Source organism: Mustela erminea, chromosome 4 (genome assembly GCF_009829155.1).
Source record: "Mustela erminea isolate mMusErm1 chromosome 4, mMusErm1.Pri, whole genome shotgun sequence".
Taxonomy (NCBI): domain Eukaryota; kingdom Metazoa; phylum Chordata; class Mammalia; order Carnivora; family Mustelidae; genus Mustela; species Mustela erminea.
Genome location: NC_045617.1, coordinates 135,890,722 through 136,179,079, shown reverse-complemented (window position 1 = coordinate 136,179,079; position 288,358 = coordinate 135,890,722). Strand labels below are relative to the sequence as shown.

The following is a 288,358-nucleotide window of genomic DNA, read 5'->3' as shown; positions in this document are numbered from 1 at the left end:
GGGGGAGGTAGGGGGGAGAGGGGCAGAGGGAGAGAGAGAATCTCAAGCAGACTCCTGCAGAGTATGGAACCCAGTGCAGGGGCTGGATCCCACTACCCTGAGATCACAACCTGAGCCAAGAGTCGACCATTTAACTAACTGAGACACCCAGGTGTCCCCTGGTCCTACATTTTTTATACCATTAAAATTCATGTCAATGCCAAAAAAAAGCAGAGCTGGTACTGCTTCTCTTCACTGAGAATGTAAAAGACCCTTTTAACATTCTGTAAGAGTTGAGGTTTTCTTGTTTTGGGTTTTTTGTTTTTGTTTTGTTTTTGTTTTGTTTTGTTTTTTGTCTTTTTGCAAGCTTTCGTTCACTCTAGAAACTAGCTTTTCTCATCCCTTATTTTGTTGCAGAATTGTTTTTTCACAGATAGATTAAAGCCATCCTTACATCTGTAGTCGGTTATAGTCTCCTCCTTACATTTTTTATGTAGGTTTTTTATAAGGAATTCCAGTAAGACTACTTCCTGTTTAGTTCTTCAGATTTCTACCCTTTCCTTCTTCCTCCAAATCATTTTTGACTGGATTTCTTCTAGTTATGCTTTATTTGAGTCATATTTTTATTTTTATCTTCCCATTCTTCTTGAATACTTTTCTTTTTAACCATCTCGGGAGGTTCATACCTCATTTTTACTGTGAGTTTTGAAATCTTCTTTCTAGGAATCCATGATAGCTGCCCGCTGTCATTCGGGATTTTCCTTCTTTCTCTGTCGAAATGAGTAACAGGCAATTGGTTTCACTCGATTTTTCTTTGTATCTCACCGGTCAGATTTTCCTCTCTGGTTCAGGTTTCCCAAATGACATCTTTCTGAGAAAGGGATGAGCCAGAAAATGCAGATCCAGAACACGGGAGATTGGCTGATAAAAGGGAAATCGCTTCTCGGATACCCTGCCTTAGCAAAATTTATCTGGAACCGGCCCAATTCTGATCTCTCTTTGACCCCTGACCCCCATCCCTCCAGCTTCTCTTTTGTGTCCGTGCTGGGAGTGGCTGGCGGGCATCCTGGTTCACAGACCCCTTTATCCTCCACCCCAATCCTCTGTCTAATCTTCCCAGCTCAGCTCTGCCTCGCAGACCCAGCTCCCCTCCCTCAAACTGACTACCTACGACCGCACTTCTCTGGGGAGCCTCATGAGACAACTTATGGCCTTCCCATTTTGTTTTCTCGAGGCCATGTTTGTGAGGCGCACCTCCCCACCTTGCCTCAGGTCCCAGGGTGTGGTGGTGAAAAAAAGCCCTGAGCTTGAATGGCAAATAGAATTTGCACTGCGGAGTGAAAAAAGGCACCATTCCTGTCTCCTTAGATCCTCAAGGCAGTGGGAGCAAGAGGCAAAGGAGCAAATGGACAAATAAACAAAAGTTGACAAGCTCTGCTAAGGACTATGTGAGATGTGAGCAGTGACTATGATGATTTTATGACTACTAACTTGGGAGGTTGGCTGCAAACACTGCCAGAGGGGGCCAGGCGGGATAAAAATAGAAAAATTCAGATAGAAAGGCAGTATTCTTCCAAAAAACAGGCCAAGCATCAAGCTTTATGAACAACGCAAGTATTCAAGCTGGCTTTTGCAAGAGGCTTTTAAGTATAGAGTGTAAAGGAAAAGTAAATGTCGATGTGGCATATATAAAAAGCTGTATGTGGCTGTGACCGTTTTGTGAACAGAGCGTGACCCGGCATCAGAGATTAAAGACCCTCGAGGACCTCAGGAACGGCCCCAGGAGTGTTGTGGCGAGGACAAAGACTGACATCTAGCCTCTTCTTGAGATGACATGTTTCAAGGAAAGGAAAAGAAATGTCTGGCCGCCCAGTGGTCTGAGAGCCGAGATCTGAGAATTCACATGGTTTGTTGAATTTGAATCTGGAGAAAATATCCCAGTTGGTTACCGTAGGAGGTATTACAAACAGTGAAGGTCGCCAACAGAGTTTGCCACTGCAAGCTATCCAGGGTTAACTGTACCAACAATGAGGATTTGGGAGATAATCAGATCCCAATAATTGGACCCCAGTTGAGGTCTTTGGCTTTTCCTCGTCCATACTTTCTAACTAGTTCTTCCTGGAGAGAAAAGAGGAGATATAATTTAAACCATTAAATAATCTTCTAAGTCATTACAGTTTCCAGCAAAGAGTTCGTACACAGGAAATTAGATGAACACCCAGCGTTATCATAAGGGAATTATCTGAATTTTAATTCATCCCCAAGTCCCAGAATTTCATTCCTCATCCTTCTGGTTCATCAAGAGTCCAAAAATCAAAATCAGAATCATGTGTCTGTCCTCCAAAGGCCAGAATCACGAGGGGCCCCGGAGCGGTGGGCAGAGCACAATGTGGGGGAAGGGCGGCAGCAAGGCCCAGCGTGCACAACCTCATCTGGAAAAGGCAGGTGGCAATCCCAGCCTACAGGTCCTTGGCGTCTATCACACCATTGTCTTCCGAGCTCTTCCACCCCTTGGGCTGGTCCAACTCCATCTCTCTGAGGCGCGTCCCTTTCTTTGCCAACTCCTGGGATGCTGGAATTTCCCGGGGTTTTGCCCTTGGCTTTTTCCTTTCCTCACCCAACAGATGCCTTCTGGTTCTTTCTGTCCATGTTCTTTTTTTGCCTTTGGACCTCTATGAACGGACCACTCCCAAATTTGCTTCTTACCAATTATGTAACCTTGGACAAGCGACTTATCCTTGCTCCCTGATTCCGTTTCCTCATCTGGAAATGTGGAAAGACTCGTGCTCACACCATTTGTTGTTGTAAGGACTACAGGAGGTCATCTGGGTAAAACACATGGAATATTTAGTACATAGTCAGTGCTCAATAAATATTACCTATTGTATGCTCACCATCCTTCCGGTTGTGCAAGCCAGGCACCTGGTTCTCCTCTCTTCCCTCCTTCCCGATTGTATCAGTTCTATCTCCTGGTAGCATTTCCACCTGTTGGTTTCCTCCAGAACTTCATGACTGGCTCCTGCCACTGGATCTCAACCATTTTCCATGAGGCATTCACCACTTTGCAAGACAATGAACGTAAATCAGTTTATCTCATAACTTACTAGCTGTTTCAGTACAAAGTTTCGTGTGGAGAAGATTAAACTAACCCCCAGCACCATGCTCAGGAGATCATATGCATTTTTATTTATAGTGAGGTCCCAGTCCCCCTTCCTTATCATTCCAGATAATCAAAAGTACAAAAACACACCAAAATAACCATACATCTTGATTCAAAATACTGACAGATTTATTTTTTGAAAGTGCAAAACTAGTTCTGCTTTTCGCCCTCACTTTAAATCCTTCAAAACAATCTGAGGGTTTTGAAGGGACGGGGGGTGGGAGGTTGGGGTACCAGGTGGTGGGTATTATAGAGGGCACGGATTGCATGGAGCACGGGGTGTGGTGCAAAAATAATGAATACTGTTATGCTGGAAATAAAAAAAAAAAAAAAAAAAAAAATCCTTCAGTGATTTCCCACAGTCCTCACAAGGAATCTAAGCTCCAAAAAGCCCTGGTCCCCTTCCCACCCCAACCCCCAACCCCCTACCCCATATGTATGCAAGTAGTGTCCTTGACTGGGTCAGGCTCTTTTGAACCTGCAGCAGCTTCTTTATCTTTTCTTATTTAATTAATTTAATTTTTTTTAATTAATTAATTTAAAAAAATTTTTAAATAAACATTTTTTTTAATTTAATTTTATTTTTTCAGTGTCCCAAGACTCATTGTTTATGCACCCCACCCAGGGCTCCCTGAAAGCTTCTTTGTGCTTTTCCCTCTGCCTGCAGGGAGCTTGTCCCTCACTCCTGCAACCAGGGTTTCAAGACTCACAACGGATGCCACCTCCTTGGTCCTCCCTAAAACCCTTCCACGCACATATGTTACCAAGCCGATACTGAGGCTTGTCATCCTCTGGCTGACACGAAAGGAGGAGCCCCTCCCGAGCGCTCCTGCGGAGTGACTCTGAACAGTCTTCTTGTGCAACACTTAACTACACCCGACCATAACCACCGGTTACTCTTCTGCCTCACCTTAGAGACGACTGTAAATTCCTTAGCGGAAAGGAATGCACTTACTCATCTTTGTTTCCCAGCTCTCACACTGTAACTTACATTTAGGAGGTCCCGGGTAAGGCATTTTTTTCTAGTTTATTTTTTTAATTTAAATTCAGTTCATTAACATATAATGTACAATTGGTTTCAGAAATAGAGCTCAGTGATTCATTGGTCTTATATAACACCCAGGGCTCATTCCATCACATGCCCTCCATCATGCCCCGCAGCCAGTTAGCCCATCCCCCCAAGCCTTCCCCTCCGCAACCCTCAGTCTGTTTCCTATGATTAAGAGTCTCTTATGATTGGTGTTCCTCTCTGATTTTGTCTTATTTTATTTTTTCCTCTCTCTGTCTATGATCCTCTACGTAAAACATATTTTTAAATACAAATTGAATTTACGTCGAACGTAAAGTGTCCAGCCCATGGCTGTGCTAATTGTCACAGGTCCCCTTCTCTTTCCCTTGTTAGAAATGTCTAGCTGGGTAAAAGGTTTCCCTCCTAGAGATTGTCCTGAAACTCTATCAACATCTTAGCGTAAATCACAAAATCTTTCTGTGCCAGGATTCTCTCTCTTTTTTCTCACTTAAACACATATACACGCAGGTGTGCCCAATGGTGAACACATGCGCTACCCCCCTTTCACGGCCAGGAGTCACTTTGCACTTTAATCAGCTAATGAAGAGGGGAGATTTGAATGTGAGGCCTCTGCCCTTCAAATGTCCCCCATGACACTTCCAAAAATACCATTTTTTTAGCCTACCTGAGAGTGTTTGCCCTGGATCCTGTTATAACGGAAGCAGGAAATTTTATATTTATGTGATGAGTTATCATCTTCATGGTCAAGTCCAAAGGCTGGGGGAAAAGTGAATTTTGGTAAGAGTAGAGAAGAAAAGTGCTAACGGCAGATCTGCTGTGTCAAGTGAAAGATGTCTATTTTAATCAGGATTTTATAACAAAAGAAATATGTGTAATCAGGCCAAGCCTCTCTCTTCAAGAAGTCATGCCAAGACTGCTTTCCATCCCTCTCCTGTCTCCTTAGTGAGAAGTGGCTTCGGGGCCAAAAATGATTCATTGGGACAGGACTCTCTGTCTGTCCACGTGACTTGTAAAAAGAAGTGTGTGTGCAAAGGAAGGAGTGAGTGGCAATGCCTGCAGCAAGCATCCAAGTGAGGGGCCCTGGGGCCATATAACCAACTTCTGGGCAAGAGCCCTTTGGGGACCCCAGGAATAACACTGGACGTACTCTTGGGAACAAAGGGTTTTTGTTGTTGTTGTTGTTGTTGTTGTTTTTAAAGAGTGATTTCTTTATTTTAGGAGATGGGGGTGAGGGGCAGAGGGAGAGGGAGAAAGAGAAAATCTCAGACACCCCCCTGAGTGCAGAGGCCAATGTGGGGCTCCATCTTACCTGCCCTGAGATCATGACTTGAAATGAAATCAAGAACCAGGCACTTAACTGGCTGAGTCACCCTGGTGCCCAGGAATCAAAGTATTTTGAGGTTGCATAGTGTCCTGGTATACTGCTAACCATCTGGATCCAGAAGGAAACTGACTAGAAATTTATTGAATTCACATCATGGACTTTTGGGGATATATATCAGCAGTAGGAAGGAAAACTTCCAAAAAATTCTCTAGCAGGCAGGACCCAGTCCTCCCACTGAAGAACCAGAATTATCCGCTGAACCCAAACCAGGTAAATGGAAACATTACTGAGAGTGGAGTTAGAAGGCCTGCATGGAATCCCAGATCTCACGTGGACTAGCTATTTGTCTTGTACAGTTGACTTCTCTGAACCTTGGTTTCCATCCACATGGGCCAATGGGATGCCTAACTAACTGTGGTGAAAGTTAAATGGGACAGATTTTTAAAGCACCCAAAACAGTGCCTGATTCAAAGCAGGTATGTACATGGTTTTACTTCATTCTGAGAATTCTGATGTATAGTCTTTCGTGGACCACACAGTATTTCAGATGCTGGACACAGTCCCTGATCTCATGTCCTTAAACCCTAACTGGAGAAGAAACACAAAAAACAAGACTTTGGGCTGAATTGCAATTAACATTTTGAAGATAAATTGCCACTTTTTCCATCAGGAAGCTATGTTCTTTTACTAGGGACTTTCCATGATTTATTAAATATGCCAGATGTACTTTGATGACATGACAAGGCTCTGTACTAATATGCAACCAATTTGCTCTTGAAGTCATAGAGCCTTTTATTAAAAAGTTCTCAAGTTGGGATGCGTGACTGCCTTGGTCCGTGGAGCATGTGTTGCTCTTGATCTCTGTGTCATGAGTTCTAGCCCTGCACTGAGCGTAGAGATTACTTAAAAAAGAAACCTTTCAAAGGAAAAGTTCTTAAGTTGCTGATTCTCTCACAGCCTAGTTTTAGCATTTATCTGTATCTAAATGAAATCCATTAAAATTAGTTGCATCTCAAACTCCAACTTTAGGTTGTTAATATTTCTCTGAGGGTGTGGTGTACATATTCACAACTCACTGGTCAAAAGACAATTCATTTGAGCCTGGGTAGCTCAGTTGTTAAGCATCTGCTTTGGTTCAGGTCATGATCCCAGAGTCCGGGAATCAAGTCCCATGTGAGGCTCCCTGCTCAGTGGAGATCCTGTTTCTCCCTCTCCCTCTGCCTGCCACTCCCGCCGCAGCTCATGTGCGCTCTCTCTCTCTCTTTCTCTCTCTGTCAAGTAAATAATAAAATCTTTAAAAAAATGGACTCTGTTCTTTCTAGAGCAGAACAAAAAAAAAAAAAAAAAAGAAAGAAAGAAAGAAAGAAAAAGAAAAATGTACCAAATATTTCTTCTAAAAACAGAGGGTTTTGTTGTTGTTGTTGTTGTTGTTTGGTTTTCTGGTGGGTTTTTTGCTTGTTTGTTTATGATAGAGAAGACCAAGTGGAGGTAACAGGAGGTACTTGGCAGAAGCACAACACACGACTATGTTTCCCTTTACATGGTGCCACACCCCTAGCTCATCAGTGGTGTAGAATACACATGGCTCCTCTATCATATGACCGCTTCACCCTTCCCATTAAAGCTGGTGGTCCTGTTTTGTTCCATTTTACACAACAGAAGACACTCTTCATAGCTCTAGTTCTTCAGTATTCTTGACCAAAAAGGCCCTTACTGGAATTCAAAGATAGCACAAGCTTCTTCCTTGAACCATGAATCCACTAAAGTGTTTCCCATGGTCTAGCGAATTGGGGTACTCATTTGCAGATCCCTGAGCTATTGTTACAACCAGAAAATCTGCAGGTAAGCCTTGGCTTTACAACTTACAGTCCTGCATCTCTCCGCAATGTTTAAACATATCCCTTGAAAAAAAAAAAAAAAAAAGAACATATTGCTAAATTTGGTGTTGTCCTGAGTTGTCATTATTGTAGTAGCCCTCAAATAGGCAAATCATCCAGATAATTCACCATAGGCAGGTGTTCATTTACATTATTAAGATGAAGACATTTTTAAAGTCTGTGGGGAACACTGTTGGTCTTTTCCTTGTCCTCCCTCCCTGCCACTGAGAAAAGAGATAAGATTCAGAAGCACTGTTTTATACCCCACCCTAATAACCTAAGTGTAGTTGCTTGAGTGAGTCATGTTCTCCCAACTTCGCACATGCCTGAAATCCACGCCACCTCTCTATTTGCCTACTCCCCTACTTCTAGGACTTAGGAGACTGGGAAGGCCTCCTTGGACCCTCCCATCTCCCCAGCAAGTTGACCTCCTCTATGCTTTCATTGTGCTCCATTCTTAGCATCTGTAACACTATAATATATTCACAGTTTATTTGTAGATTCTTGAGAGGCTGGGCCATGTCTTTCATGACTGGACCCCCATTAAATAAATGAGATCAATGTCAGGGCATTTAATAAAAACTGGAATATCGCCCATTATGCTCTACCTTCCACACCCATTCCCCACCTCCCCGAACCCCTGTGGGCCACCCCTGACATTCAATTTAGAGCTTCTGGGGTATCTTTTTCACGTCTTCTCCCTTTCAAGGCTCTCTATGCCACACATTCCACAAAGAGCACAACTTGATACTCACTAGCTCCCTCTTCTCCCTCTGTATTTGTTCTCAGTTATTTTGCAGGTATGAAAATGGGAGACACCTTACATGATGAAGTCCCTGCCCCCGGCTTGCTCTTCCTAGTTCTCCTCATTTCCCTACCTGATTCCCAAATTCCCGTTTCTTCTCCTTGTTACATTCCCCGCTGCTCCTGCCCCAGTTCCGGCATCAGAAGGAACTAAGGGGTTGGCCCTGATTTCTGCCTCCTCTTTGAATCCTTGTGAATTCTTTAGGGAAGCGTTCTGTCACACAGTGACCAATCTCTGAGTCACTGGAAAAAAGTGGAGAGGCTCTCTCAACCGTCTATCATGTTGGCCGTGTACCATCTCAACTATGGTTTTCATGTATCTGTTTCTGTTCCCCATCCACGTCTGCTCATGTTTCTCCGACTTCATCTTCTCTTCTTGTCCTGGCTTAGTCATTTAGAACATTAAAAAAAAAGGAGTGGCTACCATGGGGATAGACAACAAATATAACTAAGGCATAATTGTCATTCGAAGAGACATTAAAATGAGAAGCATAGTGTATTCATTTGCTAAGACTGCCATGACTAAGTACTATAGACTGAGTGGTATAAATAACATAAGTTTATTGTCTCTCAGTTCTGGAATCTAGATCAAGATGTTGAGCCCTCTCAATTTTTTTTCAATAATTTTCTCAATGAAAAGCAAATGAAAGGTTTCAATGCAGTTCAAAAAGGAAAGTAGTTCAGTGAGTTCACACCTAAGTTTAGGGGCAGTTAGAACTATCTGAAGTCTCTCTTCTTAGCTTGTAAATGGTTGTCTTCTCGCTGTGTCTTCACATGGTCACCTCTCTGTGCATATGCATGTCCGGTGTCTCTGTGTGTCCTAATCTCTTCTTACAAAAACACCAGCAGTCACTGGGTTACGACCCATTCTAAAAACCCCACTTTACTTTAATCATCTCTTTTAAAGCCCTATCTCTAAATACAGTCACATTCTAAGGTACTGGGAGTTTGGGCTTCAACATATAAATTGGAATGGGACACAAGTTAACCCATAACGGGAGATTTTTATTCACACTTATTCAACAAATTCAGAAATTTTTACAAGGCAGTTCAGGCACCTTGCTGGGCACTAGCCACAGTCTGGTACAAAGCATCCTACAACCAGATCAGACCTACCTTCAAGACCTCCCACTGCTCTTGGCCCTCAGGAAGCTTCCTTCAATGTTCCTTCATCCCTGGAACCTGCTGCGATTCTCCATGCCATGCTCATCTCTGAAAACATTTCTTTTGAGCTTATAGTGAGTCTAAATGACACGACCTTTCAGTGTCTCCTTGTTCTTTGTGTGTCGAATGCGTCTTTTCAGATAAATGAAGTAGAGAGAGCGAAGTTGAGATTATGGTTCATAAAGGAAACCCCCCATTAATAATGATATTAAAAAACTGCATTAAAAAGATGCCATTATTAATATTATGAAACAGTGGGCAGAAAAGACTGTTTTAGTCATTGTTTACTTTCTTCATCTCCTTTTACATCCCACAGCTCATCTTCCCTCTACTTCTCCCATGTTCCATCCCCGGTGGCCATGCCTTATATTTAGAACAGCTTCTCTTCGGTGATCTCCCTTCCAAACTGCTCAGTGAACTTAAGAAACTCAATATCCCTGTTGCTGTATTCTTCCCTCCTTTGAGAAAAATAGTTTCAGGACCATTACTTGAAATCCCCTTCTCCACACCTCCATCTACCACTTATACACACTGAAATGAGACAAGTTAAGAAAAGTGTATAGTTATGAGAGTAATGGATTTAAGCCCTAGTTGCTCTCATTCTAAGCCCCAGACTCCTAATCATGAGCCCCTGCTCCAAACCATAATGCTTCAGGTGTCTGGTTTTCTTCTCTCAGCAGAGCCCTTGGAATCCTGATGAGCAAAGATCTAGCCATATGAAAGATCAGAATAACAGTACTCTTAAATGAGCTTACGTGCATCTTACATTTCCATTAGGCATTATTCTTTACTCTTTACTCATTAGAAACTCTTGAGTGTCACAGGTAAAAATAGTTATGTAGGATCTGTTGGTAAATGACATTATGTTTCTCAGTAAAAATTCAATGAAAGATTTCAATGCAGTTCAAAAAGTAAAGTAGTTCAGTGAGTTCAAACCTACGTTTAGGGACAGTTAGACCTACAGAATCACTTCCCCTTCAGCTCTTTTTAGAAATCAAGACAATGGAGCTGTCATTTAAAACACAAAGGTCAGTTCACAAAGACAATTTCTAAGAAACACATTCCTTTCTTTTGTTGACAAGGAACTGGAAAGGATAGAGAAAAGAATTATACTGAAATTAAGAAGGCGCTCAGAAAAGGAAAACACAGCAGAGAAATGTGAGGAGACTGTAGCTCTTGTGAAAGATGTCCAGCATAATCCATTTAACCCTCTCGTTTAAGATCTCACAGTGTTTGTCTAACTGTGGGCCGAGCATCAATAACAGCCAAGCTGATTTATGGTGGTGAAAGATTTTTCTGTGAGCACTCTGATGATGGAGATCAAGTATTAGGAAGATAGGAGCCTCTCTGCAAATCCAGAGTGGTGGGCTGGACAATGTCAACCAGGTGAAAAATGAACCTTCTCTGTGAATACCCTAGACCCTGGAGGAGGAAGACCTGGGATGTGTTTTTGTTCTCCAGCAATAATTTGCATCTGTTCATCCTTTGTCCAAATTCTTTTTGTACTCAGCCCTCAAGGAAATTTCTTCTTTTGGTTTTGATAGAGGTGGTTGAGGGTATATGATCCAGAATAAGATTTCTTTTGGAGACTGGACAAACCATATTTCATAGATTTACCCCCAAATTGTGTATTTATCAGTGGAAATTCAGAAACACGGCATGGCTGTCTGCTTTAAGAATCTGGAATGAGGTGACAAAGTGGTCTGAGAGTGAACTGTTCTGAATCTTCTTTGTCAGAAAATTCAGTACATTCTCTATTATCTACATAAACCATTTCTCAAAATTCTGGCCAAGGAAACATTAAAAATGCTAATGATGCTGAGAGGATTGGTCCGTCTTCTTCACAGTTTTACGGTCAGCCTCCTCTACAGAGGATTGTGCACATTGGCTCCTGGTAATTTCCCAGAAATAAGAAAACACATGCAAACATACTCACCTCCCACAATCCCACCCACTTTGAATCGTGCCCTAGGTTAAAAATAAACATTTGGTAGCCATTTGTATGTCTTCATTGGAGAAGTGTCTGTCCATATCTTCTGCCCATTTTTTGATATGATTGTTTTGTGTGCGTTGAGTTTGAGGAGTTCATTATAGATCCTGGATATCAACCTTTTGTCTGTACTGTCATTTTCAGATATCTTCTCCCATTCCGTGGGTTGCCTCTTTGTTTTCTTGACTGTTTCCTTTGCTGTGCAGAAGCTTTTGATTTTGATGAAGTCCCAAAAGTTCATCTTCGCTTTTGTTTCCTTTGCCTTTGGAGACATATCTTGAAAGAAGTTGCTGTGGCTGATATCGAAGAGATTGCTGCCTATGTTCTCCTCTAGGATTCTGATGGATTCCTGTCTCACATTGAGGTCTTTTATCCATTTTGAGTTTATCTTTGTGTATGGTGTAAGAGAATGGTCGAGTTTCACTCTTCTACATATAGCTGCCCAGTTTTCCCAGCACCATTTATTGAAGAGACTGTCTTTTTTCCACTGTATATTTTATCCTGTTTTATCAAAGATTATTTGACCATAGAGTTGAGGGTCCATATCTGGGCTGTCTGTTCCACTGGTCTATGTGTCTGTTTTTATGCCAGTAACATGCTGTCTTGATGATCACAGCTTTGTAGTAAAGCTTGAAATCAGGTAACGTGATGCCCCCCATTTTATTTTTGTTTTTCAACATTTCCTTAGTGATTCGGGGTCTCTTCTGGTTCCATACAAATTTTTGTATTATTTGCTCCAGCTCTTTGAAGAATACCAGTGGAATTTTGATCAGAATGGCATTAAAAGTATAGATTGCTCTAGGCAGTATAGACATTTTAACAATGTTTATTCTTCTGATCCAAGAGCATGGAATGGTCTTCCATCTTTTTGTGTCTTCTTCAATTTCTTTCATGAGTGTTCTGTAGTTCCTCGAGTACAGATCCTTTACCTCTTTGGTTAGGTTTATTCCCAGGTATCTTATGGTTCTTGGTGCTATAGTAAATGGAATCGATTCTCTAATTTCCCTTTCTGTATTTTCATTATTAGTGTATAAGAAAGCCACTGATTTCTGTACATTGACTTTGTATCCTGCCACGTTGCTGAATTATTGTATGAGTTCTAGTAGTTTGGGGGTGGAGTCTTTTGGGTTTTCCATATAAAGAATCATGTCATCTGCAAAGAGAGAGAGAGTTTGACTTCTCCATTACCAATTTGGATACCTTTTATTTCTCTTTGTTGTCTGATTGCTGTTGCTAGGACTTCTAATACTATGTTGAACAAGAGTGGTGAGAGTGGGCATCCTTCTCGTGTTCCTGATCTCAATGGGAAGGATGCAAGCTTTTTCCCATTGAGGATGATATTTGCTGTGGATCTTTCATAGATAGATTTTATGAAGTTCAGGAATGTTCCCTCTATCCCTATACTTTGAAGCGTTTTAATCAGGAATGGATGCTGGATTTGAACCCTCTTACACTGTTGGTGGAAATGCAAGTTGGTGCAGCCTCTTTGGAGAACAGTGTGGAGATTCCTCAAGAAATTAAAAATAGAACTTCCCTATGACCCTGCCATTGCACTACTGGGTATTTACCCCAAAGATACAGATGTAGTGAAGAGAAGGGCCATCTGTACCCCAATGTTTATAGCAGCAATGGCCATGGTCGCCAAACTGTGGAAAGAACCAAGATGCCCTTCAACGGACGAATGGATAAGGAAGATGTGGTCCATATACACTATGGAGTATTATGCCTCCATCAGAAAGGACGAATACCCAACTTTTGTAGCAACATGGATGGGACTGGAAGAGATTATGCTGAGTGAAATAAGTCAAGCAGAGAGAGTCAATTATCATATGGTTTCACTTATTTGTGGAGCATAACAAATAGCATGGAGGACATGGGGAGATAGAGAGGAGAAGGGAGTTGGGGGAAATTGGAAGGGGAGGTGAACCATGAGAGACTATGGACTCTGAAAAACAATCTGAGGGTTTTGAAGGGGCAGGGGGTGGGAGGTCGGAGTAGCAGGTGGTGGGTATTATAGAGGGCACTGGTTGCATGGAGCACTGGGTGTGGTGCAAAAATAATGAATACTGTTTTGCTGAAAATAAAAAATAAATTAAAAAAACATTTGGGGAAGTGGGAGAGCAAAAACAGGTGGTTAATGTTGTATCTACTTATGAATCTTTTTTGTTTCCTCTGTTGGTCTTCCTTCACTAATTGACACATAACCCCTTGTTTTAGTTGAAACACAGAGCCATTTCTGAGCCATTTTATCTCAATAAGAGAGTGAGGTCCACTCTGAGAGGAAGCCAGACCTACACCTTGACCCACCCTGATTTCAAAGGTAGCCAAAGTTTCACATAATCCCAGAATGCCCCCCCCAACACCACCCCCCAGGGAAAGCCAGTTGCTCTCTCAGGGCACTGACCTATCCCAGCTATCTTGAACCAATCCTTGATTTTTGGTCTTTCAGTTGTGTACCTCAAACCCTCTCTCATATGTGCTTTTTGCTTTCATAAAAAAGGAATCCTAAATCTACACTCCCTACCCCTTCATTCTCTTGCATAGTATTCATTCAAATCACTTAGTCAAAGGATTTTCCCCTGAAATATTTGTGCAGGTAGTCAATCTTAAAAATCCTGATAAGCCTGAGGCAAGTAGGTAGACTTAAGGTGGACAAAACAATTGTTTGTGGGAGCATTTTTCCAAACTCTGTCTGGTTTCCTTATAATCCTACAGCTGTCTGTTCAGTTTTGTTGGTTCTGTTGATGCCCTGAATCTTTTCTCTTCTGACTTGCAGAATTTCTTATGCTGGGAATCACTAAGGGACAAATTCTGTTGGCTTACCTTTGTCTGTACTCCAACCCATTCAGAGCAGCCTTACCAGTCTCCAGAACATCTTTCTTTTCTGACACTCCCTTAACCCAGGCCATTATGTTCTCTGGTAGACGGGCTCTGCTCTGCTGCCAAGAAGCTTTCAGAAATTTGGAACCTCTTTCTCAAATACACCCTTCTCTGCCTCATCCCAGCTGAAACCTGGGTTTCCCCTGATGACATCATTTTCCCTATAACCCGCAAGGTGAGTCTCCTCATGCCCCACACACCCTTTCCCCAGCACCTGAGAGTTAGGATAATTGTGGCTGCATGCGAACTCTATCCGCCTTTCTCCAATAACACCTCCTCCCTTCCTTGTCAGTTTCACATACCCGCCTGGCCCACCCAACTCCTGATACCCCTTCACTCAGAGCTGTCCTCTGCATTGTTGGGGAGCATCATTACTATCATAAAATTTTAAAATAAACCCCTGACACCCATCTGGAGAATGCATGCTACACGGCATTGCCCAGGTGAAGAGCCACCCCATGGTAATGAACACTTGGGACAGTGTGTGTCCTTGTATCTTTGGATTTGAAGATCACGTTGAAAGCAGACTTTGTTTGCTTAGTCTCTGTCTTCTCAGTGCATATAACATGGCCCAGCTGGTTGACAATCACCTCAGTTTTCGCTGCTTGAAGATAGCCACTTTTCTCTTTGAGGTGTTTCCCCAAAGCAGAATTTGAAAAAATGCACCAGCCGTGAATTATAGTGAATCCAGAGTACTCCATAATCTTGGGGCAACTCTCCGATAAGTGGACACTTAACGTTGCTTCCAATTTTTCACATAAACACCATCATAGTAGTCATCGTGGAAACATAACTCTGTATAATGTCTCTGGTTATTTGCTTAGAAGAAATTTCCAGAAGTAAAACATGGGTTCAAAGTCTTTGAATGTTTATAGCATTCTTCTGACAAATATTGACAGCTGGCTTTCTAGAGTGGTTGTAAGTGAAGTGTCTCACCCCACCCTTTTTTTTTTCCCCCTAAATAACCTTGTAAACGAATCTTTGAAGAGCAGCCACCCAAACTGGAGGATTCAGGGAGGGTGGTCTAAGTCCAGGTGAAGATTTGTCAGCATGGCTGGTGTGTTAGAGTTTGAAAACAACTTGACACTATGGAAAAGACAATTAGTGCTATAAAAATATAAAGGTAATCAGAAACCCCAGGGCATGAGGGGGCAAAAGACCATAAAAGATATATAATCATAAACCATGCCCTGGTTTTGAAGGAAGCAATATTTACCTGGTCACAGTAATGCAGTAATTTAACTGTTAGACATGACATAATTGCATGTGTCGGATGGGAAAGGAAGGGAAGGTATGAAGCAGAGAGAGCTGAAATTTCCTTTGTCACTGCAGAGCGCAATGACTAAGGTATAAAAGTGACAAAAATAGGGAAAGCCATGTAAGCTTATTACTAAGAGATATGAAAACCGACCTGAGAAGAAACAAAGAGGTAAGCACTTGCCTTCAGGGAGTGGGCATCCGAGTAGGGAGAAGGGAAGAAAGCCTACTGATTTTCATTACAAGACAATTTTAACATAAGCATTTTAACTTTGATAAAAAATACTTGATAATATTTTAAAATGTTAAGATTACTTGAAGTCTTTATTGATTTTTAAAATTGCTATTATTTTGAATTCTTTTTTTACGTCTGTCAGAATTTCACACTGCTTTTGTAACTTGTATGTTCGTGTACTTTATTAAGAGGTGTTACTGGTTTTCCCATGGATTTGTCAAAACTTTTTATATATTTGTCTACCATATTTGCTGGAAATATTTTACCCAGCCTGTTGTTTACTTTGTATTTTGTTTCTGTTATTGGATGGAATGTAGCCAAATACCGATTTTGGCTTTCTGCTATAGAAATCCCAAATTCACCTATATTTTATTTCTAAAGATTTAATGGTTCACTTTAGGTTCTTAATTTGTCTTGATCCTTACATCTTTATAAACTCTTCTGAAATATTAACTCAAGTAATGAGAGAGAAGTAAATACTTCTCTTCACTATTTCTCTTCAAGGAGCTCATTTTCCCTACGGTATTCACCAGAAACATCCTTCCCTTCTCTGTAGGTTTGGGATGTGTTTCTAACAATCTATTTTGTTTCAGATCTATCTTTCCATTTCCTCAGTAAAGTCACATTATTTTACTTAATGTTACTTTGTAGTATAGTTTACATATGAGAGAACAATACTCTTTATATCACTTTAATTTTTTAAAAAAGTTGTAGCCACGTTTACCCACTTATTCCTTTAATCTTTTGTGGTTTTTTTTTTTTAAATCAATCTCCAAAATAAATTCCACTGGAATTGTGACCAGAACTTTAAGCCAACAAATTAAGAATATCTTTACACTTAATTTAGCTCACTACTAAAAGTTATATCTTTCTATTTATTTAAATCTTATTTTAAAACTCAGAGCTATTAAAATTTGGGTTGCTAAGAAGGTCTCATTAACTATAAGAATATTTCAGGGGATGCGCATAGGTTTTCAAGCTTATATTCTTGTCATCTGCAAGTAATGGTAATTTGATCTCCTGTCCTTCAGGAATTATAATTCATTTCCATTTTATGATTTAATATATTAGCCAGTACATGACTTTAGATTTTTTCAAAACAATGTTAAGTAGAGAGAAACTGATGATACAATTTGAAAGAATAGCACAAGGCCAAATATTACAAATTAGTATTAAGCCAAAAACAAGGCAAAGCCATGTGTCATCAACATAAAATATATTGCAGGAATATAAAATTCACCTGAAATTTTATTTAAAGCTGTCATCATAATTTTATCACTAAAGTTTGTAGTGGCTAATGTTTTGAAATGGATAAATATGAGAATATTGACTCAGTTTCAGCAAGGTTGGTAAAGGGGTAAGATTTTCTGGATAGTCTTCCCAGAATCAATACTGCTGATACACATGCTACCGAGTTTTTTTTCTTCTCTAATCAGTAACAAAGAAGGGAAATTACTTTCCATTCCATTCCTGGTCATGAAGATTTGGTTGATGGTAATGGTAGTTTCAGTGAAACTAATAATCTTGCACTGCTGGGCTAAGATGCTTTTTAGACCCAAGCCTTGGGGAGAGATTTTTATCAAATGATTTATTTGAATGGACAATTATTAGAAATAAAAGTATAAGAATATAAAAAATAAAAAAGTAAAAATTTTAAATAAAATAAAAAATTTAAAAGTAAAAATCTCAAAGTATACAGAAAAAAAGAGAGTCAATTATATGATTTCACTTGCTTTCTGTATACTTTGAGAATCACAATTGAGATTTTTACTTTTAAATTTTTTATTTTACTTAAAATTTTTACTTTTTAATTTTTTAAACTCACTTATACTTTTATTTCTAATATATTGTGCATTCACATAAATCATTTGATAGAAATCTCTCCTCAAGACTTGGGTCTAAAAATGTTGCAATGGATTGCAATCAGCTTTCAGGATAACAAAATAATTTCTGATTTTCCCTCTGCATCTCAGCTTCCACTGCCCATAAAGTAATTATAGCATCTTTTCTGGAATGAAAGGATAAGAGAACTTTTATAGCAGGAATCTTGTGTGAAATATTTGTACTCTTAAGACCCATCAGTCTGATTATTTCTTGAATAGTCTGCAATGAACAAACTACTTTTTCTAGAAGAAAACAAAACAAAAAAAAGTTGGTAGCTAGTATATCCTGCTAGTCCGGTACCATTATCTATAATATACAGAGTATGTAGGTTTTATTTGGCTTAAGCAGCCTTTTTACACATAATAGCTGCATTATCACCTTTTTTAAACATGACAAAGCAGTTTCCAAATCTCCTGAACATCATGTCATTTGTCTTTGATCAAGGAATGAGAAGAGTTCTGTGATCTTTCTCCTTAGGTAGGTCATCCTGTTAAAATGATACTCTGTACTAGAATTAGTTTCCAAACACAGCTGGAGGGTATAAGTAAAACACTGTATGTGCGTGATAACTAAGTCATTCATAGCCTTCATCGTGTTTGTTCATTGTTGATAATGATTATCTTTACTGATGTTCCATTCTATAAATATGTCTTCAATCAGATTTATTAACTTGTAGCTTGTATCCTCAAATCTTTCATTCAGCTCACGGGAGAGAAACAGCTAATTCTACATAAACCCACCATGCTGTCAGATTAAAAGGACTTCTAGTGGGTTCTGCATGTCCCAACAACTGAGACATAAAAATACAGAAGCAACGCAAGTTATAGCATTCAATGACCTTTTGTGCACAATAACGTGGAATTCAGGAAAATATTTTTTAGTAAAATGTATACAAAGACTGGACTTTGGACTTAGGATTTATGTATTGTGCAAATCTGAATAATTATTCCTTCTGTAGCCATCATTTCAACCAACGTTTTAGTAAAAATGCGTTACCTTTGAGGACTCAGAAATATAAATGGTTATCTTCTCAGAACACTTGTCAAATCTATTTTTTTTTGAGTGGAGACCAGAAACATTCAACTGTGTTTTGGGTTTCCCATTTTTCATTTACATACTTTTTAAAAATAGTCTTCATTATATCGATACAAATCATCAAGATTGTTGTTATACATGATTTTATAGTCTTACCTCCTTATGAAAATTTAGGGTGGTAGTGTGGACATTCTGCCATTAACACATCTTCGAAAGATGTGAAGGATTTCCAAACAGCACATTTCCTAGAAATGTGAAGTAAAATAACTGAAAATTAAATATAGGACTTAATGATTATTTTATTTTGTGATGTGAATACTAGTATGCAAACAATCCTGTAAGGATTACTAGTACTATGTAATCTAATTTTTTAATTCTTCTTATATTGTTATTTCATGTCTTTTATAAACTTCAGTTGGCTCAAAATCAATATTGTCATGTCACAAACTCAGGCAAACTGTAGCCAGTGTGTCCTGGGGCAGGATGAAACTCACGGGGAGTAAGTCAGCTGTTTCTCATCCATTCTTTTGGCGTCTTGGGGAGGGCCATGCTTTCCCTCGTCACAGTTGTGTGCACCCAGGAGACTGGGTGCCAGCAGAGGGACCCCCTGCTTTGTTGCTGTCCCATGACAAGGTGAGGGTTCATTGGGGAATATGGGTGAGTGATGGGGAAGAATCTCCTGTAGCTAACATCCAAGAAAAAACATGCTAGCAAATTTTGGTCAATTATAAGTCAAACCTGAGGTTCAGAGCTTTCCTACAAATAGTGATGGTGAATATTGTCCTAGTTTTATTCCTGGTTTTAATGAGAGTACCTCTGCTGTTAAGCCACTGAATACCTAGCAATTTGAATAAATGTCCTTCTGTGTTTTAGTTTCTCAAAATTTTTGTCCAGAATGGTGTTGAAATGGTTTTACGAGCTTTCCTCTTTTTTTTTTTTTTTTTCATTACATCCATTTTTGTCATGTGCTAACCTATTTCTCTCACTAAGTCCTTCTTGAATTCCAGGAATAAATCCTACTTGGCTAGAGTGCATTTCTTATTAAAGTGCTGTTGCATTTGGATTGTAATTATTCTCAGGGTTTTGCAACTATATTCAAAGATAAGAGAGTTATTCAGTTTGGGACTTTTGAGTTATTTATTCTAACTTTTTGAAGCAGAGTCATTTCATCAATATAAAATTAATTTGACAGATTCAAAAATCTTATAATGTTCCACGGAACAATTTATCTATATTATCTGCTCCTTGAAAATGTAAAAGCTATAAAGCTAATCCAGCTTAGTATTATTTTTTAAAACATTGTTTGAGAACTTTTCCATTTCTTCCATAGTTACTGGGGTTTTCAGACTTCTTAATTATTAAGGCAATTTCGGTCATTGATGTTTATTCAGGAGATTTGCCATTTAAAAAGATGTTCTAAATTATAATCACAATTTTAAATATCCCTGATATCTGTTGTTCTTTCTCATACAAGCTTTTCAATTGTGCATGTGCTTTTCTTCTTCATTATGGTTGCCACAGACTTGTTCACTTTATTTTGCTCGTATTCCTTTTCAAAGAAATGCTGTTTTTCTGCTTTCTGTTTTTGGCTTTTTAAAAAAAAAATCATGGTTGAATCCTTCTATTGATTTACTTCATCTTACTCTTTGTTCTCTTTTCTAAGTTTTTGGGTTAGATATTTGCTTTTTTTTTAAAAAATTTCCTATTTAATAATAAAAGCTCTTGTGGGTAGATCTTTGGCTTGAAAGTGTGGTCTACAGCTTCATGGGGTTTACAATCTAATTAGGCTTACAAAAATATTAACAGGTGCTGTGATAGATAACTTCAAGTTTCAAATGAAACTCTTGGAAAGGGAACTCAACCAGATGTGGTAGAGATGAGAGTCAAGGAAGGTGTGTAAGTAGAAGTGATGTTGAAGCTCACGCTGGTAATTGGCCAAGATAGAAGGAGAAGGAGGGTTCCAGACAGAGGGAAATGGCCTATGCTGGGGTCCCAGGGTGAAAGAGCCTGATACAGTGCTGAACAATTGCAAATGTTCATGTGGCTAGATAGGAAAGGCAACAAGACTGATATCAGTTGGGGGAGATCATCAAGAATCCAACTGCAAAGGGTGGTATTAAGGCGTTTGGACAATGGAATGCCGTTGGTGTTTGATGCACAAAAAATGACACAATCATTTTTTTGAAATCATCTTCCATTTTGAAAACTTTTTGAAAGATTACTTTGGACTCTCTGTGGAGAAAGAGGACTTTGAAAGATGATTTTGGTTTTCCTGAGAAGACTAGATGTGATGGAAACAAGACAAGAGGCAAAGAACCTGGCTTCAAGGTTGTGGTAGAAAGCCAGAGGAGAGACAGTAGCACCATCCCCAAGCAAGGCAGCAGTCAGCATGGAAGGAAGGAGTCAGATTGAGATACAGTTAAGAGGTGGAAAAACAGAATTAAGAGAGTGATGGCTCGGGTATGTGTGATGAGAGAGAAGAGGGAGTTAAGGGTGATGCCCGGCTCTTAAGCTTGAGTTCTGGGAACATAGGGCCATATCTTGAACAGGGAAACTGAGCCAAATGAAGTATAAGATTGCCTGTGGATTTGCTGACTTTTTATATTATAACTCTTATTAACATAAATAGTGCTTCTTATCCTGTTTAATGCTATTTGCTTTGATATCTATTTTATTTAAGAAATAACTTTTCTATCTTTTGTTTTTGGGTGCACATGTGTGTAAATACCTGAAGATTATCAAACCCTTTTTCCTTGTTTCTACATAAGGAATTTATCCCTCTTTTACTTACTTCTTCTCCTTTCCTATCCAAATTCTCAAATTCCTATCCAGATTCTCAAATCTGAGATTCTGTGCCCAAATAAATGCAACTGGGTTATTTCATATTGTGCATTTCATTGATTTTTTTCTTGTTCATTTTCTGGATCTCCTACTAAAATACAAGTTCCATGAGGGCAAAATTTTTAGTCTACCTAATTTTCATCTGTTTAATTTATTCCTATGACTTCACTGTCTAGAACAGTGCCTAGTTATCAGGTGTCTGATAAATATTTTTTGGAAAAAAACCATTACTATTACATTATGTATCCTCACTCCCTTTTTGACATCCACCCTCAGTTTTGAAATCATTCATTTCCTTGCTCATCGATAGTCTTATTTAAGATGCTAATTTATTTCTTATTTAAGGTGCTAATTTTATTCAAGTTGCGATTGGCTCTAGTGTATGTTCATTTTCTCCCTTAAAAGAGTAAGTGGGGGATATATTTTCTGATCTCCATTACAGAGACTACAGATAGAGTATGGATTGGTCACAGACCTTCCTCCTCTATTCTGTAAGTTGCTCCATTGTTTTTGGCATTCAGAGTTTTGAACAAATATTGAGATTATCTGGATTTCAGTCTTTATAGGTTATCTGTTCTTTTCTCCTTCAGGGAAAATTGGATATACTTTTTTTTTTTTAATCTTTTAACCTTAAAATTGCTTGCTCCTTGGGGACAAGTTTATTCATCTTCATATACCTACTATCTTTCAGAACACATGGCTTATAGTAGGCATGGCATGAATACTGATTGAATGTATGCATGAATAAAAACACAAATTAAGTTTAGGTAAGCGTAAAACTGAACCACTGCTTCTCTACCTTATCATCAGTCCCAAGTTTAACTCACATTGATGCACCCTAAGAGAAGTCTAAGCAAGCCACCTATACTTCTGTAGAACTACCCAGACCTGGAAGTTCTGGAAAGCCATTATGACCATTCAGAAAGCTTCATACTCTTAGAACCCAATCTAAACTAGCCCCTCTTTCAATCCCTGTATTATCTAGCAAACCTCAGAGCCCTCCACAGACTACTGGATTTTTACTTTGGAGAGTCGATATGATGAGGAACAGAAATGGAAACTAATGTTTAATGTCGTTTTTGGTTTGGAAGAAAGACACAAAACAGATCATGTGTGAAATTAAAATCTCTCTCTCTCTTCTTTTTATACTCATCCCCTGGATACCTCGGAGTTGGTTTCTGTCATTAGGAACAGAACCCTATCAGAATTTCAGAAGCAATCATTTCTGTTTGCTCAATATACCAGGAAATTCTGCATCACAACCAGATTTTAGGAGCAAAAGGAATGGAGGACAAGGCCAACGGAACCTGTCCCAGAATATCTAACAGGCGGATTAACGTGGCCTCATGTAAACGCGGAAGCTGCAAAGGATACTGTTCATTGTACGTTTACACATACATATTGATACACAGGTAAACTTCAAATTCATTTCTCTCAAGGTCACCTAAGACAGCCCTCACTCAAAACACAAAATGTAATCTCCTCTTTCCAATTTAGAAGACACAGCAAGTTTGTCTTCTGAGTGACGCCTCAGGTTTGGTGAGATATCCATCAGGGCATCTGATCCATATTAATTAGTTGTTAATTGGTTTTACTGCTTTATTGACCTTTCAGGAAGTTCTATGTCATTTATTGCTTCTCTTGCGTATGTCTCTGTAATGTTCCCACGAAGGAGGAATCTGTCACTGATCTATGCATTTTATCACATGGGAAAATAATGAATGAGGTGAGTGGGTTTTGGTTGGTATGGCTCAATATGTCCTTTAGAGGTCTTTTGTTTTCATTCAAATAGCCTTTGAGTTACAGATGCATATTGTGATATGCCCCTTGTCAGTATTGATGTAATGTTTACCGTTAGAGGCAGAGCAGCTAAGATAATATCCCTGCCTAATCATGTTATGTTGCTGGCTGTGCCTTTCTTCAGTCCAATACCCCTTTATTCTATGCTTGTGGAATTTTAGGGACATCTGCCCTAGCCAGATTCATACTAGCCTCTTGGTATCACAAACATGGTCTAACTTGTGTTACATCAGTTAAACAGAAACGACTTGCTGGATTTCATTATATACTTGAATGGTACGATTGGCAATGATCGTATGGCTAAGCCTGAGTTGGTATATGCAGGCATGGCAAGAGGCACTGGGAATCTGTGCTTAGGGAGCCCTCGACTTACCTACCACCAAGGACAACTGACCTCATCCTTTAATTCTATCTCCTAGGGAAAGCGACCTTGTAAAGCGCTCCTTTTCTCTTGAAGGAGGACTTTTATCTTAAAAGGAAATTTGGAGACAGGCATTAGATGGGGCTCCTAAATGCTAAAGTTGGAACTTGGAATATTTTCTCCTTTCATTTATAAACCATTACAGAGTTTGCTTAGAAGGAGTCAGGAACAGGTGTTTTGTTTTGTTTTAGGTTATACAGCATGGAACTTTTTCAAAACCAAAGCTTAACCAAAATTTCTCCCATGGAACATAATAGACTATTGCAATGCTGAGAATTTCTACTAATGGACAATGGTAAGAAAAAAAGAAATTTGAGATTATTTGGGCAAAGAATTGGAGTGAATTCATTCTGAAGATATCTGCTCTGAGTCACTTACCCCACAGAAATTTTAGCTGGTTTTACCACTAGCAAAAGTCACAGAGACCTGCAGACAGAGTGTCAGTTCCAGAGTCAAGTCTAACTTAGAAAAGAAAAAGGAAAGGAATAAACAAAAAAAAATACCTAAAGAAGCACACAACCTTTACCCAACTGAGGCCATTGGCCACAGATATGACACCATATTATTTCCAATTAACAAGCACACTTACTTTCACCTCTGTGAACCTGATTTCTATTGCATACTTCTGAGGGATCTGATTCAGTAAGACTGGGTGGATAAAGCACAGTTTTAAAAAGATTTTATTTATTTGAAAGAGAGAGCGAGCATGGGGGGTGGGCAGAGAGACTCCCCACTGAAGGCAGAGCCGGATGCTGGGCTCAAAACCAGGACCCCAAGATCATGACCTGAGCTGACATCAGCCGCTTAACTGATTAAGCCACCGAGGGGCCCCAAGCACATTTTTCAAGTCAATAATGCTCTTGAATTTCCATTTCCTTTACTAATTCCAATCTTTAACCTAATGATTTACATATACATATGTATGTGTGTGTGTGTATTTACACATATTTTGAAATGATTGCTTCAAGTAGGTTAGCCTTCCCTTTACCCCTGGGAATTTCCTAGTTCCACCCACGGGCAAGCCTACTTCTGGCAGTCTCTGTTGTCTGGCAAGAGAGCAGTCCCGACTAGGCCAGAGAGGTGGCATCAGCAATAGGAATTTGCTTGTCATAAATCACAGGGGACTAAACAATGGTACACCCACACATTACCATGTCTGGCAAGTAAAGACTCCAGTTTTAGGGAGCTTTACTGTTACCAAACTCTTCAGTGCCTTCCCTTCACTCCAGGAGATGCCCATGCATAAAATTATGAAACAATTCTTCCTTACCATTCCCTAAACCAATTGCTCACCCCAGATGAATACCTATTCACAAGGGAGCAGTGCTGTTGGTTCTATATTAGCCTCCTCCCCGGCTCTGACACTATTATTTTGTCTTGTCTCTAAATGCAAGGAATTCAAGATCCCCTAAATCAGGATGTATCATTTTCTACCCCTGGAAGACATTTGCCATACATTTCTGAAGATCCACTTTCCAGACAACAGCCAGTCCATTGGTATTAAGCTCATATTCATGTCAAGCACTTGCTGCTGAAATTATTTTAGAATCCCTGGTTCTTCTAAATGCAAAATTTTGAACCATTTTTTGTGTGTTGGGAGGGGAGGATCCTGATGTACTGCAGAATAAAACAATGGCTGAATCTCACGTGATGTTTTATCCATGGAGAAAACGCCAGTCTACTGCACAGCACACTAGACCCTTGCTAGATCAGTAGCATCCACACAAGCTGAAACCCTTTGGAAATGCAGGATCTGGGACTCTATTCCAAACCCGCTGGATCAAAATCTGCACCTGAACAGGCTTTTCCAGCGATTTGCAGCAACATGAAAGTTTGAGAAGGTTACAGCGGGCTAACTTTGACTCATTCACGTCAAATCACTTTAACCTTTGTGCTAAAGAATGAGAAGACTGTAGCCCCAATCTTTCAAAAAATTAGAGGTTGAGGATGAAAACTGAGATCCTAAATGCAGTCTTCACTCTTGGTCTGTCCCAGTGTTGTAGGAAACACAGTTTTCCCACTCTCCCAAAGAGTCATCTCCCTGTGTGCATCCGCTAACAATCCCGCTTAGGCGTGACTTCAAGGGGCAGTAACCATGGTGTGGGCAAAGGTGTTTTGTCAGAACTCACTCTGGAAACATTGTTTTAGTAAAACCTGACCCACCAGAACGTTCCAGACCTTATCCATGTGGTTTGCCAAACATGCAATGACCTGTGCCCTTTCACTCTGCGACCAGACAGGGAAACACACTGTTCTCTGTAGTCATGGTCACTCGGTGGGTTGTAGCTGCTCTTTTTCTCTTCTTTCTCCATCACGCTTGGAGGCCTCCAGTCCATTTCTACGCCTTTGCACATAGGATGGAGACAGAGGAATAGATGTCAGGATAACCACACACCAGTGAGCCAGACAAAGCCAAAGTCATCGTGGACGGCCATAGCAAAATCCCCAAGACCGGGGGCTTAAACAATAGAAATTTATTTCTCACAGTTCTGGAGGCTGTGATATCAAATAAAGATCCTGCCAGTTCCATTCCAGATGAGAACTCTCTTCCTAGCTCGCCAACAGACACCTTCTTGGTCCAGCTTCACATGGACTTTCCTCTATGGCACATGGCGGGAAGAGGGAGGATTGGAGAGAGAGCTATCTGGTGTTTCTTCTTCTTCTAATTAGGTTGCCAGTCCCATCAGATTAAGGCCCAACTCTTTTTTTTTTTTAATACTTTATTTATTTATTTGACAGATATCACAAGTAGGCAGAGAGGCAGGCAGAGAGAGAGGGGGAAGCAGGCTCCCTGCCAAGTAGCGAGCCCGATGCAGGGCTTGATCCAGGTCCCTGAGATCATGACCCTAGCCAAAAGCAGAGGCTTTAACCCACTGAGCCACCCAGGTGCCCGAAAGCCCAACTCTTATGACCTTGCTTAACCTTTATTATTACCTCCTGATAGGCATTATCTCCAAGTACAGTCACCCTGGGAGTTGGGGCTTCAACATGTGAATTTGAGGGGGGCGTAATTCAGTCCATTACATTCTACCCTCTAACCACCCCCCAACCACTGTCGCCAAATTCATGTCTTCCTCAAACGCAAAAGGTATGAGTGAAATTCATCCTGAGGCAAAATTTCTCTCTGGTTGTAAACATGTGAAACCAGACAAGTCATGTTTCCAAGATATGACTGAGGGACAAGCAGAGGATAGACATTCCTAGTCCAAAAGGGAGAAAGGAGAAAGGGAGTACTGGGTCCAGAGCACGTCCAAAACCGAGCAAAGTAAATGTCATTAGACCTTAAGGCTCAGGAATAATTCTTTTTGGCTCAATGCTCCTCCTGCAGGCCCACTGGGGCGACGGTGTCATCCCCATGGCCCTAGCTGGTGGTCCTGCTAGGGCTCTGAGCAGGGGTAGTCTGGCTTGCTAACACCCAGGAGATGGCCCTCCACCCTTTGAAACCAACAAGGAAACAGTCCTGCCCCTGGGCCTATGGTCGGAGTGAAAACACTGATCTCTGAGTCACCTTTGGGGTCATTCTTCCCTCTTCTTGAAGGATAACACATGTTTATAGTTGAATAGCTCTGTTGTCTCATCCTATAGAATCCTAGAAGTCTAACAGCCTGTGTTCATTTTGTTTTATTTTCTTGGTTCCCTGTAACCTCGGTGGCTGTATTTCTGATGATATAATCCCATCTCTATTCTGGGCTTTTCCACTAAAATGGCAGTTTAAATCTGGTTCACACCCACACTAATCCCTTATCAAACTGGCTGTTGGACCAAACCCTCAGTGTTCTCCTCGAAACACCTTCATTTTTTACAATGTGGTTAGGCTAAGAATTTTCCAGATCTTCACCTTCTAATTCCTTTTTGCTTGACAATTCCTTCCATGTATCTCTCCCTTTGCATTTTATCGTAGCTGGTAAAGAGAAACCAAGCTACTCCATCAGCACTTTGCTTGGACATAGCCTCAGCCAAATGTCAAATTTCTCCATTCCCAAGTTCTACCTTCCACCAAACCCTAGAACACACACACAGTTCTGCCGCGTCCTTCGCCACGGTGTAACAAGGCCGGTTTGCGATAACCTCTTCCTCATTTCTGTCCCATACCTCAACAGAATGGCCTCGAATGTCACATTGCTGCCAATACTATGTTCATGATGCGATGTGTTCCCTAAAATAAGCTGCCAATACTATGTTCATGATGCGATGTGTTCCCTAAAATAATAGAGGCTTTCTCTACAGCTTTCCTCTTCTCTTCCTGGGACCTCCCCACAACCGCCATTCATATCTGCATTTCTACCACCAGTCCTTTCCAGAATCTCTAAGGTCTTTCTACCACATGCCCCCAGACTCTTCCAGCTTCTTCTCATTACCCAGCTCCAAAGCCACTTCCACATTTTTAGGGATTTGTTATAGTAGCACCCCACCCCTCTGTACAAAATCCGTGTTAGTCTGTTCAGGCTGCTGTAACAAAACACCAGACTGGCTAGCTCAGACAGCAGACATTTATTTTCTCATAGTTCTGGGGCCTAGAGGTCCCAGGTTACAGTGCCAGCCAGTTAGGTTCCTGGTGAGAGCTCTCTTTCTAGCTCTTAGCTCTTGATCTGTCCTCATGTGCTTTTCCTCTGTGGCATGTGGAGGCAGTGGGGAGTGGGAAGGAAACACAGAAAGTGAGAGACAGGTATCTGGTTTATCTTTCTTTTCTTTTTTTAATATTTTATTTATTTATTTGACAGAGAGAGAAAGAGAGATCACAAGTAGGCAGAGAGGCAGGCAGAGAGGGGGGGAGGGGAAGCAGACTCCCCACTGAGCAGAGAGCCCCAATTCGGGGCTTGATCCCAGGACCCTGAGATCATGACCTGAGCCGAAGGCAGAGGCTTAACCCACTGGGCCACCAGGTCCCCTTTGTTCCTCTTCTTATAAAGATCCCAGTCCTATCAGATTAGGGTTCAACCCTTATTACCTCAATTCACCTTAATTACCTTCTTATAGTCCCTATCACTAAATACAGTCACATTGGGGTTTAAGGCTTTTGCCACAGAGTTTTGTGGGGGATACAATTCATACCATGACAACAATGTCATTAGGAATTCTCCGGAATAGTGTTTCCAAAATGATTTCTTTTGCCAAAACGTTGTAGGATCTGAAACTCCCTTGAAATTTTCCAGACCAATAAAATGCCCAATGCCAGTATCAGTATCATTCGTGGCATAGGAACATGTGTCATGAACTTATAAGATCAGCCCTCTGGAGACCAGCCTTTTCCCGCCAGTAGCTACACTTACACACCAAGGTTCCTTTAGAGCGATCTGCTGGGCAGCAGGTCAGATCCACACAAGGAAACCGGATCATGGAAACCAAGTAGGTACTGTGGCCTGGGAAATGATTCCCAGTAACCTCCGTTCTGACAAGACCTGACCTGCTCCTACACCACACACAGCAGAAACCAGGGAGCCCTGCCTGCTACCAGTGTTATCTAGAAGTGTAACTAAACCACCAGCCCAATGCTTTTACAGTCTACCAAACACTTCCTAATGCAGCCGCCCATGTAACCAATGTCCATTGAACAACCACTACACACACCGTTCACTGCTCCAGATACTAGGATGAAGCAGCTAGGCGAATAGTGCCACATGCTAGCGATTGGTTCTTAATGAGGATCTTGCAAAGGGGACAGAGTATTACTATTCCCAGTTTAAGACGGAAGGCTCAGACAGAGAGGTTAGCAGCTTGGTCTAAGCTAATAAATGATGTGTAAACTGAGTCTAGGTCTTCTGGCCCGAGGTCTGGTGCTTCTCAGTCCTACCCAGAGTTTATCTTGCCTTTCACCCCAAATAACTCATACTCCTCATAGTAAATGTAGAAACACCCAGGACTGGGGGGGCGTGATGGTGGTGGTAAGTCAAGACATTATGTCAAAGGGGCCCCAAGGTTGGGGACACAGAGAGGAAAGCCAGAGGTGACAGATGAAACTGTTAATTCCAACAATGATGTTGGGTGTCCAACATCCGCCTTGACATTGACACTGACCCCAAAGAGCAGGCTTATAGATTCTGCTTGCATGGGCTTGCCCGGATCTCACCAATGGCTCACGGGAGAGGGATTGATATTCTTGGCACAGAAGAACAATGTCATTGCAACTCCCAGGCAAATTACTGTCTGAGGAAATGGTTTTCCACTCAGGCAAGCTTTTTTTTTCCTCCAGTGGTCAGAAATGAACAATAGGATTCTTGTGCTCTCTCTCTGACCCCAAGACATGGGGTGAAGAAGGAAGACTTTCAGAGGCTGCCCTGCCCTCCAGGTGGGTCGGGTCAGGCATGCTCCATTCAGAGACACCGCACCTGTGCCTTCCATTGGAATCCCGTACCAGGAGTTACAGAATGGAGGCCATGGTGCAAATAACAGGAAGAGAAAAGTGAGATCATCTTCATGAGGAAAGGGCCATGTGACACACAGATGAAGGAAAACGTTTGCCCCCTACATAGGACTGGGGGTCTATGTGTTCAGGGATCTTGCTTTGCCTCTGGGAAAGGGGCATGTAAATCCAGCAGTGTTACGGCAATTACTGGGGATAGGTAGAGAAGCTCCTGTTACCTGAACAGGCTGGTGAGTGTGAACATGACATATTAAAAACAGCTTCTGGGGGCGCCTGGGAGGCCCAGTCGATTGAGCCTCTGCCTACAGCTCAAGTCATGATCCCAGGGTTTTGGAATCAAGCCCTACATCAGGCTTTTAGCTCAGCAGGGAGTCTGCTTCTCCCTCTTCCTCTGCCCTCCTCCACCCCCATTGCTGCCCAAAAAAAAAAAAAAAAAAAAAAAAAAAAAATCTAAAAAAAAAAAAAGAAGAAGAAGCAGCTTTTGTTTACAGAACCAGGGAGTCACATTCGCCTTCCCTTTTTTGCTCATCACTGGTGCCCACCCGCCGCCTCCTCACCTTCCACACATTCTGCCTGTATCTCCAAACGTTATCCCACGCCCCCCATCACTCACAGCAGGAGGATGGCCGTGGACTCCTTACTTAGCCCAGTTTCCCCTCTGGCTCCAAAGAGGAAGGAAAAAATGCATCTGTACTTTCAGAATGAGTACCTCCAGGACACGCGGGCCGGAAGGCTCCGTCCTTCCAGGGTGTTTCTCTAATCTGGAATTCCAAATTTAGCACGGGGCACGGCCCTGGCTCGGAGAGAATGACTTTTTCGAAAACCTTCCACCTATCAGCAGAAGTGGAACATGGAAAAGCTCCCGAGAGTCACACTTTCCCCGCAGGCTTTCAGTTACTTTGTAAACTCCACCTTAGGGATTTCCAAAGCCTCCGCCTTCACGGGAATCTTCTCTTTTTCATTAAAGTGAAGCATGTTTGAGGAGACTGGACAGAGTGACTCAGGATGGCAGGAAGGGAAAGGCATGGAGAAGTTAATCAGGAGGGCAGTCCCGCTCCCCCCTCCTGTCTCCTCCAGGACTGTGCGTTGAGTTTCGTCTTCCCAGATCCCTCACCTGTAAAATGAAGCGAATCTCAAGTCCCGGGCAGCCGCATCCCAGAGATGTTTTAAAGTCACAGTCGAATAGTTCATGATAAATCCATAGGAGAAAAGCCCCCGGGAGTACATTCAATGGGGATTTTGTAGTTATTCACTGTGATTATGACTGCCACATCTTAAATGCTGAAATGTTTTCAGGGGTACAAAAGTTTTAAAAAGACATCCTGAGACTATTTTTTAAATTTTTTTTTAAGATTTTATTTATTTATTTGTCAGAGAGAGAGAGAGAGAAAGAAAGAGAGCACAAGCAGGGGTAGCAGCAGGCAGCGAGAGAAGCAGACTCCCCACTGAGCAGGGAGCCCGATGCAGGACCCCGGGATCATGAACTGACCTGAAGGCAGATGCTTAATGAACTGAGCCACCCAGGGACTCCAAGACTTATTTCCACCCAGGTGCCCCAAGATTTATTTTTAAGTAGTCTCTACACCCAATGCAGGGCTCGAACTCACAACCCCAAGATCAAGAGTCACACGCTCCCCAAGCTGAGCCAACCAAGCACCCCTGAGACTTCTTTTTTATTTCAACAATTATTTTAAGGCTATTTCTTGAATGTCAGTCTAAAACACAATCATCATAAACTTTGGTGACATTTTGTTCTTGGTTTATTTGTTCCTGATGGGGGAAGGAACAGAAAAGATGCTTAATTAAAAGAACATATCGGTGTGAATGCCATCCACAGGATGTCGATGAGAATTCCGGTTGTAAGGACCTCTTTAGAAACTGTCGCTGCCCCCCTCCCCCCAGGGGATTTACTTGGAGACAAGTCCCGGAAATCAGCTTCAGGTAACAAAGCCCAGATACAAAGGTGGATCAGGCCAGGTGGAGACCTCGGATCAGTGGGGTGTTGCATACTGTTTCCCTGGTTACCAAGGAGTATGGGCCCCGCCCTTTGGGAACCTTTTGGGTGCCAATCCCAATCAAGGTGTAATAGGCTGGTTCAAATGTCTACTAGGGTAAATTGTAACTCAGTTGGTCACCTAGCATCACTGTGGAGTTTCCTGTGTGTGTTACAATCTCATTGGCCACCTGTGCGTGGCCAGGCCCGACCCCATGGCCTTTGCCCTTAAAAGCTAGTCTGTGAAACAGAGAAGGGTTACCCTCTCTTGTAAGAGGTGCGGCCCCGAACGTTCGACAAATTCTTGATGCTTGGCGCGAAATAAAGCTTTGCTTGACCTTTGCTTTATATCAGTCTCGCTCCTTTAATCACGGACCCATTATTGGGGCATAACACGGTTATATTAGAATACCTATCACAGTGTTTCTCAAAGAGTAGTCTGTTGCCCTTGGGATTCCCTGAGGTCCCATGAGATCAGAACTATTTGATTAATAATACCAAGCTGTTCAAGCACTTCCACTGTGTTGACGTTTGCACTAATGGTGCAAAAGTACCAAAAGTAGGCAGAACAGCTGTTGCCTTAGTACAAAGCAAAGCAAGGTCTCCAACTTCACTCACTAATAGTCACTGTTTTTATCTCCAGAAAAAAAGGGGGGATGTGGTTTCATGTCCTCAAACAAAAACAAAAACAAAAACAATATAGGTGAAATGATTAATTCTAGTTAATCTTAACCCTTTAACTGGACGTCTTTTCAATGTTCTATGTGATGAAGTAAGAAGTATGCAGAAAGCACTTGGGACACATTACTCCAACAGATGCACAGTGGTCTGAGTTGCAATCTGAAATAGCTCCTTTTCCCATAGAACAACATCTTTGCTTGATGGACAGCTGACAGCAAACTATTGCTATGAACACGGCTATTTGACACACTTTCCCTTGAGGTTGGAAAAACAGAGCTTGCCACTTCAAGGAGAACAACAGACATTATTGCCTGCCAAAGGTAAAAATGTGAACCGTCAAGGCAAACTTAGAATTTGGGGAAACTTTTATCTACTAACGTAAACCACACAGCCTTCCGACACTTGTCTGAAGTGATCAGTGATATTAAAAAATGGGATATTTAGAAATTGTATAGCCGACAGTTTAAGTATTGTGTCATCAAATATTCACTCAGCAAATTGGTATTTTTCCGAATGGTTGATGCATTATATGGCAAAGTCATGCTTAGGCAAGAGATCTGTTAGGAAAATATAATTAATTTTTATTAAAACTAATTATTTTTGCTAATATGTGCTGAGTTTCTCATTGTTGTTTTATTTTTTTTTAATTTTTTTTTTTATTTGCCAGAGAGAGAGCGAGTGAGAGCAAGCACAGGCAGACAGAGAGGAAGGCAGAGTCAGAGGGAGAAGCAGGCTCCCCGCGGAGCAAGGAGCTCGATGCGGGACTCGATCCCAGGACGCTGGGATCATGACCTGAGCCGAAGGCAGCTGCTTAACCAACTGAGCCACCCAGGCGTCCCTCATTGTTGTTTTATACAAATAAATATCTTAACTTTTTCCCCCTTAATCTCAAAAAAATAGTTATTTTATGTTAATATATATTGAATTTCATATTGTCTTTTCTTTTTTACTTTTTTAAAAAAAAAACCATGTTATTTATTTGACAGGGAGAAATCACAAGTAGGCAGAGAGGCAGGCAGAGAGAGAGGGAGGGGGAAGTAGACTCCCCACTGAGCAGAGAGCCCTATGCAGGGCTCGATCCCAGGACCTCGGATCATGACCCGAGCAGAAAGCGGAGGCTTTAACCCACTGAGCTACCCAGGTGCCCCTCTCTATTGTCATTTTAAAAAGAGAAAAATATTTTACATACTCCTCAGTTTTATTTTCTAATATATTCCATACAACCCATATAAACAAAAGCTTCTTGGGATCCTCAATAATTTTCAAGAGTATAAAGAGATTCTGAGATCAAAAACCTTCAGAATAACCTGTTCTATTGATCTCAGTCTCATACATTGTAGTGAGACACTCCAAATATAAGAAAGAAGGACTATTCCATCTCAAGTCAATAAATACTTTCTTTGACTGAGAGAGACAAAAAGATGACAGTTGCAACCATAAGGATATATTCAACAAAAGTCTGTCTGAGCAGTGGATGGTATGTATTTTCAAATCAGAATGTTGCATTGTAGTGAACTGGATTTGAACCATCCTCACACAAGGTACTCATTCACATAACAAATCTATTGAGTTCCTACTACTTGCCAGTGCAGTGTTAGGCTCTTATAGTACAACGATGAATGAAACATGGTCTGCCTTCAAGGAGCTCACAGGTTCTAAACAAGTAGAAAAGGAAATTCTGCTCACACTCATTTTGTTTATCTAGATATTCATTCAGCAGATGCTGCGTGTCTATTCTGAGCCAGACACTAGTCTAGACATTGGCCTGACAGACACAGGCTCTGTTGGCCTTCCCAGAGCTCACAGTCTCTCCACAAAGCTGAGAATCATCGCACAAACCAGTGTTTCACTGATATCATGGCAAGTGTTCTGGAGGAGAGGGATAGGGTGCATTGTGAGAAATTAAGAGTGACTGAGCCTAGTCTGGGAGGATGGAATAGCCTTCCCAAGGATGTGACTTTTTTTTTAAAGATTATTTATTTATTTATTTATTTGAGAGAGGGGGAGAAAGAGAGTGCATGAGGGGAGGGGGACAAGAACAGAGGGAGAGGGAAAAGCAGACTCCCTGCTGAGTAGGGAGCCTGATGTGGAGCTCCATCCCAGGACCCTGTGATCATGAGCTGAGCAGAAGGCAGATCCTTAACCAACTGAGCCCCAAGTGTGCCCCAAGGAAGTGACCTTTGAATGATAATTAAATGAAGAGCATCCCAACCAGAGGAAATATTATATGTAGGTTATAAAAACAGAGAAACTAAAAGAAGGTGAACACAGTGAATGTATGGACAGCCAGAGGAAGATAAAGACAGAACAAACTGACAAGGTGAGCAGAGCTCCAAGGTCAACTAGCTAGTAAGTAGCAAGGCTGAGGTTCAAATCCAGATCATTTCTCTACAGATTTAACTAGTACCTCACTAACTCCATTTACAAATATAAATTATAATTTAGGACCTATGACCTGCCATGGGCCATAATATACACTCGACAATTCATCTGTATCAATCTGTGTCATCAACTCTCTTGGTTCGGTACGCACAAATCCCCATTTTATAGATGAAATGACAGGGCACAGAGAGGTAAAATAACAAGCCCCAAGCTACACAGCACAGCAAAGAAGTAGCAGAGGCAGAACTGGAACCAAGGAGTTTTGGATTCAGAGTGTCTACTGTCTCTGCACCACTTCACAGACCACAATATTGGCTGGTCCAAGACCCGGTATTCACAATGGGGTCTTTAAGTCTTCTTTAATTCTTTAAGTCTTCTGCAAGACCATTCCCATTCCCTGGACTAGAAATCAGGTTGGTGAGTAAAATCTCAGTATCTACTGGGCAACACCTACAATGGCCTGGAAGACTACACATCTGCAGAGTGCCCCTGGCATAGGAGGGGTGAGGGATTCCGGGATTTCTTCCCCGTGTGTCACCTCACATTTCGGTGACAGCTTTGTAGCAAAGAGGAATGAACTGTTGAGGAAAATCTTTCAAACGTGCATCTGTCCCTTCCTCATTCCAGATAAATTATGTTAATGCATAGCCCATTACCTAATGGAGTTGTGGTTTAACTTCCTTCTTTCAAGCCTTTTATGGGAAACAGTAAAGATGGGGACAGCCCACACAGTGTACATTTGACTGTTTCAGGAGAAATTCCCACCACCACACCCTTGCTTTCTTTGGTTTCTTGAGTTTAAATTTGTATTAGGCATGTATGTTGATGTAATTTTCGAAAGTTGCTTAAGATAAAGCAATAGCGAGGGAATGCATGAGTTTGGAAACAATGAGTCTTCAAAAAAGTGTTACTCATGTGATTGCCTCCTATTAAAAAGTGTAAGAGAAAGAAAATACTGGTTTCAGATCTAGACTACACTTAATTTCTAAAGAACAGAAACATGTGAGCAATTATCTTGATATTCCTCTTACTGTAGAGTAATGAGCAATCTCATTGGGTAAAAATGTAGAACCACACTTTTTGGCAAATAGTTTCATAAAGCAAGTGGTGCGTCTGAGGACACCGTCTTATGCCAGTGCCTTTCTTTCTGTCCTCAAGCCATCTTTCCTGCCGCAATACCTAAAGGTGCTTCCTTGCAAATGCACATCTTCAATTTTCCATGATGAAAATGCCTTCCGAGAGCATTTAGAGTCAGGATCAGCTGTGAGTGATTGAAAACTCAGACTAGAAGGGCTTAAACTTGGTGAAAACTGATGTAATCTCTCACATGAAGGTAGGAGACCCAGGACTAGAGTGATGACCTTGCCATGATCAGGGCCTCCAGAATTCTCTACTTTCATGTTCCATGTTCTCAGCACAGAACAGGATCCACCACCAGCCATCGCATCTGCATCCCAGGCAGCAGGATATGAGAAAGAAAGGCAGGATATGACCACATTGTCTCCTTCAGTGACTCTTCCTAGATATCATTCATACCACAGCTATTTATAGCCCTTAATTCTTTCACTGAAAGAGGAGAATAGATGTTGGAGGGCAATTAGGTCTTTAGCCATCACAGCATCTCTGTGTCCCCTTCTAGTTCCATGTGCAAGACACATTCAACCATTCTCTCTCACAGAAAGAATCCCAAAGTTCCATCAGATTCATGTATCTAAGTTCAGAGCTTTCAGATAATCTTTAGTGCTCTTCATTAGGTCTGGACATGGCTACTCATGATTTGAGGGCCTATAAAAAAATCTGTTATCTGACATAACTCACTCAATAGTGCAGTAAGAATGGGATAAATGACAAAGTTTTGTCCCATTTAGAAGAAGAGGGTAAGAATTAAGCAATGGTTCCCTTATCCCTAAATATGATAGAATCCTCCGGACAGGAAAGGAAAAAAATGTCTAGTCATGTGGTAGACCCACATTCCTACTGAGAAGGACTGAGCTGTTATCCGTAGACGCTGGCTCTCATCCTTGGGAACTATTTCTACCACCATTATCCTTTGAAGCCCTTCTTAAAGCCCCCCACAGATTACATGGCCTTTCCCTTGGTGGTAGCTGGATCACTTTAGGTGTTGACTGGTCAAGGGTATTTGTAGGACAAGTTGTGGCCTCTTTGTCAGTACAAAACTTAGTGGGCTCTGGCCTATTTGAATGTAATCAATTCTATGCAACCACAAAGATCTTGTCTGAACATAAATTTTATGCCTGATATTTTTGTTTTCTTTTACTTCATAACCTCTCTACCCTCTCTCAACTTAGGTTCCCCTTACCATATTGTTCCACCTATTTTCAACCGAGAGCTTCTACTTTATGGTCCAAGATGGCTCCTCTGGCTTTAGCCATTATATTTGGGCTTTAGCTAGAAGGAAGGAGAGACGAAGGAAGAGGGCTGGCGCATCCCTTAAAACACATCCAGGAACTGGACACGTGCCTTCTGCTTTTATCCGTTAACAAAATCGTAGTCACTGGGCTGCATCTATCTGTCGAGGAGAGTCATGGAAATGGAGTTTTTCTTCTAGGTGGACATGACTCTGCTAGCCTTCAGAGGCTTTATTACTGAGGAAGAAGGGACACACAGGAACATTCAGGAATAAATAGCCACGTTCTACACCTAGATGTGTATTTTCTACTAAGTTTAGAGAAATGGACAATGATAGAGATTGAAACGCATATCAGAGTGAGGGAGGAACAGGCACCCCTGAGGCAGCAACCTCAAAGAGACACTGCTTACCTCCTTTGCCTACTCCTGGCCCAGAATTGTGACAGTGATGGTTGATCATGGTTCTTAAGCCAACACACAGTGAGGACTGCTGTGTGCTAGGGTGGGGACTGGCTGTGAGATCTGGCCAGGGGTCTGTGCAACTTATCTCAAAGAAGCGTCTAGAAGTTGGCATCTTATACAAATGACTAAAAGATCAGTTGAGAGTCGATAAACTCGCCAACTGATACATGCAGTTTTCCAAACAGTTGGCCTCGGCCCTGCACATATGAATGTAGAAATGATAGATGGAATGGTTCTCAATTAATTTCCAATTCCTCTTCACTGAGGAATTGGGTAACCTTTCATCAAATGGAACTAAAGGAACTGCACCCACTGCAACACTTGTTTGAATTGTGTTCTTCCATTTTCTTCTTTGCTTTCACTTCTGTGGTTATAATGGTGATTGCATCAGATCAAGGCTTACAAACTGATCGTGGTGGAAAATTCTCAGTCTCTCTTCCTGCAAGAGCCAAATGCCCATGCTTGAACCACTGTTGGCATCAGTCAGGGTCTCAGGAGGTTTGCTGTGCTCCAACATGACACTGGGTGGCCTGAAGGTTATATTAGTTAACCCTGGACACAGTCTTCGCCTGTGAGCATTTCTCTGGTAGCTCTCTGACAAATGCTTTTGACCAACTTCCTCCTGGTTTCTAGGGTCACTGAGTTTAGGGTGCTTCCTGTCCTATGGTTCTGAATATTTCCTCTGCTACAGCTACTTGCAGGGACATGGAGGGGGCAACGGGGGATCTCCGTTTTCTTCATGTGGGCCGTATGACGCAGGACTTGAGAAATGGTCAGCTGGGATAATGACTGGCTTTTTTCACAGCATACATGTGCCTTCATACCCCAATGTAACTTCTACATCCTCTCAAATACAACCCCCCTTGAAAACCAAATCACAAAGAAATAGAAGCATGGACTTCATTTGTTTTTCTGTAGCACTTTGGCTTATGGTAAGGTCCTGAGGTTGATTTGCATTTATTTGCCTTTGAGCACAGGTGAAATGTTCATTCTCAGGAAATGCAGTTTGAGGGTTCTGAGTCACTTTCTGGAGCAGAGATGATTTTTTCTGCACCAAAGGGAAAAATGTATGAGGAATTCTTCAAATAGAGCTCTGGACCCCTAGAATTAAGATGTCTGCATGTCACCATTGTCAAGCAAGAATAGGCCCAGGGCAGCAGGCCATCATCATATGTTCCCAGTAGGGAAACCACGGTTATGTAGCAGATGAGAAAAAGACACTAGGTTGCCACTCCTTCATTGTGGATGAAAGTCAGAATCTCTTCTTTACTGGGTGTCACTTACAATTCTGAAATACATCAACGCACATTCTTGTGCAAGCCTTGTGTTTTTACCATAATCTTTACAGGAGTGTATACACTTCTCCTCCAGCCTAGGCATCACTTTCTCAGGGCTGTCACCTGCCTGAAAACCTCTTTATATTCTTTGAGGATAAAAGGCTTTATTTTGAGATCAAATAAATAGATCATGTTGCTCAATCTTTGTTCTAGTGAAGAAATGCTGAGCTATTTAATTAGGACCATACTTGGAATGTAACTTGAGCTCCTTCAAGATAGAGTTATCTAATAAAGCGTTTAGAACTTTACCAGTTGTTCCCCTCCCAATTCTGTCCTCTGTACCAAATATTTTAGGGAAAAAAATATGTTTCTAAATGGAGCCCTACTTTTAAGCATAGATCCTATTTTTATTATGACATCAAAACCAGTCATTAACTGAAAGACATGCTGAGATTACATTCAAACTTATTCTATTATTGACTCTAAACATCTTCAGAGAAAGAAAATACTTTTCTTTCTAGTTACAACGGTAGAGAAGTTCTAGTCCTGCAGAATTAAACAAGGTTTCTTTCTCTCCCTTTTAGTGTGAAATTAAGAAAAAATTCAGTCATCTCAAAGGCAAAATACATTTCACAAAGACTGATAAACTCTTACTTTTATGTAATCTTGCTTTCAGGAGAAACAACATAGAGAAACAGTCTTTCACAAGCCTGTAAAGTCAGTATTAAGGATAGTTCTGTTATGACATATGCCTGGTGTCCTAGAAGAACCACAATGTCGACAACAAAAATCTGGGTTATGACAATGTTATAGGGTCGTCCTGTGCCATGTGGTGGCCACATGTGATGGTTTCAATTAAAATTTAAATTAGTTAAAATGATATAGAATTAAAGATTTAGTCCATCAATCCTACTAATTCAAGCATTCAATAATCACTTACGTTACTGACCACTGCACTGCAGAAAGTTCTCTTGGACAGCTCTGTTCTAGAGTCTACTCTTGTATAGATTACCTGTTAATAATCTATTTCTGTTTCATGAATAGAAATCCAGAGTCTGATCTGGAGAGTAAGAGCCCAGGAGGGAAATTGAATGAGAGCGGTTTAGAAACACCATGCACTGCCTTGATGTCACAGACCAGCAGTCACCCAAGAGAAGAAAGTTCATAGCAGTGTTTCCTCTTTTTACTTTAAAACACTTTTTGCATTTCTTTTCGGTGGGTGGAAAAGAGCTAGCAAGTCATGCACTGTGTGCATTTATCTCTTCTTTGGAAAAGCAGAAAAGCAAATATCCCCTGCTCCACCCAAATCATTGTTAGTTAAAAAAAGAAAGAAAGAAAGACAAAGAAAAGAAAGCAAGAAAAAGTTACTGAACATCACTGTGTTATTGTGCTACTAAAATTAGCAGTGGGTTCAGTTGAGAATAGGAAGGAAGTATGGGCAGGACAGACTTTCTAGGGAAATGGACAAAGCTGAGGCTCCCAACCCCTATTTTCCATACAGTTGAATTATGCACTATCTTAGAGCCATCTACCTTTTAGTGTAGTTCAAGCCCCTGTTCTAGACATGAGAAAACAGAGACCTGGAGACAAAGAAGTGGCTTGCCCAAGGACACTTGCAATGTCGCTGGAACAATAATCACTGCAAGTTCTCCCTTAGATTATTTTACCCACACTACGGCTACTTTCCTTATACACTAGCTAAGTGGATACTCGCTTAAAAAAAAAAAAACCTTTAAAAAAAACCCTTTAAAAACTCCTTTAAAAAACCTATAACTTCTTTAAAAAAAAACCTATAGGATAAAAATAATTACTTTTTGCAAAAGGTAAAATATTGTGGTTCAGGAAAGCACTGTAATTGGGCAAGGGAATATTTGCCATCTTCCTGGTTTTGCTTCTTCATTGAACAACTTGGGGCCTAGTCACTGGCCCAGTTGCTCCTTGGCCCATCCTCAAAAGTCAAAAGGACTCCCTCATCTCTGGCCCTCTTGGGAGGTGGATGGACATTTATTTGTGTGAAGTCCCTCCAAATACAGACTTTCCCGAATAGGGTCATTTTGGAGTGGGTTATTTCCAGAATCTAAGTGAATGAATGTCATATAAGATGAAATCCAGTTGCTTCTGATTTGCTTTTGAGTACAGAGCCACAGTCCCCTCAGAGACCCCAAAGTAGACCCTAGTCTCGGTCTTGGGAAATGGTTAAGGGCAGGGCAGTATTAGAAGGACTTGACTTCCAATCCGAGTGCTCTACTTATCTGTGGTCAGACCACTGGTGGCCTCAGCCACAGTTTCCTTACTTACTATGGTGAAAAAATTAAGACCCACTTCCCTGTGGCTTTGAAAGGATGAAATTGGTTACTAGAAGTGAATCACAGGATACATCCATGTTAGAAACATGAGAAAAGTGACATTGTTGAGAATGGACCCGAGAACCCCAAGAAGTAGTAGAAAGACCCTTCTGGGACATTGCCTCCAGGCATCCTGCCTGAACCCGTTTCCAAATCTGGACTTCTTTGCTACCAGCTGAGGGAGCATTTCCAAGTCCCGCTCTCAAATTTTGCCACTTTAATAAATGCGTCAGACCACAAGGTGGTGCTTTATTCTAAAGTTTGATATTAGGAAGTTTTGCCAACCACAAAAAGTGAATAGCAAAGCACATTCAAGACCATACTCGAGTGCCAGCTTCTTAACCCTAATACAAATATCCAGATGCCCCACCACTCCTGCCCCACCACTAAGAAGCAAGGTGCACAGGCCACATGAGGAACACCCAGCCCTCTTTGTTCTTCCTTTCTTTGACTGAGAAGGAGGTAGGGAGAGCCCCGGCAAAGCTGAAGTCTTTCTGTGGTTCCTTTATCTAGAGCGTTATGTAAACTCCTGTCAAATCTATACATGCACTGTGGTTTCCCCCAATTGCTGTCACTCTGTCTCCCGGTGAGCAGCGGTTCACAGAGTTCAGTGAAGAGGAAGAGAATGAGAGTATCCTTGTGACATTTGTCCTGAGGGGGTGAAAAGTCAAGTTCCCCCTTGTAATGCAGGGACTGAAACCAGTGGCCAGAACAGACCATGCAGCTCTGTGTGCGAAGCAGATGCCCACCGTGCTGAACTTCCAACTTTTAAACACTCTTGCCATGGGGTCTCCTTGAGCTGGCAATGGGTTCAGTTGACATATGACAACTGAACCACAGCAATCTTGTTCGTTGGGTTAACTACCTCAGATGAGGAGAGCAGTCCGGGCTGTTGAAAGGGCTGTGACACCCATTTGCAAGCCATTATTGAGAGGTAATAGAGAATCCGCCATCCTGAGTACTAGTCCTGGCTTGCTCACTCCCTGGCTGCATGGCTTTGAGCAATTCCATGAATTTTGTTTACCTATAAAAGGGTGGAGAGGGGGGAGAAGACAGGTAGACCAGATGACTTCCAAGGTCTTCTTCAATACCAGCATTGTGTAAGTCAGTCTCATTGTTCCAGAAGAAGTTCTGCATCAGCTAAGGCCTGGGATATTGTAGAGGCTAGGAGAGCTTCAGAGGGAATGCCAGATAATATCAGGCAAAGACCGTAAGAGGTCAGAGAAAGACAGGAAAAGGACAGAACTAGGAAGAACTAGGCTGAAGAGACAACAGCTCAGATCCTATAAACTTGGGCTAAGACATGGAGGCGAATTGAGAGGCTTGTTGTGGAAAATGGCCTCTATAAAGGAAAAAAAAAGGGGAGGTATGGGGGGGAGGTAAAAGGGTTTTTCGGATCCAGCCAAAGGATTAGCCCTAAGACTGTTTTCTAGCTGATCCTATGATAACAGCTTTCTAAAGCCTTGTGTAGACTTCCCTTCACCAAGTTCTTTGACCTTTTAATCCTTCTGAAAGTGACCTGCCCTCTCTTTCTACTAATGAGAACAGGGACAAATAAAAGAAAGTTTGCTAGCAGTCATTCCAAGAACATTCTGTTGATTTTCTCATTGTTCTTCAGGCTGCACCCAACAACCTTTCATTATAAAATAACTGAAAGGCCTTGCCATGAGTCACAATGGCTGCCGTCCATAAACTGCACCCCAATTCCCATCCCACAGCATTTATCCATTAGTCTAGTCATATTTCGAGTGGACGAATCAATTAGGATCAATGAAGCATCCACGATCAACTTTATTTTAATCGACTCCGTTCCATTTTAATGAAGGAATTCATAAATTCTTCTTCGAACAAGGAAAACACTAACACTTGGCGGAAGACGAAGGGGATGAAAGATGAGCTTGACAGAACCAGGCTGCTTGGCTCAGAGAAAATACACGGCAAGATTGCTACATTCCACAAGTTACTGATTTTGGAGGAGGCTGCCTTTGTCCTCTTGAAATGATCTGACTCAGCTTCTTCGGATCTTATGAGCACTCTGGCCGTGTTGTTTGGGAGTCAGATGACCCTTATTTATTTGGTTCTGGACATTTTATTGTCTGCTGAAAAAAAAAACTCAGTTACTGAAAATATGAACAGATTTCCCATATAGGGATCTAGTCAGATGTACGTATGTTATTGAAAATTTAATATAAAAATTATATATAAAATATATATTTATTTTATATTTTAACATATAGTTTAATATGTATTTTATTTTTATTTAATGTATATATTTAAATATCTAAATTTAGTCTATATTTAATTTGATTTATAAATTGTAAATATATCTAATATATTTTAAAATAATATAGCTTAATATATTAATATTTAATATATTGATAAAATATATTATAAATATTATAAATATATAATCATATACACTTATATATATATTGAAGTATGTCAAACTCTATAGTTAGATGTTACATTGTAATAGAATATATAAAAATTGTCGCCCTTGGCCCGCAAGGAGGACAATGAGCCTGGTATGGTGTTAATGCTTCATTTCCGTTTATTTAATCAACTTCCTTAGCTTATATACAGCAGGGTGACCAATAAGGGGTCAAGCAATGGGGAGAGCCAATGAGAGTCCTGTTACTATGCTGATTAAATTTGATACAGCCAATAACTATGTCCTCCTTTAGGCGGGCTTCACCACAAAGTTCATTGTATACTTGCAGCATGTTTTGCTAGCAGTGAGCCAAGCACCTTCTTGTAATGGCGGGGACTTTCCCGGCTGGAGGCAGTCCCCAACAAAAAATGTAGAGAACTGCTATCTCTTGGGGAAAATGTCAACATTTTACCCCTTCCTTTATTTAGTCCAAATGCTAATGAATGCCTAATGAGTTTAGGTCTATGGGTTGTTTGGAAACTTATTTTCATTCAAATTCATCAGACTTATACAAAAGATAAAAACTTACCAAACTTACCAAAAAGAAGGAGTTACCATTGGTATGTGTCTTGAATGACATTTCTGTGTGAAAACTAAAGGAATAAATCAGACAAGAATATTATTCCAAGAAAACAAGGTCAAGGTTACAGAGCTCATTCCCCTTCTGTTTAAGAAAATAAATGCACATACCTTTCACTTACAACTCTGCAGATAACCATGTGTTTTCTCTCACAAAGCTTGTCTAAAAAGCCACTGAAAGAGTTTCATTTTGTTTCTGGTTAGTAAAAAAAATCCTGGGAGAATCTGCAAGGCAAATTATAGTTCTAGTAGAAAGGAAAAAAACAGCATTTTTAATAGTCAAACTTGAGCAGCAAACATGTACAGAATGACAAGAGTACATGTTTTCTTTTTTTTAAAAGATTTTATTTATTTCTTTGACAGAGAGAGCAAGAGAACACAAACAGGGGGAGCAGTAGAGGGAGAAACAGGGAGCCTGACTTGGGGCTTGATATGGGACTTGATCCCAGGACCCTGGATTCATGACCTGAGCCAAAGGCTGGTGCTTAACCGACTGAGTCACCCAGGCACCCCAACATGAGTACATGTTTTGAGTGGATTTCACTACATGATTTTTCTCATCGGGTTCCAGATTTGTTGCAGTTCCTTTACATCAGTAATTTTATCTTTTCCAATCAAGTATGAACTTGACTTTTGATTCATCAAAGTGGAGTTCTGATAGATCATTGGACTTTACATTTAAAATGCCAAGCAAAAGACGGGGTTCGCAGGGCCCCTCGTCAGCCTTTTGGGGTCAGTGGTATTTAATCCCCTGGCAGAAGGTCAGTTCTGCTGTGGAGGCGGAGAGTCGGGGTAGGAGGGCTGGAGGTCCACAGCAGGTTCTGGGCCGTTTAATCTCATGGCTTGTCTGGCTGTGAATCTACTTTCTATTAAAATATAATTATGTGTACATGGTGACAAAGCTCACATAGTACGGCAAGCTATTTTTCACACTAGGAAAGCTGCAGACAGTTTGCTGGAGATGCAAGGAATTATGTTTCTCCACCTTGGGCCAGTTAGCTACTGTTCTGGTACTGTACCTCTCACAAATCATTTCTAAAAATCTCTTCGGTCTCCAAAATAATGCCTCGTTTCGTCTTCTCATGTCTTTGTCTACCCTCAGCAACAGACCTCTGTCGCTTAATAGAAAGGAGCAAATACGGGCAAATCTGCTTACTTGCTCAAATTTATTCGTAACCCCAAAATCAATACCCACGTGTTTTCACAGTGATTTGCCGACACCGGTGGAGCGGAGAAAAATTCGAGATACCAAAGCTTGTGGTCCCAGCTGAACTAGACCATGTGCTTGCTGCCTTCTTGTTTCAGCTCTCACACTTAAATAAAGTGTCTTTTTTGGCTATTTAGGGCCACATTCTTTGCAAGTCTGTGCTTTGTTTTTTGGATGACTTCACTGTTTAAAATGGCCCCCATGGAGAGTCGTGAAGGGTTGTCTACTGTACCTAAGAACAAGAAGGCTGGGAGGTGGGGTGCCTGAGTGGCTTAGTTGGTTGAGTGTCTGACTCTTGATCTCAGCTCAGGTCTCAGGGTCATGGGATCAAGCCCCACATGGGGCTCCACTCAGGACAGAGTCTTTTTCCAAAGAGAGGAAACTTGAGTCAGTTCAGAGAAGAGAAACAGACATTTTATAAAGAAAAAAGAAACCCTACAATGAGGATTAAGTGCAACTGGGGTTTGTTGAGTTTGCCAAAGAGATGCGGTGAAGACCGTTTCTGACCTCCATTCCAAAGAAGGGAGAGATGGCTGGGCAGTGTTGGTGGTAGAGTGGTCAGCACAGCTGCCTTCCAAAGACGGGAGAGAGATGGTCCTACATTCAAGCAGATCAGGTTGTGTTTGAATGCAGTGGAACATTTTATTGGAACTTTGAAATATGAAGTTCCATTCCTAGGGAGCATCAGGAAGAGAGAACTGACATTCATTCACAGAACCGCTAATACGATTTTGAAATTCCAAATCAGGCACTCTGTCTAGCTCCGTAGAGCTCTGGGATTCAACAAATGGCACCCGTTGTAAGGGGCCCCGTGAAGCTGAGGTTATGGAACGTTTCTCCCTAGGACAGAGTTATCTAGTCTGAATAAGGCTGTGTGGGGATGAAAGCAAGTCACTGGCCATACACTGACCAATATTTTCCAGACTGTATTTCCTGGAAAATGAGTTTTTGTTTCATTTGTGTGTGTGTGTGTGTGTGAAATTAGTGATTTTTCTCTCTCTCTTTTTTAGAGATTATATTTATTTACTTGAGAGAGAGAGAGAAGAAGCAGGGTAAGGCACAGAGGGAGAAGCAGACTCCCCACTGAGCAGGGAGCCCGATGCGGGGCTCAACCCAGGACTCCGGGATCAGGACCTGAGCTGAAGGCAGATGCTTAACTGACTGAGCCACCCAGATGCCCCATGATTTTTCTTTATTAATATTACACTTCAATTTTGTGGGAGGACATATGACTTGACATTTTGCTTTTATCTGTGGTCCAAGCCTATGGGGTTTATAATCACATTGGGTTCCAGATTTGTTGCAGACATGTGTTTGAAAAGTCGTGGTCTCCGGTGAGTTTCTCCTCTGTGAAATAGAGATGACCCTGTCTGCCTGCAGGGTATTTACTTTCTGACCCTGTCTGCCTGCAGGGTATTTACTTTCTTAACTGAGATATAATTGACACACCCCATTAGATTAGTTTCAGGTGTATAACATGGTGACTGGACATGTGTACACATGGTTAATGGTCACCACCATGAGTCTAGTTAACAACCGTCCCCTTATACAGGTAACTGCAATGTCACTGACCAGAGTTCCCATGCTGTATGTTACACCCCTAGGACTTATTTATTTTATAACTGGTGGTTTGCACTTAATCTCCTTCTCCATTTTACCCCGGCTCCCCAAACACTCCTCCCCTCCAGAAGCCACTAATCCCACAGGGTTGCCTAGAAGATTTTGTCTCTAGTGCAAGCAGCTGTCCCACTCTGCCTGCTCTTGGTTGCCCGCCCCCCACCCCCCAGGCTCAGCGTCTCACCACTAAACCATAAGCTCCTCCGGGGCAGGCAACCGACAGCAGCTTGCCTCTCACCTAAGCAGGAGCTCAAGGAAAATCTTTTTGACTTTTGAAGAAACAGCATTTCTGAGCCCCAGCCACGAAATTCCCTCCCGTGGCTCCCAGAAGTCTGCCTCCGGGTGTCTCAAGGATTTCCCATCAATTTCAGCTGAAATATGGCTTCTTCCCCAAAGCCCGGCCCCCAGGATTGGGTTAATAATCCCTCAGCCCTGCATGATTGCTGCCCCTCTAGCATTCATTCACTTACTCTGATTTAGTGATTCTTTATTAAGGGCCTGCCAGCCTCCGGCCAACGAGATGGACACAAGACCCATCTCTTGGAGCCGACAACCTATCAGGAGAGGTAGTCCTTCAACAAATCACTGCACACACAAAAAAGTGTTTTGCTTTTAATTTTGCAGGAGACTACAGCACTACAGGATGCATGAAGGAGAAGACAGCTAGGAATACAAATCGCACCTTCCGGGCTGCATGGTTAATTGCCAGATTTCTTGCCTGTCTCCCCGACTTGACCACAGAGGGCCAGGCCTCTAAATCTGGTTTTCTCGGAGCACAAGCCCCAGACTTGAGCAGGACACACTTCGTAGGGCCCTAAGTGAACTGCCAATGTCACCGTCAGGGAACCTGCTTCTGTAGGGCTCTGCATTTGCTCCCTTGTGATGATGTGGGGTTTTGAGTATCGCCCTCCACAATCTTCCTTTGTCCCTGAATGGATAGAAATTAGTGGCACAGGTATGGGAAAAATCTTGTAAAGCTTGGGGCATTTGCTTTCAGAACATCTGACCCCCACTTTGAGCCTGCTCTTTACTGATGAGAAGGTTCACCCCACCCCCAGGGGGCCCACGCACCTTTTCTTTTTCTCTCCCTCCTTAGGCGGAAACTCTGGACTGTCACCCATTTATGCTTTGTCTGAAGCTCCTTCATTCCAACCCATCAACTCTCCCTGGTAGCTCCATTTCAGTCTTCTTTTCACTGTGGAGCGAGAAAGCTCGTGTGTTCTGGAAGAGGAATTCCAGACAATTGTGAAAAGTGGCCGGGGAGCAGAGATGCCACCCCCCAATGTGTTCACATTATGGCCACAAGTATTTACCTTATCATTATGTCACAGGATGTGCCCTAGGCTGCACAGCTTCTTTTGCATGACTCAAATTGTACAACGAATGCAACTTTTCAATGAAATGACGTCCAGAGTCCAGAAGGCAAATTTAGGGTGAGTGATGGTAAGTTAGCCCTGCCGTGGGTGCTCACAGGTCCCTGTGCCCAGATTGAATTAGTTCCTCAGCCCGAGTGCCACCACTGGCCTTTCCCCTAGTCCCCGAGCACTGAGGGCTCCGGGGCTCAGGTGTCTGTGCCCTCCATTCTGTTCTGTTTGCATCCGAATGGCACCTCCGCTCTGCAAACTGGCATGCAAGCCCTTTGCCCCCAGATGGCATGGAGGAGCCCGGCCTCGTGGGGACAGCGGAGCACGTGCGTGGATGTGTGCACGCATGTGCACTCGCTGGGGAGCCACGTGCAAGAGCACTGTGGGAGGACAGGAGCAGATGGCCGAGCATTATAAGGAAGAACATTCTGGAAGCAGGAAGTAGGAAATCTCAGCGACTGGCGGTGCAAAATGAGGGTGTGAGCACTGTGTACCAGTGAGCACTGCCTGAGTCGGTAAGGATATTTGGGCATTGGTGCCAATTATAGAGATCAAAGAAGTGATGAAAAATAGAAAATAGAGTATTTATTTGCATAAATGATCCCCGGTGCTGCATGCCTACTGGGTGTCAGATAATGTACTGTAAGTTGTACCAGACTCAATATAATAACATCTGTACCTACTCATGGGGCGTGGAGATCGACAAACAGGCAAGAATTAAACACAAGCAAAAGACAGAAGCAGGCTTCTTCCAGACAACACCAGATTTTGAACAGGTGCCTTTAACCACAGGGAAGCAGCCCAAACCTGTTTGTTCTGGTTTGCTGGGGGCGGTGATCTGTCTAGAGGGCTTTTTTGAGGTGTGTCATTTCTCCCCCTTTTACCCTCTGCCCCCTCAGTCTCCGCTTCCTCCTCTCTAACTGCTTCCAAAAGTGAGGGTCAGTGAACCAGGAACATCCCCAAACAACGGGCACCTTCCAAGGGTAGGAGCCATTTGTGGAAGTATCAGAGTGAGAGGGCTCAGAGCAAGTCCAGGTACCGGGAGGAAGGGCAAAGAGAGCAAGAGATACCCTTATTTGCTATATTTAGTAGTGGAAGGGGAAAACCACAGAAGAGAGAGAGTCTACCACAGTGAAAGAAGGTCAGGCCTGTAGAAAATATATTTTTACATGTATGAGGCAGGGATCGCGCCTTTATGAAAATGTACATACACAAATAAGATATAAAAAGAGAGACATGATTGATTACTGCAAATATAATACTAACTTGTTCATTATGAAACTCTTCAGAATTTTTTTAAAGGTTTTTGTTTTTTTATTTGAGAGAGGGAGAGAAAACATAATTAGGGGGAGGGGCAGAGGGAGACAGAGAAGCAGACTCCCCTCTGAGCAGGGAGTTGGGTGTGGGACTTGATCCCAGCATCCTGGGATCGTGACCTGAGCCAAAGGTAGACTCTTAACCGACTGAGCCACCCAGGTGCCTGAAATTCTTCAGAATTTATGCTTAAATAACATGCAGCACACTGTGTTTAGTTACAGAGTGCTGACTGTGTGCTAGGCATCGGGGAACTGTGATTAGCCAAGCGAGGCGTGGGGTCACGCCCTTGGGGATCTGAGAGCTTCCTGGGCCAGCCCGGATCGCCCAGGAGAGTGCATGAGCCTGCGCCTCTGATGGAGAGTCCCAGATACCAGGCCAGCATCTCAGAGGCTGACTTGCCCTCTTGGGAGGGGTAAAAAAGCATCAGAGAAATCTGCCCGAGGGAAATCACATTTCTTGAGAAACAAAATCACGATGGTCAGGATTATTATCTCATTTCATAACAGAGTCCATGTTCCTGGTCCTTCATTGTTTTTTTTGTTTTGTTTTTTGTTTTTAATTTGGCTCTCATAGCAATGCATCTGTCAGGTGAAACAAGCAAGTTGGAAATTCACTGTAGGTGTTGGCTTCTGGCTTCTGACACATCATTAGAATTTTAAATATCCAAAATGTAACTTTATATGCAATTTTTTTTAATATTTGGATTTTTAAAAAAATTATTTACTTACCTACCCGCTCAATGACTATTTGAGCTCTAGATATATGGGTCACCCTGTGCTGTATTCAGAACACAGAAGCTGGCTGGAGACACCAGGGGAGAAGGGAATGTACAAATGAATATATCACTGTAATTGTAGTGAGGGTTTCTCTGTGGGTCAGAGTTCTTAATTATAGATGCTAAACAATTTAAGCAGAAAGGGATATATGAAGAGTGACAGCAGGCTTCACACTGGAAAGTGGCCTAAAGAAATAGACTCGAGGCAAGAATTGCAATGCCAGTGTCCCAAACCATCCTGCACAATGAAGCCACAAAGGCAGCTGCCACCTTTGCCAAGGTGAGAATCACATCTCCTCTTCCAGGACCCCCGCCCGTCAATACACCTGTCTCTCTCACTGAACAGCAAGTCAACACCACCTCCCACATATATGCCTGATATATGACCCAACTACTTCTAGAAGCCAGCTTCAAGGGAGCCGAGGAAAGAGAGTTTTAGTCATAGTCCTTGCCTTCTAGAAGGAGACGGGAATGCACATTGAGGCAACCCACCAGTCAGTCATAGTCACCAAGAGAACGAGCAGAGATCTATCAGAAGGAGCAGCACGAGAGATCTGCTGTAGGGTGGGTAATAAAGCAAGGCTGTTCTGAGGAAGTTGCTTTTAAAGTGGGTGGAGAGGAAGAAATAGGATGTCATCAGGGTGTGCAAAGGCCCTGAGGTAGGAATTTGGCAGTGGCAGCAAACAAGAAAGTAAAGAAGAATGAGGGTGGGAAACAGAGCTAAGCCTGAAAGCTTTCATAGAAACAGAGGGGTTGGTTATGCAGGGCCTGGTGACCCTTCATACTTTATTTCATTTGCAACAGGAAGCCTTGAGGGTCCCATGAAAGGGGGGCTGTGATGGTACATTTCATTAACATATCGCACTAATAAACATTTTTGTAATTTATCATTAATGCTCTTGGCTCCAAGAAATGAAATACCTGACTAAAAGGGGCTTGGATACATTTGTTTTTATCACCTAACAGGAAGCCTAGAAAGAGGCAGTTCCAAGAGTGGTTCAGCTGCTGAGCGATGTCCAGGATCTGGGTCAGCTTCTTCATGATCCTTGGGGCTTTTCCCACCTGCGCAAGAGACAGTGGCTGCATTTCCAAGCCTCACATGCTTCGTCCGTGGAGAAACCTCTCCTTGGAAACTAGGAAAAGAAAGATATTTTCCTGAATCCCTCAGGTTCCTGTGGTCAGCGTTGGGGGCCATGGCTCTGCTGAGCTGCAGAATACACCAGAAAAATGATTAGCTGACATTTTCAGATGCTGCAGTGGAAGGTAACCCCTGCCAAGAAGGGGGAGGTAGCGACTTCTGATAGGGAGCGGAGGCAAATGCCAGGGCTGTATTTTATTACAACACATACTCGGGTCATCCAAGAGAAAGAGGATGGCAGGTAAGAGACGGCCAAGAGCAAGAGTGATGTTCGCCCAGACCTGCCTGGCTAGACAACTCTAGAAACTCCCCAAGGCATAGGATGAGATGGTTAAAATAAATAAATCCACGCTTGTATAAATCAATCACTTTTTCTTGTGTAATTGTGCCTCCTAGAAACTTTGTTTATAAATTTATCCATAAGCATTTTCATAGGGTGATGTCAACCAGAGAGGCGGTTCTTGCTATACACGATGCCTGGACCTTAGACGTAGGCTTCCCTGCACCCCGGGGTCCACTGATGGGCTTATGGATGATTTTCCTTGGTCTACCAGATGGCTGTTTGACAATTTGCACACACAGGTGTGTGCAAAAGCTGCTTTCCCCTGACAGGGTGCCAGTGGGAGGGGAGTCTACCTGGACAACTGTACTCTTGGTGGTTGGGTTTTATTAAAGATGCATCTTTTCTCTCCCTCAGAGGAACAGCATTTTACCCTCCTCCTCTATCTCCATTCTTTCATCGTCTCGAAACAGTTCCAAATTTCTCCCTCCCCCATGGTGGGGCTCGGTCATATTTTCCAGTTGTTGTTTGCACAAGAGAGAGGCAGGCAGGCGCACCCCCAGATTTACGTTATTTTTCTGTTTCTTTCTCATGCTCTTTGGAAATATGCTAATGACCTTGCCAGACCCCAAGGCGATGACAAATCTGGAATGTTGTTCTCTTGCCCATTATGATGGAGTGGTGAATAGTCATCTCCCTCTTTTGTTCTCATCACAGACTTTGCCTGATGTATTCCCAAACCCCTCCACCAAATCCCTGCTCCGGCTGCTCTCCATCTGGGAAAGCAAAGCTTACAGCTGTCTCTGCATCTGACAGTGCAGTTCCGCGGCTCGTGGTTAAGTAGGAGAGACTCCACTGGAGAGATGTGTTTGAGAAATATCCATTTGCAGGTGCAGAGCGAAGGTGCAGGGGTGGGGGGAGATGAAGAGAGAGGAGACTTTCTCTAAAACCCTCTGGCTCAATTAAAAATAAAATTGTAGGGTCTCATGCAATGTTTTTAACATTGCAAAGGGAGTGTTAGCTCTCTTGCTCCCTCCCCTGCCCGCTGCACTGCAACTGGAGATTTAATGCTCAAACACCTGATGCCCAGCACCCCCCACTCTGATGCTGAAGTCTCCTACCAGCGACGAGACGCGGGTAGGAGGGAGGGAAAAGCGGAAGTGAACAGAGAAGGAAGACGGAAATGGGCTGAGAGAAAAAGAGTAGATGCCTCCCTGTGAGTAAGTGAGGGCATGCAGCTGCTAGGGAGCAAGGATTAACCCAGGTACAAAAATCCCCTCGTCCTGTACATTTGAATGCTTATAAGTGACAGACATTCAACCAGCAGCACACACTGATGGACGGGTGACCATCAAGAAAGACACATCCCCGCTCTCATGGAATGGCATTCCAGCCAGGGAGACCAAGAATAAACAAATACACAAGGATGCGATATCATGTCAGAAACTGTTAAGTATTGCTATTGGTATTTAAAGATTTTATGTATTCATTTGAGAGACAGAGCATGCGCAGGATGGGGGAGAGGGAGAGGGAGAGAGAGAATCCCAAGGAGATTCGGTACTGGGCATGGACGCCCAACAGGTCACTCCATCTCATGACCTGAGACAAAATCAAGGTTGGATGCTTCACCAGTTGAGCCTCCCCAGGAACTGATAGGTCTTATTAAGAAAAATAAAGCAGGGTAAAGACAGAGAGGGGGAGGATGGCGGGAGACAGAGATCTCTCTAAGGAGGTGATATTTGAGAAGAAAACTCAAGGAAATGAGAGAGTAAGAGACCCAGAAAGCTGGGAAAGAGCACACCAGGCCTAGAAGAATGGCAAGAAAAGACCCAGAGGCAGAAGCAGGCAGAGAAAAGGGAGGAGTGGGACAGATGGCAAGAGGGACAGACAGGTGGGAAAGGAAGTCAGGCCCAGAGAAGATGGGCCCTGCGCTAAGTGCAGTGAGAAGCTCCTGAGAATTTTCAGCAGGACAAAGCAGTGCTTGGATTTTTGTTTTTAAAAAGATGTCTGTGATATCAAAGAATGACTCAAAGTAAGGTGTTGGTGAGCACATGGAAGAACCAGAATCGCCATGTCGTACCTGGGAGCTTGAATTGGTAGAGCCATTTCGGAAAGTCAACTGATGGTACTTACTAAAGCTGGACGCAAGCTTCGACCAAGTAGCTCCACTCCAGTGTATCTGTCCAAAAAAGGAAAATGGCTGTGTCCACCAAAAACCAGGCACCACAGCCTTCACGGCACAGTTATGGACGATAGACCCAATCTGGAAACATCTTAAATATCCATCAGCCGTAGAATTGGTAAACAAATTGTGGTAGAGTCACACAATGACTGTAACTCAGAAGTGAAAAACAACCACCTCCAGCCACGTACAATAGAACGAAGGACCCTCACCAACCTCACCCGGAGGTACCAGCGGCCAAGCACAAAAGAACACATTGTGTATTCCTCCGCTAACATGAAGTTCAAAAAAGAAAAATGCATCTGTAGTAATCAACACCACAAGAGTCATTGTATTTGGAGATTCTTGCCTGGCAGAGGCCCGGAGCAAGTCCTCTGGGAGCTGGAAGTGGGTCTCTGTCCGGGTAGCTCAGTCGTTAAGCATCTGCCTTCAGCTCGGGTCAGGATCCCAGGGTCCTGCTCAGTGAGGAGCCTGGTTCTCCCTCTCCCAATCCCCATGCTTGTATTCCTTCTCTTGCTGTCTCTCTCTGTCAAATAAACAAATAAAATATTTAAAAAATAATTAATTAATTAATTAATTTAAAATACTGAATTCCAAAAATCCAACAGGAGACCTCATTATTCAATAACCCAGGAAATTAATATATTGTACATGTGTATACACAAGCTTTTAAGTATGGCCTCATGACGTAGGGTAGTATATGATTATTAAATTAATTCACTTATACATTAATACACTTATATGTACCTAAGAATAGATTTTAGGAGCTGTGCCATTTCATATACCTTTTTTTCAAAGATTGAATTTATTAATTAATTAGTTAGTTACTTTATTTATTTATTTATATAATTGACAGAGAAAGAGACAGCAAGAGAGGGAACATAGCAGAGGAAGTGGGAAAGGGAGAAGCAGGCTTCCCCCGGAGCAGGCAGCTAGTGAGGGGCTCCATCCCAGGACCCTGGGATCATGACCTGAGCCGAAGGCAGAGGCTTTAACCCACTGAGCAACCCAAGCGTCCCTCATATACATCTTCATTGTAAAATTTATATTATAATATTGTAAAATTTATACTAGCTTTAAAGCTCGAGAAAGGATTCCAGATAAATATGGTGAAATGACATAGGGTTACAGAAATCACTTTCTCTGATACCTGGTAACTAAAAATAACAACCTGAGTTTAAACTGTGCAGGTCTACTCATATGCACGGGTTTTTTGTTTTGTTTTGTTTTTGTTTTATGAGTACAGTCCTGTCCTGTAAATGTATTTTCTCTTACAATTTTAACTTTTATATTTATATTTTTATTTAATAATTTTATTTAATAAATATATTATATATATTTAACTTTTTTTTTTTTAAAGATTTTATTTATTTATTTAACAGACAGAAATCACAAGTAGGCAGAGAGGAAAGCAGAGAGAGAGAGGAGGAAGCAGGCTCCCTGCTGAGCAGAGAGCCCAATGTGGGACTCGATCCCAGGACCCTGAGATCATGACCTGAGCCGAAGGCAGCAGCTTAACCCACTGAGCCACCCAGGCGCCCATATTTAACTTTTATATTTATATTTTTATAACTTTTTTTAAAGATTTTTTTCCTTTGTTTATTTGACAGACAGAGATCACAAGTAGGCAGAGAGGCAGACAGAGAGAGAGGAGGAAGCAGGCTCCCTGCTGTGCAGAGAGCCCGATGCGGGGCTGGATCCCAGGACCTTGGGATCATGACCCGACCCAAAGGCAGAGACTTTTACCCACTGAGCCACCCAGGCACCCCTGATTTTCTTAATAACATTTTCTGTTCTCTAGGTCACTTTATTGTAAGAATATAATATATAATACATGTAACATACAAAATATGTGTTAATTGATTATCAGCATATTATTGGTAAGGCTTTTGGTCAAAAGTGGAATATTAGTATTTAAGTTTGTAGGGAGTCAAAGGTTATATGTGGTTTTTTTGACTGCACCATGTGGGGGAAACCTGAACCCCTAACCCCTGTGTTGCTCAAGGGTCAACTTTAGATTTTTAAAAGGTAAAAATTTCTCTAGCAGGAGCCAAATAAGGAAAAAACAAAGCATTATTTCATAAGCATTAAAAACTAGTGGTCAGAAAAAGAAACAGGATATTCTGTAGTGCCTTGGCCCTTAAGTACATCCCCATCCCTGGGAAAGGTACTAAGGAAAGGCCCATCTTCATTGTGAGAGTGTCATAATACTCCATAATTTGGAAAAAAGTAGACTAAGGGTAATAAATAGCCTTAAGAAAAAAAAATGATCGGGGCGCCTGGGTGGCTCAGTGGGTTAAGCGTCTGCCTTCGGCTCAGGTCATGATCTCAGGGTCCTGGGATCGAGTCCCGCATCAGGCTCTCTGCTCAGCAGGGAGCCTGCTTCCCTCTCTCTCTCTCTGCCTGCCTCTCCATCTACTTGTGATTTCTCTTTGTCAAATAAATAAATAAAATCTTTAAAAAAAAAAAAGAAAGAAAAAAAATGATCAAATGACCCAGAATCTTTCAAAAGTTGGACGTGAATCCAGTATAGTCTAAAACTGAAACATATAGTTAAAAATACAGTGATAATTATAACAGTCAAGTATCCAATCTCTTAAAGTTTTCAAAATCGTTTTCTTTAGAGACATTTTCGTTGGTGAAGAAATGTTTCATGAAGTTCAGCCAAGTCTTTCAGGTTAACGCCAGTTTGTTTTTCCTCCATGAAGGTTAAATAAAATTAACCATGATTTTAAAAAGTGTATAGCTCGATAGAATTATAGAATTATTTTATTTTGAAACAATTATTTGATATGCAGCTCACTTTTTTTTCTTACCAATCTCTTTGCCCGTATACTGATCGAACGTTCTAGAACAAACACCAGTCCGTAGACTACCTTCCATATTTCATTCAGTCTGAATAGTGTTTTCAAACCATTTTGAGAAAATAGTGTCAAAGTAAGGGGCGTTGATTACAGAAGCAAATGCCTCATATCTTCGAATGAATTGGAAGGCCTGGCGACACAGGGGCCACACTCCTGCTTGGCAACGATCTGTTCTGCCTGAGTGATGGTACCCGTGTCCTCTGGTGGGGCTTTGCTCTCCAGCTTGCCATGGCTCCCACCACCCTCTGATTGTCTTGAGCAACAAAGAGAACATTGGCTTCTATTTATCATTTCACTGCACTGTGGTTTTCTGAAAGTAGAGAAACATTCCCCAATACCTGTGTGGAAAATGCCGAAGGAGACAAAGGAGGTTGAGTGAATTTTCCACACAAACCATCTTGATCACTGAGGCTCTTTTTGGTTGCTGAAGGCATTTCAGTCACCATGACGGGCTACAGTGATGTCCACCAAGTGCCAGTACCAATATCTTTTTTATTTTTTCTTGTGGGGGAGCAGTTTCTTTCCTTTTTGTAGTCTTTTTTTTTTTTTGCATTCTTTGATTTTTTTCTTTATAATGAGAATGTCCCATTTTTATAAAAAAATAGAGATTATTTAAATACATATACATGAATATGTTTATATAAACAGACATATATTCCTACATAATTATATACATTTGTGTGCACATATATAATGCAGATTGGTGATGGGAAAATGATACAAGTATTCTTGTAAGAGGGTAGAGTACAAATCCTTAGAGATAGTCTATATACTTTCAGGAAATCCTCTCTATTTGAGATCAAGACAAAGGTAACTTCTTTTTTTTTTTTTTTTTCTTAAGAGTTCATTAATTTGTTTGAGAGAGAGAGAGCACAGAGGGAAAGTGAGAGGGAGAAGCAGACTCCCCGTTGAGCAGGGATCCCAATACGGGGCTCGATCCCAGGACCCTGAGATCATGAGCTGAGCCGGAGGCAGACGCTTAACCAACTGAGCCACCCAGGCGCCCCCAAAGGTAACTTCTAAATGAGGCATTCGTTTATCAGGTGTTAAGACTTCCCAGGCTTTCTACAGCAGCAGAAAACAGTATTTTTAATACCACTGAAGGAAAACTGTAAAAAACAGGTCTATTCCCAGGGAAACCACACCTTAATTGGGAAGATTTTTTTTTTCCACTGAAAAAAGATTGACAAGGAACTTAATCTGAATATATAATGAGGTTTTAGTTGAGTTGTATTTAATCAATCTCCCTGGCAGTGGTGTTTAATTTACAAAAGCATATTATTTCCTTCTTCAGATTATTCAGTTCAGTCCCCAGAGGTTGTATCCAACACACTAAAAACCAGGAGATGACAAATGCATGAAGGAATAAAGGCAGCACTTTTCACACCCTTGTTGCTTTCAAATTATAGTCCTTCATTAGACTTGTTCCTTTGGAGAAAAAAAAAAAATCGAACAGTGCTATTGATGTTTTCTGTATTGTAATTGACCTGAGCGACTATAAACTACTCTAACTAGGGTGAAATGGGTAATAAATAAGAATCACGAAGCATAAAAGCAACAGAGATTGAAATTTAGTGGTTCTAAGATATGACTTGCTTCAAAACGATGCCAGCTAGCTAGCTAATCAGAGGACATTTCCCAGTTCGCCAGTAATGGTACGAATTATTTGGACAGTAGCATAATTTTACATTTTTTTTATTCCATCTTTGCACGCCCTGTTTGCATTTTCTGTGTTCTCCCTTCTCTCCCTGGCCCCGTAGTCAGGGACTCTGCTTCCTGTCGACCGAGTACTCAATCATCGGTATCTGATCGGTACGGCTCCTCATTTACCATGACCTCCTTTTTGAGTGAGAAGACACATCTTTCTTTGTCCTGAAGCAACGTTTCCCTTTTAGGCTTTATCATCAACTGTTTGACTTTGGATGAATCCTTAACTTCTCTATTTCTCACACTCCCACAATATGTGATAAAGAGAAAAATGTCAATATTGTTTTTTGCCGCACAGGATTATTTTGATTGTATGCATGAGGCAATCACATCCTATCAGATGTAATATGTTAAATACGTATCTGGGCATATTTAACAAGTCAACACGTGTAAAGCCCTTCGTATCTGGTCTACATTGCTCAATTCCTGTTCATGTTTATATACATAAATCATATTATTTATATATTCATTCAATATATGCCTCTTGAATGCCTGTTCTAATACCGGGTATACATCAGTGAATAAAATAGGCAAAAATCTCTTCCCTCATGAAGCGTCATGGAGAAGTCAGTGATGAAATAAGTACATTCTATGAGATGTTTGGAGGTGATTAACGCTATAGAGAAAAATAAAGCAATAAAGGAAAATGAAGAGAGTTGAGGAAGGGGAAGGGGGGACTGGTTTGTAATTTTGAACAAGGTGTCCAGAGAAGGTCTTGTTGAGAAGTTGACATTGAAATAAAGACTTGAAGGAAGTAAGGGAAGGAACAAGGAAAGTACCTGGGAGAACTGTGTTCCACGCAGAGGGAACAGCATGTGCGAGGAACAGCAAGGAGCCCAAGGTGGCTAAAGTAGAGGGAGGCTGGGGGCAAGCAGCAGGGGATTAACCACTCCACTTCTTCTTTTTTTTTTTTTAAGATTTTATTTATTTGACAGACAGAGATCACAAGGAGGCAGAGAGGCAGGCAGAGAGAGGGGAAGGGAAGCAGGTTCCCCACTGAGCAGAAAGCCCAATGCAGGGCTCGATCCCAGGGCCCTGAGATCATGACCTGAGCCGAAAGCAGAGGCTTAACCCACTGAGCCACCCAGGCGCCCCTACCACTCCACATTCTTGAATGCCATATTGATGGCCATAAAATCTTTATGTATGTATGTATGTATATATGTATGTATGTATGTATGTATTTTTAATAAATAAATGGGCAAGGGGCTCCGTAAGTATTTGTCTTCCGCATAGAAACAAGTCAGTCTTAAATTCTGTGCTTCCCACAGTTTCTCACCTTCTCTAGAGCCTCCTTAAAGAAGCGCACCGAGCTGAAGGACTGGTTTTCACACTGTTAATGAAGCCTCCAGAGCTAATGTCCAAGAATAAGCTTAATGTAAATGACACCATTCTTTGGAGACCTTCCCTTCAGTTTGGGATGAGCCTTTGGCCCAATCAAAAGCCATAGACAAGCCACAGAGAAGTGGTGGGCTCAGTCCCTGGAGCTTGCGACTCTTGATCTCGTGGTTGCAGGTTCGAGCCTCGCCTTGGATGAAGAGATTACTTAAGGAAAAATAAAATCCTTAAAAAAAAAAAAAAAGCCATAGGCAAACCTTCCAGTCAACCGACAAATTCAACTCCTACCCACTACGCATGGGTTAAACTATGAAACTGTCTTTTGTCTCCTCCGCCCTCTAAACTATGTCCTTGATTAGAATAATTCTCACCCTTACCATTACTCTACACACTCAGTGCCTCAAGGCAAGTCATATTAAAATAAAAAGAAAAATGCTAAATTTGTAAACCGTATCTTTGTGATTTTTGCCTAAATTTTATCACACACGATGCACGTGGTGGGGCGCCTGGATGACTCAGTGGGTTAAAGCCTCTATCTTCAGCTTGGGTCGTGATCCCAGGGTCCTGGGATCGAGCCCCGCATTGGGCTTTCTGCTTAGTGGGGAGCCTGCTTCCCCTTCTCTTTCTGCCTGCCTCTCTGGTGATCTCTGTCTGTCAAATAAATAAATAAATAAATAGAATCTTTAAAAAAAAAAAAAGATGCATGTATTTTTCTGGCCTCCATAAGTTCCTTTGAGTTCTGTTGTTTGGCCACTTACTAGCTGTGTGTGACCTTGAGCAAGTTACCCCCACGTCTCTGGGCCTTAGTCACCTCAACTGAAAAATGAGGATGGACATGAATTAGAAAGATCAAAAAAGTAAATATAAATACAGTAATCCCCCTGCGGCACCTGGATGGCTCAGTGGATTAAGCGTCTGCTTCAGCTCTGGTCATGATCTTGGTCCTGGGATCAAGCCCCCCCCCGACCCCACCACAGGGCTCCCAGCTCAGTGGGGAGTCTGCTTCTTCATCTCCCTCTGCCCCTCCCTCTGCTCCAGCTCTCAAATAAATAGATTAAATCTTAAGTAAGTAAGTAAGTAAATAAATATAGCAGTCCCCCCTTATCTGTGGGGGGTATAGTCCAGAACGCCCAGGGATGCTAGAAATCACAGCTAGTACGGAAACCTGCCTACACCACGTATTTTCCTACACGTATATACCCATCATTAAGTGTACTCCATAAATTAGGCACAGCAAGAAATGAACAAGCAACTGATAATAAAATAGAACGTGGAGAAGAATATACTGTAATGAAACTTATGTGGATGAGGTCTCTCTCCCACAAAATAGCTTACTGTGCTGTTCTCACCCTTCTTCTTGTGACGCGTTGAGAGGATACAGTGCGATGAGATGCAGGGTGGTGGCTGAGGCAGGCACTGTGACGTAGGGTCAGGCTACCACCGGCCTTCTGACTTTGTGTCAGAAGGGTAGTCATCTGCCCCAGACTGTGGATGACCTCAGGTACGCAGAACCCCAGGAAGTGAAGCCGCGGCTGCTGGGAACTGTCGTAGTTATTTAGCTTAGTGACGGGTCTCCAGCAACACTTCACGAATACTTCTTGTTGTCATCGTCACTGTTATTTTGTTTTTCTGGGGAATTGCTCAAAAAACAATGAGACATTAGGTGCTACAAAGCACCCGTGTAAATTAATGGAACGTGTGAATCAAAGAAGTAGCAAAATTGATGACCACGCTCCTGGGTCTCCCATGGAAGTATCAATATTAAGGAAGCACTGACTTAAATCATGATTATGGACTTTCCTTTTTTCTAGATAGTCAGCAATTTCATCTTAAGAGACAAAAACAGCTATGTTCCTGCTTCTTACGATTTGGAAGAGATATGCCTCAGAAGATATTTATTTATTTATTTTTTAAGGTTTATGTATTTATTTGGGGTGGGGTGGCTCTGTGGGTTAAAGCCTCTGCCTTTGGCTCAGGTCATGATCCCAGGGTCCCGGGATTAAACCCCACTTTGGGCTCTCTGCTCAGCAGGGAGCCTGCTTCCTCCCCTCTCTCTCTCTCTCTGCCTGCCTCTCTGCCTACTTGTGATCTCTCTCTCTCTGTAAAATAAATAAATAAATAAATAAATATCTTTTTTTAAAATTTTATTTATTTATTTGAGAGAGAGTCCAGGGAGGAGGGGCAGAGGCAGAAGGAGAGTGAGTTCTGAAACAGGCTCCCCATTGAGCATGGAGCCCAACCTGCGGCTCGATCCCACTACCCTGAGATCGTGACCTAAGCCAAAACCAAGAGTCAGATGCTTAACCCACTGCACCACCCGGGTGTCCCTCAGAAGGTATTTCTAGAAACATCTGTCACTTTGTAACATGCTGTAGTGGATACTAATGATAATAGCAACCATCTGAAGGGTTTTTGCTCAGTGTCAGACACTTGAAGTATACTATTTCATTAATTTTCAGAATAATCCCAACAGGGATGTTGCCACTGTCCTTATTTTACAGTCTAAGAAGCTGAAGGCCAGAGAGATGGAATCACAGCTAGCGGGCGACATCTCGGAATTCAGATCAGCATCTGCAGTCGCCCACACCTGGCTCCTTAAGTCTAGTCTCTTGATTGCAAAGTGCTTACGAAATGCCTGAACAATCGACCAGACTTTCAGTGGGTAGTCGCTGTCAGCTTCTACGGCTGAGGCTGTAGGGCAATTCACCAACTATTTCTAGAAAAGAGTGCAGGCTACAGGAAATAAGTGGAAATCCTAGGTCCTTGGGTATATTAGTAGAAAATTTAAATAATTTATTGGGAGGAGATCAGGTTGAGGGCAACTTTTAAGTGTCATGATGAAAATTGTATGTATGGAGCATTTGGGTGCCATTGTACCACACAGATGTTTAAAAAACAAAGACACGATCCGTGGCAAGATTTCCTTAATAAAGAGGGGAGGGTGGAGGCACCTGGGTGGCTCAGTGGGTTAAAGCCTCTGTCTTCGGCTCAGGTCGTGATCTCAGAGTCCTGGGATGGAGCCCTGCATCGGGCTCTCGGGTCAGCAGGGATCCTGCTTCCCCCTCTCTCTCTGCCTGCTTCTCTGCCTGCCTATTTGTGATCTCTCTCTCTGTCAAATAAATAAAAATCTTTAAAAAAAAAAAAGAGTGGAGGGTAGTTAAATCCATCTTCAGCAGATGCATTACCTTTCCATGTGCACGCTACAGCAATCACTTGTAGGAATTAAGACCTCAGACTAAAAGGAAACCACACGACGGGCAATCAAAGTGAGGTACCCTACTAGATTAGCCAGGTGCCAGCAATCTCTACACATCCGAGATGATTTGTCTTCCTTAAAAAATCAGCAGAATTGGAACAGATTTTTTAAAAATACTTCTAATACTTTGATGTAACATTTTTCTATGGGATCCAATTTCCTCATATTTTACTTGATCAATGTTGGCAACCCTTAGGTTTATTAACAGGTGGTATTGACAGGTTAATTACAGGAGGAAATTAGTGCACCTCAGAGACCTGGGGGATCTCTCCTACTTTCAGTCACTTTTAATTGTAAATGATTTGCTACAGCTTCTCATTCACCTATTGGGCTGAGGGTTTGGACAATAAGGAAGTTTCATGAAACTTGGGTCTCTTATCCAGACTGGGATCTAGTGTTGTGCTTTTGCTAGCAACTTGGCAAAGACTGATCTGCATGTATAAAATAGTAAAGACGACCTAAACACAGCATATTGGTTTCCTAAGGCAGCCATAACTACATGCCCCAAGCTGAGGGGCTTAAGCCTCAAACACTGATTCTCTCACAGATCTAGAGGTAAGAATTCTGAAATTGAGGTGTTAGGAGGGCCATGCTTTTTTCTAGTGGTGTCTGTGTCCAAATTTCCATTTTTTTAATTAACATATAAAGTATTATTAGCCCCAGGGGTACAGGTCTGTGATTCGCCAGGTTTACACACTTCACAGCACTCACCATAGCACATACCCTCCCCCGTGTCCATAACCCAACCATCCTCTCCCTCCCCTCTGCCACCAGCAACCCTCAGTTTGTTTTGTGAGATCAAGAGTCTCTTATGGTTTGTCTCCCTCCTGATCTTATCTTGTTTCATTTTTTCCTTCCCCACCTCCCACAGCACCCCCGCCTCTCAAATTCCTCATAGCAGAGAGATCATATGATAATCGTCTTTCTCTGATTGACTTATTTAACTCAACATAATACCCACTAGTCCCATCCATGTTGCTGCAAATGGCAAGATTTATTTCTTTTGATGGCTGCATAGTATTCCTGTGTATGTGTGTGTGTGTGTGTGTGTATACCCCACAACTTTATCCATTCATCTGTTGATGGACATCTAGGTTCTTTCCATAGTTTGGCTATTGTGGACATTGCTGCTATAAACATTTGGGTGCACGTGCCCCTTTGGATCACTACGTTTGTATCTTTAGGGTAAATACCCAGTAGTGCGATTGCTGGGTCATAGGATAGCTCTATTTTCAACTTTTTGAGGAACCTCCGTACTGTTTTCCAGAGTGGCTGCACCAGCTTGCATTCCCAACAGTGTAGGAGGGTAAAATTCCATTTTTTATAAGGACATCAGTTATCTTGGATTAGAACCTACCTTAGTGACCTTATTTTAACTTGTAGATCCCTGTAAAGACCCTGTGTCCAGATAAGGTCACATTCTGAATTATGTGGGGGTTAGGACTTAAATACAGGAATGAGGATGAATTTGGATGAGACACAATTCAACCCCCCACACAGAGTGTTACTATCATGTTAATGACAGTTCCAGCAGTGGGGGGCACCAAGGGAAAGAGGCAGGTCCCGTGTCCTGTGGTAAAATGGGCTCAGGGTCCTGCAGACCCGGCTACAAATCCTGACCTTGTCATCTGGGAGATGTGGCTTTAGGGAAGTTATTTGTATCAATTGCTAAAATGTAGGTCATAACTAATTATCTTGCAATTTTTTTTAGAAAAAATGAGCCTTTAAAATTACAGTTATTTTATATGGGTAACTAATATGTAGTTTACAAATACTAATTTATATAATCCTACAACAACCCTAATGGATAGGTACAGTCGCCACACAGAAGTTAAGTAACACACTATCAGTCATACAACTAGTAAGAAGCAGGGGCAAGCTTCACAGCTAGTAGCTTGGCCCAAGACCTGAAGACTTAGCCAGTCATGCCCCTTCTGCTTATTAAAACTGGCCCGCTAGGCCCCCTACACCCCCTATGACACAGCAAGTCCTCTCCCACCTACCCTTGCTCCAAATATTTGACCGGCTTCCCGTCTGCCTGGGAGGGAAAAACCAGGGTCCTGATCCTGCCTCCAAAGCTATCAGAGATCTCACCCCTGCCGGCTTGTGACCTCATCTTCTGTCACTGCCCCTATTTCTTCTGCCTTTGACAAACCACTTTTCCTGGACACTCAGGCACCCTCTGACCCAGCTCTTTGCCTTTGCTGTTCCCTCTGGCTGTAATGCCGTTCCCATTATAGCTTCCCTAGGACTTGTTCCAGCCCTTTGCTCAGTCGGCACCCATCTGTCCGCTGGCCACTCTCTCTGCACCTGCTACTATTTCCTTTCTCTTCAGGTCGCTCAGCCCTGCCTGCTGTAATATGTTTATTGTTCACGTATTGCTTCTCTCCCCGACTCCCAGGGCGTCTGAAGATGGAGTCTTTGTTTATTCACTGCTGGAATCCCAGGGCTTTCTGACCGGATAAGGAAATCAGTGGACTGAGTGATTACTGCCACGCTTGATCTTGCTTCATAAATAATAATTGCAATTTTTTTTAAAATGCAGAAACCAAAATTCATTGAAAGGGGCCCAGGGTCCGGTGGAGAACAAGATGATTCTGGCGGGGGGGACTTTCTTTCTTTGTATTTAGGAGCATGCATGTCACTGAGATGCACCATGCATGAGTCTTTCCAAATTGTACCGGGACATGGCGCCCAGCAGAGAAGAAGCCCTTGGCAGGCAGGGGTCGATGAAGAAGAGCCAGAGAAGGGAAAGCAAGAAAGGGAAGAAAGGAGGGGGAAGGAAGAGCAAAGGAGCAAGAAAAGGGGAAGGGAAGCAGCTTGCTTGGTGCTGGCAGGGAAGCTGAAAACCCAGGGTGTGTCCACGAGCAGCCCACGGTCGGGAAGCCTTAGATGTGTCCCGTGTCAAAGGTGCAGTGTGACAAAACCACTCTCCTTCTCGCCTGTCTGCATGGAAGAATGCCCTGACTGTCCCCTTCATGTTCCCTTAATGCAGAGAAAGGATTTTCTCCAAACCCCGAAAACCAGTTTTCTAAGCCACGGTCACCCCAAGATCAGCAGAGAAATTTCTTCAACATGCAGTCACCCCCGGTGGCACTTTCAAGTCCTTGGTGGCACTGGGCAGGTAGTTCAGTCTGGTGTCCATTCGTTTTCTCATGGGCTAGCAAAATCTCCGTCTGTTATTTTCTGAAGGGCTTTTTTTTTTTTTTTAATTTTTATTTTGTTGTCTCTTCCTGCTGTTTCAGCAAACAAAAACAATGGCTTGTGAGTGACTCTGAGCTTCTGTCACCCCTCTAATAATAAACTACCACACTGAAAGGGGGACAGAGGCAGACTCACCCCATGGGAAGTCATCTGGGCTTGCAATTCCAAATGTTTAAAAGAAAAATGGGCCAAGCCCAGGTTGTGGTGTCTCTGACTAATGAAGACTTTGCCGGCTGCCACTCTTCATGGGTCTGCAACAAGAGCCGGGGTTTAATGGGTAACCAGGCTGCCTGGATCCTTCCTCACCCAACCCCAGCATTCTCCCACTGGAATGTCCTTATCAGCATGAAGAGTCACCGCATTCCATACAGATCTTTCCAGCACAGGGAGTGTGAAGCGGTACTGCTATATAAGGTTATTTCAGCTGCCAGAGTGCTGCTTTCAGTAACAAAGCTCCATGTATCAGACCATCCTCTTCCCCTCCCCGCCTGCCCCCATCAAGGGCAAGAGGGAGAAACTTCCCGGATGAGATCGTTAGCAAGACGGACCGCAAGATGCAGAAATATGCTGCCATTAAGGACGCCTGACATCAGCGAGCATTTGACATCTGAAAACATATGCCCTTTTTTGGAATCTAGAAAGACAGCCCTTTGGGGTCATGGGTCACACGTGTGCATTTCACAGGGGATGCGATTCATGAAGGCACAGACTCACATTCACAGTATAGAGTTGGGAAGGTACCCAGATGGTTACTTCGTTTTCCTGAAAATTGAAAGAGGAAGGAGTTCTGATTTCTAGGTAATTTTCTAGAAAGTCGGACTTTTCTGACTTTTAACTCAGGGTTCACACTGCAGAGGAAGGTTGCAGGGAGGGCAGAGAGAGAATTGGCGTCCACTGGATTTGATGCAGCTTGTAGAGTGGGATATGTTGACCCACCATGGGCTAGGTTTTTCAACATGACATCACAATGAATTTGTGGGTTCTGGGAACGTGACAGCTGCTCTGTTTATTCGACCAACACTGATCTGCAGTATACTCTGCTGACGTGCAATGTTTGGAAAGAAAGATGTAGGCAAAAGAAAAGTGATCCAGAAATTTCCTAAGCTAATGACTGGGGATAGTTAAGAACTGACAATAATACCTCAAACAATCAATAGTCTTGCATTACTGGAAACATAGCCAGAAAACAAGACAGGCACTCCTAGTTATTAATAGAATACATCTCTCGAAGTAATAAAATACAGAAGAAAAGATTTTCCATGCTAGTATGACAGGAGAAACTTAGCATGACTGACCTCATAGTGTTTCCATTTCCCTTGCTGCTGTGAACTCCAGCTTAGCAACATTTGCTTAGCCCTGCCCGTAGGTATGCTACAGCTAGGATTTGCAAAAACTGCTTTTTACCCCAAACCTATGTCACCATGAAAGATAAAGTACATACAGAAATGACTATGCTATGTTTAAGATAAGGAGCAGCATGACCAGAATCCTGTACCCAGAGACCAACTGGACAAGGACAAAGAAGTTAGACCACCTTCTTCAGATGTCTCCAGACCTCAGTTGCCATTGGACTCCACCCTCTTCCTGCTTTCCCTTTTGGTTAATTGAAAGAAGCTCGAATTCCATGACAAGGGGAGGTGATCCTTTGCAGCAACAGTCCACCACCTCTCGGTTTGCTGGCTTCCCCAATAAATCACTTTCATCGATCTTATGCCAACATCTTTCCTTTCGACTTATTGACCTGTTGTAGACGAACAGAATGAGTGTAGGCTTAGTTATAGTAGAAGATAGTAGCAAATAAAAGTTGCCCCTTGTAGTATCTAAAATTTACAAAAAAATTTTTTTTTTACTCCTAGGCAATAATGGAAGATATGGATTTAGATCAAAGTGTTTGTCATCATAAAAATTATAGAAAAATGTTTTCTTAAGTGTGGAGGACACTACCTTTGGTGGAACTCATTTGGTTTCTTTCCCATTTCCTTTCATCCTCCAAGTCAGCAAAAGGTTCTTTTAGTATCTTTTTTGTGAGATCCCCTCCCCCTGCACAGCCCTAAAATTAACCTACAAAAGTTTAAAATGGGATTAAGATAAAAAGAGAAGAAAGCATGCACGATGAGAGAAGTCTCTTAGGGAATTCTTCCCAAGTCATTGGTGAAAATAGAAACTATGTGCATTGGAATCCAAATTATTCATCTTAGGAGTCTCTAGTACCACAGACCATGTTTTCTACACATTTAAAAAATAGTTAATCATTCTATTTAAATGAGTGGAAATTGAACTCCAGAAGGGAAACAAAAACAAAAACAAAAAACCACATATGTTTGGAAATGCCCAGATTCAGATAAGAACATGAGTAAGAACATGAGTTCAGATAAGAACTGCATGAGTCAACTGAGATGGACAGACTGTCTATTAGACGCCCACCTCTTCTGGGTATGTAAACTGCAATGCCCCCAAAGTCTGATGAAAAACCAATGTCATCAGTAGTTTGGTGTTGACTTCCATGTTTGTACCTCTCAGTCTGAGTGAGATATGTAATGGGTAAAGTTGTAGGTCAAGGAATAGAAGATGTTTTGGTAAAATGCTCCTTTTATACAAAGGTATTTTGAGAGGATTATAAAACAATGATAATATTATCAAGTAGAATGCAAAAGGCAGTTGAATTTTAAAGGGAAATGAATTCAAATAAACTTCAGGCATGAGGCAGAGTACTGGGAGCTATGAGTTCATTCTCTTTGGCCAGAGGGAGTCTTTGGTAGGAAGTGTAAGAAGTGCATCTCGGGGGCACCTGGGTGGCTCAGTGGGTTAAGCCTCTGCCTTCAGCTCAGGTCATGATCCCATGGTCCTGGGATAGAGCCCTGCATCAGGCTCCCTGCTCAGTGGAAAGTCGGCTTCTCCTCCTCCCTTTGCCCCTCCCCCCACTCATGCTGGGTTACATGCACTCTCTCTCTCAAATAAATAAATAAAATCTTTAAAAAAGGGGAAGGGAGAAGCATACCCCTCAATCCCTACAAACGGACCTAGAATCTTTAGTGGGAATGTATGCTGGATACATAGAAATAGCTGCCCCCAATGAATTACTTTCCTAGACTCTGGTCTCTAGACTTCCTCACTGCTCAGTGCCCATTGGGTTGAATTGAGTCCATTTATTTATTTAATTTTTTCTTTTTTAAAGATTCACCTGTTTATTTTGGAGAGAGAGTGGCGGTGTAGGGAAGAACAAAAGGACGGAAAGAATCCTGAAGCAGGCTCCTCGCTGAGCAGGGAGCTCCACTGGGGGCTCAATCCCCAGGACCCTGAGATCACGACCTGAGCTGAAATCAAGAGTCAGCTGCTTGACCGACTGAGCCGCCCAGGTGTCCCTGAGGCCATTTAATTCTTTTGGAGTTTTGTTGCTGTGAACTGAAAGTTTGTGTCTCTCCGAAGCTCCTGTGTTGAGACCCTAAACCCTAACGATGAGTGTGATGATATATGGAGGTGAGGTCTTTGGAGGTGATTAGGTCTTGAAGGTGGAGCTCTCCTGATGGGGTCAGTGCTTGTGTACTAAGAGACAGGACAGGGATTGCTTTCTCATTCCCTCTCACAGCCATGAGAGGACACAACAAGAAGACAGCCATCTGCAAACCAGGAGGCTCTCACCGGAAGCCAGCCATGCTTGCCCTCTTCTCTCAGACTTCCAGAACTGTGAGAAACAAATTTCTGTGGTTAAGTCTCCCCAGTCTGTGGTCATTCATTAAAGCAGCTGGAACTGACTAAGACACTTGGTCTCTATGTTTCCAACATTCCTCACCTCTTCTTCTCCATCTCACCGTCTTGGCTTCAGAACCGGATCTGGAACTCTCCACCTTTGGCAGTCATCCCTACTCTCTGCAGACGGGAGGCAAAGAGGTTCCTGCCTCCCACCAGAGTGAGGCCAGCACCCAGTCTACCTAGGAAGGTGATGGGACAGGTGCAGCCCTGGTTTCTGCCAGCAAAGGTTGGGCTCTGCACTGGAAAATCCCCCAGAAGAGCCAGATGCTTCCTATATGCAGCTTTTATATTTTGCATTCAAATACCTTGATATAGGACTGAATGAGTTGCATAATATGGGTAAAAAGCAAAACTTCTGTTAAAAAAAATGGTAAGCATCTTTACCGTGAAATAGCAGGAATGTATTTACACCAAATTTCTTCTAGATTTCACTAAATGCCCACTTTTATTTATTCTCTTTTAATTTTTTTTTATTATATTATGTTAGTCACCAAATAGTACATCATTAGTTTTGAGGTAGTGTTCCATGATTCATTGTTTGCGTATAACACTCAGTGCTCCATGCAATCCTTGCCCTCCTTAATACCCATCACTGGGCTCACCCATCGTCCCAACTCCCACCCCTCTGAAACCCTCAGTTTGCTTGTTGGAGTCCACAGTCTCTCATGGTTTGTCTCCTCCTCCGATTTCTCCCCCTTTATTTTTCCTTTCCTTCTCCTAATGTCCTCCATGTTATTCCTTATGTTTTACTTTTAAATACTCACTATGTTCAAGTCTGCCTCTCAGGGCAGGAAGGGAACTAACAGTCACTGTGTTCCCACCATACGGTGCTAAGAATTAAGCACCGCCTTGCCTTGCCTCTCACCTGCTATCAAAACATCACAAAAGATTATTTTTTAGCACTATCAAACAGATGAGTAAATGGAAGATCAAAAAAGATTAAAATCCAGGTCCCTCTGGCTCCAAAGTCTGGATCCCTGGTCTTTCTATGTGATACTGCCTCTCAAAAGACATCATTTGTAAGTTTGCTCTGGTCCCCAGGTAAGCCTTAAAAACTTAAAAAAGTAATCCTCTGTCTCTGCATGTCATGTGACCCAGAACCCCCCCACCCCAATCCCCGACCCCCTCGTCCCCGTTCCCCCGCCCCGGCCACCCTCCACAGGGTCCCGGCAGATCACTCATCAGAGAGCTCACTGCCTTCAGAGATAGTCCCTTCCTTGTCTGGCACCTCTCTGTTCTTCTGGTAAGTTCATCTCCCCGTCCCCCAGTGTTTGTGCAAATCCATTAAGGACTGCAGGCTTAGGAAACAAGAGGAATTAAAGAATGTACTTTTTTAGTGATGTTTATAGTTGAGTGGAGGATTCTGAATTTTAAATGGATCTTTTTAATAAACTTGTTCTTTAAATAGCTGAATTCTGTGTTCCTGAATTCTTGACAATCTCAGTATGCCTTCTCAGATCACCCAAGATTGGGTGAGGCATCTCCTTTTGTGCTTCCATCACTTTGTAGACCAATACCCATCAGAGTTCATAGTACACCATGTGGAAATTGACATTTTAAAAATCTCTGTCCCTCAGGGCATCTGGCTGGCTCAGCCTGTGGAGCATGCAACTCTTGATCTCAGGGTCTCGAGTTCAAGCCCCATATTGGGCATACAGCTCACTTCAAAACAAAACAAAATGAAACAAAAAACTTTTCCTAGACTAGCCCAAGACTTCAAAAAATAATTAAACAAGGTTGAATTAAAATCTGTCATTCTTCGATTTTACGGTAAGCTTCCTTGAATGCAACAGTTGAATTTGATTCCTTTTTGTCTAAGACCTAGCCCCATCTGGCAGATAGGAGGGACAAAAAATAATTTGTTGGAGAGGGTGCCTGGGTTGGTTAAGCATCTGCCTTTTGCTCAGGTCATGATCCCAGGGCCCTGGGATCGAGCCCTGCTTCAGGATCCTTGTTCAGTGGGGTGTCTGCTTCTCCCTCTCCCCCTCCTCCTCCCTCTCTCTTTCTCTCGCAAAAATAAGTAATAAAATCTTTAAAAAGAACAAAAGTGTTGCCTCAAAAAAATCTGCTGGAGAAATGAATAAATAAATCTTTTCTTCACTAAGTTAATAGTTCCAATTTATTTGAGAATCCTGGTTTCAAGACACTCCCTTCCAACTAAGTTGTTTAGCTTCTTGGTGCCCCACTTCAAAGATGGAGGCCAATCCTGAGAAAATGACTGTAACCATGACCTGGTAAGCCATATTCTGTTATCTCTGGATCAGGACTCTAACCTCTCCTTGGAAGTTGACTAAGTTTTGTTTGGTTGCCAGGCTCTCTGTGCAGGAACCAGTGAGTCCACAGTAACTCATCGTGATTGTTGTGGATTAGGAACAAGTAGGCACTAGGATGGCAAGTCTGCACCCTTTGTCTTGGTAGGCTCCTTCCTGAGCCTTTCTGCTGTAGGTGTTGAGTATAATCTTGTATGTAGCAGTAAGCTTCAGTATTTGAACCAAGGAGATGATAAAGTCATCTGAAGAGCCATGAACAACCAGTGATTACGGTTTTGACAACTGTTACAAACTATGAGGACTCTGACCTCAGCAACTAATTCTGGTTGTCTTTGTACTTCAGCAGAGTGACGACCACAGGCAAAGATATGCAGGATTTGGCCCTTTCTCCCAACCTCTATTGGAACACCCTGGTTCCAGCCATCATCCAGCCATCATCTCTCACCTGTGTTAATACAACAGCCTCTTAATTGGTCTCCTTGCTACTTCCAATGGCCTCTGTGATGATTAATTTTATACATTAAATTGACCGGAGCACCGTATCCAGATATTTGGTCAAACAGTAGTCTAGATTTTCTGTGAAAGTATTTTTTGGGTGAGATTCATATTTTAATCAGTAGACTTGGGGGGCATCTGGGTGGCTCAGTTGTTAAGTGTGTGTCTTTAGCTCAGGTCATGATCCCAGGGTCTTGGAATTGAGGCCTGCATTGGGCTCTTTGCTCAGTGGGAAGCCGGCTTCCCCCTCTCTCACTCCCCCTGCTTGTGTTTCCTCTCTCGCTGTGTCTCTCTCTGTCAAATAAATAAATGAAATCTTTCATAATAAACAAATAAATAAATCAATAGACTTTGGGTAAAGAAGATGGCCCTCTGTAATGTAGGGTGGTTCTCATTTAATCAGTTGAAGGCCTTACAAAGAAAGACTGCCCTTCTCCAGCAAACTGCTTTCATACTCAAGTTTCAACACTTTCCTTCATCTCTGGCATTCTGGCCAACTCTAGATTTTGGACTTGCTGGTCCCCACAATCACATAGCCAATTCCTTACAATAAATCTCTCTATTATATGAATATGAACATCCTACAGATTGTTTCTGTAGAGAACCTTGACTAATATCACCTCCAACAGTCTGCCTTTAATGCAGCCATCAAAACAACCTTTTAAAAGCTAAGTCAAACCCTGTCCCCAGTAGATTCCCTTTCCTCTCAGAGAAAAGCCATGCTTCTCACAAAGGCCTCTGTATGATTTGTCCACATTGTACCTCTCTGGTCTAATCTGCTACCGTTGCCCTCACCCTTGTCCTTGCTATTCTGCTGCTGCCACACTGGTCTCCCTGCTGTTCTCTGAGGCTCAGATGATAGGCATTTGTTATTTCCCTGCATAGAACATTTTTTCCCCAGAAATGTGTATGGCTTTCTCCCTCTCCTCCAAGTTGTTGTTACTTTCTCAGGAAATTCTTCCTTAGTTACTCCGTACCTGCTTTCCTTGTCTTCCTCGGGCAGACTTCTTTCTCTTTGAAACACTTGTCACCCCTTGATATGCTCTGTCATTTTACTTATTTCCTGCTAGCTCTCTTATCACCACCATCATGGAAGCTGATGAAGGCAAGAGTCTTTGGTTCCCAGCTTTCTTCCTTCAGTTATTGAACCAACAAACAAATGGATGAATACTTTGTGCCCTCTCTGAAAAAAATTACTCTGTTAAAAAAAAAAATCTCCAAGAGTTTCTGTTTGAACAAAATAAAGCTAGGCAACAAAGACCAACCATGAACCTTCTCCGGTGTTCCATTCTCAGTCCTCTGTCTTTAGCACTCTATACCTGCTTCCTGGGAGACTTGGTCAAACCCGAGGTTTCAATCACCCTAAACCTACCCTTCTTGGGGTTCCTGGCTGGTTCAGTTGGTAAAGCATGTGACTCTTGATCTTATAGTCGTGTGAACCCCATGTTGGATATAGAGATTACTTTAAAATTTAAAAAAAAAAAATCTTAAAAAATAAAAAAAAAATTTAAAAATGCGTTACTCTTCAGATGAAATTAAAGGTAAGTCCTAAAAGAATATGAGCACATTGTGAATTTTTTTCTTAATAGATTATAAAAAATGTTTAAACTATTGACATCTTGTTTGCATGTTGTTTGGGTATCTATACAATTCAGAATCCTCACTTTCCCCATTTTGAAGATATGGATATTTTCCTGTTTCAATTATCTGGCCATTCTAAGCTCTCTCTTCTCTTCTGCACATATTTATTGAGCACTTACTATATGCCCGGCAACGTTGTGGGCGTGATGGTGCACCAGTGAATGAAGGAGATCCTTTCCATGCTCTCATAGAACTGATAATCTAGCAACTGAATGAGTTCATTTTTGAAACAAACGCTGAAGACTACCAAGGATTTCATCTCCCAGAAATAAAAAGTTATCTACCATTGGATGTGAACACGTATTTATAAACCCTGGATATTCTCTATCTTGAGTCCATTTACTTCTTGAGATTTTGTCTCCCTTTTCCAAGGAGACTTTTTTCTTTAGAGAGAGGACAGAAGCAAAATTGGAGCTGCATAATTCTGTCTTCCCTCTGTATTATGGTGATGTTTTGCCTGAATTTCTATCTGTCCTTCTTTGTTCTTTTTGTGCTCTGGACAGAGTTTTTATAGCACCTTTGGTTTCCTCTGACTCATTCTATAGAAGAGTACTGACACGAGCTGATTTTGCTCCTTTATGTTTGTCTTTGTTGTAGGACCTTTAAAATCGGAATCTATGAATAAGTATCTGAGCTCATGAGAGCCCTTCTGGCTGGTCATATTGGTTGATGTGTTGCTATTCTCTTTACTTAATTTAATTACGTGAGGCATCCTATCTCTCTCTCAAGTCAAATGCCCTTTTAGATCTCTGGCTAAAGCAGTGAAATTCTGAATTGGCCTTATTAAAATCTGAGATCATAAAGATGCTTTAGACCTGTGCCAGCCAATGTTAGCCTATACGCATTATGAATTCCAGAGATCATATTTAAATAAGAAAAAGTGAAACAGGTAAAATTATTTCTAATGATATGTTTTATTTAACCTAAGCTATCCCAAACATTAGCATGTAAATAATTTAAAAATTATCAATGAGATATTTTGCATTCCTTTTTGAGTGCGCCAAGTCCTCAAAATCAGGCATCTCTCTTGTACTAATGTTACCTCTCAATTCTAGCTCGTCCTAGTTCAAGGGTTCGATAGGCACCTGCTGCCATATTGCCCAGCATGGCTATAGACCCATCACGCAGCAAATATTCATGCTGCTCATACTTCCGTTTAATATCAAATCAATTCCTTTACATCAGTACATTTGGTCTGTAAAAGCTTTAACAAAGGATAAAAGTCTCTTAAGATCTAAACCTGAGCCAGTCTGAAGTAGTTTTTTGCTGTATTATGAGCTCAAATCTTGTGACTTTTGCTTCCTCTTTTTCTCATAATTTGCATATTAATGTACCTGAGAATATCATTTGAAATAATCATCACCTTAGTAGGGGGTCACTAACCATTTCTGCCTCCTCTCTGCTCTGCATTGCCTTTCATCTTTAGTGCCTTGGCTTGTCATAAAGATTTTAAAAAAATAGTGGATTAATCTAGTCTTAAAAGATACCAGGTAAACAAACAAATTGGAAAACGTTTGATCTCATGAACAAGCAAGTAAATGCAAAATAAAAGGACAACTGGGAGCTATTTCACCTATCCAATCAGTGATTTATTTTTAAATGACAACACCTTGAGAATAAAACCTTGTAAACTGTTTCTCACACACTATTGTTGATATTGTCACATCCTTTGAAGAGAAAATACTTTGACAATATGAATCAGTGATTTAAAAATATTCATTCCATTTGATCCTGAAATCGTCCTACAGGGAATTTGTTCTATAGAAATTACGAGGGATAATGATCATGATATTCACATGGATTGTTTACTTCAGAATCATTTATAAAAGCAAAAAGAGAAAACAACTTCAAAGTCCAAAATGGAAGTGCAGTAAGTAAATCACACTATGTTCATTGGGCAGCATATTAAATATGGAGTGAAATTATGATTATGAAAAGTTTGCAGCAGTAAAAATATAAGAATGGCATGTTAAGCGAAATGCTTAGAGTGAAATTACATATACATTGAAAAATCTATGAAAATCATATGCAAATCATAGAAAGATACTAGGAAATAATATCCCAACATGAAAACAATGGGGATGCCTGGCTGGCTTGCAGTGGAACCTGTGACCCTTGATGTCAGAGTTGTGAGTCCAAGTACCACATTCAGTGTAGAGATGATTGATTGGTTGATTGATTGATTGATTTTAGAGATGATTTAAAAATAAAATTTTGGGGGCACCTGTGTGGCTGTGTTGGTTAAGCGTCTACCTTCAGCTCAGGTCATGATCCCTGGAGTCCCCATGCTGGGATCCTTGCTGAGCGGGGAGTCTGCTTCTCCCCCTTCCTCTGCCCCCTCCCCCCACTCCATCCTCTCCCAACCCCTCCTCCTTGAGCATGCACTGCACCAGCATTCTCTCTCTTCTAAATACATAAATAAAATCTTCTAAAAATGCAGCTCTGTAGCAATGTGCACTGTGTCGGACTTCGGCAAAAATAAAGGATGTGGAGTGTCAGTCTGTGTTCATGTTTTATTGTTTTTTGGAACTGGTTGACAATGGAAGATATTTCAACTAATCGACGCCGATGTAATGACAGCCTCTTAAACAAGAGTGGCTGGCTCACATCTTACATATATCAGCTTGTGTCTTAGTTTCCTCTTACAGGAGAAGTTAGCTGAGAATCACACTTGACAATTACACTTCTTGGAATTTTTTTAAAAACTACTACAGGAGTTATTAATCTATCTAATAGTTTCTAAAATTACATTTTTCTGTGCTTTTTTCTCCTGTCTTGGTTATCAAAGCACTGAGATTGTCAAGAGAAATGAGCATACCAGCTGTATGTAGTTCTGTGTATAAAACAGTAAAAAGGGTGCTTGGGTGGCTCAGCAGGTTAAGTGGCTGCCTTCAGCTCAGGTCATGATCCCAGAGTCCCAGGATAGAGTCCCGCATTGGGCTCCCTGCTTGGTGGGAAGCCTGCTGTGCTCTCTGCCTGCTGGTCCCCCTGCTTGTGCTCTCTCTCTCCCTCTCTCTCAAATAAATAAATAAATAAATAAATACATTTTTAATAAAACAGTAAAAAATATTGGGCATCATGAGTTTTAAATACTAAAAATAGGGACCACATTTGTGTATCAATCCGTAAGGCATTTATTCTGCTAGGTTGTTATACAACTTTGGTTTTTCGTGAATGAATGAAGGTGTTCAAGAGATGTTGGCATTCTCACCAAAAAACAGACCAAAAAATGTCTGTTCATGCCTATCATGGGTGTTGACCAATCGAAGAATAAAATAGAAATGGTACCTTAGATAATTAACAGTTTGAGGAAGGGTGTAGAAAGGCCCTGAACAAGCCAACAAGACAGATAAAGAAATGAAAAACAATTATCTGTAGTTAAGTGTGAGTAGAAGGATTTAGGTGCCACAAAACACTACTAAAAAGGACTCTACTTTTTTTTTAAGTTTTTATTTCAATTGTTTAAATTATTTAAATAATTATTAAATTTAGTTGCTACATTCAATTAATTAAATTTAATAAACCATTATAAATTATTTAATTAACAAATTAAATACATTACTTAAATGTAAATTTGCTTAAATTTATTTAAATTATGTAAATTCTAGTCTGTTAACATACAGACTGAGATAACTGAGATATTAGTCTCAGGTGTCCAAGGTAGTGACTTAACACCTGCATCTGTCACCCTGTAATCATCACAACAAGTGCCCTTCTGAATCCCCTTCACCTCTTTCATCGCTCCCTCCATCCCCCCCACCCACCTACCCTCTAGTAACCATCAGTTTGTGCTCTATTGTTAACAGATTCTCTCAGTTTCTCTCTCTCTCTCATTTTATCCTCTTTGCTCATTTTTTTTTGTTTTTTTAAATCCCACATGTGAGTAAAATCAATAGTATTTGTCTTTCTCTGACTGACTGATTTTGCTTAGCACAAAACTCTCTAGCTCCATGTCATTGCATATTTTTTTATAGCTGAGTAATATTTCATTATATATACCATATCTTCTTTTTTTAAAGATTTTATTTATTTGTTGGACAGAGAAAGAGAGAGCACCAGCAGAGGGAAGGGCGGAGAGAGAAGCAGACTCCCTCTGAGCCACCCAGGCATCCCTATACCAAATCTTCTTTGTCCATTCATCAGTTGACGGACACTGGCTGTTTCCATAGTTGCTATTGTAGATAATGTTGCTATAAACAGAGTGTGTGTATCCCTTTGAATCTGCATTTTTGTATTCTTTTGGGTAAACACCCAGTAGTGCAAATGCTAGATTGTAGGGTGGCTCTATTTTTAACTTTCTGAGGAACTTCCATACTGTTTTCCAGAGTGGCTGCAATAGCTTGCATTCCCACCGACGGTGCAAGAGGGTTCCTTTTTCTCCACATCCTCGCCAACACCTGTTGTTTCTTCGGTTGTCAATTTTAGCCATTCTGACAGTGGGAGATGAAAACTCAATGTAGCTTTGCTTTGTATTTCCTTGATACTCAGCGATGGTGAGCATCTTTTCATATGTCTGTTGGACATCTGAATGTCTTCTTTGGAAAAATGTCTGTTCATGCCTTCTGCCCATTTCTTAATTAGATTATTTGTTTTTGGGGTGTTGAGTTTTACAAGTTCCTTATATATTTTGAATACTAACCCTTTATCAGATATGTCATCTGTAAATATCTTCTCCCATTCCATAGGCTGCCTTTTAGTTTTTTGGTTGTTTCCTTTCCTGTGCAGCTTTTTATTTTGGTGTAGTCCCAATAGTTTATTTTTGCTTTTGTTTCCTTTACCTCAGAGGAATCTGTTTCATTTTTTACACCAATAGTAAAGCAGCAGAAAGAGAAATTAAGAAAACAATCCCATTTAAAATTGCAACAAAAATAATAAGATAGCTGGGAATAAACCTACCTGAAAAGATGAAAGATCTATACTCTAAAAAACTGATGAAAAAATTGAAGACAACAAAAAGAAATGGAAAAACATTCTGGAAGAACAAATATTGTTAAAATGTCTATACCACCCAAAGCAATCTGCACATCCCATTCAATCTTTACCAAAGCACCAATAGAATTTTTCGCAGAGCCAGAACAAATAATCCCAAAATTTTTATGGACTCACAAAAGAGCCAGAATAGCCAAAGCAATCTTGAAAAAGACAAGCAAAGCTGGAGACACCACATGTCTGGACTTCAAGTTAAATTTACAAAGCTGCAGTCATCAAAACAGTATGGTACTGTCATATAGACAGACACATAGCTCAACAGAACAAAATACCAAAACACAGACATAAACTCACAATTATATGGTCAATTAATCTTTGACAAAGCAGGAAAGAATATCCAACAGGAAAACGTCTCTTCAACAAATGGTGCTGGGAAAACTGGAAAGCAACATCCAAAAAGAATAAAGCCAACCACTTTCTTACACCAAACACACAGAAAAATTCAAAATGGCTTAAAGACTGCTGAGACTTGAAACCATAAAAATCTTAGAAAAGAGCACAGGCACTAACTTCTCTGACCACGGTCCTAACAAACTTGTTAGCCCGACTTTTACCATGTGGCTTTTCTGAGATGTGAACAGAACGTGTGGAATATCCAGTGAAATGACTCCCCTCTGCTTGGAACCCTGGTGCCTCCCCACATCCCTTAGCCTCCAGCATCCCAGTGCAACTCTGGCCCCTTGGGAGCTCTTCTCTACAGGTGACCCTGGAGTCACCTGTAGTCACCCTGGAGCATGCACAGGTTGGTATTTGGTGAAAGACTGAAAGGAACCTACATGCAGGTTTCTAGAGCTGCTTCTCTGTGCAGCAGCTTTTTTTCCTCTCTGGATCCCCTTCTCCATAAATTACAGCTGTCTCGGCAGCCCTGATCTCCTGACACCCGTTTCCTCCACCCCGCAATATCACTGCTCTCAATCTGGGTTAACTCCCTTGCCCTACAGTTTGGAAAGTGCCTCAGGCAGAAAGCTGAACTGAATACCTATCCACACCCCTGTGTTTTCCTTCTCTTAAGAAAGGCAGAACTATGTGGTATACTGTCTGATGTCTGGAAACAGTTACTTGCATCTTTTTTCCATAACTTCTTAAGTAGTTATAACCAATACCTGTTACTTGGTCATGACCGTAACCAAAATTTCCTTCTCTTTTAACACCAAAATACTTATCCCAGAAAGTTTACTTTAAATGTATGTATGTCATGTGCATGTGTGTTTGTTTATTATATTATTTATTTATTTTATTATTTATTAATTTCATTTTATTAAACTTCAATCTGAAGTTTTAAAAAAATATTTTGAAGACCTCAGCTGCTTTTTGTTTTTAAAAATTTTTATTTATGTATTCTTTTTTTTTCTTGTCATTTTTAAATAGATAATGCTTTCTCCTGGGAAGATTTTGAATGTTGCAATAAAATAATAATACATACCACTTTCCAGCTGAACTTTTTGCTGTTCTGGGACAACTAAAGAATCACTTATAAAAATTCGATTTTTTTAGTGGAATTTAAACTTATGAGTCTGAATTTTTTTTTTCCCTATCCTAACTGTTTCACCAGCAACAGAAAATACATGTTCACAAAACTCCCTCTGGGAAAACAGATTGATGCACAAAAGTGCTGCAGTTCACATTTAAGAGGCTATTAAAAGGAAAAATGGAAGAAACCATCAACAGTCTCATTATTCTAATCATAATGAAATTAAAATGTAAATATAGTCTTCTAGCATGGCATTATTTGTGAATGCCACATGAACAGATGGCAATGAATACAGATCAAAATTTACTTTGTGGGCTGTTCTGGAATAGTGGAATGCAGAGCAGTTTGTTTGTATCTGTATTTAGTGTGATGATGTATGACTTTAAGAAGATGATAAGGAATTTTTTTTCATGTTTGTGCTAGATGTTATTAACAAGGATTGATATCTAAACATTCTAGAAAATCCCAGATAAGCCCACACAGTGGAGACAAATATATTGAATTCTCAACACAAAGGCTTAGAGAGATCCAAAATTAGGATCTTTGCCGAAAATACTTTGCCTCTAGTCTCTTGAAGCCAAAAAAGAAAGGCAGCGTTATGTCATCTGTAATTGTCTCCAAGAACAAATGACCTGACAGAATTCTATTTGTCCTCATTTACATTCTGACTCACTCTACCCTCAGAGACTATTTTATTTTTGTTCTATTTTTATCTATTTATTTTTTCTTTTTTCCTATTTTTTAATTTTATCTATTTTTATCTATTTATTTTGTTCTATTATTTTATCTATTTTATTTGTGTTTATATTAATAACATGATTTAGCCACTGTGGTTTCTTAAAGTAATTTGAGTTAATGATCTGAAATTCTCCATCATTTATTTTCATTAGTGGTTTCTATTTCAAATTTTTTCATTCATATGGAAAAATACAAGCACTCTACCCTTTGTTTTGTATCACTGATCTCAAGGCATATAAAAAATTATTAAGATATAGTTATTTTTGATCCATATCCGTATATAGGCAATGGAGGCTGTAATATAATTTTGAGTGGTGGTGGCAAGACAGGGCCGAAAATGAGTTGAAATCATTGTCCAGTAATTAAGTGATCGTATCTTGTAAATGCAAAAAATGATGAAAGGCAGCAAAAAGATTAGGAATCGGGAAATCTGAATTCGAATCCAAGCAGGACAAGATTAAATTAAGTGATTGGAACTTAGCAATCTCAGCTATCTTTTCCATCTACAACTAAGGGCTTTCATCGGAAAGATCACTGTGGAGCACATCTCCAAGAACTCCAAAACGCAGTTTGCAACCCAGACATTTCCACAGAATATTTAATAAACACAAGGGGGTGCTGAAGCCAGTTTGCTCCACAGAAGAGCCAGACACTTTAAATACGCCTTTCCTTCTCTCTCTTTCTCTCTTTCTCTCATTCTTTTTCTCAATTTGCGCTCTGAGTGCTTAATGTCTCTGATTGATCCCACAGAGAACATTAAGATCAGTACAAACAGCTTTGCTTTACCATTATTTATGAATCCATTGGTTCTCAAGTTTTTCTACTTTTCAAAATGATTAAAACTCACTTGGTATGCTCCTAACGTTTCTTTTGTTTTCCTTTGGCTTAAAACTTGCCGGGAATTTTTAAGAAAATCATTTCTCTCAGCTGTCCTAGTTGAAAGCCCATTTTCTTATGAATACATACATTTTCCCTTTTTAAATGTCCAGGGACCGTCTTCCCCCGCCAAGACAATATTATATTGTGGTTTGGTCTCTGGCACGATTCTTGTGTCTTCCCTTTAAAACATCAGGTCTCCTGGACTAAAGATGGACACCGTTTTCTGAACCACTCAGGAGGGCCACCATCTGAGCAGACACCACATCCTGGCAGGAAGAACCCACACAGTGTCACTCTTGTTAGTAATCGTAAGGAGTTTCTGATGTTAGTAATGACATTTTCTTGGACAGCATGGTTTGTTTTACTAGGTGGTTCTACTATAGGTCTTTGAATCTTCCTCACAAACCTTTCTGAGGGGAGCATGGCAGGCATTCCTCTTTAAGAAAGAAGATAAGGAAGATAGAAGAGTGTGAATCACGAAGAACATAAATGATGGAGTTGAGGTGAGAGTGCATGTTCTACAGCCCCTGGCTCAGGACTTAGTCCAGGGCGCCATCTTTCCTCTCTGAAGAAACAGACATTTCCCTCAGCCCTGAATTAAAGGAAAAACTTCATTTGACATCTCCATGAAAACACCTTGTTTCATATTAATTCCTGCGTGATCAGAACATTTACTACTCAGTTGGAAGGAGGACAATAGATCTCAGAGGTGCCAAAGATCTGCTCGCCTAATGATGGGAACACCGATTATGCTTTCTTTTTATTTCACATGCCTGAGGCGTGGCATGAAGGAGCAATTTTAGAGTTTGGTTCTTTACATACTTTTTTTTTTTTAATTTAAATGAAAGGGCATTTTCAAAGATTAAATGGGGAAAAATAGTACTGATATGTGCAAATTATTTTCTCTTTCACTTCTCTATGTGTTGAGATCCTAAAACAGATTTCTAAATATCTGCTTTAATCTGCATTTCAAATTATTTTCCCCTGGGGGTGCCTGGGTAGCTTGGTTAGGCAATAGACTCTTCGTGTAGGCTCAGGTCATGATCTCAAGGTTGTGAGCTCAAAGGGTCCTGTGTCAGGTTCCCATTGAGCATGGAGTTGGCTTAAGATTCTTCTCTCCACCTCCACCAATCCCCTCCCCCAAGCTCTCTTTCTCTCTAAAAAAATAAAAATAAGTTGTTTTTCATTTTTGCATTGTAATTTTTATCTCCTATTGTTAATATAGGAAGTGCTTGAGTTTGGGGCCCCACGTATGGGCTAATTCCCAAATCTTAGGAGCTGTGAATAAAATACAGGGTAACTGGATCATTATTCTGGGGATAATAACTTGGGGATTATTATCTGGGAAATCAAGTTTTGGAAGAAGATATGTGATATATTCCATCATTTCTGTATCTTGGCTTTTAATCTCGATCATAATCTCAGTCTTTCAGCAGATAAAACAAGTAGCTTCTCTTGGCTCTACTGCAAAATACATTATCATTATCAAAAGAGAAGAAAAGGATTTTTAAGGTGAGTCATCAAGATGTTAGCTTCCATGTTGAAAGTAGGGGAAGAACCATATCTTCACTTTGACAAACATGAGCTCTTACCTTAACACACTCGCATTAGCACAACGGCCTCCAAAATAATATTCACATGTTCACGTATTGACTTTAGCGAGGGAGTGCTTTGGCATTTGGGTGTATTTCTGTTGGCTCAAGAACTTACTGGAAGTCCCCAAGTACTTTCTTTTGGATTACCTCAGTTCTTTTCTGCAATAACAGATTGGAGAAAAGCTCACAAGCCAAGCTAAGCACACATACAATGAGAATTATAAAGTAGTTTACGTTCGTAGTATCAGCTCTTACCTTGACATATCTTCATGGGCCTACGAATCTCACCGTCTGCCATCATTGCTGTCTACTTATGTGCATCCTAATGAAGTCACATGCTGTTTCACCCCTGTATGGTGTAGTCTCTGAAGCTCACTCTGCATTAAACAGTATTTACAAAAAGAAAGGAAAAAGTTTTCTGTAAATGAAAACAAAGATATGTTCATGTATTAGGTTATGAAATCTCTTGTGTAAATTTCTGACATTGTAGAGGAGGCTCTGAATAATTGAGAAGGAAATGAATGTGCAGATGCTTCCAGGAGAGATTTAAGCCCAGGGTATGGCCTTGGACGCTTTCATATCAGAAAATGGAAATTGTCATGGACGGAAATTATATGGCATTTATGAAATACAGGAAACACTGAATATCATTCCCATTTTTTCATACCAAAATGTCTATTTATAATTACTTGTTAAGAAATTTAGAAAACCATAGTAATTCTGGAGAAGCTGACAATTAGAGCAAATCTCTAGGTGATTATTAAATACCTAGCATAAACAAATACATTTTCCCCCTAAAAATATTGAACGCTTTTAATTATAGTTTACAAGAATAAAGGACTCTTTTGTCTCAGTGGATGAAGAATCTGGTTGATGAATCACTGCAAGTGTATATGCCAAGAAAATATCAGAATTTATTTTAATTTTAAAACACATATGTTCAGCTTATCCAGTGATGGCCCTGAAGCTGGAAGAGAATATTGGTAAAGACAGGGAGATAAATATGCATTGAGATGGGTTGAGATTTCTGGGGCCCTGTGCAAATATTTATCCATTTTATGCCTCAGTTTCCTTAACTAAAGAGGTGTGCTTTCACTCCACGGTGAATTAAAAAAAAATGAAATGAAAAAAACCTTGTAAAGTAAGTTTTTATTTTACTAATTATTATTACAAAAATGCTGTTCAATACCTTACGTGTATATTGGGGTTGATAGAAAACTGAAATTCTACCTGTTACATTTCTTAGAAATAATTTCCAGTCCTTTTAAAGAAAATTCATGTCACCATTCTTGAGACTTCTGTTTTGTCTTCTTTTTTTTTTTTTTTCCTGTTTTGGTTTCTATCTTAATTTTATTCTCTTACAGGACTTTGACCTAAATACATTTTCCTTGGAAGTATTAAAACATTACTTATAAGTGACCACTGTTCTAAGAAAAGGCTAAGATCTTTTGTAAATTTCTATTTGAATTTTGGTTTTGTTCACTCATGTCGCAAGAGTAGGTTTCCTCTTTTTAAAGCCTTGAAACATTGCTTGTTAGCAACGCACTGTCAGGGGAAACACTTGTCACCAGGGCGGAGCAATAATAACAGTAACATTGAGAGCAATCTTGACCTTGCTGTCCCACACTGTCCAAACTCACTCCTCCAGAGGATGGGAAGGAGAAACCTCTTACCTAAATGGTGAGGCAGCTCTGGTCTACATTTTTTTTTTTCAAAGATTTTATTTATTTATTTGACAGACAGAGATCACAAGTAGGCAGAGAGGCAGGTAGAGAGAGAGGGGGAGAAGCAGGCTCCCCGCTGAGCAGAGAGCCCTATGTGGGGCTCGATCTCGGGACCCTGGGATCATGACCTGAGTCGAAGGCAGAGGCTTTAACCCACTGAGCCACCCAGGTGCCCCACTGGTCTACATTTTTAAGCAAAATGGAGCCCATCCTATTAAAAGATTATGAGACTGAGGAAGAAGTCTCTTCAGTCTCCTCTCTGTCTCTGACCGTTAGGAGGTTATGTAGGACTATATTCCCCTTCCTGTGGACTAGACCGGAGGGGAGAGGGGGTATGCAGGGGGTAAATGTGGTGAGGGGGTAGAGGAGAAAGCCCGCTGAGTGTGGTCCTAAGCCATCTGCTCCATGATAGCCTTTATCCATCATAAAGCTGACATTTCTGTCCCTGTCTATATATTGGCTGGGTCCATTACACCCAATGAATGCCCACCCCCAAATACCTTTGCCATGATCCCCAGGTCTTCTTTGGTGATGTCCTGTGCTATAACTTCTATGCGTCATCCTTCCATGCCTTTTCTATGTTTTTACGTAAAGACATAAGGCTCTAAACATCTGTACTCCGTTTGGTTATTTCTTTTTATATTTTTGATACAAATTGTACCTATTACATGAATTTTCTGTCACCAGTTATTTGTATCACAAGATAGGTCTCGGAGATCTATGCTTCTGTTTAATGCTTTCCGTTTCGATCATGCTGAGTATTCCAGAGAAGGGATATGTTCTGGTTGATGAAGGCATCACTCTATGTAAGGATATTTGGTGTGTTTTTTTTTTTTTAAATAATTTTTCGATATAGCAAACAATGCTCAGGTTCCTTTGGCGAGTATTCCTCTATGTGTTCCTTCATACTGAAGGTTGATATGGAAAAACGGGGAGGGACGTAGCTTGTTTATCTGGTTCTAATGAATACTGCTGGATTGTTCTTCCCAATGGCTGTATCAACTCAGTCCTCTACCAGCTGTGTCTAAAAACACTGCAAAGTGATTAGCTTTTTATTATTTGCCTATCTAGTAAAAAAAAACATATCTCATTTTAGTTTCCACTTTTCTCGTTTCTGTTGAACATGAACATTTGTAATATATTTCTTGGTCATTTGTATTTTTTCTATGAATTTCTTATTCTTACCTTTTGGAAATTTTCCTTTTGGGCCTTTTGATTTTTTTCTTACTGGTTTGTAAAATATTTTAAATATGTTTTAGGTGAATATCCTCTGTTAGATGTATAAACCAAATCCCTTCTCCAGCTGAGTTGTCTTTTTTATTGTTTTGATGTTTTTTACATTGAACCAAAGTTTTGCATTTTGATGAACTTGAATTTATGACCCTTCCTGATTTTTGTTTTTAGTTCCTTATCTAAAAGCCCTCTCTTGCCACAATGTCATGAAGATAGTACCTCATATTTTTTCCTAGTAAATTCATAATTTCCATTTTTATAATTATACTTTAAAATGCCATCTTAAGCATTTCAAGTTAAGTCATCAAAACATAAGCTCAACAAATTAAATTCTTTCAAACATTGTTTGTAAAATAATCAACTTCTTTAAAAACATTTAACGTTCCAAGCATAACTTTTATAATCTAATCCTCTTCAGTACTTTGAATATGGACTTGGGAGACAGTCAAATGGAAAACAAAAACAACCCTAAATATATAAATATCCTCCTTATCATTTAGCCAGTTCATTAGAGGTTCAAGAGCGAAAATTTCAGAGCATAAAGGGATGCTTGGTTGTCAGCTATTGTCTTTTGGTTTCTTTCTAACTTTGACTTCCCTAAAATAATACCAATAGGTATATTGTAAAAATAATATTGAGGTAACTTCCAATGCTTATAGTAGGCAAGGCAGGCTGTTTAACAAATACCCTAATGAGATGTCATTTGATCTTCCTGCTGATTTCTGAGTTTGGTTATTATTATCATCCCCATTTTTTGGATCAGGAAATTAAGGTACTAGGAGGGTCAATGACCTTCCTAAATTTAGAAAGTTTGTAAATAATAGGGGAAGGAAATAATCTCAGGCACTGTCTTCTTGGGAACTGCACATAACTAGTGTCAATGTGACCACTTTGTATCTTTCTTAAATAATGTAGAGTATTAAAAAAAAATCATAGGGAAGGGGGGTGCCTGGGTGCCTCAGTTGGTTAAGCATCTGACTCTTGATCTCAGCTCTGGTCTTGATCTCAAGGTCATGAGTTCAGTCTCCACATTGGGCCCCACACTGGGTGTGAAGCCTGCTTAAAAAAAGTAAAGTGTAGATTATTTACCTTATTTAGACATCATTTTCCTCATTTTCTGAATGGGAAGATTGGACGAGTTGCCTTAAGCTCACTTTTTACATCTAAAATTCAGTGATTCTTAAAAACACACCTGAGACTTAAAATAATAAAGTGATCTAGAATCAAACCACATAGCTCTCTGACAGATCAGTTGTTTCCAATCACTCCTTAACAATCTAATTTGGATAGCCTCCTGTCCCAGTTGGACATAACCTTGAAGTTGCAGGCAGTCAAGGCAGCCCCAATACAAACACAGCAGAGATGCTAAGAGGCACTAGCCTGATTCTGTGGGATTTGGGCTCCTTCCAGATCCTGGAGTTTAATTGTTCTAGAACACTGGTCTCTGGGCAGGCCTGGGCTCCATGGCCGACCCGGCTGGAATCTTCCTTGGGGAAAATTCTCTGCTCCCACTCCCTGCTAGATTCTACCAAGAAGAAAAGCAAGCATGGACAACCTGGGAAATGAGTGCCTTTCCCCCTTTCCCTTAGCGGTACGCTCATCAGTTGCAAATAGCACACACATCTCCCCCACCCCCCCATTTTTTTTTTTTTGCCGGCGGACAGCCCATCTTCTTGACAATGTACAGGAATGTCTTCACTTTTTTGAACGTATAGTTAGAAGAGTTCACGTAAGCTACTAGAAATAACCTGTTTGGTTTATTCATTTTACTTCTGCCTTGTCTGGTTTTCTCTGCAAAGCAAAAACGTTAGAAACATTTTAAACACAGCACAACAGTTTAAAAAAGGGTGCAAGTGAGTGTTAGCATAGATGAAGATCCAACATCGTTTTGTACATAGTAGGTGCTTAATGAGTATTTGCTGGATGACTATTGAGATTTGTCTTCTTGCAAAGCATTCAAAATCACTTGGAAACTCTCATAATCAGTGCTAACATTTATTCAAATGTTTCTAGGCAGGAGAAATTGTTAATTTCTTTACACCCTGTTCGTTTAAACTTCCAATAGCCCTTTCAGGGGTATACTTCCTACATTTTTAATATAATAAATAAATATAAAGTATTATAATAAGTAATTATATTTCGAGATATAATTGACATATAACATTGTGTAAGTTTAAGATGTTCAAAGTGTTGATTTGAAACATTTGTAAATTGCGATGTGATTGTCCTTGTAACATTAGCTAACACTCTAACACTTCTACCACGTCACAGAATTAGCATTTCTCTTTTTGTGGTAAGAACGATTAAGATCTAGTCTCTCAGCAACTCTGAAGTTTATAGCACAGTATTGTTGATCATAATCACGGTGCTGCACATTATTAGGTCCCCAGGACGTACTCACCTACTAGTTGCAAGTTCATATCCTTAAACAACATCTACCCAATCCCCCAGCCCTAGTCCCTGGTAAGCATCATTCTGCTTTCTGTTTCTTTGAGTTCTGCATTTTTGGATTCCACATATAAGTAAGATCATACAGTATTTATCTTTTTCTGTCTGACTTAAACTCACTTAGCAGAATGTCCTCAAGGTCTACTCCTGTTGTTATATGGTAAGATTTCCTTTCCCATGGCTCCATTACATATATAAAATATATATAAATATCACATTTTCTTTATTCAGTCTTCCTTTGATGGAAACCTAGGTTGTTGCTATATCTTAGTTATTGTGAATAATGATGCAATAAACATTATTATATATATATAATATATATAATATATATAATTATTATTATAATAAGCAGGAGGGTGCTTACTTTTGCCCTAAAGGATAGATGAGAAAATTGAGGGAAAGAAAATAAATAATTTAATAGTTAGCTGGTAAAGTGTCAACTTGGGAATTGAATTTAAGCAGTTGGTTCTTTTTTTTTTTTTTTAAGATTTTATTTATTCATTTGACAGACAGAGATCACAAGTAGGCAGAGAGGCAGGCAGAGAGAGAGGAGGAAGCAGGCTCCCTGCTGAGCAGAGAGTCCAATGTGGGGCTCCATCCCAGGACTCTGGTATCATGACCTGAGCCCAGGGCAGAGGCTTTAACCCAAAGAGCCACCCCGGCGCCTCCCTTTTAAAAAAGATTTATTTATTTATTGAGAGAGAGCTTGAGTGGGTGGAGGGTCAGAGGGAGAGAAGAGAGAAAGAATCTCAAGCAGACTTCTTATTGAGTGTAGAGCCCCTCAATGGGACTCGATCTGATGACCCTGAGTTGATGACCTGAGCCAAAATCAAGAGTGTGACGCTTGACCAACTGAGCCACCCAGGCACCCCCTAAGAAATCTGTTCTTAAGATTTCCTTGTTTCCATATGCGCTATGTTACTTGTTTCTACATGTAATACTTAAAGGAACTAAGACTGAAGCTGATGTTTTGATTTGATAAACAGATAAACTAGAACATACAGTATCTATGCTAATCATTTGTTGCAATGTGTGGCTTATGAAGCTTGAGGTAATTTTTGTGTATCCCTTCTTTCTTGTTCCTATTCTGTTTGATCATAAATTTGTGAGATGAGTCACAGCAGTTAGCAAAGTAATCACTGGCCACTGAAATAAGCCAAGATTAAATGAAGGCTCGTTCTCCAGCCGACCAACCTAGGTGGCCCCTAACTCTGGACAAAATTGTAATGAAATGCACAAGTCTAACTAATCGGTTACTTTATATTACAAATCATTTACAAACCCATTCAGCCCACATTTTACCTGCTGGAGAGGAAGTTACTTCAGTGGCAATGGTAAAACAGTAGCCATGAAAGCTTTCAGTGCTTCTAAGAGACAATAATGAAAGTCTGTCACAAAATATTTTCTCTATTTCAGCTGAAATTCAAAAGAATATAGGACTCTACCTATAGAAGAAGCTTTAAATTGTTTTGACGCTGTTTTGTCTTCCAAATCCCTCTCTTTTTTTGAAGGATTTCGGAAAAATGACAACAAAGAGTTCACAGGAATTTGTTTAGTTACAAAACAAAACAAACAAAACATTTTCCAGGATAGGCCCCTGGGGTCCCTGTGTCAGGTCTGATCTTTATCTCCTATTTAAAGAACCTTCAGAGCATTGACCTGAAGGCGTTCAGGGTTGCTCAGGCGTCAAAAAGGATTGAGGTACCATGTACTAAACATTTTACAACTATTTCCAACATAGGCCGAGACAAAGAAAAATATCTTTTATTAAGCATTTCGCTTCACGGTCATTCACAAAATGAAGTCGTTAGTGATCGAGATCTGAAATTCATTTTGAAAAAAGTGAGTCGTAAAAATTATTTTTCTCCTCATAGATTATTTTCTGAAATTCAGTTTCTTATCAGCAACATTAGGAGTTCAAAAGGCGGCAACCCCTGGGAGACTGAAAAGGTGCGAGTTATTTTATCAGAATAGTTAATATACTTTCAACGAAGACTGGATCTTATGATAATTATGATGATGATGATACATGGTTGGTTATAAATGAGCAGACTCAGCATGAAATCTTAACACTACTTCTGGAGAACTACTTCTAGTGTGTATGAGTGTGGAAGTAACAGAAAATGTCTTAATGTATAATGGATGCATAAAGATGTTCCAAAAGAACTAAATTTAAAGGTATCAAAGGACACGATTGCTGAATCAGAACGAGTCTTAACATTTGACCCGACTGGGCAAAACTAAGCCTTGCTATTAGCAAAGCAAACTAAGCATGCCTGGCTAATTGACTGATCTCAAAGCTGGCTTTTCTTTCCATGATTGACCTCCAGGAATGTAAAGTCCTGTTGTCTTTCACCTAACATGGTTTCCTTAGATCCCATTTGGCAACATTCATAGGTAAATAACTAAACATACTCTCTTTCAAGTAACTGAAAACGAATGAATGAAAGATGTCTTGTCTCCGGCAAAACCAACTACATAACAAATATCTATTGGTCTTTATATTTATAAAACTCGCAAATACGTGGGCGTTATGAAAGGTATCTAATTATTTACTATTATAACCCAGATTCCAAAAGTGAATTCTGGAAGAAAATAAGAATTCTATATAGTTACCTCTACTGGTTTATTCCGAGATACGGAGTCATTTGCTAAGGAGATCAACTTTTTTTTCTCTCTTACTTGTTCTGTAAAAAGAATTTATTAATGTCTTCATTTCCTTCTAAATTCCGATCTTTGCTTTCTTTGCATTATATTTAAATAGTGTAATTTAAGACATTTTAAAAAGTACAATTTGATGCTGCCTCTTGCAGGAGAAACACGTTTAAAAAATCTTCTCTATCAAAAGTAACAGAAAATTGCTCTATTTCTTTTTGAAAATATTTCTGAAAGGATCAGAGTCAGAGATTTTATGATATAATGTTATGCTGTGTTCAACCCAAATGTATATCAGAAACAATGTGAACTGATGTTCCACTTTCCCATCATTTGGCTTTTGCCACTATAAGATGTGTAACAAAGATGTTTTTCTGAATAGTGACTAATAATTGAAACCTAATACACTTCGGAAATTTACACGTTTTATGCTTGATTGGGATTGTCACTTTGCATTGCTATTTTATCTCCTGCTATTTAAATTAAATATTTCTTCACTAAATATTTTTATGACTCCTGTTATATCAATTATGAGAAAGGGCATAGAGAAAGGTTATAAAATCTAATATCTATACAAATATGCATGGCACTGGATGTACTCATTTCAATCGGAAATTTAAATGGGATGTTTTATGAATACTAAGTAGACTTTCACCTAGAAATGAATACAATACAACCCAATTACTGTAAATCATTACTGAAAAGCAAGACGGTACAGTGGAAAAAAAAAAAAAAAGACCTACTTTTCAAGCCCAGCCTCACTACTTTGTTACCCTTAGGCAATATTCTCAGCCATAAAATGGGAATAACATCATATAACAGTTGTCGTAATTATCAAAATTAGAAATACTGCATTATATATAAGGTTATCTATAAGACTTGTTCATAAAATAGACATTATATATAAGACTTGTTCATAAAATACTCCATTGAATCCATGGATGATCTCAAAACTTTTGTCTGTGCAGATACCTTATTAGTTTAAGTAAGAAAATTTACCTAATTCTGAAAATGAATTTCTCATATCCTTTTAAGCCAGGAAATGTTCAGCTTTAATTTGGAGTTTCATCCCAATAACCCAAGTCAGCTACATCTTTCCAGCATGGCACGTGGTTTGGGTGATGAGGAAATAAAACGGAAAGCTTACCTTTCTTCCATCTTTCGCCCCAATGTGCAGCTCCACACCTACCAAAAGCCAGAACTGCCAAAGGACAGTGCTTCCGTGTGCTGGGATATAGACTTCATTTCCAACGTAACCTCAGGCATTATTGGAACGAGACAGCCCTAACTTCTCAGAGGAAGAAGCACAGGGATGAGAACACTCTTGTCCTAGATCACAAGGACTTTTTTTTTTTTTTTTTTTTTAAAGATTTTATTTATTTTTCAGAGACAGAGGGAGAGAGCGCGAGCGAGCACAGGCAGACAGAGAGGCAGGCAGAGGCAGAGGGAGAAGCAGGCTCCCTGCCGAGCAAGGAGCCCGATGTGGGACTCGATCCCAGGACCCTGGGATCATGACCTGAGCCGAAGGCAGCTGCTTAACCAACTGAGCCACCCAGGCGTCCCTCACAAGGACTTTTTATTTAAAAAACAGCCCAACTACAAAATGGGCAAAAAGTGATTCGTGACTCTGAGAGATACACCTGCCTGGTCCTTCTCCCTGCTGTGAGAACGTGGTTGGGGCCACTGGTTCTAGTTTCTGGGGCTCTTCTCAGCTCAACGGCACATTCCCAGAGCAGACACTGTCCCCAGCACCCAAGCGCTCGGAAGTGGTGTTCTTGTAGAACTCGCTTCAGAACAAAGTGGAGGGGAGAATGGTTTGGCAGGCTCTCCCCAGGCTGGTTGTGGATAGATCTTAAAGGATTGGTGAAACAGTAGAATTTTTAATATTGCAGTCTTCCCTGAAGATATATTCTTCTATGTCTGGTTATTATGCAAATGTGAGTTTTAGTTTGAGAGCCATGAATTCCCACTGGCTGCTGGCTGTGAGGCTAATCCTGGTTTTACACAAAAGTTAATGGAGACGTGGCATTTCCATCACAATGGTCTGCTCTTTTTTTCATAATCCCCAAACTCTCTCTTCCCTACTGGAAAGATAACTTTATGGTTATTTTCTTTATTATTATTATTATTCATTGTGATCCCTCTGTATTATTTCTGCTGCTGTGACTCTCCTGCAGTGCTTTCTTCCCCATCATGATGAACTGTCCTGGTGCTCCTGCCTGCGGTCCTCTCACCAAGGCCCTACCCAAGGCTTGGCCTTCCAGAGCCTGATGGCCTCCAAAATGTGCTCATTTGTTTCTATATTGCTCAGGCCTGGGGTCCAGAAGTCACAGAATACTCCGGTGGCATTCGGTCCATGAGAGAACAGAGCATGGTGATTTTTGCAGGCGGGTCTAACTAATGTATTTCTAATATCCCCAAGACAACGCTTTTTTGGGGGAGGTGGATAAGAATGGCACATATTGAACTTTGTATAAATGAAACTGCTACATTTTTAGTATAGTTTAATTTTCCCTGTTGTGTCTTAGATCCAGCCCATCTTTCCAGCTGGCCCCAATCTTCTTGCACATTGATCTTCATCTGTTTGCATGGTCAATAAATGTCTCCTGTAATTTTATTGAGTCCACCAATTAAGAAGAAATACTGTGGCCAGCTTGGTAATGGATCAAGTGTGTCTGCTTTCCATGCTCCCTGTATTATTTCCTTTTCCTCCTCACTTCTCTGGCCTGTTATTGCCCGCTCCTCCCCTAAATTATTCTCCCATTAAAGAAATGGCACTTCTTTCCCCGCATGAATGACTCTGAGCCCGTGAGTGCCCCGTCACATGAGGAGCCCACACACTTTCTTTTTTTTTTTTAAGGTTTTTATTTATTTATTTGACACAGAGAGAGAGAGCATAAGCAGGGGGAGCAGCAGAGGGAGAGAGAGAAGCAGACTCCCCGCTGAGCAGGGAGCCTGATGCTGGGCTCGATCCCAGGACCCTGGGATCATGACCTGAGCCGAAGGCAGATGCTTAACCCACGCACGGAGCCTCCCAGGCACCCCAGCCCACACACTTTTAATCACCTTCAATTCTGTCCCTGTTCCCACAGTATCACCATGGCTATGTCAGGTGCTTGCTAAACCACTAAAACATTGTCTGCTCCCTTCGTCTTGATCCTTCTTCCTGATTCCTGCACCTTTGCTTCTGTGCAACGCTGTTGTCATGCAATCCTACATCCAAATACTGGTTCCTGCCGCAGCATGATGAAGATTCAAAACAATGAAAGAGGCAGCCTGCTTGTCTATAAAGTGGGAGGATAACCCCCGCCTAGGTCTGAGATTACCAACAACACATAGCAGGGATAAATACTGGTTGCCCTCCACGTCCTCTGTCCATAATGTCCTTCCCTTCTACTGCTTCTGCTCAGTGAAGTCCCTTCAAGGCCAAGCTTAAATGTCACGTGCTTCATAAAGCATTCCCTGATCAATTTCACCAGCAGCTCCCCCTTAGTTGCACTACTGTTCCTGGTTGTCCAGTAGCCTCCTTATCTGTGGGGATATGTTCCAAGACCCTCCCCCAAAACAGTGGATGTGCGAAACCACAGACAGTACCAAACCATCTATTTGCTGTTTTTTTCCAATACATAGATATCTATGATAAAATTTAATGTATAAATGAGGCACCATAAAAGATCAACAGTAACTTTTTAAAAAAGATTTTGTCTGAGAGAGAGGAAAAAGAGGGCACAAGCAAGGGGAGGGGGAGCAGCAGCAGGAGAGGGAGAAGCTGACTCTCTTCTGAGCAGGGAGCACAATGCGGGGCTTGATCCCAGGACCCGGGGATCCTGTTCTGAGCCAAAGACAGATGCTTACCTGACTGAGTCACTCAGGCGCCCCAACAGTAACACTTAACTTAGAACAATTATAATGTACTATAGTACAAGTTACTTGAATGTGGTCTCTTTTCTCTTAAAATAACTTACTGTGGCATATTCACCCTTCCCGTGACGATGTGTGTTGAGATGATGTGGGATGAGTGACACGGGCACTGTGGCGAAGTGTTAGGCTACTACTTGCCTGCTGAGGAGGGGCCGGGGAGACACCTGCCCTCACCAAGGTTGACCGCAGGCAACTATAACCACAGAAAGCGAAACCACCAATAAAGGGGAACTACTGTTCCGCTCTTATGCCTCTTGAGATACTGTGTCTTACACTTACTCTTCTACCAGAACTTAAGCACCGAGAGGGTAGACACCTAATTGCATTAAATTTGGAACTCCCAAGTGATCTCTATATTGTTGGTACTAAATAAATATTTGTTGAAAGCCCTTGTGAATCTTCTCTTCCACTTAGATGGCTTCCCAGGCACATTATTTTTTTAAAAGATTTTATTTATTTATGAGAGAGAGAGTTCGAGTGCATGTACGGGCAGGAGAGGGAGAAACTTTAGCCAACTTCACCCTACGTCTGGAGCCTGATGTGGGGCTCCATCTCATGACCTTGAGATCATGACCTGAGCTGAAACCAAGAATCTGATGCTCAGTGGACTAAGACACCGAGGCATCCCCCACCCAGGCATAGTTTTTAAGTAACATAGTCATCTCAGCTATTTCTGTTCTATTGCTTAGCATTATCTCTATTCGAAAGTCCCAAATCCCACTCCTCCTTCAAAATACAGCAGTCCTCAACATACGCAAATCGTTCTTTAACTACTTAGGATAATAACTTCCTACCTCCAAAATGTTTCAAGTCTGTGGTTCCTAAGACGTGTGTGGTCTAGTATTGTTCTCTAGTTTATATGGCCTAAGTCTTAGGCAGGCATGCTCCTTTGGGGTAGAAAGTGTGCCTTCTAATTTCTTTTGTACCTTGCCTTGTATTGGAGTTGGTTGGTACTTAAAATAAATGTTGGATTTGGGGTGCCTGAGTCTGCTTCAGGCCTGAGCCTGGTTCAGGGGACAGGGAACATCCTCCAGTAGGTTCTATCTCTGCTTTAACTCTGATGTCTGTGGTTCCTTCCACAGAACCTTATATATGCAAGGTTCTAGATGACCCCGATATAGGTAAGAGCCTCATGACTTTAAGATTCTAAAACGTGTGGAGAAAAGTATTTTACCATTTTTTGCTTTAAATTTGTTCTCTTTTTAAAAAATATGATGGCAGAGAGTCAGGGTCATTAAAATACTATAAATATAAATACTACAAAATACTATATATAAACTATTGTATTATATATAATACCATATATATCTTCACTGAATATTAAATAGTTAAAGTCATGGGAAAACAGTTTGGAAGAAGATTCTTGTCTTAGATTTAATATCACCTTTTGTGATAAGTCATCTTTTGGTGTTGCTTACACTTGATCTCAAAACATAAGCTTAAAAGTAAAGAAGAGCACTGATGTTATATTTTGATATATGCATCAAGAAATACCTTGACAGTCTTCCAACAAAAATAATGAACTGCTCCATAAGCCTTGTTAAGCCCTATCATTTAAAATTCAGATAAGAGATTAACTAATATGAGTGTTATTTATACTGCTCCCACGAAATGAAAGTCATGGCTGTATTATGAAAAAAAAAAAAAGAGAGAGAGAGACAAAATCTCTTTGTGAAATATTATCAGTTAATTATCACTCTGAAAAAATTAAGTACCATTGTAGCCTAAAGTTTGGGGAATGAAAAGAGGTTACTTGAATGCCACTAACTTAGGTTAACGCCACACATTTTCATAAAACAGATTTACCAACCTTTAAGAACTAGAAAGATGACCTTTTTTTTCTTCATAAGTTTTATTAGATAAGCTTTATTAATTTTTTAAAAAGTAATCTCTACACCCAATATGGGGCTTTAACTTGAGACACTGAGATTGAGTTGCATACCCTACTGACTTAGCCAGTCAGGTACCAACCAGACTTTTGGTTCCTTAGTTATTTTCAACACTTCTGAGAGTGACATTGCAGTGGGTTCCTACAAGGAGATATTGAAATTTTATCACATTATGCTTTTCACCTGTTTGGCTAAGAACTTATCACAGGGGTTTGCTACGGTCATTGTGCTCTAGTTTTCTAGTGACCTGGGTCTTTCAGTACAAGAGAATAAAAGTCAGATGTAGGCTCACCAGCTCTCTGGACTGCATTATTTGAAAGTCACTTACATTTAAGAATAACAGTGCTCGTGTGGTATACAAACAATAAATCTTGGAACACTGAAAAAATAAAAGAACAACAGTGCTCTGTGGGAAAAAATGACTTTGCAGAAAGTGTTCAGAATTATTCCCTAATGTTTTGTTTATGTGACTATTTCAAAATATAATGGCCCAGACTTGGGTTTCTCACTTAGCTGCATATTTCAAACGTTAGCAAACTATTTGAATGTCATCTTGAAGTATTAAAGTCACTAATTTTAAAGGTATGTGTATAATTTAATGAATCTTGAAAAGTTAAGACTACAAAAGAACCTTAAGATGTAATACAGCATTATGAAATTCTCAAGGGAGCATCCAAATACATCAGAACATTTGGTATTTGGTTAAATGTAGAAAAATTTTCAAATTAAGAAAATTCTATCCATACAAACTAAAAAAACAACAACACCACCACCAACAAACCAATTACCAAATTCTGAGCGTTAAAATTTTTGAGTTTAGAGAAGTTGTACATACTAAAATATGATTCTAGAATGAAAATATTTGCTATACTGCTTTAAAATGTTAGGCAAAGTGCAATAGAAAGTATAATAGAAAGCATGACATAAAGTTAAAACATGAATTTTGAGAAATCTGACAGATAATGGACCTCATTTTCAACAACTATATTGACAGAGCAATGCAATTCTTATAAATAAGTTTCTAGAATTCTTTTCCAATCTATCTTGGAAAACTTTTTTTTTTTTTTTTTTTTGTATTTTTGGTAATTGTTAATCTGTCAGTAAGTGTAAATAAAAATTCAAACACGCATCAAAAGCATCACAGACCCATCTAAGCCTGCTGGGGCTAGACTGCATTCTAGAGATCATAATTTAGGCTCAGGACATGCAGGGCTAAGATGGCAGGTGCTTTTCCCAAAGTCACAGAAAGCAGGGACTGGCCAACAGCAGGTCTCCAGTACTTCCCCCAGTAGTCTGTTGTCTCTCCAGCTCACACCCTTGGTATCCCCATGAAGGAGTGCTTTAAAAAATCTGAATACATTGCCTTAATGATATGCTACATATTCAATTTCAATATTAAAACACTTTCTCACAGTCTAGCATGTGTAATGCTTAAGTAATAATGCAAATCACTGCAATGGGAACTGTGAATGTTTTCTGAACGAGGAAGGGTGGTTAAGCCTTACAGGGCAGGAAATAATCATTTCTAAAGAGAGTCATGTGAGTAATTTATAAGTCTGAGTTTGGCTCTGTCAATCTTGGACCCTCTGCATTGTGCGTTTGGCCAGAGAGTTCTCTGAGCCTCATCAGTAGGACTTCCTATGAGGGAAAGAGCCAGTGGGTAATGAACAGACCTGGCGGTGGAGCCCGAGAGACTGGGTTCACGGGCCTCATCCAATTGTTGTTGTTGGTTTTTTAAGATTTTATTTATTTATTTGAGAGAGAGAGCGTTCACAAGTAGGCAGAGCAGCAGGCAGAGAGAGAGGGGGAAGCAGGTTCCCTGCTGAGCAGAGAGCCTGATGCGGGGCTTGATCCCAGGACCCTGAGATCATGACCTGAGCCAAAGGCAGAGGCTTAACCCACTGAGCCACCCAGGCACTCCCATCCAATTGTTTTTAAGTTATTTTTTGTTTACCAGAAATTGTCACAACCGCATTTAGGAACTTTGCCCATTCAAGGCTGTATGCTGTACTTATTTGCAGGTGTTCATGAGTACCGAATCTTTTGGAAGTTAATATCTATAAAACGAGTTCTCAAAAATAAGTAACGTAAGCCTCTCAGTCACATGGGCTTCCCCAGGTTTCACACGTTTTTCCAAAATAAGGGTGGGTGTGAGTGTGGAAAGAATGTGATTGATGGCTCTTTTCTGAATACAGATTACTGACCATGGGTATATAAAGAAGGCACAACTTAAGCAATGGTAAAGTCAGTAAACAATATTTTACTGAAACATTTCATGACACAGAAAATCTGTCTGAAGTGTAAAGTTACTGTCTTACACAAGAAGGACAGACCCATTTTCAAAGACTAATATGAATACAATAAATATGGAGTTTACATACTAATTTATACACAGAAACTCTGCCCCACAGCCATAAAAATTTATATTTAACAATGCAACATATAATTTAATCATTTGATTTATTTGACAGGTTTTTTTCTTTTTTCTAAACACAAATAACTACCTGGTTTTCATATACATATATAATATATATTTTATGTATATAGATATTCAACAATCTGTACAGCTTCTAAACATAAACTCCTAAAAGGCACAAGTGTCTATACAACATGTACAAAAATGGCTGGAGCGGACACAAAACAATTATTGGTCAAAAGTTCATGATTGCACAAAGATTAGTCATGAGTTTATGTCAGAAAAATGTGCTTTAAGGAAAGGAGGGTTTTCAAAGAAACCTTTAAGTGTTATAAAAAAAAAAAAAACAAAAAAAACACCAAAAAACCAAACCAAACCAACCCGCCCTCCCCCACCCCCAATAAAGAGCCCCTAGGTCGCTATCACAAGCCTGTCCTCATCGTCGTCACTACTCACGTCGCTGAACTGGGCAGCGGCCTGCCTCCGGGGCGGTGCTGCGGGCCTGGGCGCCGCTCTGTCCGGAGAGAGGGTGGGCCGGGGGGGCTCCGGGAAGGCTTCAGGACGCACCTGTGGAGGAGGCTCGGCGGCACAGGCCACTTTGCCCTGCACCCGCGCGAGCTCAGGCTGGGGCTTCACATGATTCACAGAGGCGGCCTTCCCTGTGTCTGCTTTACCCGAGCCATCGGGCCTGGCCGGGTCTCTTGTGGGGGCAGAGGGGTCTGGAACTTTTTTTGCATTTGCCCGCTGGACCTGAGGAGACCCCTGAGGAGACGTGGTCCCGCCGCCCTGATGGGCGCCGGCTGCCGGGGCGGGCTTGGGCGGCGCCTCCCGTGCTCTGCTGTGGGTGGGCGCCATTTCGGGGGCGCCCGGCATGTCCACGGCGGCCACTTGCCCCACCGAGGGGATTAAGGTAGGCAGCGCGATGTTCAAGATCTGGAGGCCTGGAATGTGCGCTTGGGGGCTGGGGCTGCTTTGCGAGGAAGGGTTTGCGGTCAGAACCTGCAGCCCCACGGCGTTGAGGGCGAGCCCCGGCGGGTGCACTTGAGGGGCCACGTTCGTGTTGGTGAGGCCCAAGATGTTGACGGTCTCCATGCTCAGGGACGGCAGCGGCTGCAGGCCCGGGGTGCTGAGGTTCGGCAGGCCCGGCACTCGGATTTGGCCAATGGGGATACATGGCACGACGCCGCTTAATTCAGCCACTCCCGGGGCGTGGGTGGTGCCCGAAGCCTCCGTGGCCGAGTCCCCGGGAGCGCCCACAGTCCTGTGAATGACATTGACGGCTGGGATCGTCAGCTGCATTGGCCCAGCTTGGATGGGCACAAACGTGGAGTACGTGAGGCCGGCAGGTACCACGTGGATCCCCCCGACTGGAACCATATTATAGGGTGTCCTGGACTGCTGCTGAGAATGCAAAGGAAGGTGGCTGAACAGATGAGTCTGGGGGGAGGGCAGGCCTGCCGGGGGCTGGAGGGTCACTTGCTGCTTCTGTTCTGGAGCGTCAGGCTGAGGCGAGGCCCCCAAAGGAACCCCCGCTGCTGTCTGAGGGCAGCGCTCCGCCGCAGGAGGAGGAAGTCTTACAGATGCTGCGCTCTGAAAGGCAGGACACAAAACCCTTTTACAGCATGGCTTTCTCGGTCACGGAGCTAAACTGCGGGCATCAAATCTATTCTTCCTAACCAGGCGGAAGCATGTATATTTGTATAAAAATTACAAGCTTGCTGAAAAGGATGTTTACATTTAAAAAAAAAATAAACTGCCAACTAAAAAAAATCTATTACATCTTTAATCTTGAGTACCAATAACAGCAACACATTTTGTATATTACTTTGCAGTTTTCAATCAAATTTCCTGGGTATCGTTTCATTTATAGGAAAGTTAACCTTGCGGCATAGCCGTAATTACACTACTGTTGTTCTACTTCTGTTGTGGTGGTTGTTATTGACGGCACTACCAGCTCTACCCTATTTTAGAGATTAGGAGTTAGTGAGAAATTGTGACACTAGCTGGCTATGAATGTCAACTCTAAGGGAAAATCAACTGGAAGATTACTCATTTTTTAAATAAACGATTGTCATTAATTTCAAAAAAAAAATCTGCAGTTTATTTATTCCTTCGTTCCTTCATTCATAAACTTACGAATTGTCTACTGAAAACCAGATTTCTAGGTACTGCGAGGTGTGTCAGTCATTTTAGGCTAGAGAAGACGAGAGCACAGGTGGCCAAATCTGGAAGTCGAAAAGGAACAAATCTTGCCAATCTCCCTCCCGAACGAGACTATCACCTAAATATTAGCTTTTTCTTGATAATATCTACATTACAGAGTTACAATAACGCATATGCTAACTTAAGTATCAAATAGGACTTAAGTATTAGTGCAATAAAGTTAAACTATATTAATTTAGGAATAGTCTCTAGAAAGCCAAGCTTGCAGAGTCTGTATTTTTCTCCAGGGTTACCTCCCAAACCAGAATCTGCCCCGTTTAAAAATACATCCTATGGTCATCGTCAATCCATACTTGAGGCAAGACAAGTGTCAGGGAGATGACTATACTCGTCACAGACTTAAATATTCCTCATGAGCCACGCCCGGGGTAAAAGCAGAGACTTGTTCACAGCACATGTAGGTTGTGTTTCTGTAGGCCTGTGTCCGGCCTTGAGCTGGTTTTCTGGCAGGAAGCTCTCTAAAGTGCCATGGCACTTCGAACATTCAAGCAAAGTGAACTTCTTGGTACATTATTTGGGTCACACCAACTTTGCCACAAAATCTGGTAGCTGTCTTGCCAATGGGGGAAAAGTACAAAATGGATAATTTAGTGAAATACATCACATCAATGCCAGTGGAAAAAGAACTCAGGGTAAGCACGGGGACAACGAGGTCCCAAGGTTCATGTTCCTAAGGGCACATATATATTTTTTCAATGAATTGATTTTCAAGATCCATTTGGTCCTTTTACAGATTTATGATGACAATATGTGAACTCTGATTAAAATACCTAGCAAGAAACCAAAAGACACAAATTTCCTTTACCCTTAAATAAAACAAAAAGTTAAGGCTAAACAAAGTGATTTAGCCGGAAGTAAATAATTTAAGTCCATTATTTTCTCAAGCCATTAGGATCCCCCTATTTAACAGGTTAAACGAAAGGAAACCAACAACAAAGTATTTACCTGTGTTAAAGTGATAGCCTTTCCAGCCACAGAACCTCCCAGAATTACTTCTGAATCTGGGTAGTCTACAGACATCTGGTGACATGGGGATCTGGGCGCAGTGTCGGGTGACTGAGAAGAGTCTACAGGAGTCGTTGGTTCTTCTCCGTCTTTTGTACCATGCTGCCTGGTCTTTGCCGGGGACTCTGTATTCCTGCTATGGTCTGACTGCACTGTGCTTAGCACAGTCATCTTGGTGGGCAAGGCTCTGGGCAGAACGTCCATCGGGTCAGTGTGCACCCCAGAGAAGCAGTCAGCAATCCTGATGTCCTCCTCCACACTCCCAGAGTCCTGGAGGCTACTTCTAGATGGAAGGTGCTGCGGGCTGGCCGTAACAGAGGGAGCTGCTGACAAGACAGATTCGGCCTGACTGTCTTCATCGTCATCTTCGTTTTCATTATCATCCTCATCTGGGCCATCTGATTCTTCAAGGTCATACCCAGACCGCTCGAAACCAAATCTTGGCTTTTCATCTAATAAAAACAACCAAGGGACTATGTTATAGAATGTTTTGCATGTGGACAAGTGCAACCTTTTATTGTTGTTATTATCATTATTATAAGCTTAGCAATGCTGTGAGGAATAGAACAAATGAGGGCTCTACACACAAAAAGCCAACAGGTTAGGTGAGGAGAGTGGTGAGGGGAAGAATAGGTCAGTCAGTCCAGGAATCAGAGAGGGGAGGTGCTGACAGAGAGTGGAATGGCCAGGACACTTGTTAGGGATGCAGAACGTGAAATGGACCTCCGGAAGAGTAGACAGGCAAGGGCAGTTATATCAAGAAAATCAGAAATAAAGGCCTTAACTATTAAAGAAGACTGAAAGATATTTAAAAAACTGTGAGTTTGGGACGCCTGGGTGGCTCAGTTGGTTGGACGACTGCCTTCGGCTCAGGTCATGATCCTGGAGTTCCGGGATCGAGTCCCGCATTGGGCTCCCAGCTCCACGGGGAGTCTGCTTCTCTCTCTGACCTTCTCCTCGCTCATGTTCTTTCTCACTGTTTCTTTCTCAAATAAATAAATAAAATCTTAAAAAAAAAAAAAAAAAACCCCAAAAAACTGAGAGTTCAACACAATTCTTCCTGAGCTCTTTCTCTCTTACTACTTTGTATTTCCCTTTTATTGGACAAATTAAAATAAAAACAAACACAAAAACCTGAGGCCATTTGTATTAGTAAGTGAAATAATTTTATTTAATAATTATATTAAATATTTGCATTAATATGTGAATAGTATTTTAGATATGTTTCTATTGTCCTCTGGATAGTAATATTCTTTAATATTTAAGACATCTACTTTTTATTTTCTTTTTTACTAAGAGAGGTGCTAAATTTTCCCATCATTTTTTCATTATGATAATTCAACTCCTCACACGAAGAGGAACGTTAACTAAAAGTCATTCATATCAGCTTCATATCCTCATGTGGGACTGTGTTTAACAAAGAATATTCAAGAAGGTCCTGTTTCAAATGGTTTTAAAATTCTCATAAGCTCATGTGGAACTGGATTTAAAACTCTAACTTCTCAAAAATCTTACAAAATTAAATGTGCTTTCCCTTAGAAAGCTAATAAACTTCAAAAAAAAAAATAGGAGAAAGATGAATGCAAAACGTCCACCCTAATTTTTTGTCATGAGCCATAATAAAGACATCACATTGTGTTCAACTTAGCTCTGAAACATTCTTCATTTACATACTTCTTAACATCTGCTTTTACACATGTATTTTAAAGAGGTTTATTTCCTGCATATAGCAAATGATCTGCATCTTGATTTATTTTACTACTCCTTGTATATGACAAAGATAAGTTCTCAGAGAAATGTCTTAAGGGATGGACACCAAAACATCTGAGGGTGATTATTTCAAAAAGACGGAATGGGTTAGAATTTTTAAGTTGTTTATCTCAAGTACATGTTACTTTTAGAATTAAAACATTCAAGAACAAAAACATATGCATGTAGGCTACTTTAAAATATGATTTTCATTTGCTTTTTGCCGTAGGGGTTCTGCTGTTTTGCTATAAAATAACACTGATTTGCTGAATCCCCACCAGGTGCCCATGCTAGAGATGGAATGGGTGGTTTCTGGGTAATTGCTGTGCCTCCTGCCTCACAGATACCTTTCTGCAATCCTATCTGATGTTTGAAATTCTAAAACTGAAGAGTAATTACCCATTTGTTTTGAGTTTGCCACAATAGTGCCAAATCAGACATTTTTAGGTACTTTTTTTTTTTCTCCTCTTAAAGGGGAAAGTTGAAGAAAATCAGAAAATACCAGATGATTAGGAGAACGGGTGACTGGAGAGGGAGGCTGATTTCATCAGAGGTCAACCCTGCTACAAAATCTAACTAGGATGAAACTTGCTTTACCTTAAGAACTATTACTCTATTTTAAAAAAGAACAGGCCTAATTTTATATTTCCAACTTTTTCAATATGCCTCGTAAAGCTGAGATCCTAGTCAAAGAGTCCAAACTCCAAGTGGAGACAGTGTCTGCAGGAAGAGAGGAGACACCAAGTCTGCATCACCTGGGGTGGAGGCAATGGGACACTGGCTGGAAGAGTTCAGCTAAACAGCTGACATGCAGGTTAGAGCCAACTACGGTCTGGCAGGATTGTGTGAATCCTCTGAAACCATGTTCTCCTGCAGGCTCTATCCTGTGAACCCCACTCAAGTGCTCACACAAGAGAGCACTCAGTATCCATTGTGATCCAGATATGGAGGACAGGAGCGGCGGCCATAGAGAAACGACAAGATATTCCACCTGGATCCACTTTCTCCCTTCCCACTAGGAAGAAACGCTACCCTGTGAAGGGAAGGGCACAAGCATCGCTACCCTCAGGACAGTGGTGAAAACATATGCAGTGGCGAAAGGTGAGGAATAGGAGAAAAAACATAGTTCTACTCCTTGAAGAGGGAAAAGATTACCAGCTGAGTTACCGCAGCGGCTGAGGCAGTGGTCGGGAAGCACAAGGGCCACGGCCCAGAAACCCAAGAACCTGGTACATGTGGAAGACAGCCTGAATCACAACACAGGTGGCATCCTGTCCTCCTCCTCACCCTTAAATACCAAGCTAAGACCTTTAAGTGACAGGTAACAGCCGAAAACTGCTGGGCGAGGGACAGGAGAAGAACAGAAATGTGTACAGTGACTCTCACTGAGACATAGTACACAAGGAAGACCTAAAACTGGGACTGAAACAGGCATTGCTCTCATAATCCACTCACCACCCCAAAGACAAATTATCTCTGTAGCAATCTGAAGCCTCTGGTGCTCTCAGAGTTGCCATAGCTACAATGGATCTTTCACACAGGGTCGGATTCCTAACTAGAGACACTCTAATGCCCACATAAAGGCCCAGCAGGAGGGACACACCCCTTAGGAGGCAGAAAGACTGTTTACAGTTTCTGCTGTCTTACAGAAGATGTCTAGCTTTCAACAAAAATTACAAGGCATACAGAAAAGCAGGGGGTAAAAAAACCATACTCAGAAGAGAAAAAGCAATCAGAACCAGTTGGATGGGATACAGACATCAGATGTGCCAGAGCATTTAAAATAAGCGATGTGTTAAAGGCTCTCATGGGAATGGTGGACAACATGAAACGTCTAGTGGGAATTTCAGCTGAGAGAAGGAAACTACGAAAAGGAATGAAATGAAACACTACCAATGAAAAACAGTAACAATGACAACAAGAAAATGGTTCAACCCAGAAGTCTATGCTCATTGGCAATAATTTTCAAAGATGAAGGAGAAATTCAGACTTTCTTAGAAAAACCTAAACACTGAGGGGATTCACTGCCAGCAGACCTACTTGACAATAAATGTAAAAGGAAGCTCTTTAGGCAGAGAGAATATAGTATTAGATGGGAATGTGGATCTACACACACACATGCAAATGAAGAGCTTCAGAAATAGGATAAAGATAAAATTATTACTCTAAAGTTTTAATTGCTTGCTCTAAAAGACAACTGAATGTTCACAGCAGTCACAGTATGCTGTGTGTTTATAGCATTGGTAAATGGAGAAGGGAGGAAAGCTGCAGCACAAAGGATGGAAAGGAGGAATTGTGATACACTGTTACATAGCCTTCACACCACCTGTGAAGTAATGTACATTATTTGAAGGAAGACAACTCAATTTTTCAAAAAGGTATAAATAATAAAGTCAAGGAGGGGATAAATATAATAAGTGTAAATAATATAACAAGGTATGAATAACAGGACAAGGAAGAGATAAAACAAAATCATACTCAACACACACGAAACAGGCAAACATATCAAAAAATGGGCAGAAGATATGAACAGACACTTCTCCAATCAAGACATACAAATGGCTATCAGACACATGAAAAAATGTTCATTATCATTAGCCCTCAGGGAGATTCAAATTAAAACCACATTGAGATATCACCTTACACTAGTTAGAATGGCCAAAATAAAAACAGGAAACAATATGTGTTGGAGAGGATGTAGAGAAAGGGGAACCCTCTTCCACTGTTGGTGGGAATGCAAGTTGGTGCAGCCTCTTTGGAGAACAGTGTGGAGATTCCTCAAGAAATTAAAAATAGAACTTCCCTATGACCCTGCAATTGCACTACTGGGTATTTATCCCAATGATACAGATGTAGTGAAAAGAAGGGCCATCTGTACCCCAACGTTTATAGCAGCAATGGCCACGGTCGCCAAACTATGGAAAGAACCAAGATGCCCTTCAATGGACGAATGGATAAGGAAGATGTGGTCCATATACACTACGGAGTATTATGTCTCCATCAGAAAGGATGAATACCCAACTTTTGTAGCAACATGGACGGGACTGGAAGAGATTATGCTGAGTGAAATAAATCAAGCAGAGAGAGTCAATTATCATATGGTTTCACTTATTTGTGGAGCATAACAAATAGCATTGAGGACAAGGGGTGTTAGAGAGGAGAAGGGAGTTGGGGTAAATTGGAAGGGGAGGTGAATCATGAGAGACAATGGACTCTGAAAAACAATCTGAGGGGTCTGAAGTGGCGGGGGGGTGGGAGGTTGGGTACCAGGTGGTGGGTATTATAGAGGGCATGGATTGCATGGAGCACTGGGTGTGCTGAAAAAATAATGAATACTGTTTTTCTGAAAATAAATAAATTGAAAAAATTTAAAAAGAAAAAAAATCATAAAAAATGCTCAATTAAGTAAAAAAAAAAAAGAAATTAAAAAACAGCTGGCAAGATGATACATTTTATTCTACTACACGGAAAAATGACATTAAAAGGAATGGTCTAACGTGAACTAAAGGAGAGAAATTGCTAAACTGGATTAAAAAAAGCAAGTGTCAAGTATACGTATTGTGTGCAAGAAACGTATTTTAAATATAAAGACAAACAGATTGAAAGTAAAGTTTGGAGAAAGATATACCTTATGAGATTAACTAAATTACAGATGGAAACACTAGTATACTAATATCAGACAAAGTAGATTTGAGAACAAAGAATATTATCAAGACTGAACAGGAACATCACGTAATGATACAAAGTTAGCCTCACTATGAACATATATAATCCTAAATGCATAGCAATGAAATCAGAGCCTCAAGATAAATGAGGCTAAAACTGAAAAAAGTAATAAACCAATCCACAATTATAGCTGAGGACTTCAGAACATTTCACTCTCAGTAATTCATGGGAAAAGAATATAGAAAATCAGAACACAGAAGACCTGAAAAACACTATCAAATAACCTGTCCCAGCTGTCAGTTACAGAACATTCCACCCAAAGGAGAATATGTTTTCCTTATAAGTATACTTGGAACGTTTACCAATATATATCATATTCAGAGCTACAAAGGAAAACTCCACAAATTTAAGTAATGAAAGATATATAGAGTATGTTTTTGGATGAAAACAGAATGAAACAAGAAACCAATAACTGGAAGATGCTTGAAAATCCCCCAATATTCCAGATTTACCTAACATTCCTAAATAATCCTTGAGTCAAAGAAAAAGTCTCAAAGAAAGGTCAAAAATACTTTGAGCTACATGAAAATTAAAATATAACATGAAAACTGTGGAAGGCAGCTAAAGAAGTGGTTATTGGGAAATGCACTGTATCAAAGGCTTCTATTCGAAGAGAGGCCTTAAATAAATAATCAGAGTTTTCACATTTAGAAGCTAGAAAAAGAAAATAAAAACCAAAGCAGGGAGCAGAAAAGAAATAATAGAGATAAGAATGGAAATAAAGAAATCGACAAAAGAAAAAATAAAATAGATAAATATCTAGTAATACTGGCCAAGAAAAAAAGATACAAATTACCAGCATTAGGAAAGAAAAGGAGACTACTACTATAAATCCAGAGACATTAAAAGGATAATAGAAAATCTATTAAGGGTACAGTCGGTTAAGCATCTGCCTTCAACTCAGGTTGTGATCTGGGATCAAGAGTCTCCAGGCAGGCTCCCTGCTCAGTGCGGAGCCTGCTTTCCCCTCTCCTCCCTACTCCTGCTCTCTCTCTTGCTATCTCTGTCTCTCTTTCAAATGAGTAAGTAAAATCGTAGAAAAAAACTTTTAAGAACTCTATGACCCACCAATGAAAGCTAGAATTCAAAATTAAAGATACAATACTAATTAAAATAGCACTAAAATAATGAAATCTAAGTATAAATTTAAAAAAGGACCTGTATGTTGAAAACTACAAAATACTAGTTAAAGAAACCAAAGACAGGAAATAAATGAAGAGATACTAATATTCACAGACTGGAAATTTCAGTATTGTTAAGAAAGCATTTCTTCCCCAATTTGATCTACAGATGCAATACAACTCCATTAAAAATCTCAAAAGTGTTTTACAGATATTGACAACTTGATTCCAATATTTCAAGGGAAAGAAAAACTAGAATAGCCAGAGACGTTTAGGAAAAGAAAAGTTGAAGAGCTCAGACCCAAGCAGTGTGGTATTGGCAGAAGGACAGACATATAGGGACCAACAGATGAATGGAGAGAATCAGAGATAAAAACCACACAAATATAGTTCGCTAAATTTTTGACAAAGGTGGTTTCCATGGGGAAAGGACAGTCTTCTCAATAAATTATTGCTGAAACAAATGGACAACCACATATACCTTACACAATAACTCAATCTAAATGTAAAATATAAAACTGTAAAACTTCTTCAAGAGAACTGTAGAAAATCTGTGTAACCTTGGAGTAGACAAAAGATTTCTTATGTATGAATCAAAAACACAATTTTAAAAAATTGATCAACTAGGCTTCATTAATATTTTTAAAAAGCCCTTTTTTCTCTGAGAAAGACACTACAAAAAAGAATAAAGACAAGCAGAGACTGCAAGAAAACACCTACAAGGCACCTTTCGGGCAAAGAAATTGTATCTAGGATTTATTTTAAAAATATCAAAATTCAACAATAAGCAAATAAATATCCCACTTTAAAAAACTGGGCAAAATTTTTGAACAAACACTTCACCAAAGAAGGCATCTGGAAAGCAAAGAGCATATGAAAATATGCTCATTGTCATCAGTCAAAGAAGTGCAAGTAAAAACTGCAATGAAATGCCACTGTACCCCCATTAGAATATTGTTTTCAAAACGTGCCGGTAAGGTCACAGAACACTGGACTCTCCTACATTGCTGGTGGGAATGTAAGATGGCACAGACACTTTGAAAACCAGTTTGACTGCCTGTTATAAAGCTATGCGTCTCCCAGCCACAACACCCAGAGATTCCACTACTCATGTCAAACTATGCAGGAATGGGAACTTACATTCATATGAAAACCTTAACATGAAGGTCTTACAGCAGATTTATTCATATTTGCCAAATACTGGCAGCAATCTAGATCTTTCCACCAGTCTGTGGATAACAAACTACAGCACATTGATACAATTGGAATACTATGCAGCAATACAAAAGAAATGAACTAAATGGAAGAAGCCAGACCCCCAAGACTATTTATTCTATTATTCCTTTCATATGGCACTCTGGAAAACTCATGACCATAGGGAGAGATCAGTGGTTGTGAGGGGCTGTTGGGTAGGGGCACCAGATGTCTATAAGGGAATGGCACAGGGGAATTTGAGGGGTGATGGAATGTCCCTGTATTGAACTGTGGGGTTGGACATACCATTCTATGCATTTGTCAACCGCCCTCGAGTGAGCTCAATGCCATGAAGTGAACTTTACGGTATGTCAACAGAAACAAAATCAGTCAGGATGTGGGACATATCCAAGATGGAATGCAAGCCGAGACAGATGACACAACTGAAGTACAAGTGAACTGCATAACCGCTCTGAAGGGTTGGGAAAAAGGCTCCCCACTGGGTGAGGGTTCTGACCGGATGAAGTGAAGGCTGAAGACAAAAAGAACTGCACATAAACACTGACTGCAACTGTAAATCTGATTTTTTGCAAGTGGGTTAGGATTTCTGAAACTGGTTCATTAGTTAATACTAAAGCTCTGCAAGGGGCACCCAGGTGGTTCAGTCGGTTGGATGTCTGACTCTTGGTTTTAGCTCAGGTCATGATCTCATGGTTCATGGAATTGAGCCTCATGTCAGGCTCCATGCTCAGCAGGGAGTCTGCCTGACAGTCCCTCTCTCTCTCTCTCTTCCCCTCTGCCCTTCCCCCATAACAAATAAATCTTAAAAAAAAAAAAAGCAAAAAAAAAAAAAAAAAAAAAAAAATAGAGCTGAACAAATATGCAAACATAGTGTAGATGGGGACCAGGTTCCTCACTGCAGGTGAAAGAAAAAGAAGGAAATAGAGACTAGAATCAACCGTGTGGACTGAAATTGGGACTATCAATATGGACTCATGTTTTATTCATGTATAAGTGTGTGTTTATGTATGTGTGTGTGCGCATGCCTCCCCCTCTCCCCACAGATACAGAAATGAATACAGGTGTGTGTGTAGGTAGGAGTTAGCATATGTACATATACTTCCTAACTCTACCCAGTGACAGAGGACAGAAGCAGTGACAGGTCAGTAGCAATGAACACTCCACCTGCAAGATCTTGGTTTCTAAACACCATTTTCCAGTAGGGGGAACCAGAGGTCCTTGGAGAAATGGTTGATGTCAGGGCTGAAACATCTGGGGTGCTAGAAAATAAGGAAATTCTTAACAACAACAACAAAAAAGATGGGGCAAGTCAAAAGGGCACAGGAACAGACCTCAACTCTTCATGGCTAATGAGAACTTGAGCTACACATAAGAAAAGGTAAGACTGATCATAACCCAAAGAATAAAATACATATCCTTGAGTCCATACAGATGTAAATGAATGAAAGGATGAAAGAACAAATGAAGAAATGGTAACTTCTCCCTGCAGAAAAATCCCAACTAATAAATCAGAACACCCTAGTAATACTCATTGTAGGCAAGATACATCAGCGTATAAGCAGAGTATCTGCAGAGTCTCAAAGTATCTCCCATAAACATTTAATATTTACAAAGGGAATGACAGTACAGTAGAGAGCCCTGGAAGGTTAGCCAAAGTCCTTCCAGAGTCCTGGCAGATCATGTTAATATAGGTTAATGTGACCAATAATACCTGTTGACATATCCGGATACGACAACACTGAGACAAGTACAATCACTCTACGGCACGTTCCGAATGATGCAAACCTCAATCCAATCATAAGCATCCACCAGAAAACCGCACTCTGAGGACATCCTACAAAATGACTGACCAGTATTCCCTACAATTGGCAAGGTTATGAGAGACATCAGAGACCGAGGAAGTCATCAGAGGAGTCAAAGGAGCCATGACCGCCAAGCACCATGCGGGATTCGGAAGGGGATCCTGGGCCAGAGAAAGGACATCGGTGGAAAAAATGGTGAAACTCAAGTCACTTCTGTACTTGAGTTACTAATGTTGAGCTGAAGTTAATCTCTCAGTGTTGGCAAACATTTCGCAGTTCTGTAAGATGCTAACATAAGGGGAAGCTGGGTGAGGAGTATACAGGAACTCTATACGCGTTTTGCAGCTTTTCTCTTAAGATGAAAATAATCTCTTGGAAAGCTGCCTAAAACAAACAATTTGCCAGTACTCCAGGGTCTTTATTTTACTCCCTCAACACCAATATTCCGTCTCTTTCAGATACACTTGCACAATAGCCACTTCCCTGCTGTTTTTATACCCATCAAGGCTTCTTTCTCTGATAAGCAATTTTCTCTTATTGTTTAGTAGGAAACCATTAATTCTTGAAATCAAATCCAATGCTCCTCTTGGTGAATTTTTAGAAGCGCAGGAAATTTCTCCCAAATACATGTGTTAAATTTTCAGCACCTACAACTCTTCCTACCTTGTATTTTGTACCTGGTTTTGCATCTCTTAGTCAGCTGGACATAGGGTTCTTCCAGCCACCGGGGCTCGGGGAGAATGTGGCTTCGCGCTACATACACACCAATGCTATTTGATCGTAACTAAGACAAGGAGCAGATAAGGACTTGATATTTTCTCAGATAATGATTTAAAAAATGTAAACTGTAGGTAATTATTTTGAAGTGTCAAGCCCACAGTTCGTGGGGCTCCTGAGTCTCTGGCTAAATGTTGCACATTCAAATATCCTATTTTAAAAATCTAACTACAGAGTGCTCTGAAAGGTCAACAATAAATTATAGAAATTAAGTTAGCTTATAAATATGCATGAGTTGAATGTTTATAGGCACAGAAATTAAAAGCTTCATATAATTATTTGATTACGCATAGCAGAACCTATAAAATGCAATCCCCAAGAATGTAAACTAATCACTCAACGTTAACTTCACAACACATACACTGGACTTTGTAGTGACTATGGAAGTTTAAGAATACTTGTAGAATAGTATAAATCTTTAAAATTTTTAAATTCTATACACACACATACACATGCAATTTACATGAAGGATTTAAAAAAGAACATCATGTATCATTTAATGTGGAAGGACGGAAGACTGTTTGGCTCCATGTTAATCTGATTTTGCCTTGATCACGGCAAGGTTCAGACTAAAGCTGGAGCGATGATGGGTGGGAAAGCTGCAGAGTGGCTTCCCTGGACCTTTCTCCCTGGACGGAGCCACAGGCCTACAGCTTGGAGAGGAGTTAAGAAGGGCTGGGATTTCTCTCTGTAGCTTTCCTTCCGCAGGACAAGGACAGAGTAATGTTTATCTCTGCATGCCCTGTGTCTTGAAACTCCTGAAGGGGGAGTTCCCAAGTCTGGAAACCTGAACATAAACTCTGGATCATTGCCTTACATATTATATACCTTACATGTATGTTACACAGGGCTGATACTCCAGGGTGAGAGAGGAAAGAGAAAAGGGACAGCTCAAACGAATGGGAGACAATGGCATCCTTTTAAATACCCATCCCAAGGCAGAGCCCACCAACCCCATTCTCTTGTGTTAATACAAGTCCTTTCATATAACTTCACTGTCCCCTTAGCCCTGCTCCTATGCCCAAAGGACACTATTACTACCACATCAGAAATTGTACCGACGGAAGACGAAGACAGGAAAAGTGACTTGTCTGTGATCACAAGCCGGCAAGCGTGAGACTGCAGATTTGTTAACTACTCAGAAAAATTACCATTTAGGACTCTGTGGTATCGTCCATTTTGCCATAGCGCGTTACATAGTACGAGAACTACCACAGCACGCTGTGCACAGTTCCTGCTCTATCCGACACTGGCAAACTGTGGCTGTGGGCCGCCTGTGGCTCGCTGCGTGTTCTTGTCAATAACGTTTACCCGGCACGCAGCAGGCTCACTGGTTTACAAACTGTCCAAAGCAGCTTTTGGTCACAACCACAAATGTTAGTAGTCATGACAGAGGCTACATGACCCACGGGACATGAAATACTCAATATCAGGCCCTTTTCAGAAAGAGTCGGCCAACATCCAGGCTCTGCTGTCCTGTTTCAATCTAACCAGCACCACGTGACAGCAGTGATCTCAAACTCTTCTTAGCAAGGAAGTTAAGAGATGTCTCTGTGGCTAGGAAGCATCAAAGCCAAAACTTGGAACCAGCTTTTCATGCACTTGGGAGTCCTGTCATTATGCCGCTAAGATGTACAGATTTCCTACTAGTTTACCCCAATTGTTCTTTTTTTTTTTTTTTTTTTTTGGTGTAGAGTGTAACACTCCAGGAGGGTAAAGGCTATAGTTCACCCCTCCGCGTCCCCCAGAGACTCTACAAGACATTAAAAAATAATAAATAAATAAATCCACACTTGCTTATTAACAAGTTCATAAATGCGTGGCCCTTACAAATTCTATTTAGTTTACGTCCTCCTAGACATAGTCCCTCCCTGCTCGTAAATTTTTCCAATACTCAGTAAAAATTTATGGAAGTGGAAAATTAATTCCCTTAATTTCTGTGAATTTAAATTCATGAGGGAAAGAAGAGGTAGGCAATGAGGCAGTACTTTTTTCAAAAGTGAACGTTTCCATACACTCTGTCACCCAGTTTCTCTAAAGATGTAGTTCCAACTTCAGCGTGGGTGGGACGAAAGGCAGCCGGGGCTTCCCTTTGCTGCTACACAGTGACACCTGCTGGAAGAATCGGATTCACAGGCGGCCAGAGCCGCAGGCTCCCGTCCTTGGCGGCCTGTTTTTGTTTTGCTCACGTTTGGAAACAGTACTTGGAGACACAAACAACAGCAACTTGAGGGAAAAAATTCTTGTAAAGCCTGCAACTATGGCAGAAATAAGTTACTGGGTTATTTTGTTTTTTGTTTTTTAAAGATGAAAACATCATTAAGAAAGTAATGGGACCAGAGTTTCATGTTTGTTCACTTCAGGCAGTAAAACCGAAAGACTCCTATCCGTGTCGTTTGTTAATGGTATTAATACTTTATCTTACACAGAAATCTCCAGAGCTATTATGGTTTTGTATTGTACATGGAACGTTCTCTTAAAAAGGAGTACTCATGTTTTCCCTGAAAATCCCAGAATGACAGAAACATACTGTAAAGGTTTCATGTCGACAGAATTTCATTTAGAAAAATTCAATTAATTTTAAGGGCAAATATGATACAGGTTTGGAGGGAGGAGTCAAGATGGCGGAGAAGTAGCAGGCTGAGACTGCTTCAGCTAGCCGGAGATCAGCTAGATAGCTTATCTAAAGATTGCAAACACCTGAAAATCCATCGGCAGATCGAAGAGAAGAAGAACAGCAATTCTGGAAACAGAAAAACAACCACTTTCTGAAAGGTAGGACCGGCGGAGAAGTGAATCCAAAGCGACGGGAAGATAGACCCCGGGGGGAGGGGCCGGCTCCCGGCAAGCGGCGGAGCAACGGCGCACAAAATCAGGACTTTTAAAAGTCTGTTCCGCTGAGGGACATCGCTCCAGAGGCTAAACCGGGGCGAAGCCCACGCGGGTTCAGCGTGGCCTCAGGTCCCGCAGGGTCACAGAAGGATCAGGGGTGTCTGAGTGTCGCAGACCTTGCGGGTATTGGAACGGGAAAGCCGGCTACAGAGACAGAGCCGACAGTAAGCTCGCAGCTCGGTGTTACCTTGAACTGGTCGCAGGCTCGGAGAGCTCAGAGCGCGGCCGGAGGTCAGGCAGACGGGAGTAACTGGGCGCTGTTCTCTGAGGGCGCACTGAGGAGTGCGGCCCTGGGCTCTCGGCTCCTCCGGGCCGGAGACCAGGAGGCCGCCATTTGTATTCCCATCCTCCGGAACTCTACGGAAAGCGCTCAGGGAACAAAAGCTCCTGAAAGCAAACCCGAGCGGATTACTCACCCCGGCCCCGGGTAAGGGCGGTGTAATTCCGCCTGGGGCAAAGACACTTGAGAATCACTACACCAGGCCCCTCCCCCAGAAGATCAACAAGAAATCCAGCCAAGACCAAGTTCACCTACCAAGGAGTGCGGTTTCAATACCAAGGAGAGCAGCAGAATTCCAGAGGAGGAGAAAGCCAAGCACGGAACTCATGGCTTTTTCCCTGTGATTTTTTTTTTTAGTCTTGCAGTTAATTCAATTTTTTTCTTTTTCATTTTTTTGTTTTTTTCTTTTCTCGCCTTCGGGTAAATTTTTTTTTTTAACTGTTACCTTTTTCTTTTTTAACGATTTTTTACTAGTTTATCTAATATATATATTTTTTCATTTTTACATTTTTCTCAGGTGTTTTCCTTTTTTTTTTAAAATTCTTTTCTTTTCTTTTTTCTTTTTTTTTTTTTCTTTCTTTTTTCTTTTTTTTTCTTTCTTCCTTTTTGAACCTCTTTTTATCCCCTTTCTCCCCCCTCACGATTTTGGATCTCTTCTAATTTGGTTAAAGCATTTTTTCCTGGGGTTGTTGCCACCCTTTTAGTATTTTACTTGCCCCTTCATATACTCTTATCTGGACAAAATGACAAGACGGAAAAATTCAACACAAAAAAAAGAACAAGAGGCAGTACCGAAGGCTAGGGACCTAATCAATACAGACATTGGTAATATGTCAGATCTAGAGTTCAGAATGACAATTCTCAAGGTTCTAGCCGGGCTCGAAAAAGGCATGGAAGATATTAGAGAAACCCTCTCGAGAGATATAAAAGCCCTTTCTGGAGAAATAAAAGAACTAAAATCTAACCAAGTTGAAATCAAAAAAGCTATTAATGAAGTGCAATCAAAAATGGAGGCTCTCACTGCTAGGATAAATGAGGCAGAAGAAAGAATTAGTGATATAGAAGACCAAATGACAGAGAATAAAGAAGCTGAGCAAAAGAGGGACAAACAGCTACTGGACCACGAGGGGAGAATTCGAGAGATAAGTGACACCATAAGACGAAACAATATTAGAATAATTGGGATTCCAGAAGAAGAAGAAAGAGAGAGGGGAGCAGAAGGTATACTGGAGAGAATTATTGGGGAGAATTTCCCCAATATGGCAAAGGGAACGAGCATCAAAATTCAGGAGGTTCAGAGAACGCCCCTCAAAATCAATAGGAATAGGCCCACACCCCGTCACCTAATAGTAAAATTTACAAGTCTCAGTGACAAAGAGAAAATCCTGAAAGCAGCCCGGGAAAAGAAGTCTGTAACATACAATGGTAAAAATATTAGATTGGCAGCTGACTTATCCACAGAGACCTGGCAGGCCAGAAAGAGCTGGCATGATATTTTCAGAGCACTAAACGAGAAAAACATGCAGCCAAGAATACTATATCCAGCTAGGCTATCATTGAAAATAGAAGGAGAGATTAAAAGCTTCCAGGACAAACAAAAACTGAAAGAATTTGCAAATACCAAACCAGCTCTACAGGAAATATTGAAAGGGGTCCTCTAAGCAAAGAGAGAGCCTACAAGTGGTAGATCAGAAAGTAACAGAGACCATATACAGTAACAGTCAACTTACAGGCAATACAATGGCACTAAATTCATATCTCTCAATAGTTACCCTGAATGTTAATGGGCTAAATGCCCCTGTCAAAAGACACAGGGTATCAGAATGGATAAAAAAACAAAACCCATCTATATGTTGCCTCCAAGAAACTCATTTTAAGCCCGAAGACACCTCCAGATTTAAAGTGAGGGGGTGGAAAAGAATTTACCATGCTAATGGACATCAGAAGAAAGCAGGAGTGGCAATCCTTATATCAGATCAATTAGATTTTAAGCCAAAGACTATAATAAGAGATGAGGAAGGACACTATATCATACTCAAAGGGTCTGTCCAACAAGAAGATTTAACAATTTTAAATATCTATGCCCCCAACGTGGGAGCAGCCAACTATATAAACCAATTAATAACAAAATCAAAGAAACACATCAACAATAATACAATAATAGTAGGGGACTTTAACACTCCCCTCACTGAAATGGACAGATCATCCAAGCAAAAGATCAGCAAGGAAATAAAGGCCTTAAACGACACACTGGACCAGATGGACATCACAGATATATTCAGAATATTTCATCCCAAAGCAACAGAATACACATTCTTCTCTAGTGCACATGGAACATTCTCCAGAATAGATCACATCCTCGGTCCTAAATCAGGACTCAACCGGTATCAAAAGATTGGGATCATTCCCTGCATATTTTCAGACCACAATGCTCTAAAGCTAGAACTCAACCACAAAAGGAAGTTTGGAAAGAACCCAAATACATGGAGACTAAACAGCATCCTTCTAAAGAATGAATGGGTCAACCGGGAAATTAAAGAAGAATTGAAAAAAATCATGGAAACAAATGATAATGAAAATACAACGGTTCAAAATCTGTGGGACACAACAAAGGCAGTCCTGAGAGGAAAATATATAGCGGTAAAAGCCTTTCTCAAGAAACAAGAAAGGTCTCAGGTACACAACCTAACCCTACACTTAAAGGAGCTGGAGAAAGAACAAGAAAGAAACCCTAAGCCCAGCAGGAGAAGAGAAATCATAAAGATCAGAGCAGAAATCAATGAAATAGAAACCAAAAAAACAATAGAACAAATCAACGAAACTAGGAGCTGGTTCTTTGAAAGAATTAATAAAATTGATAAACCCCTGGCCCGACTTATCAAAAAGAAAAGAGAAAGGACCCAAATAAATAAAATCATGAATGAAAGAGGAGAGATCACAACTAACACCAAAGAAATACAAACTATTATAAGAACATACTATGAGCAACTCTACGCCAATAAATTTGACAATCTGGAAGAAATGGATGCATTCCTAGAAACATATAAACTACCACAACTGAACCAGGAAGAAATAGAAAGCCTGAACAGACCCATAACCAATAAGGAGATTGAAACAGTCATTAAAAATCTCCAAACAAACAAAAGCCCAGGGCCAGACGGCTTCCCGGGGGAATTCTACCAAACATTTAAAGAAGAACTAATTCCTATTCTCCTGAAACTGTTCCAAAAAATAGAAATGGAAGGAAAACTTCCAAACTCATTTTATGAGGCCAGCATCACCTTGATCCTAAAACCAGACAAGGATCCCACCAAAAAAGAGAGCTATAGACCGATATCCTTGATGAACACAGATGCGAAAATACTCAACAAAATACTAGCCAATAGGATTCAACAGTACATTAAAAAGATTATTCACCACGACCAAGTGGGATTTATTCCAGGGCTGCAAGGTTGGTTCAACATCCGCAAATCAGTCAATGTGATACAACACATCAATAAAAGAAAGAACAAGAACCATATGATACTCTCAATAGATGCTGAAAAAGCATTTGATAAAGTACAGCATCCCTTCCTGATCAAAACTCTTCAAAGTGTAGGGATAGAGGGCACATACCTCAATATCATCAAAGCCATCTATGAAAAACCCACCGCAAATATCATTCTCAATGGAGAAAACCTGAAAGCTTTTCCGCTAAGGTCAGGAACACGGCAGGGATGTCCATTATCACCACTGCTATTCAACATAGTACTAGAGGTCCTAGCCTCAGCAATCAGACAACAAAAGGAAATTAAAGGCATCCAAATCGGCAAAGAAGAAGTCAAATTATCACTCTTCGCAGATGATATGATACTATATGTGGAAAACCCAAAAGACTCCACTCCAAAACTGCTAGAACTTATACAGGAATTCAGTAAAGTGTCAGGATATAAAATCAATGCACAGAAATCAGTTGCATTTCTCTACACCAACAGCAAGACAGAAGAAAGAGAAATTAAGGAGTCAATCCCGTTTACAATTGCACCCAAAACCATAAGATACCTAGGAATAAACCTAACCAAAGAGACACAGAATCTATACTCAGAAAACTATAAAGTACTCATGAAAGAAATTGAGGAAGACACAAAGAAATGGAAAAATGTTCCATGCTCCTGGATTGGAAGAATAAATATTGTGAAAATGTCTATGCTACCTAAAGCAATCTACACATTTAATGCAATTCCTATCAAAGTACCATCCATCTTTTTCAAAGAAATGGAACAAATAATGCTAAAATTTATATGGAACCAGAAAAGACCTCGAATAGCCAAAGGGATGTTGAAAAAGAAAGCCAACGTTGGTGGCATCACAATTCCGGACTTCAAGCTCTATTACAAAGCTGTCGTCATCAAGACAGCATGGTACTGGCACAAAAACAGACACATAGATCAATGGAACAGAATAGAGAGCCCAGAAATAGACCCTCAACACTATGGTCAACTAATCTTCGACAAAGCAGGAAAGAATGTCCAATGGCAAAAAGACAGCCTCTTCAATAAATGGTGCTGGGAAAATTGGACAGCCACATGCAGAAAAATGAAATTGGACCATTTCCTTACACCACACACAAAAATAGACTCAAAATGGATGAAAGACCTCAATGTGCGAAAGGAATCCATCAAAATCCTTGAGGAGAACACGGGCAGCAACCTCTTTGACCTCAACCGCAGCAACATCTTCCTAGGAACAACGCAAAAGGCAAGGGAAGCAAGGGCAAAAATGAACTATTGGGATTTCATCAAGATCAAAAGCTTTTGCACAGCAAAGGAAACAGTTAACAAAATCAAAAGACAACTGACAGAATGGGAGAAGATATTTGCAAACGACATATCAGATAAAGGACTAGTGTCCAGAATCTATAAAGAACTTAGCAAACTCAACACCCAAAGAACAAATAATCCAATCAAGAAATGGGCAGAGGACATGAACAGACATTTCTGCAAAGAAGACATCCAGATGGCCAACAGACACATGAAAAAGTGCTCCATATCACTCGGCATCAGGGAAATACAAATCAAAACCACAATGAGATATCACCTCACACCAGTCAGAATGGCTAAAATAAACAAGTCAGGAAATGACAGATGCTGGCGAGGATGCGGAGAAAGGGGAACCCTCCTACACTGTTGGTGGGAATGCAAGCTGGTGCAGCCACTCTGGAAAACAGCATGGAGGTTCCTCAAAATGTTGAAAATAGAACTGCCCTATGACCCAGCAATTGCACTATTGGGTATTTACCCTAAGGATACAAACGTAGTGATCCAAAGGGGCACATGCACCCGAATGTTTATAGCAACAATGTCCACAATAGCCAAACTATGGAAAGAACCTAGATGTCCATCAACAGATGAATGGATCAAGAAGATGTGGTATATATACACAATGGAATACTATGCAGCCATCAAAAGAAATGAAATCTTGCCATTTGCGACAACATGGATGGAACTAGAGCGTATCATGCTTAGCGAAATAAGTCAAGCAGAGAAAGACAACTATCATATGATCTCCCTGATATGAGGAAGTGGTGATGCAACATGGGGGCTTAAGTGGGTAGGAGAAGAATCAATGAAACAAGATGGGATTGGGAGGGAGACAAACCATAAGTGACTTTTAATCTCACAAAACAAACTGAGGGTTGCTGGGGGGAGGGGGTTTGGGAGAAGGGGGTGGGATTATGGACATTGGGGAGGGTATGTGCTTTGGTGAGTGCTGTGAAGTGTGTAAACCTGGTGATTCACAGACCTGTACCCCTGGGGATAGAGTATTACGCCTCCATCAGAAAGGATGAATACCCAACTTTTGTAGCATCATGGACGGGACTGGAAGAGATTATGCTGAGTGAAATAAGTCAAGCAGAGAGAGTCAACTATCATATGGTTTCACTTATTTGTGGAGCATAACAAATAGCATGGAGGACATGGGGACTTAGAGTGGAGAAGGGAGTTGGGGGAAATTGGAAGGGGAGGTGAACCATGAGAGACTATGGACTCTGAAAAACAATCTGAGGGTTTTGAAGGGACGGGGGGTGGGAGGTTGGGGTACCAGGTGGTGGGTATTATAGAGGGCACGGATTGCATGGAGCACGGGGTGTGGTGCAAAAATAATGAATACTGTTATGCTGGAAATAAAAATAAATAAAATAAAAAAAAAAAAAAAAAAAAAAAAAAAATGATACAGGTTTTAAATCCTGCGGTCTGACATCAAGCTCTTCCACACATTACCCTAGACTTAAACCCCAGCAAGATCAGGTCCGCAGCTGCACTTGGCTACACTGGATAGTCCTCCCCGTTGGGCAGCCGAGGGCACGTATTAACATTCCTAGCACTGCAGTCCGGCATTCTGTTGACAAAAACATTCTTTGGATCAAGGCACGAAAAGCAAATAGCTGGCAGCACGGTTTTTGACACAAAAGGTGAAAACGCGAAAGTACTCACTACTACCCCAAAAGCACAGGGATGAAATTCCAGAGACTGTGCTATTTTGCATGGCCCAGACGACGACGAGCACCACGGGCGGGCTGGCTGGAGGGATGAGACTTCGTGAGCACAAACGACTATAATTACAGCTCGAGTTGCTGGTTTTAAACTAAATGGGAACTTCTCTCAAATGCCAAGTGTCCACATTTTAATGGTTGGCTTAGAGAAACTTATAATTCCTCCTGCTTCATTCAAAGTAAATGGTTCCTCGCATCTGTAAATCGACTCCACTTGGAAATTAGCACAAGAATTCATGCACTGAAGGATAAAATGGGAAGCTACGCAGCCTGTGGTTGCTAAGGGTAGTAAGGAATTCTAAAAAATCGAGGTTCTTGGGTCCTTCATCACACCATGTTCACAGTGAGCTTTAATGAGTTGTCTTTAGCAACCGGGGACCTGCACGTGACTCTGGTGAAGGACATTCTGAATGTTATGTTGGTTGGCAGAGTAGGGAATGGGTTTAAGATAATTTGGAAAAAAAAAAAAAAAAAAAAAAAAGACTTAAGATAAATGCCAGGAAAATAAATTCTGAAGTTAAGAAGAAACAAACCCACAGTAAAACTTTGGGGAAAATAGACAAAATGAGGCAGACATAAAGGAATAACTAAATAAACATACAGCATTAAGAGGCCTTGGACTTTGGCCAGAAAGCCATAAGCTGGCCAAGACATTACCAAATGCTAATAATATTTAAGAAATAAATATTCTGGGGGCGCCTGGGTGGCTCAGTCAGTTAAGCATCCAACTCTTGATTTTATCTCAGGTCATGATCTCAGGGTCATGAGATCGAATCCCATGTCCGGCTCTGTGTGGAGCATGGAGCCTGCTTAAGATTCTCTCTCTCCCTCTACACCCCCGCCCCACCCCCTTCACACATTCAATCTCTAAAAAAAACACAGACACAGACACAGACACACACACACACACACAATTTTGGTGAGATACTTTGTAGTAACACTGTCTGGCCTTTCATGAGCGTTTAATAAATTTTGTTGTATGAAAGAAAGCTCAGAGATGGTATTTCTTGATGATATATCTTGGTGTGCTACAGAGAAAATAAATTAAATGACCAAACTGCCCAATTTTCCCTTTAAACCTATAAGCACTACCCTTGGTATAGGTTTTCTGGGTCCTATTCTACAAACTCTAGCATTTAGTATCAGGTCTCCCAAACAAAACCATTGTGGGTTATTTGTTTTTCTTTTAAAAAGATCTACCCTGTTTCTTGGATGTCCAAGGTGATCAAGATTTAATATATGCAGAAGGTCGTGCATGTCATGTTGGCACTGACCATCTCAGCGCACGTCACATTCATTAATGTGTGCCGAATCTAATTCTCTCTCTTTTTTTTCCCTTAAAGATCTTATTTATTTATGTGAAAGAAAGCAAGAGACAGCAAATGAGTGGGGCGGGGGCTGGGGGTGTGCTGCAGGCAGAGGGAGAGGGAGAAGCAGGCTTCCCACTGAGCAGGGAGCTTGACTTGTGGCTTGATCCCAGGTCCTGGGGATCATGCCTGGAGTCAGCTTAACTGACTGACCACACAGGTGGGCCCCTAGTCGTCCTCCCTGAGGTACCATAGGAAACCACTACCGGCACAGCCACCACACGGTTAGACTAGGAAATGTAGCGTGGCTATCAAAATTGTGTAGGAATTTAAATCAGTATCTGGAGAAGACAATGTCGTACATCGTCACACTGATCAAGCCCTGACATTCTGGAGGAATGGTTTCCCAAAAGACATGGAGCTTCTGAATCTGGCTACTTATTTTTCTTTATTCACTATATTTTTTAGTGGGTATCTATTATCTACCAGCATTGGTAGTGACAAATTTCAACTGCGTTTAGGCAAAGCAAGGTCACAAAGGACAGTCAGCTGGTGGACTTAGTTATTTCAGATTTTACTTTTCATAGGGTAGACCAGCTGTCCCCCCACCCCCACCCCAACAACTGCCATCATGTGGGCACAAAGGGCATTGGAAGAGCCATAGCAATGACTACCGTTTGAAATAAAGGGAAGAAAGCTAACTGTGAGGCATGCTATGGCACCTTCCTGCCAGCCCGACCTTCGACTTTTCCTCAATGTTTACTGCAGATGTGCAGGAACGGGATTCCAGTGCGGTTTCTGGCAGTACCCCGCATCAGGGCTTAATATCAGATTTACTCTAAATTACAAATTTGAGAAATGATACCAAGATCGCAGGGTGCCATGAAAGAATTTGCTAACCATTCACCATTAAAGAGAAGACTGCAAGTTCTGTGTGCAAAGATCCCACATCACACAACACAGTCTGACCCCTGCTTTTCATTTAGTGGGCAGGGGAGATGGAGAACACACTAGCAGGCTCGAGATGGGCAGAGGAGCCTATGCGGCATCTGATGTCTCCCAAGGAACCATGGTCATGTGTCTGATCCCTACACGGGGGAGACTCTGTGATCAGGAGACAGGGAACCTCAGTGGGCAAGGGGGGTGCATAGAGGCGGAGGTGGCGCAGATCACCCAACACTGACCAGCCTCAGACCCCGGAGCTTCAGTCTACCCGGAAGTGTACATTTCGAAATTGAGAACTGCAATACTTGAAAACCATTGATTCTCCTGCCTAACTTTTTAAAAGTCAGCCACTTCGTCTCCGACATGTTCCCCTGGGAAAGGAAACTGACAGTAAAGTGAAACACTTTGTGACAAGCTGCTATATTTTATCACATCCTTTATGGAGACCATGAGAGCAGGATTTTAAAATACACACAAAAATTAAAGCAGGAACAAATCAAGCCTTTACCTTTTACGATCGTCTATTCTATGGGGAGAACAGAAATTAATTCCAGGGGCAACAGTGCTCCCTAATTTAATAAATGAAGAGCAAGTTTTCTAAATTAGTCATTACACATTTCTATGTATACATACAACGGGATGCCACAAGGGAAAACCCGTACCAGACTTCCCACCCAAACTTGGGTGGGAATGAGGCATGTAGAAGCACTGAGGTGCTCTCTTTATACAAACAGCCTTCCAGAAAGAGGCGTTTGCTCCATGGAATTATTTTTTATTGCTGTTGCTGAAAGGGACCATCCACTTAATGAACACATGCTTCTTTTAGGCATTGCAGCCTAATTTCCCACTACAAAATAAAGGCGCATCATCGGGGGAAAAGAGAAACAAAAACCAAAGAAAGCAAAACAAAAAAGCTCGGCAATGAAAATTTCAGAGTCATGGATTAAAAGCCCTATTATCTTCTTTCCTTGTTTCAAAAACATTTGAAAAAATAATCCGGATTGAAAGAAGGTGTCTATGCGCCTGAGGAGGCAATGGCTTTCAATGACTTTAGATGACATTAAAACAAAACAAAACAAAACAAAAACCTAAACTTTTTAAATCAAAGAAACACTTTCTGTATCATGGAATGTTTAAAAGAATAAAAATACTAGAAAAACATCATAACAAAGAAATAATGGGTTTCAAGCATCACAACCTCACGGAACTGGCACGAACTGTCACAGCAGAGGCTCTGGTTACATCTGAGGACAAACGAGTAGGTGGGCAGCTGGCACCACCGCTCCCTGGGCTTCCCCGGGCTAAAGCCCCCTTGCATGGTCTAACCTGTCCCGCGGCCCCTGTCAGGGGTGCACCCTGTCCAGCTCTCACATCCTGTCCCAGTTACATGCTTCGTAGCTGTTCCTTTCCCCGGTCCTTGGGGCTTCTGCCCAAGCAGCTCTCTCGGTCCAGCAGGTGGCCCTCCCTTACCCCTCCTCCTCACCAGTACTTTTTTAAATAAAGCGATGTACGGGTAAGTAAGTCCCTTCCCCTTCTTCGGGGGTACCTTAGTCATCTTTCTGCACCATCCAGGCCTCCCTGCTCCTGCCCCAGCCCCAGCTGAGGCTGGGCTCACTCCTGAGCGCTGGGGTGGCGGGGCGGGGGGGGGGGGGGGGGGGGGGCATGCACGTCACCTACAGCTGCTCCAGGCTGAATAAATACATAAAGAGATCAACCAGAGAAGCAACTTTTCTTCCCTGGAGCTACGGAAAAACAGGTCTTCGTCAATCTGGAGTGATCATCACTGAAGATGGGAAAACGAAGAGTCAGATGACCTCAATTACCCTCTCCCCTTCTGATCCCACAACCAGTAACAAATTAACGAACGCCGTCATCGCTTCAACAATACCTCTGTCTACCTTGGCCATATCATGTAAACTCTGTTTATAGGTAGAGGCGATAAACGGTATCTCATAGCTACTGTCTGATTTTAGTGAAGGGATTTCACAGAAAACTAACATGCCCAATTCTAAAAATAAGAAGGTTGAAGAACTTTCTGACAGATTGTAGGTCATTTTTTCCCCTAGTCCTTCATTAAATCAACAACTATTTACTACCTTATCACCTGCCAGCCACCACCCCGAGGAGCCGGAGATTGTGCAGCGAACAGAGAATCCTTGTCCTCACGTTCTATTTCCATAAAACACACACAAACACACAACACACCGGGTAGGGATACGTGCCGCAAGGACTATAAAGCAGGACAGAGAGGTGTGAGTACTGCTGGCAGTAAGAGCGCGAGGTGTGTTTGCCTGGGGGGCTCAGGAGGGCCTTGCTGACCTGGCAGCACTGGGCAGAGCACTGAAGGACACGACGAGTTAAGTCCAGCAGGAACTGGCAGAGGGCACTTGGAAGACAGGAACTGAGCACAAGGCCCGAGTGGGGGCCTGCAGGGCTGTTTAATGAAGAGCAGGGAGACGCGAGTGGGTGTGGCTGGGTGAGCAAGGGCGGAGGAGATGGAAGACGAGCTCGGGAGAGACGGTGTGGGGAAGGTAGTGGGCCGGAGGGCTCCCAGCGCACAGCCGACCAAGCACTCTGAAGGACAGGAGACCTTTGGAGGGTTTTCAGCAAAATAATGATGTAATTCAAAACACAACACAGCAAAAAAAACAACGCTTTGGTTGCTGTGCTGCAAGTCTGTCAAGGGGCTGGGGATGGACACAGAGCAGTCAGGGGTACTCCAAGCCACTGAGTGGAGGCAGTGGTGACTCTGACCAGGGTTGGGCGACAGCGGGGGTCAGATGTGGGGAAGATCCTGAACACACTTGGAAGGAAGTGGGAAAGGCACCAAGGACGGCTTCAAGACAAGCAGCTGGAAGGACGGGACAAGACACTAGGAGAAGTGCGCTTCTTGGAGGTAAGGGGTAAACGTCCAACTCAAGGCGCCCATGAGACTCGCCAATGGAGGTGGTGAGCAGATGGACAGATGCGCCAGTCCGGCGTGAATACTGCAATCAGCAGGAGACAGGTGGTATTTCCATCAGAAAATGGAACGAGATTACCTAGCGAGGAGTACAGACGGAACAGAAAGAGACCGACCACCACAGCCCTGGGGCGCCGCACGTAGAGGCCGTGTTCAGGCAGAAAAGAGAACCCTCTCCAGCCACGTAGCATCCTACTGCATGCAGGCTTCTGGGCTTTCTCCCCTAAAAACAAAGACATCTGAGGAACTGTTTGGCAAGATCCCGTCTCTGACTACTGCCGATTTAATGGAGAGGAGGAACCTCTTTTCAAAGAATCCTAAGACACCACTTTAGGACAGTAATCAAGAAAACACGACAGCAGGCTCTCATTCAGCCAACCAGGCAAAATTTAAAATCTTACAGTATAAGGTAGAGTCAAGGATGAGCAGAGACAGAAACTGTTCTAGAAAACCATTTAAAATTAGAAAGCAAAATTAATTTTCTAGGCATCTACGTACAAGGTGATACTGCTGATACAAATTCAAAACACAAACGAACCAACCACATACTATTCATGGATATATGAAAGCACATTAAATGAACTGAAAGGACAGTTAGTGTCTGGCTCTGGGAGGGAGAGTGACCGGCAAAGGTGACCTGATGCGTAATGATGTGCTTGACTGGTTTTTTTAAAAATACACTGTATTTATGAAAAAGACCTGAGACAAATATGAGAAGATACAATAATCAGGTCTGGTATGAATCCCTGAGGGCATGTAATAAAACTCTTCGTAATCATTCTGTATTTTAAAAAAAAAAAAAAACAAAATTTTTTTTTAGAAGCACAAAACAGAAGAATGAAAAGAAGTCCACTGTATAAAACAACAAATGTTTACTACTGTTACACGTACATTCCAAGCCCATAATAAAGCAAAAGTAGGGTATGCTGGCTGGCATATTCATAAAGAATTGTTAGGTCTCCAGTACGGTATAGCACTTGGCAAAATCCACCTAGATGCTACAATTTACTATTCAATTAAAACTGTGAAAAAACTGAGTATGCCATCCATAATTACAGTAATTAAAAAAATTTTAACCAAGAGAAAAATCAAGTAAAACTTCCCAGCTTTATCAAAAGATCCCATCTGAATAGGGAATCAGGCTATCAAGTTTGAGTTATCATCTAAAACCCACTTCAAGTGCTTCTGGAATGAGCGGAGAAATACAAACATGAGTGGACAGATATGTAAGTCCACCCATCAGCCAATCTAAACAATACAAGGTAATAAAGCAAACCACACTTAATTTTCCTATGCAAATTTTGGATATAAACACTACCTTCCTATAACTTTAGAGGACTCTAGAGATATTTTACTTAATTTTTGTAAGACATCTTCTTAAAGACATACTTCTTAAAGTAAAACATGTAAATGAGTGTATATTATAATACTACTTTTTACATTTGTGTTTCTCAGACATTAGTATTTCATATTTCTACTTTGTTCATTTTCTAGTCTGTGAGTAATAATAAAGTTGCTGAAACTCATATTCATTCTTCCTAGCTTTTTACTTCTGAATGGCTCTATATAATAGCAATATAGCAAATAATAATAAAGCAAATAAAATGTTTTTTTATTCACTTTATCATGGTAGTTAATTTACTGTGTGACTGGTAGGAGCAGAAAATAAACCAAATAAGCTGTATACATTAGAAGTGAATTATAAATAATTCTATTAAATGTGTAAGTGTCTTTAAACAAAGACACGACACAGAATTCAATTTCTGGCAATTCAAAAATCAGCTTTTAATAAGTATGTTCCTAGGACAGAAAAGTAACACATATGTTAATGTGATAGGCACTTTTAAATCCTGATATTGTCATCCCCAAAATGTATAGCCTAAAACACGTAAAAAGCTCCTTATTGTCCTAAATTTATTATGATGATCTTTTTCTTCTATCAAGAATGTATCAGTTTATTCCCAAAAAAGAGTTAAAGGCAATCCTTTCTGTGTACTCAAAATCCTGAATCATATTGGCTCTACCACTTAAGGTGTGAGTCACTTCCTTTGCGTATCCAGAAAAAAATTCAGGGTGATTCATTCAGTGTGTTACTGGTTGTCAGGTGGAATAAAACACGTTTGACTTTTTACCTATATTTTCAATGATATCCTGACCACTTTCTAATTGGAAATTTTCTAGATATCAGACTAATGCATATTAACTAAAACATAGCAAGCAAATAAAGGTTGAATTGAGGGCACATTTCAAAAAAAGTAGGACAACTTTTTAGGGAAAACTTCTCTCTCTTTGGTTGATAAATTCTTGGCTTAAAAAATAAAGTCTTAAGAGAGAATAATTCTACTCTCTAATGAGTCAGAACAGATGAACAGGTTTACGTTCCCTCAAAATTGGTTAAAGATGAACACTTCTATTTGTTGAGTGAACACCGTTAAGAAAACAACTGGTTAACTTCTTCAAAATAACAAACATCTTGGGGATGCAAACGAATGTTCTAGTCCACAAACATTTCCAGAGCAGCCACTTGGGGTGAGGCTGTGCACCACAGGCTGTGGGTGAAGCGGGCATCACTCCTTCACCAGCTCTGCTCAGGACATGCTTCAAAATCTTGGTGAGGAGGTGAGGTAAGCGGTTGTAGATTAACCCCAAACTAAGGCAGAAAGAGACTCAATGCTTCCAGAGAGCAAACATTAAACTGCTACAGGAGCTGAGAGCAGGGAGAAGTGGCTTCCCACAGTGCGCGAAGGGAAAATCAGAGAAGGCTTCGTGGCAGCAGTGGGTTTGAGCTAGATATCAAAGGAGAGGAAGAGTTTTGTACAGTGAACACTGGGAGCCATGTCTGCATGGGGACTGAGGGCGGTGGGGGGGGGGGTTAGGGGAAGGTTGGAAAGGGAGAGAGCCAGATCAATGCCACGTAGGCAGGAAATTTAAGCATGAGGATAGGTGAAAGAAAGAAATGAGAAACAAGGCTGGAGAAGGAGGAGGACGCAGACCGTAACGGACTTTGAAGATGTGTGGTCTGGCGGCTGGCAGTTCACTTGGGAGGCAAAGGGAAGCCAATGGAAGACTAGCAGTAGAGCAGGAGCGTGAGCAGACACATGCTTCGGGAAGATGGACGTCTGGGGGGCTGGATGCATGGGAAGGAGGACAAACTACAGACGGGAACATTGATTAGGAGTCTAATGTATCGTGTAAATAAGCAGCAACGACAGGAAGAACTAGGAAGTATCAGTGCGAATGGAAAGAAGCGTATGGATGCAAAAAAACCAGCACACTGTAAATAGCATTTATGAAAAATATGGAATAAAGCCTTACCTGATTCTTCTGTATCTTGTTCATCTATTAAACCTACTGAGACGCCTAAATCCACACATTTCTTGCTATGTGTCTTGGACTTCATGTGTTTTGTCAGATTTCCTTAAGGGAAAAGAATGTTTACTAAGCTTATGTAGTATTATTTTGCTCTCACATTTGTCAACACTGGCAAATTTCATTCCTATTTCAAGTGAAAGCACAGACTGTGGTTATACAATTCTAAGACTAAAATTTGGACAAACAAAAGAATTGATATCTATATGTTGTAATAACCTTGCTATTCATGGCTTTTCTTTTTCAAATCTGCCTCCGCTACCCGGATGAGGTCTACTTTTGCCTTTGTTTCTATTCTGTAGTCCTCATTTATTTCTGAGAACATTTTACTTTTAAAGTCCCCTTGGACTGCACTAAGATCTGTGGTTCCTGTAGTCCGAAACCTCCCCCACTGTGTCTGCTGGATCTCCCCCATGGTACCTTGTTTCCCTGCATACTTTGTAGTTGTTATTGAAAGCCCATCTTCAGCAAGACTGTTTCCCATGGAGTCTTAAGGACCCTGGGTTGTACGAACATCTCTATGGATCAGTTTTCCAACTGCTTCTACTTGGGACTTAAGGTTTCAGACCACTAATTCTAGACTAACTATCTATCTATGAATGACATGGCAGAGGTCAGGGGTTTTGCTTTTTAAGAGGTATCTTTTCCTCACTTGATCCAAAGTCACTGGGCAGGAGGGCCAGGCTTATTTCAGAAGCCTCAGACTCCATTCCAGGATTGAGGTTAAAACCCCAGGGCTGGATAGCTGTGATATTCCCACAAATTCTTTTTTTTTTTTTTTTAATTTTGTTTGTTTATTTAATCATTGTTATTTTTTAAGTGTCTATTACTATTGGGGCTAGCATGGAGTTTCTTTTTTCTTTCTGTTACCTGGGAATTTGTTTTTTTAAATTTCAAGCTTGACTATCTATTAAAAACTACATTTGGTTGTTATGTCAAACAGAATTTCTGTTCACTGGAAGCTGAGAAAGAATTTCCTGCATTAATTTCCCTTCACCATACTGACTAGAAGTCTCTCAACAGTATCTCTAAAGAGGTATTTTCTTTGGCAGCTAAGTATTACCAGGTTAACTGGGAACCCCTGGGGACATTTGTCTCACGTGATCATGAATGGGGGGGGGGGAGCTCAGGTTCTCTTCTGGACACCAAGCAGCTTGAGTGGAGAACGCCACACACACACACACACACGCACACACACATACGCACACACAACTGCCAACAAGGGAAAATCATCTCTTTTGAGAAAACAATCAAAATCTAAAGACTTAGTTTGGTTAGCAGGGGCAGACTAGTATTTCAGCATAAGCTTCCAGAAGAGTTAAGAATGTCTAAATCGTTGCTCCCAGCTCTGGGCTTGCAGTCACTGGAGGGCATGGGACACGGCTGTTATTTGTAGAACCTCAGGACCACTACAAGTGCCTTGTTCTGTGGAACTGGTCACACTTGTCCCAGCCAACTCTTGCACTAGACAGTACGCCGGACAGCATCCCAGAGCCTGGTGCTTTGGGGGCTCCAGTGTGAGAGGGTGCCTGGACCAGATGAGGTCTAAGACCCATCAAACCCTGACTTCTATAATTCTAGAGGTGACATCTGGCTTACATGGCCTGGCCATGCCAGATGCTTAATTTAAATACACAAAAAAATGAAGCAAATATGGCAAAATGTTAATGATTAGTAAAAAGTGGTTGGTAACTGGTATTCATGATACAGATCTTTACTTTTCTGTCTGCTTCAAAACTTTCATATTAAAAAGCTCAAAACAAATGGCTCAGCCATCTGAATAAGGCTGAAATTTCCAATTATAAGTCAAAGCACTTTCTAATATAATAACAATATCACAAGCCAAATTACGAGTTCTACTAATAGTCTCTTTTAAAGTGCTTTTTTTCCCTAAATGTACAACTATAGAACATTATTTGCTTCTTATAGAAATTAATGGATAATTATAACCAGGCAAATTTGGAAATATAAAGTTCTAATAAGCATATTTTCTCATAACTTGAGCTATTATTATTAACCTACTTCTTAAATAAGTTAAAATAAATAAACACTCTGCATTTTAACATGCAAAATATACATATTAAGATGCAAATATCCCTTAGCAATGCCATGAACTTTGTGCATTAACTTAACAAGTAAGTTTTTTAACAGATTTAATAAACATGACCCTAAATCCTCTGGAAAGCACGTGAGCTTCTGTTTCTGGGTTCTGACGGCTACATATAGAGTGTCTAGCTTTCTGTGTATAAATGACAGTAAATCTTGTAAAGATGCAAAGCTCACTGTATATTTTCTGCTGACTGACCTTTAAACAGGGAAACAAATTAATTAAAATTCTTCTGAATATGTCCTCATAAAATAAATTAAGAGGACAAATGATGAAGCAGAGATTTACACACATTGCCAGGGGAAGCATCACTCTCTCGCACTGCATATATCCTTCTCTGGGTGCCATTTCGCCCCCTCTGTGTGCCCATATTGATGTCGCACCATCATTACATCGCTCTTTCTGTGACCACCAGACACAGCCAGTGAGAAGTCGAGCTGCACTAACTAGGACAACAAGGTAAATCCAGGAGGGCAACATCTACAGCCTCATCTAAAAACAAGTCTCCTGTTACTTAGCTGCCTTTAAAGATACTGTGGGGTCTGTCTCACAGATAGTCCCAGGAGGCAAACTTCTACAAGAAAGCTGACCCATAAAATAAAGAACTGTCATGGTGGGAAGAGAAAAAGACTGAATTTCTAGCATTTTCTTCACCAGTCTCCTTAGCCAGATAGCTTTCTTCAAATGAGTATTTATTACATAATGCCAAAGAATTAGCTGACAACACAAAACATTTGAGGTAAAGTCAGAGAAGCAGCGCAGCAGAGGGGCGGAGGATGTGACCGCCGTGAAGACTGCAGGCTCACTCTTCAGGGGTCCTTGTGCTCTGTCAGCCTTTTAAGAAACGTTTATCTCAACCCTGACATGGTGCCCTGTTGAGTTATTTCACTAGGATTGCTCATTGGTAATTCAGAGTATTTGTCTTTGCCAGAAGTCTCTGGAGCCTGATCTGGCTTTCCACACCTAAGTGTTCCTCCCTCTCCTGCCCTTATTTTATGAATATAGTTTTTTGAATACCCTGATTCCTTTTCCTCCCTCTGTTGAGAAATACTCATTTCACCGTATACCTGGAGCCTCTTCTACTTAGTACTTGGCAATCTTTTATTAGTAACGCTGGCCTCTTTTTGGCCTCCTGGTCTCATACTGGAAAGTAACCAATGTTTCTTAATCACAGGATCAAAACCAGTGAAAGGGCAACAAATTGGGTTAAGAGATCAAAGCACTTTCTCTTATCACACCGGCACACAAGGCCAGGAGGAACATCCTGAAACCCACCCTCTACTTCCAGAAGGAGAATCCACATCACAGCTGAAGGACTACGACCGTGAACCTCCCAATTACTCATGTTGTCTTGAAACTCTTCAGGAACATTCCAAACTAGCTAAGAACAGTCCCGCTGCTGTTGCTTCCATCACTCTGGCCTCAGGTACTAGTGGCTGGTAAAGAGAGTGAATTCGAAGCTACTGATTAGCCGCTACCTATTATAACTCTCTTTAAACACTAAAAAACACTAGCCCAAAAAAGGAAATAAATTTTGCTGAAGAGCTGATCAAGTTTTAAAACAGGTGCATGTTCACTCAAAAGGGATAAAAAGAAGTTTCTGTTAAAAAAAAAAAAGAAAAAAGAAAAAAAATTTTGTTGTTGTTGTTGTTGTTTTTTACAGAGATTCCTAATTTTTAAAGGGTTGTATGGGATATTAAAGCCTCAAGTAATATATTTTTACATAATGATTCATGAGCAAGAGCCTAATGGAGAAAGCCAGCATTATTTCCTAAGTCGTGTACTCATTATATGTAGCGGGGAATCTGAGGAGGGCAAAATTACCTTAACTACAATAAGGACTTAAAATTTAAATAAAAACATATAAAGAATACAAAAAGAGTACTAAATATAATTTTAATGACTAGTTCAGAGTTCTATGCACATTAAATAGTGTAACAGCAATTTTGTGAAGCTGAAATTCAATAGAATTTGGGTATAAAACAAAAAGCATCATGGAAAAAAGAGAAATGGCTATTCATGTCTAAAATTAGATAATAAAACATGAACATAATCATTATACATTTACTACAGTTATTATTTAAAAATTTTCTTCAATCTTTTTGAGTTTACTGGTAATCATGAAAATTTCTTTCTCTTCTTCAGCCCCAAAGTATTTTTGAAATGTATTAGTCATCGTGTTATGCAACTCTAATTTGGGGAGTAAAACAAAAAAGGGCAGTTTCTCCTCTTAAAATGTCATATTTATTATATATGATGTAAAAGTGTATAATTAAAAAAAAACTTTAGGTCTAGAGACAGATAAACAAAGAAGTCTACCATGTTGACAAGACGTATTTATATTAGTCAATTTAAGCTACTGCATCCCTGGTCAAAGAGTAGGCAAAGTTGGGTCTCAGCTCTACTAACTCAATGCATATAAAAAGGACCATGAAGCAATGTCATCTCATACCTTTTGTCTTAAAGGAGAAGTTACAGTAAGTGCAGTGGTAGGGGCGGACATCCGTATGGGTCCGTATGTGTTTCTTTAACATACTAGGTTTCTTACAACGTATTCCACATTCTTCACATATGTACTTTCCTCTTCCCCTGCCTCGGACATATACATACTCTTCATTTGATTTATATCTAATTTAAAGAAAAAAAATAAATAGGGAGATTGGATACTATGTCTTTGAGAAAATAATGATGATTAGAATTCAACTTACAAAACACAGCAAGTCACAGTTTTTATGCTCAATCAATACAATTTTATGCACATATATGTAAGTAACAGAATATTCCAGGTTTTTGCATCAATACTTAATATGCTAATAAATAATTCTAATCAAGCAACCTTATTCAAATACTAGGTTTAATTTTAGCATAGCACTCCCTCCTCCTAAGCCACTGGTTCAAGAGTGTTCTTTATTATTAAATTCAATGACAACAACTCTACGTACTGAAATATTTCTTGGCTTCGCCACAACTACAATCAGCTTTTACAATGTGTTTTTCTCACTACCAAATACACAAAGGCATCAAATAGGCAGTGAATTCGTCTGACAACAGATTTCCCGAGGCACTCCTTATTGTAAATCGACGTGAAACCCAGAGTGTACTCTGAAAACAGTTCTTAGCTGCCTCCTAGGACCTATGATATTTCCTAAATATTCTCTTGATCAAAATGGAATTATTTAACATGACAATATAACATATATTTTGCCATGAAGATTCTGTTAATAAGCTAAGAAACCTTGCAACATTTATGTAAAATTGGCACTGGTAAGTCTTCATTCACATGAAAGCAAATGTACATTTAAAAAGTATGTTTAAATGTACATTTAAAAAGTAAAATTTGTACTTGCCCTCCATCAAATATTTTAATTCTTCTTGGTTCACTTTTGATTAAGGAATTTTCTTTATCTTGCTCACTGTTAATTTCAGAGGCATCTTTATTGCTGAATTCAACTACTGTGGACTTTTGATTACCTAATGCTCTCTGAAAGGGAAAAAAAAAAAAGAGAAACTAATTTAATAAAACTGAAAACACAAACATGCTAGTGTTTCACTCGGAAATTAGAACATGGCACCGAACCGTACACGCAGTTAACTTACTGGGATGCGTTTTGAGGAAGTAACATGTTTAGAGGACATTTGCTTTCTCCCCTCCCTCAGCTTTAGTCTCTCTGTTGGCCCCCCAGCAACCTGATGGCCGTAACCTGTTTGAACAACCCGCCACAATCCACTGACCAACCGCTCACACTACTCTTTACTCCTCAAAGAGCTTTACTCTTTGGAGATGGGAAAGAGCCTGTTCCCCATTTTGCTATAATCCTGTCTCATACTCCTGAGAGACAGGATTATATCCCCTTCACCGGAAGGCACTGTAACTGTGCATTCTGTCAAGCAGGGGTCCCATTTCCCAAGAATCTCCCCTTTCCCTATTATTTTAAACCATAATTACGTTTCCTCTCTGTGTCTTCTTAAAATTTCGGGAATGCTGATAACTGTGAGAGACAGCCAGGTCAGAAGTCAGGCTGTGGCCTGATAATAATTACGTCTCTAGAAAAAGGTAATAGACGTCAAAATGATAAATTGTATGTGCATTTTCTGTGGAAACTTTACAGCGACAGCACCTTAGGATTTCACTAGTGTCCCGTTCTCAGCCCCTGTCCTTCTCACACACCCTGTGCAGCAGGCAGCACAGGGGTTATACCCAGGGAAGAAAGGCACTCTTAGGGTAAAGTCACTTGCCCAAGGTCAAGCTCAACAGCCAAGGCTCAAACACCCATCCTTTGGCCAAATCCAACATGAGGTGAGACTTTTCTGATCAAGGGCCCTTTTTTCAAACCACATCCCCAAGTAGACAGCTCTGTGCTGAGCTGACTTATTGCCAGCAAGTGAAGAGAGAGTGTGCACCCAGTCAGAGGGCCCGCGTAGCCTCAGAAGGAGCACCCCGGGGAGCCCCTGCCCTCTCAAGGCCAGGAGTAAAACAAAGCTGTTGGCCCAGGTCAGGAAGGTAGTGCGAGGAGGTCAAGATGCTGACCCTGACAGGCAAAAATGCATCGGGCTCTTCTTTTCCTGACAAACACATCGGGTTTCCCCACAATTTAGAATGCACACACATACCTTTCCTTGACTTTATACTGTTAACACTTATTCTACTTTTCACCTTCTTTTCAACACCTAATTCCCATTTGTCTTTTGCTCACTTTCTTATTATCAAATCTGGCTTCTAGTCACCAATTGCCAATGAGCTAGACACCCCCAAATCCTTATCCCGTCGTTGGTCTTTATACACTTGACCACCTGTGCTGTTTAGTTTATGTTGCTGATACCTTGTTTCTCTTAGAAACACCTGTCCTTCAAGACCTGTCCCTTCCTGTCCTTTCTGAATCGTAACATCTAGGTTGGGAATGAGTCAACCCAGCACCCAGTCCTCCACAACCGCCTGCCTTTACAACCCAAGTCGCCAGCAATATTAGAACCTCTGAGCCCAGGAACCATGTTCGTCTTCATCTTTATGTGACTTTTATTTGACCTCTCTGAGTAATTTTCCTTGAAATTTCCTCCTTGATCTATGTGATTCCACTTTCTTCTAGTCCTCCTCTTTCTTCTATGAACAACCTCTTTCAGTTTCCTGCGTGTTCAACCCTTTAAGTAGTAAAGATCCTGGATCCATCCTGAGCTGTTTCTTCCTTCTGCCTTCTCTGAGCAAGCTCATGAATTACACCAACACACCAAGGAATTCCAACACCGTCCACTGGGAGTCCTTGCCTAGCTCCAAACCTAGATAGACATTTCCAGAGGCATTTCTACCACAGCACTTGGGACTGAGGAGAGTCACTTCATATAGGCATAGTAACATTCATGAAGCTCTGTTTAAATTCTTATCATCAGGTCTCATCTTCCAAGATTATGGTTTCATTGGTCTAAAGTCTGGGTAACGAAAAATTAAGTTCTGAATGGTTTGGATGCACCTTCCTTCACTGAAAAAGCATCAATGTCTCACCACCACCAGGCACATTCTTTGTTTTTCACCCGTATTTCCAACCTGAAGGCCAGTGGTGTTTCAAACTTACATCTTCTAGCTACAGCAGACTCCTCAAGGTTCTTTAAAACAAATCAAGTTCTTTCTCACTTCTATATCTTTTCAGCAGACTATTAAAATTTCTCATTCTGATTTATCTGAAAAAAAAAAAAATCCCACTTTTTCTTTCTTTTTTTTTTAACACTCCATTAAAGTATCTCCACTTTCAGAATCTCTTCCTTGTATCCACACCTCCTCGACCTACTGGCAAAGTTAGAGACTTCCTTCTTAAAACTGGATGTACCTCCCAGTATCTGGGATACTGAAATACTTCCTTTTTGAAAAGCATGTAGCTATCTAGGAACCTGTATTATACACACTTATGAACCTGTGGAGGTCAAGGACTTACTCTCTAATTCTGAATGGCCAGAGTCCAGCACGATCCCCTTACCTATTTATTCTCACTTCGATGATTTTTCCCATTTTAGAAAACCAACAATTCTACTAAAACAAATTCCATAAATAACCCAAAGTTATAGCTTTATGACCTTACTCTATGTCTTGAGCACATCGACTCAATTATCCCGTGTCTGCGTCAGCCTTTTCGTGACCCTGCTCTCTAGTACTAAGATTCCAACACTGGGCGGGAGTTGAGACTGGCAAGGTGAGGCGAGAGAAGTCAGGGCACACAGGACAAGTATGAATGGCTCTCTGATTATATTTCAAGATGAAATGTAACACTCTTTGATAAGTCACACCTCTGTTCCTCTGCACTAGCAGGGACAAAGCATAAACATAATCTCCTATCACTTAGTGTAAGAGAAAGATGAACGTAGAACCATGCTTCTCTGCACCATTACGCAAGGACTTAAATATTCAGCTCAGGGCAAGTTATTTTCAAAATGTTTCAAGATAAAATCACTGAAGGATTCCATGTAACCCTTATCAGCCTAACTCCCGGGATAAATTTATCATCCTTTCTTTCAGGTAACTTTATACTTACAGAGCACAAGTTGTCATTCAAAATTAAGATACAACTTCCAATTAAAACATTTAAAGGCATCAAGACATTGCACAAACTATTTCTGAAGATAAATGATATATCAAGTACCTTGCTTAAGTTGCTTTTCCACTTGCTCGAATAGACCAATAAATCTGATTTGGAATGGGTAGTTATTGCTTGACAATATAGTGATTTTCCGGTCTTCTGTTTGGAGTTAAGGAGAGAAAGAGCAACTTTTGTAGGCAAACCAAGTGGGTTTGGATTACTGGCATTAACTGTCCAATCAGTATAGGCTGAAGTCTTCTGGTCATTCTGAGGCAAATGCAATGCCTTCTGCCTCAACAGGTAACACCATGTAAAGTTGGTTGAGGTCTTCAGGCTGGGGAAAGGCAGCTGCCGTGTGTCTCCCACATCAGACACTAAAAGTGTGCTGGTCGTAGCTGGACTTTGCTCTGGGATGTTCTCTCTGTCCCCTTGAGTTTTAACCCCTGGAGACTTCCTTTCTTGGTTATTGTCTACATGTTCCAAAGGGGAAATGTGAAGGTTTTCTGCAGGGACAGGTGAATCTCTCATGGTAAGAGTGAGCGATGTGGATGACTTGATCTTTTCAAATTCCTGTGGGTCGCTTCTAGGTTCTGTGACTACAGAGTTAGAGTGTTCGGATGACAACTGATCGGCTGGTAAAACATCTGTCAAATTAACAGCCTCACTACCAATTTCTGGTGGAGAAAAAATACCCTGTTCCAATAGCACACCTTCAAGAGGCTCTGTAGTACAAACCTGCCTCACCAAGATGGGTTTCTTCTGTTTATTACCTTCACCAGGTCTGGAACTCAATGGCTCCAAGGGTTTAACCTCTGTTGTACAAACAGCCCCATTCTCATCTTTAGCTCGCTTCTGGTGCTTTTCCATGGCAATGTCTAAACTATTTGCTGGGGAAAGCATCCTTTTACTTGAAGCTGAAGATTCTTGCTGGGGGGAAAGTCTACCCATAGACATTTTCTGGGTTATGGACAAGGAAGCTGATGGAGAAAAATTCTGGCCCATCTCTGAAAACGTATTTTCACGAACGAGTTCCTTCTCTGGGTTTGGCAAAGCGTTTTGGTGATCTTTTTGCAATTTTGGCATGGAATTTGGTTCTTCGTTGACTGGCACCATGCTACAATTAGCCTGGCAAATTGGCGGGTTGGAGAGATCTTGGGTCACCAGGATCTGTGGCAGAGGCGTGGCAGTGGTAAAACAGTATGCTGGAACGTTACTCTGCAGGTGCACGGGCAATGCAAACGATGTTGGCACCTTCTGCGCCTGACCGCCCAGGGGCCCGAGCTTCAGTGGGGGCGGGACACATGAATTAGGCATGGCATCCATTAATTTGGTTGATAATGCTAATGAAGTCCCACGATGGTCAACCCCAATGGGATCTGAAAGAACTGGCTTTGGCAAAGAAAGTACAGGACTGGAAGTGCAAGACTGGCTCGAAGTGAAAACCTGACAATGAAGTTGGTACTTTGGAGCAAAGCAATCTTTACTTTTAGAAGATACACATACACTGGAACTTGCATCCGGTTTGACACTCTGTGTAGACACCTGCAGAGACATCTGTGTGTTTTGGTGACTAAGGGGTGCATGGATGTGATTTAACAAATTGATACCAAAAAGCTGTTGAACAGGAAAGATGTTAGCAGAGGTGGAACTGGAAGTTTCTGTTCGCTGATCCTTAACTTGAGTCTGCGAGTGCAAAGTGTTTGCAGGAAACTCGGCTAAAGATGCATTAGTGAGCTGGGGGCCTGGAAATGGTGCTGCGTTCACACCGGGAAGAGCAACTGTTTGGAAAGATGGTGGGTTCACGGGAGGCACATGACTATCTGGAGCTATGTTTAAAGATATCTGCCGCATCAGTGGACCTCTCCTTCTTTCTAAGAGAGGCACGTGCCCGGTGACCCCCATGCCAGAAGGGGACGTCAGGGGCTGCAATTCAACAGGTGGTGTCGTCTGAGGTGGAGTTATGCTTCCACAGTCGAATGATTTACTTCTGAAATCAGAGACCTCCATGGATGTTGGCATGCAGCTGATCTGTTCTGAGGCAGCACGCCTCATTTCCCGGTGAGTTCCAGGAACATTGAGTGTATTCGAGCCAGCTGGAATCATGAGGAACTCTGCTCTGTTTAGAAAATCGATTTTGGGGGGAGCCTCAGTTTTAGAAATATCCTCTATGTCTAACGAAGCTGAGAAACTGGAAGTGTGAGACAAACTACTCTCCCTACTTAGACTCCTGGACAGAGTGGAGTCAAAACTCGATTCTGTTGAAGAATGTTCCATCTCAGCAAGACGGAGCCTCTTCTTTTTGGGTGGCAGCTTCTCGGTTGGCAACTTTGACAAAGTTTCACTACGCTGAGGCCAGCTGAACTTCTCTGATTTTTCCTGATCGTAGCCTTGGGCTTCGAGGTCCCGATCTGGCTCTTCCGTGACCAGAATCTCTGGGACTTGAATGTTGTGCTGCCGAACTAGTCGGGAGGGCTGTCCTAACATATGTCGCTCATTTGAACTCTTTCTCAAACTGTCCTGAAGTTCTCCTCTCAGAGCGTCTGATGATAGCACAGGCTGGTGAGGGAGAGATGTGTTCTGAGGAGGGTGGCCTTCCTCTGAGGAAATTCCTATCACTTTCAGAGGCCCGGGCTTCACTGTTCTATTCAGCTCCTGGAAGGAAACTGGGGAACCTCTTTCAAAAGACTCAAGCTTGTCGAATGAATTGGGTCTGCTCAGTGAGTTTGTATGCTGAATGACTGAGATGCCAGTTCCATGTCTCTTTAACTCTGTCTTGTCCTGGGTAGCTGAACTTAGGTGTTGTTCCGTGATGGTGGACGGCTTTGGATCCATGATCTGGTCGGGGCCTCTGGCGACCAGTTGGATTTGGGGAGTTTGCAACTGTATGTTTCTATGCTGCTGGTCACTTGTTATTGCAATATTGTGCTTAGACAGAGTAGAAGTGGGGCCCAGAGAATTCTGAAACTGAAGGCCTTCAGAGCTTTTGGGAGAAGCCCCCCTTTCATTTTGCTGAAGTTCATCGTCATCTCCAACACTTTTCATCTTCCTCCTTTTTCTAATCTGGGGTGTCTGTTCCCACACCCCTGTGGAACCAGCAACTCTGTAGTGCAGAATCTGAGGCTGGGTACTATTAGGCACGGGGCTGTGTTCAGGTTCTCTCACGGCCACCTTTGTTTTTGGCCCATGCAACTCTGAACAGTAAAATTTCTTATGGTTTTCAAAATTCTCCAGTTTCCTATACCTGTTTCTACAGGTTTCACACTCAAACATTGTCCCACGCCCTTGATGCGACTTCTTTTTCTCTAAATGCGAGCCTGGGGCCGACGACTTGCTCCTGGCTGATACAGCGTCACTAGGGGCCCCACAGCCTTGATAGCTCTCATCCAAGGACTGTCCAGGACCGAGAAGGTGATTTTCATTTGCGGAAGAGTCTTCGACTGCTGACTGTCTGACGAGGGTCCGGGGATGCGCGCTGGGGGGCACAGAAGTGTTAGGTCCCGACATGAAGACATCATCGTAGAGCGCGCCAATTTTGTCATCAAATGACTGACTTCCTCTCAGTGGGTGAGGGGGAGGTATTATGCTGGCAGGAACTGCTGAATAACCTGTGGTGGGCATAGAATTACTTCTTGTAATGGGCAAACAGTCAAGGGAAGGTACGGACAGGAGAAACACTTGCTTTGATTTCTCAGTCGGGGTGAAAGGGGACTTCGGTATATCAGAGCCTGAGCTTGTTCTCCGTCCCACTGGTTTCAAATCAAACTGAAAAGAATCTTTAAAAATATATGACTTGGGGGAATCGATACTTCCGCGTCGTGAAAGAGAGGTCCTCCGTGGCTTCACGCTATCCAGCTGCTTATCATCTACCAAAGCTTCGTTGTCAGAGATAAGCTTTGATATCCGTTCTTCCAGTGTTTTTGTTGCCAAGGGTGGGCGCATCTGGCCTGGCAGAAGCAAGGCTTTCTCACTTGTTGACAGAGTCGAAGGTGCTGGGGTACTGAGGCGAGGTGCAGAGGGCCCGTTATTCTTATTTAATGAGTCTTGTTCCACGGCAGGTAACGCTCTGGCAAAGGGAGTCGGTGGGCTCGCTGTCTGGTCGGCACTTTCAGAACGTGAAAAGTAACCAGAATCTGTACTTCCTAAACTCCGAGGACTCAGAAGTTTTCCTTGTTGCTCTTGGGAGCAGTCAGTAGCCTGCTGCCTTTGTAGTTGGGCATGTACCGTTCCTACGTGTGGTTCTTGCTTTCCTTCTGGCTGACTCAGGTCCCCCTTTTGACGGGACTTTTCGTCAGTCTCCAGGGAGGAGGCCCAGGCTGAATGGGACAGGACACTGGTTCCCTGAAGGTCCTTCTGCTTCTGTGCACTAGACAGTTCAGGCTTGGGATCCATAACCTTTGGGCTGTCAACTCTTAACGGGGACAGGCTGACAGGGTGAACCACAACTTTTGGTAACTCTGTCACAGCTTGGGATTCGGAAGCTTTGTCCTGTAGTGAAAAGTCACCCACCACATGGTCTGGATTGCTGGGAACAGAACCTGATTTCGGTAAAGCTTCAGAGTTTGACATCATTTTCATTATTTGCCCAGGCTGCAGGTCCATGGAGGCTGGGTCGTTGTGTCTTTCGTCAGCAGCCCCCTCCTCCTCGCTTTCCCCGCTGTCTTCTATGTCTGAATGGATACTAAGTGCTTTGGGGGACTCCTGGGACAAGAACAAACCACCAGCATCCGGTTGTAAGACAAGACCCAGTTTGATAGTATGTGCATGGGATTTTTTGTGCTTGTACAGATTGCTTTTAGTCTTAAATGAAAATCCACAGGTGACACAGGGATAGGGTCGCTCCCCCGTATGGGAGCGGATGTGCTTTAAAAGCACACTAGGCTTTGCACACGCCCTATTGCAATACTCACAAATATATTTTCCTTGTTTTTTGGGCTTCTGATCTTTCAGAAGAAGATTGCACATTTGCTCCACGCTGTGGTTAACCACAGAGGCGACAGGAGTTGAACCGTAAATTGGCGGGGGCGCTGACTGTGTAGAATGGGCTGGACTGACTGACATCGGGGAAGCAGAATCCATTTGCTGGTTTTGAGGAGTAACCTGAGTTCTACTGGAAGGTGAAGTCAGACCCACAGATGACGTCACTGCTATATGATAAACTTGTTCAAGTTTGGCATTGTCTTGATTTTGCAGGTTCACCAATGACCTCGTGAAACCTGAACACGCTGGAAGCGGCGGATTTTGTTGGCTAGGTTTGGAAACAAAGTGTTCGTGTTGATTATGTGAATGAGAAACTGACTGAACTGCAACCTGCTCATTCTTCTGAGCAGCAGACACATGCACGGTGTATGAGGTACGAGGAGAAGGCTGTGGTTCAGAAACAAATTCTTGCGGAGTCTGATCTGGGGCCTCCACTGAGCTGCTGTTTAACTGAGAAGGGGGTCGTACAGTTTTATTTGGTCTCAGTTTTTCTATCTTAACTGCGCAAGATGAGCCCTTTTGTGACAAGGTGCTCAGTTCTGGCTCCATTGCTTTCAGTAAGACATCGAATGCGGTGTTTGTGTAAGAGGAAGAAGTAGGACTACGAGTGGAGGAGATACATTCACTATGGTCAGTCCTGGTTTTACCTGACAAAGAACCAGAGTCACATTTTGTGTCCAGGAAGTCTAACTTGGCGGGGTCGGAGCCTTCCGATCCCCATCTCCGCAGCTCAGACGCGTGCTGCAGGAACAAGGGCTTCTTTGGGGAGAGAGAATCTTCGGAGTTAGGGGCTTCGGCCACTACCCCAGGGGTTTCTCCATTTTGTTTGGTAAAATGCTTCCCATTCTTTATGGGACTAGGATTCTGTCTCTTGTGAGACTCTGAAGCACTCTGGAGGACAGCAAAAGAGGACTCTTCTGTATTCTGTTTATGTTTTGCCTGAAGAGGATTCCTCAGTGGGGATTTTGGTATTTTTTTCAGGTGATTCTCAGCTACAATCTTTTTCCGTTTCACACCTTTAAGTGACTCTGAAGTTGCTTTAATGCCAGCCTCTAAGATTTCTGTTAAAAAAAATTAAAGATATCAATTGGTAAAATGATTAGACATATTTTTAAAATTAAGATTACAGTCACAAGACTGTTATGACAACTGAAGAAGGTAGTCCAGGGAGAGCTTACTTTGGATAAAACTGTATTCGAACAGTCTGGCAATTTTAAGAATTTGGCAATCAAAACCTATTGAAACAATCATGCCAAGACCTTAGTGTACATTTCCGGAATGCTGTGTTCCTCTCTTGACCACCTCCGTCACCAAGGTCCTAGAACCAGATCTTTCAACAACAAAGTTACCCTTCTCCTTCGCCTGACAGCGGAGGACTCTGTCTACACAACGGTCTGAGAGACCCGCCCCACAAAGAAGAAAATTCAGTGTTTTAATGTTGGGTATTTGACTGTCTTCTCACATTTAGTATCTTTCAAGGCAAACTTCTCAGCAAGCTTTTAGAAGTACTGTTCTAAAACATGCAATATTGATACTCTTGTGAGAAAAAAGTCCACTATACAATGATTTTTTAGAGCAAACATACCTCAGATGATCATGAGATATTAGCTGGTAGAAACATGAAGAACTGCTAACATGAAATTTTATCAATGAACATAATTGATTGCATATTTATGGTTCTTCACCAATATCATTTGAAAGTTATAATGTTGTAATGGCCCTTAGTTTAAAAAGAAAATCACCATTTTAACTGAGCAAAATATTCAATAGCTTTGTTTCTTTGTCATTAATGACAGGAAAGTAGATAGAGCTGACTCCAGGAGAGAAGGGATGAAACCACCACCATTTCTGGTGATGCTGGAAGTAAATCGGTATTTAAATGGCATTGACCACCCACAATCTCTGTCAACTATTTCATTTTTGAGCAGTGATTACTTGCCATAATTTCATTTGTTTCCATTTACTGGATCCTTGGGCACTCATACAAAAACTATTCAGGCTCATATTATTTATTTATACAAAAGTCAAATACTCTAATTCCTCATATTTTCAAATAGTTATTGCAATGTATGTATTTGAAATTCACATTAGACCAAAATGCCTACACCATAATAACCACTTTATATAACTGAAGATAAAAATTTACATAGGATAAAAAAATATCCTAGTCATCTTGTGATTATCAGTTTATATGCTGTCATAGATTAATGAATGAAAAAAATACATTACAAATACGCCAAAGATATATTTACCCACCATAATCAGAAGAGCAAAAAACAAGGGGGGGTGATGCCTTGTGACTAAAATATTTGAGCTAAGAAAAATAGGGGGAAAAAGTATCAGGCTTGTTGATAAGACACGATGGTGAGCAAATCATTTTTATGCTCCAATCCACTCATTTATAAAATGTTTCCCACTGGTTTTCCCTTTTCAAGACGAATGTAATGAAGCTCTTGGCGCACTCGGTGCCTTTTATTAACTACGCCAAGCAAACAGGTGGAAATGAAAAATCATGCTCGTCATCTGGGTAAGCAGTTTCCTTAGTTGTCTCCAGAAAGCGTGAAGGTGGGTTGTAAGAGAGGTGAAAGCTACCAGGCTGCCAAAACATGTATAAAAACAGAGAAGAGAAACTGCTGGTGCAGCAGTTCCAAACTGTCAGAATATTCAGAAACACAAGAGCTTTCTTAAAGATCTGCCTATGCCACACCCCACCCAAGACCTATACAACTGGAGGCTTGGTTGGTAGACAGCTTTATTTTGTTACGTTGAACAGAGTTTTTGGAATAAGCTTTTATTTTCAGATAAAGTTATTTGTTTAAAAAAAAAAATTCAACAATGTCTGACACTCCAAAGGAAAATGCAAAAATTCAACACACAGGCACAACACCCAGAAATACCACACCAAGTTTTAAAGGGATTCTATACACCCTCCTATGTGTGTCTTAAACAGAAAGAGTAAAATTTAACTTTGTACTTAAAATGAAGCTAAAGTGAAAATAAAGGAAAAACTCCACTTAAATCCATATTTCTTTATAGAGACACTACATTCCCAAAAAATTCCTCTGAAGTTAAGCTTTTGAAAAAACATATTTTAAACAGATTTTCTGAACTATAAGTTTCAATTTTAAATGAAGACCAACTATCTTTTGTCAAAGTGTATAACACTTACATTCTATTTGCATAGTTGTTTACTCTTGGTTTCTCTAGCTGAATTCTAACACTTACTTGGTGCTAAATACATCAATTCTTTCTTTCAAGACTCTGCATTCTCCTTTGCTTTCTGGCAATGATGCTAAAGTGGAGAAGCCTGGAGGCAGCCTAATTGATGGCCTCCCCTCCTTGGGGTGACTTGCCTTTCTTCTGGCTCAATGTCTGCAAAATTCTTTATTTCTGAAGTCTGATAAAGAACTAGGTGTCAGCTCGGGGTCTGTCTCTATACAACCTTTCTTCCCCCCCCAGAACACAATGACCTTCTCTGTAAGGAGATGTATTTCATTTCAGAAAAATTTTCTTTTATTATATCTTCAAATAGATCTTTTCTGGCCAAATTTTTTTCTTTGGGGGTAGGCTCTTTTACTTTACAGACACCAATAATCTTTATGGTGGACCACCCTTATGATGATTTAAATTGCTTCCATTTTCTTTTGCTTTCTTTATAATTATCTAAAGCTTTTCCCTATGTCAGTAACTCAATTTTCAGGTCATTAAGTTCCTTACTGTTTCAAATTTATTAGTTTTGGGTGAACGTTGTTTTGTTCTCATCTTGTTCCCTTAGTTCTGTATTTCCCATTTCATCTCATTTTGTCTCATATTACGTTTGAGCTGTTGATTTAATAAATTTATGATCTTATTAAGTTCAATGAAAACACTTCTGTTTCCGAGGTAATAGTTTCTCTAAGGCTGAGTGGTCTTTTTGTGTTCTACTTTTCTATTGCCTGAGATCGTGGGGGACGAAGCGGGTGGCGTTCAGTGGAGAGTACATTCCTAACAGTACTTTTCTGAGTTATGGTCACTCTTCTACGATTTTGTCAGGTCCCCTTTAACAGGGTTTACTCTCCTTGTTCAAGCAATGAAGCCCATTCCACTGAGGGTGGGGGTGACTCTGCATGTTGGATCAGTCTCCAAATCGAAGGACTTTGTTGTTGTTGTGATGGGAGAGGACAGTGGAGGGGATCAGAGAGACTGTCAAGACAGGAAGGGTACCAGGCAAACCTGGGCTGAACACGCACTATCGTTCTAGAGCTGGAGCTGAAAAAGTTGTGTGTCTCACTACTGACTGTCACCTTCCACCTCCTGGTTCTCAAGATTTGGGGCAGGAGTGCACAGAGTGGACCGCTAAGCCATCTGGCTAGGAATTACAGAGAGAAGCCTCCTCGTGGGAACCAACGCCTGGGGCAGAACGAAGCGGCAGACCCCTGGGTCTTCAAGAATGAAGCACTCAGGGTAGTTTTTGAATTGTGATTAATCTGAAATCTACCATTAGAGAGTGACAAGAGTTATCTTCTCCTGCCTCCTGATCTACAGCAGAGAGCACCATCATCAACTACTGTCACTGTGGCTACAACATCTGGTATATAGTTACTGTGGGCCACTGAGTTAAGAGGATGCATAGACCAGAACGCCTCAAGGCAGAAGTACAGTCGGGGCAGACAGTGGGAACGGAGCGGCTGTTACCCTCAACATGTGTGCTCTTCAATAATTTTAAAGGCAATTTGTTATTATGGGAGACTAAACTGAAAATTAATTAGAGGATGCGAGAGAAAGGCAGACAATGGGGTAAGTGGTGGAAGGCAGTGGAAGGGCAGTGCCTTGACAATATGCCCACTCTGCACGGGCCCGCGCACAGGCCCACCTTTTGCTCCGAGTATGAAGCCTGCTTCACAATTGCTACTACCGTATGGTTCCTGGGCTGCTGGTATTTTACTAACACGGGGCTTGGAAATGCCTGGTGCACACAGCCCTGTTTGTGCCAAACACAACCCTCTTTCCTTACACAGTGATAACACATAGTCAGAACCGGAAAGGGTGGGAAAGGCTCAAGAATGGAGGGAACAACTGCTGCAGCTCGTGTCCTGGTCAGCGCATTCCTAGAAATGGCTGACAATCAGGCAAAAGCTCGGAGGCATTCCCAGGTCGGACACCCAAAAAGGAGTTCATAAACACAGACAAACCATGCTGAGGAGAGGGACACAAACTGGTAGCACTGCTACTGCTGGAAGCTTTGATCTGATGGGCTTCACTAAAGAGCCAGTTCTCCGTCAGGCAGGTGGATGGAACAGCTTGGCCAGATCACAAAAGGCCACTTGGCTGGGGACAGGTGAATGGTTAGAGGAATAGTTCCCAAGTTCTCCGTAGCTAAGGCACCAGCACTTCGTTTCCCAAGGCACAAACCTGATAATCATTAGGGCTCCTATTGTTTTTGAAGACCAGCACCAAGGAGTATAGAACAGCACTATTAGGTGGTTTCCAGTTTCCTTCTGGAGAATAACAGAATGAAAACAAACACATCTCCTGGCTCCAGAGAGCATCTGAGTTGTCAGTTAAATATGGCAAACAAAAATCCTCCCAAGGCTGATGGTAGGTATTGGGAACCACAACCTTATAGTGTGTTTAAAATCCTGCCTTGGTTGAAGGTGAATCTCTTTTGCAGATTTACTCAGAGATACATCAGTATGAGAAACTTTAAGGTCTTTGGGGTCTTGGGGACACAAGGACTACTTCTTCTGTAATAACAGAGAGTCTGTTGTATTAGTGAGTAAGGAGCCTAGGGACACAGAGACCACGTGGAAGGCCTTTCAGGAGTTCATGCAAGGGTTAATAATGCTACCTTGAACTAGGATAGTGATGGTGGGCCTCTCAGCTGATCCAAAGCAAGAAAGCCTAAGGAAGCTTTGCCAAAGATTCTGCTGACTTTCCCATCTTTATCTAGGAGGCCTGACCTAGTTTGGGAGGGGGGAAAAAAAAGCAATTCATTTTCCATCCCACCAAATCTCAAACTCAATATACATGTGTAGAATTATAAAGTGTAGCTGCAAATCCAGGACTAGAAATTTTCAACAGAGAAGTGGTTAGGCTAATTACAGCAGAGGCACTTAACATAACATTACACATCCATTTAAAATAATTACAAAGATTACATAGCAATACGAAAATTATGATCTATTAAATATAGATGCATATTCTTTTCTTTCCCTAGAGAGAAGTCTGGGCTAGAGGCACAGATCTGGGAGTACACAGTGAGAACTGTTTTTGTAAAAGGACATAAATGATAAGCCAGAGAGCATATACGGTAGATAGAGAAGTCTGACTCAGCACCTTGGGTAATCCCAATCTATTAAGGGTGAAGTAGAAATGAAATGAAACAAGGGCTAATAAGAGAGATAAAACAAAACATGCGACAGCAAAGGGCCCAGGAAGTCAGGGTTTAGAGACTTTGAAGAAGGAAGACGTGGTCAATAGCGTATTTTTAAATCTTCCATTCGGAGACGAATAAATGAGAGGGTGCTGGGTTTGGTGGTCACCAGGATTAGGAGGACATTGTTATGGTGAAAAACCATTTCATAGAAGGGTCAGGAGGGAGGGAGGGAGGCACGGTGAAGTGATAGGGGCCTGCAAACACAGAGCGCGGTCTGAGCAGTGGCTGTGAAGGGAAGGAGAGAGGCTGGGCGCCAGGATCAGCAGAAGAGGACACGGGAAGGTTCCTTTGGGATAAGGGGGCGCTGAGTGTGGTTAGAAAGAGGAAGAAAAAGTCAGCACGGAGAGACTGAAAATGGGAGACAGATAACAAAAAAATTAATGTGAGATAAACAACTATACTAGAGGCTCCCAGGCACATCTTATGTCATTGGGCTTCGCTTTATTGCGCTTCGCTTTATTGCGCTTCGCAGATAAGTTTAAAAAACAAACAAACAACAACAACAAATTGAAGGTTTATGGCAACTGCATCAAGGAAGTCGATCGGTGCCATTTTTCCCACAGCATTTCCCACTTCATGTTTCTGTGTCCCATTTCAGTCATTCCTGCTGTATTTCAAACTGTTTTGTTATTCTGGTATTTGTTACGGCAGAGCTGTGATCAGTGACTATAGCTCATGGGAAGCACAGAAGATGGCCAGCATTTCTCAGCAATAAAGTATTTTTTAAGTATATCTTAAACTATTTTTTTGGCATAATGCTACTGCACACTTACTAGACTACAGTGGAGTGTAAACATCTTTTTTTTTTTTTGTAATAATGAAACTGGAAGTTTATTAGCTGGAAACATTAAGTGTGAGAGAATACTTAAATTTTATCAAACTCATTCACATTTAATGCAGGTTACTTTATTTTTTTTAACTTGTAATGAGTTTATTATTGTGATTTTTAAAAATTAACAAACAATGTATTATTTGTTTCAGGGTTACAGGTCTGTAATTCGTAAGTCTCATATAATAAACAGTGGTCACCACAACACATGTGCTCCCCAGTGTCCATCACCCAGCCACCCCTTTCCTCCAGCAACCCTCAGTTTCTATGCTGAGATTAAGAGTCATTCTTATGCTTTGTCTCCCTCTCTGGTTTCATCTTGTTTCACTATGATCCTCTGCCTTGGAAAATAGTATGGAGATTCCTCAAAAAGTTGAAAGTAGAGCTATCCTAGAACCCAGCAATGAAACTACTAGGTATTTACCCAAAGATACAAATGTAGTGATCCAAGGGACACCTGCACCCCAATGTCTACAGTAGCAATATCTACTACAGCCAAACTATGGAAAAAGTCCAGATGTCCACCGACTGATGAATGGATAAAGAAGATGTGGTATATATGCATACAATGGAAAATAACGTAGCTATCAAAAAAATATGAAATCTTGCCATATGCAACAACATGGATGGAATTAGAAGGTATTATGCTGAGTGAAAAAAGTCAATCAGAGAAAGACAATTATTATATGATATCACTGATATATGGACTTGAATAAACATCACTTTTATATGTATTAGGAAACCAAAACATTCACTTGATTCACTTTACTGAGATACTCGCTTTATTGCGGTGGTCTGGACTCGAACCTGAATCACCTCTGAGGAACCGTGTAGATGTGGGAATAGTGACTTTTATTGAGCAAGCAAGAGGAGGCCTCCTTCAATTCATCTCCAGGTTCTTCCCCTTCTTCATGTAATTCAAACATGTAACTTGGCTGAAGAGATGGCACGGCCATTTGGCTCTGGCTACCTTTTTGATCTCCCTTCATAACATTTCCCCTGTACTCAGTATGTTTCAGCCACACCAGTGAACATCCTGATCTTCCACCAGGCCCATCTCCTTTCTGCCCTTGGGAATTTGTACCTGCCAGCTCCCAAAAAGCCCTCCCTACTCTCAACTCTTTTAAGCAACTGGATCATTTTCAACCTTTAGTGCCTAACACCAGTATTACCTCTAGCCTGTTCCTGTCCACCCAATCTAGAGTAGTTACTCCCTACTGCCCACCCACCCTGTTCATTTCCTTCCTAATCTAAATCACAATCTAAAGTGCCCTATTTATCTTTTACATGTTGCTTTTGTCTCCTTTTTGATCAGAATACAAATCTGTAAGACTCTCTATCACCCATCTCTATGTATCTGGCCCTTAATAGATTATCAGAGAAATATTTGCTAATGAAAAAATTCTTTAAGTAAGAAAAAATAAAGGGTGGATTTAATATCAGGTGACCTATTAATATAATTCATCATGTCAGGAAGGGTAACTTAGAAATTCACATGCCCATTCTGAATAAGGGTGAATGATAACAAAATTCAACATCCATTCCTTATTAAAAAAAAATAAAGCTAGATGAGTCTGTTTCAAGATGCAGACACTTGAAAAGAATGTTGTTCCCAGCATAATAACATAAAAAAGCTAGAGATATAACAAAAATCATAACTTCTCTTAAGCCCACCAGAAATTTGAAGTCACCGAGCAACCAAAGCCTGAACTCCCATGCAGAGATGCATGAAATGGCTCACCTGGGGCCAAGAAGGGAAAGGCATGTGGAGGGAGACATGAAAGTTATTCCAACAAGCAAGAAAATATCATCTAAAACTATAACAAACTTTTAAGAGCTGAGCATGGGCTGGATTAGCCTGGTCTCAGACCCAGGGGAATCCACACTCACTTCCAGGCTCTCTCCCATGTGCCCCCTGGCAGGTACTCACACAGTGGGCAGGGAGACCAGCGACAGCAGGTCTCCGTGAGAGGCACTAAGGAGGAGCTACAGCTGTGGAAAATGCACAGACCCCAACGCCCTGAGAGCTTCTCTAATGTGGAGTAAAAACCTTAAACTTCAAGTTGCTGGGCAAAGAGCAGCATATACCACAGGGCATGGGTAAAACCCACTGTGGCTTGGTGAAGGGTAGAAGAAGAAACCCTTTATCTCAGGGGAAGCAGAAAACTGTCCTGGGACCAAAATCCCATACCAATAAAATGAGAGGTCTGCTACCATGAGAGATGGTCAGGAAGCACAGGAACCTAAGACTGAGGCTGGAGCAGGACAAGACAGCAATCCTCACCAACCCCCACTACCTGCCTGGCAATGAGGAAGAAGCAGCAGCAGTCCACTGCTAGAGGAGGTAAAGAAGTGGAGACTCTACTCCCACAATGATAGGGGCACCTAGAGCTGAGCATGGAGCACTGAACTGAAGAAAACCTTCTAGACCCCTCACCTGTAAGCACAAGGAAATAGGAGGCCATCACAAGAATAACTGGAAATCAGGGTGGAACACGAAAGATACACACACCCCCACCAAAATCTAAACCCAGCCCAACTCCTGAACAGCCTCCACTCCCCACCTGATCACCTGAGAGAAGAAAAACAGTGCCCATCTCCAGCCACTAAAAACCACTGACCTCAATAACTACTGTTATATATACAATATCCAAAGTTCAGTAAGACCCAGGCATTACTCATCCACTGTCAAGAGACAAAACAAACAGAAGAACCAGACTCTGGGATGATTCAGATGCCAGAACTCTCAGAGAGGTAATTAAAATAACTCTAATCAATATGTGCATTCACAAATGGGAATTTAAACACACAACAGAGGAAGCCAAACGGAAATGCTAGAAATAAAAGACAAAGTAATAGAGACCGGCAAAGCCTTTTATAGACTCATTGATAGACCTGACAAAACTAAGGAATTGGTGAACTTACAGATAGGCCAATAAAAATTAACCAAACAGAAATACAAAGAAGAAAAATAGCACAGAAACAAAACAGGACAAAACAAGAACAGTGCATTCAAGGCCCATAGGACGATCTCAAATGATCTAACATATAAATGAAATCACAAAAGGAGAAGAAAAAATACCGCAGAAGAAGTGAAGAAATAATAGCAAGTATTTTCCAAAAATAGATTCAAGAAACTTAGACAACCCCAACTGATGAGTAAGAATAAAGAAAGATGAGAAGAAAAACCGAGAAATAAAAGAAAAAGAAAAGAAGGGAAAAAAATCACCTAGACAAATCATATTCAGTGTGCCGAAAATCAAAGATCAAAATCTTGAAGGTACCCAGAAGTTAGAAAAATGTATTACACATAGAGAATCAAAGATAAAAATTAAAGCAGACTTCTCAACAGAAACTGTGTGGTGACACTTTCACACTACTGAAAGAAAAAAAATAAATGGCCAATCCAGAATTCTCCATCAAGAGATAACAGTTTTCAAAAATGAAGGCAAAACAAAGACTTTTACAGAAAAACAAAAGCCGAGAGCATTCATTGCCAGCTGGCCTGTACTGACATGTTAAAACCTTAATTTGGATCTACATATATAAAGAGGTCTGAAAATGGTAACAATAAAAGAACATTTGTAAAAGAATTTTTAAAAATTCCATCACTTTAAAATATCGCACAGTGTGACCCTGCATTTTCCAATAGGGTAGTGTGTTAGGCAAAATAATGGCTCGGCAAAATGTCTACACCCCAATCCCGGGAACTGGAGACTATGTGTCCTTACATATGCAAAGGGGACTTTTTATGGACATAAAAATGGGGAGACTATCCTGGATGATCACAGGACCTCTTCTAACTTAATCGATTGACAGAAGAATACGAGGGGGCGTGGGGGAGATAGAGGGGTCTCACGTGTGACAAACCTGATTGGCTACTGCTGCCTTTGGAGACGGAAGAAGGGAGCCAGGATCCAAGGAACACAGGTGGACATTAGAAGCTGGGAAGGCCAGCAAGGACAGGAGGAATTCAGGCCTACAGACACAGGAGTTTAATTCTGCCAAAATCTTAATGAGCAAAAGACAGATTCTTCCCTACAGACTAAAAAAGAAACAAAGCCCTTAACACCTTGATTATAGCCCAGTGAGACCATGTCCAATTTCTGCCCTACAAAACTATAAGTATTTTTTAAACTGCTACATTCACAGTAATTTCTCAAAAAGGTTAAAAGGACATACAAAGTATGTTCTCTGACCACAATAAAATTAAAGAGAAATAAACAGTAGAAAGATATCTGGAAAACCCCCAACTATTTGGAAATTAAACAACATATTCCTAAACAGCCTAGGGGTCAGAAGGGAAGTCACAGAGAAATCAGAAAAATCAAAACAAACTTTAGAGAAGTAGGAAAACACAACAAAGAATATTTACCATATCCACGATATACAACATTCAAAATCAAACACTACAGAACTCTCTTTTGAACCATGGGACAATGAAGGGATTTTTGCCATAATCACTAAGATTTTTAATCAGTTCTTTAGGTGACCAAGCTAACGCAACAGCAATAAAAATAAGTGAGATATAAATAATGGTAAGGAAGAAAGTAGACTTATTTGCTGATAATCTAATGGTTTCCTACAGAACCTATCAGAAATAACCAGAAATCTACTATATCTAAAAAGAGCTCAGGAAGGTAGATGTCTACCAAAAACATAAAAATATCAATCTTATCACTTGTACCAAAAATAACTAGTTAGAAAATATAATGGCAAGAATTTTCTATTAGAAACAGCAACAAAAATGAAAAGATGCCTAAAAATAAATTTGGCACAAAATATTCAAAACATACAAAAAACCAGTTTTTTGAAATGATTTAAAAAAAGACTTGCAAAACAAAGAAACACACCATGCTCCTGGAAAGAATATTTTGTAGTTTATCAATTCAGTTCTTTTCAAATTTCTAAACTTTATAAAATTTCACACAATAAATTTTTTTTTTTTTAAATGTGACATGACTCTAATCTTTGCTTGGGAGAATATTCTAAATTAGGTAATAAAATTATAAAAAAGAATGATATAAGGATACCAACACAGAGAGGCATTAAATTATTAAACAGTATTTTCTCAAAATCAGATTAATGGTTAAACTGAAAACCCAGAGAAAGATCCCATCATATATGTGCCTTTAGTATACAAAAAAGTGGCATATTTCAAAATCTTGGGGAAAGGATGATAGAGTTTTTCAATATGGTTTCACACATGGAACCAAAAAAAAAGGACAGTAGATTCTGAGCAAACACTGCATTCCACACAAAGTCCATTAATTCAATGTAAGAAATAAAACCAGAGAAAGAAGTGAGCTGTGGAAAGACTCTGAGTATATACGAGAGACTCTGGGGCACCTGCATGGCTCTGTTGGCTGAGCTTCGTGCTCTTGATTTCAGCTCAGATCATGATCTCAGGGTCATAGGGTCAAGCCCAGTGTCCAGCTCCATACTTAGCATGGAGACTGCTTGTTCCTCTCCCTCCTTCTGATTGTAGGCTATTTCTCTCTCAAATAAATAAACAACATCTTAAAAAACAGAAAAATCTCTTCCACACAGAAAAAAGCAAATGACAAAAAGGAAAATATTGCAACATATGAGGCAGATGTCGGGTTGATATTCTAAATGTATTACCTTTTATGGTAATAGAGAATTAAGTAACTAAGTAATTCAAATGATAGTCCTCTGAGGGTAATAGAACAGCTTAAACTAATTAAAATATTATCAATTTAAAGGCGCCAAAACAGTAGGAAGGTAGTGAAAAGTTAGTAGGCCAAGAGCTAGGGGAGGGTAAAGTCCAAAAAGGTGAACTCAGCATTTGGGCTCCTTTTGCTCAGGGAAGATTTGTCCAGATGGAGCAGCTAGATGGCTGAGCAGTTCTTCCGACAATCTAAAAGAGCTAAGGGTATAAATGACAGGATCCAAGGAATGTCATCCACGGAGTCCCTGTGAAAATCTACATGTTCCCAGTTGAGAGCCTGAAGGGTTTTATTCTAGAAATAAGAGAGGACTGGATGTAGACCAAGCAAGTTTCATATGAACAGCAACTTACTTCCAGTGGCCCAGAAAAATCAAAGACCCCAAATAGGATTAAGTTGACATGGGATCGTTAGCTCTCCTACGAGCCTCGCAGAAGCAAACTCTTCTCTGGAGGAAGATGCCTACTTAAGCTCTGAACCATTTCAAAGATTTCTTAACTAGAATGTCTAACTATTCAAAGATAACCGGGCACCTAAGAAAAGAATGAAAGCACCAGTATCACGAGAGATCGACGAGGGTCCCAAATACTGGAACTGATACACAGAGACTTCAAAATCAATGTACTAATGCTATTAATATTGAAAGCATATTGAACATTCTAAAGGAAAACGGGAAAGTAAAGAAGAGAGCGTGTCTGAGGAGCCAAATGTAATTGACAGAACTGGAAAGTACACGCAAATTTAGAACTCCCTGGCTGTAAGCTCAGATTACGCCAGGGGACTGAGAGGAGTCAAGAGAAACAACAGGGCATAGAGTAGCAGAGACAAAAGGTGGCAAAATGGAGATGTTCCAGAACAAAGGACAAGTCGAAAAGACTGGAACTGGAATCTCGGAACGGGAGGACATAAATAACTGGGCATCCCCCAGACCCAGGACTCTACGAATTCAGGAGTGCCTCGGAGCACCAACAAGAGAAATACAGAGAAATCAGACCTATTTGCCCCTCTGTGAAACTGCAAGGCAGAGCCAAGGCCCCCAAATCTTAAAAGTTTCAGGAAAATACATTAAAATGAAGATGGATCACCTCCCAAGGAGCAGTAATTAGACTCACAAGTGACAATCTCGATGGCAGCAATGTGCACAGGGAGGTGAACTGCCAAGCTAGAAGACTCTAGTTTTATACTCAGCAGAAGTTGTTTCTTTTTTTTCCCCATGAATGAAAACGAAAGAGACATTTTCTAATAAATGATACTTGAAGTAATTTGTCATAACAGACCTGCATTAATAGAAAACTAAAGACTACGCTTGAAGTAAAATAAAATTATCCTAGATGGGAAACCGAATATGTAAGACAAAGTGAAGAGGGAAAAGCGTGATGAACATGTGGCTAAAACAAAATGAGTAGCAACTCTCTGGGAAGTAATAAAGCATATGGAATGTGGTTACACGAGAGTGACAGCACGTGAGTCCAAAGCAGGGAACGTGGACAAGCCCCTGAGGGGAAGAACAAGCCCCACGATGGAACGTTCGAGAACCCAGTGTCAACGTGTCCACAACAACAGGTTCTGAGAGCGCCACCGAGCCTCATCAGGCCCACCTCAAGCAGAAGATCGGGGCAGTTGCTGGAGCATTCAGTGAAATGTGAGTGCAGTTTTACCAACCAGAGTGGGTTCAAAAGCCTTGTTAATATTCCTAATGGAAGAACGCATGGGAAAGCAATCGGAAGCCAGGAGCATTCCTGAACAAGAACCTCAGCTCTGACAAGAAAAGCAAAACTAGAAGCTAAGTGGAATTTAGGTTTCCTCCCATCCCAAGTCTGAGACCACACATCATCAGGCTAAAGGTTTAAACAATGCAAGATACAACATCACTAAACTTTTACAATATAACAGAGAGGCAACAACGTACATTAAAAATTCTTGGAAAGACACAGAAATAGAATTGTGGGGGAGGGCTGGAATCTACCAGCAGGCTATGACGTAGCAAACAGTCAGGAAAGAGAACCACACAGGTTTTAACACACAAAGAAAATGTCATAAAACACAGACCTACTAACTTATAAATCTTCATTAACAGAAAATCTCATACATAAAGTTTTGAAACAAATTAAAAAATATGGGAGGGTGAAACAGGTGAAGGGGATTAAAAGGACACTTACCATGATGAGCACTGAATAATGCATCCAATTGTTGAATCACTATATTGTACACTGAAACTAACAGAACACAGTGTGTTTATTATATTGGAAGTAAAAAAACCACTATGGGATTGAAGTATAAAGACTGCACAGGCGACCCCTACTATTTGTCACCTAAAGTTCCACATTTTTAAATTCATCATGCACAAGTATGTTCTCAAAAATATGTATTAAAATACTCATCCCCAAACTAGTTCAACTAACAAAGTAAGAACCTATTTAAAGGTATCTGAAAATACTATAGATCAAAAGGTACCAGATATGGGCAATACAGGTACTCAAATATTTGTGTAATTCACCACTCAGGGGCAAATGAATACTGTAGGACCTTTTTTTTTTAAAAAGATGAGAAGATAATTTGCTAAGCAGTTAATACATGATTTTGGAGAACTAATTAAGATGGTAGGAATATAGAAAAAAAAAACAAAAATAAAGTTAGACATAGTCAAATTTTAAAAATTATTAATTTATTTTTAAATTTTATTTATTTATTTGACAGAGAGAGAGAGAGAAAGCAAGCACAAGCAGGGGGAGCTGCAGAGGGAGAGGAAGAAGCACGCTCTCTGCTGAGCAGGGAGCCCCAGGTGGGACTTGATCCCAGGACTCGGGATCAGGACCTGAACCGAAAGCAGATGCTTAACTGACTGAGCCACCCAGGTACCCCTAAAATAACTTTCAAAGTAGAATAAGTAACACTTACCTTTGAAAATTTTAAACACAAAAATCAGTGTAACCAATAAGTGCTCTTAGATACTGAAAAAGAGTATGATATAAAAACAGATAAAAGCATTCAAAATTATAAGAAGAGAATATTATATTCCATCTAATCATATTTGGAAACTTGAATAATATCTAGAATGTAGCAAGTTATAAATCAAGTCACCAAGAAGGTGAAAACTTGACAGACCTCTAACTGACGAATGTACGAAGACAGTCTTCGAGACCTGCAGACATGCTCCTCTCCTTCCATGCACTTAACTTCCAAATAACCTTTCCAGACGCTTCAACATAAGGAAAGCTACCCAACACAATCAACATAGTCCTGTCAGATCAACACAATTAATATTTTAGGCCAATCTCAGTGCACAGGGCATGGCCATTTGTGCACCTGTTAAAACCAGAAATTGTGCTAAATTCTTCCAACTCTCCTACCCCATCCACGCAGTTACAGAGGGAAGCCTGGCTTCAAGTCCTGGCTCTACCAATCACCAGCTCCATGACCTTGAACACGGACTGGTGTTGTGCAGATAATAGCACTGCACAAGGCTACAAGGATTATTTGGGTAACGCATGTAGGAAGCACAGTGTGGTGCTTGAAACCTTGATTTTCATTCTAATTCCACCACTGCTACTATTGATGGTGATGATGATGATGTTGTATCATCAGCATCCTATTATTATTATATTCTATCATCATGGATTGCAATTATATTACTAGAACAAAATGGTTCAACCAGTATTAAAACATTTATTTTCTATAATACGGAGTAGCTGGAATTAACTCCAATATTTTATTTTAGCTCCAGTGAAACCAAATTTATAATTCACTTCTAATAAAAACATCATAAAGACATTTTATTTGATGTCTTGTAATAAGTTTATAAAAGAGCTAGCATTATTCTAATGTTCTACGTTATCAGAATATAAAACAAAAACTGTTAAATAGACTGAACACTATCAGAATAAAGAGTATTAAATTAACATAAAAATAAAATAATAGTTAATCTCTTTAAGAAATATGTCCTTAAGAAATGACAAGGTAATGACACTGTGTGACAAGTGTACTTTTCCGCAGAAAGTTTCAGGTGCTAAAATGCTTTGAACTGTCTTATTCAAAAGGAAGACAACGAGACAGCTGTTCCAAATACATTTCTCTGTGTAATCCCTTTCTTGCTTAATTATTAAGGAGATAATTTTGTGTAACGTTTTGTTTTTTTTTTGGAGGAAGTGTAAGCCTTAAAAATTTGTTACAGCAAGGTCTATTTCTGTTTCAGAGAAAGCATTTCCAGTGGTCTATACCTCTGTTAGCTTCCTCATGGATAGATAATCTAATGTAGAATCCTTTTATCAATATTATGGCAGTGTTCATAGTGTATTTGTTTGAAAGTCTCTGAATCATCTGTACACTAAAGTTTTGCTTTGCCGCCTGCCATTTCTCCTCTGGGGGATTATGTAGGATCAGAAGAACTTTTTCAGGTGCGCATACTTTTTCCGTTACTGATCTCTAACTTCACTGGCTCTGGTCAGCTTGAAGACAGACTAAGTATTATTTCAGTCCACTTAAATTGACTGAGCAACTGTTCCATGGCCTCGGTTATGGCCTATCTTGGAGAATCTTATATGCACACTGGAGAACATGTGTGTTATACTCCTGGTCGGTGGAATATTCTATAGATGTCGATTAGGTCCAGTGAGTTTATTGGGCTATTCAAGTCGTCTATTGACTTGCTGACCTTCTGCCAAGAGTTTTGTGAGCTACCATTGGTAGCTTGAAATCAGTCATGGAAGGCATATTTTCACCACACTGCAAACACTGTCATTTGTTCCCTCCTTTCCCGCAGGGACCAGCACATGACTGACCCTAAGTTTTTTAAAAAAAGAAAGAAAACAAGTTTAAATTGAGTCTAATCTTCTTACTGAGACAAGAAAACATGAAATCTATTTGATAAACATTTCTATCACAAAGGCTCTTGGGGTTGTAGTGTTGAACCTTGGGAATCCTAAAATCCTCAACTTTTCATTCAGAACATCTAACCTCCAACCAGGTTAACAAACATGTAATTATATTACCAAAGTATACCAAGAATGGTTTTAGGGGAACCTGGGTGGCTCAGTGGGTTAAAGCCTCTGCCTTCGGCTCAGGTCATGATTCCAGGGTTCTGGGATCGGGCCCCACATCGGGCTCTCTGCTGGGCAGGGAGCCTGCTTCCCTTCCTCTCTCTCTGCCTGCCTCTCTGCCTACTTGTGATCTCTGTCTAATAAATAAATAAAATCTTAAAAAAAAAAAAAAAGAATGGTTTTAGTCACAGCATTTAGATAAAATCATGAGAAAGGATTCATCTGCAGTAGCTGACCAGTAGCTGACCAGTAGCTGACCACTGCAGTAGCTGACCAGTCTCGATTAAAGGCTAGAGGAAAGCTTTTTATTTTTGGTAGGGAGAGAGATATAAATAAGTTCTGTATATCACTGCAGAGAGATACAATTAAATTATATAGGTAATCTAATACAATATAATAAAAATTTTACTTCAGAGATGCCAGCTAGGTTATAGCAGGAGAAATAAAAAATATCTATGTAGCCACACTTAAAGAAAGAGAAGAAATTAACGGTACGTGTGATCTGGAAGTCCTGCCTGTAATGTGAAGGAAGCCATTCCTCTCCCTCCCCCACCTACCCACCTGCCCTCATTTATTCAGTGAATTTCTGCCAAATGCCTACTGTATGCACTAGGAACCAAAGCCAAGTATGGGGGGTGGGGGTAGGGTGCTGGTCGGGTGGACAGTAGGCAAAAGTGAACTGGAGGCATCACAGGAGCCCGACTGGTGAGGCGGGGGTGAGCAGCCGGCGGGTGGGACTTAGTGAGATGAGGTCTCTGGGGCGCCATGATTTGGAGCACTGTCTTCATGCCAAGGGCCACAGAGAGCCATGAAGGGGTCTTGTTAGGCAGTTTCTAATAGGCCTGCGGGAATCAGCACAGCCCTAGCAACACCCCCCTTCCCGGCTCCTGTGCAGGGCGCCCGCTGCGCTCCCCATACGACCTGTTCTGTGTCTGCGGCAATCTGCTTCCCCACTTCAGCATCCGCCTCTGTGCAGACGTCTCTACCCGCCTTTGTGCTCATTTCAGCACGCTTTAGCCCTCTTCGTCCCTTCCTGCGTCCGTCCACAGACTCTCATTTGCGGCTTCCAAATCTTTTCCCGAAGGAAAAGAGTTCATTCTTTGCCTGGTGCTCAGGACAAAACTCTAAATTATCCTTCAAAATTTGGAATTTTTCTCAGATGCAGCCCAGCCCAATAAAACACCCTCTGAGTCACGAAACTGACAAAAGAAAATCGCATCTTGCTGAAATGGTACTGTGTGATTTCCAAAGACGTTCGTGTTTTAATTTTTAAATTTAATTTTCCAGAGTTTCTCCCAGTTGTTTAGTCCGTTTTCAATTGATTCTGCCTCCTCTCACTTTTATTTTCTATTCTTCCTTGCTTGGAATTATATGCCTCCCTTTCATGCCACACATCTAGCACCTTCTCTCATCTGTGGAAAGAGAGACGAACACGTCTCTCTGTAGGCCACACATACCTGAGCTTGCTTCCCTTTTGTTCCTTTGGCCCCACACATAGATCACAGCAGCCAAGCCAAGAAATGCCTTAGTAAATCAACAGAAACACACACTACCCTTTTAAGTCACTGGGCAACATTATTTACATAGAAGATACGGAGGCGTATGCCTGATGAGGTCAGTTACCCAAGAGGCAAAGACAGTAAGCTGAGCATAGCCTGCTTTTATTCTTATCATTCTCGATGAATTTCCAAGTGAACCAACAGAAAAAAAAGATCTATTCCTTTGTTTTTCACAGTTCTTAGGGACGCTGTCCTCAAGGCAGCTCAAATCCAGCCTTTACCACCTGAACCACTTCAGCTCTCTCACCACAAAATGAAGCCGTGGACGTGAATACACTTCACAGACTCTCAAACAAACAGGTTTTGGACATTTTAATCTCCCTGAAATGAGGATTCATCTTCTACTCAATTATAAGAGTACTGTGTCATGATTTAATGGGTAGTGACTTTCCCTTTCTAAATGGTGCATGAGATCATCGTGAATCTCACAATTAATAGCATCTTGAAGTCAATGGAATATGCAATAAAAGTACAGAAGAAGGCAAGTCTGTGATAGTCTATGAATCCTATATGAATCCTATAAAACAAAAATCTTGTTAGCTACTTAAGTCTCTGATTTAATGAATGATTCATCAACAGACAGTAATCAGCAACGTTAGTTTCTTTCTAATAGTAAGGTATTAAGGATTTTGCTTCTCATATTTTATGGGAAACAGAGCATTAGTTTCACTCCCTTTAAAAAAAAAAAAAAAGAAGAAGATTTGAGAGAGAGAGAGAGTGAGAGAGAGAGTGTGCACATGCACAGGACAGGCAGAGGGGGACTGGGAGAGAATCCCAAGCAGAATTCCTGCTGGGCACAGAGCCTGACCAGAGGCATGACTTGATGCAGGCTTGACCTCAGGACCCTGAGATCACAACCTGAGCAGAAACCAAGAGTTGGTTCCCTAACCAACTGCGCCCTTAGTTTTTCTTACATTTAAACACCATGAATAAAGAATATTTAAAGACACTTGCTTTACACTAATGAACTAAAAAATGCTTTATGTTATTTATCATTGTGCAAATTATCTTCTATATGGCTGGCACAGTCTATCTGAAAGGCAATCATCTCTTGGGATTTAGTATTTTTAAATCTCAAAATATTAACCAGATTGCCATAGGATTCCTTTAAGTCACACACATTGCACAAATAATTAAAACAATACTAATCTTCTCAGAATTCAAATTAGCATTGTCCATTACACTCAGAGAATACTTCATGAAACCTGAATGTTTAAATCTAAAATTCCAAGTAATAAAATATAAAAGATGACTTTTTTTCCCTGAGAAAACAGAAAATCTGTTGCTGTTTTCCCAAGGGAAATTTGTTAGGCGCTGCTGCCAGTCTACATAAAACCTCATGAATTTTGATTCTAACAATTCGGATTTCAGGACAATTTGGGCAAGAGCAGTAAAGTTAAAAGTTATCCTTTTAGGGTAAGTTAGACATGTTCTTTCCTATCTACTTCCCAGGGTTACAAAGAATGGCCGATGCAGAATATAAATTTATTGAATAAAAGAATGAGCTAACAGCTTATGAGAAGAACATAATGAGCTTTTTAGGGCATTCATTAAGAAAAAAAGCAGAATTTATAAATGTTTTTATTTAAAATAAACATCCATTAACATGTGCATTTAAATACACTATTTCCCAGCAATTAATTTATAAAACCCAGGGACCACAACTTGCCAAGAGGGTATACTTAACTAGCTAGTATTACCGTACACTAAAGTAATAAAACTGTGTTCTCCTTTAAAACACTCTCGAGTTCAGACACCTCAATGAAATAGTACACTAGCCTTTCCTCTGCCAAGGTACTTTAATTTTTTATATTGTTAACGCCCTTCTAGGTTTATTACATTTTGATGATGATAATCAAGTTTTGTTCTAGTGCACAAACTTGCTCCCAGACTATTTCTAAGACATTTTTATCTTCCCTTAGATTGCATTCATATTATTGATTTTAATTTACTAAAATTAGCCCAAATTTTCCATAATGCCACTTCAATTTTAGTCTTTCTTTGAAACCACTTCATCGTCCCAAATCTAAGAAGAAACCCTTACATTTTCCTAAGTGTACTTAGCAGAATTCTTAAGGAAGGGAATGTCATTAGCATTCAAGCATAACCTTATTAACATAAAATATGATCACAAATCAGCCTTCATTTTTTTAAAAATAGCATGTGTGGTATTTAAAACAGAAAAAACATGGGAGAGTTTTTTGTACTGCTGGTGAACTTACTCCTATGATAAGAAGCTTAAAAAAAAAAAGACATTTAGGAAAGTAGGTGAGCAAACTCTAGGTTTCTTATTTACACACTAATTAGAGTTCCACAGTCTAGTTTTCTGCTCATTAGTCTGTCACTCTCACTTCAGAATTACGCAGCCTAGTTTTACACAGATACCTAACTTCCCTCCAGCTTCCCGGGATAACAGGAGAGTAATTCCTGGGCATAAATTATGCCTATGTTAACAGAAATCCTACTTGTCAAGAGCCTCCTTGGAGCAAGTCTAAACCTGCTAGTTACTGCAGCAGTGTAGACCCCTTACTGTGTTTCTTAAGCCACACAAACCACACAGACATGCTTATGGCCTCATTACCCTCGTATCCACAGTAAAACAGATGATTAACAGAAATTATTGTTGTTGTTGTTTTTTAATAAACTTTCTGGTGGTTGGAGTTTAAAAAGTCAGAGTGATACTACTGCTGCTTAAGGAAATTACTGTCATTATGGGGGCAACTTCAGGATTTTGCTGTGAATTAGTGTGAAAAAATCCCACGCAAGCTGACCTACAATCTCCACCTTTTTCTAGCCTCAACTGTCTGAGTCCTATTTTTCCTGAATTATTTTTTTAAAGGAGGTGACTGCTAACATAATCTCATCACCCAAAGGGTAATTTAGAACAGGACTATCACAGATTCAACCACCACTGGACCACAGCTCGCATCCAGTTATGACGCAGGATAATGTTAGAACAGCACAGTCCAAGACAAGGACTTGAACTCTCCTCATGCTACTTGCTGCTTCCACTCTCTGGGGGGTAATGTTCTTTGACATCTTTCAACTTCAGCTATTTAGTCTTTGTAACAAGGTAAATTTAGAAAGTGCTGAATTTTGAATTTCTAGCATAAAAGCTAGGAGCATTTTTGTAGGGTACTCCCTGAGAATTTTGATTACATAGTGTTCAGAAACAGAGAGCAAGTTGTTTTAGAAATACAAACCGGTTTTAAAAAACAGTTAATGTCACAATATAATTAAGTGAGAAATCACTAACAAAAACATAAATAAAATCCCCAACAGTGTAGGGGGAAAAATTCTATCAAAAGAATCAAAGAAGAAACCGGCATAGAAATTAATGAAAGCAACAAATATGACATTGTGTAGAATGTAATAAAGAAATACGCAGAAAGTAATTAATAGTTTTCAGTGATTCAAACAGGAAAGAACAAAGGCTTAAAATAAATTAGCCCAAATTCCAACTTTAAGAAACTTGATAACAGAATAAACCCAAAGAAAAAGAGGAAAAAAATAATAAAAAGCAAAACTTAATGAAATTAAAAGGACAATACAATATGCAGAAAATCAGAAGTTGGTGTAAAATAAGGAAGTGAAACAGATAAGCCTCTGGTGAGACTAATCAAGAGAGAAAAAGCACAAATGAGCAAAATTAACAATGAAAAAATCCAGTAGCAATGAAAGAGAGTTAAAAGAATACCACCAATGACTTTTTGCCAAACTTGAAGACTTGATAGAATGTATACACTGTAACAAATATGTAACTTACTGCCTGACTGAAAAGAAAAAAGAAAGTATGAGCAGAACCTAAATATACTGATTTGATACTTAAAATATCTACCTTCAATCCCTCCTGAAAGTCAAAGTATATTCCAAGACCTTCCTGTAAAGCTATCGTTCTAATATTAAACAAACACATCCATGGGAAGCAGGACAGTTCTCAGATCTCCTCTGTTAAGCTAATATAATTTTGAGACAAATCAGAAAAGGAAAATGATAAGAAAATAAAACCATTATTTCTTGAACATGGATACAGAGTTCAGCAAATATTAAAAGATCAATCTAGCAGTGTGTTTAAAAAGACAAACATCAAGACTAAATTGGTTTTATTAAGAGAACGTAAGTCAAGTTTAAACACTAGAATGAGAGAAGACCAGAAGATCGGCTCCATATATGAAGAAAAAGTTATTTGATTAAAAAAGCAGCCACTTGGGGCGCCTGGGTGGCTCAGTGGGTTAAAGCCTCTGCCTTCGGCTCTGGTCATGGTCCCAGGGTCCTGGGATCGAGCCCCACGTAGGGCTCTCTGCTCGGCGGGGAGCCTGCTTCCCCTCTCTCTCTCTGCCTGCTTCTCTGCCTACTTGTGATCTCTGTCTGTCAAATAAATAAATAAAATCTTAAGGAAAAAAAAAAAAGCAGCCACTTATGATTCTTTTTAAAAATTTCAATAAATTAAAGGGACGCCTGGGTGGCTCAGTTGGTTGGACGACTGCCTTCGGCTCAGGTCATGATCCCGGAGTCCCGGGATCGAGTCCCGCATCAGGCTCCCAGCTCTATGGGGAGTCTGCTTCGCTCTCTGACCTTCTCCTCGCTCATGCTCTCTCTCACTGTTTCTCTCTCAAATAAATAAATAAAATCTTTAAAAAAAAAAAAAAAATTTCAATAAATTAAAAAAATAACCTCCTTAAGCTATAAAAACAAAGCAAAACTAAAAAACCTGACCACAGCCTCCCATAAAAAGACTTCGAACATTTGAATGGAGAAATATTCGAAGCATTCCCTTTAAAATCAAGAAAAAGTCAAAGATGCCAACACTACCATTCTTCTGATATTTTACTGGAGCCAACTGGGTAAAACAAGAAAAATAAATAAAGGAACAATGATTTAAAAAGGAAGAAACAAAACTTTGATTGCTTCTAGCTGTTTATAAGAAAATCTAAAGCATTTGCAGATAAATTTTCAGAATGAATGATTCAGGCAAGTGGCTGGATACAAGACGAATATACAAAAAAATCATTGCATTTCTCTTTGTCAACAAGAACTAGAAAACAATTTCACATATACAATCAATGAAATCAGCAAAAAAATAAAGTACCAACAAATAAATTCAATAAAATAAATATAAGAGCCATATGGGGAAAAAATTACAAGATATAAAGAAAATACATGTATCAAAAATATGCTATTTTATAGCTAGAAAGCCTGGAAATTGTGAAAACAGTCACTGTGCCCCAAAGTCAATGTAATCCCAAACAAGGTCCTAAAGGTTCTTTTAGAAGCTGATTCTAAAATGTAAATGGATGAGCAAAAAACCAGAAATAGTCAAAACACTTCAGGAATTTACCCCCCTGTTATACTGTATGTTAAAACATAAAGTGAATTAATACACTGTAATATTAACCTATGGATGCATAAACAGAACAGAACAGAAAACCAAGAAACAAACCCATACATATAAGGAAAATTAGTATGAAACACAGAGTAAAGGAAAAATCCACTCCATACACATTCAGGGACAAGAAACAAACAAACAACCCCCCCCCCCCCACAAAAAACAAAGCCCCCACGAAACTGGAACCCTGATACTATATTTTTTTAAAGAACCAACTCCAGACAGATTTTTTTTATCTGAATGTGAAAGTTTTTTTTAAGAAGAAAATAGAGAAAAAAGTATGTATGACCTTGTGGTAGGGAAGAATATAAGACAAGCAAAGTAAGTTTAAAAATCCCCAAAATAAAAAAATACTAATCATAAAAGAAAAAGCCTAATAGTTTGATAATATTAAAATCAAGAGCTTCTGTTTATTGGAAGGCAATTTAAAGAAAGTAAAAAATTAAGCTCAAAACTAAACCTCAAAACATGAATAAAGGACCGTTACCCAAGATATATTAAGAAAAAAACCAGAGTTTTAAAATGCATGAGATACTCCTAAGCATTTCAAGAAGGTAGAATACAAATGAAGGCATGTTTAATATTATGATTAAAATAAATAAATTGAGAGCAGGACAAAATACTATTTTTTATCCATCCAACTAGAAAAAAATAAAAGGGTTGACAATTCCAAGCATAAAATGAATTCTTAGACACCATTATACTCCCCATTGTATGCCCCGGAAAACTCACAGATGTGCACTAGGATGTGAGAATCTTCATAGCCGCGAGGAGGTAGAAATAACTCAAATCCATCAACAGGAGAATGGAAGTACACATTGTCTCACACAATAAAGTATTATTACAGCGAGGAAAAGAAAGAGCTACATTCAACAACATATATACATTTTAGAAACAATGCCGAGTGAACAAGCTGTTAAAATTATACAAGATTATTTTTAATGCCCAAACTCAGGCAAAACTAAAAAGTATAATTATTTTCACCAAGCGTTAACACTATGAACACAACGTTGAGGACAGTGAACACCTCAACAGAGAGACGGTGGGATGAAACAGCCCAGTGCTCAGGCCGATGCGACAGCCTTGACAACACGCCGGCTCTTACTTCCATGGGTAGCGGGATTAAAGACACCGGGTTACTCTTATGCTATATAATATGTTACATGCACTAGCTTGCAGGTATCAAATATTATATGATAAAAATTTTAAACTATTAAAACTAAAACTTACAAAGAAAGCACATGAAATCTCTCCTGAGAAACTGATTCATTTCTCCCCAGTTTATTTTATAACATACCCCATTCCCACACTGTGACATTCACTATTTATTTTTCATTTAAATCCTGTGCAATAATGTGGGGAATAGTGTCCAACACAACAGATGCTAGGAACAAGGAAAGAGCACTGTAAGGAAGAGTTTGATGATATTATGGAGAATTATATGAAGGCTACATGTTCTCTTTATCCCCAAACCCATTAAAATCAAAATAAATCAAAGCCATTCATAAGCAGAAAGAATAAAAGAAATACATTAACATAATTTCACGTCCTTCTTTATTTTATTCACGTGTAATGAACCAAATCACTTTCTCTGCCACCATATGAAACAGATTAATCCTTTCTTAAAATGTTAGAAAACAATAAAGATCTATCAAAGATCAAGGTTTACTTTTTTTAAAATGTTTTTTTGTGAGGGCTTGTCATTAATGAAGATGCTTTTGAAGATAAATTAGTTACCTGTCCTAATGGTTAAAAATAAAGGAAAGGGGAGAAAGATCCACAGATAAGTTAAGGACTACACTGTCCTCTATGGAAGCAAAGCCTTAGAACCATGAGCATTGTAGAAAAATAACCAGATGCAGAAGAAAAAGTCAGACTTGCAGGGAGAAAAAAAACAAAAGCACCTTGCAAAAACAGTGAAAAAGTGACCTGTCCTAGATGACTCGTCTTAATAAAAATAAGAAACAACAAATTTTTAAAGAACATTATTTGAAGGAAGAAATGAATTTTTAAAAAAAATAAATATATATTTTTGAAGATTTTATTTATTTATTTGACACAGAGAGAGATCACAAGTAGGCAGAGAGGCAGGCAGAGAGAGGGGGAAGCAGGCTCCCCGCTGAGCAGAGAGCCCAAAGTGGGGCTCGATCTCAGAACCTTGAGATCATGACCTGAGCCAAAGGCAGAGGCTTAACCCACTGAACCACCCAGGTGCCCCAGAAATGAATTTCCTTGAATAAAACAGGCAGCCCAGCAAGCAAAGACTTGAGAAATCTCACAACTTTTTATTACTCAAAGATTTTATCTCATATTGCTAAAGACAAACTGATATTATTCCTTAATTATATTTGAGGAAAAAGCTATTTTATTTTTAATTTGCCTAGAATGTGTACGTAAAAATGGAAGTCAAGTAGTAATTCTAGGCAGTGAATTGCACAAAACTATGCTCACTTGGTATTCATGCTAGGTCTTAAATAAATGTAGTCACTAGATTATTCTGAACCTCATTATTCAACTTCTTTTTCTAGAACCTTTGTTCCATTTCTTCCTTCCTATCAGGCATTTAGTTCACTCTTCTGAAAACTCTGCCACTGGAGTAAGAAAGAAGGAAAAGGAAAACAGGCACACATTTATTTTTCTACTTGAAGCAGCTCTAACCCATTACGAGACGTAAAAGATCTCTTACAGCGTAGCCTGCACGTCTAAATGGTCTACAGCGATGGGGAAAGGGATCTTCAGTCAACCACTGAAAGGGACAGCATGGCTACAGTGACTTGTCTGTTCTTTCTAGACTTTTCTACAAGAATGTCATTAAAGGTGCCTATTTGTTAAGGACCTCCCAGGTTGCATGGAAGAAGGGGGTGGGGAAAAGGAAAACAGGGAAGAGAGACAGTTCAGTGCCATTGCACAACACAATCTAACTATTCAGACCAACCCCAAACCATCCTGATGGTTCACAGGTTGGTTCAAGGGATGGAGAATGTGGATGGCCAGAAATATTTCTACTAAAGACACCTAGCTACAAACCTAAATAGATTTAAAAAAAAAAAGAAAAAAAAAAGACATTCAGTTGGAATCCTACATGGCTAAATTACTCTGTCAAAATAGTCCACTTTCATTAGAAGATAGAAGGACAAGGAAATAATAAATCATGAAATATAAACGCTCGAAAGGGAGCTTTAATTATGCCCTTTTAATCAATTTTTCTCATTAACATATAGGGTTGGAACACTATCCAATTCACACTGTCTTCCCTCTGCACTGGCTGTTTTATACTGAATGTACTTTTTCCTGCTACCTGGAAAAGTAACCAGTGTGCTTTCTATGATGACAATCAATATTTGCACTTAAACTTTTTTATTTTTTATATAAAATAAACGTTATAATAAAAAAACAGAAAGCCATATAAATAAAAGTTAATCTTCCTCAGCCCCTTCTTCCACCATTACAAATATATTTGTGCATAGTCCTTGCAAACTTTGTCCAAACCTGTACAATCATATGTATAAGTAGGTGTGTAAATATATTTGTGTTCACATGTATGCCTTCATCATTTGACTGAACAAAAAAATTGAGATTTTTACAAGCTACAGTGCAGTTTCACTTTCCTCATTCAGCAATAAATCATCACCATCAATTGAAATAATTAACATTTCTTTAAAAAGTATATAATATATCCCCAAATATGAATGTATTATAATTTATTCAACTATTTTCTCACTGACTAGCATTCATATTATTTTGTCTCGGGCTTTTGTCCTTATGAAAAAATACTGCATCACAAGAACACACATAGGCACAAATATATATGTAAACAGCCATCATTAGACAGTGTATTTGTACTTTTATTGCCATGGGATGGTCTCATAAACAGGACTTTTGAAAGACCTGCAACAATCTTCCACAATCCCACCAGCAATGTATAAATACCTGGGAAACAGTTACAGAATATGATACGTAGCTAAAGCATTTCATAAAGCAGAGTCCCTATACTTCTAGACATCAATTAGTCTAAGGTGATTTTTAATTTTGTGATATGTTTACATTTAGTAAGGCTGCGATTATAAGGTAGCTATATAGGAATCACTTAAGAATACAGTCTATATGCGGTTGAGTTCAATTTACCTTTTTTTGACACTTCTGCCCCATTAAGTTCTTTTTGTGCTTCTTCAATTTTGTCTAAGAAAAAGAAAGAAATTTTACAAATCAATTCATCATATACAAATAAAAATACAGAAAAACAAACATACTACTTATACATGGTATCTGATACATAGTAATAAATACTTATTGAATGAATTATTTGTGAAATAAATGCACTTAAACTGTCAAAATAATGATATATTCCCTTATTTTAAAATTGAATTTCTCCCTTCAATCATATCTTGGTCACAAGGACCACTTCCAATTAATTAATGTTTCCATAATGCAAATAATGAGTACATTTCAAATACTGAACTTAGTTTAAAAAAATGTCTAGGTCCCTAAGAAAAGCACCTAAAAATAAAACTTTCCTTATTGAAGATACACAATTGCCCAAGAAGGATTTTATTAGAGAGATATAACAAACGCCCCCAGCTTAGAAACAAGTCTAATCCAAGTTCGTAGATGGCCTGAGACCTATGCCAAACATGGAAGAACCAGGAAATACATGAAATGAGGAGTTTTAATTAATAGCCACCTGTCCTGCCAAGCCTTGGTAACAGGAGAGTCATTTATGAAGGGGGAGGGTAGCATACTGCATTGAAGATATCCTGTATCAAAGTAATGACCACAGAACTGTTTGTTTTGAAGGAGCAGGTATGACCCAGAAGTAACGCCTAACAAGGCCCTGGGAGGCTGCCCCAGGAGCCGACAGGAGAGGGAGGCACGTGCGGCCCTGAGCCGACAGGTCTTGGATCTGAGGATCGGAGCACCACTGGCTTTTGCAAAAAAAGCATGTGTTCTACCTTGGTTAACAATTAATTTACAGTTTATAAGGATGCACTTATTTGATGATTATGACAATAACCAGTTTCAAGCTTAACACAGGGTAGTCGAAGGGCTTGTGATCATGGGAGAAGCTACAAAATTCCCGGGGAACTATTTTGCACTGAAATGAATACACAAACAATCATTATATATTATTATAGTTAGTTCATAGAAGTATCACTTAAAAGCTTTCAAAATATTGGTACTTCCATCACTTATGCCTTTGGGCATTCACCATTGCCCCCAGAATGGTCTCCAATGCTGCCACCACTGGCCACAGATGAGCCTCCGAAATGCATCTTTTCCAAACAATAAAAGACGCAGATCCCACCACAGGTCCCCTGAACTCCAGTCCATCTGCTGCTTCTCCCGTCCAGCTTGTGGGGAAAGCCAGAAACTCAGAGAACCTCCAATTTACTGACCAAACTTCTTTTAATTGCTTATTGATCCACCCAGCCTACAAAATAAAGGCAGAGTGGGAGCAGCAGAATAAAGGAGACAAGCTCGTTTGAAATATTAGACACTGACTATCAGCATTGATCAAAACTAACTAAACTTTTATCCTGACAAAGGTATCCCCACAGCAATGTCCTATTTCTTTGCTGCCAATTATCGGATCCAGAATGAGACATATGAGGAGTAGAGGTGACCCGTAGAAAAAATAAAATTTTTCTTATGTATAAATTCTAATTATTTCTCATGAAATGACAGGTGAATTTGGAAACCGCCCTTAAACGTCCCCCCTACCCGCAAAAAAAAAAAAAAAAACAACCAAACAGAAACCTCTTATTAAATGTAGGAAGTGGATCATGCTTCCACAGTAATTTTACTTCAAAGAGAAAAATACCAAATGCAAGGATGAAATCTATGTTCATATAATAACAAAAGGGCAAGGGCCACTTAAATAAAATACACTAAAGTACACTGTAGACCTTCAAAAAAATAAAGACACAAATCATATAATTTAAATATACAGTCCTTGAGAAACATTAAAAGGAAAAAACACTGTTAGTTCTGTGCCAGCAGTACATCCAAACTCAAGAACCGTAAATAATATATACATATATAGTCTTTATGTTCACAGTAGTAATGACTGTGTTTAAGAGTTTATGCACACATAATTTGGCATTTTACAATAAAACAACTGTTTATTAATAGAATTGACTGTGGCTCAAAGCAACAAAAACTCATGATCTAACACATATTTAAAGAACAGCTGCTATTCAGTATAGGGAGGTTTGGTCACCTGCTGTTCATACGGTAACCTAACAAATTCTTACAGAAATGACCTCAATTTACATGTGATCACAAAACACTGCTCTTTGTTGTTAAATTTTCAATCGAGTTGCCTTTTTCTCTTCACAATAATAGTGCCTAAATCAGCAGATGTAGGACATCTACTATGTTAGGGATAAGCACCTACTTACATGCTTTTACCTAAGGCTCCAGTTCAATAGGTAAATACAATTTTCATGTAGAGGGCTTCTAACGGCCAATTTTCAAAGCGTTTGCTTCGATTTTTAGAAAGAAATCCTGTTTATATTTAACCTATGCTTTATGATTCTCCTGGTAAAACAGGATGCTTCAGAGACATTTCAAAATCACAGAGAAAGTGGTCATACATTGTACATACTTAATTGGTTCAGACAAGGTAATTTACTGATACTTAAAGCAACATTTATCATTTTTTTGCACTATGACTCGAGCAATAAATATATTTTTACATCCCCACCAACTGTACATGCACACTATTATGTGTATACATAATTCAGAAACAAACTTACCCACACTCCATCCTCTATCTTTTCCTATTAAAAATGAAAAATGCTGCCTTGCCCAGCCAGCTACATTGATTTCACAACCCACTCTAAGATTCTGAACCAGATATAAGCAGCAGTTCCCTACACATCTTTTTTACCTTTTATTTTTTTACCCTTTTCCTTTTACTAAAACTAACACTTCCCGGCAATAATATATGGTCTCCTTATTGTAAGCCTTGACTTGGGGGGCTGGGGGTGTTGTTTAGAATGGGATCTCCGATTCGGAGCCATCTCTGTCACCCCCCTCCCCAGTGTCACTATTATCTGAGCTAACAATATCACAGAAAACTACACATTCAGAAATAAATTGTAGTTTCTCTGTCGCTATTGTTTAAGGATAAAAACAGACCCACACCATGTTGGTAAATGCAAAGTGAGGAGCGCGTTCTTATGTAATGAGTTCTTACTGAATTTAAGATGCAATTCTAATTAATTCAACTTTTACTAAATGTACTTTGAGGAGCTGTCACCTGGAAAAGGCAACACGAATAGATCCATAATTTTTCCTAAGTTCCAGAGAGGCCTGTGGCTGAAAGAGTAACAGGCCAGGAGAGGGGCGGGGGTACCAATCGTGTAAGTCATTCTGCAACTATTAAAAATTCACAACTTTTTATGGATTTTCTTCTCCAATAAAGCACAGAAACTGTTTGTTAATGGCAAAGGCTACAAACGAGCTTGTATAAGAGCTTACGTATTTTTAAACTTTTGTTTGTAAAAAATAAATAAATATTTTTGGTTGTACAAGAAAATGATACAAAAATATTGTTTCTGTCATCCTCATAAATAGTTAAAGAAAAAAAATCTCTTTATGAAATGTAACCTGAAAACACTGAGCAAAAACAGAAAAGAAAAAAGAAAAAAGAAAAAAACCCAAGTTCTAGAGCCTTAGAAACAAACTTTCTTTTAGGGCTCTGGGAAGAAGACTGAATGATAAAAACAAATCATTTATAACCATAAAGCACTCTTCAAAGACAGGTTCATGGTTGAGTTCCTGCCGTCTGGCCATGTCTATCCTATGGTGAAGTGCGGGGGCCTCCCTCCACACCACTAAGGAGCCTCAGGATGCCTGTAAGACAGCACAGCTCTGGGGACCAACCCACGGAGTCCTTAGGATTTGATTCAACCAAAGCTGTGTTTTTACCGTGCTGAATGTCTACCCTGTGTCAGGTACAACAGGAGGAACTAGAGACAGGAAAGCAAAACAAACAAAACAGAATGGCTTTCCTACAGGGGCTCACAGGTTCCTCTATCCTTTCAGTGATCATTTGAATGTCAATTTCAAGGTAAACAGAAGTCTGAATTCCACTGTGTGGCTAAAGAGGTCCCCCTCTGCCTTCCTCCCACTCCCACTCCAGCTTTCTTTCCTGCTTCAGCGGCACCTACTGCAGGTTCCATCAGATCCCTTCTCCTGTCCCTTCTCCTGGTGGCGTCCTTTCAAGATTCACCTCTTCCAGGAAACCTTCTTTAAACACCCTCATTCACAAGCCTGTTGCTCCCTCTCTGTGCCACCATGAAACCTTGCATGTGGAACTGTGGGTCTCTGTAGCGACACAGCTCATGGTCACTGGTTACTAATGACAGCATGACTTACTGACTGGATCAATGCTAACAATACCGCGCTGAGACACAGAAGCAACGGTGCACTCTGAAAGGGAGGAGAAGGCATACCTGTACACAGATTTAAAACTGGCATTGGGTGGTTCCACTTAAGAACCCAGCATTTTATCCTCTTTAACGTTACAAATTATTTCAACATGTGTGAAGCCATATGGGTACCCTGAAAACACTTGAATCAACTATTTATTACTCCATTTGGTCAATGACAAGTGATTTCTACCTTAATTTTACTAGCTCGTCCTGCTTTTCGGATCGGCACCTGTCACCCCTGCTCTAACACCATACTCTCCCTCTTCACTGGGCCCTAACAGCATAAAGCCAAAAGGCTAATAGTAAAATTGTATGAAATAGATCCTAATGAACTGTAAAAGGCATCTCTATTTACTGAAAGAGATACCATCTGATTGAAAAAGGATCACCATATGTGACTGTACTATTTTTACTACTAAATAAGCATAACTCCTACGTCCCCTCATTACCCATCAGTACAAGCTCCTTACTCTTACTGTTTGCTGCTAGAGCTATTTCGGTAAGACTAAATATATGACAATGACGTAATGTTAAAAAACACACCCGATAACCATAACCATTTATACGTGCTCTCCTAAATGAAAATTATCCCAGTGTTCACTACCAACTCAGCTAAGTAAGCCTATGTTTATGTGCCATACGTCTTTGTACCTCTGGACCTCTGTCTTCCAGGCAGATGGCACTGTATAATAATGCTGAAAATGAAAATCCAGACTAGTAATATTTCAAAATTGGAAAATACTGCCTGAAGTAAATAGGGAAAAAAAAAAAAACCTGTGCTAATGAATTTGAAAATTCTGATTAACTAGTAAAAAGTTCCAGAAAGCAAAATTACTCAACTTGATCCAGGAAGAAGAAAATGCCACTGGAGTAACAACCATGGATGAAATTAAGACAGTTATCAGAGAATAACATAGAATTTCCTTATTTTATATATGTATGTAGGTATGTATGTATTTAGAGAGAGAGGAATCGGGGGAAGGAGGGGGAATCCCAACCAGGTTCCACACTCAGCACAGAGCCCAATGTAGGGCTCAACCTCACAATCTTGAGATCGTGACCTGAGCCGAAGGCAGACACTTAACCAACTGAGCCACCCAGGCGCCCCTAAATCACATCTACTATTAGTGTAGTAAGAACAAAACAAAACAAAAAAACCCCTCAACAATAAATAGAAATAGGATAGACTTCCCCATATTAACCAAGCATTATTCTAACAAACACCCCAGAACAAAGAAATTGGCCACTAATAATATTATCACTTTCTTGAGAAAGCCTTCCCGGACCCGGTCCCCCACCTCTGATCTGCACCCTAGCACGGTGCTCTCACCCCCAGAGCAGCATTCATTACCGCGAGGTTTTCTGGGATCATTTCTAAAACATTAATGCACAGGGTTCATTCAGTTGGGAATATATGCATTAGCTCCCATGTTTGAGTGTGAGGATACACAAAGATGAGCGATCCCATGTGCAGGAACCTTCAGGGGTAAACCAGCAGTTCTTGCACGTGCTGTGCTGTGATGGTGTGACTACAGCTATGAGGGCCTGGAGAACACAGAATGGGGAAGCGTGGCTGTTCCGGCAACAGAAGGTTCCTGAAACACGTCCATGGAAGAGATACACAAGCTGAACACAAACAGAAGATGAGCGATCCCACCACAGAGAAAAGAGGAGGACACAGGTTGGAGAGCAGGAGGAGGTTGGAAAGGCAAAGAAGAAAACCAGACAATGTGTCAGGAGCTCAGAGTAGTTTGGGAGCAAACCTGGAGAGCACAGGTCTAGGGAAACAGGGATTGCAAACTACCTTCCTACATACCTAGCAGTTAAAAGCATACCATGGAGTTGGCGGAAGCAAAAACGTAACTAGTCGATGAAGTGTCTGGGCTACAGGTAGTAGGATCTTTGGAGACCAGCTCATCCTTAATACAGTGATTAAAATACTATAAATTTAGACTAAGACCATAGAAGGAGTGGGGCAAAGGCCATTCATCACAGTGCTTTTCATATTATTTATAGGATCTGGCAAAAGTAGGTGTTCAATAAGTATCTGCTGGGTGAATTCTTGAGAAATAAGTAAATTATGGTACCTCCGTATAACAGAATATTATAAAACCATTGTATTTTAGGTTTCTGGAAGGAGGGCCTACTGAACCAGGAACTACAGAAATGGTGGCCCCAGATTATATAGATATTAAGAGCTTTGACAAGGGGTTTTAATGAGCCGCGTTCCTTCCAGTTAAGAACCAGTGGTGGGATGAGGCAGCCCCAACAGTTAAGGAGGAGGTAAAGGAAACCCAAGAAAGAGGCAAAGGGGGAAAAAAAGGAATGGCTGAAAAAATGAGGAGACCTAGAAATAACTTTGGTCCCAGAGGTCACCAGAACAGTGTTTTACTATCATATCTGTAGATGATGCACTCCGTAAAGACTGAAAAAGCTTCCAATGGATTGAGCCATTAGGAGGTCCTAGTGATGCTTCGCAAAGCACGCAGTGGGAGGGGGAAGCCGGAGGGCAGGGGCTGAGACAGCGATGGGACGGAAGGTAAAGGAGAGAACAGAGCAGAAGTGTCTTTCCAAAGATTCAGTGGAGAAGAGGAGAGGGAACTGGGGAGCCACTGAGAAACACAGGGTCAAGGGAAGGTTGTTCATTGGGCTTTTCAGAGAGGCTAAATCAGGTGAAAAGTCTACTGATGGGAAGGATGAGTTTGAGGGAATACATATCCAACTGCCTCGGTTTTATTGAGAAAAGAGGCATGATTGTCTACAAAGGAAAAGAAGCACAGTGTTGCTATAAGGGAGACGTCTTCAAGACTGGCTAAGGTGAGACAAATTACTGATGAGAACGGAAGAGCTGACCAATTTTAAGGACAAGTGAAAGCACTGCTGAACAGCGACTAGGTATCTGTGAGGTGGAAACCCTTGGGTATTGCATGGCTCCCATGTGCTGTTTATCCTAACAAAGTCTGGCAACCTGGATGAAGAAACGGAGAACGAATGCCAAATTTGGACTTTTCCAGGGGGGAAGGACAAAGAGTTCAGTGAGATGAAGATACTAGAGGATGGGTCATCTGATCAGCCAAATACACAAGATGGGTCGTGGTTTGGTAGGCAGTGGCAAGGAAGGAACCGATCAAGGAGAAGTCAGAACAGAAGGCCAGAGAACAGAAGCTGAGAGTCTGAGACCAGCAAATCTGGCTGGTTGTGATCGATTTCTGAAATGAGGTTCACGGGTTTGAAAAAAGATCCAGAGTTTGGCCGCACGTAAAGTAGGGCAGAGAGAAAGGCTAGCTGGACACGAACAATCTGTTCATCTAGTACGGTAATGAGTCATGGAACAGCAAAGATTAGGAACAAAATCTACCATAAGAAAACTCCAACTGTGAAATGCCTAGCCCTGTTATACTTTTACGTATACATAAATGTATACCTTTATAGACTTTGCAAAATTGTTCCTTTACCCTTCTCAGAAAGCATGTTTCCATTGTGACACTGAGGAAAAGAAAGAGTTCAGAGAGAAAAGTAAAAGCTCCATTAAAAAGATATGGATCAACTAAATGCAATGTTTCTTCTATAAGAGGATCGTCTGGATATCAAAACTGACCATGGAAATAACAAAATTTATACAAAAAGTGAATATGTTCCCACTGAACCAGGTAAGGCTTTTAAATTACTTTTTTGTCCTTAATAACATATCGTCGGTTCCACTTTGCAGAGTCCTTAGTCTTCATCAGCAGAGCTGGGAACTGTGTTAGCTCGCTGTGTGCAAAATAAGCTTTGAATAGTGGGGTAATTATAACTTATTACCCCTAGAGGGGGCTAGGAAGTCCTCCCGTTTTCAGAGTTGAGCATACATTTCCCAAGAAGTAAAAAAGCAAAGCAAACTCCCAAAGTCTCTTTCCTAAACCTCACAGGGTTTCAGAACCCATGAGAAGTCCAGCCAAGAAGGTCAAGTTTGATGAAAAGCTCCTTCTTCAGGTGGCTGTCACAGCAATGTGGACCAAGGTGGAGTCCCCTGATGTCAGCCTCCTGGCTCATTTCTATGTCACCGAAGAGACCCGAACTCCAGCTTGTGGCTGTTTTATTACTGCAGTCATTTAAAAAATCTGGGTAGGAAGGCTGCAGCCCCTATCAATCAAATCAGCACTAGAAGTTTCCCAGGTGATTCTAATAGGCAGACAAACCTGAAAATCAATGTTCTCTAAATTACAGATATTATCAGGTCAAGATTCAAAGTTGTGTAAAACCCAAGGAGTTAGGGGGAAAGTCTTATCAGCCGGCTCCTTGGAGCCACTTTTTATCAAGTAACAGGGACAGGGACAGCAACAGCATCTGCCTTATCACAGGGGCTGCCATTGGTGGACGGACACCGGGAAGATAAGGAAGGGAGAGCTCCAGGGACGTTCCATGGCTAGGGATGTCCGATTCAAGTACACAGCTAACATGCCAAGTCAAGCCAGACGTTCTTAACAAGCATTACATGACAGACAGATCGACTATTTATTATCAACATGAGCCCTAAACTAGAAAACAAATCTCCAGCTGAAAACTGTATGTTTGAAAATACAAAAACTATTTAAACTTAATAAGCTCCTGTGTAAGGATGCTAAAAATTGACATGGATCAAGACAGTATTCTAACAATCACATTAAAATACGTGGCCCATTTTGGTTCAGATATTATTATTAGAGTATGACAACACTGGTTTCCTCTTCCCACTTGATGATTTCTAACGCTGTGAATGGGAGCAGGTAGTCATGGTAACTATGATGGGGAGAGAAAGGATTAGGAAGACAGAGCGTTCTCATCCTGAGAGGCTAAATGCCAGGTTCCACCGAACTTGAGTTACTAGCCCAGTAATGGATTCACACATGTACATATGTGTGCGCACGCCCATACACGCATGCAGACACACACACACACACACACACACACACACACCCCACACCAATTCAGGGGTCAGCCTGTAATAGTAGAGATGGTTGAGAGAGACCCAAAAGGTGAGGATCTCAGAGTCTGAAGAGAACTCTTCTGGCCAGCTGCCTCACCTCTAGCCAGCAAATACACACACAGTTTTCCCTGTCATTTTTTTAAAGGCTTCTTATTTAAGAAAGAAGGAAAGACAGACAAAACAAAATGAAGGACTTAAATGCAGGGTGTTGCTATGATCTAGGGAATAGAAACGAAGCACGGTGAGCTGTATCTGAGGGAAGGCAGGTTGCCCATCTTCTGTGTGCCTGGGGGCTCTCCTTGGGACAGCCTCCTTAACCCTCACTGGAAGGCCACACACCACTCTTCTCCTCAACAGGAAACAGTTCATGCTCACAGTATGCCCGGAACTGTGGTAACTCAACTATGAGCTGGGGTAAATGACAGTTTGACAGTTCAGATTTCTGGTTCCACTGGTTCCCATCCAGTGATCTCCAGTTACTGCAGATACAAATCAATCAATATGCTCTAAGAAGTGGGGAAAAGGGTTGGGGGAAGGATGAAGATTAGTAATGTGAGGGAAGAAGGAAATCAATATTAGAAATAACTGCCCAAACCCCCTTTGGGTAGAAGAAGAGTACTTAGAGACTCACAAGACTGGACAAAGAAGTACAATTACATTTCTTCTAGAATTCTGACTGGATGAAATGTCAGTCTGAGGTAAGGAATACTTGGATATTTCGGTTTCCTACTACATACCTGCTGAAGACCTATGCCATGTGGTCTTCCCAGCTACCTGTCACTGGATTTCTCACCACTGTATTGGCCCCTTCTGTCCAGGGAGGTCCCACTCATGAGTCTGGATGTTACGGCTACAGTGGTTCAAGCCCTGGTCTAGTGGCTGATATCCAGCATCCCTTCAGCAAGATTCAACTCTATAGAAAGACTCCAAAACATGTATGCCATGCTGAAGAGACTCTGAAAAGGCTTCTCTCTGTATGACATTAAGTGGTTAACTGTATTCTATTGAAAAAAGAAACAAGAACTTTTTTCCACTTGTACCCCTACCATAAATTTAGCAGACACAACACACTGGTCATCTAATGCACTGGCATGGCCACCTGTCATGGTTGTATTTAAAGCAATTTTATCTGATTTTGTCTTTTATTTTCTTGTGAAAAGGAGAGACAGAGAAATTAGTATGTGACTATCTGGCCTGAAACACATTATTCACTCAAAAAATGTTGCCACTGAGGCACCTGGGTGGGTCAGTCGGTTAAGTGTCTGCTTTTGGCTCTGGTCATGATCTCAGGGACCCGGGACGGAGCCCTGTGTCAGGTTCCCTGCTCAATGGAGAGTGTGCTTCTCCCTCTCCCTCTGCCCCCCCTTCCCCTGCTTGTGCTCTCTCTCACACTCTCACAAATAAATAAAATCTTTTAAATAAATAAATAAAATTTCCATATTTAAAATATTAAAAAAGAAACAAAAGAAGCCTGATGTTTTCTAAAAAACTAGAAGATCACCAAAGTATCATTAATGTAGTGTTACAGCATTATACTTCAAATGATAATCATAAGCAAGAAATGCTCTGTAACAGTGTTAAGTAAAAAGGCAAAGTTTCTACAGGCCCAGCACCCTGGGGGCATTCAATAAAGGTCACTGCCCCCAGAAATAATCAGAACCAAGAGGAAATTAAATCATTTCTGAACTACCACTAGCAGTCAGGTTTGTACATACCAAGGCCGAAAAAGATACCAAAAAGAAAACAAAATAATTTCTGGTAATACACTACCTGGTGTTTTTAACTCCTTTGGGTATGGCGGGGGAAGAAAAGAACTTAAAGATGAGAAAGCAAAGTTAGAAAGACAAGAACAAAACCCAAGAAGTAAAACAATGTATACCGTATATTTCCATTTGTGTCCAAATATATAAACCAATGTGTGTGTGTGTGTGTGTGTGTGTGCGCGCGCGCGCCACGGGTGTTTGCAGCCACCCCTGAGGAAGAGGGTCCACATAAGAAAGACACATATTTCACTGTATCTTTTAATAACTACTGTTAGCATGCTGGCACATCAGATTCCAGGTTATTTTTCTCTCTCACACACACACACACACACACACACACACACACCACACACACATTTGCATATGGTCTCAGGGACTACAAGGACCCAAAACCCAGGTTAAGAACTGACAAGGGCCTAATCTACACTATTACTATTCTTTTGCATCCTAAGTGAGCATTCAAAGGTATATTTTCACAGTGTAAAAACATGTTTTCATTTTTTCAGTTGTTAAATTTCTCCCCAAATAATTCAACAATGTAGCTCTTACTAGCACAAGCTATTCTTATGTAGCCACATGAAAAAAAGGGGGGGTAAGCAGGTAATTGTAATAAACAATCTGTTCTTTTCCTAGTTTTCCAGTCCCATTATATTTAATAACTCTTTACAGAGCAGAGTAGATAAGAAAGAAAAAAAAATATCACTCATCACTGTCCTAAGTACATCAGGCATCGTGCTTGGCACAGTACATTTAATTTCATCCTTAGAACCTACCCTGTGCAAAGGTTTTATCTAGATACAGTGTCTTCCCTTTGGAGCCCAGGCTCTAGTGGAGAAGAAAATACATTAAGCAAGGAAGATATATTAATGTATTAGTACTTATAATATATAGTAAACACTTGCAAAACAAAGAAAGGACACGAAGCAAAACTCTCAAAGTATGTGCCCAACTCATAACCCATCTAACTTTTGCTTACACAATAGTTAGTGTGTAATGGAGAGTACTGCACCGTGAGTTCACCAGCTCACCTACAACCAGCTGCCAGTCAACCTGGGACACCAAACTCATGAACCAAAAGGATCAGAGGACTATCTTATTTCTCCCCTATGCCAACTTGGAAGGCTTCCCAGAGTCTCTTAACTCTTTGAATAATCACCTTACTAATATTATAAAGATCTTCCACTGATAGCAAGAACATATTATCTACTCATTTAGGATTTCTGGCTTCTGGTAATGTCAGAGTGGCTTACAGGAGACTAACTCCCCTGTTACTACAATAAGAGTATGTATGAAGTATTAAGTTAACAAAAAACAAAAAATTTCTTGCTTTAAAAAGGCAAACAAAAAATAAAAGGAAGACATGAGAGAGTGACCAAAAGCAGGCAGAAACTGGAAGGGAAACTGAAAAGCTTCACTTTTCAATGGCCATTTCCTAAGAGGCAATCACCAATTCCAGAAGAGCATGGATGGAGCAAACAGTACCAGTCACACTGGGCTGAGGAGACAGAGGTAGAGTTTGGAAAGGCTACAAACAGCTGGAGTGTGTGTGTGGGGGGTGGAGGGCAGGGGTGTGTGGGGGGGGGGGGAATCCCAGAGGGAGCCTCATAGAAAAGGGTCTGGAATCTGTGAACAAGCCCCTCAAATCCCTGACTGCTTCTTGAACTGCTTGTATGGAGGGTAAGATCTCAAGGAACCTAAGGGAAAGCAACCCAAGGCCAAGACGAAAGAACTGAGCAAAGTAACAGCAGCAACTATCAGTATGAATATGGGGAACAATGAATCTCCTGTCACATTAGAGGGTCCAGGTAAACACCTTATATTTTCAAGGCCATGCCTTGGGATTAACATCACATCCTGGACTCAGGGCAAATCAAAGAGACCTACTCTGAAAAGCCTCCACAAGTTTCAGAAAATATGAGAGTAACTTAACTGTCTGCTAGTACAAAACTCAAAAAAACTCAACTTCAGATCAAGATGACAGAAGGTATCAACCACACTGTTTTCTATACAACAAAACATTATAAGGAAGGTGAATCATGACACTGCTATAGACAGGTAAGTCAGGAAAAAGAATTACAGATAACAAAGATATTGTAATTAGCATACAAGAAATTTAAAGTAACTATTACAGTGACTAATTTAATCTTGTAAAGAATAAATAGCAGAATTTCAGAACATATGTAAAAACTCAAAAACAGTGGAAATAATATCAACAAAATGAAATATCTGAAAAAAAATTCACTGGATGGTATTAAGAGCAGATGAAATACTATAGCAGAAAAAAAATTGTGAACTTGAAGACAAGTCAACAGAAATTATCTAAACTGAAGCAGACAGAGGAAAAGTGAAAAATAACATAGTTTCAACACCCCAGGGAACAGTATCAAGTAATGTAACATATATTTAACTAATGTCTCAGAAGGGGAAGAGAGAAAACTGGGAAGAAATAATAGGTGAAGAAATAATAGCTGAATTGTTTCCAAATTTGACTAAAATATCAACCTACAGATCCAGAAAGCTCAGTGAACCCCAAGTAGGATGAACACAAAGAGAACAACACATAGGCATGTCTTAGTGCAACTGCAGAATAAGGGGGCGGGGGTGGGGGTGGGGAGAGGGGCAACAGATATTTAAAGTGCTGAAGAGATGGGGCATCTGGGTGACTCAGTCAGTTAAGCATTTATCTCTTGATTTTATCTCAGGTTGTGATCTCAGGGTCAGGACATCAAGCCCCTATTCTGGGTGGCACCAGATGTGGAGTCTACTTGGGATTCTCCCTCTCCCTCTGCTCTCCACCCGCCAACCCCTGGCTGTCTCTGTCATTCTCTCTCTCAACTAAACAAATAAATAGTAAAGTACTGAAGAGAAAAAAAAAAATCAAATTAGAATACTATGTTTAGCAAAATTATCCATCAAAAATGAAAGCAAATAAGATATTTTCAGATAGACAAACGTTGAGAAAATTTGTTACTTACATAAGCAATGCAAAAAGTGGTTATTTAAGCTGCAGGGAATGGTAACAGATTAAAAATATGTCTCTATAGTAGGGGCCAGCAAACTGTGGTTCACAAGTCAAATGCTGACCACAACCAGGTTTTGTAAGGCCTGTACACTAATTTAAACGTTTAAAAAAAAAAAAAGAAAAGTGGGGAAAGGACAAGAAAAATACGTAATGGAGAATATATGAGGCTACAAAGCCTAAAATATTTATTATCTGGTCCTTTTCCAAAATAATCTGCAAACTCCTGATTTATAAGAAAGAAGCAGAGAGAGAGAGGTAGGAAGAGAGACAGGACAAATAAAGGCTGTATTTCTCTTTTCTTCAATTCTTTAAGACAAACTGACCATTAAAACAAAAAATAAAAACAGTATATTACAGGGTTTCTAATAGATACACAAGTAAAATATGTGACAAAAACATTTACTCATCTCAAACTGCCCCGAGGCCCAAGGTCATCCCTATGAAATGAACTCATACAAACCTGAATCTTAATACCCATAAGTTATTTCATATTCTACCAAAATCTTAAACACTAAATTGAAATTATTATTTTTACAAAACACAAAAATGAAATAGATGGTTTGTTCCCAACCTATTTTCTGGTACACATTTCAAACAGCAAGCACATTATCAGCTACGGCGATCTTTTGAAAAACTGAGAGCATCCTCTCTTTTTCAGTAAATAATGAATTATTTCATTCCATTAAGTACTGGCAGAGTGTGAGCTCAAATAATTCTAGGGGACGTGAAAGAGCCTGTGGGAGGGAAGAGCATGAAGAAAGCAGGAATAAGTACTCGACATGTGGGGCACCATGAGTAGGTGTAGCATGGCAGAAAGTAAATCAATACACAGGCTGAACGGAGAACGTGGTAAAACGTTAACATACCAGGAAAGTAATCAGAGAGTCACAAATGATGTGGAAGGTTCAGGTTTGCTGGCTAGGTAACTGACGCAGCCACACCACACGTCACAGAGGCAAATGACCTGCTTTCCCCCCAACATCTCTCCAACCTTAGCCACATACACAGATGACAGAGCAAGGATTCTCCTTGCGTTTAGGAATCCAGAGATCAATGAATAAACGGAAAAAAAAAAAAAAGGCTTCTCTGGGATGGGAAGTCCATTTGTAGACACGATAATGAGTTTGGAACATGAGTCCAAGGGAATAAAGGCTTATTCCAGAAGAGATACTCGAAGGGAAGCTAAACAGAACTTTATTGACTGGTCAAGGCCGGACACATAGACTTGGAATTAAGAGTCTAGACTTCATGTTTATTTTCAAGGATTCTGGTTTGTGTTTCAGCATGTTTAGTCACCAGAGAAAACTGAAAGTACTTTGCTCTCATACTATTTCAAATACTTATTTTGTAAATAATACTATTATGAGCGAGAAAATTTTTAAAATTCCGCAATACACTGACAAAGACACTGAAAGACACTGATCGAATGGATGGGAATCGATGGCAGCCTAAAGGCCCCGCAGGAGGTTTGGGTGGAACCAAACTGCATCAGGAGTGAGCCTGCTACTAGATGTTTTCCTAATGGTATGGCTTTTGCTTTCAATTTCAGTGTATAACCCCAGGGATTTGGGCAATGACTTGTTGGAGTGTATGAGAATCCTAAATTTAAAAAACATCAGAGGTTCAGACCAGCATACATTATACAATTCAGGTTCTGTGGGGGTTTTTTAATTTTATGTAATTCAGTTTTTAAAAAATGATGTTGTCATAGCTGGATAAACATTTCTGAAAAAGTGACAAAGAAATTAGTATGAGTGGGTGCCTCTTCATATTGGGATAAAGAACAGGGGCTGGAGAAGGGAGAAAAGAGAACTTTTTCATTGTACATGATTCTGTACCAGTTGATCTTTAAAAAGAAAAAACTAAGTGTATGCATTATTCATACTGAAAATGTATTACTTGCTCATTTACATATCTAGGCATGTACAAAGATATATATACGTATGTACATGTACATAAGTGTGCGTAGCCAAATCAACATCAGAACTGAATGCTTCAATTCTCTAAGAGTATAGAAGTGCTTAATGCTTAAAAAATTCATCTACTATGTATATTACATACATACACATATTAAATGTATACACATGTGCTCAGATTTTGTTTCAGTATTCTCACTTAAACTATCATTCCATGTTTCCAAAGTCATTAATGCCAGTTTCCTCCTTGCAAACGAAGTCTACATTAACATTTACTGAATGACAGTAATACCGCTGTTAAGTACCGCAACACACTGTTCTTTACACTTCCTTTAACTTATTCAACTCAGCACGTTAGGCAAAATATTCAGAGGTCAGATAACAAGTCTGTTTTTCACCTCAAAACAGTCCAATTTGCATCCTTGCCAAAGGGTAATCCCCTCACCAGCAAGAATCAGGAGTTAAAAGGATATGAAAAATTGTAAGTAGGTGGTAGAAGGGAGAGAAGCAAGGTGAAAACAGACAGAATCTAACAATTTGAGTCATCAACTACAGGCACAATCTTGAAGGGGGGGAATTAAAGTCAAAATAAACCAAAATACCCTAACATTGTGTAGTTTATGAAGAACAAGTCAGGGCCCACTAGGTACTCCTGTAAACCCCAAAACCTTCTACCACGGCAGGTGGCTCATGGCACTGTGGGTAATGGCCTACCTGAAGTCAGCTTCCTCACTGGCCCGGTGGCTCATGAGGGCAGAGACCAGGTAGGTGCTGATCAGCCCTGAGTCCTAAGAACAGTGCTAGACACACAGCAGGTCAGCTGCCCGATCACCTGGACGCTGGCATCAAACAAATGCCATAAATCCTAACCATCCCATACTGTAGAGTATGGTAAGTGGGGAAGAATTAAAAATTTGATAACAACAAGAAAAGTGACCTTACCAATTTCCAAACTTGGTATTAGCTACATCTTTTAAACAATCCTTACTATTTTTTTCTGTGCTATAAGTGAAGAAATGATCTTAGACTAGTAAATAACTTTCCACTCAAGCCATTACGACAAAAGCTCCCAAACTTTGCATAGTGTCACAAATGTAAGAAATGAAATACATAAAATACAATTATTTCCAGTTACTAATATTCTATGCCATAATTTATAATGTGGAAGGTATTAACTTCTGAGTGATTTAGGTCATTACAAATACACAATGGTAAGGAAGTGCACAAATACACAGGTGGTCTGTGGGGTCCACAGTGTGAAGGGCCAGCCATGGACTTGAATTAGCTTTTGATTACTGGCCAACACACTCAGACAGACATTCCCTAAACTGATTTTGAAATGAATAACACTTACAAAATACATTATCAAATCCACTGTTTACATTAGATTATATTTTAGGAACATAAACACAAATGATTATTTGAGGCTCTGGGCCTGAATGGTCAAACAACAGTTCATACAATTTTTGTATATTTGTGCATGTAGATATGTATAACAGATGATGTGTGTGTATTACATGTATGTTGTTATACATATTACCTTATTTGAAATATATCCACATGCCATTACATGCATACATGCCTATGTCTTCTAGGAGCCGTCACTGTTGCTGAATAATAACATCTAAGATAACGACAGCACTGGGCCTTTTAGGACCATTGGAGTGGTCCTGAATCAATATTTATTTATTTATTTCTGTCTTTTCAAGATTTTTGTTTATTTATTTGAGAGAGCGAGCATAAGCAGAGGGTAAGGACAGATGGAGAAACAGACTCCCCACTGAGCTGGGAGCCAGACATGGGGCTCCATCCCAGGACGCTGAGATCATGACCTGAGCCCCGAAGGCCAACACTTAACCAATGGAGCCATCCAGGTGCCCCCTGAATCAGTATTTATTATAAATTTTACAATATGGAATTCCCAATTCAAATCTTTGTAGTGCAAGCACACAAACATGCACACATACACAACTCATAGACTTTTAGCAATCATAACAACTGAAACAATGAACAAATGTCATTTTTTTCACAAAGGAAGTACTTGGCTAACTCCCACACTTGCAAGGACTCTGGCCAAAAATAACAGTAATTAGGCTTGTAACTTCACATGTATGGATCTAACTAGTCAAGCCAAAAATAGCTTTGTAGTCATTTATCAACTGCTGTCATTTGCTTTAGAGGCCGGCATTATACAGACCCAGTTAGGCAAACCATGGTGAAAACATGCTAAAATATCGCTAAACTTAAGAAAATTTTAGCTCTTTTCAGTTACAATATTGTAACACATGAGCGATCACCATGATGTAATTACTTTGGATAGCTAATAAGGTTAACTCTTTTTTAAACTAAAACATATGTTAAATAAACCAGCAAAATAGGATTAACACACAAACATTTCTCAAAAACCAATGGAGACATCTTAGGTTACCTGCTCCAACCCATCATTAGAATCCCTGCTCTTGAAAACCCTCTTCTGGTATGAGCAACACTGCCTTTTAGGGATACCCACAGTGCAGGGGGCCTGCCCTTCCTCCACCACTGCCCCAAACTCAGGGGTGTTCCCTTAACACCTGCCTGGAAGCCCTCATCCTCCTTCAGAGCCTACTGGGGACAAAGCTATCAAAAACAGCACAAATCTGGGACGCCTGGGTGGCTCAGTTGGTTGAGCAGCTGCCTTCGACTCGGGTCATGATCCCAGGGTCCTGGGATCGAGTCCCACATTGTGCTCCTTGCTCGGCAGGGAGCCTGCTTCTCCCTCTGCCTCTGCCTGCCTCTTTGTCTGCCTGTGCTCGCTCGCTCTCTCTCTGTCTCTGACAAATAAATAAATAAAATCTTTAAAAAAAAAAAAAACAGCACAAATCTGTTACTAGGTGCTAGACACTGTTCTGAGGACTTTACTGCAGGAATCTACTCCACCCTCACAGAAAACCTACACAGGAAGAAGGAGCAAACTGAGGCACACAGAGACCGACTTCACAGAGATAGTAAGGAGAAGTGCCAGGTTGGAATCCGGACAGACTGCCTCCAGAATGTGCCCTTCTTAACACCACACTTGATTTCTCCTACACCGCTTCTATGCGACAGCGCTCTGTGCCCATCAAAATGGCGTTCTGCCTCGGGGGCAATGCGGGGCACTCTAGTACACACCAACACTAACTACCCCCACTCCTCTTGCATTAAGCACGGACATGGGTCAGGTTGTTTCTTTCATGCTTTTATCAAATCGTTGCCTCCATGAGAAAGGTTTACCACAGTCGCTCCATCACCCTGGCCCCCGGAATCTACCCAGACCTCACCAGTGTTTCATTACCAAGCTTCACCTGACTCTCAGAAACTTCTAGTGAATCCAGCAGAGAAAGCTCCTTCCCTTCCTACACATCCCACAGAGCTTGATTTGTTCCGTACCACTGTCTGTAAAGAAGTCTCTCTCCAACGGCATTCAACTGTATCCCATTTACCCATTCTTATTCGTGGTCTCATTTATGGCTTCAAGTCTCTATTACATGGAAGCCTCTCTTCCATCTCTGTGATTGTTCAGCTACCTGCAGAGAGGAAAGCCCATCCCCGTGGGGCGCGCACAAACATGGCATGTGTTCCAATGTGGCCGGATTCCTATCTGTCAGAGCAAATGAACAGACTAGAAGACTCAGGACGGAAAAAGGGAGGTGAAAAAGCCCTTCCCCCAGAGGAAAACAAAGCAACCAATGGCTGACCTAGCAGATCAACATAACTGGAGTGGGGAGCGTGGAGGAGAGGAGGGCAGACCAAGAAATGAAAACTCCGCAAAGCTGTCAGGGAAGGCGGCTTCTCTCTTCTCTTTCCTTTTTGCCTCCCCTAGGCCAGACCTATGCACTGCAAGGCCTCAGTTCAGGTACAAAAAGGAATTTCTCCTTTACTACCACAGGAATCCCTGACACACTCAGCCACACACAATGCGGTGGGGGTTGGGGGAGAGTGTTGGTCATCACTGCTGAGCTAGGTAACCGGCATTGCAATTTTGGTAATACTAGCATTGAACGTGCGGTCACAACTCAGTGATTTTACCTAGGCTTATTAACAAAAGTTATTGTTAATCACTAAGTTAGGCTCATTCGATCTTGCTGACTAAAAGGGCCTCAGAAAACAGCCTGTTGAGGTTATCTGCTACCTGAAGACAGAAATTCCATCAGGTTTCCCTGAATGCTGTGCCACAGCAAGGGCTTGGGCTGCTGTGTCCTTACCGCTTGTTAGATTGATGGCGTATGCTGTGCCCACTACAGAGATGCACTGCTTTAAGAAATCTGCAAATTTCGAAATTGTGACTCAAAAGCAAGATAATCATTTGATGTCCAAAAAATTACTCACTTCACAAGTGGATGCATTCGAGGAGAAAGCTCTGGGGCCAAGGACAGAAATCAGGGCAGGGACAGGCAGGCGGGCAGGGACCCAGGAAGAAGCAGTAGCGTGTATAGAGGCACACCACTGGCCACAACGGGAGACCTCCCAGTTCTCGAGATCACATCTAAACTGCAAAACAAGGCAGATCCTTCACGTCTTACATATGAACTCACTTGGCAGCTGCAGATATGAGACTCATGGTTTCCAACATTCACAAAGGTTTAGGACATTCGGTCACTTGTAACTTTGCTGAGAAACCCATGTGAGCCCCATGCATGGCCACACGGACACGCTGAGGGTTCACCTGGCTGGTGAGCAAGGCTGGCCTTGCTGGTGCTGCATACTGCCCAGCACCCACCTCTCTAACCCCCCTTGTTCTTCACTCTTTCTTGTCAGCACTGTAATACTCTAGCAAACCCCAAATCGTCTGGGTCGTCCTCCAGAAAGCCCTCCAAACTGTCCAGCCCCACTAACCGGTGCAGGCCCTCACCTCTCACTGAGACCCTGCCCACTGCCTCTGCGCTGGCCTTCGTGTCTTTTCATGCCCTTCCCTGCGGGCGAACCCACACTCCATGTGCAGCCATGACAGCCAACCTGCTTCCTCACGGTTATGCCTACTAGAGCATCTTGGTCTTTTCCATCAAAGTCCTCAACACACTCTGTAATTATATTATGTTTATTTACTTGAATAACCCCTCCATATCTCCAATAGGGTCTTTAGTCAAGGATGATTTTGTCCCCCTAAAGGCCTCCGACCATGTCTGGAGATATTTCTGGAAGTCACAATTGAAGGGGAGGCGCTGCAGCTGGCATCTAGTGGGTGGAGGCCAGAGACGCTGCTAAACATCCTACTGACACACAGGACAGCCCACACAACAAAGAACGATCCAGCCCATAATGTCCCTCACTGCCAAGGTCGAGAAACCCTGCTGTGTAAATGGACACGTATTTGAAAGGATATCTGAAAAAACGTTCAGTATTACTTTAATCACATCTTTGGTTTTCAAATAGAACAAAACATAATTTTGATTACTATCTTATATTTTAACATTATGAATAATAATGCATGTTAGCAAATAATTACTACATGGGGGTAGGGGGAGCAGTCTTCACATTAGCACTAAAATTAAAGTATTCACATGTATTCCATCATTAAGAACCTACCAAAAAAATTGGGCATGAGCAAGTCTAACCTCTGCTATGTCACCTGGCTAAGACACGGGAACCTGGGGTTCCATCCTGAACACAGAGCTTTTCTCCCTTCGCCAGGGACAAGTGACTCGATCCTCCAAATCCCCGTTTCCTCATCCATAAAATGGGTAAGAAAACAACATCCACCTCACAAAGTTGAGAAGAGACAACAAGGGGAACTGTTTAGAATAATACTCAGCTTCGGGCGCCTGGGTGGCTCAGTGGGTTAAAGCCGCTGCCTTCAGCTCAGGTCATGATCCCAGGGTCCTGGGATCAAGCCTGGGACCCACTCTCTGCCCAGCAGGGAGCCTGCTTCCCTTCCTCTCTCTCTGCCTGCCTCTCTGCCTACTTGTGATCTCTGTCTATCAAATAAATAAATACTCAGCTTGTACTTGATATGCTATAGGGGCACCTGGGTGGCTCAGTCAGTTAAGCATTTGACTCTCGGTTTTGGTTCAGGTCATGATCTCACGACTACAATCTCTGACCCATGATCTCAGGGTCCTGAGATCAGGCTCTGGGCTGGGTGCAGCACTCAGCAGGGAGTCTGCTTGAGATCCCCCCCCGCCCCGCCAACATTCTCTCTTTCTCTCTTCCTATAAAATAATAAATAAACCTTTGAAAAAAAATTATCTTGCAAATATGCAAATACTTCATAGCCTTCTGACTTGCATGAGTGATCAAGAAAACGAATTTTGGTTTCCTTGTTGAATCAGCATACCTTGGAATTAATTTAAAAATTAAGAAAAACAATGAAAATGTCAAATTCACCAATATCTGTACCTAATAACTCACAAACTTTTGTCTTTAGATATTATATTTAATAAGTAAGGAAATGTATTTTTAATATACAATATCCCCAACACAAAAGAAATAGAAATTTTTAGTAAGCCAAATAAGGTTATCATTTAAGGACTAGTTTTATATATATAAATATTTATTGAACACTTTCTGAAGTACCCTAACTTGAAATAACATTTTCCAAGTAAATTCTGTCATTCCATATTTTACAAATCTTTTCAGAAGCACTGTGTGTACCACTCTATATGATACTGTGTATAAATTTTAATAACCCTACCTTACAAAAAAACAAAAACAAAAAACAACCACTTGGCTTGGCATTTCTTTCATGGACTAAATTAGGTGATTAGTGGTCATTCTTAAACTAAGTTTTAGCATGCATTAAGCAGTCAAGGACAGTAACAACCTTACAATCTACTCGTCACCTAAGCCATTTCTGACTCAACTACTATTATAAAACAATATTAATATTCAGCTTTCATTCAGATTTGAACAGAAAATTAAGAAGTCAAGTTTCCCTAAACTTGGTAAATTGAGCACATTATATGATTTCCTTCAGAGAAACATAGATTTACTTAGAAAACAATTAAAACCGTTTAAAGTTAAAATTAGTTAAAATTACCAATCACATTTGTTTTTAAACAAAGGCATTATCCACAATGATACCCATGAGAAAACAAAAGTCTAATATATCATCAGATTCAATTTACCAGTTATGTGAAAACAATAATGTCCTAAAATGATCACACCAGAAACTCATTAACCACAATTCTCTATCTGATCTGAAACTCTCCCCCCAAAATACACGGATGACAAAATCTTTAGAATTCATCTGTTAAGATCAAGCATATTCATCTAAAAAACACACAACTGATTTTCTTCTACCTGTTAGTGGAGAAGAATCCTTACAACTTTTGTTTTCCTTCCTGCTGTATTCTCTAGCTATACCGCTCTCTCTCTTCTGGAAATATAATGACTCCAGGTTAGTAACACATTCATTTCTGGCTGCAGTTTGATCTACCATGTTAGATTTTTCGGAGTGTATTATTCCCATCGGAATTTATTTGACTTAGTATTTATGTCATTTATCTATATGCAAACATGCCAACCGAAGTTAGTTTCCTATGCTAATAAGGGTGTACATTTGGGTTAAATATGTTTAAACTCTTCTAATCACATCTCGCGTGGAAGAAATCGTATTGGGGGGGGGAATACATACAACATTACAATCCTTTCACTTCACATAGAGAATCCACAGGCACTTCCACAAACATGTCTGTCACACCCAGGGGTCTGTGCACAGTCACGTTACCAGCCATGGTAGGTCAGCCAGCCCCCATTAGCTGTGCAGCCGTGGCACACCTGAGCTCCCTGCCCCTCCACGTCATGTTCTGGAGCAGCTCTGAGACGGAATCGCTCGCCCAGGCTGGGTCCTGGGAGTCCTCCCCCACTACCTCTCCATGGCAACCGCAGCTACAGAGAAGCCCGTCCACCTCTTACGCAAATGAACAGAGGCCACAAATGTCAGCAGTCACAACATCCCCCTTTCCCTCCCTACTTAATTTCCTTCTTAAAGTAACAGCGGTGCATTCTTCTTATTTTGCATTTTCAAATACCTTCCACCGGCTAATGGACAGGAACGCAACTTAGGAGAATCAGAGTTAAAAATCCATCTGTATGACCACTTACATAACATGACTGAGGACCCAAAGAGGCTTCTGATTTGCTGAGTTTCATTACCAAGACAGCATCTCAGCAAGTCCCCTTTGTATCTGGGCATCCCAGTATCTGAGATAAGAATCCTTTAAGATATTAACCATCCTATAATTTGGCTTTCTCAGAGAAAGAGAGAGAGAGAAAGAGATCATCCATTATGCTTACTCAGGACTCAACATGCATCGTTTCTTTTCTAAGGTCCTATTTTTATGTAAAAGTCAAGGCTATTTTTTTTTAACTTTCTGAACCAAATTGTCATTATCTAAATCACTGGCAATACCGACACCAGCAAATGCTCCCTGATCAAAGTGCCTTACATTTTACAGCAGCATGTTGGTTTTAAAAATGATCTTTCTGGAATTTGCATTTACAGCCTGATGGAGTCTACGAAAAGGGGAAGAAATACAGCTAGCCCTCCCAAAGACTCTGAGGAATTTTTTAAAAACAGACACAATAGTTACCAGGATAAATCTGATTATCTAGATTCCTTCCTTCCCACACTAAGGAGACATGACAACTCTATATGCTGGCTTCGGGGATTTCTCAAGTCAAAACCCAATATGCTGCACATCCTATGTTTACTGAACAATGATCGATTTGTAGAAAGGATTCTGAAGAAATACCAACCACCCCTTGCCCTTCGAAGAAAAATTAAATTTTATATTCACTAATTCTTATCTATTTAGAAAAAGTTGTAATATTAAATATTCAAGAAAGGAACATCTTAACCAACCCTGAGCATATGAGGAAGCAGTTATTAACGAAAATGTCCCAGAGCGCGAATGTCAGGAGATACGCAATTGATCGTAAAGCTTTACCATGAACTATTTCATAACACTATAATGCAATCACTAGTTTTTTGAATCTTACAGAAAATAAAAGGAGAACTGAGACAGCCTCTGAAAGCTTCTTTAGTGGGTGAACCTGCAGGGTGTCCAGACTGACATCAAGATCCTCTTCTAGATAACAGACTCCCTTGCAAAATATCAGAAGGAGGGCAAGGAGGAGTATGAGATTTGTTTTTAAGTATCCAGATTACAAATTCCCTACAACTTCAAGTCTGAGGACCTTTTTTCAACCAAGAATTCTGCAGTCCTCCCTGTAACAGTAGCTATACTTTTATTATCTGTTGATGTAAGAAGGATATCAATGATAAAAATATATAAAAGCAAAACTTCTAAATGGATCTGTAGGGGCTACTGGGTGGCTCAGTGGGTTAAGCCTCTGCCTTTGGCTCAGGTCACAGTCTCAGGGTCCTGGGATCGAGTCCCACATCAGGCTCTCAGGTCCGCAGGGGGCCTGTTTCACCCCCCCAGCCCTCTGCCTGCCTCTCTGCCTACTTGTGATCTGTCAAACAAATAAATAAAATCTTAAAAAAAAAAATAGATCTGTAATTCATTAGCCACAATCATGTCCACATTCACTGACCTACTTAAAATATAGCAGCATCAGAGGTGCCTGGGTGGCTCAGTCAGTTAAGGGTTCAACTCTTGGTTTCTGCTCAGGCTGTGATCTCAGGGTCATGATATCAAGCTCTGCATCAGGCTCAGAAAAATCTATTACTGGGGCACCTGGGTGGCTCAGAGGGTTAAGCCGCTGCCTTCGGCTCAGGTCATGATCTCGGGGTCCTGGGACCGAGCCCCAGGTCAGGCTCTCTGCTCAGCAGGGAGCCTGCTTCCCCCTCTCTCTCTGCCTCTCTGCCTGCTTGTGATCTCTCTCTGTCAAATAAATAAAATCTTTAAAAAAAAAAAAAAAAAGAAAGAAAAAGGAAAATCTATTACTACAATTCACTACCTAGACATATTAAGGAACAATATAACAACAGAAGCCAAATCTCAAGTGATAAAATTCCATACCTATTCTTAGCAAAATACCCAAAAAGTTATGATTAGAAGATAATTGCTGGGGTGCCTGGGTGGCTCAGTGGGTTAAGCCTCTGCCTTCAGCTCGGGTCATGGGCTCAGGGTCCTGGGATCGAGCCCCACATTGGGCTCTCTGCTCGGCAAGGAGTCTGCTCCCCCACCTCTGCCTGCCTCTCTGCCTACCTGTGATCTCTCTCTCTCTATCAAATGAATAAATAAAATCTTTAAAAAAAAAAAAAGAAGATAATTGCTAAAACTATGTAAAGCATATCCACCAGGCGCTAACTACAATCACTACATTCAACTGTGAACCATAGGAAGCATTCCCATTAAAGGCAGAATTTTACCAGTGATAACTACTTAATGCTTCACTAGAGGTTCTGGACAATTTGATAAGAAGAAAAAAATTTAGAGGTATGAAAATTGTAAACAAAGAAACAGAATCATTTATTTGCACAGCTGCTTGATCTAATTAGAAAAATTCAAGAAAATCAAGCGAATTGGTAAAAATGGGTAAGAAAGAATTCCGCCACGTGGCCATATACAAAGTCAACTCATGAAAATCGATAAACACTTTTAAAATACTTTCAAATACACCACAGACGAAACCCAAAATAGTAGAGGGAGAGATGGTACATGGGACAAGATGTAAACAGCTGTGGATTTATGTGAAGGACACACGGGTGTTAATTCTTTTAAGAGTACCACGTTCCCACAGTCTAAGGATCCACACGACATGCTGACTAAATTCAAGATACTTCCTTCCTCTTCAAAGCCTCTCACTCTGCCCAGTTACCCTACTAGCACTACTTGACCACCAAATTAATGCTAGGGCATTTAGCTTGACTTTCAGCTCTGTATTCTTCACTTCTGTTTCTTTATTAACTAACCACCTTGTATCTCTGCTTTTCTGCCACCTCTGGCATCGGATCAAGGCTGAATCTAACCCAGACCCCAGAACAACCATTTACAGCCTTTCTCACCCACTACCTGACTTCTGCTAAGTAAACTGCTGAGCCATCAAATGTATACGAACCAGGGGCGCCTGGGTGGCTCAGTGGGTTAAAGCCTCTGCCTTCGGCTCAGGTCATGATCCCAGGGTCCTGGGATCGAGCCCCATATCGGGCTCTCTGCTCCATGGGGAGCCTGCTTTCTCCTCTTTCTCTGCCCAACTCTCTGCCTACTTGTGATCTCTGTCAAATAAATAAATAAAATATTAAAAAAAAATGTATACGAACCAAATACTAACTCATCCTTTCCATAAATATTCCACAGAGCACAATTCCCCTAAATGACGTACAATATTGTCCCATGTCTCGCTGTATTGACGTCATAACCAGCGCTGGCCTCATAGGACCCGAGTCTCAGGCACACGTCTACATCATTTTGCTTATTGTGTGCTTAATTTGCTTGGTGAGCAAGCCAATGGTTCTTAATCGTGATAAAGTCTTAACGCTTCAAAACTGCCACTCTGGCTGGAAGAATTCAACTTATACCCTGAAATCTGCTAGTTCAGAAAAAAAATTCCAGCTCAGAACTCAAATACTCAACCAGAAGGATTAATGATTCCTTCTCCTCCAGACTGGGTATATTTGGTGAGAGCAAAACACATGAATAAAGTGTCTGCATTGTATCCTCTGGTTTGTGCCAACTCCTCAGATACCACACAGAGGCTTTCTATTTTAAATAGAAGGCACAAAAGAGAATGAAATTAATGAGAATGCTTTTAACTGAAGAATTGTCTTTTCCTACCAGATTAGTTCCTCAAGTGTATGTTCTAGGGCTACACTGTAACTTTTGGTTTATAATAGTTATTGCGAGTATAATTCTATAATAATTTAATTATTTTTTAAAAGATTTTATTTGAGAGAGCATGAGTGGGGGAGCGGGGGGCAGAGGGAGAGGGAGAAGCAAGCTCCCCACTGAGCAGGAAGCCCGATAAGGGGCTCACTACCAGGGTCTGGAGATCAGGACCTGAGCCAAAGGCCGACACTTAACCAACTGAGCCACCCAGGCACCTGAATTATTAAGTAATTATTTAACAGAATACTTTCTGACCAAGCAATAAGCTCTAGAAGAACAGGAACCCTGTCCCATCTTGGCTTGCACTATAGTCTGACTACCCAGCACAAAGATGTTCCCTTTATATTTCATGGGACTGCGAATGAAAGTTGATCAAACTGAAGCTAACAAGGACAACTTCCTAAAACAGATATTTAAAGTGCAAAGAATTTTTTTCTTAAAATTATTGCAGGATAAACACAAAAATGGAATATTACAATCTTGAATTAGGTTCTCAGATGCTCAGACTTTTTTTTTTAATTTTAATTTGAGAGAGAGCACGAAGGAACCTGTGCCAGTGGAGCGGGGGATGGGCAGAATGAGAGGGAGAGAGAGCATCTCAAGCCCTCTCCCCAGGAAGCACGGAGCCCCCACAGGCAGGGCTTGATCTCAGGACCCGGAGGCAAAATCAAGAGTCAGAAGATTAACCAACTGAGACACCCAGGCGCCCCAAATGCTCAGACTTTTTAATGAACAAGAAGCAAGCTATTTTTGATCAAGGAATATGTAACACCATCAAATCAGGCAAGTTAGTTATAAAAGTGGAAAAAGGGATTCCATGATACCCATTAAATAAAACGGAAACAAACTAATCATAAGTCAGCAAGAGACCATTAAGTCTAACAAACTAATATGAGGCAAAATATCACGGAGTTATTTGAAACTGAGGTCTATGAGGAATTTTAATGACATTCTAGAGCACTAGTGGCAGATATTATCAAAGGAGAATGCCACGAAACATACTATATTACCCCAACTGCATTTTAAAATTTATACATATGTAATTATATGTTCAAAGTGACAGCTGCTATTACTGGATGTTACAATTATGAGTGACTATAATTTTTGAGTATGAGGATCCTTCCAATTCTCTGCAAAAAAAAAGCATATTAATAATATTTTTTTGGTAACTACATCTAAAGTGGGGGAGAGAAGGCAGACTATATTCTATCTGCATATCTTAACTTCCAGGGCATAAACACTGGTATCAATCCAATTATTTACACACTCATCAGTCAGATAAGTCAACTAAATACTAGACTCCAAATATAATACTCCAAGGCCCTCAGATTGGCATCACAATTGACAGAGTAAAGTAGCCAAATACAGAGCAGACGCTTTCTCCATCTTGCTGAGAGCTGTGAGCGGTGAGAGCTAATAGCTTTCAAGTAGATTCTACTTGAAACACAGAGAAGAAAGAAGCCATTTTTTCTGATCCTAGAAAATTGTAGGTCCTTTCTCTTCACTGAGAATGGTGCAAGTGTACGTCCCCCCTTGTCATCCTACTTGTGACATTCTTCACTAAAACAAAACAAAACAAGAAAACCTCTTAAATCTGGAACAATCACTATGCACCAAGATGTTCATCATAATGTTATTTATTTGGGAAAAGGCTGGAAGCCACCGAATGACACACTTTGTGTTTACCCCTCCTGTTCTTATGTTGTCTCTATTTTTTTTTTTTTTTTTTAAGATTTGAGATAGAGACGCGGCAAGAGAGGGAACACAGCAGGGGGAGCAGAAGCAAGAGAAGCAGGCTTCTCGGCGGAGCAGGGAGCCCGATGCGGGGCTCGATCCCTAAACCCTGCGATCATGACCTGAGCCGTAGGCAGACGCTTTATAACTGAGCCACCCAGGCAACCCTTATGTCGTCTCTTGATTTGCTTGGGGCTTGATAAAGCTGGACAAGGAAAATTGGTGTTTTCTTTTCTCTCCAAACATATCCTGGTTGAATCAGTACACAACGTTCATACACATTCCTCAACCACCACCACTCTGCTTTGGGTCATGCCATGGAGTCAATTCTGCCCCCAGGGCTATGGAGTCTGGGAAATCCCCACACCGTCTCCCCAGGGCCTTAGAACATTTCCATTGGTCTCCTGTCCTTAAGACTTGCAAGTTTCTATTTAGGTTCTTCTGTTATATCCCAACATTTGGGTTAATTATAATTAAAAATGTTTGCCCATGATAGTCTTTTTTCCCATAGTTTACAACACAGTTTAGTCATAGTCTATTTTTATAGTCATATTTCTACAGCCATAGAAATAGTCTATTTCTACGCTGTCTCTCTTATTTTTACCCTTGATCTTCTTTTAGCTTGACCAGGAGAAAAACCCCATTCTTCTCTCACACAAACCATAAACTGACAGGGCAGTTTCATGTTTAAAGAGCAGCATTTGGCTAGACATGCCTCAGAACATATCAACGTACAAAAGAATGAGCAATTAGGAAACACTTACGAAAATTTTATATCCTGTCTCTAAATCTATATTCTGAAACACCGTTTATAGTATGGACACCTACTCTTTCAGATCTTCCCCCAAAATGGGGACATAAATTAAAGCTGCTGCCCAGAAAGTCTTCTGATCAAGGGGGAAATGATCCTACGAAGTATAATGGCAACAGAGCCCAGTAACAAGAACAGTTTTTCCCATAATGAAGATACATTACTTTAAAACCTGTGCCAATGAGAATTTCACCGCCTACCCCGACTCCAAGAAATTAGTGTCTCAGAGTTTGTTAAAAAGTCTTCAAAAGGTAACATTTCCTAAGCATTTTGGCAAGCAGTTTCAGATCACAGGGATGAAGGTTCCATCAACTCAAAGTTCTAGCTTACAAGTAGTTACCTAGCTTTAATCGGGTGAAATGAGATCCTCTGGTTTCATTTTAGGATAAGAAGAGAAAGTAAACCGAGACAACAGGGCACACCGGGAAAAGCAAGGGTTTTTCTTTTCAGACAAACTGAGGCTCCATTCCTGGTTCTGCCACTTGCTAGCTGTGGGACAGAAGGCCCAGGTTTTAATTCTCACATTTCAGCTACAGCTTAAAAAAATAAATAAATAAAATTAAAAAGGTCATCTGCCCCCCAAGATGGCTTTAATTCCTGGAAGCGATCGCTGACGGGATACACCAGGACAGAGACAGTCAATAAGCGCTAGCTCTCTCTCCCCTCTTCACAATTACAGATTTCTAAAACTGACTAAACAACTTTGTATATGTTAAGGGTCAGACAGAACTGTCTCACACACTATGGGCAGTACATTTAGAGCATCAGGTTTGTTTGTTTGTTTTAATAGCATTTAATAAAGTTATAACGCATTAACGTAAATCCCTCAAATATTACAATATGCTGTACGTAGCAATCTCCAGGAAGCCCCCTTTTTTAAAATAATATTTTTTTTATTTATTTGACAGAAATCACAAGTAGACAGAGAGGCAGAGAGAAAGGAGGAAGCAGGCTCCTGACAGAGCAGAGAGCCCGAGGTGGGGCTCGATCCCAGGACCCTGAGATCATGACCTGAGCCGAAGGCAGAGGCTTTAACCCACTGAGCCACCCAGGCGCCCCTCCAGGAAGCCCTTTAAAGACGTATTTGCCCACTTAGGGTGCTTCTGGCAATAAGACACATTTCATGATTTCGGCTTGTGCCTTTACTAGAGAAAACATAATATAAAGGGAATGAATAAACACATTCATAATCTGAATGGCTCTATCATGGTTTTGTTACCATAGGAAGATGGTTCTTGATGCATCGAATGCCCTGTACCAATGGAAGTTAAGAGTTTCCAAATACTGCTTTTGACCCAAAGGCACGTTTCACAGGTTAGCGACAGCTGTTGCGTCCCTTCCCCTTGTACCGGCCAACCACACAGCGTGGCGTGCTTTTCTCATTCGGAAAGTCCCCCACACAGAGCTTCAACTCATTCTGAAACCAGAGAGGACGGTTCCTCCTATAACTCATCTGGGCAAGTTTATATGAGAGAAGACGTTTTCAGAAAGCCATGGAGTTTCTCTCCCAAGACTGTTCAAGCATAATTATGGGCAAATGTAATTATGGAAAAAGAAGCTAACCAAAAGTAAAGGGGGAAAAAAGACACTGAGTAAGAGTTATAAAGGGAAAAAAAATAACAACAAAAACTTTAATCCTTCTATTGAAATAATTTTAGAAATACCCACTCATGTATGATCCTCCCTCATAACCTCTTCTTCCTCAAAGGGAAAAACAAAAAGAAAAACAGTTACAGTCTGTATATTCATTTGTGAAGTATAACTAGGTAAGTTTCCTTTCCTTTGGAAATATAAAGCATAGATCAGTATACACATATATACATATGCCTACATTTTTGTATTTTATCTATAAATTATATATGTATATATACACATAAATAATAAAGACAAAAACAAAAGAATAAACCATAATTTTTCTTAGATACCTACTAAGATTTTTTAATTGAGATATACTAGACATATGTGACAACATAATGAGCTGAAATATGTATATGTTGTCAAATCATCAACATAATATTATACTAACATCCATCACCACATAGTTACAAATTTTTTTCTTGTAATGAGAAGTTTAAGACCTACACTGCTAGCAACTTTCCTATGTACAATACAGTATTATTACCTACAGTGGCCTTGCTGTGCATTACAACCCATGATTTATTTGCTCTATAATACAAAAGTTCATATCATTTGATCACCTCCCCCTCCACTTCTGCCAATCACCAATCTGTTCTCTCTATCAATGGATTCATTGTTTTGTGGTTCTTTTAAGATTCTGCACATAAGTGAGATCTTACAGGATTTGGCTTTCTCTGATTTCTTTCTCTCTCTTTTTAGATTTTATTTATTTGAGAGAGAGAGAAAAAGGAGACTGAGAGCACAAGCGGGGGGCGGGGGTAGGGGTAGAGGGAGAAGCAGACTTCCCGCTGGGCAGGAAGCCCGATGTGCGACTCGATCCCATGACCCTGGGATCAGGACCTGAGCCACCCAGGTGCCCCTGATTTATTTCTCTTAGCATAATCCTCTCAAGGTCCATCCATGTTGTTGCAAATGACAAGATTTCATTGTGTTTTTTGCCTGCATAACAGTCCACTGTGTTTCTATACCACATCTCCTTTATCCATTCATCCACTATTGGACACATGGGTTGTTTCCGTGTCCTGCTATTGTAAACAATGCTGCGGTGAACCCGGGGGGCAGGGGCACAGATCTTTTCAAGTTATATATTCTTTGGATAAATATCCAGAAGTGGAATTGCTGGATCATATGGTGGTTCTGCTTTTAATTTTCTTGAGGAACCTCCACCCTCTTTTCCACAGTGGCCACACCAATTTATGTTCCCACCAACAGTGCACAGGGTTCCCTTTTCTTCACATCCTTGCCAACACTTGTTGGTCTTGTCTTTTTGATGAAGCCATTCTAACAGGTTGGAGACGATATCTCATTGTGGTTTTGATCTGCATTTTGTTGTTAATACTAATGTTCAACACATTTTCATGTAGCTGTCGCCTATCTGTATGTCCTCTCTGGGAAAAGGTTTAGATCCTCTGCCCATTTTTAAAAACGGATAATTGGGTTTCTTGCTATTGAGTTGCATGAGTTCTTTATGTACTTTGGATAGCAGCCCCTTATCAGATATATAATTTGCAAATATTTTTTCCCATTTTCCAAGTTGTCTACTCATTTTGTTGACAGTTTCCTCCCCTCTGCAGATTTTTAGTTTGATGTAGTCCCTCCTGTTCAGTCTGCTTTTGTTGACTTTATTTTGGTATCAGATCCAAAAATTCACTGCCAAAACCAATGTCAAGAAACTGCCTGGGTGCCTAGGTGGCTCAGTGGGTTAAGCCGCTGCCTTCGGCTCGGGTCATGATCTCGGGGTCCTGGGATAAAGTCCCGCCTCGGGCTCTCTGCTCAGCAGGAAGCCTGCTTCCCCCTCTCTCTCTGCCTGCCTCTCTGCCTGCTTGTGATCTCTCTCTGTCAAATAAATAAATAAAATCTTTAAAAAAAAAAAAAAAAAAGAAACTGCCTGTGTTCTTCCAGAAGTTTTATGGTTTCAGGTCTTAGCTTAAGTCCTTCGTTTTGAAGTGGCTTCTGTGTCTAGTCTAAGATAGCAAGCAATCCAGATTCATGCTTTGCATGTGGCTCCATTTACTGAGAAGACTGTCCTCTCCCCATCGTATACTCTTGCCTCCCTCGCCATAAACTAATTGACCTTACATGTGTGGGCTTATTTCTGTGCTCTCTATTCCATTCCATTTATCGGTGTGTCAGCTTTTATGCCAATATTATACTGTTCTGATTACTAGAGCTTTGTAATATCATTTGAGATCTCAAATAGGGCATACGAGAAAAAGGAAACTTATTTAGAAAAGCCACTCACACTTTCCAGGAAAGTATATAGTTATTAGTTAGAAATCCACTAATTCCATTTGTTTTTAAATAACTTTGAATCATCTGTAAATCATCTTTTTTTTTTCTTTTTCTTTTCCTACGTGGAAATGGTTTTTATTACCTGAGTGAGCAAACAGGAAAATACCTTCTTTGGCTAATTGTGTTGATTTGTGATCAGAGAAGTGGATGAAGTTCATAAACCAAAAAGCACTGGTGAGATTTTTAATGTTCTATAGTCACTTAAAGAGAAGCACTCTGTTCCCACAGAGCAGCTGGCACAGTGTCTGCACGAGGCCCTCCCTCCTCCACCAAACACACGAGCCCACCTGCTACCTGAGGAGGCCAAATACTCCTCAGCTCCTCTTCCCCAAGGTGATGACCTGCCTGTCAAGCAAATCCTGAAGAGTGAGCGACTGAGAGAGAGGAGAGCAGGAGAGAAAACCTTCAGAGGAGGCTGCTCGTGATGACGGGTGTGTCCACAGCAACTTTCATCCGAAATACATGATCAGTATCATTAATCCCCAATTTCCATATACCAAAGATTTCTACATCTTAACACCTGTTTGTCTCAAGGGTGTTCCTGTCACTTGATAATCTAAACCCTATACTAAATGTTCTGCTTTAAAATATTTTGGGACAGTCACCCTCCCTGCACACACACCTTTTTCTCTGTCTCCCCTCTGCTCTTCTCCTTTGGATACCCTGGAGCTGACTATATGCTAGAATCCAAAATCTTACAATGCACAATGAATTACAATGCACACTTTAACACTTTTTTATACTGATACTCTTATTAAAATGCAGTAAGCACTCAGCGTGTTTCAGGAGACATCACATAAACACTTTGAGGTTTGCTTTTGGTTTGAATTGAGCAGACTAGTGGTGAGAAAAATAATACCAAAATGTTCCCAAGCAGAAAGAACAGCTTCACCGTTTTTGCTCAAAGGCAAGCCAGTATCTGGGTAGAAAGCTTCACAAAACAAGCATGGGTGCCAGTTTCACAAAGGCTGAGGATATTTTTATTTAAATAGTATTTAAACAGAGAAAAATCCATTTTTAACTTCTAGAGTTCTTCAACTCAACTGGAAAGGTCTTTCGAAAAACAGACATTCTATTTTGGGCTTTTATAGTGAATTTTCAAATATAGAGTATATCCAGGTCCCAATAACAATAGATTCACCATGCATGTTTTAAAATATCCTGTGAATCACAAGTAACATCTTGATTACAAAAAAAAAAAAAGAGGTAGGAATTTTGGGAAGGATGGTGGATATTTTTGGTTGAAAGACCAAGAGATGTTTGTAGAGATGGAGTATTGAAAACATAAGGCATCTCTCTCAAATACTAAATGATCATTTAATGTCTGGGTGACACAGGTCAAAAACATATGATAATTATTTATTCAAGCTGATTTTCATCTCCTTATCTGAAGATGTGGAAAATGTGGACTCTGGCCTTCTGACTGCTGTTTTCAGGAACATCGTTGAGGAGCCTTCCCATGGCCAGTCACCTGCTCTGTACCACACACCTACTCTCACCCCCGGGCCTCAGGGTGCCTAGAATTCATGACTCTACACAAGGATATCAGATTAGCCACCACCAGAGAGCCTGGGAAAAGCTGCAAACATCCATGGGCACAGAAGTCCCTGCTTCCTCTACTGAAGGTTCCAGGTGTATCCTAACTGCTGAACTATGGACAGCAGGAGCCAAGCACAGAACTCACTTATATACTCCCAAGGTCTCTAGCCACATCCCAATACTCTGCAAACTGCTCGAGTACCCAGATTTTGAGAAGCAAGGAAAGTACTGTTGAGAAGAAGAGAGTGCTGGAAACCACCCCCACCCCAGGGGGAGGGGGTTCTCAGACTCTCCTGGCTGGCTTGCTGAGAAAACCGTGGTCTTCCCTGACTGCCTGTGATGCGCCTTAGGATGGAGAGCTTCCTCCTTGGTGTATCAGTAAGAATGAGGTGGCCTGCACGGAATGACCTCAAACTTCACAGACTTAACAACGAAAACAAAAGGAAACAGCACCCTCAGACAAGGCCACCACAAAAGCGGAAGTGAGGGAAAGGCCAAGCTGCACAACAGCAACCAGCTCTGTAAGGTGGGAAGAGGACATGTGTCTGTGGGCAGATGCTCCGCGTGGCAACGGGTCTGCCCAGGTGGCTGAGGGACCTGGGACGGGTGACCCAAGCTGTCCAGGGCGGCTAGGCACCTGCCTCCCCAGTCCCGGGACTAGCACGGTGCCTGGCACAGAGGGAGCACTCGAGAGAACCCGTCTCCCTCACTCTACCCTTGGGATTCCTTCCCCAGCCCTCTGTCGGCTGCTGGCCAACTGCTGCACTTCCTGATTCTGACAATGATCCTGGCTAAGTGTGTCTCGTCATTTAGCACAGTGTCTCGGGGGCCTGGTGCATCACTGTACAAGGCTGCACTTGACACGAGCATGTCCCCAAAGTCATAAGACTTACACATATCTCTGAAAGGCATTCAGAATTGCTAGTATGACATCATCTACAAATTATGGCACAAAGTGATAGCATTTTATGCACTTCCAAGCCCTGTGGCAGGAAGAGGAGGTAAAAGGCTTTAGGGAGGACAGACCAGAATTGTACTTTCAGTTTCCCACGTGATTCCTCTGGGTCGGTGGCTTTTGGCTCCTTATGCCTCAGTCTTCCCCTCTCTGAAATGGGGACAACATAATACTGACAGGCTGCAGGACTTTTCTGGAGATTAAATGAGATAAGGAGATTGAGACGGGTCGAGAAATACAGTAAACGGGGGTGCCTGGGTGGCTCAGTGGGCTAAGCCTCTGCCTTCGGCTCAAGTCATGATCTCAGGGTCCTGGGATCGAGTCCCGCATCAGGCTCTCTGCTCAGCACAGAGCCTGCTTCCTCCTCGCTCTGCCTCTCTACCTACTTGTGATCTCTGTCTGTCAACTAAATAAACAAAATCTTTAAAAAAAAAAAAAAAGAAATACAGTAAACGTTGATGATTATCCTTAATAACATATTTAATATACTATTACTCCATGGTTCATTTTTAAACTACTAGTCAACTTTACAATATCAGAGTGTTTCAAATACATAAAAAAAGGTTTCTGAACACAATCTTAAAAGTCTATAAAATCTGGGCGCCTGGGTGGCTCAGTGGGTTAAGCCTCTGCCTTCAGCTCAGGTCATGATCTCAGGGTTCTGGGATCGAGTCCCGCATTGGCCTCTCTGCTCATCGGAGAGCCTGCTTCCCCCCTCTCTCTGCCTGCCTCTCTGACTACTTCTGGATTTCTCCCTCTGTGTGTCAACTAAATAAATAAAATCTTAAAAAAATAAAAAAGTCTATAAAATCTACCAAGGTAGTTCAGATAGGACAACCAAGGTAAAATTTTTCTAGTTTCTATTTTCCTTAAATTATGTGAAAATCCTTCCCCAGTGAATTCTGGGTTATTTAAATTACACATATTTCACATCTTCACTCAGTGTTTCTATCAAAAGCTACTTAACACTGTTGAAAATCGCATTCATTTATAAAAAGAAACTTTAAGCATTAAAAATATAAATTACTGGATTTCAAATTGGTAGAATTTAAAAGATGATTGTAAAGCATGGCTTCCCAATGCTTATAAACGTTATAATCAAAATTTTATTAGGCATGTTTACACCATTACAGATGTTACAGAAAGCCTTTAGTGAGCACGCACTGTTAAAATGATAATGTGTTTTTAACTGCTAATAAATGAGGTTTGAGATCTGCTGTAAAAAGGTGTTTACACACTACAAACACCACTAACACACCCTCCGAGGCCTGCGTGGGTCCGGCACCGACAATCCATCTCTTACACAAAGGCGCCTGCTTCGCTAGCAAGCGCTGCTGGGGGAGAGGTCAAGGCTGTGTCCACTGCACAATCCCAGGGGGCGCCACTCACACTGTCTTCTGGAGTTGTCAGCACTGTGGCCCTGGGCCACCTCTCCACTCTGAGAACACCTTGAAAAATGCGCCCGACTCATGACATATTAAAGGAAGTGCACGAACCAAATAAATCTCCCTCGACATGTCAAATAAATTCAGCACGCTTCCCCTTCCTTTCCGATGAATCTAACGTGTCGGCAGCCAAGGCTAAGGTAGAGCAGAGCTGTCCTGCTCCTCCCTCTGCCCACGGAGCCTCCGAGGACCCGGGGCCGAGCTGCTTGTCTGTGATGGGTGATGGGTGTGTGGGATCCATGTGCACGTTCACCCCAACTCATTTCTGACCAGTGGTATCTCGGAAAATGCCCAACCATCGACCAGGGTAGGGACAGAGATGGAAAACTAGAAGCCGAGGCCCTCTCCACGTTTCAGCCCCCGGTGATCCCATTAACCTGCTGCTCCCAACAACTCAGGGACATATGCACGGAAGTCCTAGAACCGGAAAACGAAGGTAAACCTTCTCACAAGGCAAATTCAGCCTGGATCTATAGACGATGACAGGCTGGTCCCATCACGGTGGAAGCTCCAGAATGACTGTAAAGGAGGGAGGCAGGGCCAGTCCGTGGGGGGCAGGAAGGAGCGAGCTGTTGAGATGCACACCTGCAGGACAAGCCCTCAGCTGCAGCCAAGCCGTGTGGTCGGAGGGGGCCGCTAACAGGGTGATGGGATGAGCCACCCTCTGGCTCCCCAACAGTACACTCTGGTACCCCCACTTAGTCCCTAATTAAAAAACTGCAGTTTCCAAGTTCATCTGAAAATCTTTTTGTTCGGCAATCAGAATATATTTTCCCTTAGAAAAAAATGGGGGCACCTGGGTGGCTCAGTGGGTTAAGCCTCTGCCTTAGGCTCAGGTCATGATCTCAGGGTCCTGGGATCAAGTCCTGCATCAGGCTCCCTGTATGCTCAGCAGGGAGCCTGCTTACCCCTCTCCTTAAAAAAAAAAAAAAAAAGAAAGAAAAAAATGACATGTGCTGGTATGTTGACTAGGTCATAAGGAAGACTATAAATTTGCCCTCCAAAGTAAGAAAAAATTAATACAGATCCCAATTCTTCATTATAACAATGTTCTGTAGGAGAGCACATTCATTTAGCATTCTTATTCAGGAAGCCAGAAACCCATTTTCCCTGGCTTCCATTCATGGCTTCAGAGTAGCCGTCTCTACTCTAGGCCACCCTGCACAACGCATCATGTACTCGATGCTTGAGACATCGAGTGCGTGTGCGCGTGCACACACACACAATACACTTTATCACAGAAAACTCCAAATACATAAAAACTGATAAAATGCTAAAACCCTGTATTCTTAACCTCACCCATCTTTAGCCATTATCCACACTCCCCTCTCACCCCTAAAGTCCACCCCACCGATTACTCGGAAGCAAAACTCTGGGCATTTTTGCTTGGCACACTCACTGAATGCCACCGGCATTTAGAGGACAGACATCAGAGGTCGTTAGAAACTCCACAAAGTCCAGGACAGCCTCTAAGTTTAATTAGCTTCAAGAAGTACCACTAACAATCCAGGAAGGACACAGGGGAGCACCCGATTCACTGGGAACCTGTCTTGCACTGGATACGGAAGCGTCCAACGCGCCCCAAACGGCAGACAAACTCCGTGAAATGGGAGATGCTGTATGTGAGCGCTCGGGAGCACATAGGCAGCATCTGCAACGCCTGCCCAGTTCACCAAAACTTTAGGGAAAAAGAACAGGTAAGAACAGAGCCTCTGGAATTGAAATTTAGGGTATTTAAGGCAAGGGTTAACTAACGTTACTTTAAAAAAAAAAAAAAAAAAAAAAAAACAGTGAAGCCAAACTTACCGTTTTGGAATTTAAAACTCACTAAAAAGCTACTGCCACTGAACAATACGGTGTCAACACAGGAATAAGTCAGTCAGTAAACCCAGGCCAGGAGGCCAATCATATATGAAATTATGGCAATTCTGTGGGAAAAGGGTTCTTCATTTAATAAACAATCCTGACAGATTAGTTTTATTTCTGGGGGACAAAAAATAGACTCCCTACCTCAAAATATATACAAAAATAACCACAAATAAATTAAAGATCTAAACGTAAGAAATATCACAGAGGCAGCTGGGTCCCTCGGGCAAGCATCGGACTTCTGCGCAGGTCAGGATCTCAGGATCCGAGGATCCAGCCCCATATCCATCAGACTCTGCTCTCGGCAGGGAGTCTGCCCCACCCCCAGTTTGTGTGTGCTCTCTCCCTTTCTCAAGTAAAAAATTAATTAATAAAATCTTTAAAAAAAGGAAATATCACATTATACTGAATTCAAAGCATCAGTCATAATTTGAACTGTTGTTTTATATGGCACTGAAAGAAAAATGCACTACCAGTTAAACTGTGACACGCTATTAAAATGACTCCTGAGATGTGAGAGAGTGGAAAAAAAAAAAAAGAATCTATGCATCTTAGAATTAATTAAATATGGTATTTCTATTAAAAATAGCAGAAGAAACTTCAGAAGAATATTTATGTCCCTGCAGGTTAGGACAGGAAAAATGCTGATGGATTTGACTATATGAAAGTTTTAAAATTGTGTATAATTAAAAGGTACCGTGAGCAGAACTAAAATACAGACTGAGAGAAACTTGTGTAAATGACATGACTGACAAAGTGCCATGACTCCCAGACAGAAAAAGCGTCCTTCAAAGGGATGAGCAAAAGACCAACAAGTAAGAGAGAAAGTGAGTGAAGGGTATGAAGCAGCAAGAGGGAAGGTCAAGGGAAGTAACCAACATGTTAAGTTTGTTTAAACAAGATAAATAGATCATACTCATGGAGGATGCTGACTGCAGGAGTCTGTAATGGCAAAGGTAAGAACAAAAAAAGGCAAAACCAAAACCAATTAATCTGTTCTATCAGAGAAATAACTCAATAGGTTAGGTAAATTGGTATTTCAAAGTACTAATTATTTTAGATTAAATTAATAAAATATGAATTAAGATCTCTATATGAAAAGTGGAAGGATATCCCTATCAAACTATTAAGTTTAAAAAAAAAAAAGGGTTGGGGCACCTGGGAGGCTCAGAGGTTAAGCCTCTGCCTTCAGCTCAGGTCATGATGTCAGGGTCCTGGGATCAAGCCCTGCACAGGCTCTCTCCTCCGCAGGGAGCCTACTTCCCCCTCCCTCTCTGCCTGCCTCTCTGCCTACTTGTGATCTCTCTCTCTCTCTGTCAAGTAAATAAATAAAATCTTTAAAAAAAATTGTTTTAAATAAGAGAATTTTAAAAAAGGAAATTAGGATCATCATTTGGGGCAAAAAATTAAAAATTGGCAAAACTCTGTGTGTGTATATGTCTACAAACAAAACAAGATACAGCAAGCTATGAACAACTTACAAGGGGAAGAAAACAGAGGGAGGCCAATCATCAATCCACACATCCACCACCCATCGGTTAGATCCTTTCTCTGAACAAATAAAATTGGAATTTCTTTTGTGCCTCTGAAGTCGAACGGAAGGTAGGAAATGCTACTCTGCGTCTCGCAGTTTCATGCTAAGTCTTTTGGCCAGAGATGCATTTCTTTCTTCCTTCTTCTTTTTTTAAAGATTAATTTATTTGAGAGAGGAAGAGAGTGAGATAGCGCGCACAGGAGCGCACACATGTGCATATGCATTGGGGGGTGAGAAGGGAGAATTCCCAAGCAGGTTCCACACCCAGCACGGAGCCCAACCCCAGCACCCTGACATCACGGCCAGAACCAGAGTCAGATGCGTAACCGACTGAGTCACCCAGGGTCCCAGAGTTGCATTTCTTACACACGAAATGAGAAAACTGACCTAAGTGATCCTCTTCCAACATGCTACTCTACTTTCTTTTGCAAAATCTCCAAGAAAAGCATCATAACCTTTAAACTGTTTACTTGGCTTCTTCTGCAGCAAAACAAGAACTTTATGACAAAACAGACAAAAACCACAATTCTGGCTTATTTCTCCTTCTGGTAGTACAAGGGAAATGGAGAGGACCTGACCTGAGAAAACGTCTCCAAAAATTCTACTGTTTGGGGCCGCGTTAGTTTGGGAGGCAGGGAATCAGCACCCTCAGTATCAGTCTCGGGATGCAAGGACAATCAATAAGCCGCAACTGAAAAGCACGTTTCATTTCCCATCATTACAACAAATGCATCGTGTCAGGAATTCACGTGCAGTGCCCCCAGAATAAACCACACAGCCGCTTGCTTTCACTATAGACAAGCCGCAAATACAGAAATGGTTTCAAGGACAACAGACTCTAGATTGTGCTTCTTCCACAGGGACAACATTGCCTCAAACGAGGAAAAAGGCTTTCTTGGGGGACAAAAACCTCTCAGCTATGACCATGGTTTGTGGCCATTCGAAACTTCACCCTACCCAACAAAATCTTAGTTCTTTAGTTATTAGTACTTAGTATTTCTCCTTAGGCCGAAATTCAAAGTTAACTAATGGTCAGTTTTTCTCTTTAATGGAATAATCAACTAAAACTGAGAGGCACCTCTCTGGACCGTTCCTACAGAGTCATAAGGATTATCAAAAAAGATTGCATTTAACAAGTTTTCACCTGAACTCTAGACACACAGCAGGGACCTTGAGGATATCCAGTGGGCCTGGAGTACTTAAAATGTTGTTAGGCATAAACTAAAACTGATAACTAGTTAACCACTGGTATAAATATCCCAACTATTAAATAACCAAATTCAAATGTCAAACGACCTCCGAACTATAAAAAAATCATTTTGGCAATGTATAATTTAAGCAACTCTGCTAATGGTGTGTGTATATATAATATTTAAATTTAATGAGTGTCTTCAAATAGTTTTCCTCACAAATATTCAAAACATGTGCAAACTGAAACAGTCCCAAGTTTCTAAGGCAATTGTAAACATATGCACATACAAAATCCTCCCGTCTTTATCCCAGAGATGAAATACGCATGCTTGGCTTACAAAGACCCTACCTGAGGAGATTTCTACCTCTCACAGACAAAAAATGCTGTCAAGGGACCTGTTCCATTCAACGGCCTACCTTCCTGTTTTGATTACGAGTCTACTTGTCAGTTGGGTCACATTACGAGACAGTTTTTTAAAATATATGACATGTCTGCTACGATACACACTTATCTTCAAAAATTTAAATCATACACGTTTTCTGTATCAAGCAAAAAAGTTACAAAAATTGAATGAAACAATCAGCATACTGAATATATCACCACTCTTTCCCAGGTGTCATCCTTTCCTTTCCTTCTAGAGCAAGACGAAATAGTGCGGGTTAGCCTCAAAAATCTATGACTAGCTTAAAACAATCGCCAGCATTTTAGAAGTTACACATCCACAGATTTCTTTACGAAAGACAAAAAGAAGGCAAGCATCAGAGTAATGATCCTTCACTGTTGTGTGGTCGAGCTAGACTCTTAAAGAGAGAAAATGACTTAATTTAAAATTTTTCTTATCTTTTAAGAGGATTAACTTCTGTGATCATAAAAGATTTGCACCACCTGGTGGAAAAGCAAAGATTCAAACACAGTTAAATCTCTTTATTATAGAGCATTTCTTAGTTCCTCTGGGATCAAAGGCCCTTTAGGCCCCTGATGAAAGGCCCGGGCACCCCCACTCCCACCCAAAGCAGGCGTGTACCTGCCTACTCACAGCAGGTGCACACTCAAACACACAAATAATAAGCACTTTCAACAACTTCTGGATCCAGCAGTAGAAAACACTCATTTTTCTTTCTGTTTGTATTTTCTCTTAGCTGCCCGGCACCTGAATCTTCGTCCCATCGTTGGGGAATCCATCACTGCCTGGTAGGCGGCCAGGCCCTCCTCTGTTGCCTCTGCCATGATCTCCCACGTTCTGGCCGCACACATCCTCCTACCTATTAACACAGATACCCACTGTGGTGGCAGTTACGTGGGCAAGGCCATATCCTTCCCATGAACTCCTGCTCTGAGTTTCTAGACTTTGCCATCAGGAGCCCTGACTACACAACCGTACTTTTTTGTAAGTCTCCACCAACCGCCTCCTGAGCACCCTCCATCAACCACTCTAACCAACCTGGAGCCCGTGGATCAAATGGTGGTTAAAAAGCTACTGGAAGTGAAGATTCGGCAGAAGAGGTTACCTCACAAAATGCAAAAATACCATTTTTAGGACTGAAGGAGGATTCCTGTACACCAACCCCTAAGAGAGGCCCATTTACCAGGATAACCTCCATGGTAGCTCTCCGTGACCGTTTGAGACAACAGGCGTAAATTTCAACCAAAGGTGACCGGCCAGGACGTAACGAAAGAAAACCAGTAAAGGAAAAAGCGAGGTGGCACAGAGACAACAAACCTGTCCATGTATGCACGTTTCCAGTTAGCAAAATAAAGGTCTGTGCCTGCTTCCCTTTAGACAGGTCTAGATCCTTTCGGTTTCAGTAAACATACAAGATCAAGAGACGATAAGCAATCTGCAGGACACACAGCTGGTTTCCGGCAAGAGGACCCAGAGGTAATAACATTTGTTTGACGTGCAGGTTACCCTGCTGGGCATATTACACAGCCATCTATCTCGATCCTCGTCATCAACCCTGCACAGATGTGTCCTACATAGTTTATAACGAAGGATGCATCTCAGAAGTTCAAGGCCTCGGCCACAGAGTTCCTAAGAGGCAGAGGTTCACAGTGTAGAACTGTGCTCGTTTCTAAAGTTCTTCCTAGTCCTTTCCTTTCCTGGCTTTGGGCTTTGGGGGAGAAGAAGGGGGGGTAGTTCTTAACATTTCACGTATGCTGTATACATCTTTGCAGTTGAGTAAAACCTATGGACCTCTTCTTAGAATGCCTTTTTTTTTTTTCATTTTTTTTTTCATGGTGAATTCTACCTAACTTTATTTTATTTTTAATTGAAATATACTTAACATGCAGTGTTATATTTGCTTCAGGTGTACAATATAGTGGTTCAACAATTCTATACATTACTCAGTGCTCCTGATAAGTGTACTTTTTTTTTTTTTTGAGAGAGAGAGAGAGAGAGTACACAAGTGGTGGCAGAGGCATAGAGAGAGGGAAAAGCAGGCTCCCCGCTGAGCAAGGAGCCCAACACAAGACTTGATCCCAGGACTCTGAGATCATGATAGAGTCAAAGTCATATACTTAACCAACTGAGCCACCCAGGTGTCCTAGTAAGTGTACTCTAAATCCCCCTCACCTATTTCATTCACTCATTTCCTCCATCCATCTGCTCATCTCTGCTCACCTCCTCATCCTCCCCTCTGCTAACCATCCATTTGCTCTCTGTATTTAAGAGTCTGCTTTTTGTTTCCTCTTTTTTCTTTATTTGCCTTGTTTCCAAATTGCATGTATGAGTGAAATCATACAGTATTTGTCTTCCTCTGACTTATTTTACTTAGCAGTATACCCTCAAGATCATGCATGTTATTGCAAATGGCAAGATTCCATTCTTTTTGATGGCTGAGTAATATTCCTCTGTGTGTGTGTGTGTGTGTGTGTGTGTGTGTACACACACGTACCTATTCATTCACCAGTCAATAAACACCTGGATTGTTTCCATATGCTTTTAAGTGTATAAAACATACACATAGGATTAAAAAAAAAAGGAAACCAATTATTCATAATACAGTCCTCAAATATTAAAGAACACAGAGAGAAACTACAGTATCGGTGCTTCTTAATGAAAGTATTCAAAAAGATCTAATGGAGCTATTGTTATTTGCTTTTCACTGAAAGGACATCAACAGATCAAAACATTTAAACGTAAACATCTTGCATGGTATTAATATCCTAAGAGGTGTATCATGCTCCTTAATTTTTCCTATACAAGATGCTGAAAATAAAAAAGACAAAGAAAACAGCAAATGTCAGAATTTATCATAGATTTTATAACAAATAATTTTTTAAAAAACAGCAAAATACTGCTACTACCTCTTGCATACACAAAATTCTTTCCCATAATATTCAGTAAAACTTGTTTTTCAACCACATAAAACTGCATTGCCCACAAATATGTTCAGATTCAGCTATAACCTGCAGCAATAAACTACAAAGGAAATATAGTCTCATGGATCAGGAGTCAGAAAATTTAATTTTTGGCACTGATTCGCGTACAGTCTCCAGGAAATCATGACAGATCAGTGTATGAATGGCCACAGTAGTAAACACACAAAGACATTGACACAAATGAGTACCCGTTTTGATTCTGTGTCCTTCCCTTGTGTTTACTGTACAGTCAGACAACCACAATAGTCCACGTCCAGAGGATGGACACGACGAACTAAACAGAGGGCGGGTCCTGTACTCTCACAGAAGAACACACTGCCTGAGATGAAAACGACATCCTTGGTAACATACACAGCCCCCCAGCCCCGGTCCCCACCACCCACCCTGCGCCATCTACACCATTCCTTGTGGTTATATTTACCCTGGAAATAAGACGGTCCTTGTAAACATGTGCATTCCCCCATGACTCACGCTTCACACCTTTCTTCCCACTGTCACCTCTGCTCACATCACGTCCGCCCAGATGATTCGGCCAACTCCTACGCAGTCTCCAAGACTCAGCTCTTGAGTACCCTTCTCTGGAAATCCACTCTTTCAAACTGGACTGTTAGCTGCGCAAGGGTCCACTTACAGGACCACACACCGTGGCCTGAGGAGCTCTGCATCCCAGGGTCCCAGCAGGGCCCAGAGCACAGCCTGACAAAACTGAGAGTCACGTGGCAAATGTTCAATCAGTGTCCGAAACGGTTTAAAATTCTCGTGTTGTTGTCACGCCAACAGAAGCATATCCACAAAGGCCATATAATTGCATATTCTATACTAGACATTTATTTTTCACATACAGCAAGCATTTTTCATGTTACCGCAGGATCTCAAAACTATCATTTTTCAAGTCTGTTGGTACAGAAGATCAATTTACTATTCTACATCAAAGGGCATTCAAGTCACTTCTACTATTCTGCTATTAAAGATTACGGTAAAATTAGTATCTCTGGGGAAATATCTTTTTCCTTTTGACAAATTATTTCTTTGGGATAAATTTAAAGAAATAGAGCACCTGGGTGGGTGATGGGGTTTATTTAAAGGGATTTATGTGGCGAATAAACTGAGCATGTAAGAAGTATGAGAACCTTTAAAGCCTCAGCACGTCATCCACAACCAATGATAACCCCTGTTCCATCAGGCACCCTGAATGCTTTTTTTAAAAAAAAGGTCAAGTGCATTGGTAAATAAAAATTATCTCCAGACTGTTTCTACTTTCCCTTTTTATTACTGGGAGTAATTGAGCCACTCACCTATTGCTTTATCTTACATATTAGCATAAGCTGCCATTGTAATATTAGCTGCCATTTTAATATTATAATCTTCTCTGAGATAAATCCTTTAATTTTTAGATCTTCCATGCTTTTTATTTCTGAGTTGTAATTCTCCAAACCTGAGAATGTAACCTCTCCAGAGGTCTGGAATGTTCTTCTCCGTTTTCTATATTTTGATTTTCTTTATATGTCCACTCTTTAAAATTTATGCTGCTTCATAGGGTGAAATTCCAGCATCCAGGCACCTACTCATTAATTTCCACATTGTTTTCTAATGATCTTCTTCCCCTGTGTATGGATGTCCATGTATGTATAAGATGATTCCAAAATTACAAATGTTAGCAAACAAGATTCACTTCTGAAATAGATTTTGGAAACAACCAACTTGCCTGATATGTAAGGAAGTCCACAGAGCAAGGGATACATGAAAAGTTAAATGAACTATATGCGATTTTTCAGTGTAGACTTATCTAGGCTCACCTGTCAGTAAGTCCTCACCCTTCGTCTCTTCACTAACCTTATTATATCACTAAAAAAGAACACCATGATTGCGATTCTCTCCTAAAAGAATAATGCATGTAAATTTTAAAAAGATAATGAATTATTTACACGCTACCTTATTTTCACTTTTCATGAGTCCTATCAGCAGAATTCTGTAAAACAAATATGGATACCTTGGGAGAGATTAAGCTGTTACTTAACAGATATACTCCAACTTCTATTTGTCAAGTAACCTGGGAACATACTAAACAGCTGTAATTGTCACAGATTAAACTCACCGATCGGTCTGAGCCAAGACCATACATGTGTCCAACCTTGTGTGCAGAGACTCTGCTACATATGCAAACACACTTTCTGTAACTAAAAATAATATCCACATCCATGAGGTGTCAGTAGTTCTTCATACATTTGGTACCAACAGTTTGATTCACACAAATGTTATTTTCCCCAAATCTATCTACTTTTACCAAATCTATCTAGCGTGTGTCCAGCCCGAGATTACTTGAATTGTTTCTCCAGGATCTTTTCACCGAGTGAGAGCTTGCACTCACGAGGTGTTTCCGGTGACAGGTCAGGTCAAAGGCTGCAAGCGGCCTGGCTCAGCCCTCAAGTGGAGAAGCCACCCCAAGGGTCCAAGCTCTACTCCTTCACCAATTCTCTCACCCGTGAATTCCTCTTGCCTTTCAGGCTCTTGTGATGAAGGGAAATCTGCAATGCATGTGCAGATTTTGTGCACTAATGTGGGGACTCAGAGAATTGGTTCAAAATGGACAGGTGAAGAGAATTTTCGGGGCCAGGGATAGCCTTCCTATCAAGCAGAAAGCACTGCCTCCCTTCCCAGTCTCTCCTGGCAGCTCTACTCACCCCCATGGCACTCATCACCTGGGACCTGTGACAGCTCAGGGCTTGTCTTCTGCTCCTACTGAAATGCAGGACCCTGGAGGCTGGCATAAATTAACACCACAGGCATTCTCGTGTGCTCCACGGCGCTCACAGGGCCCAGCACTTTGCACGGTTTACTTACCAAATGTTCCCTGAGTGCACAAGAAAAAATAGCCAATCTACACAGAACAAAAGTCTAAATGTTTATTTCTTTTTAAAACTCTCCTAAAATTTTTAACATAAATACTGGGTTGATTTTTAAAGCCTGCAAGAACAAAAGCAATGATTTTTTAAAACCTGTTACAGACCTGCCTTGAGCCCTGCATTTGTATCAGTGTTTAACAGAAGCAACCTGCCGTGTAACGCCACACTTCATTCCCGCAACAAGTACAGGTACTAAAATTTAACGTGAACATATCCATGATTTAATTACAGAACTTTTGCTGATGGTGCATATTACAGGCATGTATGAGTTGCTGGACAGACCTCATCCCAGACAGCACCCAGCAGCACCACCAAGGGCAGGGTGATTCCTCTAAGACAGGAACCTGCCCACCCTGTACCTGACCTTCCTGATCTCCCTCTACAATGACAGAGCTCTCCGTCCTGACTTCCTGTATGTCTAAATTCTGTAATGTCAACATTGCAAAACTTAAGCTTAATTACTTTATCTTCTTTTTTAAAAAATTATTTATTTATTTATTTATTTGACAGGGAGAGAGAGAGAGAGAGAGAGAGAAAGCGCGCACACAAGCACACAAACAGGGGTTGATGCAGGCAGAGGGAGAGGGAGAAGCAGGCTTCCTGCTGAGTAGGGAGCCTGATGTGCAGCTCGATTCCAGGACTCCAGGATCATGGCCAGCAGACGCTTAACCGACTGAGCAACCCAGGTGCTCCTTAAGTAGTTTATTTTTAAGAAGAAAAGAAGAGGAACTGTTAGTTTCTCAGCTTTGAAATCACAGGAAAGTATGGCTATTCATAAAAGGCTCTGGATAAAAGCCTCTCTCAAACCAAAAACGACATTATAACCTAATGATGTGACCAAAGCCAGGACTTCCTCCCTATGGACGTAAATAATATCAGAGTCTCCAAAGTTGAACAGAGAGAGCTGTGGTCCAGCACAATCTAAGAAAATTTCTCTGTAAAAATCTTTGATCATCTCTACTAGAGACCTTGTCCTGCCCCTTCCAATCATGTCCTGAGGCCATCGAGATAATGATCCACTTTCTTTCATTTTATAGACCTCCCCAAAAGGCAATCTTATACGTATGAGCTCATTCACTATAAAGTGGCCATAAAAAGTTTCACTGCCACTTATAAGCACATAAAATTTGGATTTTAGAAAGGAAATCACTGTGAAATAGTGGGAACACTTGGATATCTGGAAAGAGCATTCAACCAAAATGATCTCTGAGGAAAACATACTGTATGCTTCAGTACTGTATAAAGTACTAAAATTATTCCATAAAAGGAAAGGGAATCTCAGGAAGCAAAGCTAGGTAGAGGAAAAAACAGATAACCTGAAAAAGTAAAGTTACCATAACTGCATTCCCAACCACAGGCTAACGTTTACTGAGTACCTATTATGTTCCAAATGTTTCCTCATGTTTCGATTAATCTCCAGGATAACTCACCAGGTAGGTATTATTATTCACAACTGAAGGGGAGGAAACCGACAGGGGTCAAAAGGCACTCTGTAAATCACAGACCTGGTAAACCACAGAATCAGGATTCAATCCAATTCCACAACTCCAAAACCCTGAAGTCTTTGCATTTTTCCCCAACCAAACCACTCTTTCAGTGACAGAAACTTAGACCAAAAAAGTCATCAGTGAGCTAGTGTTCAACTGAGTAGTATGGATTTTCACTACCAGTAATGGCCATGCCAGTATCCTAAGGACACAATCATCTCAGTTTTTGTATCTTTTCAAAACAACTCAATTTTCGGCCCACTTGACAGGTCCCTGTGAGCAGTCCTGAGTAAAAGGCGTGTTAAAAACAAGGCCTGAAACTAACACTCTGCGGAGCCAGGGTGGGGCTCAGAAGACCTTCAGAGAAAAGGCAGCAATGACAAAACTAATGAAGTAGGCAGATCTTCTCAAAACACAACTTTCAAAGCCAGACAAAACTCAGAAACCATCAGTTCAGCATTCTAAAAATCAACCGCAGCCAATCACAAACTGATGAGTATTTCTTGGGAAAAGCACTGAACTTGAGGCAGAAGCCGTGCAGCACGACCCACCCCCATGCCCCGAACTCCATCAGTGCAATCGTTCAACTGGGAGGGTAGGCTGAGACCACCAGTCCAGGCCACTACATGTGGAGCACCGTCCGAGGGGCAATCCCATCAGCAGGAGAACACAAAGTCCTGGGGGTCTGCTAGCCTACAGCTAAGGTCCTATGCAGGGCAAGCAAGACCCCAGTCAACTGGCTGAGACTCACCAGGGTGTCCTGGGAGCTGAGGGAACTGTAGTGCCCCTGATAAACTCTCCACGGATAGCCCTGGTTGACCAGAGATTCTGCATATGCTTCGTCAACTCCAGAGTGGACTTGCGCCACCCACACGTTCCTCGATGACGGAACCTACACCTATACGCACCACGAAGATGCAAGGGGGGTTCAGGTGAAAGAACAAGCCAGGGCAGACGCAACACCTGCCTGAGAACTGCACGTGCTCCCCGGCCCACACAGGGATCCAGCGGCAGAGGGAAAGCTCTACTGATTCGAGATCAACCTCTGGTCAGTCACTGGCTGAACACAAAACTACAAGCCACTGAGTTGACCCCTAGAAACGAGGCTTCAAGGACCAACAAGAAAACAAACTGGAACAGACAGCAACAGCCACACTGCACAGTACAGGAGAGACAGCCCGTGCAGGTTTACTCAAGGCAAGTTAGAGAAGAAACAAACAGAACAACAACAGTGATAACAAAATACACACGTTGCAAGAATCAGTAAAGTGAGCTGCTCCAATCCATTACCTGAGGGTAAAATATTCCACAAAAAACTTGAGAGGCGTGAGGAGAAAAAGCGTGGCCCATACCCGGGAAAAAGCAGTCAATATGAGCTGTCCCTAGTGTCCCCAGATGTTTGGTTTAACAGATTAAGACTTCAAAGTAGCAATCATATGAACATACATGTTTAAAGCACTGAAGGAAACAAAAAATTAAAATAAATAAAGAACTGAGAGAAACCATGCCTTTAAGAATTAAAATATAACTCAAGAAATAGAGTACCTCAAAAAATATAAATAAATCATAAAAAAGAGAACCGAGTGAAAAATTCTGGAGTGGAAAGGTAAAACAAATGAGATAAAACATTGATTAGAGGGGTTCAAAAGCAAATTTGAGCTAGTATAAGGAAAAAAATGAGAAGAGTTGATGATAGTGCTGTTGAAATTAGCCAGTCTGAGAAACAGATGAAAGAAAAATGAAGAGAACCTCATGACACCAAGTTTACCAACATATGTGTAGTGGAAAAAGGGTGAGAAAAAAAAAAAAATCTTCAGAAATAATTGCCTAAAACTTCCCAAATTTGATTAAAAAAAAAACAACATCAACAAAACCACTAATCTCCATATCCAAGGGGCTCAACTCAAAATAGAATAATTACAAAGAGATCCACACCTAAACAGAGACTGCTCAAACTGCTGACAAAGAAAAAACTGAAAGCAGCAAGCAAGAAACAATTCATTGTGCATAGAGAAAAACAACACACACACACACACACACACACACACACACACACTCTCACACACACAGCTGACTTCTCATCAGAAACAATGGAGGCCAGAAGGCAGTAGAATGTCCACAGTGATGAAAGGGCAAAACGCTATTAGTAAGAATTTTATAGCCAGAAAACTACTTTTCAAAACTCAAAAATGGGGGGGGGAGCATTCTATGATTTTTTTTTAAGACGATTTGCTGCTAGAAGACTCACCTTATTAAAAAAAAAGCTATATCAAGACCTTCAGGTTGAATAGAAGTGACACACAGAAGATTATCTGAATCCACATGAAGAAATGAAGAGTGTCAGAAATGGCAAAGACATCAGCGGATCGAAGACTGACTTGCTTTCTCTCATTTCTTATCTTAAATGTTTTAAAAAACTTCAGGTTGTAGAAAGGTACGATTTAACACTGTATAGCTAGGGTTTTAACATAAAAGGATGAAACATTTTTGACAAGAACAGCAATAAAGGATTGAAGTGTCCATGTTTGACCATGATTCAAGTAGTATCATTCTCAAATAGAAAGGGATACATTAAGGGGCTAATGTCCAGAGCAACCACTAAGAAACTTAACTCAAAAATAAGAGTAAAAACCACAAGTGCAACAGAGAAATCAGAACTGTATACCAAAAAAAATATTTAATACAGAACAAGGCAGAGACACACAGAAGAACAAAAGTAGGAGGCAAATAGGGGCGACTGGGTGGCTCAGTTTGCGTTTGACTCTTGGTTTCGGCTCAGGTCGTGATCTCAGGGTTGCAGGAAGAAGCCCCGTGTTGGGCTGTGTGCTCTGCTTTAGGATTCTCTCTCCCTCCCCCCCGACCCTTCCCCCATCCCCCATACGCATTCTCCTCTCTCTCCTTCTCCCTTTCAAATAAATAAATCATATATATATATATATATATATATATATATATACACACACACACACACACACACATATGACAAACAGAAAAGAAATAACAAAATGGTAGACATATACCCAATATACCCAAAAAAAGCACATCAATGTGAATGGAATGAACACCCCACACAGAAGACAAACTGTCAGGGTGAATAAAAGAACAATTCCAATGACACCCTGTCCGTAAGAGACAAGGCTTAGGTTCAAAGAATCCACAGGCTCAAATAAAAGGGTCGAGAATCATATACCATGCAAACAGCAATCCTAAGAGAGCCAGAATGTCTATAATTATGTCAGGTAAAACAGATGTTAACAACCCACTTGCCTTAAGTGGCATTTATAAAACACTGAAGCTAACTGCAGACTTGGGCATCGCTGCTAACACTAGTCCTAAGAGCCAAAGACTGAAAACTATCCAAATGGCCATGACCTGGATGGACACATCAAAGGTAATACATTCATATAACAGAATATTACTTAGCAATAAAAGGTTAAAAAAAAAATCCTGATACATGCTACAATGTAAGTGTGTCTCAAATACGACATGCTCATTGAAAGGACTAGAGACACAAGGCCGTAAATTGTATGATCTCGCTCTGTTAAGGGTCCAGAAAAGGCAACTGTGAAGAGCCAGAAACCAGGCCAGCAGTTGCCTGGGAGCATGACTGACTCCTACCAGGCTCAGGGAAATGCTGGGGGTGATGAACGTGTTCTAAAACTGGACTGTGGTAAAGGTTGCACAACTCTGTAAGTTTACTAAATTTCACTGAATGGTACACTTACAATGGTTGAATTTTATTGCATGTAAATTACATCTTGAAAAGCTGTAAATATATATATATATATATATATATATATATATATATATATACACATATAGTGCAGTGGCTTCTGAGGCAATAAACTACTGTCTAGAGACTAAAAAATGCACTCTTTCCACAAAAACTTAATGGAACTCCACATTCTTGAAGATGTTACTGTAAATGGGAAGCACATAACTCACCATTCATACGGCATTAATTCCACCGGAACATTAAAAGGTCAACCTGAACTATCAACAGATCGAAGGCCAAATAATGCTCTTCACCCCACTGCCATGCAGTGGCCCATCTGCTTACGCATGTAAGCTGAACGTCATTTCTATGTACGCTCATCAAATCTTTGCACAGCTGGCTGGACTTGTATGTGTAAGCCATTACGGTCTCTCTCAAAATAAGTAAATAAATCTTTAAATTTCAAAGTATTGTAAGGTAGTCTCTAGCCTCTGACCTATCTTTTGTAAATACTCAACTTACTATAGAGACCGTAATTTGGTAGGAGACAGGGACAGAGCTGTTGGAACTCCACAGTGTGTCCAACCCATCCAAGCAGGGGCTACAGAAGTCCAGGCAGAGGCTTCCAAAGTGGCCCTCTGTTTTCGCCTCCGTTTGTGACCACTATGGCTATGCTCTTCACTCAGGAAAGTCACATCTTAACATACTGAATGTCATATAGTTTCTGAGCCACATGCTAACACTGGCAGGTGCCACATTAACAAGGCTAATGTTCTAATGTGTCTGTGGAGAATCAGCATTGCTTCTTTTTTTTTTTTTTTTAAGGTTTCATTTATTTGAGAGAGAGAGAGCATGAGTGTGGGGAGGGTAGAGGGAGAGGGAGAAGCAGACTCCCCGCTGAGCAGGGAACGCGAGGCAGGGCTCCATCCCAGGACCCTGGGATCATGACCTAAACGGAAGGTAGATGCTTAACAGACTGAGCCACCCAGGTGTCCCGAATCAGCACTGTTTTCAAAAGCATTTCTCAAACTATTCAAATAATTACTATGAACTCAACCAAGTCCATCCTTACATAAAATATTTAAACTTAAGCAAAATAAAGTAAAACTAAACAGAACATAAAAGTATCTTCTCTACCCACTGTCATTCCACCACCCCAAAACCACCAGAAATAATTACTTGGAGATTAAAGATGGTGGCATAGGTAATATGAAAATTCGGACATTCAGAAATGCGATCAAGTTCTCTGAAACCGAAGTGCAAACTGCTGGCCCTAATGTGTCAATAACAGTGATGCAGATAACAGGTCTCATTCTTGGCACCTCACTCTCAAGTGGTGGGACTGCCTCCCAGGCCCCATTTTTCTGAGGAACAATCCTTCACAACAGGTTTGGTGGCTTTGCCCACAGCATTGGGAATTGTGCTTATGATATTATTCTACCACTGTGAGTTAAATATAGAGGTGACTAAGGGACACAGTACAATTGGAAGAAGGACAGTGCTCTAACAGAATGGCCCCCTGACAACCCAAACCTTTTGAGTGGAGACCCATGATCTGGTATCAGAACATCAAGAACAATTAAATCTTTCTGTCAAGACCAACTGAACCTCTAAGGCTTTCCCTTCACCTCAGGACCAAATGAATGTGAATTCCCTTATCATGCCTGGCAGGAAGCAGACCCTCAAACAGACCCTCTGAGATCCCCTATAATTCATTCCTATGGTCTTCTAAAGATAGATGGAACATTCTTCCTCATTCCCAAACATAAAGGGGTTTCTAAATAAGTAAGCCAATTCCCCTCTATTCCATAGACAAGGATCAGCAAACTGTGTAAAAGGCTAGACAGCAAATATTCTAGGCTTTCTGAGCCATTTCCAACTCCTGCTATAGCAGGAAAGCAGGCACAGGCATATATAAATGAGTAGGCATGGCCGAGTTCCAATAAAACTGTATTTATAAAAACAGGTGAAAGACTGGATTTGACCATTAGATTGCAGTTTGCTGACGCCTGCCTTAGAATAACCACCATTTAGAGCTAAAAAGAAAATTCCAGGTCAACATCACCCTACCCCCAACTCCATGTTGTTCTCATGGAAGAAACTTAATTTGAGTTATTTGCTCAAGGTCATATATGATTCTTTTGCTAGTTTGTTCATCTGTAGGAAGATGAATTTCTGAAATACAGACAGACAGAAACAGACTGCCTCATTCTTTGAACCTACCATCCTTTTCCTGGAGAGCAACAAATCATACTGACCCTAGGTGGAGGTGTTCTTTTTTTTTAGAATATACTGTATTTTTTAGAACAGTTTTAGGTTCATAACAAAATTGGGGCGACTGTAGCGAGATTTCTCATATAGCCCTCTCCTCCACACATGCACGGCCTCTCTTACTATCAGCATCTCCCACCAGAGCCACAGACTGGGTTATAATTGATGAGCCTATGTGGACACATCATCACTCAGAGTCCACAGTTTACGTTCCCTCTTGGGGCTATCATTCTATAGATTTGGACAAATGTACAATGACATGTACCCACCATTACAGTGTCATACAGTGTAGTTTCACTGCTCCAAAAATCCTCTTGTGGGGAGGTTGTTTTTAAATTTCTAAGTATTAGGGCACCTGGGTGGTGTAGTCAGTTAAGCATCTGACTCTTGGTCACGGCTCAGGTAGTGATCTCGCTACCTGGATCATGAGATCCAGCCCCACGTCAGGCTCCATGCTTGGCTCGGAGTCTGCTTCGGATTCTCTGTCCCTCTCCTTCTGCCCCTCCCAGCCGTGCATGCATGCACTCTCTCAAAATAAGTAAATAAATCTTTAAATTTCAAAGTACTGTAAGGTAGCCTCTAGCCTCTGACCTTTTATAAACACTCAACTTACTAGACAACTCAACTTGGTGATTTTATAATTACTGTAAATATAAACTACACATGTCAAATCTACAAAGTTTCCTTTATTTTTCTTCCTTAAACTTTTAAGCTCATTGAGAAATCCACTCTAATCAAGCAAACGAGACCAACAACCACTCCTGTATGATTTTCTCCCCATTCTATCTTCCGGAAAAGTCTCAAAACAACTTATTTTCTCTACTGATCTATCCTTCCTTTCTTTAAAAGCTCATCTCAAATCTCTGCTTCATTCAGGTTTTAATTCAGAAAAAAGTTAACTCCTTTAAGAAGTATTTTCTGATTGATTTATCTCAATCAGTTTGTTTTTGCTTCATTTTCCCTTTGAGAGCTGCAATGTTCCATATTAATCTTAAATTTGTTGCTTTATACTGCCCTTAGATCTTTTTCATACATTTGGAGACATATTAGATGAAAAGCCCTAAGAAGGCTAGGTGTGAGGGTTTTATTTCTAAGCATAGCATACTAAGCATCCTCACTGTGGAATTAAAAGGAAAACAGAAAAAATCTCCCTTCCATTCTTCATTTGCCCTTCATATACATCTACAATCTAGAAGAGTCCAAACAGATCTAAAATAGTACACTTTTTCTATATTCTTCTCTACTTACTTATGAGGAAAAATCATAAAATGTTTTCATCTATATTTTACTTAGAATTTTAATATTTTCACATTGGTTTTCCCAGAAATAGCTTTCAAGCATTTATGTCTAAAATTTCAACTGTTAGGTTGAGACTTCCATTTAAATACTGCCATTCTTCTTAAAAACAGAAATACCATATGATCCAGTAATTCACTACTGGGTACTTACCCAAAGAAAACAAAAACACTAATTCGAAAAGATACAGATACCCCTGTGTTTGTTGCAGGATTATTTACAATAGCCAAGATATGAAAGCAACCCAAGTGTCCACTCACAGAAGAATAAAGATATGATAAACATATTCAACAGAATATTACTCAACCATAAAAAAAGAATGAAATCTTGCCATTTATAACAACATGGATTGATTTGGGGTGTATCATGCTGGGGTGAAATTAGATACAAAAAGACAAATACCGTATGATTTCACTTATACGTGGAATCTAAAAAACAAAACAAATAAAAAGCAGAAACTAATCCATAAACACAGAGAACAAACTGGTGGTCGCCAGAGGGGAGGTGCATGGGGGGATGGGCAAAACAGGTGAAGAGGATTAAGAGGCACAAGTTTCCAGTTATAAAAGAAGTCACAGAGGGGAGCCTGGGTGGCCCAGTGGGTTAAAGCCTCTGCCTTCGGCTCAGGTCATGATCCCAGGGTCCTGGGATCGAGCCCCGCATCGGGCTCTCTGCTCAGCAGGGAGCCTGCTTACCCTTCTCTCTCTGCCTGCCTCTCTGCCTACTTGTGACCTCTATCTGTCAAATAAATAAATAAAAATAAAATCTTTAAAAAAAAAAAAAAGAAGAAGAAGTCACAGAGATGGAAAGTATAGCATAGAAAATATGGGCAACAATACCGTAATAACGTCGTCTGGTGACAGACGGGGACTACACTTATCAAGGCTGAGCACAGCTATGTCTAGAACTGTCAAATCGCTATGTTGAGCACCTGAAACTAATATAACATTGCATGTCAACTACATTTCAAAGATAAATCTTTAAAATAAAAAGTTAATTATAAAAAATAAACACTGCCATTTTCCATTTCAAGCAAGATATCTCTACTTCCAACTCCATGTTACTAAGTAAATAAGTAAGCAAACATCCTTGACGGGACACCCACTCTCTCTCTCTCGAAGAGCTTGGAAATTTCTGTTTGTAATAGCAAATCCAGCTTGGAGTAATACAGACATCCACAGCTCGGAAATGAATTTAGCCAATTAGACATAAAGGGGGAAAAGAAAAGTCCTTCAAGTTCTGATCTTCTGAGTGACCTTGGCTCTACCTGCAGTGCTAGACAACTTTATTTTGTAACTGGGATGGAGAGCATCTGTCAGCTTGGACTAACCACAGAACTCTGCTATCGACACGGGCCAGGATAAGCATGACAGTCAAGAAGAGGAAAGGCGTTGGAGACTCCTGGCTGTGGGGCCCTGGGCGGCCAGCAACTTCTCTGTGCTGCCTCCCCATGTCTACATCACGGAGGAAACAGCCCTGTCTCACTCAGCTGGAAGGATTACATGAACACAGATATGAAAAGCACGCTGAATGGAGCCTAGCACACAGACCTGTGGACAGATGAGCTCTTTTTAGCCTAAAAATGATAAAACACAACATCCCTCTTGCCACCAGCCCACAATGAAACATAACTAGGGGAAGCAGTATGATTTAAAAGAAAAAAGTTCCAAACACCCCTCCACAAATCTCTCCAATAAGATACAAACAAGCTGTTCAAATTGATTCACTTAAACTTCTCTGGCCAATTTTCTCAACTGGAAAATGAGGAAGATGAACTGTCTTCCAAGGGCTGTCCTGCCCAGCTGTAGAATTTGCAGGATCCTCCTGGAGAGGTGTATGAGAAGCCAGCAAGACAGAGAACTCCCGGACACACATCTGGCACCGGTCAATACCACAGGTCCCTGTGCTATGTATCAGACCAGCTCATTTTTACCTCTTTTTAAACTATCAAACATGGCCCCAGTTGCATGCTTAATTTCTATTTGAATACTGCAATAGTAAGTAATTACATGCTGATGGTCCTTTTCTTCCCTAGCGAATTTTTTTTTTTAAGATTTTATTTATTTGACATAGAGAGAGGGATATCACAAGCAGGCAGAGAAGCAGGCAGAGAGAGAGGGGGAAGCAGGCTCCCCGCCCGAGATCATGACCTGAGCCGAAGGCAGAGGCTTAACCCACTGAGTCACCCAGGCGCCCTCTTTTAAAGAATTGGGAAATAAGCACATACAACCACACTACCAAATGCAAAGCAATAAGGATGTTTGAGTAAATTCAGGCTCTAACCATACAGGCACACAGAAATATCAATGTACATAAATACCCAAGTACCATAAAAATCCAGCTTGGCATCAATTAGGCAGGAATAACTCTTAGACTACTTACTACGGGTCCACTTCACACTTAAAGGATGGCTCTTCTAGTTACTTACTTAACAGCCAACTAGTTAATGATCACTGTATTTTTTTTTTTAAAGTACTTTAACATGGCAGCACGGCCCTAGAATATTTTCTAAAACAAAATTCATCCTAGAAAATTTCTAAGAACCTTATATTTTAAGTTTATTTTAAAAAGTCATGACTGGGGGTGCCTGGGTGGTTTGGTCAGTCAAGCGTCTGCCTTCGGCTCAGGTCATGATCCCGGGGTCCTGGGTTTAAGCCCTGCATTGGGCTCCCTGCTCAGTGGGGAGTTTACTTGTCCCTTTCCTTCTGACCCTCTCTGCCAACTCCCGCCCCTGCCCTGCCAATTCTTTCTCAAATTAAGATACAATCTTTAAAAAAAAAAGAGTCCTGCCTGGCTGGCTCAGTTGGTAGAGCAGCAACACAGGGCTTTAAGTTTGAGACCTACACTGGGTGTAAAGATTATTTAAATTTATTTTTTAAAAAGTCCAAATTAATGCAATGCTACCCCAAATAAAAGCCCCAAAATAAAAGCCTAATAGTCAACAAGAACTTCCTTCTGAAGAAAGACTTGAGTACTGAGAAGAAAGGACACTAATTGGTTACAAGGTTTTGCCGTGCAGTGTTTGGTGGCTGACAACATTATAAATATCAAGGGCTTTCTAAGAATACCTGAGCACTATTTGTAATTTTGGCACATTATTAATATGCAAAAGAGTTCTGTTAAAATGTTTTAAAATAACAAATATAGGAATGAAAAGATAAGGCATTTGATTTATTCATAAAGTATTTTTTCAGATAACACAAGAACCAACTTTGTCCCAGACATGTTCAAATTTATTTGGGGCGCAGATTCTAAATGTGGCGCTCAAAATACGTGTATGGATATAATAGGAGATTTTATATACATTATGTATTTTCCAATTCTATGATAAGATAAAATTATAGCTCATCAGAACATATTTTGTGCAAAGATGTTCTAAAATAAAACCATTACTCTGATTAATTATATTATTACACTTTTATTTGCTTTTAAATAGAAAAAAGCATTTGGTTAATGTTAATAAGCATTCCGAAAGCAGCAAATATGCTCTCAATATGAGCTGAAAAATAATGATCTGAAAACAAATGGGAGGCTTGCTTTATGAAATCTACTCTCCTACTTTTATCCCAGTTGGACAAACTAACAGCTGCTTAAATGACAGCTGCTAATAGCTTCAATACCTTTCTTACCTTTATCATCAAAAACGTAACTATAACTTAAGCTATTTACGTATTTCCTTCCTAGCTGCAATCATCTACCAAAAAAAATTGTTTCTAAGCCATGGGTTGTTTACCCTACAAGACTTCTGACTTCTCAAATCTTAAGGCTGTCTACATAGAACTGCTGACTTAACATTCAAACGTGAAAAACAATGTGCATGAACACCTGGAATTCCATCTAAAAATCATCAAAATTAGGGGCCCCTGGGTGGCTTAAGGTTAAGCATCTGCCTTTGGCTCAGGTAGTGAACCTGCAGTTGCAGGATCAAGTCCCAGGTCCGGCCCCCTGTGCTGAGTGGGGAGTCGGCTTCTTCTTCTCCCTTTGCCCTTCCCCTGCTCCTTCTCTCTTGCTCACTCTCTCTCTCAAATAAAAGCTTAAAAAAATACACAAAAGTAAAAATTAAACAAATAAAAATCATCAAAATTAAACTTAATCTACTTACAAGCCCAATAAGACCATCCCCACGTAACAAGAAAACACGAGATTTTCTTCATGACAGGTGACTGATACGAGAAGTCACTGGAGTGGGTCCCCACACTGCTAGCAAATTAAAATATTCACATTCATCAGATTATTCCTGAAAACCCACTGGGTTTCCAAGATCCCACAAAAGATGGGGGCACAGGGGACGGAGAGCGGTGCCGTCTTAGAACATAAACCAAGTGTGGGTTACGGCGCCTCACCTCCATCCTAAGAGATTGTGAACGTGGAAGGCTTCTAAAAGCAGTTCCATTACAACAGAGCGGAAGACTTGACAATCAGTTTCCCGAGAACTAGATTCAAAACACGAGGTAAGGTTTGAATCTGTGCTGAGGCACGGACTGAGGAGGCAGCACTCTGGATGATAACTGTACTTCCCAAACTCTTTCCTACAGCGATGGCTCTCTTCCACATCCCCAGCCCTGGACCACCAGGACCGTAAGACGTATGGCTGACTCACGCCGCGCACACTGGAGCAACATCACACCCCTCCTGGGTGGCCTCTGTTTGCAAAGCACATACAACCCAAGAGTTCGGCACAAACCAGTTTTTTAGAGAAAGTGATGCTGAGTGTTCACCTGGTATCAGGCATCGTGCTAAATGTTGCGGTGTTACCTAATCTTCACACACTCTCCCTGCTTTGCAGAGGAGGAACTGACACTTGCTGCTTGCCCAAGGCCACATAGCTAGCCGGTGATAACCTGAGGCCAGACACTTTACCCATTACGTTAATTAAATGTACCAAAGAGATAAACTTGAGGACTCCCAGAACAAAAACGAATGTAAAACAAAAGTTAATAAATAACAACTTGGTTCAGGCGATGAAAATTTCACATTGTAACAGGTTTTTTTAATCAGAGGCCACCAAATATCACAAGAAGCATTTGGGCATCAAGGTTCAGAAGTGTATACACATTTGGAGAGCACGAATCGTCTTTAACTGTCTTGTTTGCTAAATAGCTAATGCAAATAAGTTTTTGTTGAACACGGATGGGTGACTAAAACACGCTCTTATGACATGCAAGTCATACCCGGCTAGGAAGATCTACAGAATGACGACAACGCAGTATTAGAAGCGCGGGAAGGAACCTGGAGACAGAGGGAGTGGAGGTCCACCATGTACGCTGGGGGGCACAGTGGCAGGGGAGAAGGTGGGAGATGGGGAGGGGCTCAAATATGAAGAGAAATCTGCTTTGGCAGAGACAACTCCTGCGCGGAATAAGAAAACAGAGTGGAAATGAGAAGGGGAAAGAAATACTTTCCAGAAAGAAGAACAAGCACTGAAATGCTGGGTCTAGATGCTGAGCTCTTGAAATGTCAGATTATTCACCAGATACACAGGAGAACGAGAAGGCCCAATTGTGTCCGAGCCATACTCAGGACCTTGGACTTCACCTTCCAAGATGATGGGCAGCCAGAGATCCCACGTGTGGACCTCACCCTTTACTTCTCACGTTATAATAAAGCAGTGTGTTCAGAGCCAAACACACTCAACCAATAAAAATGAAAAACAGCCACACCGAAATTCCCCAAATATGTTTTGCTAAAGGTTAAAAAAAAATTCACCGTTTTGCAAAAGGTTAACACTTGGTATTTTCTACACTGACTTCCAATCTTGTACTTTAAATACATCAGTCTTTGAAACTCTCAAGCCCAAACTCAACTTAAAAAATGTTCTTTCTTCCCCAAAGTTTTGAAAACACATTCACAACGATGACCGGCATAAGAGAAAAACCGCCCTTTCTCTTAAGAGGACTGACATGGAACCCCAGCAAGTCCCTGTTTCCTGTATCAGGATTACCGGAGTCCAAGCAAAGGCCAGGGAAGGCAGGGGAGATGGCTGATCAGAAATGAATGAATGCTGGTGAAGGGGAACCTGCCTGGCCGGGACATTCATCAAGACCACACATGGGAGCCCCAGCCCCAGAGTCGGCCACAAAGTGGCCACGAGCCCCACTCCAGGGAACCTACCACAAGATAAAAAGCCTTGCTTTTGAACACCAAGTGTTTCCCTCGAGCTCTTCAGAAATTCTCATTCACCCTCACCAAGGATAAGTCAGTCAAGAGGGGCTCCTGGGTAGCTCAGTCGGTTAAGCGTCCAACTCTTGATTTCAGCTCAGGTCATGATTTCGGGGTCCTGCGTCCGGCTCTGTGCTCCACGTGGAGTCTGCTTGCCACTCTCCCTCTGCTCCTCCCCCAACTCTCTAGCTCTCTCTAAAATAAATAAATAAAATCTTAAAAAAAAAAAAAAAAAGGCTAGGTCAATGCTAAACTCTCCCCATCTGCTTCATGCAGACAAGCACCAAAGACAAAGGTTCTTTCTGGCTTATAGGGCCAAGGGTAAAGACACTAGAATTCAACAAACCCCACTCCTACAATCTGAACAGATTCCCATCGTTCTAACTCTGTCTCAGTTTTGTCCCAAATCCATATCTTACCCTTAACATATCAGTTCTCATACTTTTCTCTAAAGAACCTGTAACAGCAGAGAACTGTAAATTCCACCACCTACAGGAATCTTGTGTGCGGGCTTCGTTTAAACCCATACAAATCTTGTATAGTCATATATGACTTGTATGATATTTTAATACATGAATACACACATGAGTGTATACGTATTTTCCCCCAAATAAAACTTACTTACATTCCAGAAAGTTAGAACAGAATTACCCTACGGCTTTGCATAGCCTTAGGACTACACCAACACCAGCTGAAGAAAAGAATAAATCAAAGAAAAATTATATTTTAAGAGTTAAAACTGCCATGAAAACATAATGAACATATAATCTGAGTTTTAAGTATTTATCTTTTATTACTGACTTAAAGACCAAACACAAGACAAGTATTTCACGGACTGTTTTTGACAGACACCTAGAAAGAAGCAATGCACTTAAAGTAGTTCGAGCAACGTGCTTGCCAGAGCAAGGTGGGCTGTGACTGGCTTTCTGGTCTTCTGATTTCCTCTCTCCCCACTTCATAGCTAACTTATGTGGCAGGTCTTCTGTAAGTCAAAGCAGCGGGTGACAGGTAAGGCGAAAAAACATGGTATTTCAACGGTCACAGTGAGACACAAACTAAATGCTAAACAATTCATTTTACTAGCTAATGTTTACTTACTTACTTTTTTTTTTTTTTAAACCAGCAAAATCAGTTTCTTCAGGAATAACAGAGGAATTGCAATTCCGAACGTATCTTCTTACTTTAACCGCCAATCTATGCCGAGATCCAGTCCTCAAATACATTTTTAGAAGAGAAGTGGAAATTCTACAAGTGTTACACCTTTAGCACTTTCTTGCCTTTGTGCCTCTGTTTACTGGGGTTTCCCGGGCAAGAACAGCCTCGCCCTCATCCCTCTCTGCTGAGTAAGCTCACTGGCTCAGATTCGCAGCCTCGCCTACAAAGAGCTGCCCAAGCCCCCAGTCCATCCGCACCCCACTCCCACCCCACCCCTGGACCTGGCCAGTCTGCAGGTCCCACAGAGGACGTGGCTTCTGCAGTTTGTCTTGTGGTAATCTACTCTGATCTACTCTGATCTACTCTTCAGTGTCTGAGTCATCACTGCCTTAGTGAAGCAGCTCTGAAACTCCCAATGAGGGGCCAGAACAAAACTTCCTTCAAATTCTTTTAGAAAACTTTAAAAACATCTGAATTTCAGAAAAGAAGCCAGCTTTCCTATTCAAAGTTTCAGCTCTGCATATTAAATTTAGACTCAGATTTGGTGGGCCCCCAGGACCTGATTTCTAATTGTCTCACCCCAGTCTCCTACCTCTTCCTCCCCCCGAACAGAACAGTGTACTGTTCTTCCAGTAATGAAGAACTCCAACTGGCTTGGACTTCTCATGTCACTTCATAAGCTCCTACCCCAGGATGACACGCACTCACCCTGTCTTATCAGTTTTGTGCGTAATTTCTCGGCCCTAAGAACCCACTTCAGATGGTACCTTTGCTTCTCTTTCCTTCCCACGCCGCCCAGCACCAAACTGCCCCCCAACCACGATCAGGACATAGTATGAGGTCCCGCCTCTGAGGAAGGTCCATACCCTTGTTCCTCCCTTACGACACGGGCAAAGGCGCATGTGTACCCGCCCCCCCCCCCCAACCCCATGCTCTTTCATTGTCTGGGCTTGAGGATCATTTTATCCCTGCCTCCTCAAACAGTGCAACAGGAACAGTTCAACCACTACCCAGTGGGTTGTACATTAGGTACAGAAAGGAAGATAGTCTGTGGCCTAACATCTGCATTTCTCTGGATGGCCGTGTGATCTAGAATATTACAAAGTACAAGCACACCTTGTTTATTGTGCCCTGTTTTGTTGCGCTCTACAGACGCTGTCTTTTACAAATTGGATGAGTTTCTGGCAATCCTGGGTTTAGCAGGTCCAACAGCACTTGCTCACTTCATGTCTCTGTGTCACATTTTGGTAATTCTCACAATTCTTCAAGCTTTATCGTTGTTGTATTTGCTACGATGACCTGTGATCAGTGATTACAACCTGCTGAAAGCCCAGATGATGACTAGCATTTTTTCAGCAGGAAGTATTTTTTAATTCAAGTATGTACATTTTAAAAAACAATGCGATCGCACACTTCAGAGTCCACAGCAGAGTGTAAACATAACCTTTATATTAACTGAGAAACCCAAAAACTCATTTGATTCACTCTATCATGATACTTGGTTTTTGGCAGTGTTCAGGAATAGAACCCACTATACCTCCAAGGTACACCTGTATACGTTTTAAATATGAAAAACGTTTACTATTTATCACCTAATGAACAATACTTTAAGATCCATCACGTACTCATTTCAACAAATATCTGAGCTCCTATTAGCCGCCAGGACCTGTGCTGGGCTAAAGCGACTACCAGCCCAAGGCTACTTTGGTGTACCCTCTTTAGACAGATCAATTAGAGAAGAGGGGCCCAGGACTCCAGATGTCAACCTCAGCTGGTACCTCAAGTGTGAAGGCTTTGCCTCTAAGAGTAAATAAGAGAAAGTAACTACTTGTGGGAGCTCAAGTTCTAGTGAGAAAGACAGACAAATACATGGTCAACTCCTAAAATTATCTGTAGGACTCAGGAAAATCAGACTTCAGCACACAAGACTTCATGTTCTCTATCTAAATCCTCACCTCATTGAACACTGGTGCTATCATCATCAATTTGAACTTGGTCCGAGGCAGCCACATAGGCCAGTAGAGCGTTCCAGTACTCTTTCAGATAGGAAACACACCATTCCAGATTCAAGGAGGCCACAAAATTGACCACGTTTTCAATGATCATCCCACAGTGACTGGTCAAACTTATTTCACAAAGGAACATCTCCCAATTAATCTGTTTGATCTTTATTTTTTTTTACCTTGCAGGTGCCTGAAAATTTTTTTCTGTAATAGTAAATACGTCATAAGCTATTTCAACGCTGTTGGGGTTTATATTTGCTGTAACGGTTCCTTGTTTCGCACTCCTATACCCTTATCTACTAAAATGGAATATGAAAGATAATTTTCTTCCCAGTTGATACAACACATTAGAATAACATACATCTTTCAAAACAATTAACTAAAATAAGCTTACTCTCCTAAAATTAAAATCTCTCTTCACCGTAAAGGAGCAACACGCATTTTCCATCTTTGCATGAAATGTACATAGCATGCGTAATTTTGACTGATTGCTTCCTTATGGAAAACAGGTCATGTTGCCCCGAGTTCTGCAAATAATGGCCTGAGTTAATGTCAACTACAACTCTCTTCACTTCTTGATAATCTAACATATGCAGTCGTACAGAAATAAATCTCAAAAGTAGTATGGGGGAGGGGTTAAAAAATCATATTGGTAAAGAACATCCAGCTACTCATTTCAGATTCCTCCAGGCAAAAGCTGTCTCTGTTAAGAGAAAGTAAATCTCTCACTTTCACACTCCCACTAATGGTTGGGAAGGCACTATCATTTTGTCAAATGCGATTCATTCATTCAACAAATATTTATGAAACATTTTCTGAGAGATGGGAATTGTGCAGAAGACTGGAAGTGAACAAGGGAAACGGAGCCCTCCGCAGGCTCCCTGCGGACCAGGGTCAACATTCAGCAAGCTGCCATTCCTGTTACCCAAGAAGTACTTTACTGTAGGATTTCCCGTAAACCTTATTTCTGTTTCATGCAGATCCTTACCTCTTAGATTTCTGGGATGAATCTGTTTAGTTCGAGGCATCTTCTTTGATTCAGGGGCCCCTTTTTCTTCTTAGAAACTGTAGGAAGAGCAGGTCACGAAAAGGTAGCTCCATTAAACTCAACATCCATCAATTAATTCATGTGCTAAAAAAGAAAAAAAAATCACACTTTATTACCTTCAAAGGAAAAATACACTTCAAAAGTCATGGTTAGAGTTCAGCACTTACCTAAACCTAATGGAAGATAACCAAGCCAGAGACACTTGCAAAAACTTACTTACTAACTTTTAATTAACTGTAGGATATCTCATTTTGCTACTCTCTGGGCTTTCTCACTAAGAAAAAAAAAATCACTGTACTCTTATCAAAGAAGAGTGAAAAGATTCACTCCATGGTGTTTTACAGTGACATCACAGGATACAATTAAAGTATAGCATGAGACTATAAAAGGGCTATGCTACATGTAATGTGGCTCCTGGTTCATCAAGCTCTTTGGGAACAAGGACCATGTCTCATTCATCTTATTTTACTGAATTAATTCAGTTAATATATGTGGTTGCTATTGGAACTGCTCCCCAATTTTTCTAGTATTTTCTTCTAGGCTTGTGCCAGGACTGTACTTTATGCTTCTCTGTGTTTAGCTACAATGTGTGACCAGTTCTGGCTAATGACCTATGAGTGGAGGAGGCATGCACCGTTTCCAGACTATACCATTTAGTTAGCAAAGCAAAATCCTCCGGCGCTCTCTGTTCCCTTTGCAGTGGGACAGGCACTCTTCCAGACAGTGAGTGTTGCAACACAGAGCTGTGCTCTTGCTAACCTACCATGATGACCCAGCGTAAACAAGAAAGAGACCTTTGTTGTTTTAAGTGGCTGAGGGTTGGGAATTGTTTTGTTACTGCAGCATCACCTGGTCTGTCCTGACTTATACATCCTAAACACAATGACCGGAAATGCAATATGCCAAAACAATAGTAATTCAAAACCTGATCATCCCTCTTCCCAAATCAGCCACCTGTCTCCTCTTCCATAAGATCGTCACAGATCCTAAAGCTAAAACTTTAGTTCTGATTTCCTAGAATAAAGCTGATGATATTAAGGGGGAAATTATGTTTCACCACTAAGCAAAGCACAACAATGGGTAGCAATGCTTTGTTTAAAACTTGTCATACCCAGTACTGTAGAAGAAACAAGAGAATATTTACTGAGCCCCTGCAGGGTGCCTCTGTACTTTCTACACATTACCTAATTCGGTCTTAATAATAACTGGTTAGATAGCTATCATTTACCTACTTTACAGATAAGAAGATGAGTTGGGGAGAGGTTGACTAACCTGCCCATGGTCAGCATCTAAACAATGTGGCACACATGACTCAGTCTCAGTGCTCACTTCCTCAGCAGAGATAATAGGTATTCCATGGAACAGGGTCAAGAGGCTGTAGAGCCCAAGTCATGACTATATATTTTGGTGTCAAACTGTACTGGATACAAAGCCAGGCTCTATCCCCTTACTGTGTGGCCTGGTTAAGGTACTTAACCTCTCTGAAGATCAGATTTCCCAAGTGTGAAACTAGGAAATATTATCCACCTCACAGGGCTGTTGTAAGGTCTAAACTAAACAATGTGGATGTCCACTGCCTGGCACACAAAACTACTCAAATATTAATTCTCCTTAAGAAAGCCTATATGGGAAAGGCTAGATCTGATATTCCTGTATAAGGTTTTAGAAATTTATGATTTCATTATAACAAAGAAGAAACAGAAGTAAAGGTTACAATTAGTACTTCAGTATTTTACCCCTAATAAGGCTATATGTGGACACTGCACAAAATTATTTGCAATTTTTTTAACTGCACAGAGAAGAATAAGAAATACGATGGCCAAATACTATATACTTTATCTAGGACCATGCTAAGTGATCTATAAGACATGGTTCCTCAACTCCCTGCATTAAAGACATCCACCCCCGACTCACGAAGCTTGATTCAATAGAGAATTCGGAGACATTAGGGCCAAATAAATTGTATGACTGCTTAACTACATTCCTTGTTAAACTTAAAGCTTTTAAATGGTCACGATATTTGGAAGTTTTTAAAGCGTAAACTCCGAATGTAATATAATCACGTGATCCCGTATCGAGAGCATAAATATAAAATACGCAAATTCCCAATCAGTAACAGCTCCCTGCTACCCCGCTCCCTGCCTACCCACTGTCCCTAGCTGTCCATCCCATGTTTAAATCCTTGTGGGGGGGAAGTGAGTACATGCAAAGACAGCGGCACTAGAGCGACTAGGACGAGTAATAAACCGTTCCTTTACAGGAAAAAAATAAATACTACATGGAGCAAAAACATGACACGATCAAAAAGCGTAAAGACAGTTGCAAGGAGAAAAAACATGAATGAATGTGGAGGGCGGAGCCTGGGAAAACCCCTCTGCAACGCTGCACTGAACAAAGCGCTTCGCATGCCAGGAGGAGGGGGAATGGAAGTGCCAGCTCAGGAAGGAGCCCGGAGTGGATGCGGAGAGCATGAGGAGGAGGAGGAGGACGGGATGAGGCGAGCGCGGCAGCCCTGAGACTCCTCCTCGCCGCCGGCTCCGCCACCGCCCCCTCCCCTCTCCAGCAGCAACTCCTTCCCCAGCCCGACCCCAAGGCGAGCCGGAGCCGACCCGCGCCCAAACCCACCGCCCGCTTCTCAACTGCTGCAGGCGCGTACTCCCAACCCGGAAAGAAACTACCCAGGTGGCTGGGAGTAAACAGGCACTTAGAGCAAAGAACGAAAGGAAAAGAAAGCCACAAAGCCGGGAGGTTGGGAAGCCGAGGCCTGGTCTCCCTCACCCCCCACCCTCTTGCAAAATGCGTCTGCGGCTGGAACGCGGGTGGGGAGGCTGGGTCCCTCCGTACCTGCTCGCCTCGCAAGACCGCAGCTCGGGCCGCTCGCGCGCGGCGAGGGCGCCCAGAAGTGGCAAGTGTCTCCCGCACGCAGCCATCCCCTCTGCAAGGTCGGCGGTTGCACACACACGCACACACACACACACGCGCGCCCGCACGCCCCCCGCCCGCGGAGGGGGAACTGGTCCTGCCCGCCTCCCCGGTACCCTCCCCCCTGCCGCCCTCCCAGCTGCAGCGCCCCCGCCGCGGAGCCCGCGCCGAACCTGCTGCCAGGACGCCCGGCGGAGCCGCTGCCGCTGCAGCCGGCCCAGGAGCTGCGCTGCTGATGGCGGCGGCCGCAGCTCGGAATCTCCGCGACCCCCGCGCGGTGGCGGCGGCGGCGGCGGCGGCGGCGCCCGGGATCCCTCCTTCACTTGACAACCCCAAACACAAACATAGCCTCCTCCCGCTGCTGCTCCCGGCCCCCAGGCTCCGTCCCCCTCCCCGCCGCCGCCGCCGCCGCCCCAGCAGCAGCCACACTAGAGGCCGGCGACTGGCACTCACACCACCCAGCGCTGAAATATTAAACAGGGGAGCCGGCCGGGGGGCGGGGGGGAAGTGCGGGGCGCGCGGGCGGGGGCGCAGGCGCCGGGCGGGGGAGGCGGCCGCGCTCGCCGGCGCCCGGGGCCGCGGCATGACCGCCGCCGCCGGGGAGGGGGCGGCGGGGGGCCGGGCGGCGAGGCGGGGCGAGCGGCCCCCGGGACCGTGGGGCCCGGGGCGCGGAGGGCGGGCGCGGGCTTTACCTCTCCCCGGGGCAGAGTAGGGCACGTTTAGCGTCTTTAGGGGCGACGGGAGGAGCGCGGGCCGAGCGGCGCGGGGGAGGGAGGGCGAAGGTCCGAGGCTTTCCCGCGGGTGGGCGGGGCGGCAGGGGATCCCCGGGGGCGGGAGGCGGGGAGGCCGCGAGCTGCGCCGCGCGGGCGGGGGAGGGGGCGTCCCCCAGCGGGGGCTCGGCGGGGGAGGGGCGGGGGGGTTCGCCGCCGCCGGCTCGGAGGCCCAAGTGGACAGGCGCGGCCGGCACCGCGGCTCAGGGTGGGGACGGGTTGGGTGCCCCGGTCGGGGCTCGCGTGGAGCCCGGAGCCCCGGGTGTCCCCCGCGGGGCGGACCCCGGGCCGCGCCTCCCCCTCCGCTGCCCGCCCCGCGGCTCCGCCCCGCCCGGCCGCCGCAGGGACAGGAGTGGGGGGCGGGAGGAGGAGGTGGCGCGGCCCGAGGGGGGGAGGGGCGGGGTTAGGGACGCGAGGGGCGGGAGCCCGGGGTCGCGCCGGCTCGGGGACTGGCGCCCGGCGGGGGCGGAGGGGCGGGCCCACCCGGTCACGCGGCCCGGGGAAGGCCTGGCCGGGTCGCGCAGTTGGGGGCGGTTGGTCCGGGAAGAGGGGCGGGGACGGGCGGGGCGGTAGTTTCTCTTTACCGTCTCTTTACTTTCTAAAGCAGGATGTGGGCCGGGCCGGTGACGTCATGGGGTCTCCCAGTCCCGCCCCCCGCCCGGGCCGAATGGGGGAGGGTAAAGGAGAAGGGAGGGCGACGGGGGGGGGACCCCAAGGGGGTTTCCTCAGCAACGCGTTGAGGGAAGGGGAAAGTCATTGTGAAACTTGAAACTCATTAACTTTGAAAAACAACTTAAAAAAAAAAACCTGGGAGGGGGGCGGGGTGTTGGTTTGGAGGATGGAAGGGGACATATTATTAACCCTGAACTGAAACCACTTCTTGGTGGCGGATGTTCTATTAAAAGACTGAGGGAAGCCAAGGTTATTCCAGAGGCCGCTCCAAAGCCCGCTGGTGGTTCCCAGAGCCAGGGCTGCGAGCGCGTTAACCCTTGCCTGTCCGCCTGACAGCTTGGGGCAGGGAGGGGAGGGGTCTTTGGGGTCGGAAAAGGAGGTGCGGGGCTGGGCAGCGGACCTGGCTCCTAGGGCACCGAGGAGAAGAGAAAGGGGGAAGCAGGAGTAATTATCATAAACCAGAGTTTGACCCTTGCTGCTAGAAAGCAGTAGAGGAAGCAAGGAGTGGTGATCTATGGAAATAAATCAGAAGGGGCTGGACTAGGGTAACGAAGGTTTTAGGGTTCGAACTACTAAAGAATGTTAGAAATCGGGGGCTCAGAAATTCACACATGTACACCTAAAGAAGCAGGCAAAAGTGACTGGTTTAAGGAGCCACGTTGAACTTGGGAGGAATAAAGCAAAACAAAAAATTTGATGCAGAAGAACTTCTCAGATTAAACCAAACTGCTTTCCCCTTTTAAGGAATAAAAATGCTAAACGACCGTACACCCACTACGCGGGCCATCTGTGCAAACTTGAATTGTTTTGTTCCCTGGGGCTTCCATAAAGACATCTAGGCTTTTCCTGCTACGGTTGACCCTGAAAATTACCCTGAGAAAATCCTACCTCTAGCTCACTGAGCTAAGAAAAGCTTAATGCACCAAAATGGGAATGATTAAAAATGTAATACTCAATAAAGAAGAGCTTGTAACCAAAAGAAAAGTCAGTTAAAGGGGTGGGGGGAATATACCTATTAAAAACTAACTTTGGTCATAAGAGCAAAGATCACCCAAGAACTGCCTAAATTTGAAATGATGTTGTTTATCATATACTTTACTTTCAACCTGTCAATGAAATAATGCAATCTTTAAATTTTCAATGTGACGTAATCATCTGGCTTTTGTAAAAGTATTATTTAATGGACTGCAATCACAAAAAGTATGTAACATAACTTCCCAACTGGGCTTTTGAAAAACAGATAAACACTCATTTAAATGTTCAAGAATATCTAATCTGTCGGAGGATAAAGATTAAGGTAGTTTGATAATGATTAAGTCTGCCTGGTGTCACTTGCTAAATCAAAATGCTAACTGAATGAATATATCTTTACCCCAGTGGTTGATGAACAGAGCAAATGCACACTGTGAACACAATGTTTATATGGGATTCGGCATTGTTGTGAGCTTTCTAACAGATTAAGCATGCAATTTGGAGTTATAATAGATAATTTTGCCATTTCAGCTTGTTAGAGTTTTTTTCTTAAGTAGACGACTCACAACGTAACTTTCTTGAGTGGCAAATCAATATTAAACTTTCATTTGAAATATATGCAGCACGGAACAGTTTCCTATTTCCTAGTTACGAATTTCCTAAACGCAATTTCTTTTCCTTAATTCTGCCTGCAGGTCTAACTTCCTATTTATGAGAACGCAAGGAAATCCAGCTAACCGGTAAAGTAGCTAGTTTCGACTTGTTTTGTGGCAAATTAAATAAAGTTTCTCAAATGCTATCGGAATGTGGGGGAAGATATATATATAGATAGATATATAGATAGATATATAGATATATAGATATATATATACTTTTTTTTTTAACCAGAAGATAAATGTGAATGGTGAACAGCAGTTTGAACTGTCAAAAATTCTGTTAACAATGGGGGAGGTGACCATACTGGGGGGTGGGGAGAAGAAGGGGGTTCCCAGGGCCCTTTTTCGCTCTAGCTGCATCCTTATCGGCCCTGTGAACGCTTTGGAGCCCCCCTCGGGGCGCGGCGTTCAAGTGAGGGCAGTGTCATGGCAGGGCTCTGTACACATTTTCGTTGCTCAGAAGTTTGGGGAAAACACTAGTCCACCCTGGGGCTTCGTGGCGGGGCCCGGCCGTCCCGGCGCGACCACCGGGCTCCGAGCCGCCAGCGCCGTCCGCGTGTCCCTAGCCCCGGTTCCCACGCGGCCGCCCGGCCCGGCCCCGCTCGGGCTCCCCCCTGGCGCGGCCCCGCGGCCCCGGCCCTCCGCCCTGCGCGCGGCCCGGCAGCGCCGCCGCCACGCGGAGATCCCGGAGGTTCCTCCCTGCCGGCCGCCGGGTCACGCCGCCGCCCGTCCCTCCCCTCCGCCCTCCGCCCTCCGCCCTCCGCGCGCGCCGGGCTTTCCCGGCCACCGGCCGAATCCCCTCCTCCTCGGGGCGACCTCGGCGACAAAACCTTCCCCAGCTCGCTCTGCCAACTCTGCCCCCACGCCCAGGTTGCCGCCGAGCCAGACGCCAGACAAAAGAACCGAGAGAAAACTTACCCGAACTGCAACGCAAAAGTCTGATCCAAAGCTTCCTGGGTTTAACTTTTAATTTTAAAAACAACAAAAGCAGAAACCAAAAGCCTCCTAGGTTGGAAGTGGGCGTGAGAGGAAATGCTAGGGGGAGGCGCTTCATTCCCTCGGCTGCTCTTGCCCCCCCCCCCCCTTTTCTGGCCCCTGCCTGGGGCTTTGATGTTATCTGGTGCTCCGCCTATGTTGGTTTATACCGTGGGCTCTGGGCCGAGAATGATATACAGATATTTGGCACTTTACGTGCTGGTTTGAAGAGAGGGAAGCAGGTGGTCACGGTAAAGGATTTCCACTTCTTCCCCCCCCCCCCCCCGCCATCCCCCCCGCAGTGAGAAAGAACCATTTGCCCCGGGCTGTCCTTTGTTACCTGGACCGAAATGAACAATCCACCAATCCAGAGATCCTGGAGAGCTGGACCATGTGGTATCATCTGTTAGACACACACACACAGGCCTTCTAAATCAGATTCATTTCCCCTCCCCTCTTAGCACAAACTTAGAACAAGGTGGCATTGTATGTTTTCGGTGGCTTTGTTTGCTTTTTAGATCTGTTTTGAAAGTAAATAGTATTTCCCTTCTGAGATGAACCTGTAGCCTTGAAGCCACAAGGATATACCTCTGAAGAGAAGAATCTCCATAATAACATGCCTTTCATGCCTATTTTTATAAATCAGAATATGCCCGCACCCTCCCCCTCACATTATGGAAAGGTTGTAACTGTTGATTTTATCTTAGTTACGTGGACACTAGCAGAAACTGGATATATTTTCACATTAGATTAGCAGTCTCAGGCCATCACAAACAAAGCAGTAACAAAGGATGGTTTGGGATTCATTCTTTCCTTATCTCTCTCTCTCTCTCTCTCTTTTTAACAGAAAAGTAATCAAAAAGGTTTGTCCTGTCTGCCATTCAGCTCTAACTGTTCATCCACTTTCTGCTAACACCAACCTATGTTCAAGCCTTGCCCTCTGGGAGTTTACAAATTAATGGAGACAGGATAAACACATAGAAAAAAAAAAAAATACCTAGAGGGAAAAAAGATACAAGAAGAAGCTTATAAACGGAGCCAATTAAAGTTATACAGAGTTATTTACATGCTTGCTGAGAGCTTTCTGGGTTGGGTGGAAGGTAGGATTATCAGAGAAAGTTCCATCCTGAAGTTGAGTTCTGGGTAGCATTTTGAAGCAGAGAACGTTCTTGATTTGGCAATGGTATGAGAACCTCATGCCAGGCAAGGGGAATAGCTTGAAGGTTAGAGCAAGTGAACTGTATGTGATGGTGTTGCTGGCTAGAGCCGGAAGTCACAACAAACATGAAACAACTAGGCTGGCCCTCTAAACATGGACTCCAAACCAGTACACTTTTGAGAAAGAAAGGGACGCTATTAATAACTATGCAGATGAGAGACTATAGCTCGACTGTCCTAGTAATGAGCTATGAAGACAGAATGGGGAGACAACAGATAACCCCAGAAAAGCCTTCTCTGGCATGGTTAGGAAGGAATTTGGACGTGATACTGCAGTTGGTAGTATCTCTTTGGAGATGTCTGGACTGAGACTGATCTTTTTAAGAAAAATCATGGTCATTGATGGAGTTCAGATCTGTTACTGTAGTATCTTTACCAGTAGAAGTACTAAAGTAGTATTTGTATGGACAGAAATTGCTGCAGTAGACTTGTAGCAGCAGCAATGGTAATGGTCTCAAGAGTGATGGTGCAAATAATTGACAGTTTTTGAGAATTTATGACTTGTCAGCCTTTCCTGTGTAAACTCATTTAATCCCCACTATAAACCCATACTGCAGATGAAGAGAAAGAGGCTTAGCATTGCCTAATAATCTCCCTACAGCCACAGAGCTGATAGATATGTGCTTGGAGCCCAGAGAATACTGAGAGGCTTAAAGCTTGGAGAGTATAGCTTGAGAAAAAAGTTACAATAGCTCTACCATGCTCTACATCTTTGGGGAAAGAAGAAAAAGAAATGGAAAAAAAAGTCCATATTTTTAAGTTTTGAGAAGCTTGTGGATTGTGTGATGAAAATGGGGAAGTCCTGTTGGTATGATGGTTGAAGGGGAGAAGAGACAATGACTAATTTTAACCGAGTCTACTTTTTATTATTATTATTAATATTATTATTAACATATAATGTATTATTTGTTTCAAGGGTACAGGTCTGTGAATCATCAGGCTTGCACATTTCACAGCACTCACCATAGCACATACCCTCCCCAATGTTCATCATTTTTTTTTTAAGATTTATTTATTTATTTGGCAGACAGAGATCAGAAGTAGGCAGAGAGAGGCAGACAGAGAGAGAGGAGAAAGCAGGCTCCCTGCTGAACAGAGAGCCCAATGCGGGGCTCTCTCCAGGACCCCGAGACCATGACCTGAATCGAAGGCAGAAACTTTAACCCACTGAGCCACCCAGGCGCCTCACACCCTACTTTTAAGAAGGATGATTTCATTCACATTTATGCCAATACTATGAACCTTACAAGATACGCTATTATAAGAAACCTGGGTCTCTAACTTCATTTAAAAGCACCTAAGTCAATGCCAACTAATAGAAGAGTGTATTGAGTATTATCTGGTATACTATCTGCTGACGGGCTGGAGGCAGGCTAGAAGTGACTGATGGAAGGGAGACTTGGAGTTCCTAAAATCATTCTTCATAGACAGTGTCCATGAGTGGCACATGGGGAGCACTAGAAAAAGGCACTGGCATTCTACCTTATCTGAAATCAAAATAGTCCAACTTTGTCCATGATTGAACGCTCTGGAAACAGGGAAGTGCGGTAATCTATGACATTGTATTGTTCGGCAGGGACTGTTATACGTAACACTGTAGATGGAGCTACTCAAACCTTAGAAGCCTATTTCCTCCCAGATCTGGAAGCTCCAAGTCCAAGATCAAGGGTTGATCTGATTTGGCGTCTGGTGAGAGCTTTCTTCCGGCTTATAGCTAGCCAGCCAGCTGCCTCAGCCCTGTGTCTTCATGTGGCATTTCTTGGGAGTGTGTACATGGAGAGAGCCAGCAAACCTTCTAGTATCTCAGAAAGACCCTAATCCTGGGATCAGGGCCCCACCCTTATGATTTCATTTAACTTAATTGCCTCCCAAAGACCCTATTTCCAAATATAGTCACACTGAGAGTAGGGCTTTAACGTATGAATCTGGAGTGTGTGGGGAGAACAATTCAGTCCACAGCAGACTTACATGGAAATGCAGAGTGAATCCATACAGACTTAGGAAGCCATCCTGTCAGCTTCTTGAAGATGAAATAAGTGACATGGACTTTGGGTTCATGCCCATGTTCCAGTCAGAGAGGACACTGGTGACTGTGGGAAAAGTTGTGCTCATCTCTTCAAGTTCTAGTTCCTTCCTCATAGGGGTGAAGACGGGATTGAGTGAAACACTGGATGTAAAGCCTGGAACTAACAAAAGGCTCAGTGAACCTTAGCTACTATTATAACTCTCGCTACTATTTTACTAATGCCGCTGCCTGGAAAAATCGGGAATTGGAAAACCTCTGAAGTAGACTGCAGCCTCCTCTGTCCAAGGGGAGACCCAACTGGGGCGTGCTTGATTTTATCACAGCCTCAGAGAGCCAAAGGCCTTCATGCTTGTCTCCACTTTCCAGGAAGAATGACGCCTAAATAACTCTTACAACATAGTAGTAGGTAGGGGCAGCTGGGTGGCTCAGTGGGTTAAAGCCTCTGCCTTTGGCTCAGGTTATGATCCCAGGGTGTTGGGATCGAGCCCCTCGTGTGCTCTCTGCTTGGTGGGGAGTCTGCTTCCCTTCCTTTCTCTGCCTACTTGTGGTCTCTGTCTGTCAAATAAATAAATAAAATCTTAAAAAAAAAAAAAAAAAAGAAAGAAAGAAAGGAAAATATAGTAGGATACTCGACTTTTTTAACATGTCTTGTAAAACAGTTTTAAGCCTCCTGTTGAAAACCATTTTGGTATACACATCTATTGCATTGTAAATAAAGCCATCTTATTGATAGCCAAAGGATTTAAGGGTCTCATCTTCCCCATTGGGTTCACAGGCTGAACTTATATAAATCAAGCATTCTCTGTCTTAGCCTATCTAAAGTGTAGAGATCCCTTTCCCCACCCCACACTCTCCATCTCATCACTCCGTTCATTTCCTTTATAACATCCAGCATTCTGGAATTATCTTGTTGATTTCCTTGTCTGTTATCTCTCAATTCTCCAGTAGAATAGGAGGGCCATGAGTGAAGGGGGCTTGATTTGTTCCCTCACTGAATCCCCAGCACATGGACCAGTGATGCAATCAATATTTGTTGAACAAATGAATGAGAAAAGCATAACTCCTTTCCATCCGAGAGCAATCCCACTCGTTACTTTCAGATCTTGCTTTATTGGTGGCAGGACCCGCTCTCAAGATGGCTCTACACTAAGAGCTTTGTCGTAGACTGAGTCCAGCTCGTCTTTCATTTTGGTTATCAAAGTTCCCGTGCCAACTTTACTGTTTTCTTACTTTGACATTTTCATTCAAATGACCTGGAATGTTTGTATTTCCGGACTCAATGTCATATAGTACAATTAAAAGGGATCGGCTTCTTTTATAGACTGGGGAATAGAAAGATAAAGGGGCCCTGTGTCTGTACAACACAGTCAAGCTGAGTCTTGGCAGAGCACACCTCCGGTCAACCCTTGCTCCTTCTGCACCCCAGTCCTTCTTGCATATCCTTCCCGGATTCTCACCCACCAGAGCCACTCCACTCCTTTCTCCTGCTCTTAATTTTCATCCCCAGATTTGTTAAAAAGTGTTTCTTCTTTGGTACAGGTTTGATTGAGGATTCATGGCTTGAGCATTTTTATGTTGAAAGGAAGGAAAGAAAGGAGGGAGATCGAGAAAGAGAGAAAGGTAGGTGTGTTTAAAATTTTAATTCTGAAATTAAGAAAAATATGGCAGAGCAAGGGTTTAACAAAAAGCGACCTATAGGAGAAGCTATTCAAGGAGCACTCCTGGCTAATGCAATCCACCATTCCATACCTTTTCTTTCTGGGTGGCTATAATTGTGGAATTAAAGAGGGTTAAAAATCAGGCACTTTTCTTATGAGAAATGGGGTTGGGAAATAATTTCTTAGTAATACCCCTACTGCCCTGGAGAAATTCACCAGTTCCAGAATCTACTCCTAATAAGAACATGTAATAAACATTCACAGACAAGGATGACCTGGTGATTAGAGGCCTAGACTGGATCCTGGCTCTGCCAGAATCATGATCTTGGACAATTTATTTGACCTTCTTGTGCCTCAGTTTACTCATCTGTAAAGTGGGTGTAATTGGCATCATCATAAAATTATGAGGATGATGAGTTAGTATTTTTTTTTAGATTTATTTATTTATTTGAGAGAGAGAGAGTGAGAGAGTGGGGAGAGGCAGAAGGAGAGGGAATCTTCAAGCAGACACCCCACTGAGCATGGAGTCTGACCAGACCAGTGGGACTCAGTCTCATGACCCATGAGATTATGACCTGGGCCAAAGTCAAGAATTGGATGCTAAACTGAGCCCCCCAGGTGCTCCATAAATTGGTATCTCCAAAGCACTTGATGATTCCTGTCACCTTGTTAAAACAGCAACACACAAGGGGCGCCTGGGTGGTCAGTGGGTTAAGCCTCTGCCTTCGGCTCAGGTCATGATCTTAGGGTCCTGGGATTGAGCCCCACATCAGGTTCTCTACTCCGCGGGGAGCCTGCTTCCCCTTTTCTCTCTGCCTGCCTCTCTGCGTACTTGTGATCTCTCTGTTTGTCAAATAAATAAAAATAAAACCTTTAAAAAAAAAAAAACCTGCAACACACATAAATGTTGACCAATTCTTATTGCATTTCCTGCATTCTGCCAAGTGTGCTTAAACGTTTATTACCTTTCAAGTCTTGAAATTAAGTCTCTGGAGATGGGGGAGACATGTTAACTAGGTGTAAAATGGTGCCCAGGATGGAATCCTGGGGATAGTGAGAGGATATCAAAGGAAAAACTTGGCGGCCTCCAAATAAGGTCTAGAGTTAAGAGTAAATGTACTCTCAGTTTGACAAACAGATCATGGTCATATAACATGTTAACAGTGGAGGGAAAGTGGGTGAGGGTGTATGGCAGTTCTCTGTATAATCTTTGCCTGTGTTCTGTAAATCTAAAATATTCCAAAGTAAAATGTATTTAAAATAACAATAACCTTCTGGTGCCTGGGTGGCTCAGTCAGTGAAGCATCTGCCTTCAGCTCAGGTCATGATCCCTGGAGTCCTGGGATCGAGTCCCTCATGGGGACCCTGCTCTGCGTGTAACCAGCTTCTCCCTCTGCCTCTCCCCCCATTCTTGCTTGCTCTCTTTCGCAAAAATAAATAAAATCTTTAAAAAAATAATAACAATAGCCTCTTATACAAGTACTGTTGTTATCCACATGTTGCAAAGGAACTTGGCCTTCAAGAGGTTAAATAACATGTCCAAGGGAAGACCAGGAGTGGCCTCATAAGGAGCCTGGCCGTCATCTGCAGCAAAGATCACATCCTGAACCTCGCGGCCACCCTGCCTCTCACTGAATCTTTCCTTTGCTCGCTCATCTGCAAGGCGAGCTGGTGGGGCATACCACAAAAATATACTTTATATTTTCCTACATGTATTTTGTAATTCAAGTTTATATATGTATATATGTGTATTTATACACATATATATTACATCATATTTATATATGCTTATTGTATATAATATATATCATCTCTAGCATTTTTTTCATTGTAATAGGAGTCATATCTCTAATTATGAAATTGCAGCATCAGCACAGGGGGCCACTAGGTGTATGAACCAGCTCCAGGACAGGATTCCACAGAGCATTAAAAGCATTTCAGGTTTCCCTTCTAAATCACCAGTTATCTGAGCCTTTCCTTTCTGAAAATAAACTGCCAACCCCACAACTCCACCCCCCTCAGCTTTTAAGCGCTCTCTCTCTCCAAACACAGCTTGACTCCCAATGTTTGCATCCCACGCTAATGTCTCTGTTACCCCAGACCTGACCAGGTCCCAAACTCACCAGCTCCTGGCTTTTTAAAAACCTTGTTGGGTTCTAAGAAGTTCTTTCTGGATGTCTGTTCATTGAATGAAATGGTGCAACGAAATTGCTGCTGGTAAACCACCCTACAACTCATCATTTTTTCCTTCCCTAAACTCACTGCCCATACTATTCTACACGGTTCCATTTAATTTTCTGCTTATGAAAGCTCATGGTTTGATTTACGATTTTGAGTTTCCCGGGCTCTTGTTTTCGTGGTGGTTCCTGTTATGCCAAAATGTCTATGGGCATTGATATAAAGGAACCCAGGAATCTAGAGCCAAAGTCAAAATTGGGGCAAATTGGAAAAAGAGCAATAGACAGAATGAAATGTATGGAGGCTAAGGAAAATGAAACTAATAATTATACACACAAGTAAGACATAAGCAAGGGAATGAGAGACAAGAGTAAGCCACTAATGACAGGACAGTAACAGTTCATGGCAAACTTTAACATGTTTTGAGTGCTTTTTAAATTTCAGCTATTTTAATTTCTGCAAGAGGAGGTAGAGCTTGATTTATAGTAGATAATTGGATATGTAACAAGGATTATAATAAGGCGTCTAAATAAGGCTCTGTGTGAGTGTGTGTGTGTGTGTGTGTGTGTGTGTGCATAGTGAATACCAGCAAACCAGATGGCTCTCTAACCTAAAGACGGCATAGATATTATTTGTAAGAATTTTTTTTTTTTTTTGCTATTAATGGATTATGCACAGGAGGTTTGGTAATTATAAAAAATATTGATGCAAGCAGGAAATCTTGTCTTGGCACAGTCGTGGTGTGTAGTGTTCAGAGCAGGAGTAACAGGACACACACATTTGTCTTCTGCTTGCTACTCATACAACTGTCGTTCCCAACTGTTGTGGAGCCTTCTGGTTGCAAAATTCCAGCGCTCACATAGTAACAAGAGAGTCAAAACAGTCCCTCCCTCCTGAGCTCGAATCGCACAACAGTTTCGTAACCATGTTCTCTCAGAAAGTTCCATAGTCCAAAATAAAATGATTTCCAGAAAGGTAAATCAGACGGTTCTCGAACAGTAATTCTTCTCTTGTTTGTCTTATTCTTAAAGCATGGTCTCTAGGATCCTGAAGTTTACTTTGGGGAAGGAATGTGTTTAGCTTCTGGATATGCTTCAGAAGTATTTTTTTACTGTCTCAGTAACCATTTCTTTTAAGCATAAGTTCTGAACAACTGATTATCTTATATCCATTCTGATACCACTAAAACAAATCCACACAGTTTTTTTCACTCCAATCTCTAATGACATTTCTTATTAAGAAATATTTTATTTTCTAATTTAGGAATAAAAAGGATTATCCTCAAACTATTATGATTCAAGAAAGTTTTCAAACATAAGTTCCTTTATGATGGTGGTCTATTGATTCCTATTCCCAAAAGGCCAAGCTTTTATTCTGCAATAAATCCCAAGAAAATATTTTGTGTCCATTCTTACAAATTCAAAGAAAGCCAGAATAAATTTAGGCAGTATTTAAAGAAAAAAAATTCTAGGATGTTACAGAAATATTAGCAGGTGATTTAACAGTATGGATGTCTCGCTACTAAGATTTCCTTAAGGAAATTTGGTTGATTTTCCAGTACTCTAAAATATATGGCAGTGTTGAGATATTGTGATGGAACACTGACCAGTTGTGTGGTGGTTAAGTCGAAGGAATTGTTCTTTTGGGTTAAATGAAAGATCCTAGGAAGAGAAAGAGAGAAAAAAAAAGAAAAGAGAAAAGAACACATTAATGTTCCTTATCACAGCCAAATTACAATTCAAATACACTGCTAATTAGCACGCCAAGATTAATGTGCTGAAACACTAAGAAGCATTTTACAATATCCTCATCTGTACAATGGAATAATAATCATAACCTATTTCCTAGGGATGCACTACAGGGAGCAGAGTGCTTATTAAGTAATCCGAATGTATCTACTTCTATAAAACTATCAAACTAGCTTTCTCTTTATCCTTCAAACTACGTGCAATGTCTCCTTTATATTATTCTCCCATAAATCTTCATTACACCTCTTTCCTGTCGTCACTTCCATTGTAACTAGATCCTTTTAAGCAAGCATTTATTCCCATACTTGTAACTATTCCCCATTCTGCTGCTAGATTTTCTTTCAATTCTTTGCTTCTGAATTTGGAGTGAATGGCTTATTCTTAAACCCAGACCAATATTATTTTTAGGTTCTATGAAGTCTGTGAATTGGATACCTGTCCTTTCTCTTCTAGTTTGTATTGCCCTGACACCTGGCATGTAGAATACAGATTCTCTAATGAAAAGCAGATTAGCTCTTTACATCCACCCAGAACCCGCAATTTTGACATCATTTCCAACCACATTTTTCTAGTTCCCTCAATTTTTTTTTTTTTAAACCAACAACCTCCTGTTTTCCCAGCATCAACTCTTTGCTTTTTTTCTCCCACATTTAGAAGATTTGGGATTTCATGAATATTACCCTAAGATGTAAAGGTCAAGGTGATAGGTTGAAAAATATTTTCCTCACCGTTCTTCACAAAGACTGCCAAAGAGGAAAAGCAAGTACACTCCATATTACATTTAATAAGAAGCCGCTCAGTAGAAGATTAATCTAGTGGTACTCCACTGTTGCCAATATTAACGTTGGACGGTGTCTGGAGAGAGAACACAGCTGTCCACCAATGCATCAGCTTGGAAAAGATAGGCCTGGAGTCCACACATTCCTAACTTCTCCTAATCAGGCACACCACCCTAATTATCTCCCCCAAATAATGCTTTGAACGTATAACTCCCTTGCTGAAGCAAGCAAGCAGCTTACTGCTAACTACAAGATGAAGTCCATATTCTCTAGCTGCTTTCAAACCACAGAGCCACCCAAATGCACATTTCCAGCACTGATGTCAGCTGCTTCCCCAAAGAATGTCTTCGCATTTCAGCTACTCACTGTTTCTGCAAAAAGTTTCCGTGTTTCCAACCACTGTCGTTACGGAGAATGCGTGCCTTCTTCCTCTTTGCTCACCCAAACCCTACCTTAGTTCTCTAAGATCTCACTCACTTGTCCCTTTTCTGTGATCATTTCCGGAAGTGGTTGAACAGGCTCACAGGAAACGGGTAAACTCTGTCAGAGGGGTTAATCTAAGTGCTATGATTGTTTTACTTTTTCTAGGTTTCTATCTTCTGATCTGCATTGTTTAAACAGACAACTCTACCTTATTATTCTATGTAGCCTTCTCTTTAGTCTCCTTTATTAATCAGTTAATTAATGACCAACTCTGGATGTTATCCATAGTTGTATGCAGATTTTTTTTTCCCCTTTTGGTGAAAAACAGGTAAGTGGTACTTTTTATCACTAACACCCACATCTCACTGAGTTTTAGTTTCTATTTGTAAAGTGACTCTGTGGGACCAGCTCACTGTCTATTCTAGAGTGAAGAATCTGTGATTTGGGGACACCTGGGTGGCTCAGTTGGTTAAACGTCTGCTTTTGGCTCTGGTCAAGGTCCCAGGGTCCTGAGACTGAGGCCCTAAGGTAGCGAGGAGTCTACTTCTCCCTCTCCCTCTGCTCATGCTCTCTCTCTCAAGTGAATAAAAAAAATCTTAAAAAAGAAAAAGAATTCATGATTTGGTGGTTCTACTTCAAAGACTGGTGAATTTTCTAATCAGGTACTTTGGGGTAATGTCAACTTTAATCATGGACCTCAGTTTTTTAGATTTTCTTTAATCCATTCTCTTACTATGGTCTCCTTCATTCTTCTTCATTACAACCTTGAGATGGCATTGTTCAAACGACAAACCTTCAACGACCTTCAGTTATAATATTTAAGTTATGTATTCTAGGCTCTTCTCAATCTGAGATAACATGCAAGATGTGGGTACATTCGCTGCAGAATATTGACTTGAAAACAAAATTGATCAGTGCATTTGGCCCCCTTCCTTCTGTACTATAGAATTTTGATATACCTGTAAGAATTATATGATAATTTTCCCCAATCTTCCTGTATTTCAGTAAAAATTAAAATTAAAACAATGCCTCCATATATTAGTTTTCTTAGAGAATATTGAGGTATAATTGGAGAGTACTGATTGGAATATTTTCAAAAGGTAGTACAAAAATATTAAAAAAAAGGGTTTTGTTTTTAAACAAAAGGACTTTCCTATGACTGCTTTGAAGTCCTGGCTAGAAGCACTACCACAAATCCAAAATCTAAGTGTTCGTTTTATCCTTTGAGAGTTTTCCTCAACTTAAATATTAATAAATCAAAACTATTTTGTAGGTGAGATATTTAAAAATGGTAAATTAAAAGCTGTGGGTTCCCTAGAACTATACCACATAAGAAGAGAACACTCACGTAAACTATGGGCTTGAATTAGTAGTAAATATCAACATCTACCCATCAGTTGTAACAAATGTACCATACCAATGCAAGGAGGAATAGTTCTCTTTTAAACCTAAGACTGCTCTTAAAAAAATAAAATCTAACAATTTCTTTAAAAGCAATGGGTTCTAGTTCATGTTGTATATGTGCCTTCTATAAAACTGTTGCCTTTATCCTATTCTCATATATCTTCTAAAGTTGATAAAGAGCGAGTATTCTACTTTTCTCTGTTTTGTTATTTTATCCAGTTTTTCTCTTTTTACTCCCAGCTGAGATCCAGAAAGGCCTCTTCCTTCAGAAAACTCCTCTTTGGAGGGGGCAAATCTCTTGAAACATAAGCATTTTACTGTAAATGCACCTTCTTTTACTCTAATTTGATGGTATTTCAATTATGAGTAAGGCAACATTAAGTACCCATGCTTTCAGGCATCTCCTGTCCTCAAGATATGATTAACTATGGAAGCACTGGGAACTAGAAAAGGTGACAGTAAGATTTCTGTGCCACCATGTAATCTTAATGACAGTATATTTAAAACTTAATTCGTATTAGACGGTCTCTTCAAAATTTTCTTTTCCTATCCAATTGATAGAAATCTGTGTTCGTATACTGCAAACACATACGTTATGTAATACTAACCCAAACAGTTACTTGGGCAGCTTTGACCTTATTCCTACTTGTGAAACTTAAGCTTTCTTGTTGCCCAAGGAATTAACCCAGAAAGAACACCCATTTCATAACTTAATCAGAATGATTTCCTCCCACTGATAACCTAACATGTTTGATATTTTTATAATATGAGACAAAAACCTACTAGGCTGTCATTTAGGCAAGTTATTTCTTTCTTACTTTCAATTTTCTTATTCTGTAACATGGGGTTTGCCTATGAAGATGACTGAGATCATACGTTTTAAAAAACAATTGTTCAAAAAGCATAACATGTCATATGAACTGTAGTTGCTCTATGTTAATATGTCTCTTTGGTGTCAGTGAGCTTGCTTGTATTTTCACTTGATGGTCCTTTGCATAGTTGGGTCTCTAGCCCTGCCATCTAGGACGGGAACTTGTCTGCTCCTTTTAAGCTCCTAACATCTCCCCTAACCCATCCACTTATCTTGCTTTTTGCAGAAGTCCTTGACCAGCTTGTGGAGAAAGTTAGGACTATTAAAACCAGACGCCCCTGACCCCTGATACCGCACCTTCTGTCCTTCTGCTCTCCTCTTGAGAAAGTGGAATCTGTTCTCCACTGAAGGCCAATGCGTTTCCCCAATGACTGTGCATCTTTTGATCTGCAATTCTTACCCCGTCCGTTGCCCCCTCTCCTTATTCCTTCTCCTATTCCATAGACTCTTTTTTCTATGACACATCTGTTCAAATATCTCCTAGATTGAAAAAATCTCTTCTTGGACTCAGTTTCTCAGCCCAGTGACTATCTTGTTTCTAGTTTTCTGTTGACCTCTAAACTTAAAAGCTTCATCTCCACCCATTGCTTCTGAGTCCATGGAGTGCCCTTTCTTGTATCCATGTCAATGTCTTTCAAGTTTCCAGCACATCAGAAAGGTGTAGGTTACATACACCTTTTACTTGTCTAGCTCTTCATAGTTCACAACATGCTCTCTTATAATTTTGTGAATCATCATGGACTTTTAGCTTCATTGTCAGCTGTGAAATTGTATGTCCCCCATCTTATGGTTTTCTCTTCTTTCGTTCTCAATTTATACTGCATTTGTGCATTTACAAATCCTTGGAAGGTACCTGGTACCCTTTCAACAAAGGGGTAAGGATTTTTTTTTTTAATTCTTAATTTTACTAACAAGGAAACTGATATTCATTAATGAGTTTCTATAACTTGTTTCAATGACTTCTCACACATTAAATCCCTGAGAATAGGACTTAAATTCTGATTCCCTGTCCCCAGACTTGATATATTGCTATAAAGTCATGGTTATCTTCTATAATAACTGCTCTATGTTTCTCCCTTTCTACGTTAGTGGCTAATGGATAGAAATCAGACTTTATTTTCCATTTCTTGCTAATTAAACTGACATCTCTCATGTTTCCAACCTATCCTGAACTCAGCCATCAAAATTAGACCCATGAAAATCCTCTCCTCAAATGTTTTCTTATTATTTACAGTCTGAACTCTTACGTTCCTTAGCATGGCATCAAGACCATCTGTTACCAACTCCTAACTTAGCCTTCCAGTCTTCTCAAGCCATGCATTGGGCTAATGTTTTTGAGTCTTCATTATGTGCCAGACAATGTTCTAGGTTGTTGAGAGCAGAGTGACAAATAAGGCCCCCAAGATCCCTGTTCTCCTGGAATTCACATTGTCGTTCCTTGTCCTCCATCATATTGAATGATTTGTAACCTTCCAAACTGACTGAAGCGTTTCCTTTCTTCATGATTTTGCTCATCTGAGTACTAGCTTGTCTACCTCTTCCTTCAAAGTTCAATTCAATTGGCCACGTCTGACAGGCAAATCCTGACCCTTGTTCTTTTGTACTGTAATACGGCATTCTTTTACCTCCACACTAGTCTTTTTTGTCATCTATTCCTATAAATGTAAAAACATATTTCAGGTATCTTTCTTTCTTTCTTTCTTTTTATAAAGATTTTTATTTATTTATTTGACAGACAGAGATCACAAGTAGGCAGAGAGGCAGGCAGAGAGAGAAGAGGAAGCAGGCTTCCCGCTGAGTAGAGAGCCTGATGCAGGGCTCGATCCCAGGACCCTGGGATCACGACCTGAGCCGAAGGCAGAGGCTTTAATCCCCTGAGCCACCCAGGCGCCCCTTCACATATCTTTCTTATTTGTTTGCCAGCAACAGGAGGAAGAAAATCATGTTGTAGTCCTTCCTGTTTACTTTTCCCATGGCCCCTCACACTGTCTTACACAAGGTAGTCCATTAATAAATGTTCCTTCACAGTATGATTATATGAATGAATGAAGAAGTAGACAGGTATGATCCTTGTGACATAAGTGATCCATCTTAGCCACATCTCCTGAAATCATTTACTCAAAGACTTTAGGAATACAGGCTTTAACCTGAACTTTTTTCTTTTTAAAAAAATGAATGTACAAGATTTCGTTGAAGTTTAAAGAGTCAGGCAGTTATAATGCATGTCGTGAACAACAGCTGTTTCCTACCATCTCTGTTTTTTTTTTTTTAATTTTATTTATTTATTTGACAGAGAGAGATCACAAGTAGGCAGAGAGGCAGGCAGAGAGAGAGGGGAAGCAGGTTCCCCGCTGAGCAGAAAGCCTGATGCGGGACTCGATCCCAGGACCCTGAGATCATGACCTGAGCGGAAGGCAGCGGCTTAACCCACTGAGCCACCCAGGCACCCCCATCTCTGTTTTTCCTATTCTTTAGACACAAATATTTTCAATTATTTCAACCAACGTTATGTGTATAACATAAGCATGTTGCCAATTTTGGGCTTCAATTTAGACATTATCTTGGACTTCCAACTCTGAAACAAGAGGATTTCTGTCTTTCCCATCACCACTGCCTCTATCCTGCAGTGCCAACAGTTACAATGCCATCCCCCATGTGCCCTATGTAGGTTATAATTTTGCTTGGATCAACAGTGTTTACACGTATATTATCACCATGACCCCATGTAGTACTCTGAATGCCATTCACAGCTAAACCATATAATGCCTTTTCTTTTTCTTCATTACCCTGGTGAAAGTAATTGCCTAGTTTTTACATTTGCTTGGCTTCCCATGTACTTAGTAATTCAATCTAAGATGGGTAAATGCCATCTTAATGCATTCAAACTCATTCAATATACTATTAATTTGGTTTTATGGAATAGCTCTCTCCTAGAGTGTTTTGACTTGCATTCTGAAGAGTCACCCCTTAGTGTGCCATATCACTGTTTCCATGGGGATCCCTTTCCCATCCTTCTGGGGATTGCTGTTTCCGATTTCTCAAGTGGGGCGCCATTTCCTAAACCCCATGCTTTTCTCCTACTTTTCTCTCTTATTTGGGTGATGCTCCTCCTCCACCATCTTCCTAAGGAAGAGTTCATGGGAAACATTGAGACTTGAAATACTTGAGAATGTCTTTATTCTACCCCCACACTTAACTTATACTTTATGTAGAGAAGAATTCTGAGATGGAAGTAATTTTTCCTCAGAATTTTGAAGGCGTTAATTCATTGTCTCTTAGCTTCTGGCATTACTGCTATTGAGACACTTCATGCCATTCTGAATTTCAATTCTACTTACGAAGTCTTTTCTTTCTAGAAAGTTCATAGTATATTCTCTTTCTCTAGAGTTCTGAAATTTCATGATGGTGTATCTTAGTGTAGATTTATTATTGTCTCTGGTGCTGGGTTTATTTTGATCTGAGGACTTATGTCCTTATGTTTGGGAGACTATTGAGTTATTATTATTTTTTTTAATGATTTCCCCTTGTCTCTTTTCTTGGTTCTCTCTTCATGGAACTCCAATCATACAGATGTTGGATGTCTGGGACATGTCTGCTTTTCTTATCTTCTTCCATTTGCTTTTACTTAGGGAGCTCCAGGTCATTATTTTCAGATCTTCTCTTAAGCTGGTTAAATTCCAATAAAGACTTCCAGTTACTGGCTTCGGGGTGTGTGTGTGTGTGTGTGTGTGTGTGTGTGTGTGTACCAGTGTTCCTAAATGGAAAGGGCACTCATTATGTAGGCTCATCCCCCACCCTGTTTTTTTTTTTTTGTCATTTTTTAAAAAAATTTCTTTTCAGCGTAACAGTATTCATTGTTTTTGCATCACACCCAGTGCTCCATGCAATCTGTGCCCTCCATAATACCCACCACCTGGTTCCCACAACCTCCCACCCCCCGCCCCTTCAAAACCCTCAGATTGTTTTTCAGAGTCCATAGTCTTTCCTGGTTTACCTCCCCTTCCAATTTCTCTCAACTCCCTTCTCCTCTTCATCTCCCCTTGTCCTCCATGTTATTTGGTATGCTCCACAAATAAGTGAAACCATATGATAATTGACTCTCTCTGCTTGACTTAATTTCACTCAGCATAATCTCTTCCAGTCCCATCCATGTTGCTACAAAAGTTGGGTATTCATCCTTTCTGATGGAGGCATAATACTCCACAGTGTAGATGGACCACATCTTCCTTATCCATTCGTCCGTTGAAGGACATTTTGGTTCTTTCCACAGTTTGGTGGCCGTGGCCATTGCTGCTATAAACATTGGGGTACAGATGGCCCTTCTTTTCACGACATCTGTATCTTTGGGGTAAATACCCAGTAGTGCAATTGCAGGGTCCTAGGGAAGCTCTATTTTTAATTTCCTGAGGAATCCCCACACTGTTCTCCCAAGTGGCTGCACCAACTTGCATTCCCACCAACAGTGTAAGAGGGTTCCCCTTTCTCCACAACCCCATCCTGTTTTTCATACTGTTCCTTCTATGTGTCTGTCTATAAGAAATATGTCTTTTCAGCCATCTGCTGGGGTATGTGGTTCGTCTGTTGCATAGAGTAGAGGAGGGGATGAGGAGGTCCAGCTCCTTCTTAGAGCACCCTACTTTCAACTTCCAGAGGTACCAATGATGCCCATTCTTGAATCATTATTTGAAATTTCGCCCCAAGATTAATCTACTTCTCAGCTTTCTCCGTAGGTGGCTTAGAATTTAGCTTTCCCAGTCTGCTCCAAGCTTCCAAATGTTTGTAACTGTTGTCTGTCATTTTTATTTATTTTGTCTTTGTTGGTTTGTGCCTTTTGAGGAAAAAAATAATTCTCATTTGAGCAGAAGAGGTGAATTAGATGCTAATAGTTAATCTTCCCTCTCTAAAGATTTTTATTTATTTATTTATTTATTTGACAGACAGAGATCACAAGTAGGCAGAGAGGTGGGCAGAGAGAAAGGAGGAAGCAGGCTCCCTGCTGAGCAGAGAGCCCCATGGGGCTCCATCCCAGGACCCTGGGATCATGACCTGAGCTGAAGGCAGAGACTTTAACCCACTGAGCCACCCAGGTGCTCTAATCTTCCCTCTTTAATAAAATGTCATAAGGTAACTATTCATGTGGGGAAAAAAAATCAAGATTATTGTTTAATAATGAATTATTTTTTAACATGAGCTTCCATAAGAGTAGAACTTGAAAGTGTAGGTATTCTTGTAATTCTTATTTCCTCTGGAGGGGTGGGAGGACTCTGTTGGTCAGTTACCATAAGTGAGTAAATTTTTAAAAATCCCCACAAATTTTAAAACTTTTTAAAAGCCAAGAACAAATTTTGTAAATCTTAAGTTGTTGTTAATAGTTAAGAATTATGTCCTGATTCTTATTTTAGTTAGTCTGTTCCCTGTTAATCTAGGCCTTCTGGGTTTATGGCCTTTCAGGAGACTGGCATTGCTATTCTAAATTATACGTGTGCCTATGAGGTTCCTGCAGGTTAGTTTTTGCTGCTGAGGAAACAGCCATTACTAGCACTGAATTTCAATGACTTCCTGCAGGCAAACACCTGGAGGCAATTACCTGTACTTGTCTGCCAGCAGACACAAATATGCTTTAGGATAGGAAAACTATATGTCTGATTTTCTGAAAAAAATGAGTCCAGCTCCTTTGTGTCATGTTTTACTTGTGTCTGAATGAAATGCTAGGTTATCTAGCCTAGGAATTTATCCTCCAACCTAGTACAGGTTAACCAACCCATTATGAGCATAGAATTTCTGATTATTAGTGATTTCCTATTACTCTTATCCTCCATCTGATGTCAGAGCTCTCTTGCACTTTTACAGGATATGGGTCGGTCACAGTGAGTGAAGGAAAATCAATAACCTATGTGTTATGGAAAATGACAACACGTTAACTTGAGATTCCTTATAAACAGACTCTCCAATCTATTAAAAGAAGGACAGAGGCCAGGAGTGTCAAAGCCCATGTAAAATAATATCACCTTTTATTGTAATATACAAAGGAACTTAATAATATCTTATAGAACTAGAGATGGTCTAGAAGGGTAATATTGGTGATGACCACTTCTTTAACTAGACCATGGAAGTTTTGTCCTTGAACTTCAATGTAGATTTCAATTAAGCTTTTAGAAGTATTAGAAATACCATTAAAGTACTTATTAAAGATTTAAAATTATATGTATTAAAAATAATGTTTGACTATATTTTTATGATTTTATTGACTGCTGCTGAGAGGGTAGGCTCTTAAATCATTAGGCGTGCAAATGGACCTCAGTTTTTATTCAGTGTAACTTCTATGTGTCACATCTTTCTGATTTTTTTTTTCTATTTCAGGCAAAACTAAACGTAATGAACAAGCTCTGCAGCTTCCTTTTTTAGCATGATCAAATTTCAACAAAATTCTCATTTCTTTCTCTCATTCTTTCTGTCATTTTTACACTTAAGGTATTTTTAATCCCTATTTATTTATTTATTTATTTATTTTGCTATTTAGAAGCACAGCTTCCTATAGTGTCTAGTTCTTATTTCATAGATGCATTTAACCATTCAGTTCCAAAATACATTTTCTAAATTTCCACTGTACGCATTATTAATGCATAAAGTGTCTGTTTTGTTTACCACAGGGCCTTCCTAGAGCTCCTGTCAAAATATATTACTGGAAGGCAAATCATACTTTCCCATAGTCTTGGTGTTATGATTAGCTATTGCATTCCCAAACAAGGACTTGACATTAAATAAATCAAGGATATGACTGACAATAAGCTGTACAACCGAAACTATGACCACAATTCTCTTTAATGATTTAAAAATACTATGATGTTTCTTTCTAAGCCTGGCAGAACTTTAGAACTGGCAGAAACCTTAGAGATCATTGACTTTAACAGACAGATTTCACGGGTGAAAAAACGGAAACCAGGAGCTGGTGACTTCTTTGGATCACACAGCTAGTTTTCCAATGCCAGCTTGGTGTTCTCAAGGTCTTGTTGCCTCCCAAATCCAAGATCTGTTGATTCTGATCTAGGATTCCCTCTTCCGTGTCTGGGCTGATGTCCCAGTACTGAGATAGGCCTCAGCTCTTCCCAACTCTCATTGGAGTCGCTTCTTATGCAAATTATGGTTTTCCCTTGAGGATCAAACAATGCCCCTTGAATGAAGCATTGACTGATCCTACTTTCCACTGAATTCCTGTGGAATTCACACTTTCAGATGGTATCTATCACTGCTGAAGGTATAAAAATAAAAAATACTTACCTCACTCCCAACTAACTACTTATTTCTTGAGTATATCTGAGTTGTTATGATGATTTTTATATCTCTTAAAGCTACTTACAATAGTAGACACTCAATACAATTTGTTGAGTGAGTGCCTATAAACCGTTGTCAGACTTTTCTGCTGGATTGCATTGTAGGGATAACTCAGGGTCAAGGTGCTTGCAGTACGAAGATCAATATCTGAAAGCTTCCATATTATTTTCTTCTTTTGGGGGGTTCTTGAATTCCCTTAGTCAAATCAAACAGATGTATTATTTGCTATTAAGAAAACTTTGTCATGATAATGACTATAAAAAACTGTTTGTGACATTTTTATCAATAGAAAGTTATTCTTCTCTTGGGATGCTCCTAGGTCACCTACTATCCAAACAGGATTTGGCGTTGGCCATTTCTCTTGCTGATGACTTGAAAATCACTGTCTAAAATTATCAGGTCTCATTTGCTCTTTCATGTCACTGCAGAGGTGTAACCTCTACGGACTGGTCTAGTAGTTCCTTGCATACATACCTTCATACATACCTTCCGGTGACTTTATGCTATGGATGTTTACTCAGCAGCAGGCTGTGGGCTTTCTCTGATATTTAAGCAGTGGTCACAGTGTAATAAAGATGGTCTACTGGCCCACTGACTTTCTCCCAATTACCACTTTATTTCTACTAGTTGACAGTAAGGCCTGCTAAAGCTTATGGCTCAGCTAGCACTGTGCAGCGTTAGCCAGTTGCTGAACCTCCCCATCCATAGGACTACCTCCTTACCCCACAGATTGCTACATCTTTTAGCCACCCAAGTAAAACATGAGAACATCTAAATTTTTTTCTCTCTTCCTTTATTCTGAGTCTGAAAGTCTGGAATAGGGACTTATGTCACTAAGCTTTTGATGCATCACAAACCACTCCAATATGTAGTAGCTTAAAATAATTATTTATTTAGCTCACGATTCCACATGTTGTTGATTTGGTAGGCTTGTTTATGCAGTTTTTCTGGTCTTGGCTGTGTTCTCTTGTGCATATGCTTGGCTGCTGGGTCAGATGGGAGCTGGTCAATCTAGGATGGCCTTAGCTAGGATGCTGTATCTCCTTACATGGTCTATCATCCTCCAGCAGGATAGCTGCATCTTTATTTGGTGGTTCTGCCAGTTTCAAGAGAAAGAACCAAAATCCACAAAACTTCATGAGGCTTTGGTTTGGATTTGGGACAGGACTGCCATATTTTGCTTGTCAAACCAAATCAAAAGCCTAATTTGAGGAGTAGGAAAATAGATTCAAAATCTTAATAGGAGAAATCACAAATTCATATAGAAAAAGGGTGTACATTCAATGACAGAAGTAATTGCTTCCAATTTTTATGCAACTTATCAAGTTTCCAAGAAAACGCATCTAGAGTACCAATATTGGACAAATACATCCCTCCATAGGGAAGAGCTAATAAAAAACAGTAAAAATCCAGACATGGGGAAAGATTTAGAAATTCAGAAAAGGGGATGAATTTGAGATAATGAAGTAAATTCCTCTTTCTCACCAACTTCTTTATTTACTGCAAGAAACAAAAGCTTATTTTAAAAATCTCTGATCTGTATTCTCAATATGATGCAAGAATATAATCCTGTCTATTCAAGTAAGAGCAGGTAGTAATAAAAAAAAGGAGTCTAAGAATAGGGGAAATAGAATTGAAGTGTTGTTCTAATGTTCTTACAAGTTCCTGAAAGAGAATAAAAGTTATAAATTAATACTAGACTTTGATAAGTCAGGAACACCTACTTTAATCTTCAGGTTAATCACTAAAAGAATAACCAATGGGTGTGTTACTTCTAAACTAATAGAGGAGAAATAAAAACAATAATCAGCCCAGAAGAAGTAATAAAAAATAGGAAAATAAAATGGAGGATAGAAAGTAACATGAAGTAAATGGAAACTAAGAAAGCACTCAGTAAGGTGGTGTTTTTGAAAGAATATATTAGTAATTACATCAAGCGAGATGGGCCAAATGACCCAATTTAAAGATAAAGATGTCAGACTGAATAAAAATGTAACTCACAGCTGCTTAGATGAAACACATTTAAAACATAAGGCTGAAAAAAATAAAAACAAACAAACAAAAAAAACCCATAAGCTGAAAAGAAAATAATAGAGAAAGATACATACACTACATCAACTGACAACCCAGAAAGATAGTGTCCCCAGAATAATATCGGTCAAATGAAACTTTAAGGCAAAATCCAATCTCTTTACTAAAGACAAAGTGGTACACTTTAGTAAGAACATTCCAATTAACAAGGAGGTTCTAAAAAATGTCAATGTACATGTACCCAATATTGCCCCAAAATATGGAAGGGAAAACTGGGAGAATTAGAACAAACAAACAGGCAAATCTCCCACCATACTCAGAGATTTTTAGCATGTCTTGCAATATCTGATACAACAGATTAAAAGCCAACAAGAATATAGAAAATGTGAGCAATGCAACTGAAAAATTGGATCTGATGAACACATTCAAAACACGGATCCAATAATTGCAGACCGCACATTCATTTCAGTCTCATGGGGAACATTTGTAAAACTCGAGAATCAAGCAGGCCAAAGAGTAAGACTTGAGACATTTGGCTTGAAATCATGTAGTGAATATTCTCTGACTCAGTGCCATTAAATGCAACAACCTGAAAAGATAAATAGAAAATATTCGTGTGCTTGGAAATTAAGAATTTTGGGAATACAAATGTACATAACACATGGATCAAAGAAGACGTCACAGTGAAGATTAGAAAATCACAATAAAATACTGTGCATTAAACTTGTGGGATGCAGTTAATGTTATATTTAGAAAGATCTCAGGGCATCTGGGTGGCTCAGTTGGTTGAGTGTCTGTTGATTTTGGCTCAGGTCACGATCTCTTGTAGTGAGATTGAGCTCTGTGTTGGTTTGGTTCCCTACTGGGCATGGAGTCTGCTTAAGATTCTCTCCCTCTCCCGCTGCCCTTTTCCTCTACTACCGCACCCCTGTTCATGCACTCTCTCTCTCTCTCTCAAAAACAAAGGAACAAATAAAAACAAAACAAAACAAAACAAAACCCTTAATAGCTTAAAATAAACTAATTTGAAATAAGATAAGCTGAAATCAGTAAGCTAAACTCACCTTAGTAAGTTAGACTAATGAACAGTAAGTTAAACTTAAACAATAATAATGGGAGGGGGGTTGAGCTGTGATAAAGCCATAGATGTCATGAAGATTTTGGTACTTGTGCAAACACAAAGATAGGTCTGAGCTCTAACCTTTTCTTCCTCCAGTGAAGAAGATACTCATTTGACCCACTCAAGGGCTAGAAAAGCTGCCATTTAAAGAATCTTGCCTTAAGAAATCTAGTTTTGCTTAACCTTTTGTGAAAGGACAAGAATCTACTCTTCTGGAAGAACATAAAACACCCATAACCTCTACTCTCTCCCGTCTGTATCAGAAGGCTTGTGAGTGAATGATGAGGAAAGGTAAATATTCCTTCCAAAAACAGACTTGGGTTGGGACTTGTCTCAAGGGTAAAGAAAAGTCTCTGGATTCCATTATGTCCTTTGTTAACACTGGATCATTAATCATTTCTCACCTTCAGGATTTCCTAACAGTTCCCTAGTAGCCCAGACCCTAAAAGTCACTGTAGAAATCCAAAGTTTCAAATCGCTGAGCAGAGGCCTCCTCCTCTGAGCCTCTCCAAATGGAGATACACTGCAAGAGATGAGCTCACAGCAAACTGGCCTGATTTGGCAGGAGGGAGAAGGAGAAAGGGGAAAAAGCACAGCAAGCAGCCCATCCCTTGATCCCATGGCTCCACAGGCTCCATAGAGCTCCTTTGATGGTGTCCTTGTCCCTGTCCTCACTGTCCCAATGCCACTTTTTCACCCCATCCCAAGAGCCGTTCCCTGGAGTTTATAGTATAATTGCTTTGTAAAAAATGCAAATACATTGCTTATTCTCTTATGTCACTGGACCCTTATTTTCAGATCGTTTTTTATATTGAAGTTAACCTTTTGCTAAAAATAAAATCAGAATGAAATAACAAAAGAAAAAGTAGAGCAGATATTAATAATAGAAAACAAACACACTATAAAGAAAAAATCAATGAATCTAAATGGTTTTTCATCAGTAATAAAAGAGGACAGAATTAACCAATGTCAAGAGCCAAAAAAAAAAAAAGGGTAAAATAATTCAATTCTGAAAAATGACAATGATTATGAGAACATTAAGAAAAGCCTTACCCAGGGCATCTGGGTGGCTCATCTACAATATAGTTAAACTCAAAAATGTTGTGCTCAGCAAAAGAAGCCATATATATTATATGATTCCATTTATATGAAATGTCCAAAAACAGACAAATAATTAGAGACAGAAACTACATTAGCTGTTGCTTAAAGCTGGGACTGGCAATAGGGAATTATTTTCATGTGAGGTTTCTTTTTAGTGTTATAAAAATATTTTGAAGTCAGATATTGGTGGTGGCTACAAAACTTTGTAAAATTCATTAAAACGTACACTTAAAACATGAATTTTATGATATGTAATTATGTCTCAATAAAACTGTTAAAAATATCAATTTATGGGGTGCCTGGGTGGCTCAGTGGGTTGAGCCTCTGCCTACCTCTTTGTCTACTTGTGATCTCTGTCTGTCAAATAAATAAATAAAAATCTTAAAAAAATCAATTTATGATAATAAGCATAGGGTAGGACCCAAACAGATTCTTTTATACCGATACAATAAAACTTGCAAAGTCATAAAATTTATATGTAAATAATGATACATCAAATATATAGAATACTGGAATACTAGAAAAATTTTCCTTCAAAGAAAATTGTGGAATTAATATATGTAGCATCATCCCATAGTGTGGAGCACAAACAATGAATCTTGGAACACTGAAAAAATAAAATAAAATAAAATTAAGTTAAAATAAAATACAAAACAAATACCTCTCATTATTTGTTTGTGTATATTTGTAAAAAAAGATATGAAAGAACATGACCCAGAACTTCTAACATTGAGTTAATATTTCAGGAGGAGAGGACTGGAGGGGGTTGAAGTCAAGACGTTTCCATTTTCCATTATCTGTTTCATAACTTTGATGTTGACTCCATTATCTGTTACATAATTTTTATTACTGTTGTCATTAAAATAAAATTCTCAACTTTGAGTTGAGGCAAGCAATACCTTCAAGTAGGCAACAACGTAAGTATGAAGATAAAGGATCTCAAATAAGTTAGCAATGATGATTTAATAAATACAAATAAAACTTTGCCTCTTAGAAAGAAAGAATACCCCTACCTTTTTAGTACTCATAGAAAGGCAGAATGCTGACCGCAATCATGGTGAAGCAGGTCCCTGTAGTGATCTGCTAAGAAGGACACGTGGGGCTTGTTCAGCCAACACTCCTTCTCCCAGGTTGGATATTAGTTAAGGAAGGACCTCAACTTCTTCCATCCTACTGGTACAAAATTGAGCAAATACATAAATAAATAAGTTACTTTCATCTTTAATTCAAGAAATTTTGAGCAGGTATTTTTTGGAGAGCCTGTATTTTTAGTTCCTTCAGCAGAGCTATTTTTGAGAATATCCGTGTCCTGTGTAGGCTGCCGTGTGCTGTGTACCACCTTCCAGGCCACTCTGATCCTGGTCACAACAGGGAGTCACGATCCACAGGTGGGTGAGGCAACTAACTAGTAACTGCGCTGGGAACTTTATCCCATTCTCCCCGCCCTCCCCCCTCCCCCCTCCCCCTCCCCCCTCCCCCTCCCCCCTCCCCCCGCCCCCTCCCCCTCCCCCCGCCCCCCGCCCCCCGCCCCCTCCCCCCTCCCCCTCCCCCCTCCCCCCGCTATGATGGAAAACAAAATGGCCGCCGCATGTGGGGATGGTGGCTATACTGCTGTTTTTCTCAACTAAAGAGACGATTCCAAGGAAATCAAGGCCTATCCTGCCCTGTTCCAAGAAGTAGAGGAACCCGTACCACTGTCGATGGTGTTTTTGTGAATTTTGTTCTTTGGGGATGGAAGTTTTCTTTGAGAGTGATCTCAATAAATCCTAGCACAGCTAATTCGAGATTGGTCATGGAACTTTTTTGTTGTTGTTGTTAAAACTGTGCAACTCCTAGATCAGGAAAGAGCTATAGATTAAATCCCAAATCCAGAACCCATGACAGCCTCTTTCCCGAATCAATAACTGAGAACAGTCTTAATAAACTCTCCAAAGCAGAAGTGATATAAGTATTGTGATGACAGGACTGTATGTGTAACTCAAGATTCATATTGGAAAACAAAACAAAACAAAACCCAAAACCTTTCTTCCTCTAAACCCAATTAAGGAAAAATATTAAAACACCCTTCTAAGTGACATTTGAGTAAAGAAAAAAAAAGAAATCAAATATGAAATTATAGATTTAAACATTAATATATTTAGACATGGACCATAACGAAAACATTTATCATCTGTACAACGAAAGCTATACTCTGAGGAGAAAAAGTCACCTGACACCTGGCTGGTTCAGTTGATTGAGCATCTGACTCTTGATTTCGGCTCAGGTCATGAACACTGATCATTAAATTGAGCCCTGTGACAGGCTTTACGCTCAGCATGGAGACTGCTTGAGATTCTCTCTCTCCCTCTCCTTCTGCCTCCAGATCTGCTCATGTGCTCTGTCTCTAAAAATATAAAGTATTCAAAAAAGAAAAAGTCATCTTTAATGCTTCATGCCCCCAGCTTTATTGAGATACAATTGATCAGTAAGAATTCTATGTATTTTAAGTTTAAATGTAACGAGTTGATATACATATACATTGGGAAATGATGACCCAATCAAACTAATTAACATACCCATCACTTCCCACAGTTAACATTTAGTATGTGTGTGTGGTCAGAGTACTTAGGATCTACTCTTTCAGGATTTCAAGTATGGAGTACAGCATTATTAACTATAGTCACCTTATTGTAGTACCCCCAATATTTAGTAGATCCCCAGAAATTATTCCTTTTCTAACTGCAATCTTAAATGCATTTTTATCACTTAACTACAAAGAACACAACAACAAAAGAATTAAGTATTTAACTCCAGAAGCTAATATCACAACAAAAGGAACCTAAGAAAAGGAATGGAAATAAGGATTAAATGTAAAAGTCTAATAAGAAATCAAAAGAATAAAGAACTGACCAATACAAGAAATTGTTTCTTATACATTCCCACAAATTTGATAAATACATGGCAAGGTCAGTTAAGAAAAATAAGAACAAAATTACAAATACCTGTAATTAGTAACAATAAAGAATATTTAACCACAGATTAAAAGAGATTTAATTTGAATTTAGAAGAGAATACTCTTCTAAATTGAGAATAGTCTTCAAAAGCGATAAGGATACATGCAAAGGAATGGTCCAGAGTGGTCTGCAAATAAAATCATGGAAAATCTACTTTTACGTTTTTTTTTTTAATCTAAAATTTTGAGAATAAACTTTCTTAATAAAGCTCATATTTTGGAGCGAACCCTCACTTAGTCTGTATGTCAGACCTGTGTCACCTTGGTAGGTGAGGGGAGGTCAGTGTTTCACCCTGTTGTGTTGATATTGATGTCCTTGGCTTTTCTTCACTTTCAGTGTATTGACACGTGTTTGGTTAATACATGCTTAGGTTAGCTAAATAGTATTCAGATTAAATTACTTAAAACAATAGAATCTTTACAATTCTCTGAAATCAGGTGAGGAATTATTATGAATATATTTTGTGTTCTGCAGAGATTCCCCCCAGTTGCCTTTTGGCGAAGTATTTAAAAGAATCTTTTTCCTTTTTTAAACCAAGAGTCTTCACACTGGGCTAAGTAGAGACTTTTTAAAGGGGATACCTTGTGAATAGTTTAAAGGACACAATATACAGAGAACAACTTTGTTATATCCTCTTCCCTGGTGTAATGTAGGTTTCTTTTTACTTATCTCCTCTTTCAAAATAGCCTTGTCCCACTTTACAAAAAGAAAGTTGAATTGGTTAGGATGATCTGGAAAACTTCAAAATCTCAGTGGCTTAAAACATGGTGTCTATTTCTCATTTATGCTGTCCTTTCCATTAGGGGATGTTTGGGTCTTTGTATCATGTTGTCCTCACTCTGTGACCCAGGTAGTCAATGCATGGAAGGTTGCTAAACATCATGGCAGGAAGAAAAGAGGACTCCAGAAGGTCTTGTCGTGGAATGTAATGCTTCTGCTTTGAAAGGACATACATCATTTTCCCTTACAATGCAGTGACCAGAACTACTCTGTTGGTCTCACTGTGCCTACCGTGAGCACAGAAAGAGGAAAGTATGGATAGGTTTGGTGAACAGTATTAAGACTTCCCTGAAAGATTTACGCTTCTGAGGGTGCATGGCCCCTTGTCAACAGGGGTTTCTAGGACACCAAACAAAAGGACTTGTGGAAATACTATTTTTTTTTGCAAGTTTCCTTTTAAGATTAGTCTATGAATCAATAAAAGTCTATGGGGTTTCTAGGTTTTTCCTCTCTCATATGTATTTCTTTTCCAAGATTCTTATCAGAAATAAGAATCATTTGCTTATGGGAGATTGTTCTGAAATCTGATCTTCCAGGAAGAGGAGAGGGATGGATATTGTCTTTTACAGTCTTTACTCTTGCTTCTAAAAAGGATTGTCAAAAAGTGCATGGCTCTCTAAGGGAAAGGTTAGAGGGAGCAAAGGAAAAGGAACATTGGTAAGACATATTGGTGCTGAAACGACTGTTTCTTTTTTCTTTCACTTATTTGAAGGTAAGCAATTTTCTTTGGCTATTCTCAACACTCAGCCCCAAGACTCATTGACAAGAAAAAAAGCATATTCTAAGAACAGGTGCAGATCTGTGGTACTACCTGCTTTAAAAGGAACTGGGGCCCAAATTTTTTGAGTTATACTATTTTTTTCTTTTTGTATTTGATATATATTACTCAATAATTGATTAGTGCTTGTTATAGCAAGTCATATCTTAAAAATATTTCATCTTCTAGATTTTTATACTTTTTTCTACATCATCAAAATTTCAAATTAATAAGATAGCTTCTGAAATAATTGTTTAGCAGTATGTTAAATCTTCTTTCATGAAATATAGAAATGTTTATGTATAGTGTGAACAAAATTAATGAAGCTATTTTTGGATCTTTACACATGATTTTTAGGTAATTATTCTAAAAACCTATGTCAAAGCCTAAATATACACATGTGTACATTTAATAGATATCATGATTTTACTATATTTCTCCCCTCATAATATCATTTTATCTATAATATACACTGTTATATAATACACTATCTATATATATACACTGCACTGTACTATTAGAAATTAGGATATGAAAAAGTATACAGATATATTCTTGTTTTTTAACTTATAAAGTGGATGAATTTATCATATTGAATCTAAATTTAACTTTATTATATATTATATATTATAATGTGTGTATATTATATTATGTATTATATATTATATTATTGCATACTATATAATTTATTATATATTATATATAATTATTATATATATTCAGGATATATTCAATTATATGTTATATTATATATTCAGTTATATATTATATATATTTGATTATATATAGTTGTATATATTCAATTATATATAATTGAACCTAATTTTAATTTTATTCACTTTAGTAAACCATATTATGGAAGACATTCCATAGTTTACTTTGCCGTGTTTTTTTAAAAATAAACATTCTTTGAGATAAACAATAACATATTTATTTGAACTGAAAAATGTAGTGAGTGTTTTTCCGATGCAAAAATAAATCTAAATCTGATTCACTAGATAAATTTGAAAACAAGGAATGGTTTTGTTAAGTAAGTTTCAGAGCATTTTCCACAGGTTGAATGCCCTAAATTAATAGTTCTAGAGATATTAATAAAATAGGTATTTAAAGGTTGTGATTTGCTAAAAAGAGTCTTTATAAAAATAGCGTCTTGAAAAAGGTTCTGAGATGATTAAGAATTTTCTCCACTCCTCATTCAAAAATAAGCTCTTATTTGCAGCATAACATGCATACAGACCATGAGTGTGCAGTTTCATGAATTAGCACACGTTGAGCCTACCTGTGGATTTTTTACCACCCAGGTGAAAAATAGAGCATAACTAGTGTCCCAGAAGCCTCCTTTATGCCTTTCTTAACCTACCAATACTTCTTAATATATTGTTTTGAACATGTTGCCACTAAATCCAAACTAAAACTAAATCTAAAACAAAAACTAAAAACTAAATCCAAAACAAAAAGCAACAACAAAAGAATAGGCATGGTAGATTACATTGGTCAGCAAACATTTTCTCCCCCAGCCCATAGATCATCCATGAGAAGACAGTTCATCCCACCCCAGTGAAACTGGGCTTGGTCATGTGACTTTCTCTGGCCAAAGGGGGCAGAGGGAGCAGTGTTCCAACTCTGAGCCCCCACTTTAAGATGCACACGTCGTGCCTACTAACTGGAGGAGAACATGTTCACTGCGCCTTCATTCTAGACCCCGAAAAGCAACACACAGAATTGCCCCAGTTGACCTACATACTTGCCAGGGACAGAAATAACCACTTTTTGTTATATGCCACTGAGACTTTGTTAGTTACACAGCAAAGCTGACTCATATAATAATCATTTGGTTGATCTCAATAAAGCCTAAGTGAATGAACTCTAATGACTGGGTAACACATCCATTCTTGGCTTTCAACAAAATTGAAGAATGAATTAGAATTGTCAAAAGATAGATTATTAAAAGTAATTTCATCAGTGGGTGACTTTTTGGCATATGATCCAGAAGTGGTTAAACAAATTAAACAGCATTGCTAAAATAAAACTTCTATTCCTATCTATTTATATGAATAAGGTTTCTCGGGGCTTACATCTAGAAACATGAAATATATAAATAGCACTGTGAGTTCTGTCTCATTCAAGCCATAAGCAATATTTATCTTTAATACAGCAAAATAACCCAACCTTATTCATGTTCTTAAGTGTTTTTTTCCCAATGATTAAAAAAAATTGTTTAATGATTATTTATGGAAATTTGTAATATAGTTAAGTTGTTTTGACCAATTATGTATTACTAACAATTGCAATGATAGCTCTACCCAAGAGGCAATTAACACTTAGAGCCTTATGTTCATTCACAGGTAATTATAAAATTAAACTTTCAATTTATGTGCATATTTTTATTGTAGAAAATAATGGTGATAAACCTAGAGTTTCAAAAATAAACATATATTAAAACAAATTCTCTGGGGGAGGGAATAGTGGAAACAGGATAAAAATATAAATCCAAGGAAAAAAGGATGAACCACAGTTTCTCATTGTTAAATAAAATCTGGCTCATATATTTTTAAATAATGGATGGTAGTAGGTATCGAAGTGTTATGGCATTGGGATGCTACTGGATATAATGTGATTTACATTTTATTTTATTTTAAAGATGTCAATCGTTAGCAAATTAAATAATAAATAAATCCTTAAAAAAATCAAAGCAAATTGAATTTGGAGAAAGGTCTTTGATCTCTGGATCACAATGTATTACATGAAGATTAAAATATAACAAAAAAGCTCATTTAGTCCCATGACTCTTACTAAAATATTAAGACTATTTCTTGCCAGGAGGTGGGAGAAATGGGGAGATGTTGATCAAAGAGTCTAAACTTCCAGTTATGAGATGAATTATTTCTGGGGATCCAATGTACAGCAGGGTGATCATAGTTAATAATATGGTATTACATACTTGAAAGTTACTAATGAATAGATCTTAAATGTTCTCACCACACAAAAAAAATGGTAATTATATGATGTGTGAAGGTGTTAGCTAATCATTTTGCAATGTGTGTGTCAAATCAACACATTGTACACAAATTTAATACAACGTTATATGTCAATTAAATTTCACTAAGACTAGAAATAATAGATTTTCAGTGGCACAAGAAGGTTATTTTAACTAAAAAAATTTTTTATTGGGCTACAAAAATGAAAAATTACTTTCAAGTAGTTTATTTAATCTTTTATCTTATCTTTAAATTTTTAAATTACCAATTTGGTTTTATAATGAATGCAACCCATGAATATAGTACACAGTAAATATGTGAAATTATTTAATAAGAATATTACTCAGACAACTTTACTTGATAGGGTGCAAGGATAAACCATTGGGAGCCAGTTCTCTAAAAAACTTGATGTGACTGAGTTAGAAATCATAAAGAAATAGATTGTCAGCATGGAATATATAAATAACCAAAATTGGCTCAATATGCAGAGGATCCATCATGAATAAAATTGAAAAAGATAATTATCCCCCCAAATTTGCCAAAACCAGATGATTTTATGGATGTTATTTTAAACTCTGAAATTATAGCGTTCTTTTGCAATTTAAAATGTCCCAGAGCATAAAGAAAGATGGAAATCTTCCCAGTTTATTTTAACCTTATACCAAAACCTGATAAAATTATCACAATAAAAGAAAACTACAGCTAAATTTCACTTATGATTATAGAGGAGAAAAAAATCCTAAATAAAATATCATCCACCAAGATGTGTTAAAAGAACAACAAATTACTACTATAGTAGGGTTTATTTTTGGAATCAAGGATCATGTAGCAAGAAATCTCTTAATGTAATAGATACAAATAATAAAAATCATATTAATAGATACCCTCCCCAAATCCCCAGTTCAGTTCAATATCCATGTTTGATATTGTATTTAAAGAAAGTAGGAATATTCCTTGAACATTTCATGTATATATACATATATTTTTTTTCTTCACACATACACATACACAAATATAAATGCAAATAAATATGTAGATACTTAGATGGGTCTCTCTGTGTCTCCCTCCTTCCCTCTTTCTCTCTCTTTCAGAGATATTCCTATAAAGTCATAAATACTAATACAGTTAACTGCTATTTGTGATGTGGAATCTTAGCCAATATAGTGAGAAAAGCTAACTAGGCTGCAAAATATTTTGATGAAAGAAAGTATCAAATGGATACCAATTTGCAGTTGAAAAATTACATCAATAAATAAGAGACCTTAGTAAAATAACCATTTGTAAAACATGCAATACAGACCTATTAACTATAAAACAGTTTTCCAATAATAACCAATGATAACCAAGCAGAGAACTCTTCACAATGACAACAAGTGTGAATTACCTAGACATAGACTTAATTAGAAATACAGAGGATCCACAGGAAAACATTTACAACATTTTCTGAGGGCAACTACAAAAAAGTGATATTGCCAGATCAGAAGACTCAATATTGTTAACGGTTTTTGTGGAGTTACATACAAATTTATCAGGATTCTAGAGGGCTTTTTACAACACATGACTGAGTGGTATCAAAGTTCAACAACAAAAATAAACAAACTGCAAAAACTATGAACGTTTCAGAAAAAGCCTGAGAAGGGATTTTTTTCTCTCCTGTTTTTCAAATACATTATCAAAACATAATAGTTAAAAATGGAATGGAAATAGTTCCCCCTTCCCCCCTCCCTCCATCTTTCACTCCCTTCCTTTCTTTCTTTTAAATTTATTTTTGAAAGAGAGAGCAAGAGCAGGACGGCAGGGGAAGGGAGAAAACCTCAAGCAGACTCCAAGCTCAGCATGGAGCCTGACACAGGGCTGGATCCCAGGACTCTGAGATCATGACCTGAGCCAAAACCAAGAGTCGGACGCTTAACCAACTGTGCCAACGGGACCCCTAAGCAAGGGCATTATTTCTTAAACAACATATATAAAGCAATCAGTAGACTCTGCTATAATGATGTTTGAACTCAGTATTTAAAATGATGTATAGAAAAATACAGAGTTCCCCAATTAGTCAATTTGAAACAAAGAAGGCCAATTATCATACAGTAAATAATACTTAAAAAGAGCAGAGGAAATTGACAAAGTCACAGAGAGCAAATAAGGGAAAATGCAATTTAGGGACGTGCAGGAAAAGATCACCAGATACTGGGAAATGGGATACAGAGGAGCAGGTGTATGGCAACAAAACTAATTACCTGGCCAAGAGAGGTGTGCCTGACAGCTGAGGGAGGGTCAGATTTAACCGAGAGCTGTCCTGTGATATGCAGAAGAAAGAAGCCCATACAAAAAAAGGTGGGGGTGGAGGCAGATTCTGGGAAAAAGTAGCACAAGTAGGAATAAATGGTAGCATACAGATAATTGTCTTTTTTTTCCCCCATCAGTATTTCAGTTATTTCTTGTCCTGATAATTTGCTTTGTGTAAATCCTGGATACTCCCTTTCGTGTTCTCTTTTTACTACCTATCATTTGGCACTGTCGAAGAAGGATACAGATGCTGGAATTTAGGGAGTTGGTTCTCTGATACTTCATTGTTCACCATCTCTGGTCCAATAATGCTGGTAATATGGCTTTACCCCGTGGGGACTGATACTCTTGAAGAAAGAAAAACATCAACCAAGATACCCTCATTTAATCTGATGAGTTCCATTGCATCCGACTTACTGAGTCTAAGAAGCTTCGGGTCCCTTGATAGTTTCTGGGGATGAATAATAGAACAAGTCCATGTGACGGTCACGTACAATAACCACATGCTGTATGCCAGAAACGATAATGGAGGTATCTAACCAATGATATGACCGCTGAAATGAGGCAAGTCAGAATGCTTTCCACAGGGCCAGAGTGGCAAAGGAGTAAGATACCACGTGTCCACCAGGAGGGAGAGAGGCACACAGGAAGTAGAGAAATGGGGGAGAACACAGAGAAGTGTATGATCATAGTACACTCAGGGAATGATCTCATGCAGATGAAATGAAAAATAGCAACAACAACAGAACAACTGCGGGGCATTCTTACTGTCCTCTGGAATGGGCATTCTCTTGACTCCTACGGAAACCATGGGCGCAAGGAAGCCACTTCAGAGGAACAATGGAGGCTAAAGCACTGCGTTTCCATCTCAGGCTGAAATCTCCTAAGCTAGCTTCTTTTAGAGGAACGAGACAAAGAGGCAGGCTGTCATCTTCTATACAAAACCTTCTAGGGTTTTACTTCAGAACACAGCCTTATGAACACAGCATCCAAATCCCTTCATAATAGGAAGCGAGTGTAAGATCTATTTGCTATTTTTTTCAGATTTGTTATGGCATGAAAATCATCATTTCAAGAACTTCTTGGCAGGAGCTAAGGTAAAAAAAAAAAAAGAAAAAAAAACCAAAAAAGCCCCCAAAAACCAAAAAAAAAAAAATTTTATATTTGAACAGGCTTGCCTTTAGCCTGTTCCTCAGAAGTCAAGACAGCTGGCAACTTCAGACTTCTGACGTGAATGGGATTGGGAATGATCTGGACCAAAATGCCCAGCCCACCCTCCGGAGGCAAGAAGGCTAGGCTGAGCGCTCGTGGCTCATAGCTCTCACTCCCTGAGCAGAAAGAGGTGAGGGCGCCGTGGCCGCCATGGGTCCCATGGAGCCCTGTAGTTGATGGGGATGTTGAGAAAAGGCCAATTTGTATTTGTTTCTATGTTGGTTTAAAGGTCAAAAAACAATAAAGATCTGCCAAGGAACTGCTCAAGAAAGAAAGAAAGAAAAAATAACTCATGGGAGTGCCCAAGAGATGTGGTTGCTTTAGCCATGGGGGGCAACCTGAGAGGTGGTCAGACAGGCAGAAAATAGATGGTCCTCTGACCACAGACGAGATGACCACGTTCCACGAAGACAGGGATGTTAGGAGAGCTGCGTTGTCCTCTAAGGGGACAAAGAGCTCCCCAGGCTGAACCTACCCATACATGACAGGAGTCATGTGGGAATGTGCGTGTGTGTGTGTGTGTGTGTGTGTGTGTGTGTGTGTGGTGTATGGAAGATTTCATTGCATTTTATAACAATAAACCAAATGCCCAAAATGCATGCTAATAGCATCAATGAATTTTTTTTTAGATTTTATTTATTGAGAGAGAAAGCACGAATGGGGGGAGGGGCAGAGACAGAGGGGGATGCCATCTCTGTGTTGATCAGAGAGCCCAACGTGGGACTCGATCCCAGGACCCTGGGATCATGACCTGAGCAGAAGGCAAACTCTTAACTGACTGAGCCCCTAGGGACCCTCAATGACTTTTTTTAACAGGCCAATTTCAGGAACATTCTAAAGCCACATATTCCAACACCATCTTCATAATCATTGATAGCAACTCATAAATGAGCTCTTCAGGATTTGCTGAATCTTTGTTCCTGTGGGGCATTCCCATTCCCACCTCAGCAAATGGCTACACAGTAACTTGGGCCAAAAATCCAGGCGTCATTCTAGATCCTCTTCTCTTTTGTACTTTGACTCTGGCCTTCAGATTATTTAACTTCCTTTATGTATCTATGTATGTATGTATCTGTCTATCTATCACTTTCCATAAAAAATGGATAATATGGTTTCTCTGTTGGATGGTTAGCTCACTGAGAAAAAGCTTAATTCCCATTTTTCACTTCCAATGCTTCCTACATTCATTGTTTTAAACACTCAAACAGTGTCACATTATATTTTCTTTGAATAAAGGGCACATGGAAAACTGGGTATGGTGCATAAACAATGAATTCTGCAACACTGAAAAGAAATTTTAAAAAATAAATAAAAATTTAAAAACAACAACAACAACAACAAAAAGGTCAAGGATTAAAAATACCAATACTCTTGGGGCGCCTGGGTGGCTCAGTGGGTTAAGCCGCTGCCTTCGGCTCAGGTCATGATCTCGGGGTCCTGGGATCGAGTCCCGCATCGGGCTTTCTGCTCAGCAGGGAGCCTGCTTCTCTCTCTCTCTCTCTCTCTCTGCCTGCCTCTCTGTCTACTTGTGATCTGTCAAATAAATAAATAAACAAATCTTTAAAAAAAAAAATAAAAAAAAATAAAATAAAATACCAATACTCAAAAGTTGACAAAACTGGCTATATATATATATATATATATATATATATATATATATATATATATATGTAATGGTTTGTTCCCTGATGCAGGCTGTCCAGGGTTAAGTTCTACTGAACTCCTTCTCTGCTCTACTGGCAGGTCTCACTCCGTGGTAAGCAATACCTCCAAGTGTTGTCCAAGCCTACGGACGATGCCCCTTCAGGCTGGGATGTATTTAAGAATATCCACATTCTCAAACACAAGCATTCCAATAATGACTCAGCATTGCCTATTAGAGGATAAAATTAGTCAGTAACTCTTCAGATCAGTGCAAAGAAAATTGTTTCTAGATTTTTACACCAAATTTCACTGAGTTGCATATAAGTAAATCACAATCCTTATGCTCAATAGTCTTCTGTTTGAAAAAAATAGAGAAGACTGACACACCTAGAGATAGATAAGACTGTAGATAAAGCCAGTGCTTCTGACTTCATTCCAATGGAAAAATTTCATACTAAATTAGGAAACTCCTAACTCTCTTCTTTCACAAAGCATTGTTTTTCCTTTCATTGTTGTTTATATGATTGTTTTCATGGAAGGGAAGAGAATCACTCATTTTGACTTTACCTTGCGATTAATCCTAGTCTTCCGTAGCTCTTCTTCAATTATTGTCATGGTAGGAGGAGATTCAGGGAAATTTCTCAGTGCATACGATGCTGTGGTAATTCTCTATCTAGTTTTGACTCTTTAAAAAAAAAAGAAGAAGAAAACTTCTTTATCGCTTGGAACCATCCCATATTTTCCTTGTCTTTGTCTTTGTTCCATTGTTCATATTTTCCCCTTGAAACCAACTTATTTTGAGAAAATGAAAGCACCAAATTTCATTCTGGAATCACTTTATTGTACCTAATTTGAGCAGCTGATACTTGCTTGTGAGTTTCTTGAGCCAGATTTCATGGGTTTAGCATAGGTTACATACCTGAACTATGAAAGCACCTTCTTTCTTATGCTACATGGAGGTTTGGATGCCATGTTTCTGAAGGGAGACCTGCATAAGATGGCTTATTAAAGGTGATGTTCAACAAGGTACTTGCTTGATTGTTTAAGCTTGATTGATTTCTAATTCATCCTTGAGACTAAAAGCAGCTGCTCAGGACTGTGACAAAATAATGTTTTCACCATTTCCTAATGAGTTTGATGTGATTATTTCCTTTTTGACGGAGAGAAATGTTTCCTTAATAAAATCGATTTGTACTATGCAT

At 40.8% G+C, this 288,358-nt stretch overlaps 1 protein-coding gene and 3 long non-coding RNA genes across 7 annotated transcripts; all 4 read right to left on the bottom strand.

Moving 5' to 3' along the window:
• Positions 1 to 1,900: 1,900 nt before the first annotated feature.
• On the bottom strand, positions 1,901 to 2,899 carry LOC116587853. Its single transcript, XR_004284679.1, has 3 exons — positions 2,874 to 2,899; positions 2,686 to 2,804; positions 1,901 to 2,097 (listed from the first exon to the last, which is right to left on the bottom strand). It is a non-coding gene; the product is annotated as an uncharacterized LOC116587853 (long non-coding RNA).
• Positions 2,900 to 68,497: 65,598 nt separating this feature from the next.
• Positions 68,498 to 85,050, bottom strand: LOC116587852. Its single transcript, XR_004284678.1, has 3 exons — positions 84,895 to 85,050; positions 84,637 to 84,798; positions 68,498 to 68,552 (listed from the first exon to the last, which is right to left on the bottom strand). It is a non-coding gene; the product is annotated as an uncharacterized LOC116587852 (long non-coding RNA).
• A 15,699-nt stretch (positions 85,051 to 100,749) lies between these two features.
• HIVEP1 (HIVEP zinc finger 1) lies at positions 100,750 to 247,386 on the bottom strand. 4 transcript variants are annotated; one of them, XM_032341112.1, is made up of 9 exons: positions 247,265 to 247,386; positions 243,591 to 243,734; positions 175,515 to 175,568; positions 141,561 to 147,535; positions 138,285 to 138,418; positions 137,390 to 137,565; positions 132,777 to 132,878; positions 104,094 to 104,605; positions 100,750 to 102,515 (listed from the first exon to the last, which is right to left on the bottom strand). In XM_032341112.1, exons 2-9 carry the CDS (start codon positions 243,628 to 243,630, stop codon positions 101,337 to 101,339), a joined length of 8,172 nt encoding a protein of 2,723 aa, XP_032197003.1. In that variant the 5' UTR covers positions 243,631 to 243,734; positions 247,265 to 247,386; the 3' UTR covers positions 100,750 to 101,336. The 4 variants fall into 4 exon arrangements, with proteins under 4 accessions (XP_032197003.1, XP_032197004.1, XP_032197005.1 ...); XM_032341113.1 differs by lacking the exon at positions 247,265 to 247,386 and adding an exon at positions 246,746 to 247,049; XM_032341114.1 differs by lacking the exon at positions 247,265 to 247,386 and adding an exon at positions 246,495 to 246,582.
• On the bottom strand, positions 242,020 to 243,584 carry LOC116589146. Its single transcript, XR_004285211.1, has 2 exons — positions 242,555 to 243,584; positions 242,020 to 242,399 (listed from the first exon to the last, which is right to left on the bottom strand). It is a non-coding gene; the product is annotated as an uncharacterized LOC116589146 (long non-coding RNA).
• Positions 247,387 to 288,358: the final 40,972 nt, after the last annotated feature.

Coding starts and splice junctions, on each gene's coding strand:
- HIVEP1 (XM_032341112.1), bottom strand. CDS start 243,630: ATGCCTCGAACTAAACAGATTCATCCCAGAAATCTAAGAG. Junction 132,879..137,389: donor CTTCTCCTTTAAGACAAAAG/GTATGAGATGAC, acceptor TTTTCCCTTAAG/GAAATCTGACAAAACACATG. Junction 104,606..132,776: donor ACAAGATACAGAAGAATCAG/GTAAGGCTTTAT, acceptor TGTTTTTATTAG/ATGAAAAGCCAAGATTTGGT.